Genomic DNA, 288,358 nt, shown 5'->3' with positions numbered 1-288,358 from the left:
GGTACTGAAAAACATTAGAGCGATAAAAAAAAAACAGAGAGAGAGACAGAGAAGAAATATAATTCCAGATGATTGATTACACATACAAGGACTTTAGCGGGTCAAAGACGTCAAGGAGGAATAAAGTCAAAGCCATGGACCACTTGCTGATTTTGGTGAAGGAACTTACCATACTGGCAGCAGTTTCCATGGGAAGCCAAATAGGTGTGTTCCTAAGGTGCAAAGAAGAAAAGACTTTATTTTTTAAGGACTAGGGAGGTGAAAGCAAGATAAATTAGTGCAAAGAACTGTAACCACAAGACTGAGGAATTAGAAAGTGTCTTAGCCTAAAGCAGAGTTATGCTATAAGGCTGTATTTGTAGTTTCCTGTAATTGATTCTGATTAGAATGGGTTCACTCAAATTCCTTCACATCATGCTTTCAAACCAAGCTGTTGACTGCATCTAAGAGAGAAAGGTTATTATGAGAGAAGAAAATCAATAGAGAAGTTTTCACACTCACGATTTTTTGACTAGAAAACTTTTCTATTTGGTACCTTAGAATGAGATAAGAATGAATCCCAAGTAGAATATCATCGTAATGCACATTAAACATTGTTGACTACCCTTAAAAAAAAAAAAACCTATCAATGTTGCCTTTTAATCATTTCCCCATAGATTTTATTTCACTACTTCTTCATCAAATTTATGTCTTTTCTGAATCCTTTCCAAATATTCCAAGCTCTTAAACCATGTAGCCAAAATTGTACACGTGTCCTTGTCTATCCTTTCCTGCATATAAAGGGAAAAGCATTTCACAAATGTCAATGAAGTTACAATCAAAAGGAAGGTGAAGTCATGAATTTAAATATTAGAAACTAAGTCCTTTAACTAAAGGGAAGAAGTCTTTTATATAAGGAGACAAGAGCAGCCATGTTCAATGATCAATGCCCCTTGCAGTGACAAATCAAAAGTGGAACAATTGAGAATTCCATCATGACAGGGAAAAGTACACTCCCCTGTAGGAAAACCAGAAAAGGAAACAGTGAATTTAAAAAGAATGACTCATTTGAAAACAAAACAATAACAAAAGGAAACATAGAAAAGCGAGTAATACTTGCCTTCTTCCACTATTCACAAGTTCAAAAGAACATTTGAGAAATGCCCTGTTTAAGTTAGGTAACTAGTTTAGTTGTTTAAGTTAGATAACTAGTATGTGAGTTGAAACAAGACTGGAAGTCTCAACTCAAATGTTAAGAATAGAAACTCTTTCAAGATTCTTAATAGCTTAATTGTGCATTCAATATTGAATTTTACTGAAAAAGTTAGCTAAGAACCATTTTTTAAATTTTTATATAAACATTTTCCCTATATCGGATGCACCTCTTTGACTGTAAATTTAGGCTTTTATAATTCTGAAATACTGAGTTAACTCATGTAAGGTTCTAAAGTATATAAAGTCATATAATTACTTTGAATATTAAGATTCTGTGAAACATAAAAAACTGTTTCAGTCCCAAAGAGATTCTCTAGAGAAAGGTAATTTTTAAGTGATTTCCTCTTGATATAAAGAGTTCTTTAGGTGTACTGAAATTGTTCCAAAGGAATGTGTCTGCTACAATTAGGCCCTGGTAGAAAAGATGTTACCTTGAAGAGAAAAACAACTTTAAAGATGCACCTTTCAGAAAAATAGTGATTTCATTATAGTTTGTTTCAGTAAACTAATGTAACACTATTTGACTATTTATAATGTTAGGTATTGTTCCCAGGCAGTAAAAGAAGTATATACTAAAGTTTACAAATTCAAAAGTTCCCCAGACAAAAAATTTTGAATTTGAGTTTTTATCAAGTTACTCTAAAAATGTTTTTTTTTTGAGAGATTTGTACTATAAACCAAAACATTACAAAACACAGTTTTAATTCATTTTAATATCTATTGAGTGTTCCCTGCGTATTCCGTACTGAACTAGGGGCCACTAAGTGGATCGTGACAAAAAATGAACAACTGCTTGTTAACTTTGAGGGCACCTAGAACCTAAAGCAGGCCCAAGAGAAAACTAACCAATTCAGCATACAAGCCATTTAAGACAAATGAATAGATATGCACTGCAGAGAAGTAACTATTTCATAAAGGACCTTTATGTTTGAGCTTTATTTATTTTTTTGACCACACAGCGCTTCATGCCGGATCTTAGTTCCCCAAGCAAGGGTTGAACCCAAGTCCCCTGCAGTGGAAGTGCAGAGTCTTAACCACTGGACCGCCAGGTAAGTCCCTATGTTTGAGCTTTAATTTCAAAATGTTATGGCTTATTTTAAGCACATCTTGATGAAAGATGTTTGCAAGTGAAACTTCTCCATGATCTTGACTTCCTGATCTGAGAAATAAGCCTTTAATAACTCACTATCAGGGACACTAAATGCAGTTTTATGCAGCAACACTTTGATTGCATTTTATTGAATATAAGGTGTATTTTTTAAACATTTTAACATTTGTTAAATCAGTTTGCATTTTATAATCTGCAGTGTCCTTCCATCATTGTTGGAATACACTGAGACCAATTTAAATTAAAACTTCTTCATGAGCTTTTGGACCACGTTGGTGGTGTGAATTCAGAACACAAATCTGGTTGTGGTTCAAATTCTCAGAGGAGATACACTTTTTTTCCTCCTACTACCTGGTACTAGGATTGAGACATGTACGTTTCCTTGCTCTCTCTTTCCTCATATTGGTTTCATCTATTTTTGCTCTTACACTTAATTGTGAGGCCCTTTGATATCCTACCTTGGGTGTTTCTGCTTTCATAATACTATGCAAAAATAACAACCCATCTGACAATGGAAGATTTCTTACATTCAGTGTAAAACTGAAACTTGTCTTACAAATTTTCAAGAATTCCTAGAAGATATCAATCATGACCAAGTTTGGGGCAGAGAAAAGAGCCATTGTATGCCTCACAAAGGTATCACTGAGGGATAAGAAACTGCCTACAAATAAAATGGGTTATAAGCCCATTTGCTTTGCAGAAAATCAAAGTTTAGAACTCTGTTATACACTTGCTTTGGTTAAATGTGAAGCTTCCAAATCTTCAACTGAAAAAGTAAAACTTACTGGTAAAAGGAGGTAGATTAAAATTTATTTGTTGAAAAAATAGTATATTAATAAATATGCAATCATATTTAAATATTGGCTAACTTTATCTTAACACATATATTTTTTTCATGCTTCAAATAGATCACTTGAGAGAAAGCATCATGAAAACAAAGATTTTTCTCTCACTGTTTAGTGCTGTTATGCCTAGGTTTAGAATATTGTTTGACACTTAATAAGGACTCAAGAAATATTTGTTGAGTTAGTTAATTAATGGATCAAATCACATCCTGTGGTGCATAGCTATTTGTATACATATTATGGTCCCTCCTGAATTATCAAGTGCTTGAAGCTTGAGTCTCTGTTTATTTCATTCTTGGGCCTATTTAATGAGACTCAACTCTGTAAGCGGAACCATCAACCTGGCTGACATTAGTCGCTCCATATCTGCTCTGTTGAGATACACAGTAGTTAAATAAACTCCAGTCCTTATCTGGAAGAATCAATAATCTTGGTAACCAGTAAATCATACTGACCAATTTGCCATGCACCAGCTGACTGTATACACTTACGGCTTGATTAACGCTGAGGATTTTAGAGTACAGTTTGACAGATTCTTACTAAATAGCATCTTATAGCAACTTCAGGAATCCTTTTCACAAGTCCAACAGTTCCTTCATTCATAAAACTGTACACTACTAAAGAAATGCCCAAGTGCACTAATGATCAAAAAGGCAAGTAGAGCTTAATGGGAAGGAAATAATAGAACTTTATGAGTGTAGTTTTGAAAAGATGTGATGTCATAGTAAACTCTGGGGTACTTGATAACGAGTATAAACCGCAGCAACATAATCATCATGGTTTTAGAGGAACTGTAAACTGATAACCATCTCTGACACCAGAAGATAAGCCAAGCCATGTGAGTTTTGCCTTGATATCCTCTTTAATGCAGGTGAATGAAAAAGATAACTTAATGGTGCTTTGCAGCACTAATTATTTGGTAATAATCAAAAGGTTTCATGATCTGAAAAAGTTGTTTCAGTACAGCCCATTAAACAATATGAAGAGCTATTATCCCATCCTACTACCTTCCTGCCACTCCGGTGTTCATTCACCAGCTGCTTCCTAATTAAGAGCATATAAAAGGGGAATAACATGAAGTGTACAACCGGATAAGTTTATCCAGTCCAATTTTGGTGCCAAAAATAAATGCTTTTATTGTAATTTTGACCAAGACAATTACTAATATTCATATTGTCGCTATTCTAAGCCCATGAAACAATCCCCTCTGAGCCTAGTTTATTATCTGAATCATGGAGTTGACGCCCTCTCTAATTGTAGCTAAAATAACAGCATGTATTTTTATTCTTACCAATATGTATAAGGTATTTTAAAATTCAGGCTAAATAATTTGTAGTCAACTGGTCTCCTGATAAAAGATTTTATTCCATATATTTTATACAGTTGCTACTGAGTTGCAATACTTATGTGTTGATGGATCAAAACAGCAGTCTCCTAAATGTCTGTAAACCAGAGAGAGGGAGAGAGGAAAGGAAAAGAAAAGGAAGAGAAAAAAAAAGAAAATAATTGAAGTTACTACCAAAGACATTCTTTTTATTGTCTCCCTTTACTACCCATTTACAGTTGAGAAATTGGTTTTGGACTTGTTTCACACTTGCTAGAAAAGAAGTAAATTGTCTTTCCCTTGGCTTCTCTGATCCAAGGAGTTGGTGACTCAGAATTATCGATAAGAGAACAGCATCCCTTCTGCTCATTGTTGGACTGTATTTCTGAAACCAGAGCATTAACAGCTTTGTACAGGTGCAAAGGTAAATTGTCAAGCAGGGAAAGAGGTACCAGTACCACCACAGGCCAGTAAAAGAGACAGAATTTTAAGAAGGAAAGGCCTCTAACCCAACTTTTTGCCATGTCTGTTAAGAAAAAATCCTGGTTTAAACACAGTGTTGGCTTCTATTCAAAATAATGCAGTTTGTTAAGGCAGCAATACTTAGATTCTTCTGGAGAAACAGCATTCTGAATTCTGAAAATGAATTTAATAACATAAAAGAGATAACTTCAAAAGGTAGTCATCACGTAAAGGTTATGATCCAGTTTGCATAGATTCAAATCCTGCCTTTGCCACCATGGCCGATCTCTTTAGCCCTGCTGCATCTCACTTTCCTCATCTAAAAAGTGAAAGCAGATATATAATTTGCAAAAATGTTCTGCCTCATAGAACTGATGTGAGGATGAAATTATTTAAAACATGCAGAGTGCTCAGAATTCGGCCTGACATTGGGCATGCACTAAATATTTATTATTGTGCAGCTTGGACCAGGTTCTCTTAGTAACCTAATAGCCATGGCCCTTAAACACTTTTCATCTGTTAAAGAAACATTGATATTTCATAGAACCTAGGGGTCTTATAATACAATTTTCTCAAAAGAAAGTGAAGAAAGAAAACAATTACGGCCAAAGATTTGATGCCGGTACCATCGCCTGAAGGAATGTTAGCCACACTTCAGCCACCCATTCACTTTTTACCTTCATGATTTCACTATAACTTCCAAGTACCTGGGTTATATTTTCATAACCCTTTTCTTTATATTGAAGTAAGTAAATTTATTTTTAAAATAAAACCTTATATAATTTTAATCTTTTAATTTGAGCATATATATACACACTGTTATTTTTTTTGCATCCTTTAATTTGACATACAAACAAATGTCTATGTTAATTGGTTATTAAAAAAAGAGTTTTTCCCATTCCCAACAGAGCAAGAATACTGAGTCATTAATAGCAACAAAATAAATACGTGAAACAATTTCTGTTATCACTTTAGAACTGAAGAATTTTCAGAACTAGAAAGTCAACACCATTACTGAATGCAAACTAATACTAATTCAACTAGGAGTTTGTTGACAGCTTAAAGCTAAGTATGATAAATATCATACTGATGAAATTTTGTCATGTCAGGGATATTTCCAGAGCTTTTTTCAAATCTACAAAACATAAAACTGAGTGATAAGGCTATGAATGTAGATACTCAAGGAAATATCAGATGTAGAACATTTGGGGAAATCATAAAAGAAGGTTAGTTACCCCAGTATGTATTTAATAAAAATGAACCGGTTTATTTGGTGAAAAAATTCAAGTTAAATTTATATCAGGAAAAGCAAGACTAGGTCTGGTTTTAACACTTTCCAAGACTCACTCTTGAGCTTAAACCCATTTAGTGTCCTTGGGCTTATGGAACTAGTAGTCTCAGAACAAGCTTTCCCAAGTACAGGAACTTACGTATTAATGCTTTGTCATCTGCAAAGCTAAGACATTTAAAAAATATTCCTAGAAGGAATTGGCTTTTGTCCTAGCAAATACAAACTGATGATTCTTTCCTACAGATGGTTAGTTTTCAGTCCCAAGTTAATTATCACTCTAAATTCTATAGAAAATTAGTTCTTATTTAAAAAATTGGGAGGAAGGATATGCACTCTAACTCTTTTAAATTGGACCTACAGTGTAAGAGTTGGGTTATAGATTCATCTTAATTATTGATACATGGCACACTCATCATTGGCCCCTACATGGCCTGATTTTATTTAACTGGCTATTTGTAATGACAAAATAAGCACCTGCAAGTACATCATCCCAAACAAAAGTGAGGACCTTGACCTTTAGCCTACACTTTGCCGCATGATTTCGACCCCAAGCCGTCCCTCTACTTCCCCCACTACAGGTAACCCCCATCCTGAATTCCATACTCCCCATTCCCTTGCTTTCCATTTTACATGGTATTAATGCATCTAGATGTATTCCTTAAAAGTGTGGTGTTAAGGGCTTCCCTGGTGGCGCAGTGGTTGAGAGTCCGCCTGCCGATGCAGGTGACACGGGTTCGTGTCCCGGTCCGGGAGAATACCACATGTTGCAGAGCGGCTGGGCCCGTGAGCCATGGCCGCTGAGCCTGCGCATCCGGAGCCTGTGCTCCGCAACAGGAGAGGCCACGACAGTGAGGGGCCCGCGTACCATGTGCTGTTAAACATTAGCATTTTTATAAATTTTATAGAAAGTGTGTCAGGCTGTATGTTATTATCTGGAACCTGTTTTTTAATTAATATTATATAGTTAAGATTCACCCATAACTTGAATGTTGTAAATTATTCTGGTTTGTGAATATAATGCGATTTTTCACTTTCCTGTAATGGACTTTTGAATTGGTTCCAGGGTTTTGCTATTGTGAACAACACTGCTGTGAAATTTCTCTACATCTCTATTGATGCATGGGTGCAAAAATGTCTCTTGGTTGCAGAAATAACTGGGTCATAGGGTGTGTACATGTAAATACATATGATCCCCCAAACTTGGTTTTGTGCAGCTTTTAAGTTTTGACCGTAAAAGAGATCATGGGCTTCTTTTGCGTTTTACTGATTACATATTATTAATGGCCAAATGTTTTTCTTTTCAGGGAAATCTACTTTTATATTTCTTTGTGCTTTTCTTAATAGTTAATGGAGTTCTTTACATATCCTTGATATGAATCCTTTGCTGGTTCTCTTTCTTTTTTTTTTTTTTTAACATCTTTATTGGAGTATAATTGCTTTACAATGCTGTGTTAGTTTCTGCTTTATAACAAAGTGAATCAGTTATACATATACATATGTTCCCATATCTCTTCCCTCTTGTGTCTCCCTCCCTCCCACCCTCCCTATCCCACCCCTCTAGGTGGTCACAAAGCAATGAGCTGATCTCCCTGTGCTATGTAGCTGCTTCCCACTAGCTATCTATTTTATGTTTGGTAGTGTATATATGTCCATGCCATTCTCTCACTTTGTCACAGCTTACCCTTCCCCCTCCCCATATCCTCAAGTCCATTCTCTAGTAGGTCTGTGTCTTTATTCCTGTCTTACCCCTGGGTTCCTTATGACATTTTTTTTTCTTAAATTCCATATATATGTGTTAGCATACGGTATTTGTCTTTCTCTTTCTGACTTACTTCACTCTGTATGACAGACTCTAGGTCCATCCACCTCATGACAAATAGCTCAATTTCGTTTCTTTTTATGGCTGAGTAATATTCCATTGTATATATTTGCCACATCTTCTTTATCTATTCATCTGATGATGGACACTTAGGTTGTTTCCATCTCCTGGCTATTGTAAATAGAGCTGCAATGAACATTTTGGTACATGACTCTTTTTGAATTATGGTTTTCTCAGGGTATATGCCCAGTAGTGGGATTGCTGGGTCATATGGTAGTTCTATTTGTAGTTTTTTAAGGAACCTCCATACTGTTCTCCATCGTGGCTGTACCAATTCACATTCCCACCAGCAGTGCAAGAGTGTTCCCTTTTCTCCACACCCTCTCCAGCATTTATTGTTTCTAGATTTTTTGATGATGGCCATTCTGACTGGTGTGAGATGATATCTCATTGTAGTTCTGATTTGCATTTCTCTAATGGTTAATGATGTTGAGATTATTTCATGTGTTTGTTGGCAGTCTGTAGATCTTCTTTGGAGAAATGTCTATTTAGGTTTTCTGCCCATTTTTGGACTGGGGCTTTTTTGTTATTGAGCTGCATGAGCTGCTTGTAACTTTTGGCGGTTAATCCTTTGTCAGTTGCTTCATTTGCAAATATTTTCTCCCATTCTGAGGGTTGTCTTTTTGTCTTGTTTATAGTTTCCTTTGCGGTGCAAAAGCTTTGAAGTTTAATTAGGTCCCATTTGTTTATCTTTGTTTTTATTTCCATTTCTCTAGGAGGTAGGTCAAAAAGGATCTTGCTGTGATTTATGTCATAGAGTGTTCTGCCTATGTTTTCCTCTAAGAGTTTGATAGTTTCTGGCCTTACATTTAGGTCCTTAATCCATTTTGAGTTTATATTTGTGTATGGTGTTAGGGAGTGATCTAATCTCATATTTTTACATGTACCTGTCCAGTTTTCCCAGCACCACTTATTGAAGAGGCTGTCCTTTCTCCACTGTACATTCTTGCCTACTTTATCAAAGATAAGGTGACCATATGTACGTGAGTTTATCTCTGGGCCTTCTATCCTGTTCCATTGATCTATATTTCTGTTTTTGTGCCAGTACCATACTGTCTTGATTACTGTAGTTTTGTAGCACAGTCTGAAGTCAGGGAGCCTGATTCCTCCAGCTCCGTTTTTCATTCTCAAGATTGCTTTGGCTATTCGGGGTCTTTTGTGTTTCCATACAAATTGTGAAATTTTTTGTTCTTGTTCTGTGAAAAATGCCAGTGATAGTTTGATAGGGATTGCATTGAATCTGTAGATTGCTTTGGGTAGTATAGTCATTTTCACAATGTTGATTCTTCCAATCCAAGAACATGGTATATCTCTCCATCTATTTGTATCAGCTTTAATTTCTTTCATCAGTGTCTTATAATTTTCTGCATACAGGTCTTTTGTCTCCTTAGGTAGGTTTATTCCTAGATATTTTATTCTTTTTGTTGCAATGGTAAATGGGAGTGTTTTCTTGATTTCACTTTCAGATTTTTCATCATTAGTATATAGGAATGCCAGAGATTTCTGTGCATTAATTTTGTATCCTGCTGCTTTACCAAATTCATTGATTAGCTCTAGTAGTTTTCTGGTAGCATCTTTAGGATTCTCTATGTATAGTATCCTGTCATCTGCAGTGACAGCTTTACTTCTTCTTTTCCGATTTGGATTCCTTTCATTTCCTTTTCTTTTCTGATTGCTGCGGCTAAAACTTCCAAAACTATGTTGAATAAGAATGGTGAGAGTGGGCAACCTTGTCTTGTATCTGATCTTAGTGGAAATGCTTTCGGTTTTTCACCATTGAGGATGATGTTGGCTGTGGACTTGTCATATATGGCCTTTATTATGTTGAGGAAAGTTCCCTCTATGCCTACTTTCTGCAGGGTTTTTATCATAACTCGGTGTTGAATTTTGTCAAAGGTTTCTCTGCATCTATTGAGATGACCATATGGTTTTTCTCCTTCAATTTGTTAATATGGTGTATCACGTTGATAGATTTGCGTATATTGAAGAATCCTTGCATTCCTGGAATAAACCCCACTTGATCATGGTGTATAATCCTTTTAATGTGCTGTTGGATTCTGTTTGCTAGTATTTTGTTGAGCATTTTTGCATCTATGTTCATCAGTGATATTGGCCTGTAGTTTTCTTTCTTTGTGACATCCTTGTCTGGTTTTGGTATCAAGGTGATGGTGGCCTCGTAGAATGAATTTGGGAGTGTTCCTCCCTCTGCTATATTTTGGAAGAGTTTGAGAAGGATAGGTGTTAGCTCTTCTCTAAATATTTGACAGAATTCGCCTGTGAAGCCATCTGGTCCTGGGCTTTTGTTTGTTGGAAGATTTTTAATCACAGTTTCAATTTCAGTGCTTGTGATTGGTCTGTTCATATTTTCTATTTCTTCCTGATTCAGTCTCGGCAGGTTGTGCATTTCTAAGAATTTGTCCATTTCTTCCAGATTGTCCATTTTACTGGCATAGATTTGCTTGTAGTAATCTCTCATGATCTTTTGTATTTCTGCAGTGTCAGTTGTTACTTCTCCTTTTTCATTTCTAATTCTATTGATTTGTGTCTTCTCCCTATTTTTCGTGATGAGTCTGGCTAATGATTTATCAATTTTGTTTATCTTCTCAAAGAACCAGCTTTTAGTTTTATTGATCTTTGCTATTGTTTCCTTCATTTCTTTTTCATTTATTTCTTATCTGATCTTTATGATTTCTTTCCTTCTGCTAACTTTGGGGTTTTTTTGTTCTTCTTTCTCTAATTGCTTTAGGTGCAAGGTTAGGTTGTTTATTCGAGATGTTTCCTGTTTCTTGAGGTAGGATTGTTTTGCTATAAACTTCTCTCTTAAAACTGCTTTTGCTGCATCCCATAGGTTTTGAGCCGTCGTGTCACCATTGTCATTTTTTCTAGGTATTTTTGGATTTCCTCTTTGATTTCTTCAGTGATCACTTCGTTATTAAGTAGTGTATTGTTTAGCCTCCATGTGCTTGTATTTTTTACAGATCTTTTCCTGCAATTGATATCTAGTCTCATAGCGTTGTGGTCAGAAAAGGTACTTGATACAATTTCAATTTTCTTAAATTTACCAAGGCTTGATTTGTGACCCAAGATATGATCTATCCTGGAGAATGTTCCATGAGCACTTGAGAAAAATGTGTATTCTGTTGTTTTTGGATGGAATGTCCTATAAATATCAATTAAGTCCATCTTGTTTAATGTATCATTTAAAGCTTGTGTTTCCTTATTTATTTTCATTTTGGATGATCTGTCCATTGGTGAAAGTGGGGTGTTAAAGTCCCCTACTATGAATGTGTTACTGTTGATTTCCCCTTTTATGGCTGTTAGTATTTGCCTTATGTATTGAGGTGCTCCTATGCTGGGTGCATAAATATTTACAATTGTTATATCTTCTTATTGAATCGATCCCTTGATCATTAGGTAGTGTCCTTCTTTGTCTCTTCTAATAGTCTTTATTTTAAAGTCTATTTTGTCTGATATGAGAATTGCTACTCCAGCTTTCTTTTGGTTTACATTTGCATGGAATATCTTTTTCCATCCCCTCACTTTCAGTCTGTATGTGTCTCTAGGTCTGAAGTGGGTCTCTTGTAGACAGCATATATATGGGTCTTGTTTTTGTATCCATTCAGCCAGTCTATGTCTTTTGGTTGGAGCATTTAATCCATTTACATGTAAGGTAATTATCGATATGTATGTTCCTATTCCCATTTTCTTAATTGTTTTGGGTTTGTTATTGTAGGTCTTTTCCTTCTCTTGTGTTTCTTGCCTAGAGAAGATCCTTTAGCATTTTTTGTAAAGCTGGTTTGGTGGTGCTGAACTCTCTCAGCTTTTGCCTGTCTGTAAAGGTTTTTAATTTCTCCATCAAATCTGAATGGGATCCTTGCTGAGTAGAGTAATCTTTGTTGTAGGTTTTTCTCCTTCATCACTTTAAATATGTCATACCAGTCCCTTCTGGCTTGCAGAGTTTCTGCTGAAAGATCAGCTGTTAACCTTATGGGGGTTCCCTTGTGTGTTATTTGTTGTTTTTCCCTTGCTGCTTTTAACATGTTTTCTTTGTATTTAATTTTTGACAGTTTGATTAATATGTGTCTTGGCGTGTTTCTCCTTGGATTTATCCTGTATGGGACTCTCTGTGCTTCCTGGACTTGATTAACATTTCCTTTTCCTTATTAGGGAAGTTTTCAACTATAATCTCTTCAAATATTTTCTCAGTCCCTTTCTTTTTCTCTTCTTCTTCTGGAACCCCTGTAATTCGAATGTTGGTGTGTTTAATGTTGTCCCAGAGGTCTCTGAGACTGTCCTCAGTTCTTTTCATTCTTTTTTCTTTATTCTTCTCTGCAGTAGTTATTTCCACTATTTTATCTTCCAGGTCACTTTTCCTTTCTTCTACCTCAGTTATTCTGCTATTGATCCCTTCTGGAGTATTTTTAATTTCATTTATTGTGTTGTTGATTGTTGCTTGTTTCCTCTTTAGTTCTTCTAGGTCCTTGTTAAATGTTTCTTGCATTTTCTCTATTCTATTTCCAAGATTTTGGATCATCTTTACTATCATTATTCTAAATTCTTTTTCAGGTAGGCTGCCTATTTCCTCTTCATTTGTCAGGTCTGGTGGGTTTTAATCTTGCTCCTTCATCTGCTGTGTGTTTTTCTGTCTTCTCATTTTGCTTATCTAACTGTGTTTGGAGTCTCCTTTTTGCAGGCTGCAGGTTCATAGTTCCCGTTGTTTCTGGTGTCTGTCCCCAGTGGCTAAAGTTTGTTCAGTGGGTTGTGTAGGCTTCCTGGTGGAGGGGACTAGTGCCTGTGTTCTGGTGGATGAGGCTGGATCTTGTCTTTCTGATGGGCAGGTCCACATCTGGTGGTGTGTTTTGGGGTGTTTTATGATTTTAGGCAGGCTCTCTGCTAATGAGTGGGGTTGTGTTCCTGTCTTGCTAGTTGTTTGGCATAGGGTGTCCAGCACTGTAGCTTGCTGGTCGTTGAGTGAAGCTGGGTGTTGGTGTTGAGATGAAGATCTCTGGGAGATTTTCGCCATTTGGTATTACGTGGAGCTGGGAGGTCTCTTAAGGACCAGTGTCCTCAAGTTGGCTCTGCCACCTCAGAGGCACAGCACTGACTCCTGGCTACAGCACCAAGAACCTTTCATCCACATGGCTCAGAATAAAAGGGAGAAAAAGAAGAAAGAAAGGAAGAAAGGAAGAAAGGAAGAAAGAAAGAAAGAAAGAAAGAGGATAAAAGAAAATAAAATAAAGTAAGGTAAAATAAAATAAAAAATAATTATTAAGAAAAATAAATTATTTTTAAGTAGAAAACAAAAAACGGACAGATAGAACCCTAGGACAAATGGTGAAAGCAAAGCTATACAGACAAAATCTCACACAGAAGCATACACATACACACTCACAAAAAAAGGAAAAGGGGAAAAAATCATAAATCTTGCTCTCAAAGTCCACCTCCTCAATTTGGGATGATTTGTTGTCTATTCAGTTATTCCACAAATGCAGGGTACATAAAGTTGATTGTGGAGATTTAATCCGCTGCTTCTGCGGCTGCTGGGCGAGATTTCCCTTTCTCTTCTTTGTTCTCACAGCTCCCGGGGCTCAGCTTTGGATTTGGCCCTGCCTCTGCGTGTAGGTCGCCGGAGGGCGTCTGTTCTTCGCTCAGACAGGACGGGGTTAAAGGAGCCGCTGATTCGGGGGCTCCGGCTCACTCAGGCCGGGGGAGGGAGGGGCACGGAGTGCGGGGTGAGCCTGCGGCGGCAGAGGCCGGTGGGACGTTGCACCAGCCTGAAGCACGCCGTGCGTTCTCCCGGGGAAGTTGTCCCTGGATCCCAGGACCCTAGCAGTGGCGGGCTGCACAGGCTCCCCGGAAGGGAGGTGTGGAGAGTGACCTGTGTTTGCACACAGGCTTCTTGGTGGCGGCAGCAGCAGCCTTAGCATCTCATGCCCGTCTCTGGGGTCCGCACTGTTAGCCGCGGCTCGCGCCCGTCTCTGGAGCTCCTTTAAGCAGCGCTCTTAATCCCCTCTCCTCACGCACCAGGAAACAAAGAGGGAAGAAAATGTCTCTTGCCTCTTCGGCAGGTCCAGACTTTTTCCCGGACTCCCTCCCTGCTAGCCGTGGTACACTAACCTCCTGCAGGCTGTGTTCACGCTGCTAACCCCAGTCCTCCCCTGGGATCCGACCGAAGCCCGAGCCTCAGCTCCCAGACCCCGCCCGCCCTGGCGGGTGAGCAGACAAGCCTCTTGGGCTGGTGAGTGCTGGTCGGCACCGATCCTCTGTGTGGGAATCTCTCCGCTTTGCCCTCCACACCCCTGTGGCTGCGCTCTCCTCCGCGGCTCCGAAGCTTCCCCCACTCCGCCACCCGCAGTCTGCCCGCGAAGGGGCTCCTAGTGTGTGGAAACCTTTCCTCCTTCACAGCTCCCTCCCACTGGTGCAGGTCCCGTCCCTATTCTTTTGTCTCTGTTTATTTTTTTTTTCTTTTACCCTACCGAGGTGCGTGGGGAGTTTCTTGCCTTTTAGGAGGTCTGAGGTCTTCTACCAGCGTTCAGTAGGTGTTCTGTAGGAGTTGTTCCACGTGTAGATGTATTCCTGATGTATCTGTGGGGAGGAAGGTGATCTCCGCATCTTACTCTTCCGCCATCTTCCCCTGGCCCCTTTGCTGGTTTTCTGAATCATGAATATCTTCTGTCAACTCATAATTGTCTTATCACTTTCATAAACGTGATAAATGTAAATAAATGTTTTATTTTAATAGAATTAATTATGTCTATTTTCTTATTTGAGACAATGTCTTTTGAATCTTATTTAGAAATATTTTTCTGCCACTAAAAATATTGCCACTAAAAATTCTGCCACTTAAAGATACACAACACATTTTCTTTTAAGAATTTTAAAGACGTTGATTTCTCTTCTCTTCTTCCTCTTCCTTTTTCTTGTTCTCCTTTGTTTTGGTTTACTTCTCCTAAACCCACCTCTGAGACAGGAATGCTATTTTGTCTTTATCTATATGGACAACTCTTTTTTTCCAGTTTTATTTCTTGAAGAATTCCTCTTTTCCCTACCTCTGTCTATATCAACCTTTCATAGACAAATGGCTCTATTTCTAGGCTCGCTATTTTGTTCCACAGACAACTGTTTTCTACCCAATCAACACATTTTCTTTTTGGGTGTGCGTGTTCTTTTATTTATTGAAGTATAGTTAATTTACAACATTGTGTTAGTTTCAAGTGTACAGCAAAGTGATTCAGTTATATATATATATATATATGTTAAGAATATAGATATATATTCTTCTTCAGATTCTTTTCCATTGTAGGTTATTACAAGATAATGAATATAGTTCCCGGTGCTATACAGTAGGTCCCTGTTGTTTACGTATTTTATATATAGTAGTAAGTATATGTTAATCCGAAACTCCTAAGTTATCTGCCCCCCCCCCCCGCTATCCCCTTTGGTAACCATAAGTTTGTTTTCTATGTCTGTGAGTCTATTTCTGTTTTGTAAATAAGTTCATTTTTATCATTTCTTATATTCTGCATATAAGTGATATTATATGATATTTATCTTTGTATGACTTACTTCACTCACCATGACAATCTCTAGGTCCATTCATGTTGCTGCAAATGGCACTATTTCATTCTTCATTATGGCTGAGTATATTCCACTGTACATATGTATCACATCTTCTTTATCCATTCAACTGTCGATGGACATTTAGGTTGCTTCCATGTATTGGCTATTGTAAATAATGCTGTAGGGAACATTGGGGTGCATGTATATTTCCAAATTAGAGTTTTCTCTGGATATATGCCCAGGAGTGGGATTGCAGGATCATATGGTAGCTCTATTTTTTGTTTTTTTTTTTTATTTTGCGGTACACGGGCCTCTCACTGATGTGGCCTCTCCCGTTGCGGAACACAGGCTCTGGACGCGCAGGCTCAGTGGCCATGACTCACGGGCCCAGCCGCTCCACGGCATGTGGGATCTTCCCGGACCGGGGCACGAACCCGTGTCCCCTGCATCGACAGGAGGACTCTCAACCACTGCGCCACCAGGGAAGCCCTATTTTTAGTTTTTTAAGGAACCTCCAAACTGTTCTCCACAGTGGCTGTATCCATTTACATTCCCACCAACAGTGTTAGGAGGGTTCCTTTTTCTCCATACCCTCTCCAGCATTTATTATTTGTAGACTTTTTAATGATGGCCATTCTGACTGGTGTGAGGTGATACCTTATTGTAGTTTGATTTGCATTTCTCTAACAAGTAGTGATATTGAGCATCTTTTCATGTGCTGTTGACCATCTGTATGTCTTCTTTGGAGAAATGTCTATTTAGGTCTTCTGCCCATTTTTTTGATTGGGTTGTTTGTTGTTTTAATATTAAGCTGTATGTGTTGTTTGTATATTTTGGAAATTAATCCCTTGTCAGTAACATTGTTTGCAAATGTTTTCTCCCATTCTGTAGGCTGTCTTTTTGTTTTCTTTATGGTTTCCTTTGCTGTGCAAAAGCTTTTACATTTAATTCGGTCCCATATGTTTCTTTTTGTTTTTATTTCCATTACTCTAGGAGATGGATCCAAAAAAATATTTCTGCAATTTATATCAGAGAGTGTTCTGCCTGTTTTCCTCTAGGAGGTTTATAGTATGCAGTCTTACATTAGGGCTTTAATCCATTTTGAGTTTACTTTCTATATGGTGTTCTAATTTCATTCTTTTACATGTAGCTCTCCAGTTTCCCCAGCACCATTTATTGAAGAGACCGTCTTTCCTCCATTTTATATTCTTGCCTCCTTTGTCATAGATTAACTGACCATAAGTGCCCTTATTCTTCTGTGGTATCTGGCTAACATTAACTTACATTTCCATGTATATTTTAGAATGGTCTTTTCTGTTTTCTCTTCGGTTTACTTTTCTTCTTCCTTCTGGTTGAAAGGTTATCAGACTGCGGGCCAAATTGACATAAAGCCTGTTTCTGTATAACCAGAGGCTAAGAATGGTTTTTCCATTTTTAAATAGTTTTTTTTTTTAAATATATACGGACGTACCTCAGAGATATTGTGGGTTTGGTTCCAGACCACTATTGCAATAAAGAGAGTCACAAATTTTTTTGATAAAAGTTATGTTTACACTATAATGTAGTCTGTTAGGGGTAAAATAATATTATGTCTAAAAAACAAAGTACATACCTTAATTTAAAAATACATTATTGCTAAAAAAAGATGCTAACCATCATATGAGCCTTCAGTGAGTTGTAATCCTTTTGCCACTGAAGAGTCTTGCCTCAGTGTTGATGGCTGCTGACTGGTCAGGGTCATAGTTGCTGAAGGTTGGGGCAGCTGTGACAATTTCTTATAATAAGGCAAGGATGCACACACCCCAGTGTTCACTGCAGTACTGTTCATAGTAGCCATGACATGGGAGCAACCTAAATGTCCATCGACAGAGGAGTGGATAAAGAAGACGTGGTACATATATACAGTGGAATACTACTCAGCCATAAAAAGGAATGAAATAATGCGATTTGCAGCAACATGGATGGACCTAGAGATTGTCATACTGAGTGAAGTAAGTCAGACAGAGAAAGACAAATATCAAATGATATCACTTATATGCAGAATCTAAAAAGAAATGATACAAGTGAACTTATTTACAAAACAGAAACAGACTCACAGACTTAGAGAACGAACTTATAGTTATGGGGCGGGCTGGGGGGAAGGGATAGTTAGCGACTTCGGGATTGACATGTACACACTGCTATGTTTAAGATAGATAACCAACAAGAACCTACTGTTTAGCACAGGGAACTTTGCTCAATATTATGCAGCAACTTAAATGGGAAAAGAATTTGAAAAAGAATAAATCCATGTATATGTATAACTGAACCACTTTGCTGTACACCTGAAACTATCATAACATTGTTAACCAACTATATTCCAACATAAAATAAAAAGTTAAAAAAAAAAAAAGCAACAACGAAGTTTGCTGCATTGTTTGACCCTTCCTTTCATGAAGCAATTTCTTTGTAGCATGCCGTGCTGTTTGATAGTGTTTTGCCCACAGTAGAGCTTGTTTCAAACTTGGATTCAGTTCTCTCAGACTCTGCTGCTGCTTTATCAACTAAGTTTATGTAACATTCTAAATCCTTTGTTGTCATTTCAACAGTCTTCACAGCATCTTCACCAGAAGTTGATTTCATCTCAAGAAGCACTTTCTTTGCTCATCCATAAGAAGCAACTCCTCATCTGTTAAAGTTCATGAGATGCAGCAATTCAGTCACATCTTCAGGCTCTACTTCTAATTCTAGTTCTCTTGCTATTTCCACCACATCTGCAGTTACTTCCTCCACTGAAGTCTAGCATCCCTCAAAGTTATCCATGAGGGTTGGAATCACCTTCTTCCAAACTCCAGTGAATGTGGATATTTTGATCTTTTCCCATGAATCACAAATCTTCTTAATGGCATCTAGAGTGGTGAATCCTTTTCAGAAGGTTTTCTATTGACTTTGCCCAGATTCCTCTGAGGAATCACTACCTATGTCAGCTATAGCCTTTTGAAATGTATTTCTTAAATAATAAAGCTTGAAAGTCAAAATGACTCCTTGATCCGTGGACTGAAGAATAGGTATTTTGTTAGCAGGCATGACAATATTCATCTTATACATCTCCCCCAGAGTTGTTGGGTGACCAGGTGCATTGCCAATGAGCAGTAATGTTTTGAAAGGAATCTTTTTTTCTGAGAAGTAGTTCTCAATATCGGGCTTAAAATATTTGGTAAACCATGTTGTAAATAGATGTGTTATCATCCAGACTTTGTTGTTGCATTTATAAAGCACAGGCAGAATCGATTTAGCATAATTCTTAAAGGCTCTAGGATTTTCAGAATGATAAAATGAGCATTGGCTTCAACTTAAACTCACCAGCTACATTAGCCCCTAACAAAAGAGTCAGCTTGTCCTTTGAAGGTTTGAAGTCAGGCATTGACTTCTCCTTTCTAGCTATGAAATTCCTAGAGTCTTAGGTGGCATTGTCTTCTAATAAAAGTCTGATTCGTCTACATTGAAGATCTGTGGTTTAGTGTAACCCCCTTCATTGGTTATTTTAGGTGGATCTTCTGGATAACTTGCCGCAACTTCTCCATCAGCACTTGCTGCTTCACATTTTGCTTTTTCGTTATGGAGACAGATTCTTTTCTTAAACCTCCAAACTCTTCTTCTGCAGCTTCCTCACCTCTCTCAGCCTTTGTAGAATTGAAGAGAGTTAGGTCCTTGCTCTGGATTGGGCTTTGGTTTAAGGCAATGTTGTGACTGTTTTGATCTTTTGTCCAGATCACTACAACGTTCTCCATATCAGCATTAAGGCTGTTTCACTTTCTTATCATTCCTGTGTTTACTGGAGTTGCACTTTTAATTTCCTTCAAGAACTTTTCCTTTTCATTCACAACTTAGCTAATTGTTTGCAAAAGAGGCCTAGCTTTTGGCCTATCTTAGCTTTCAGCCTGCCTTCCCCCTAAGCTTAGTCATTTCTAGATTTTGATTTAAGGTGGGAGACACATGACTCTTCCTTTCACTTGAGCACTTAGAGGACACTGTAGGGTTATTACTTGGCTTAATTTCAATATTGCTGTGTTTCAGGGAATAGGGAGGCCTAAGGAGAAGGAGAGAGATGGGAGAATGGCTAGTTGGTGGAGCAGTCAGAATACAGGCAACATTTATGGATTAAGTTTGCCATTTTACATGGATGCTGTTCACAGCACCCAAAAACAATTACAATAGTAATATCAGCGATCACTGATCACAGATCACCGTAACAAATATAATAATAACGGAAAAGTTTAAAATATTGTGAGAATTACCAAAATGTGACACAGAGACACAAAGTAAGCAAACGCTGTTGAAAAAATGGTGCCAATAGACTTGCTCCGTGTAAGGTTGCCACAAACCTTCGTTTTGTAAAAAATGTAAAGCACAATAAAGCAAAGCACAATGGAATGAGGCATGCCTATGTATGACAGAGACCATCTGTGGCCACAAAACGTAAGGTCTGCTCTCTGGCTCTGTACTGAAAAAAAATCTCCCAACTCATTCTAGAAGATTTTCTCAATTTAGACTTCCAACGCATTATTTCATTCTTCAATTTTATGTTTTTGGTATTTAGTTCATATATGTTGTTCAATTGTTCAGAAAAATTAGGCCTGATATTTATGTTTGGTCTTTTCTCATGTTTTCTTGTTCATAGACTTATGGCTAATCCCTTCCTAATAACTTTTAGAACATTTCATTTGGCTCGTTTTTTTTTTTAATTAATTTTTATTGGAGTATAGTTGCTTTACAATGTTGTGGTAGTTTCTACTGTACAGCAAAATGAATCAGCTATACATATACATGTATCCCCTCTTTTTTGGATTTTCTTCCCATTTAGGTCACCACAGAGTATTAAGTAGAGTTCCCTGTGCTATACAGTCTGTTCTCAATAGTTATCTATTTAATACAGAGTATCAATAGTGTATATATGTCATCCCAGTTTCCCAATTCCTCCCACCACCCCCCTTTTCCTCTTGGTATCCATACATTTGTTCTCTACATCTGTGTCTCTTTTTCTGCTTTGTAAATAAGGTCATCTATACCATTTTTCTAGATTCCACATATATGCATTAATATACGGTATTTCTTTTTCTCTTTCTGACTTACTTCACTCTGTATGACACTCTCTAGGTCCATCCATATCTCTACAAATGACCCAATTTTGTTCTTTTTTATGGCTGAGTAATATTCCATTGTATATATGTGCCACATCTTCTTTATCCACTCCTCTGTTGATGGACATTTAGGTTGCTTCCATGTCCTGGCTATTGTAAATAGTGCTGCAGTGAACATATTCTCAATTCATCTTTCTAATATGTCTGCTCCTAATGAAATTCCATAGTCCGATATGCCTTTTTTCCTCTTTTAAATAGTTATACTTCTCAAATATCATTTTAACCTGTTGGCCCTATGATGAAGAAACCCAGGCATCAGAAAGCCAGCCACTGGCTCCTCAGTCTATAAAACAGATCTACAGATTAGGAATTTTCTCTTCACTTCCTAGAGAGAAGCCACATTAGATTCTCCTTAGATCATGATTTGCCAGCCCTGAGACTGGAGAAAAAGGGATGGGAAGTAAATGCTAGTGATCAGTTAGTATGAACTTATTTTTCTGGGATCTTCATTCACAGGTGTCTATCTCAAGGCGGTGGTGTAGAGAGGCAGGAACAGGACAAATGTCTTCTTTACCATTCTACTCTGCCTTAACCCATTGAGGCTGTCTCCTCCCCCAGGTCAAAGTCATCACCTTCCAGTTATCTCACCATTCTACTCTGCCTTAGCCCATTGAGCCTGTCTCCTCCCCCAGGTCAAAGTTGTCACCTTCCAGTTATCTCAAAACACCCTGCTTGCTCCCACCACCCGTTGCCTTAAGGGTTTCCCATGGTATTCTTGGTCTTTTTCCTCTTTAATTCCTTCAGGATTCATCTTGAAAGAGGGAACTAGTACTAGCGGCTAAGAGAATATTCTAACATTTTAAACTGATATGCTTTACACAACGTTGGAAATTGTACAGAAAAAAAGTTTATATTTAGTATGAAAAATACACACAAGGCAACTAACTTGCTTATCGAATCATTGATTTAGTTATATCCTGACAGGCTTAGGATATAATTTTCCAAATCAACTCTGCCTACTTAACTGTAAGAATTGGGCAGGCAAGTTCAATACCTCCTTCTCAAAGTTATTTCTGGTTACATAACATACAAAATAAGGGCTCCCTCTGAGTTACAGCAATATTTGAGTGATTTTACAAAGTAAAAGGAACCCTAAAAGAAGAAAGGAACAGCTAGTCAGAGAAAGTTGTGTTCCTGATAGATGACGGAATTGAATCAAATAGCTGGCTGGAGGCTAGGTAGAGCGTCAATGCCTGACAGAAAATCTGGAAAGACAAAACAGAATCCTGTAGCTAAAATAATCTATACATAATCTATAGGCTCCACATTGGGAATAAATAGGTACCCTATTCCTGAGAATTAGTCCTCTGTGTAATTTTATGAAGTCCCAAGTGATTGCCCCAAGTAGAATGTTCTATGAATATATTTAAATCCTGTTTGTCTACCTCTTGGTGATTCAAGAAATCCATGCATTTATGCATGTGTTGAAAATGTGGCCACCGTAGCTAATGAATCTGCAACTGGATGGGAAAAGAAAGGGATTTGTTAAATGCTTCGCAGCAGCTGCATGGAGTCATTTTGCTCAAGTTGACAAGTGAAAGGTCTGATGGAAAATCACTTTTTCTTGAAAGATGCTGACAGGAAAGGAGCTACATGCTATTTTGCTGGTGCCGTAAGAGTAAACAGGCAATGTCATTGAGAGAGAAATGAACACTGAATAAATATACATACTTATTCAATTTATGTGAATGATTGAGAAAGAAGAGTCTATTGCTTTCATGGTTTGTGGACATTATTAAAATTTGAAATAATTATAATAATTATTAGCATACTAATGTAAAGTCACACACACAGGCATTCTTCAAAAAAATTATTCCAGTTGGCAGTTTTTCTGCAATCACCTGTATAAACCATGCATTGACCTTTACAGAAAGCAAAAGGGGTGGACATGGTCCCCCATGTCTGCATACTAAAATCGCCAGCTTATGTGTATGTTATGTTCTATCCTAGCCACTAATTCTAGTTACGTAGTTCACCTGTATACTATGGTATCTCTATTTGAAAAGGAGTCCTAGTAATATGTTTTGCCTTTTCTTAAAGTTCGGGAAAGTTGTAGAACTTAAGTAGATATCTACAACTCGCAAACTATTACTCTGGTAGGGAAAGAATAATTTCTACATGCATATAATTAAAGGAATTGGTAATCATTGCCCCTTTGCCTTAACTGATGGATCTTCTGATATTTAATTTACAAGTTCATCCCAATTTCTTTTTGACTTTGAAAATGTAGTATTTAAACCAAGAGCTCAAAACGTTTTTAAACAGGTTTGGGAAGAAGGGGAAGTGAGAAGAAAGTCAGCAAACAAAATGTTCCATTGTTGACAAATGTTTTCTTTCCTGAAAAAAAACAAAAAAAACAAAAAACCTAACATTTTGCCTGCCTATCACAGCCTCATGTCCAAGATAAACCAAACAAGCAAAGACATCCCCAGGTTCACCCTGAGCAAGGTAAAATAAAGCAGCTACACTGATGGGAAAATGATAGTTTTTTCTCACTTTATTACTGGCATGGAAAGATATTCTAATAAATCTGGTTAAGGGAAATATAAATCATCACCACAGCAGAGTTCTTTGAAGATATGGGAGGCAGCATAACCGCAGACTTCGGCGTGTGAGCTCTGGCACCAAATTTCCTGGATTAAAATCTTGTCATATTTCTCATCAACGCTGTGACCCTGGTCAATTCTCCCAATTTCTCTGTTGCTAAATTTATAGGGATACTAACAAGAACTACTTGATGTGGTCGTTTGTAGAAATTAAATGTGATTTTACAGTTAAAACACTTTTAAAAGTGTTTTTTATGCACATAGCAAACCCTCAATAATTTCATGGTTCAATTCCTACAAAGTACTGTTACCATTAAGTTCCTATCATAATTACTACAGGCACGGGAAGGAGTTAGAAGGAGACAATGGTGATGTTGTTGAGTGCGTTCCTATTTTACTCTAATCACTCATGTGAGACAGCATCACCTTTTGGAGCTGCCCATGATCTAGAACCTTCTCACATTATAGAAGCTAAAAATGCCACGTACTTGCTCCTCAAGCCTTCCTTTGCAGGGAGGACGCGGACTCATGACCAAAGGTCATCAAGTGAATTTTGAATCAAGAGTTAATGATGTCCAGGAAAGGGGTATGTAGCGAGTCCTCTCTGGCAGATGCCATTCTCAACCTGGAGTGGCAGATGCTAGAAGTGGTGCCCAGTCCATTACCTGCAGGGTCAGCAAACCAAGCCGCCGGTGCAGACTCCAGCAGTGTCCTCCCAATAGGCCATGCAGGCATTTCTTCGGCTTTGGAGGTTCTAAGTACGCCTGCGTAGCTCCCGGGAGGGTCTATGAGCTACGTAAGTATCCTTTTAATTAGTTTCTTGCCTGCTTAAAACAGTCAGCCAGAGTCAATTTCTGTTTACATGTAATTAAGGTATGTGATAGAACTTTAGTGTTATTGAAACTCTCTCCAGAAGAATGTATTCATTGTGTGATTTAAAAAAAAGAAATCTTTTCAGTGGGAAAAAAGAGCCCTAAATACTCAGTTCACCAAATAAAGTATGTATCAAATACATATAAAGCAGCAGTTTTCTAAATTATCTTTTAATAATAATTTTTAAACTCATTACACAAAAAAACCCTGATTCTTGCTTTAAAAAAAAAAGAGAATACTGATAAGCATGTAAATACACACACACACAAACTTTAAAATTCCACTACCCACAGATAAATATTGTTACGAGTAAATCCTCCTAAGCTTTTCTATATGAGTTTGTGTGTGTGTGTGTGTGTGTGTGTATATATATATATATATATATAATTATGTCATATATCCATTTTAGCACTACTCTTTTCTTTCTTTTTTACAATGCATCATAAATATCCTTCCACTTCAATTAAAAAGTCTAAATCATTTTAATATTTGCCTGATAGTGTTATACTCATTATTTAACCAGCACTGTAATATTATTGGGCAAAGCTTTATATCGACTCTTTCAAGCTTGTAAATAATACTATAATGGACACTACTCTATTCTATGTACATTTTTTTCACATCTGCCCTACTATTTTCTTCAAATAATAGAACATGTGAAGGACTGAGTAGGTCCATCTTAAAATAGGAGAAAGTTCCAAAGGTGATTCTGATATGTGCCTTTTAGCTTGTATCAATATTTATTTACTCTTCTTTTTAGATATTTTTTTTGAGGTAACATTGGTTTATAACATTGTATGTTTCATGTGTACAGCATTATGTTTCTACTTCTCTGTACACTGCAGCGTGCTCACCACCAAAAATTTAGTTTCCATCCATTCTCATACAGTTGATCATCTTGACCCATTTGCCTCTCTCCCTGCCTCTTTCTCTCTGGTAACCATTACTTTGTTCTTTGTATCTGTGTGTTTGGTTCAGTTCGGTTCGGTTCGGTTTGTTCATTAATTTTGGTTTTTTGTTTGTTTTTTATATTCCACAGTTGAGTAAAATCATTTGATGTGTCGTTTTCCATCTGACTTATTTCCTTCAGCATAATACCCTTTAGAACAGTACTGTTCAGTTGGATTTTCTGCCATGATGGAAATGTTCTGTGTCTATGCCATACAATACAGTAACCACTAACCATGCATGGCTGTTGATTGCTTGATGTAGTGTAATTGAGGAACTGCACTTTTAATTTTTAATTAATTTAAATGTTTTAAAATTTAGATACCACATGTATCCAGGGGCTACCATGTCAAATAATGCAGCTCTTCATCCTTTATGAGTGTTTTTTGAACTATACATTAAAACATTATGAGGCTATCTCTGGTTTTGTATGTTCTTGTGTGAAATCCCTTAACGTTTCTTTCTTTTTTTTTTTTTTTAATTAGTTTCCTTTGGCCTTTAATGATATTGGTACTTTTTTTTTCTTTGGCTGCATTGAGTCTTTGTTGCTGCGAGCGGGGGCTACTCCTCGTTGCTGTGCGCGGGCTTCTCTTGTTGCAGTGCATGGGCTCTAGGCACGCAGGCTTCAGTAGTTGTGGCACTCGGGCTCAGTAGTTGTGGCTCACAGGCTCTAGAGCGCAGGTTCAGCAGTTGTGGCGCACAGGCTTAGTTGCTCCGCTGCATGTGGGATCCTCCCGGACCAGGGCTCAAACCCATGTTCCCTGCATTGGCAGGTCGATTCTTAACCACTGTGCCACCAGGGAAGCCCTCCTTAACATTTCTTGTATTGGTAATAATTTTTTGACATTTTACATCACATACATTTGATTTCCTGCAGAGAAGTGAACATAATGTCCTCTAAATAGGAAAAATAAAAATAACTGAACAAGTGACATAATTGCCTTTATGTTTTTCAAAGGTAATCATTAGCCTATATTTCTGAAGCATGTTAGTATCAAGAGTGTCAAAGTGACAGAAACTGTGTGTCAAATCTATTTTAAACAAAGCATTTGCTACATTTTTACTGCTTCTTTTCTTACTCCTGTACCATAAACTTTTCAGTTTTTGAGCATTTCAATTTAGAAATATTCTATTATATTTAAAATTTCTTCTTAGAAAACTTTTTAATTTTTAGTTTTATAATGAGGTATCTAACAGTAATTTAAATTTGCATCTTTAATCTCCATTAATGCCATTTCTTGCTCATTCATATGCTTTTATTTATTTTCAATTTTTGTCTCTGTTTTTCTAGCACATGAAGTACTATCAGGTATATAAATTGAGTTATAGCATTTTCTCATCAAAACTCCTCAGATCTTGTTCTGTTGTCTTCTGAATTTTAAGTGTACATCCCTTGAAGTATGATACTGGTTGTTTGGGGGGGGGTTGAATTTTTTTTTTTTCCTGAATAGATATTGTTATGGACTGAATTGTGTCTCCTCCAACTTCATAGGTTGGGGCCCTAACCCCCAATGTGACTATATTTGGAGATAAGGCCTTTCTGGAGGTGTTAGGTTAAATGAGGTCCTAAGGGTGGGCTCTAATCCAGTAAGACTGGTGTCCTTATAAGAGGAAAAGATCCAGAGATTCTTATAACCTGTACAGAGAGAAGATGCCGTAAGGACATGGTAAGAAGGCAGCTGTCTGCAAGCTAGGAAGAGAGGCCTCACCAGAGATAACCTTGTCAGTCCTGACAGAGTAATATAGATGCTCTTCAGATTTCTCCTTATACTTTGTCTTGAACTAAATTGAGGAACATCTGTTATGCAGAGAACACTCTACATTCTCTGTTATCTCATCTCATTATTTTAATTGTATGTTTCATCCTCTTCAGTTAGGAAGCAGTGTTGAAGTTGCCTCCATATCACCAACTGAATTTTCTTCAGTAACACTTCCATTCTTTAAGTCTGAATTTCCATTTGAATAGTGTTGCTGTTTACTTCAGATCCTTATTTTACTTTATTTACCTCCTTTTGTTGTCCTATTCTGTTACCTACACTTCCATTTAGTTCACTTTTCATCTCAATTTGTTCTCTCCATGTGACCTGTTACATCTTTTCTAAACAGGCCATTATCTTTTTTCAGTCTGTAGATTATCACAAACATTTCCCTGGAATTTTTTAATAGATCCTGGAATAGATCATTTTTAGAGTTTTGCTTTTCCCCACCAGGAGAGACTTTTTCTCCTTATTCTGCAATGATTTTAATAGCCTACAGTTAGTTTTTATTCTTACTCACCCTTAAGTCAAGGAGATCTATACAGACATGAGATCATTTAATTTTCCTCATTCCCTGTTCCTCCTCTCTGTCCTCAGACCTGCACTGGAAGGGCTGTTGATGTTAATAGCTTCATTTCAAATTTCTTGTTTCTACTGTGCTTTCTGCTAGTTAATCTGCTGCTTTCCTCCACTGCCCAGTTTTCTGGTATATAAACTGACATAGCAGAGGAAAACAATACATTTCCCAGCTTACCCTTCTCCTGGGTCTGAAGTTCCCAGAATGTTCTCTGTCAGCACTCTCCTTCTACTTCCTTTCCAGTAGTTTGCTGGGATTTTTGTGTTTCTCTCAAGATGAAGAATACTGACAAATGGAGAGATGAGGTACAGGAAATGGTATCTACCTGTCTCACTTGGTACTCTTTTAAGGATACAGGAAAACATTTATCATTCTCTTTATATATCATAAATTCTAAATTTCTGAGTCAGAGAACAGATATTTGGGAGCTACTGACAAAGATTCTCTTCTTGACCCAACTCTAATGAGGATCCTCTGAACTCTCTTCTCAACTTGGTCCTGGATTTGGGGCTTCAGTGTTCATCTCTGCATTGTCGAATTTTAGCAGGAATCCTGCTGAGTCAGTTTAGCCAGATTTCCCTACTCTCAATATCTGATCAATCTCAGTATCTGATCAGGTTTCTCACCTTCCACCATCCCCAGGTGGTGTCTAATCACCCCAGCTTTCCTACAGCAAAAATTCTGTTAGGTCATTTCAGCCAGAATCCCCCCTTACTCCTGGTGTCTCTTCTTAGTAATTTTCCATTCACTGATCACCCCCTGCCACACACACACACACACACCCTGCTCCTGGGCTGTAATTTTCCATTTTTCCTGTTGTCTTTGTAGTTGAGCCCAATCTCTCCCCCTACTGTAAAACCCCATACAGTAGACTCTGTATCTATTGCAGTAGCCCTCCTATATAAAGTCAGCCTCACTGTTCATTAACAAGTTTCATGAATAATTTTTTCTTTAACAATATGGAGCCTCTTCTTACTTTTAAGTGGTCTATTTTATAAGGCAAAGATGCAATGTATTGTATGCTATAGCCTGGACAATGTGTGTGTGTAATTGCATCAATTAATTGCTTACTAGTATAAAGAAAAATTTTTCCCCAGACGTTGGTTAAAAATGGCAAGACAGATTTTATTCAAACTGTTGTAGTAGAGGAGAGAGACTTCAGTTCAGTTGAACTCAGCTGAGAACCAAGCTCATCTCTGAATAAAACAAAGACAGATTTATACCCACAAGCAGAGTGAAGGGATCAGTGGATGAAAAATTACTAAAAGGAGACATCATGCGTAGTGGAATTCTTGCTAAACTGGTTTAATTTGTTTCTTGCTAAAGACAGACCAAAAAACTTACATATCAAGGATTGGGGATGAAGAACTTGATCACATATCAAGGATCATGGGATTCACACCAAAACCAGGCATAGACACAGAAGACCAAGGTTGAGGTCTAGTCTAGATGAGGGCTCACAGGATCTTGACCAAAGTTTGGTCAAAGAGGAGTCTTTGTCACTAATGTCATTAATTCCTTCTAGATCATTTCATCGGGCTATTTATCAGTCCTACTTTCCCATATTGTACATGTTCATCCTGTACTACATTTTTATGGAATTTTAGTAAGAATATAAACAAATAAGCCACTGGGAACAGATAATCAGATATCCTTTCCCACAGAACTCTACCAGTTTTATTAGAAGGTAACAAGTTCACAGTCAGCACCATATTTCTTTCACTGGAATTTAAAATAGAAAGAGGAATAAGAATTCAGTGCTCAGTAATGCACTCAATATTTTAAATCAGCCCTTCTAATAAACTTTATCCTTTTTGCTGTTCTTTACTTTTCCCTATAATTTTGTGAAATAAATAAATACTTTACTTTTTAAAATACTTCAAGTTACTTTTAATTACTGTCCTACAGAAAAAATTATGTAACTTAAAACTGTAATTAAAATACAACATGATGGTATAAATAATATAGATAGTATAAATTTAGGTAGAGAGATAATTGAAAAAATCATATATATGTGTGCATGTGAATACATACATATGTGTGTATATATAAATGTATATAAATATATATATTTATGACAAAAGAAGAAAAGTAAACAGGAATAGAAGAAAAACTAAATCCATGAAAGAGTCAAACAACATTCATATTTAATAGTTTTATGTCAGTTCTGATACTAAACTTTTCCCCAAAAAAGGGAAACCTGATCAATTCAAGTTCCCACAAGACAAAAGCAAACAAACCAAAAAACAAACAAATAAACAACAACAAAAAAGCAAGTTCTCAGGAAAATAGCAACTATTTAGGAAATGATACTGGATAGAAATCTCTCCTAGGGATCTGCTTTCAGATCATCAAAATATCCATTAATCTGCAACGGGAGAGGCCACAACAGTGAGAAGCCCGCGTACCGCAAAAAAAAAAAAAAAAAAAAAATCCATTAGTATGGTTGGTATCTATGAAGATCCTTTGTTTACTCTACATTTTGCTTAGAGAAGCACAATCAAAAAGCTCTAAGTCATCCACACTGTCGAGTCATTCATTGTGGACCACACAGGGCAATTCATGGGAGCTTTCATCACTGCTTCAATATATACCCCATGTGCTCTCTAGTCCACACAACAACTCCATTTCACAGATGAGAAAACTGATATTCATAAAAAGTGAACAACTTGCTAGCAGTGGCTAGAAGGAGTTTAAAACATAGATCTAGCTGGTTGTGAAGCCATTATTCTGTCTGCTTCTCACACTACCATTCTGGCATTACTATTCAAGTTGGAACTATCCTATTCTCTGAATAAAGTGTGTTCATTTTATGCATCAGCAGACCTGAATTAAATAGATTAGTATGCAGAGAAGGTGTTTGTGTCCTGAGTTCTTGAGGATATGTCTGTAGAAGAAAATATGAAACTAGAAATATGGATACTGGTTTCCATGAAGAAATAAGGTGTCTTGTTTCTGGGAATGTCCAAAGGGCACGGCCAAAAGGATGCAGAGACAAGCTTTGCCTCTTTCTGTGACCTCAAAGCCTGTCCTGTTTTGAGCTATACATATACCTTTTAATATCTGAGTAGAGCTTATTTCTTAATATAAGATGATTGTCCTAATGTATTTCATCTGTATTACATTTTCTTAATGCTTTCAGAATTCTACAATAGTGCAAGGGTAAGTTAAAAATCCTTATCATTACTACATCCTTCAAATTCAAACTAAATAGCTGAGCTCTGAGCGCTTATAATAGCCACAGAATAAAATTGTGAAACTCTTCCAGGATGACATTAGCCACGAAAAATTAAGAAACATGCAAGATACATTAGGAAAAATAAAAGCTGCTTAGAAATGTAGTGAACAGACTTGTGTACTGACTAGACCAAACGGCCTCAAGCTTCCAACCTCTTTTGCTTTTATCTGATGAAATAAGAGGAACACATCAACTGCTGAAAAAGTTTTGCCCTTTGAACTTTGCAGTGATCTACTATTTTTTTCACATAATATAATTAATACAATAACCATGGTACTAATGCTTAGTACAGCGTTTCAAAGAAAACATAGAACTTTTCAGTACTGCAGTTTTAGAGATTATTTTAATATTTTATTTCCAAAGGCTAATTTTTCTTCAAACTTTAAGATAATGGCAAACCAATATTTTTTTAAAATTTGCCCATTTCCTATATTCTCTTATCAATTTTAAGTGGCAAATTGTTTTAATAGTGTCAAAATTGCTATAACATCAAATTTGCTTAATGGAAAAAGATTGATTGAATTAACAGCAAGATGGAACATAACAATAAGAAAATATTTACTGCCCTTGAAGTCCAAAGACCTTCTATATTACTCCCAAAGCATACTATTTTCACAATATCACATTGCCTCTCAAGTGTAGTGTTATCTGTTTCATTGAGAAATGGATGCAAAATAATTTGCATGAAATTTGCTCCCCGGTGCTCATTCATTATAACAATTGTTGTTACTTGCATTTTCTGGCTACTTCCAAACTGAAAAACGCTGTTCTGAAAGAATGTATTATTGTCCCTGGAAGAAGATATTTTCTATCTATTCATTACCATGAAAATTTTTTCTTCACTTCACCTCTGAGAGAAACTATCTTAAGTTTACTCAATTTTTTAGGGAGGAAGTGGACATTCACATAAAAGACCTCATGAATCATAGCGTTATAAATTTACAACTGTGAAATTTCGTTCTAGTTCCACTGATTTAATATCATAATTGAATAACATAATTTGTAATTTCAATGTGTCTTCTGGCTATGTGCGCAAGGAAAAATTAATTAAAATAGGCTACCCTATTCAACCAAGTTATAGTGAACAGATTTGTAATTATTCAATAATACATGAGAAATATATAAAATAATTCTTAGCTTTGAGAAAATATCTTTGGTGTATTTCTGATGGGAATATTTATCAGGAATTTTCCAAATTGGAACTAGCTTGTTTCAAATACCATATAGAGAAATCAAAATAAAGGTCTCTCTAACTTATGCCTAAAACTTGACTTGCTTTTCTGTGGTAAACGTCCAAAATGTCTGCCTCAAATGATTTCTGTAATTCAAAGCCTAAGAGATGGTGAAATATTTTTAGATCAAGGATAATTGGCCACAAAAACGAACATAAAATAAATTCCTAAAACTTTGTCATCCATGAGGTTGAACGAAAGATTCAATATCATACTTACATCAATTTGTGATATTACCATGAACAAATCATTTTTGAAAGTGATATTTGAAGGTCTGAATTTTGTCTCTGGCCATTCCTTCCATTATGGACAAAAGTACATTCGAAGTAGTCAAAACCTCTCTCATCATCTTAATGTCCTTCCTAAGTATTCATCAAGCCCCAACTTTCTGTTTCAAGTGGGACATCAAAGTGAATCATATTATTTTCTTCTGAAATAAAGCTCACTTTAGTGATATTGAGTATGACACAAGGACGTAGGCAAGAAGGTAGTGTCCTGGGACTCAAGTTGTAAACTGGAAATGATGTCAATTTAAAATTTTTTACTCCACGTAGCCAGTTATCCACATTTCTACTACTAAACATCAAGGTCAAATCTATTATGCTGCATAAATATGGTCAAATATTTTATGCAATGAAATGATAAATGCATTACAGATATAATTAGGCAGAATGTCTATGCCTAGGATGACATATATTCACTGATCAGACACATACATTAGTTTGTGGTTATGTTCCCTGAAGCTGTATCTGAAATTATTCATGAACTCTGGACCTATACCTAAAGCAAAATCTGAAATAATTTACCACATTTTCACATTAATGTTATTTATATCAGCTGCATGACTCTGTTTCACTATTTCATTCCTTCTGTGTATGAATGATAAACATGGTAGAAAAAATACCAACTTTAGAATCAGGCAGACCTGAATTCTAATCTCAGCTGTGAGCCTCACGAGAGATGTGAACTTGAATAAATTACATCATTTGAGTCTCAGGTTGATGTGAGAAATAATGTTTTAATTTTATAAATTCTTCAAATACAGAAAAATATTTCAAGAGACAAAAAATTACTGAGCCTTTACTTGGGTATAGCATCAATAACACAACTTCCTAGACTTACTAAGAACTAATCTATACAGTTGGTTTTCAGAAATATTTGCCTGAACATGTTTATCAGTCAGGGATGAAAAAAAACTAAGCCCATATAGTTTATACTTGCAAAGGAAGAAACCAAAAAGCAATACTGTCTTAATAGGCAGATTTGTTTAAAAGTCTTCTGGAAAAGACAGAGCTATAAACTGAAAATGGACTGGTTTCTTAGTGACCTTCAAGAAAGTATGTGGTTATTTGATGTCTTTGTTGCTCCTATCTCAATAAAAACCCACTTTCATATACTTAGCTCCCACTATGATTGATATAAATGTTACTCAGTGGATTAAAATGTTACCCTTACCAGGAATATTGGTATTTACACAGGGTGCAAATGTTATTTTAAGTTTGAGCCAATGAATTGGGTCACACGGGCCCTCCCTGAATGTCTGAAATATTACTATAATTGGCCAAACGATTAGCTACTGTTAGAGAAAGCACCAATGAAGTTCTGCCACATCATTTTTTTAAAGGTTTGTGTGGTGTTTTGTAGCACCCCATCTGAATTGAAGTAGAAATCCAATTGATTTTCCTTTTTTTCATGTAGTACGGGTTGTTCAGGTCTGCTATTTTATCCTAGTGATTTGTGGCATCCACTCCATGATACTGAAAATGTCTTTATACGTAGGAGCCTATTTAGACGAGCTCTAATATACTGATCAATATGAGGCAAGGTCTCATTATCTGAGTTAGTACAGCTTTATCATATGCCTTGATGTCTCTCTGGGAAATTCCTCTGGTTTTATCTTCTTATTCAAGAGTATTATGACTATTCTTTTTTTAAATTGAGGTATAGTTGATGTACTGTATTATATAAGTTTCAGATGTACGACATCGTGATTCACAATTTTTAAAGATTATATTCCATATATAGTTATTATAAAAAAGCGACTATATTCCCTGAGCTATACATTATATCCTTGTAGCTTATATATTTCATACATAGTAGTTTGTATTTCTTAACCCCAGACCCCTATCCTGCCCCTCCCCTCTCACCTCCTCCCACTGGTAACCTCTAGTTTGTTCTCTGTATCTGTGAGTATATTTGTTTTGTTATATTCTTTCATTTGTTTTATTTTTTAGATTCCATATATAAGTAATAGCATAGAGTATTTGTCTTTGTCTGACATTTCACTTAGCGTAATACCTTCCAAGGCCATCCATGTCGTTACAAATGGCAAAATTTCAGTCTTTTTTATGGCTGAGTAGTATTCCGTTGTATATATATATACCACATCTTTATCCACTCATCTGTTGATAGACGCTTAGGTTGCTTCTGTATCTTGTCTATGGTAAATAATGCTGCTATGAACATTGGGGTGCACATATCTTTTCGAATTAGTGTATTTGGTTTTTTGGATATATACCCAGGAGTGGAATTGCTTGGTCATATGGTACTTATATCTTTAGTTTTTTTTGAGAAGCTTCCATACTGTTTTTCACAGTGACTGTACCAAACTACATTCCCACCAATAGTGAAGGAGGATTCCCTTTTCTCTACATCCTCTCCAACATTCGTTATCTGTGGTCTTTTTGATGATAGCCATTCTGACAGGTGTGAGGTTGTTATGCCTAGTATTGTAACTTGGCTCTACCCTATAGCCTTTAGAATCAGGTTACAAATTTGAAAATTTCTGTTGGAATTTGGAAGGCAATTGTATGACTCTCTATACCAATCTGGAGAATAGGTATTTTCAGTATACGGTATAATTTCAACATTGAGGTTATCTCTGAAAATAATCAAACTTTCCTGTGGTGGCTACTGATATCTCAGGTGTTTTGATATACAGATCAGGATCCATAAAACCAGTAGTGGGGCTTCTTACTTTAATATGAAACATTATATGAAAAAAGCTTGCTTCATCTGAAATTGTTCTTCAAGTTGAAGTCTTGTTGGCATTGTCACTCAAAGCATTGGTCTAGAGTTAATAGGTTCATAGAACAAGAAAAAACCTTCAGTTCTACTGAGCAAAGTTACCTAATTTCATTGACAAAGTTATTGAGTTTCACTAGGAGTAACAAATGGAACAGGTATAAGAAAAGCTGCATGCATCCTGGAATTTGACTTCTTTATTGAAAATTCAGGAAAAAAAATAATGCATCATTTTACAGCTGTGGGTTTGTGGTGATATTTTTAAACTAGTAACTATGTGTGTTTGTTTCTTCATAGTAGAAAAAACTTATAACTGAATGTTCAAAGAAATGAGAATACATTTAAATATAAGTGAAATAACTAGGAATTTTGGGTAGTTTAGAACTTGGGGTTTTTTTCATAATCTCACCTGCTGTATTCTTCCCCTGTACTCACACACCCACATCCCATTTTCATCCCACTCCAACCCTGAGCATCACTGCCAGACTCTGTTCACTCTGTTCAAGAAGGCATTCTTCTATCTTCAAGCCACCCCTCTCTTCTGTGTCATGTGTTGATACAGAGATTCATTTACTTTATTTTGCTATTAGCTACTTAAATGTTTGGATAATTGTCAACTGATATGATCTAACTACTGCATTTATGTGTCCCCTTTTTATGTGGTTTGCTGCTACATGATAATAATAGCTAATTTTACTGAGTAATTATTATATTGCCAGGCACTGCTGCTAAGCCCTGAGGGCTTAAATTATCCTCTGTCATCTTCACAACAACCCTGAGAGGTTTATATGATTATTAGATCCTTTTATAGATGAGTCTAGAGATGTTAAGAAACTTGCCTAAAGTTATAGAACTGATGAAGGACAGAGCTAAGAGCAGAATCTAAATCAGTCTGTCCCCAGAGGTGGGCACTATTACCCTGTGCTCTTGTATGGTGCTTACCTATTAGTTAAGGTAGCATTTGAGATAATTTTTAGGTTGTATCATCTTCGTATTCAGTTAATTAGTACCAATATTATTCTTCCCATCTGTCAGTTTTCCGTTTATCTCTCAGCCTCTTAGCCAAATCCCAAAAGTGATATTTAAATTCCCCTAGATAAACTTAGAGACCAGAAACTATTTAACCCTGTACAGATACTTCCATTTTTATAGAGTCGAAAGAAAAAGTATAAATAAATAAACTGGAAAATTGGAGCTTTAGAGTATTGGGGGATATGCACCATTACAATAGTTATTTTTTTTAATAAACTAATCATTTTAGGTTTACATGAACATTATCAGCTTGTGTGTTTTTGCCTTCGTTTAAACTGTGCACATTAACATAAATACACAGAGCAAAGGGAAGTAAGTAATTTGCATTTTATAAATATAATTAGCATTAACAGGATGTATGCACTCTGAAAGTCTAGGTGATATAGTTGCATTAATTCTCTTCCCTGATAGGTTTAAGTGATTCTGGAATATATTTCTTTCTAATTAGATTGTTCTAACAAGGATAACTCAGTTTGATGAACATTTAGAACTCAATAGCGTAGAACTTCTAGAATTTTAACAACATAATGAGGTATTTTTTGGCATTCTGTGCATCAAGCTTTCAAAAATATCTTTAAAATTATTCCTACAATACTTGTTTGCTACAACTTAGAAATTTCATTCTGAATAAAGTGAATTTTTTTAACATACCAAAGTGCAGCCTGTACCCAAGGAATGACTATGTAATTGTGTGATTTTTCAAATAGGTTTTATATTCTTATGTAAGAAAAGAATCCATTTAAATAAAAAAAAAAGTTAGTAATGTCTAATTCAGTGTGAACACTGAGCAGAGTATAATAATTTGAAAACCTACAGTAAATCCTAGGAAATGTATTTAGTCACCCAAAATATGTGTCTTATTTCTTAATGTATTATATTCATTTATGTTCTATTATAGCTTATCTTTTTTGAATAGTTCAGAAGTTTACAGAGTGTTTTGACTTTAACACACTGTGGGTTTTTTACTGATTGATTAAAGTGATTTTTTTCCCCTCTATGGAGCACAGTAGCTATATCACCAAAGCCAGTAAATCCTCAGAGATTAAGGTTTAACACAGGGCTCACTTATATTCGTAAAATGTTATTTACAAAGGAATTTATTCTGTGTTGTGCTCAAAAATTGGAATTTTCCAATTCCATTGCCCAGAAAGCCTCCATTTAGTTGTCCACCCACACCCACAAGCTCACCTTTTTTTAAGTTTCCTGGGATGGAGACTCAAAAAACCTACAACCTAACATCAAATTTTTATGGTAAAGATAGTTTACTTCTGCAAATAGCGAGTTGCAATCAATTAACTAACTTCGAAAATCAATCTCACTTTTCACATTGGACAGTTTACAAGAACTAAGTATAGTGAGAAATGTATGTTATAACTATGGTGTTTTCATATAAATTGTCAAAGAATTGTAGGTCCTAAATCACATGATGGCTAAATTATCTCCTTGCTTTCCTGCTTTATTTTTTTTCTTATTTTTCTCCTTCTTGCTTATTTCCGAATTAGGCTCCATAATGCTACACAAATCAGTAAAATACCCACAGAAGCTTTCATGAAGATATGTTATACTTGACATGCCTTGGTTTGCTAGGGCTGTCATAACAGAGTGAGTGGCTTAAACAACAAAAAAATGTATTTTCTCACAGGCCAGGAGTCCAAAATCAAGGGGTTGGTGTGGGTAGCTTCTTCTGAGCTCTCTCTCCATGGCTGGCAGGTGGCCACCCACCTGCTCCCTTTTCACACGGTTGTCCCTCTGTGCACACACACCCCTCGTGTCTGTCCGTGTGTCCTAATATCCTCTTCTCATAAAGACACCTATCAGTTGGATGAGAGCCCATCCATTCAACCTCATTTAAGCTTAATTACTTCTTTGGCCCTGTCTCCAAGCAGACACATTCTAAGGTACTTGCAGTTAGGATTTCAAGACATAAATTTGGTGGGAGGAGTATACAATTTAGTCCATAACGTGACTAAACTACTCTTCTGCCAAATAATCTACTTTCCCTCACTCCAGTACCCTTCCCTGTGGAACGGTTGTCATTATACGTTGCTACCTCTTTACCTCTTGGTCCTTGGTCTGGCCAATGAAATATAAGCAGAACTTTTAAAGGCTACCTTGTGGCTCTCATGATCTCTTTTCCCTTGGGCACTATTAAAGATAAATCCTTCTTTAACAGTCTGGATCCTAGAGTAAAGATAATGTAGAGCTTATCTGAAGCTTGTCTTCTGTGGATATCTATAGCGAGCAAGAAATATATCTTTGTTTATATAAGCCACTAATATTCGGGGGATCATTTGTTTTTGTAGCATATAGTTTATTTTGATTCGTATATATGTACATCATTGATGTCCTATTAAATCCTCTGTGATTCCTTATACCCTAAGGGTAAAAATTGAGTACCTGATCCCTCATTTTGTTTACACTGGCTCTGAAAATAAGAAATTAAATTATTTTATTGATTAATAAAATGGATATATAAAATTTTATGAATTATATGTTTCATCTTAAATCCAGGAGTCTTGTGCATTCAACGTCACTCTCCAAGACCTTATTCTTCAAGACATGTAAAGAAAAGTTATAGCTTCTACTGGTGATTTCATAGTTAAAAATTAACATAATTCAGAAAGAAGTTGAATATTAGTATGCCAGTCACTGTTCCTTTAATCCTATGTTTGAACCACTACAGCATATTCAAGGCTATTTGTGTAATTGCCCTTTCAACTGTATTAGATGTACTTAATCTAAATTACGGTATATATACACAATGAAATATTATACAATCATTAAAGGGGTGCTTATGAAGAGTTTATAATGACATGGGAAGTTAATACTGTGGTAGAGTAACACATAATATACACAAAATAATAACAAATTTGTTTCTACTGAAATTCTTAGGAATAGGAAAAAAATTAGAAAAATCCAGGAAACACAATTTTAATTGCAGTGTCTTTAAATAATAGGATGAGTGACTTTTTTCTCCTTTTTCAACTTTCTTTTGGGTTCCAGAGTTTGTACCTTGAGTACATATTACTTCACACAATGACTCTTAATAAATTAAAATAGTACCAGTACAAAACACAGAAATTCAAATCATATAAAAATGTCAAGGAAAAAAATCATCTTAAACTGCAAACACGCGCAGATTAAAAACCACCTTAAACATTTGCAGAACATACAAGATCCGTCTCTATTCATATATATTGAATAAGAGAAAAGAGAGAAGGGAGAAAGAAATTTGTTAATACCATATATACTCTTTTGAAGTTAAATTCTATTAAATTTTATTGTTAGTTACAGTTCACAAAAGAAAAACTGGAGTAAAGTTGAATACATTTAATTTTTCAGATACATATTTTTAAATGATATGAGTTATTATTTCCTTAAAAAAATCCTCTGAAGTTAAGAATAAAGGAAGCCATTGTGACTTCTAACTACATGCTGTATTTCCACTGTAAAAGATGAGACGATGAGCATGGCTATATGTTCTTCTTTTCTCTCCCACTATCCTGTCACATATGTTACATTATGTCTACTTTAGTGAAATTTTTAATATTTATATTTGGTTACACAACCCAAACTTTTCAAATTGTTTGTTTGCTTTTGACTTAAGTGGATTCAGTGTTCTCCACCAGCTCTTTGCCACACGCTTTCCATTTCTGGATCCTCTTGGTTGGCTGGGAGTGTTACCATCATGTAGTTTTTGTTTTTTTTTTAATGGGGGCTCGTCCCTGATCTATTACCTGAGATCTTCATGTTCAAGGAAATCTGCCTTCTACATTTATGCCTATTTTAGAGTCAGATTTTCTTTCGTCAGTAGACTTTGCTTCATCTCCTTCGTGCAGTGAATGTTGCTGTGAAAAAGTCTAAGACCAGTCTGATTTTCACTGTTTGGAGTTGACTTCTTTTTATTTCCTAGAATCTTATTCATGATTACATAAAGCAGCTCTGTGCAGACCTTTTTGCTCTAATATATTAGATAAACTGTCTCTGACACTCTTCCTGTTAATTAGAGAATCATGTATCGTCTTCTACGAGCTATCATTTGAAAACTAAGTGTTATTCCATCCACTTTTTCATAGTATGATTATTTATCTGGCCCTTTTTCTCATACTCTGTCAACAATTGTCTTATCCCCTTCTAATCTTCTAATCTGTCTTACCCCCATTTATTTAAACCCACCAGTGCAATGCTGCCACCTTCAGGTCCTGGGTGAAATACAACTGGAAATTATGAATTGATGCCTTCCTTAAAAGGAAATATATATTTCCTGATGGAGTGTAAATATAAGGTCAGGTACAAAAATAGTATTCTTAGAGTTTATGCTATCCTTTGAATTCCTGTCTCTTTTTCTAGCCTTTGGAATTCAACATTTACTTTGTGTGGTCCTTGGGAAGTGGTAAATTCACCCTCTATTTTCTCACACTGATTCTTCTCTTGTTCTGACCTGGGCACTGACCTACAGAGTGTAACACATTTGGCTCCAGACGATCTATGCTCTCTTTCATCTGTGGACTCCCAAGTATTTATTTGTGTATTCTAGCAAACTCCTTTGCTATTCCGTGCCCTAGGGATACTAGGCACACAGACAGAGACAACAACCACTTATGATCTTATGCTGATGTAATGCATCTCCTTCTTAGAATATAATTGTCTCCACTTTTCCAAATCCATCTCATGATTCACCTCTTAACTCAAATCCCCACTCTGCCCTGAGCCCAGTTCCCCAGGAAGCATAACACCACATCAATCACTCTGTATCAGAAATGAACATAGTTCACCACTTAATTGTTCTCTAGTTGCTTCATTTGTGCTCATTTATATTTATGATTATTTTATGAAACCACTGAAGTAAAAGCATCTTCAGTTTTCTCCACACTTTCTGGTGTAATAGAGGACACACAGTAAATACTCAGTAACCCCATAAGTGTTACAGTATTTATGAGAGATACATCTAAGTGTTCAGTCAAATGAGATCTAACATGTCTATCCCTTTCTCATTCCATAGTAGGAATGAGATAGATAAAATGCAAGATTAATCTTGAGCTCCTTGTTCTTCACAAAAATAATTAGGCATTATACTATATTATTCTTGGTACATACGAACCAGTTGCTTAATGTAGGCAGTTCTTGCTCTGCAAAGTCATGCAGAGTCATGAAGATGACTGTGCAAGCTGAAACCATGCAAAGCAATCTTAAAAGCTATGGGAAAATTTATGATTGTTCAAAGACCATTAAAAATTTTGTCAATATTAAGAACTCTTACTGTTGGCTATAAATATAGAGGGAAGTGAAAAAGAGTAAAAGAAGTGTGTATTTTATACATTTTATAATGTATAAATTTAAACATTAGATATAAATTTAAACATTTATAAATGTATAAATTTCTAATTTAAAACATTAGAAAATTGAGACGTGTTTTATTTCTGTGCAAAAAACTTATCAAGAGTAATTTGAACAGTACTTGCTTTCTTCTCACAGTATAGTTTATGACTGGAGTGAGCATCTTGTCTATGCCTTAAAGAATCATAATTCTCCATTCTAAGTTTGGATCAGGTAATTTACTTATCTTTTGCACTTTCAGTGTCAGAAAATATCTCCAAGAGAACCTTGAAAGTGAAGTTTTTTGCCAGCATCACTTCCTCTAGGACACTTTTATCCCTTTTATCACAACCACATTCCTCCTTTGTGTCTATAATTTCACCTTCACCAAGTTCTTCTGGCTCAATAACTAGAGTCTTTCAAATGGCAGCAATTATAAATCACTGTTACCAGCCATTATAATTCCACTGTTCAGTGTGAATCTCATTTCCAGTGTTATCACTTTTGTTTTCTTTGCTGCACTTTCATCTTTATTGGTTAATTCCCTCTTTCAACTACCATTTTCATAAAATGTCACATAGGTTTATCATTGGGGAACAAGTAAGCAACATAACTACACACTTTGCTGTCTGGGCAGGAACTGAAAAACAGATGCACAGTGATCAATTAGCCACAGATTTTGAGAAAAGAGATGTGATTGGTCGTTGATCATAATATACATCTATTATTTATGTGGTGATTTGTGGACTGAAGAGCTATCAGCTAATTTTGTCCTTTATGCAATTATTTATAGTTAATATATAGGGTAAGTGAAACTTGAACTGTGTTGCTAGGGGCCTGGTGTTACTTAACTAAAATGTGGTAACTGAAATTTGTGCATATCCAGGCTATACAAAGTGAGACTGCCTGTACTTGGTTGTAATATTTTTTAGATTGATTATTCTGTAATTTCCAAGAATAATCCTCTCTTCCTATTCTATAATTATTTAAGATAAACATATTATTTTTCTTTTATTAATTTTCAGGAATTTATTCTATATTTTTTATTTCAAAATTTGAAGTTAATAACAATGTAGTTCCTTAAGTATGCCTCTTAATAATAGGAATATATCCAGGTACTGTATATATTTTCCTACTAAGTTATGCCTTACATCTTTTGAATATAATTGAAATGTGATTCACCCAATCATTGCTTTCTTAAAGTAACATATAGTTGGGTTTTATTTTATTTTTAACTTTTTTTAATTTTTAAATAACTGAAGTGTCAGGAATATATACATTGAAAACCTTCAGTTTTTATACCATTATCTGTTATTAGTTTCCCTTCTTCTCTGGCAGAGCAATAAAATTCTATCTCTTTTTTTTTTTTTCTTCATTGCCTACTATATTTGAGGAATAGTTTCCTGATTTAATCATCTATTTAGTTTTATTTGTGTATTTTAATCCTCTCAGCTTGTTTCATATCTTGCTTCTTTCATAAGCTAAAGCACTTATTTCCCTAAGTAATTGTATCTTCCTACATTTACATACAAAACATTTTCCAAGTTGTCCTATTATTTTTCCTAAATTCTATCTTCCATGTTAGATAGTTCCAATAATCACATATTTTTGGCACCATTGCCTTAAATTTCAAAGCAAACTTTACCTAATTTCTTATCTAGTCTTAGTTTATTGTTCTTGTCATTAACTAGTCAATATGCTTACAAAGATATTTTCCACTAAAAAGAAGATTGGCAGTATGGAGTTGTTGAAAACACGCTCATCTAGAATTCAGGTGACCTTGGGACTTCCCTGGTGGCACAGTGGTTAAGAATCCACCTGCTAATGCAGGGGACACGTGTTCGATCTCTCGTCTGGGAAGATCCCACATGCCATGGAGCAACTAAGCCCGTGCGCCACAACTACTGAGCCTGCGCTCTAGAGCCCGCGAGCCACAACTACTGAGCCTACGTGCCACAAATACTGAAGCCCGTGCGCCTAGAGCCCATGCTCCTCAACAAGAGAAGCCACCACAATAAGAAGTCCGCGCACCGCAACGAGGAGTAGCCCCCGCTCGCCGCAACTAGAGAAAACCTGCGTGCAGCAATGAAGACCCAACGCAGCCAAAAATAAATAAATTAAATAAATAAAAAATTTTTTAAAAAGTGGTATAGAATTCAAGTGACTTGAATTCTACTCCTAGCTCTAATCTAAGCAGTGTGGCCTCTAGAAAATCATTTTTTCTGAGCATCGGTTTCATTATCTGTAAAATGATACACATTTGGGAAGGGAAGATCTAAAGTAGACAATTTGTATGTTTCTTTGACTTTGTATCCCATCCTGATTGAAGTTTCCTTTTCCTGTGTCACTTAAAATTTTCCTTCAATATCAACTTTGAATATATGCATTTATCTCTAAAATATTTCTGTCACTATGGTAACCTCTTTAGGAATATAAGTATGTTAACTTTGAGACTCCTCCCCCCCATAGTTTCAATTATTGTTTCTAAAGATTCCTAGCCATTGAAAATACATTATATCAGAACCTATTCTATTCCCCCAAAATCAGGCATATAAGGTAGTAAAGATTAATTCCGTTATGATTAGATGATCATGTATTATAACATATTGTCATTCTGTTGGTGCTGACACAGTGAGAAGAAAAGATGTCTTCTTTTGTGTTGCTTTACTAAGACATTGTATCAATGAGGCTTTAATCAGAAAGAAAGAGCCCTCAAAAAGTATTTACAATAGAAGGAGTCTATTACAGAGATTTCTTTTTTACATGGATGATGGAGGACTAGAAAGCCAAATAGGTGATGGTGGACCAACATGAAACCATCACCACCCCTAGGCAGGAGAGACAAAGAAAAGAGGTACCGTTATCAAAGGGCAAGAGCCAGAATCACAACCACATGAAGGTAGAATCATGGCAGGACTTCACCGGGAGCTGGAACCACAGAGAAGGCGTGGCCCCCACCAGGGAGCTGCCCCAGGGGGAGGAGAAAGAGGAGGAAAAACACTCCACCTTTCTCTTCTCCTTCTTCACCGCTCCCTCCGCAACCCTAATATCACCCTGCAATTTCCAGCAGTGCCTCCCATTGGCTGCACCCAGCTGCAGGCTTGCTGACATGAAGCCTGGGAAATGCAGCCTGCAGAGGCCAGCCCTACAGGGCAAGAGAAAGGAGTGGACCTGAGGGCCAATAAGCCCAGGACAGCCCAAGTATACATAATAGGCATGCTGGTTTCCTCCTCTTATAAAACAGTCCATCCTTTGTCTGAGAGAGGTGCTGATTTGTTTTATATCTGATAAAAAATAAATCACTCTTTTCTGCAATAAGGATGATATTTATCAAAGAAAGTACATCGTTCCATATTACTTAGCAAAATGAAAGAAATTCACCGAAACAATACAATGCAGGAGATATTTTTCTCAGAATTTCATTAGCTAGATCTGTATTACAAATCAGAATGAGTCTCTGGGAAACCCGAAGACAAGGCCAGATTTCTAGTGAAGAGGTAGAATTACAGACCTCTTCCACACTGAATTCTCTCTCTGCTTACACACACTCTGCTAAATATGGCTGACTATCCTTAGGAAGCAAGTCCCTAACCTTTCTGTGCTGTACCCTGTCCAGCTGACTCACAAGTCAGAGGGTGGAGAAACCAGGGCTAAGCATCCTCTGGAACCGTAGGCATATTTAGCTGCTACCCATCAACCCAGAGACATGACCTAAAGAAAACAGGGCCAACATGCAAGGCTCTGTTCTAAGCAGTTCCCATGTGTTAACCGTTCTAAATGATTTTTTTTGTATATCGACAACTTTAATATTCATTAGTGCAGCTAATTGCATATAACTACCTAGAGTTACCTCAAATAACTATGCAGTCTCATACTTTCAGGTTTTTCCACATGGTTCCCGCTTCCTGAAATGCCTCTACCCCAATCTACCTTACTCATTCATTTATTTGTAAAATATGTGTTGAGTACTCACCACATGGAAGTCTCTTTGCCACCATCTAGGGGCTCATCGGTCTGTAGGTACATGCAGGGGCTGTGGGAATACAGAGGATAGTTGTGTGAATCCTGTTTGGGCAGAGTGATGACATGAAGGGCAATAGGAGTTAGCAGCAACTTCAGAAATGCCCACACTTTGACGTCTTCCCTGATTGACCTCCCCCTCATATTAATAATATGAATATGACAGTTAACATTAGCTTCTCCGTATTACTATTCTTTCCATTTTGTTCTTTGAAGACCTTGTATACAATAAAGTCTCCTCTACACAGTTCCAGAAGACAGGATTAAGGCCAGTAGGAGGAAGATCGCCATCTTCCTAATTTGTTTTCACCTTAAGGATGAAGCATTCTTTTTTTTTTTTTTAATATGTATTTATTTATTTGGCTGCGCCGGGTCTCAGTTGTTGCACGTGAGATATTTGTTGTGGCATGTGGGGTCTTTAGCTGCGGCATGTGGGATCTAGTTCCCTGACCAGGGATTGAACCTGGGCCCCCTGCATTGGAAGGAGCCTTAGCCACTGGACTAACCAGGGAAGTCCCTAAAGATGAAGTATTCTAATATTAAGAACTTCCCCAAAACTGAAGACTTGAGGTGGTAGAAACCCTATTTCTGGAAGTGTTTAAACAGAAACTGGGTGGTCCTAGGAACATTATAGATAAAGCATTGGGTAGGAGATTTTACGTAGTGATTTGCAGATTACTTCAGACATAAATTATGTAAATTTTTAAATATATCATTAGTTATGATATCCATGAAGTTTTATCCTCATGGATATATATAAAATATTCAAAATGTACAAGCGTACAAAAATAATGGAGTTGATTTTTCTTCTCTTCACCAAGTCCTATAATACATTGTAAAAAAGAGAGAACTGATTACAGTGGCTACCATTTACTGAACCTTTGCTGCGTTCCACACACAGTGCTAGGTGCTTGGTAAACATAATCTTTAATCCTCATAAAAGTTCTGCAAGGTAGTCATTATTAACAGACTAAGACAGAGTGGTTAAGTAACGTATCCAAAGTCACACAGTGAATCAAAGAGCTAAAAATTCTACCTTGGTCTGACTCCAGATTCTGTACTAATTTACTACATTCTATGGGTCCCACTTTGAGACATCAACTTAAAAAAAATGAAACACTAAATATTTATTGAATGCTTGGTGCTGGTAGGTTTAATAAAATTTTTAAATAAATATAAAATGTAGTTCTTGCCCTTAGGAGTTGAACTATCCAGTTAGGAAAAGAAAATACTATATATTAAAGGCTAACTAACAATCACATCAAAAAGATGAGTGCAAAAAAAAAAAAAAAAGATGAGTGCAACACATCAACCTTCATTTTACATCTAGAATATAAAAGTTATAATTTTCCTTCCTAGTAGTTACTTACCCAATCAATTAGGTAATCAATTAGCCAGTTATAACCATTATTTTGATTGAGTTTGGAAACCAAGATATAAAATGTCTAAATGTCGCCCTTTTCCATAGCTGAAGGACTATACTAATGATTTTCACTGAAAAGGCCAATAAATATGCCATAACCTCTTCAGTGATTTGTGCCCATAAAATTTGCCCTTTGATTTACAAGTCCAGCTGCTCTTTACACAACATGGTATTATTTGCACGTCCTTCCCTTTAGACTCGTAACATACTTGGATCTTTGTTCAAGAATAGCCCCCCATACCAGCCTAATGCTCCACGAGCTGCCCTGCTCTCGGCCACCGCTACTGTCCTCACAGTGTCCACTAGGCTGTGTTGCTTCAAGTGGTCTTCCTGTGCCATAAATAGTCGATTAATTTTGAATCGAAAGCCCTTCATGGTTGTCATATGGATGTCATATCGTCTAATTTGGAGTCTACCGTCTAAATTGTATGAGTGACATGGAGTAGTGTTCTGTCTAACAGGTAATGAAATTATGTACCGTACATGAAAGATACCTATGGAACAATGCGACACCTCTATTCCAATTTCCAACCTATGGGCAGTATATCTCTACTGGACTAAAGAATTATTACAAGCAGTTCTCAAACTCATATTCCTGCCACAGGCAGAATAAGGAATGTACACAAGCATATATGTACTACTATTTTCATATATGTATGATTAAGAAAACAAATGTATTCAAACGGTTACTGAATTTATATAGTTTTATCATTTTTTAATCAATGGATACTTAAGATATCTGTTACAGATTAACTTTTGGGGGGAAGCAGACTCTGAGATGGTGTTTAGCATGTAGGATATTTATTAAGGGGTATCTGTGGAAGGGAGAAGAAGAAGAAAAAATGAACAGAGAGATAAGTTGAATTCTGATACGGGACAAATGCCAGCCTCAGCTAACCCCATGGGGGATTCTCGGGCTAGAAGGTCCTCTTCAGAGTAGCCACAGGCACTCTGAGGTCTGTCATTGGGTGTGGGTTAATCAGGAAGGGTTGTGATCTTGGACAAGGAGGCTTTCTGGGGTCAAGGCAATTTCAGAAGAGGTCTGGCTGTCAAGGGTTTCCCAGCAGCTTTTTTAGCAGCTAGAGCAACAAGTACTTCATTGAAGAGGGATCTGGGCAGCACATCGCAGTGTCAGCTACAGCCCTTTCCTTGTGCTACTTGGGAGTCACAATTCATACACATTCTGTGAAAAGGTCCTCCAAGAATCCAATAGACCACTCTTCTAGAGGGAAACTTAGAAGAGAAAGGTGAGTAGAACTGTGAGATAATAGAAAATATATGTATTGGTCTCTGTTCCCAGTTCCTGGAACAGACCTCCTAAAATTCTTGTAATTTCCTAAGTGATAAAAGCATTAAGAGTGTCTTGTGTTCTAACATTTGGTCTTTGGCCCCAGTTTCTGACACAGAGCTCCTAAATCCCGGAATTTGCTGAGTGATAGTAGTGTCTTTTGTTCTAATGAGGTGACTTTGATGAACGCCTGGATGGGAGCTGGTCACCTGTCCCATACGTGCCCCATTTCTAGCAGGATTCTGTGATGACGCTTTCATTCTCCAGGTGTTAGTGATAACTCAGATTCTGTATATTGTGGCCCTTGATATGTTTGTGTATTCCCCGGTCTCTACTGTACAATTCTACCCAAGAAATTGGTCCCTATTGGGTAAGGATGGGAACCTTTGCCAAGTATACTTGCCATAATCTTTCAGGGTCATTATTCCAGGGAAAGCAGCTTTTTCTTTCATCAGTGGGCTCCAGATCCAAAAACTGGCTCAGTAGAGAAACTGGGAAGAACATTAGAGCTTTATATTGGAGAAATTGCCCTTGAACTCATAATCATCCACCTTTAGTTTCTTTTGCTGTTACAGATTGAATGTATCTTTGTTTACTTCTTACTTATTTTGTCCCTAGGGTCTTCATGCTCTATTAATATTAGTGAACTTCTGCTTCTCCTACTTTGCAATTAAATATGAAAATTTCATCCACCTGACTTCCAACAGGTAACCCTACCAGGTTTCCTCCACTGCTCCAAGCCTGTCACCCCCTAGCAATGGTCCTGTTGCTATTAGTGATGCTAGCTCCCTAATACCCTCTTTTATCACCAGCCTTGTCCTACAGAGAACCACCACCACTAATCCCAGTGATGCTGGTGCCACTCTCAGCAGCGTTCCTTGTGGCTTTGGTAAATGGTGTGCCCTCCGGGTCTTCCTATGGCACATAATCACCTGGTACACCTCTTGGCTTTACATAGCCAGCCCGCTTCCCTGAGCCCGCAAACACATTGTCTGTTCTCTGCCAAAGCAGTGTCTGGCACTTCATCCTCACTTAGCCCAGGCCATTGACTACCCCATGCTTTTGCAGCCATCCTATTAGCAAATTTGCACCATCTCCTAGGGTCATTACCAGAGTGTTAAATCCAGTATTCTGGGAGAGTGATCTCAAATTAATAACCTTTCCTTTATCCAACCTTATGCACTGGCCCTCTTTTTTTTTTTTTTTTTTTTTTTTTTTGCTGTACACGGGCTTCTCACTGCTGTGGCCTCTCCCGTTGTGGAGTACAGGCTCCGGACGCGCAGGCTCAGCGGCCATGGCTCACGGGCCCAGCTGCTCAGCGGCATGTGGGATCTTCCCGGACCGGGGCACGAACCCGTGTCCCCTGCATCGGCAGGCGGACTCTCAACCACTGCGCCACCAGGGGAGCCCTGCACTGGCCCTCTTGATCAAATACCCTGAGTTCAAGCCAACACATACTTTATTGGCTTTTGTTGGCATGTTTCTAGCAAGGCCTTGTGTGTCCTTAGATATAGAATCATTTTCCTCACTTATCATTCTCAGCACATTCCCAGCTGAGCTGTTTTGTGAGTTAAGCCTAGCTATTGACCCAGTGACCAAGTAGGGAATAGGAACAGATCCTGAAGACGGAACACGTTATCTTGCATGGAAGACGCCTCATTACCTTGAAGCCAAGAGGAGTGGCTCATTTGAATAGGGAGGGCTGGGCCATTTTAGCATCTTACTTTCTTTAAACTTATTATTTCTCCCGTAAACCTCAAACTCATGATACATTACACCAGCTAATTCAGTCCTTCCATTTGCATACTATACCAATTCACTACTGGTAAAAGTTTTAACAATTAGTGTGGGGGGCTATCTGTTGTCTACCTTCTGCCAGCTCTAGGGTCCTCTTTGCCAGCAGTCAGTGAGCGATGCAGCTCCAAACCCCATTTTAGCACCTGCTTTCTCAGAACATTCCTGGCATCAAGTATCACTGGTCAGTTTGCATTCCCTGTGAAGCAAATTCTTAGATGTAGTTTAGCAGGCAGGATATTCATTAAAGAGTGGAACAGAGGGGAAGTAGAAATTTCTATTCATGACCATGCAGTTACATCAAATTCTATCAAATGTGTAAAACTGAATCAGAGAAAAATAAAAACAATGCTGGAAAATTCATCTGACAATTTCTTTTCAATGTTTGTGTCTTACGTTAAATCTTAAGAATTACTATTTTGTTTTGAATCAATTTTCAAAACCTTGATTTGTGTGCATAGAAAATTTTCATAGCAGAATTAAAAGAAGCTGGGAGTAGAAATCTAGCAAGAATAAATGTGAATTTAGTCATTGTTTTAACATAGTTATTGAGCATCTACTATGTGCCAGACCCTGTTTTAGACACTAGGAATATATCAGTGAACAAACGAGAAAAAGATCTCTGTCCCCAGGAAGATGAGAGAGGTAGACGATGAACAATAAACATAATAAATAAGTAAATGATATAATGTGGAAAATGTGATAAGTGCTGGGGGGCAAATGAGCAAGGTAAGGGGGATTAAAAAGTGTGATGATGCTATTTTCAAATTAATGAGATATTCATTGTAAAAATCTCTAAGAAGTTTAAGTTTGAGCAGAGACTTGATGGAGAAATGAATCAGAGTGTCAGTGTTTGTTCTCAAGCCCTAATTTCCACAGGATGATGTAAAGAGGGCCAGGTAATGAGTACACAGGCAGTGGGTTACACTGCAGAAAAATCCCTAAACGAGGGTATCCAAAACTTTTATAATGAGTAGTAATCCTGCTTGACTTTTGTCCCAGAGAAAGACACTATTTCTATCATCCAAGGTTGTTCACTACACAAACATCCTTAAAAGATATTTTAGAAAAGAGAGTCAGTGCCTCTTCTCACAAAACTTACAGAAACGCTGTAGACCCATGAGGAATGGTCTTCCAATGACTGAGACCTTGACAAGAGCAACTGGTTGGAGTGATGGGATTTAAAGCCTAATCACAGTTAAGTTCTAGAAAGAATGAGAGGAGAGGATTTAGAGGCAACAATTACAGGTCTATAGTTATTGTCTTTTGAAATGTTTTGCTCCAGTAGATGGGATAGTAGCTAAAAGGGAAGTGTACTTGAAACAGGTTTTCTCTTTTTGTTTTTTTTAAGGTGGAAGGGACAAAAGTACGTTTGTAGGCTGATAAAAAATTACCTATTAAATGAGGAAAAATTGGTAATCTGGGAAAGGGGATGCAAAATTACTGGATGGTGCATTTGAGTAGAGAAAGGGGGGAGATTTATTTGAAAGTACAGGTTTCAACCTTAAGATTACAGCTTCCAGAGGGAAGAGATCATAAGAATAGAGACTGAATAGATAAATAGATGTGGTGTTGAGTTTGTGGAAGTTTTCTTCTGATCGCTTCAATTTTCTCAGTGAAGTAGGAAGTAAGAGCAAAAGTTGAAAATGAAAATAAGAAAATGTTGGAGATTTGAGTAGAGAAGAGTAGGTATGAAATAGTATTCTAGGAGAGTGTATAGACCAGAAAACTACAGTATGGTGGCCAAGGAATCTTCCTGAGGCTCCTAGCCATGAATTTGAAGTTAAATCACTCAGCATGGTTTTGTCTTTTTCCAACTTCAATTAGTTGCACAAGTGCAGGTGTAGATTAGATGGAGCGTTGGAAATAACCAGTGTTTTGGGTTTTCCCATCTTCTGCAGGTCACCTGCATTGTCAACATTGGAAATAGTGAAAAATATACAGGTTCTGGTGACCCTCCACTTCTACTTGTTTTCCTGCCTTCAAGGTTTTTCTCCCAGTTGTCGGCCCCGCTCACCTACAGCGACTTTTAGCCATCCCAGATGCAAACACTAGAGCTTTCCATAGACTTCTTTTCCTGTTCTTACCAACGTGTAAGGTCTAAGCCATATGATAAATTCTCTCATTTCCACATCATTCAGAGTGTTTCTGCTTACCTAATTAAACCTCAGCCCATCCAGGTGCCTCTTTATTTTTTCCCACAGACCTTTGGAAACTGGGCCTGGAGGTCAGCTAGGTGTTTTCCTTGTTTGTTCATTGTTGCTGCCCAATTACTGTCTCTCCTCTTCCCTAACCTCTGCCCCATCTCAGTTTCAGATCTCTTCTGATCAATTATACCACCACTATGTTCCACTGCTGCTTTCATCTTCATGCTTTCTTTCTGGATTCAGTGTCAGTCTCTCCAATGTCAAGCCAGCCTCCTTCTTCCTTTCTCCTTTCTCTCTCTTTCTGTCTCTATTTTCATGTCTGAAATTTTTAAACATTTTTATTTTTTAATATATTTTCCTTATTGAGGTATACTTTCTATACAATACAATGCAAAGATTAAAGTGTGCAATTAAATGAGTTTTGTCAGATCGAGATACAGCCATGTTATCATCACCAAATCAGATATAGAACTGTTGAAATCTCTCTGTGCCTTCATACAAAAAACTATGAGGCTTCTCTCACATTTTTTTCCCTTTAGAGGCTCTGCTTAACTTGTCTTCTTGGCCATACCTTTTCTCCATTTCTGAATGAAATCCATGAAGATACTCTCAAGAGCTAAATAAAATATGTACCTCCTCCTCCATGAATCCACCTTTGAAGGCAAATCTTGACCAGTTGTTCTCTCTTTGGTTCACACGTGGCACTTTGCTTATATTTCACTTCAGCAATTAGCAAAACTTGCCACCTTTATAATGCTCAGTAGGTCTTCAGTTATTGGAAAGCAGGATGGTGTCATATTCATCTTTGAATCACTAGTGCCTTGAAAACAGTAGCTGCTTAGTAAATGTATATTGAATCTGGAATGGTGGTAGATTTTCTTTTCATCCTTTCAAGTTGGTACACTATTTGGGAGCAGGGAGGACGAAGCCAAGTTGAGCATGGCAGTCGTCCTCAACCAGACGGAAGACTCCCATAGGCACCCAAAGTGTCAATGAGTCTGCAAGGCACTCACCTCTCCTCCTACTCCTGTCTTCTCCCTCCAGAAAAGGGCAACAATAAGAATGACGGAGACTACTTATTGAGTGCTTACTCCCCCAAATGCCCCAACTAATTTGTCAAATACCTAAGCAATATATTTCCAACTCAAATACATCATATAATCTGTAATTTTTCTCACCCTTCTCAGCACTGCGATCTCTTTCCAGAATTCCACCCTCTGGAACCTGATTGGAACCTCCTTTTATTAGAGTGCCTTTACTGGATCACCATTTCCTGGATCCTATGTTTTTTTCTATCTCTTCTTTATCCTACATTTTGCAGAAGCACATCTTTCAGTACCTTCCCAAAGAGAGTGCAAGTTAGATACTATTTTTAGTGTTTGTATTTTTTAAGGTGTCTTCATTCTGCTTTTCATCTGGTCAATAATTTAGCTGGGTTTAGAAACGTCAGAATTTTGAAGGTATTTCTCCATTGACTTCCAGTGTTAGCGAAATTTGGTACCATTCTGAGATTGATTCTTACATGAGAGCCATTTTTCTTTCTGGATATTTCTAGGATCTTCCTTTTATGCCCTACTGTCTGTAATTTTACTCTAATATGCCTTGACATGGGTCTTTTAAATTTACTGTGCTGTGCCCTCAGAGTGAGTTTTAAATCTAGGGATTCATACGCTTCAGCAAATTTGACTGCATGCATAAAATTTGCTGTTTTTGAGTGATTCTGCGAAAGACAAGGATTGTCAGTGCATGATCTTATCACTGTAAAAGTTTCATCAGTAAAAGCATCTAGGATGGAAAAAGAAATGGGAGTATATTTTTGCACAACTGCTTATCTAGGCCAGCCTCTTATTTTTATTTTCACTTGGCTCGTGTGCAAACATGCTGTCACGTAGTTTCCAGTTTCTCTTCTAATTTAAGGTTTTAAAAGAAACTTGAAGAGCCTAAGCTATTTTTCAACACTCTCTTATTCTTTGTTGACCTCGATTTCTCCATCAGTAGAAATTAATCTTTTTCTGCAATAAAATTCTGTAGGATAAATAAAATATACCCACAATGTCTTTGAATTTATCAATCCTGTTGTGGTAGGCTGAATAATACCCTCTAAAGATGCTGTATCCTAAACTCCAGAACCTGTGAACGTGTTACCTTACATGGGAAAGAGACTTTGCTGATGTGATTAAGCTGAGGCTCTTAAGATGGCAGATTACTCTGAATGATCCTGATGGGCTCAACACGATCACAGGGTCCTTACAAGGGGGAGGCAGGAGGGCCAAAGTGAGAAGGAGAGATGTGTTGGTGGAATCAGAGGTCTGAGAGAGAAAGAGATTTCAATATGCTATCCTGCTGGCTTCGAAGATGGAGGAAGGCATCTTCCTCTAGAAGCCAGAAAAGGAGGCATTCTCCCCTAGAGCCTCCAGGAGGAACCAGCCGTACTGACAATTTGATTTTAGCCCAGTAGACCCCTGACTTCCTGAAACTATGAAATGATGGATTTGTATTGTTCTAAGATACCAAAATTGTGATACTTTGTTAGAGCAAAAATAGGAAATACTATGTCAGTTTACTAGCTCATCATTTTTGGAAATTATATTAATCTGACTTTAACATATAATTATAGTACTTATTGACCGATTCTGTACCAATCTCTTTTTGGGATTAGATACTGAACTTTCACTTTATAACTAAGAACCTCATGTGCCTGGGTTATAAGACCCAAGAGGTATGGATATAAAAAGAATTTCTGTAGAAAAGAGCACACAGTTTATCTCCCCATCCACTGCTCACTTCAGACTAGATTTCAGTCAGGCACGCAATGCTTCCAACAAAGGCAAATCTTTAATTCTACAGAGTGCTGGTTAATAATGTGGACCTGGGTTCAAATGCTGGCTCTACTACTAGCCAGCTTGCTAAGTTTGTAAGCCTCTGTTTCCTTGACTGTAAAATAGTGGAGATCATTAGAATTCCCAATTCATAGAGGTTTTGTGAGAAGTAAATTAATCCATGTAAATTACTTAGCATAATGCCGGAGACAACGTAGGTATAAGCCCTCAGCAAGGATAAGTTATTATTAGTATTAGTTATCATCATTATTATTAACACCAGTTTATTAAATTATTCAAAAGGAAATACATTCCTATCACACCATATTGTTAGTGCTCTTTCTTTGGGACTATGTCTGCTGTTGCCAAACCAAATTCTTCTATTAAAGGTAATATTTTTGAGCGACATTTTTGAAGTTTGTTTTTTCTTTTCTGTAATTCATGTGTTTTCCATTTCAAAATAGGTAGAGACTTCCTAAACAATACTATTTCAATATGCATTAAACATTAAACAAAATAATAAAAATCTTATTGCCATATGGTAAGAGTCAGGAAATCTGGCTCCCACATGATGAAAATAGGACAGATTGCCTTCCATCCACCAAGCCTACAAAATATCCATCAGTTGGAATAAATCATCTCAGTTATCAACATGAGAACTGGCTTTACTTTGCAACTGTTTCCTTATATGATTCATGTCCTTTGCCACAGCTACTTTTCTGTGATAAAATATTTTAGGAATATTTCTTCTAAAGAAGACATCTATGTCAGTAAGTGAAAGTGCACTGTCAGTTCAAAAGAAAGAGAGGGAAGAGGAAGGAAGGAAGGAAAAAAGGGAGGAAGGAAGGAAGGAAGGAAGGGAGGGAGGAAGAAGGGAGGAAAGAAGGAATCAGGATGTTATTCTGATAATTTGATATCTAGGGGGTTTGTCTGTTATTATGGCATTGTGCCAAGTCTAGTTGTTTTCTGACATATTTTTAGGTCTGTACTTAATGTACCATGTCTATTTCTTTATCAGTCAATTTGAGTGTTAATTGCTGGTGCATAATCTTAGCAACATTATTATTCCTGTTGGTAAAGTCTTCAGCAGTGAACAACAGACCGTTTCCTGATTGCCTGTTCCATTGCTACACTAGTTGTTCCTTCCCATTCTGTGGCTTCCTTTACCACAGAATTTTGCAAACTTCTCTGTCCTAAGACTCATGAAGTAAAAATAGAGGTACTCAGGCCTCTCCTATGGGGAATCTGATTTAGTAGGTCTGAAAGGGGGGCCAGAAAAACTATATTTTTAACTGATGAATCCTATGCCAAATTGGGAACACTAATTTACACTACTTTATGTTTGTAAAGTTACTTTTTTTTTTTTTTTTGCTTTAAATCCTCAAAGGAAGCAAGGATTGATAGTAAACACATGAAAGGATTCGATATAGGCTTCCAGTGGTTGAAGAACAGTCCTTTCTAGCACTTGATTACAGATCTCTGTAAAATCCTAAGGAATATATTCTTGCCTAATCTGGCCACACAAACAATAGGACACAGTGAAGAGGCTAAAAACAATTAAAGAATCAACTTACCAACCCATGATCCCTGTCCACAGCAAGCTGCTGTACTAGTGTTTGCAATAGCTTCTAGATGAGAGAGTCTGCACCAAAAATTGTAAAAATGCCTTGGGTGAAGAGAGGGCAAAAAAGAGAGTAACTCCCATCTCATGCTGGAACACGTAGTAAATTGCTTAAACTATAGAAGAACTTGGCATCTGCATTCATTACGGGGACAGAAAGAATAATAAGGTAAGCTTTAGTTTACCATTTTAAACATGATTTCTCCTATTGCATATTTTAATTCCCTGGCCTCAGGGTCCTTTTTAATTGGAGGAAGAAGTGTCTATGGGTGGTTGTTTTTTCAGATATCTTCCATATACATAACTCTGATCCCTTTATAGTTCATGCCTTACCAAAATTCTCTTAAAGTGGAATATTTGTTGAAAATCAGACAGATGGTGATCTGGAAAAAAAATGGGAAAACATCCATCTTCCATGTGTCTTTTAGATTCCAGCTCTTTTTATAGTTACAGAAAATTAAGAGTTTTTGCCCTTTCTCAGTTTTATCAAATTTTTCAAAAGTTAGATAATGCTCTTTTGAAGTCAAAGGAATCTATAAGAACAAAGACAAGACAAAGAAAATGGATGTAAATGAGGATGATTTCTATAACCTCTCATATTCTAATTCAAGAATTATTTCACAAGCACTAAGTACTGAGAATCTGACAGCTGCTGAAGGTTCAACTAATAAGTCTTTGCCTTCTTGGAGTTAATACTGGGCGGGGGATGGGGAGGAAGTAGAAAGAATTACAGTTAAGTGATAAACATGCAAAGGGAATAAAGGAGAGGAATTGCCTAACAAGGAGGTAAAGCCAGACAGAACGGAGGGAGGTGAACAAATCTTAACAGAAGAGGTAGTATGTGAGCCACAGTAATATAGGATGAGCTGAAACTTGCTCTGAGCATTCGTTCTTTGTGGGACAGATTTGAGGATATTCCATTAACTGAAGTGAAGGAATCTGTGGGGAAGAAGAGGGATGGATGATTGACAAGATCTCAAAGAGGGAAGAAGGGCATACGATCGAAAAAGCAGAAGGTCAGATTAGCTAAAACTAGAGATGGAGGCCTCTTCCTTAGAAAACTGACAAAATGGTTAAATGGGATGAAGTGAGATTGTAGACAAATGTGTAGTCCAAAGGCAAAACATTAAGGTAGTTTAGGAATCTAGACTTCCGTTCTTTTATTTTTTCTTATTTTTTATTTTATTTTATTTTATTTTTCAACATCTTTATTGGAGTATAATTGCTTTACAATGTTGTGTTAATTTCTACTGTACAGCAAAGTGAATCAGTTATACACATATGTACATTCTTTTATATATTCTTTTCCATTATAGTTTATCCCAAGATACTGAATATAGTTCCCTGTGCTATACAGTATGACCTTGTTGCCCATCCATTCTATATGTAATAATTTGTATCTACTAACCCCAAACTCCCAGTCCATCCCTCCCCCACCTACCCACCTTGGTAACTACAAGTCTGTTCTCTATGTCTGTGAGTCTGTTTCTATTTCATAGATAGGTTCATTTGTGGCGTAGTTTAGATTCCACATATAAGTGGTATCATATGGTATTTGTCTTTCTCTTTCTGACCTACTTCACTTAGTATGATAATCTCTAGGTCCATCCATGTTGCTGCAAATGGCATTATTTCATTCTTTTTTATGGCTGAGTAGTATTCTGTTGTACATGTGTACCACATCTTCTTTATCCATTCATCTCTCAGTGGACATTTAGGTTGTTTCCATGCCTCGACTATTGTGAATAGTGCTGCAATGAACATACGAATGCATGTATCTTTTTGCATTATAGTTTTGTCCAGATATATGCCCATGAGTGGGATTGCTGGATCATATAGTAATCCTATTTTTAGTTTTCTGAGGAAACTCCATACTGTTTTCCATAGTGGCTGTACCACTGACACTTCACCAACTGTGTAGAAGGGTTCCCTTTTCTCCACACCCTCTCCAGCATTTGTTATTTGTAGACTTTTTAATGATGGCCATTCTGACCGGTGTGAAGTGGTCCCTCATTGTAGTTTTGATTTTCATTTGTCTAATAATTAGTGATGTTGAGAATCTTTTCATGTGCCTATTGGCCATTTGTACGACTTCTTTTTAGAAATGTCTATTTAGGTCTTCTGTCTATTTTCTATTGGGTTTTTTTTGTTTGTTTGCTGTTGAGTTGTATGAGTTCATATATTTTGGAAAGTAAGCCCTTGTCAGTCGCATCATTTGCAAATAGTTTCTCCCATTCCATAGGTTGAATTTTCATCTTGTTTATAGTTTCCTTTGCTGTGCAAAAGCTTGTAAGTTTGATTAGGTCCTGTTTGTTTATTTTTATTTCTATTGCCTTGGGAGACTGACCTAAGAAAACATTGGTAGAATTTATGTCAGAGAATGTTTTGCCTATGATCTCTTCTAGGAGTTTTATGGTGTCTTGTCTCTTATTGTCTCTTATTTAAGTCTTTAAGCCATTTTGAGTTTATTTTTGTGCATAGTGTGAAGGTGTGTTCTAACTTCATTGATTTACATGCAGCTGTCCAACTTTCCCAGCACCACTTGAAGAGACTGTCTCTTTCCCATTTTATATTAAATAAATATAGAGCTTTAAATGTGTTACCTTAATTAATTCCTCCCAACAGGGTTGGTACTGTTACTGACTCCATTCTACCAAATAGGAATTTGAAAATTTAAGAAATTATGTAACTGCCCCAGGTTGCACAAGTCTTGATTGATAGAGTTGTAATTCAAGATAAGAGCATTGGCTCAGAATGAGAGGGACAGTTAGGGAAAGCTGTGAACGATGTGGATAAACTCTCTTGAGATTTGGAGAAGAAGCCAATGGGGAAAGAGAAAAGAATAGTTGAGGAACACTGAGGGCCCAGGTAAGAGTGAAATCCTTTGGTCTGATAAAAATCAAGTTTCTTTTCCAATGAAAGAGAAGCGTAGATATTGGAGAACATTAGTGACCACTTTTGTTTTCTTTTTTAATGTACTTACTTGTCAATAAATAAGCAGCAACACCCTATGTCAGGTTCCTTTTCTTTTTAATCTAATGCTCTGTGAAATTTGAAATTGTGATATAACAGTGCAAAAACATCAGATTTGGTATTATCAGAACAAACTTGTAGTCCTAACTTTGGATTTGTAATTTTTAATATCTCTGGGGTTCATCTCATCTTTAAAATGCAAATCATCTTGAAGTTCACATTCCATCCCTGTAAATTAACTGACATAATCATTTAGAAATGAGATGAATGTGAATACACAAAGGGACTATCTTCTTGTGCTTTAGTTGATCAAAACATGCATATGTATATATGTTTTAACAAGTTATTTTCTGTTTATGTAATGCTAAACAGGAGATTCGAGAAAGCGTTGACAGTTCAAACATGTCGATAGTAATAAAATTAATCTTTTTTTAATCAATTTAGTTATTTAGTTATTTTTGGCTGCATTGGGTCTTCATTGCTGGATGCAGGCTTTCTCTAGTTGCAGCGAGCAGAGGCTACTCTTCATTGCGGTGCGTGAACTTCTCATTGTGGTGGCTTCTCTTGTTGCAGAGCACGGGCTCTAGGTGCACAGGCTTCAGTAGTTGTGGCACGTGGGCTCAGTAGTTGTGGCTTGCAGGCTCTAGAGCGCAGGCTCAGTAGTTATGGTGCACTGGCTTCGTTGCTCCGTGGCATATGGGATCTTCCCTGACCAGGGTTCAAACCCGTCCCCTGCATTGGCAGGTGGATTCTTAACCACTGCACCACCAGGGAAGTCCTAATCTTTTTATTTTATATGTGCTTTGGAGTAACAAGATTTGATTCATCCTCTGTCTTCTTAAATATCTAGTTTCCAGTTTAATTCAATAGTCAGATTTAAATCAAACCTCAAGGCAAAGAGAAGCTCCATGTCTGAAAGTTTCCAAGTTAGTTAGAATGGAGTCCTATTTAGTAAAGTTTCAACAGTGGTGATCATCTTCAGGAAACTTGTAGGGTAAATTTCTACTTGACTAAATTTATTTACTAGGGCATTATAACTCAGATTTTGTTTTGCTTTTCCCTGGGAAAACAACTGAACTGATTAAGTTTATAAACAAAAATAACTTTAAAAGAGAATACACATACTTTTTCAAGTGTACATGGAACATTTACAAGAGAGTATATTCTGAATGTATATCATGGCTCAATAGATTTCAAAGGATCCCATTCATACCAAGTACGTTCTCTATCAAAATGGAATTGAATTAGAAATGAATAACAGAAATATATCTGGAATATCCCCCATTATTTGGAAGCCAAATAACATATTTCTAAATAATGTGTAGGTCAAAAAAGAAATTAAAATGGAAATTAAAAACTATTTTGAGCTGAATGAAATGAAAATACAACATATCAAAAGCGTGGGCTGCTGCTAATGCAGTATTTAGTGAGATATTTTTGGCCTTCAACACCTATAACTGAAAAAAAGAAAAAAAAAAGACCTCAAGTCAAAGCCTTCAGCTTCAAACCTTAAAAAATCTAGAAATGAAAAGAATTAAACTCAAAGTAAGCAGTAAGGATATATCAGAGATCAAAGCAGAAACCAAAGTAATAGAAAACAGAAAAAAAAATAAGAAAAGAAAAATAAAGGAACTGAAAGCTGGTTCTTTGTGAAGATCAATAAAATTGATAAACTTCTAAAAGACTGATCAGGAAAACAAAAGATACAAATTACCAATACCAGGAAGAAGACCGGTAACATCATTACAGAAATTACAGGTATTTAAGTGATGATGGGGGAATACTATGTACAAATGTACATCAATAATTTCAACAACTAATATGAAATGACAATTTACTTGAATGATAACTACCAACACTCACTCAAGAAGAACTAGATAACCTAATAATTCTATATCTTTTTTTTAAAAAAGAATTTGTAGTTTAAAATTTTCCTGAAGAGGAAACTCCAGACCCAAATGGCTCTACTGGTAAATTTTATCAAATTTTTGAAGAAAAGATGACACAAATTTTACACTAACTCTTCCAGAAAATTGAAGAGGAGGGAATACTTCCCAACTTATTCTATGAAGTCAGTATTACCCTGATCACATAACCAAAGATACTATAAGAAAATAAAACCAAGGACCAATATCCCTCATGACTATGGCTGCAAAGATTCCAAATAAAATCTTAGCAAATTTAATTTGACATTGTGTGTAAAAAGGATTATGCATCACTATGTAAATGGGGGGAAGTTCATTCCTAGAATGCAAAATTGTTTTCATGTTTGTGAAGTCAATAAATGCAAATCACCTTATTAACAAACTAAAAAAGAAAACCCTTTAATATTCTCCATAGATAAAGAAAAATATTTTTTTAAAAATTAACGTCAATTCCTGAGAAAGTATTCAGCAATCTAGGAATAGAACTTCCTCTACCTGATAAAGCGCATCCACAAAAAACTTACAGCTAATATCAAACTTAATGAAAGCCTGAATGCTTTCCCCTAAGTTCAAGAAGAAGACAAGAATGTCCCCTATTACCAACATAGTACTGGAAGGTCATCTGTCCAGTGCAATAAAGCAAGAATAAAAAACAAAAGGCGTCCAAATTAAAAAGGAAGAAGTAAATTGTCATTATTGGAAAATGATATAGTTATGTATGTAGAAAATGTGATGAAATATACAGAATAGCTACTAGAACTAATAAGTGTGTTTAGCGTGGTTGTAGAAATGAAAGTCAATGTAAAAAAAAGAGTTCTATTTCTATACATTAGCAATGAACAGTTAGAAACTGAAATTTAAAAAGCAATGCCACGGGCTTCCCTGGTGGCACAGGAGTTGGGAGTCTGCCTGCGGATAGGGGGGACGCGGGTTCGAGCCCCGGTCTGGGAGGATCCTGCATGCCGCAGAGCGGCTGGGCCCGTGGGCCATGGCCGCTGGGCCTGCGTGTCCGGAGCCTGTGCTCCGCAACGGGAGAGGCCACAGCAGTGAGAGTCCCGCGTACCGCAAAAAAAAAAAAAAAAAAAAAAAATAATGCCACAAATTATAATAATATCAAGAATATGAAAACTTATAAATAAATATGACAAAAAAGTGCAAGACTTACACTTTGAAAACTACAAGACAGTGCTGAGAGTACTTAAAGAAGATCTAAATGACTGGAGACATATACTGTGTCCATGGATCAGAAGACTCAATATTGTTAAAATGTCAATTGTTCCTAAATTTTTCTATAGATTTAATGCAGTCTCAATCAAGATTCTAGCAGGCACTTTGTAGAAATTGACAAGTTGAGTTTAAAGTTCATATGGAAATGCAAAGAACCTGGAAGATCAACTTTAATAAACGGGGACAATGTTGAAAGATTTTTCACTATGTAATTTAAAAAAACGATTATAGGGCTTCCCTGGTGGCGCAGTGGTTGAGAGTCCACCTGCCGATGCAGGGGACACGGGTTCGTGCCCCGATCCGGGAGGATCCCACATGCCGCGGAGCGGCTAGGCCCGTGAGCCATGGCCGCTGAGCCTGCGCGTCCGGAGCCTGCACGTCCGGAGCCTGTGCTCCGCAACGGGAGAGGCCACAACAGTGAGAGGCCCGCGTACCACAAAAAGAAAAAAAAAAAAAAAAAACGATTATATCTTTTATTTATTTATTTAGGGTGCACTGGGTCTTAGTTGCAGCATGCAGGATCTTTAGTTGCAGCATGCGAACTCTTAGTGGCGGCATGCTTGCAGGATCTAGTTCCCCGACCAGGGTTTGAACCCAGGCCCCCTGCATTGGGAGCATGGAGTCTTACCCACTGGACCACCAGGGAAATCCCTGATTATGTCTTATAATAACTTGAAATGGAGTATAATCTGCAAAATTACTGACTCAATATGCTGTATACCTGAAACTAATATAGTATTGTAAATCAACTATACTTCAATTTAAAAAATAAATAGGGAACTCCCTGGTGACACAGTGGTTAAGAATCTGCTTGCCAATGCAGGGGACACAGGTTCGAGCCCTGGTCTGGGAAGACCCCACATGCCGTGGAGCAACTAAGCCCATGAACCACAACTACTGAGCCTGTGCTCTAAAGCCTGCGAGCCACAACTACTGAAGCCCACACACCTAGAGCCCATGCTCCACAACAAGAGAAGCCACCACAGTGAGAAGCCTGCACACCACAAAAAAGAGTAGCCCCTGCTTGCTGCAACTAGAGAAAGCCTGCGTGCAGCAACAAAAACCCAAAGCAGCCCAAAATAAAATAAATAAATAAATTTATTTTAAAAATAGAATAAAATAAAAATAAATAAAAGGAAAAAGCAGATTATAAAGCTACAATAATTGAGACTGTGAGATATTTGTGAAAAGACAGAGAAATAAATCAATGAAACAGGAGAGGGATTCCAGAAATAGACCCACAAATGTATGGTCAACTGATTTTTGGCATAGGTACAAAGGCAATTTAATTTAAAAAGGAAATTCTGTTTAACGAATGGTGATGGAAAAATTAGACCTGACAAGCAAAAAATAAACTTCAATTAATATCTCATACTATATACAAAAATTAACTCAAAATAGATCATAGTCCTAAATTTTAAAACTATAAAACTTCTAGAAGAAAACAATGGAGAAAATCTTTTGGACCTTGGGTAAAGCAACAGTTTTTTAGATATAACACCAAAAGTTTGATTCATAAAAAATTACTAAAATGGATTTCATCAAAATTAAGAACTTTTTTCTTTGCAAGACACTCTTAACAAAATGAAAAGATAAGCCATGGATTGGGATATGACAAAGGAACTGTTCCCAAAATATGTAAATGACTCTCAAAATTATATAATAGAAAAAAAAAAAGCCCAATAAAAAACAGGCAAAAGGGCTTCCCTGGTGGCGCAGTGGTTGAGAGTCCACCTGCCGATGCAGGGGACACGGGTTCGTGCCCCAGTCCGGGAAGATCTCACGTGCCGCAGAGCGGCTGGGACCGTGAGCCATGGCCGCTGAGCCTGCGCGTCCGGAGCCTGTGCTCCGCAACGGGAGAGACCAAAACAGTGAGACGCCTGTGTACCGCAAAAAAAAAAAAAAACAGGCAAAAGATTTGAACAGATCCTCATGAAAGATGGTGGATGTACTTCAAGTAAGGGCAGGAAAAGATGTTCACCATCATTAATCATTGGTGAAATTCAAGTTAAAACCTCAGAGATATCAATATAAGAGAGAAAGGGATAGAACAGGAGGAAGAGATTATAAAGGGGCATGAGTAATGTTTTGTAGGTGATTAATGTGGTCATTATCTTGATTATGGTGATGGTTTCATGAGTGTGTACACATGTAAAATCTTGCAGATTTTATGCTTTAAAAATACTCATTTTATTTATGTCAATTATACTTCAAGAATCCCCAAAGAAGTAGCTGAAAGAGTTGAATATCGTTGCTTTTGAGAGGCCAAAATTGGCTGAGAGACATTGGGTGCAAGCAATGGCATTATTTTAACAAAGTGCTTTTGGTATTAATTTTTTAATAAGTGCGTGTATCACTGTTTTTGAAAATAAAATGAATTTTTTTCTATTTGAGGCAAACAATATAAGAAAACATAAGGTTGTTAATTTTTATATCATATTCAAAGTTATAAAAATATTTCTCTATTCATCATCTCTCATATTCCAGTCAATCCTGTATCTGCTTGTAGTTGAATCATCCTTCTGTGTCACTAGGAGCATGCCTGAATCTCTAATGGCTCTACACTGTTTACCAAAAAATGTTGCACATCTCAGATTAGTGCTGCATGGCAGGCAAGTTATTGATTTAGGAAGAGAGAACATCCACACTCCTGCTGTAAATTCTGGATTTATGAGGCCTGAAGGACAGACTACAGCAGAACAAGGTAGTTACAGAAAGCAGGGACTGATGGGGCTCACTTTAGAGTATGATCATCTATGTAGGTCATCTTTGGTCCCTAAAGGGATACATTCTTGCCTGTAACTCTTCACCGTTATACAGTCGAGGGGTCCTGTCAGTGCTGAGAAAAGTGTTGACCTCTCACTACTCAATAGCTCTTCTGTAATGAGATTAGATCACCATTCTGAAAGATAAAATAGAGTTTATAGTCATCAGGAACTTCTGCATCTTTCACCAGGTTCATCATCAGGAAGATCCCATCCTCCAGGGATTAGAATGACACTTGTGTAACTTTCAGTATTAAAATGTACCAAAACAAACAAACAAAGAACAAAAATGGGGGGAGGTCACAAATAATTAAGACCCTAAAATGTGAAACAAATTGAACAATGAGGTCAAGATTTTGGGAGACAATTTTTCATGGATTGCTTGTTTTTCTTCCTCTTCTGAGCAAGAAGAATTGACATCTATGTTCTAGACTTTGGAAGATAGACATAGTGTCTGCCATCAGGATTGAGGTTCTAGTTGCTTCTTCACCAAAATAATAAAGATAATTTCTCCCTCTGAGGCAAAGTTTATGCAGATTTGCTCTCAGCCTATTAATAGATTGGTGGTTTCTTAAGCTCAGCTGTGTGTAGAGTAGCCACCTGGGACGACCTGTGTTTTGCCCTTGTGAGACTTGCAGGACAAGAAGAAACTAATCAAACACTAAGCTCATGCTGCCCACTGTGCCATAAATAATAAAGTCCTTTGTCTCTAACCCAGGAGTCTGTGTCCTTTGCCGGCATCCATGAAACTGTGGAAAGCTAATTTTTAGCTTACAAGTACTGTAAAAATCCCAGACCCTTCACAGTTCTTGACAAGCGTGTACCATACATTTCGGTTGGCGTTGCAGAAGATAGCAACCAGGGGGTTCTATGAAGGGTCCTTTCTCAGAAGGAAGAGGATAAGCAGTATGGGTAGACCATGAGAGAGGCTTATAGAACTCAAGAAGATATTTTACTTACTAGCTTATTGGTTTATTATAAAAGGATATAACTCAGGAAGAGCCAGGCAGAAAAGATGAATACAGTGGGGTATAGGGAAAGGGCACAGAGCTTCCATGGCCTCTCCAGGTGCCACTCTCCAGCACCTCCATGTGTTCACCCACCCAGAAACTCTCTGAACCCTGTCCTTCTGCAGTTTTATGGAGGCTTCATTACATAGGCATGATTGATTAAATTATTGACCACTGGCAACTGATCCACCCTCCAGCCCCTCCTCTTTCCCCTCCCCAGAGGTCATGTGGTGGGGCAGAAAGTTGTAACCTTCTAATCACATGATTGGTTCTCCTGGCAACCAGCCCCCTTCTGTAGGTAGTTTCCAGAAGTCACTTCATTTACACAAAAGACACCTTTATTACCCTCAAACACTTAGGAAATTCCAAGGGTTTTAGGAGCTGCGAGCCAAGAACTGTGAATAAAGACCAAATATATGTGAGAAATATATTTTGGTCATTAGAATAATGAAATATATATTTCTTATAAATCATAATATCACAATAGACAATGGCAACCTGCTATGTGCAGAAGAAAACAGAAAAATGGAACAGAAAAAAAAATTAAAATATTATGAAAAGAAGGTCCAGTGAAAAGAAAGCCTAAATGTAGGGACTGAAAAGTTTCAATGTCTAAAAAAAGGAAAATAAATAAAAAATTAATAAGATCCGCCAGAACACAGTCAAGGGAGTTTTATAATGTAAGTATAAAAAAGGAACCTTGCAAGAATTCAGAAAAAAGAAACTGAAATGCACAGAAATGCATTAAGGGGAGCTCCAAGGAGCTTCATTTCTTTATATCTCAGAGGAGAAAGAATTCAGCCAGAGGCAAGATGATAGATAAGAAGTGATTTATTAGAATAGGATGCTTGTGAGGCTTACAAGCCAGTGGGCAAGTGGGGCGTGCTGTGCCCAGAACTTAGTGGCCTACAGTTTGATAATCAAAGGAAAAGTGGGGAGGGGGAGAAGGCCACTTTCTTCGTCATTCTTGAGTAGACTTCACGCATCCATCATCAGTTCCTCCTCTGTGTCGGGTGGGGGAGATTTCTTGTCCCTACATGGTCAAACTGGGACTGTCGTGGCGCAATGGAAATGGGCAAAAAGGCGGTAACATATACTAAAATATGGTAAATCATCTCAGGTTTCAGTATAATGTCACTTCTTCCTTATATTTTTGTTTTCAGTGTGCACGGAGGACCGTGTCCTAGGAATCATTAATTTACTGGGCTCACTGGGCAGGATATGGGTCTCATGCTACCATTGTTTTATTGTTTTGGGGCATGTCTCATGCTTCTGTTGCATGGTTTTTAGCTAAGCAAGCCTGCTTGGTTTTGTGGGCAAGCAAACCTGCTTTCTTGCATGATAATTAACTTACAGGGGTCTCCCATACTTTTTTCTCTATTTACAATCCCCTAGTGGGATTAACTATTTAATCACCTACATCGTCACTTTACTCTGTCCCTATTAAAGCTAGTAGCTCACTGAGGGAGAATGAAGAAGATGAAGGAAAAGGAGAAGCATCAGGAGGAGGAGAAAGAAGAGGAGAGAATCAAAGTGTCAACACAGTAGAAGAAAAAAAAACTGTGATGGTTCGTTTTGTGTGCCAATTTGGCTGGCCCACAGTGCACAGATATTTGGTCAAACATTACTCTAGATATTTCCATGAAGGTGTCTTTTGGATGAAATTAACATTTAAATCAATGGACTTTGAGTAAAGTACATTATGCTCCATAATATGGGGTAGGCTTAATCCAATCAGTTGAAGGCATTCATAGAACAAAGACATCTCCCCTGAACAAGAAGGAATTCCACCAGTGGACTGCCTTTGGACTCACATATCAACTGTTCCCTGAGTGTCCAGCTGCCAGCCTCCTCCATGAGATTTTGGGTTCACTAAGCCTCCACAATCACACGAGCCAATTCCTTAAAATAAATCTGCGCACACACACACACACACACACACACACACACACACACACACATCTCTATACGTATTATATGTATATTGCATATATGTGTATGCTTGGTTCTGTTTCTCTGGAGAACCCTAGCACATGACCCAAGAAGTGTTTGCCCAGAGAGGATTCCTAATAATCCTAAACATTCAGGACATTGTGAACTATCATACTCATGAACCTAACTGAAAATATTACTTAAAAATTTAATAGTCACCCACATATTAAGTAAAAATTAGAAACTCACAAATGAGTGTCATAATACATAAAAATTGATTAACAGAAGTAGATCCAAAGAAACATAGATTAAGTATAAATAACTTGGTAGCTACAAATGTAGTATAATTGTAATTCATGAAAGGAAAACTACGTAATAGATAAACAATAACTTGATAGTAACGAATTAAAAAAAATCATTTTAAAAATGGCCATAGATGGGGAGATGGGGAGTTGGTGGTTAGAATTAAAATTTCCATTTTCTTTGTTCTTCATGGGGAGAATCAAAAGGTACTATTTAATTTGTTGGAGATAAATTGAGAATTATACACTATTATTTAAAAATATGAAAACAATATCTAATCTGAAACAAGGGACCCAATTGCTGTGTTTGGTTCTTGGTATGGAATAGCTTCCTATATTTGTTTATTAAACTATTTTTAAAAGAATTCTCTTTTTTATATAAATTTATTTATCTATTTACATTTTTTAAATTTTTGGCTGTGTTGGGTCTTCGTTGCGGGGAGCAGGGTTACTTGTCGTTGTGGTGCACAGACTTCTCATTGTGGAGGCTTCTCGTTGCGGAGCATGGGCTCTAAGCGCACAGGCTTCAGTAGTTGTGGCACGCAGGCTCAGTGTTGTGGCACATGGGCTTAGTTGATCTTTGGCATGTGGGATCTTCCCGGACCAGGGCTCGAACCCATGTCCCCTGCATTGGCAGGCAGATTCTTAACCACTGCGCCACAAAGGAAGTCCTATTAAACTATTTTTACACTTATGTTTATTTGATGTTAATAATAATATTTTCAAAAGCCACTTTATCTTATTTATTTTATAAAGACATATGAAAGTAATCACATAGCGTGGTATTCATGATTCCTTTGGAATCGGGCTCCAGAATCAGGTGGATCTGGCTTCAGAATTATGACTCAGCCGCTTACTTGCGTGTTGACTTACACTCTCTCAGCCTCAAATTCCTTCATTGATTTTAGAATTCATATATATTTCCTATACTCTGTCCTTGATATATTCAGCATAGAGCGGCCATTAAAACAATTACAGACGAATGTATTGCCAACCAATATACAGAATTCATGATCTATTTCAACTTTTTAAAGCAAGTGATTAAAATGTTTCCAATGTTCTCACCTGACCTTAATTACTGACAATTTCATTTTGTTTACTAGCTTCCTTTGTTGCAGACCTGCTTCTCACTTTGATTACTTCATGGCATTGTTCATTTACAATACGTTACACTTGGGCTCTATGTATTTCTCTTGATACATATATAGCTTCTTGGTACTATAGCAGGTGATTTCCTGCCCAGAATGGTTTGCGTTTCTATTACCATGCAGATTACTTTTCTTAATTAAAGTGGGTAGCTTTATAAATTGGAGCTGAAAGAATTTGGTTTCTCTATGAAACTCTCTGTTCTGCCATTCATTATGTGAAGTGTTTGCTCTCACAGTCACACTACCATTAACCAGAGGGCAATAATGCTTCTGATTTAGACAGGCTATATTTAGACAATTAATTCTATGAAATATAAAAGGTCACTCACTATTCCCTCATTGTTTGTTGAAGAATAAAAAGGATGAGTAATAGACAATCGGGCAAAATATAAAAATGTGGGTTATCCATTACAAAGAATATATTTCCAAAGGAGTCTATGGTTTTAACAGTAGTATATAATGTTAGAATGTTTATATCATTTAAGTTTAATTTTAGGGAGTGAGCTGATTAATTGTATGCTTCTTTTAATATGGTTATTTGAATTGTATCGCAACTGGGAAAAGACCTTAATAAAATGTGATTGAACTTTAGAAATATGAAGATCTTTAAAGATCATCTAGTTCGTGGTATCAGTGCTTAGATGCCCTTGTTCCCTTTCAGCTGTGACCTGTCATTAATCAAACTCCCACTTTCCTTGGAAGCCTGGACTTCCTTCTGAGCAAAGAACTCCAGGGAGCCTCTACCAGCAGCTCAGAATTGTCACTTGAGATTATACCTATTTGCCATAATTTCTCTTAACCCAATCCTTTTATTTTAGAGATGAAGAAACTAAAAACAAAGAAGTATATTGATTTGTGTAAGGTCATTAAAAAGTTATTCCCAAAGCTAAAATAACTCAGATCTCCTTACCAGTACAGTGTTATATGTCCCTCATCAAACTGACCTCCACCCGATTCCTACCTGTGCTGCTATGTACCATGCATGCACACATACTCACAAAGTCAGACACGAGGAGATATATAGACACACACACCTATTAGGGTGAAGGTGAATAACAACTTACACTATACAGGGCTGTGAGAACATCCTAATATTTATTATGAGGCAAGAAAAAGCCACAATATTCACATTTAAGCTTTGTACACAGCTATTGGATGATTGTACTTTCTGGCAAAATGATCAAATTCAACAATATATACCTCAAAGGGAGACTTTCTTCATACTTCATTTTATACGGTGCATGTTACACAGTTGCCAAACATCACAGTAAACAATTGTTAAACATCAGACGTATCTTAAATATTTCACCTTCAATTATATATTTCCAAATCTTGTGCTTGTTTGTTTTTTTTCCCCTGGGACATAACTAAAAGATCTCCACCAAGATGTGTGTCATCTTGAAATAAAAGAGTAGATGTCCTGTCTTTTGGCTCCATTTTAAATTTTATTTTTATTTCTAGTTGATACATAATTCACATGCAATAAAATTTACCCTTTTAAAAGTGTGTATAATTTAGTGGTTATTACCATGTTCATAAAGTTTTGTTACCATCACCACTATCTATTCCAAAACATTTTCATAACCGCAAAGTTAAAAAAAAAAATCTCTGTGCGTTAGCAGTTATTCCCCACCCTCCCTTCTGATAACCATGAATCTATTTTCAGCCTCGATATATTTACCCATTCTCTAGGTTTGATATACATGGAATCATATACATGGAATCATACAATGTGTGGCCTTTTATCTCTGGCTTCTTTCACTTAGCATATTGCTTGTGCTTATCTCTTGAAATCTTTGCTAGCTTTATGATTTGGTTAGTATTTTTATAATTATTACCTTTTACCATTTGAAAGAGAGTCCTTTACACAATAAAATATGCTCTTAATTTTCTGGTGTCAGATTATTTACTATAATCTCAAATTATACATGTTATGGTTTTACCCTTATAGTGTGTGATATTGAGAAAAAAGTAGAAAAATACAGAGAAAATGAAGAGAAATATAAAAAATGTTATCAAACCCTTTTCAAAACTTTCTTTGTTCTCTTAACGGAGGAAAGATATATACATGCATATAATACATTAACATATCTATTTATATAATAATATCTTATTTTAATATAATGTTACTCTATAGATAAAACATATTAACATATAGATATAATAATATATCTAATATAGAGATAATATATATATACACACACACAATATGTATTAAATATTCAATAGAAGAATTTCTTTAATTGAATTGGATTAATGTATCATCAAGTCACTTCTTATCAAAAGATACCCTCAGTTTCTATAATATTTACGTCCTTTTCTTTTTTTCCCCAATATTGTAAAGAGACATTAAATAAACCAAATATGTGTAGGAGTGGTTACTAGTCATGGCAGTAAATTTGAATTTTGAGAGAAAAATAAAGGGCTAAAACATCTTTATGTCACTAAAGGTTTACTCAGGTGTTCTTTTAGTAATTACTTAAAAGAGTATTTAAAATTAGCCATGCTGGAATGGAAGGAATGGGAGTTGGGATTAAGAGAGGCAAACTATTATATATAGGATGGATAAAAACAAGGTCCTACTGTATAGCACAGGGAACTATTTTCATATCCTGTGACAAACCATAATAGAAAAGAATATGAAAAATATGTATAACTGGGTCACTTTGCTGTACAGAAGAAATTAACACAACATTGTAAATCAGCTATACTTCAATACAATTTTTAAAGAAAGAAAAAAGTGAGCAATGCTAATAATCCCTCATCTTTTCGTAAAGCTAAACACAAGTTTTATGCTCAAATTTGCATCTAAATATGAAGAAATAATTCAATTTAAAAAAGAATCAATCTAAATTATATTGTCCTGTCTTCTCTATTTGAAAATATACTCATGACACTCTAAGACTATCCTAAAATTGAATCAATAAATGAAATCTCTTATGCAAATAAGTCACAAAATAGCATTTGCTTATACAGCAAAACACTGTTATGACAATGTTGTGTCATCCTGTATTTTGGCTCATTGACTTGGCTTCCTACTCACTCTCATACACACATCTGCTGACATAAGATTTATTGGCCATCTTTTAATTAAACTGCTGAAGCATGATGTAGGTAGGAGTCATGAGCGCGAGAATAATGATTGCATTTCATTCTCTTATTTGGCTAATTTTAGGATAGTTTTAAAAACTTTTTTGGAGCTAAAACCCTAATTGAAACTTACTGAAGACTGTAAAGACATTAATATCTTTTGGTATTAATCCTAGGAGGATATTTTATATAGTCAGCATTTTTCATAGTTCGTTCTTGTGTTGTAGCTATATAGGCTTTCAACTAGTTTATTACTCATAAATTACAGAGCCTTGAAGCTACAATAGACTCAGTGATCTTATAGTTGTAGAAGGGTCAAAATCTACCATCAAAGGCAAGTGGATGCTTGGCTCTATTTTAAAATATTTTTATGTATAAAAATTCTCGGGGCTTCCCTCGTGCCGCAGTGGTTGAGAGTCCGCCTGCTGATGCAGGGGACACGGGTTCGTGCCCCGGTCCGGGAAGATCCCACATGCCGCGGAGCGGCTGGGCGCGTGAGCCATGGCCGCTGAGCCTGCGCGTCCGGAGCCTGTGCTCCGCAACGGGAGAGGCCACAGCAGTGAGAGGCCCGCGTACCGCAAAAAAAAAAAAAAAAAAAAAAAAAAAAAATTCTCTAGTTTGTTGACTAGCCTGTTCAATATGGAATCTTGGTATGTGGTTATAGCCAGTATAGCTCTCAATATATTTAAAAGGAAAACCTGGAGATACTTAAGGATAAAAGAATTAGGATATTCTATGCCTCCTGTATACCTAACTGGATTCAGATAGATTCTGAGATTTTTATGATCCAGTTAACCTCTTCATCCTGCTATCCTTTCATCTCCTAATTTTTCTTTAATCACATGGTATCTTTGTTAATCAAATTTTAGATGAATTCAAATTCAACAAACACTCTCTTTTTGAGAGGCATTATGGCAACACTGAGAGAGAAAAAAAGAATGAAGCATGGTCTCTGACAATAAGGATTTCTGATTTTGTAAGTAGATAGACATGTTTAAATATCTTTAACATCATGAAGACTGAGATTGATGCTACAGTAAAACTAGATTTTACTTGCAACATTGTGACCTTGAGTAAGATATTAAACCTCTGAAAGCCTTCATTTCCTCATTTGTCAATGAGATAATTCATGTGAACCTCTTGGTCCAGTGCCTGGTACAATTCTAAAAAAAAAAAAAAAAGCTACCTACAGCTACTTGTTATTTAAATGGTATCAATCTATATTTCTATAAAATCAGAAGAGCCCTATAGGATGCCATGAAACACCCCTTCCTCTGTATTGAATGAAACCGCTGTGTTATATGATAACAAACACAATTTTTATTGCATGTACCTGGAAATACAGAGATATAGAAATAATAGAGAAGATTCATGGGTTTATCACTCCACACTTTTGCTCATGCATTCATATTACTCTCTACCTATTTAATTCTAGCCTGCAACCTGCTATTGCTTCTACTCACAGGCAATCTTCCACAAATGCTGTCATGTATTTTTTTAAATTACAGTAAGGTTTTACTATGTGCTAGGCCTAGTAGATGTAGAAATGAATAAATGAAAATTCCTGTTCTTATAGTCTTGTTGGGAGAGAAAAAAAGTAAGCCAATATTTACAATAAGATGATGAGAGCGATTGCCAAAGCAGAACCTGAAGCAAAGGCTATGTGCAGGTAACTTATTTGGTAATTAATCGCAGGAAATGAGTAAGGGGCAGTGGGAATGAAAGAGGGAAGAGAGAAATTCTTTACAAAGAATGTGTTCTCCAGTTGGCCCTGTCTCTTGGAGACTGGCACATCATCCCACTGGACCTTCTGAGGTACTTTACAGATGAGTCTCAAAAATGATGTCCCCTTTACTCTTTCTCATTGGTCCCCTTCCTCATTGGCCAAGGCTAATCCAGGGCTTTAATTTCCCTGAACTTTCAAGTTGTGTGTGGCCGAGTGACTACCTGGTCTTGCAGGTAACCCATGCCACTGGGGCAGGAAATGAGAAATGTGTTCTCTATTCCCACCTCCCTAGCCTCTGACTCCTTCTGCAATACCTTGCTAAGGCATTTCTGGAATCCCCACCTCGTTTACTATACACCATTGTTGTGCCCAAGCTTCAGAGAAACATTTCACCAGTTTTTGGACCAGCTCCAAGTGGCTTTACTGGGACATTGCACCCCAAGTCATGGGTAAATGCTCTTAAATTAGTAAATACTCCACTATTAAGACTGTTCTTCTAGTTACTTTGGGCCAACATGCTCAAGCTCCACTCTCACATGCGTTCCACATATTCCTGGCTACCTGCTAACCAGATGGTGAATACTTTTGGTGTTCAAGCTATTTCCTACCAAAGCAGGGGCTGTTTCCTATTCCAATTATGCTTAGCTCTGATCCAGGATATAGGGCTGGAGGCAGTGAGGAAGAAAGCATCATCTTGTGAAGCTCTGGCTTCAGGCAGGGTTTTTGCAATGTTTCCAGGTAACGGAAAGCTGCTTTCCTTTAGCAAGAGGATGACGTCTGCCAAACTCAAGGGTTCTTCTGATGGCTTAAGATCCTCAAAGTCATCCACACAAATGCCCTATTTCAGGGCTTATGTGCAGGCCGTTTATCTGGGAAACTATTTCAAGTAGCAGGAGAGAGGGACAGTGGAAGTGAAAAGGGAAAGGGTGAAAAGTAATACAAAGATGCATCACCTGGGAGACTGGTGATCAATCCTCAATCCTTAGGACTTTTATGAAAGACTCAGAATTATCTGCCAGGTTGATGTAATAGGGAACCATCTCTCCATTGTCTCTCATCTCCTAATTGTCAAGGGTTACGCCATGCTACTAATCCCCCTGCATCTGTGGGTGTCTCTACCACAGTATCAGGCAAACCCTGAGTCAGGAAGTGACAATTATGTGAGACAGTCTGAGTTGAAGCATTGCCCAGTGCACCTGTGTAAACCTGGAGTAAGTAATCACTGAATGCGTGGCTGAGCGGGGGAGGGTGTGAGGAAATGGAGTGGCACACGGAGGTGTCTGAGTGTCCTATAATAAAGGCATGGGCTCACGTTTACCATTTCCCACTACACGATATACAGTGGCTTTTGCAGTATCACTTGTATTATTACTTATTCCTTATATAACTTTCATGAGTGCTTGCTTTGTCTTCCAAAAAATATGTAAGCTCTCTGAGAGACAAGACTTATTTCATTTATTTTAAATGTAAGATCACCCATCAATGTGTCGTGTTCCCTAGGGTAGCATGTTAAATAATTTTCAATTAAATAGTAAATGTATTTCAGCTTCTCAAATATTTTGCTTCTCAGATAATTGACTTTAAAAAGCTGGGTTTTTTAAAGTGTATTTCCTAGTAAACTAACCCATAATCCTAACACTTCAATAAAAATCTTTTTTCTTTGCCTATGTTAACTGCTGTGATCATACCACATACTTAGTATTATGCTCTTGAAAGTAGAAATATTAAATAGGAGTTAATTAGCATTTAAAATAATAGTAAGCCTATTTACTATAAATAATCCCTTTCAACAAATTTATAACCATCCAGCCATAATAATAGTGAACACTGTGGGATAATTAATAGACTTAATTCTCAGTTACCATATGTAATGGAAAGGAGTAAGTTGTGACTTAATTTTTAAGATCATTTACCTTTGAATTTGGAATATATTATGGACTTATAACAAAAATAATGTCTTATATTTATGTAAAATCAGTGGCTTTTGCTTCAACTTATATTCAACTTTTTTTCCTTAAATTAAGAATAGACTTTGTGGAAGTTATACCCAGCATTAGTATTGGAAGGAAGTTTATTTGAGATTTAAAGCCACAAAAAGGGTAATCTGTGTTTAAATAATTGTGACCATATATGACTTCTCTTTTCCTTTTACTTTTTTGCAAGTAGATATAGACATAGACAGACCCAATGAAGGACTCATTTTTAGATACCCAAACTTATGCTTAATTCTGAAACCGACAGAATGCATCTTGGGACATAGCAGAGTGTAGGTTCTGTCTTGGCACAGAAAGAATTCAGAGAGAGGCAGAATGATAGGTAAGCAAAGAGTTTATTAGTATAGGCTGCTTGTGAGAGGTACAACTGGGTGGGCAAGGGAGTGCTGCCCTGAGAACTTAGTGGGCTACAGTTTTAATCACTTAAAGGAATCACTTTATCAAAGGAAAAGTGGGGAGGGGGAGAAGACCACCTTCTTCCTCATTCTTGAGTAGAAGTCATGCTTCCATCATCAGTTCCTCCTCTGTGTTGGGTGGGGGAGATTTCTTCTCCCTACATGGTCAAACTGGGACTGTGATTGGTGCAATGGAAATGAGCAAAAAGGTGGTAACGTATACTAAAATATGGTAAATCATCTCAGGTTTCAGTATAATGTCACCTCTTCCATATATATATATATATTTTTTTTTTTAGAAGATGTTGTGGGTAGGAGTTTATTAATTAATTAATTTATTTTTGCTGTGTTGGGTCTTTGTTTCTGTGCGAGGTCTTTCTCTAGTTGTAGCAAGCGGGGGCCACTCTTCATCGCGGTGCGCAGGCCTCTCACTATCGCGGCCTCTCTTGTTGCGGAGCACAGGCTCCAGACACGCAGACTCAGTAGTTGTGGCTCACAGGCCTAGTTGCTCTGCGGCATGTGGGATCCTCCCAGACCAGGGCTCGAACCCGTGTCCCCTGCGTTAGCAGGCAGATTCTCAACCACTGTGCCACCAGGGAAGCCCTTCCTTATATTTTTGTTTTCAGTGTGCACGGAGGACCGTGTCCTGGGAATCATTAACTTACTGGGCTCACTGGGCAGGATGTGGTTCTCATGCCACCACTGTTTTATTTTTGGGGGGCATGTCACATGCTTCTATGCATGGCTTTGTTGCTAAGCAAGCCTGCTTGGTTTTGTGGGCAAGCAAACCTGCTTTCTTGAGTGATTCTTAACTTACAGGGGTCTCCCATACTTCTTTCTCTACTTACAATTCCCTAGTGGGATTAACTCTTTAATCACCTGCTGTCCCTTTACTCTGTCCCTGTCATTCCATAGCGAAACTCTTTTCACTACCATTCTCTCATGAGTGTGCAGTGGAGTTTTCTAGAAGTTATATGATATCACATCATATATGTGATTTGTGATATCACAACAGATTAAATGTAGAATCAATGTGAGAATACAGCTCTCTTTTATTAAGCCAGACAGCAAGATTGGCAAAAATGTAAAACAATGTCACCCTTTTCACTACTGCTTTTTAAAATAAAAACGTTATTTTATGTTAACAAGCGATTGACTTACTTTTATTGTTAAATAAATTGTTTAAATTTTTTCTCAGCTTTAATTTAGAACATGGCAAACATTGATCAATACAGCCCACATAATCAAAAGCTCTTTGGTTCTGCAATCATTTTCAAGAGGGTAAAGTTATCCTGAGTTCAAAAAGTCTGAGAACTGCTGCAGTGTATCAATAATTGTCCAATGATAGGACTAGGCAGAGAATTCAGAAAGTGAGTTCAAGGTGGACTAGAAGATTCTGTGAAGACTTTTTGGGGAAATAGGAACTTGCACTGGGTCTTAAATGATAAAGGGGAATTTGAGCTTTGTAGAATAGAAAGGCTCCCCAAAGTCGGGGAGCCAAAGACGGAGGTGCAAACCATGGAGTGGGCGGGGGTAGAGGAATTAGATGTGTTTGGCTCTAAGGGGAAAGCAAATGGTAGCAAAGTAATGAGAAAAGTAGCAAGAGACAGGTAGGAAAGACAAAGGCTAGAACACGGGACTAGGGGAATTTAAATTTAATCATATTGGCTTTAGGGAGCCAATGAAGGTTTCCAAGCAGAAGGGTGACACATATAATTTTGCTTGGGGGAAATTCATTTTGGTGGTGTATTAGATTCTACATGGAGGGAAATTAGTCGAAATGTAATCTTAGGGGTCCCTGTATAAAATGATAAGGACCAGTGCTAGAGTTTCAGGGTCTGAAGCCTGAGTGATGGGTGAGAATGGAGTAGAATTAAGGAAAACAGAGCACACGGCAGGGATTGGAAGGAAAGATAAAATATTGATAGTGATGATAAATCCACCATTTGATGTTGAAGATGCTTCTGGATCATAACTACTAAATGATGTTTGACACAATTTACATATTAAGTCTATTTTTTTCATATTGGAATTTTTAACTGTGTGAATTCATAAGCAAAGTGTGTGAAACATTTAAAAATTAATTTGAGGGACTTCCCTGGTGGTGCACTGGTTAAGAATCTACCTGCCAATGCAGGGAACATGGCTTCGAGCCCTGGTCCGGGAAGATCCCACATGTCGCGGAGCAACTAAGCCCGTGCGCCACAGCTACTGAGCCTGCGCTCTAGAGCCCACAAGCCACAACTACTGAGCCTGTGCTCTACAGCCCACGAGCCACAATTACTGAGGCTGCGTGCTGCAGCTACTGAAGCCCGCGCGCCTACAGCCCGTGCTCTGCAACGAAGAGCAGCCCCCGCTCGCCGCAAGCAGAGAAAGCCCGCGCGCAGCAACGAAGACCCAACACGGCCAAAAATAAATAATAAATAAATTTTAAAAAATTATTTTGAATAACTGATGATTCTCCATTTTAATCATGCGAGGTCACTGAAAGTTTACTGTAATTTCCACATTGATATCAACTATTGGTCTGTTTTACTTCATAATCAAGAAAATATATTTCTTGTTGATTTAAAATTGTTAGTTCACGTATTATCAGCCCCTTTGTGTGAGAAGCATGAATGTCCCTGCAGCTTGCTCCTGAGCTACAGCTTCAATATCATTGCACAAAATAAATCCCTGCGTTACAATGCTTTTTGTCTCCTTCTTTAGAAGCTCCATATGCATTCCCCTCATCCTACCCTATATTCATTTACATATAGTTTAATGAGTAAAATGACTTTTAGTAATAAAACCAGTGTGGATTAAACCCCATTAACTAATAAATTGGGGTATTTACATTTTGAGCTCTTCGATTAGTCCTGGTTTTAGTCCAGGAAATATCCTTTGACATATTTCTTAATAACTAATTTAGCCCCTAGAATAGATGATGAACTCTTGCAGGAAATCAACTGAACGTGTCATAATATTCTACAAATAAAACTTAATGACTGATTATAATTTCAGCTAAATACTTAATTTTGCCAATATGAAAAAATACATACTTAGCTCAGCATTCGTGGTGTTTTTTAAAAAAAGCTACCCATTATTTCTTCCCTTGAAAAATGACAGAGTTAAAAATGAACATTTATTCAGTGAAATAAAATTATTGGCATATGAATATTGGCATATAAGGTGCCTTATTTGGTGAGTTTAGGAAATAAATTAGGAAGAAAGCCATGTACCTGAAGATTCAGTATATAGTTTACTCATTACATTTTAAAGTTCAATTTAACCTTTTATATATAATTCAAAAGAAGAGATAATTGAAAAGAGGTAAAAATAAGTTAACTTGGCCACTTGTATCCTAACAAATTACAGCATTTTTAAACCATGAAGAGTACAAATCAAAATAATCCTGTTAAGTATTCAGCAGGAAACTCACATCTGTCCAAGCTCAGACAATATGTTTGCCATAATAAGGAGAGTGAAATTATCTCTTCTGCTCACCTGGCTTCATAGATTCCTTTCCAATGTTTTCCTGGCTCTGTAGAGCACTTCTTCAATTATTTCAGAATCTCTGAGATACTCTCCACGCACTCCTGTGACCCTCTTGGATTCTTTTCTCTTTAAAAGAAAATTGCTACAGATTGCATGAATTCAATAGCTTCAATCATTTGTCCATATCCCTACCTTCCTTGTATATAATTTCATTAAGATGAATTGCATTGTCTTAGTGAGTCTAGAATACCCTGGAAGCATTCTGCCAAAAAGCCAGATTTTGGACTTTGACCTCAGGGCATCTGATTTATAAGAATTTAAGAAAGTGATGCCCTCCCCATTGGTCCTCACAGTGGCCCCCCAGTTACTAACCAATGCACCGTTCTTTGAAATTATATTTCTTGACCCTACCATATGCTCCACTGGCCCCTCCTGATACATGAAACATGCTGAACAAATAAGTGAAATGCTGCTCGAGATAACCAGACAGTCAACATAATTAAATCATGTGCCGAGGGATGTTTCTGGAAACATCCCAAACAGAAACATTAGGTTCTAAAATGTAACTGTACAGGCGCATGCTCTTTAGTACCATAATTCCATTTGGTGGCTCTTGTACTCGACTATTCCTTAACACTGTGTTTTACATATGAATTTATATTGAATTTGATAGATATTCTAGGGCGGAAATCTAACAACCATGAAACGATCATATGCAAAGGATTTTTATAAATGCTACTAAATTATATGAATAAAAGGGAATATTTTAATGCTATGCGAAGTAGCACTAGGTTGAGGTTTAACAATACCTATAAAAATAATCTAATTCCTGTTGATTATGTAGATATAGTACTTCAAGATTTTAGTTACTAAGATAGAGTTTAAAAATAATTGAGTATAATTTATCATAACATAAAAAATATTTTTATTCTAGAATATTTCTAAGAAACGCTCAGCATAGAAAACTTGTTTTAAATAGCCAAGTGTTTGAAAAACACTAAAATTACTTAGATATACTATCTGACGAATGAGTATGTTTAGGAAAATGAGAAAAGGCTGCTAGGATTAAATATTAATGCCTAACGTTTCCAAACTGGTTTTCAAACTGTGTTTCTTGGAGTTCTAGGTGTTTTCTCTTTACACTGTCCTCTGTGGAACATAGCGGCATCTGTATAACAGATCTGGGGGAAAAGGTTTTTATTCTCCTGTATTGCATCACAGTGTTAGGAATAGGGGGCTGAAGTCTCTGTTCACATTCTTGCGCCCTGGTAGTCTATCCTCCACACAGCAGCTAGCGGGATGCTTTGACACCACACTGATCAGCTCCTCTCTCCAGTGGAAACCTGCTGGATATCTAGCCATGTTTCTTTCTTTCTTTTTTTTTTTATATCTTTATTGGAGTATAATTGCTTTACATTGGTGTGTTAGTTTCTGCTTTATAGCAAAGTGAATCAGTTATACATATACATATGTTCCCATGTCTCTTCCCTCTTGCATCTCCCTCCCTCCCACCCTCCCTATCCCACCCCTCTAGGTGGTCACAAAGCACCAAGCTGATCTCCCTGTGCTATGCTAGCCATGTTTCTTAGGCAAGGACTATGCCTATAGTATCTAGTAGAGTAGAGTTCATGTCTGGATTCAGTTAAATATTTATTGAGCACCTAGGACCACAGTGGGAGATAACATAGAGTTTATAATGTTTTAGAATTTACAAAGTTTTAGGTACTGTTCTAAATTATTGGCATGCATGCACTTCTTTCATCTTCATTGTCTTATTCTTATCCTCATGTTACAAATAAAGAAGCTGAGACACAGAGAGGTGATGTAATCTGCCTAAGATCACACAGCTAGTTAAGAAGAAGAGGAAGGAGTCTAGCCCCAGTGCCCATGCTCCCAGGGACTCCACTGTAATCAGTGCAGCGAGTACAAAGGTAAATTAAACACAGTCCTTGTCCTCAGAGTATTTACTATTCAGCAGGAGGGAAACATATTTGCAATGTAATGGTAAAAGATAATCATGACACTAGCAAATATTTATTAAGAATTTATATATTCTGAGCTTTGTAATAATTCCCTTATATGTATTGTTTAATTTAGCCTCACAAGAATCCTATAGATTTTTTGATTAGGAAATTAAGATAATTTTGCTCAAGATGAGAAGAACAAATTAGCTCCTGACTCCAGTCAGCTTGGATTCCTCTGGTTCTAACAGGTCTTAGTTTTCCTCTGTTGAATTATAAAAAACTTCACAGAACACACCAACCTTGCACAAGGCCACTCTGTGACTGTGACAGAGAAAGACAAAAATGAGTCCCGTTATAATCTTGTCAGAACATAGACACAAAGAAGAGCACATTACAAACCACAAAAATGACCAAACGTTCCCTATCTCAGCTGATGTAAGTGACTCATCCTTTTCTAATCAATTTTGTCTTTAGCTCTACTTTGTTCCTCTAACCTTCTAAACAGAAATGATTAAGACACCATCATGGACTTGCCCCTGTTTCTGACAGTTCCTAATCCAGTGCAGAACCATATTTTAAAAATCCTTCCAAAAATTTTAAAAACAAGCCTAAATTCTATAGCAGTTTCTTCTAACAGTCTTACTGAGATTCCCCCAGTTCCTCATGATGAGCTATCTCCTTTGTTTGCAATGAGCCAATAAACTCAACTTAGTTCCACTTCAGGTGTGTTCTTTGGCTGGAGGATATTAACAGACACTCAGGTTCCACTAAGGTTGGGCCGAGACCCTCACTGTTGGACCAGGACTCTAGACTCAGTAATAAGGTACACACTGGGCCCCTTTGAAATCTCTACCTGCTCAAGTGTTCAAGGTGTCACCCTGGCCACTTATGGGAGGTTAATTTCACTCTGAACTAAGCTCTGATTATTATTTCATTATGATTCTTCAGCATTGGGTTTTTTGTTTACTTAAGAACAAGTTCTCGGGACTTTTTTGGTCATATGATCAGATTTATGTTGTTTCTCAGTGAATTGTTTTCTGGCCTTGTCATATTCACTTCTATGGTCTGCTTGTTTATTCTATAAGAAGAAAAGTCTGTAAGGAGGGAATAGACATAGACCTGATAAGTCCATCTTTCAGCCAGTGCTGAAAAAGGAGTTCAGAAGGTGTCAACAGACTAATGTTCTTTGAGTAAAAATGCATTAGGTCACCATTTCAAAAACTTGTAAGGAGTTTTCCCTCAGTCTTGTGAGAAATAATTTATGTAGTTTCATCTCCAGAGTTGGGGGCGGTTTTCTGGCTCCTGATCAGGGCAAATTTTAGAGATACAAGTTTGCACAAACACCAACGTTACTGACCACTGGAGTTCTCATGGGGCCATCTTGATCTAACTCTGCAACTCTTTCAAGCCAAACCCCTCTTTCCTTTATGTTCTCTAAATATAAGATAGACTTACTCTCTGACTGGTGAAATTTCCCAGAGACGATGTGAAACTGCAATGACTGCTGGGGGAACTTTTGACATTAGCAAGATGTTCATTTGAAAGCTCCCTTGGAACAAAAGAGGAAGAAACTCTCATGGGGAGATTGTCTTGACTACAACAAAGAGATTATTTTATTCAATGTAGAAGACTTCTCTTTCATTTCATTTCTTCAGGGTACAATAATCCCTGGCTTTTAAACTGAATGGCTTGATAAAATTGTCAAACACTCTTTCTCTCTTTTGTGTATATATGCCAAAATGTGTTTTCCTGCATCTAAACTTTGTCTCCTCTCCTTGCAAATGAGAAGACAGTTAGCTCTTTTCAGTGATAATTTAATATTTGTTGGAAGTTGGCTTCTTCTCACTTCTTATTTTTCTGTTTCTGTTATTCTCCCTCTCCTTTTCTTGTGCTTGGGAAATCTAAAGAGTAACAGATTAGAAAAATCATATTTCTTGTATACATGCACTTTGGGGATATCTAGTGCAAACACTAAAAGTTGTTTAAAAAAAAGAAAAACATTATGGTGTTACATTTGTTTTAAAAATTGTAGAGGCTTCAGTGTGCACTTACTAGCCTTCATTACTATAATTATGAGCTTAAAAAAAGAGATATTAGTTCCAATATGTGAAATAACTTTTGGCATTATTTAAAGGGTCTGTTAGATTTAGTTTACCATATAAAAATAATATTAGCACAATATTTAGATTTATACAAATCAGGGTTAAATTTCACACAGTTTAAATTCCCTAAAATGATTTATGATTTAAGTAATTATTTTTTTAATTAACATATATGAAAACATATATGTGTGTATACATATATGTATATATACATAATGAAAACAGTGGACATCTTTTTAAATGTTTAATTTTATGAAATTCTTACAATGTTGCCAATCATGAGGACTTAATGTATTAACTAAGATTATATTCCAGGTTCTTAACGAACTTCAAGACCTTGGACTATTCAGGACAGTAGTGACTATTATAATAGCCACTGTAGCTACTGAAATTTAAATTGCTTAAAATTAAATAAACATTCAGTTCCTCAGTTGCACTAACCACAGTTCAAGTGCTCAGTAGTCACATATGGCCAGTGGCTACCATATTAGACAGTACAAATATAGCACATTTCCATAACCAGAGAGTAGCATTAACAGCAGACTTAGACATATGATTAAGCTACTTAGAAAATAATCTTCGGGTGCTGGGTATTTTTAAGTAAGAAAGATAAAGCAACACTGATCACTGAAAACATTCTGCACCCAATTCCAATGTGTGGCAGGATTTTTCCATAGCACCAGGAATTCTCAAACACTACCCGGGTATCCTACAGTTGAACTCAATTTTGGCACTATTTACCCCAGAGATAGGAGATAGCCTCAGATCTCACAAGTTAAGTCCTCAGCCCTACAAGACTGCACACCTCCCTTCCTCTCTCCTCACCCTCCCACCCCTCCTTAGACTCCAGACACAAACCCAGGTTAACACCTGTGCTTCTGACAGTCATAAATTGGAAGTTCCAATGACCTGGGTTCTATTAATTTGCTAGAGTGGCTCAGAGAATCAGGGAAACATTTTACTTATTAGGCTATTGGTTTGTTTTAAAAGGATGTAACTCAGGACCAGACACATAGAAGAGATGCCTAGAGAAATGTATGAGATAAATGGTGCAGAACTTCCATGCTATCTCCCAGTGCATCATTCTCCGCCCCGCCCCCCGCCCCGAGATCTCCACCTGTTCACCAACTCAGAAGCTCTCTGAACTCAAACATTCATTACATAGGCATGATAGATTAAATCATTGACCATCTGTGATTGATTCAACCTCCAGCTCCTGCTCGCCCCTCCCCAGAGGTCAGGTGTTGAGACCGAAAGCTTCAACCCTTTCATCACCTCATTAGTTCTCCAGGTAACTAGCACCATCCTTAGGTGCTTTCCAAATCTCACCTGATCAATGTTACAAAAGACACTTTTATCACTCTCATCACTTAGGAAATTCCACGGGTTTTAGGAGCTCTGTGCCAGAAACAGGACAAATATGGTCTTCAAAATGCTTTGATAACATCCCTCTAAAAGAGTATGGAAGACTAGATACCCTTTTGTGCATTTTAAAGCAAATATCTAAAAATTCTCATCATAAGTTTAAACAGCTGCAAAGAATAAAATTTCCAACAAGTTATAAATACTGACATTTAAAAAATAAGTCACAGCATTCTTTTAAATATTCCCAAAGTATGGAAATGATGGCCGTCATTATCCATTACAAAACTAAAAAACAAGAAGGAGCTCTTCTTTTTAACGGTTGAATATTTTATATTACATTTGTACCCTCCTGAACTTGTATTTCCATTCTATTGCCTCCAAGGATTTTAAATATGTGCTTTTCATAAAATTCTTTATTAAAAAGTAAATTTGGTATTGAAATATAATACACATAAATACATCATAAGTTTCTGGCTCAATACATTTTTACGAAGAATATACACTCATCTAATAGCCAGCATTCAGATCAAGAAATAGGTTGTAAAATATTTTTAGCACCCCAGGGTTCTCTCTTGGGTCCTCTTCCACTGTCCTGACTTCTAATCTGGGATAATAAATATAATAACCAACAATGGCCAGATCATATATAAAAATAGAGCTTGGATCCACAACCTGCAGCAGCCTACCCAGGAAACCAACCCCTTATCTATCATAACCCAATAAGCCAGGCTGCTGTAAGTTGGACTAGTAGGAAGTCAGATTGCTAGCTTTAATAACAATCTAGGAAACCAAACAATAACTTCTGTAATAATTGATCCTGAATGGCTAGGGCTTGATTAATAACTGACAGCTTCCCTAATTTTTGTCCCTACGTCCAGCTTAAGACCAACTAGAGAAAGCTAAATATGTACCCCTAGACAGTCACATAGGTGCCCCCTTCTGATTAGCCCACCTACAGCTTCCCGCATGTCCACAGCCTCCAGTCATAGCACAGCTGAAGCCTTCCTCTTTTTCTACTACTACTGTTTCCTACTTTTCTGCCTATCTTTGAGTCTTTGCCCAAACTCAGGTGATGGCAGCTGACTCACTTGTTATTGCAAGTTCTGAATAAATGGCCTTTGCCTGTTCTCATTTGGTTGATCTTTGTTTATTTCTACAAATCCCAATATATTTTGTGTCTGGATCTTTATGCTGTAAAATTCATTCATATTATGTATAAGTGTCATTAGTTTGTTTTTATTGATATATAGTGTTACTATATCACAAATTATTTCTCTATTTTACTGTGATGGATATTTGGTCTTTTTTCCAGCTTGGGGCTTTTATGAATAAAGCTGCTATACAAATTGGTACCTATCACGTGCTGACTGTATGTTTATGTGGAACTTTTGGGTCTTGGGTAGGTGTATTTAGCTTTAGCACGTACTGCCAAACAGTTTTTCAAGGTGGTTAAACCAATTTACTCTCCCACAGGCAGTATAATCTGATAGAATTTTATCCTAATATATACTTTTTTATGCTTGGAAGTCTTTTATTGATCTTTTTATGCTTCAGAGTCATTCTTCTATGCAGACAAAGAGTTGTATAAATTGAAATTTGATATAAACAAACTTGTGACCATGAGGCTATATTAAAATTTATGTTTTGCACTGAGTTATCGTTATTAGTAGTACCGCATTGATCAAATCAAAATAACGTGTTATGAATTTGAGAAAACAGTAATACACAGGAAAATCAAAATTGTATTGGGAAAACATTACTTGTAGAAATAATTAAAGTTTTTAAAAATTAGTTTATGCATCTGTGGATAAGAATTATTTCTAGAATGAGAATATTCGGTATCACTTTCTTCTTATTTTAGATTTTTGTTTATGTTAAGTGCTAAGAAACTATGTTCACAATAATTAGACAGGCATAGAAGATGTCTATTATCACAATATCACTCAGTTCTTTGAACTACTGTTGAGTAAAAATGTCCCAATGGGATCAGATTGCCATTAGCTAGAAGGGCCAGATCCTTACTAATTCCTCAAAGCCCTTCTCCATCATCGAAGAAGGCAATTATGTCTGTCTCTGGTTCCAGGTAAAGTGTTGGATAAACAGGACCCTCGCATATTCCCGAGACCCGGTGTTGGCTTCAGTGGCAGGACAGCCTACGGTTCAGATCGGCGAGGTGGAAAGCCGCGCCCCCCGCTGCCGGGGTCTCCGGATGGAGTCCGGCCCAGAGCGCAGCGCGGCGTGCACGGAAGCTCCGGCTCCCTCGCCACGCCCACTTCCTGCCCCATCCCGGGCTTTTCCAGGTCTCCTCTTCCAGTGAACCGGATGCTCCGTCAGTTACCTCCTCCGCGTCCTCCGGTGCTTCCCGGCTCCCTGGCAAGGCCGCAGGCATCCACGCGGGGACGGTCAGGGGGCTCCCGGCGGCTGGCCTGGCAGGTGTAGGGCGCCGGTAGGAGCTGGGCGCACACGGTTACCGAGCGTGGAGGAGACACGGCCCTGCGGCGATGGGTGCCAGGGGCGCTCCTTCACGCCGGAGGCAGGCGGGGCGGCGACCGCGGTATCTGCCCACCGGGAGCTTTCCCTTTCTCCTCCTCCTGCTGCTTCTCTGCATCCAGCTCGGTGGAGGACAGAAGAAAAAGGAGGTAGAATGAATCCTCTGGGCATTCCCGGGAGGGCCAGGACGGGTCCGGGAAGGCGGGCCGCGTTCATAGGCAGCCTTCCCGCGTTGCTAGGCAGCCGGGCCGCCAGGTGTGGGCGATGGCTGTTTTGGGGAGAGGTTGGGAGGCCTTTGCGCAAGTCCTTTGGGCTCCACAGTTTCAAAAGTGGGGTTGCCCAGTGCTTTCTCAAAAAACAACGAAGCATCGTCTTTTGTGCGCCTAGCACCTCACACCTTTAAGACACGGAGCGTTTTTGACCCTTACTTGAAGGCAGAGTTTCGGGGCTGTCGAGTCAGTAAAAAAGAGTGTGTTGGATGTGAAAATACCGTTTAGGAGTATTTCAAACCTATAGGAACGAGTTGTCCTTTGTGTTTATTACCCTGCTCTCTTCGTTATCCGTTTCAGGAGGCAACAGCATATTGAGACCGTGTTTAAAGTTATTTTGTATTTTATATACATTTTTAAAGCTGTATATTTTTCTTTATATTAAACTCAAGGTATAATTGTGCGAATAACCTCATATTTAGGTTGCGCAAGTTTATTTGTGAAATTCAGATCACCTGATTTCAATCTTAGTCCTATAGTAACTCTGATGAGCACGCGGATTGAAGTAACTGACCGTATTTAAAGTAGTTGTAGAGTTATTTGTGAATTTCAGTTATCCATCTCTACCTTGGATGGTTGATCTAGTGGGATTAGGAAAAAAAATACTTTGGAAATGTAAGGTTTCTAATTGTACGTCGTTTTAGTGAGAGTGTCTCTCCATATTAATTGCAAGTAGTTTTTCCTGGTGAAGTTTTATTTACATACACGTGGCTCTAATTCGGGTTTCAAATATTACCGCAACTTTCTTGACAGCTGGGTGGAAAGAGTGAAAAAACAGCCTCACACACAAGTAACTCTGATTCTCTTTCTCTTTACTCCTTGCCTGAAACAACTCTGAACTCAGTATTTTGCCTTCAACTTTATTTTAACTTTTTTTTACTTTAACATAAAAATAGGCCTTAGTGAAATTAGTGGTGTTATAGTAAGAGGTTTGATGAAGAACCACTGTTAAATTAAGACTGTATTTACAAATATAACGATTTTTTTGCCTAGCATTTGGTATTTATATACATTTCTTAGATTTCATAGTTTTTCTCTTTTTTAATTTTTTTATCTTAGAACCTTGCCAACATATTTAAAATTTATTTTTATATTTTTAAATTTAATTTTATTTATTTTTATACAGCAGGTCCTTATTAGTCATCAGTTTTATACACATCAGTGTATACATGTCAATCCCAATCTCCCAATTCATCCCACCACCATCCCCACCCCTCGCCGCTTTCCCCCCTTGGTGTCCATACGTTTGTTCTCTACATCTGTGTCTCAATTTCTGCCCTGCAAACTGGTTCATCTGTACCGTTTTTCTAGGTTCCACATATATGAGTTAATATACGATATTTGTTTTTCTCTTTCTGACTTACTTCACTCTGTATGACAGTCTCTAGGTCCATCCACGTCTCTACAAATGACCCAATTTTGTTCCTTTTTATGGCTGAATAATATTCCATTGTATATATGTACCACATCTTCTTTATCCATTCGTCTGTTGATGGACATTTAGGTTGCTTCCATGACCTGGCTTTGTAAATAGTGCTGCAGTGAACACTGGGGTGCGTGTGTCTTTTTGAATTATGGTTTTCTGTGGGTATATGCCCAGTAGTGGGATTGCTGTGTCATATGGTAATTCTGTTTTTAGTTTTTTAAGGAACCTCCAGACTGTTCTCCATAGTGGCTGTATCGATTTGCATTCCCACCAACAGTGCAAGAGGGTGCCCTTTTCTCCACACCCTCTCCAGCATTTGTTGTTTGTAGATTTTCTGATAATGGCCATTCTCACCAGTGTGAGGTGATACCTTATTGTAGTTTTGATGTGCATTTCTCTAATAATTAGTGATACTGATCAGCTTTTCATGTGCCTCTTGGCCATCTGTTTGTCTTCTTTGGAGAAATATCTATTTAGGTCTTCTGCCCATTTTTGAATTGGGTTGTTTTTTTATAATTGAGGTGCATGAGCTGTTTATATATTTTGGAGGTTAATCCTTTGTTCATTGATTCATTTGCAAATATTTTCTCCCATTCTGATGGTTGTCTTTTCATCTTGTTTATGGTTTCCTTTGCTGTGCAAAAGCTTTTAAGTTTCATTAGGTCCCATTTGTTTATTTTTGTTTTTATTTCCATTACTCTAGGAGGTGGGTCAGAAAAGATCTTGCTGTGATTTATGTTGAAGAGTGTTCTTCCTATGTTTTCCTCTAAGAGTTTTATAGTGTCTGGTCTTACATTTAGGTCTTTAATCCATTTTGAGGTTATTTTTATGTATGGTGTTAGGGAGTGTTCTAATTTCATTCTTTTACATATAGCTCTCCAGTTTTCCCAGCACCATTTATTGAAGAGACTGTCTTTTCTCCATTGTATATCCTTACCTCTTTTGTCATAGATTAGATGACCATAGGTGCGTGGGTTTATCTCTGGGCTTTCTATCCTGTTCCATTGATCTATATTTCTGTTTTTGTGCCAGTACCATATTGTCTTGATTACTGTAGCTTTGTAGTACAGTCTGAAGTCAGGGAGTCTGATTCCTCCAGCTCCGTTTTTTCCCGTCAAGATTGCTTTGGCTATTCGGGGTCTTTTGTATCTCCATACAAATTTTAAGATTTTTTGTTCTAGTTCTGTAAAAAATGCCATTGGTAATTTGATAGGGATTGTATTGAATCTGTAGATTGCTTTGGGTAGTATAGTCATTTTCACAATATTGATTCTTCCAATACAAGGACATGGTATATCTCTCCATCTGTTCGTGTCATCTTTGATTTCTTTCATCAGTGTCTTATAGTTTTCTGAGTACAGGTCTTTTACCTCCTTAGGTAGATTTATTCTAGGTATTTTATTCTTTTTGTTGCAATGGTGAATGGGATTGTTTCCTTAATTTCTCTTTCTGATCTTTTGTTGTTAGTGTATAGGAATGTAAGAAATTTCTGTGCATTAATTTTGTATCCTGTAACTTTACCAGATTCGTTGATTAGCTCCAGTAGTTTTCTGGTGGCATCTTTAGGATTGTCTATGTATAGTATCATGTCATCTGCAGAGAGTGACAGTTTTACTTATTCTTTTACAATATGTATTCCTTTTTTTTCTTTTTCTTCTCTGATTTCCATGGCTAGGACTTCCAAAACTATGTTGAATAATAGTGGCGAGAGCGGACATCTTTGTCTTCTTTCTCATCTTAGAGGAAATGCTTTCAGTTTTTCACCATTGAGAATGATGTTTGCTGTGGGCATAGTTTTTCTTGAGAAAGGGAGAAGATTTGAAAAGTAGTTTTTTGTGTGTGTAGTTTACCAGAGCAGAGGGCATTAAAAACAATGAGGAACTCCATGCAAATTCGGATGATTTATCTCCTAGAGAGATCATTGTAACCATGGTAACTTTCAGTTGGGAGGAAAAAAAAAAAAGCCCCAAAAAGTCTAAAAAGTGTACATCTTCAAAGCGTCTTAGCATCTCCAATTGTAAGACTACTTTAACATGTGACATTTGTTAATTTAGTGTAATTATAAATTGTGATACACCTATTTCCATTAAATATATTTTATAAAGGTTATTTTAAAAATGCAAAATTAGGGAGAAAATTGTTGCGGATTTAAAAAGGATGTCTTCCAAAACTTTTATTTCTGTTAAATAGGAGAGCCTGATGATACTACATGGTGATATTGTAGAATACACATATTTTATTTAAGGAAAAGAGCAAAATAACATATAGTAGAAGTTTTAATACTTTATGTTAAATATGTTTAATACTTAATTAATTTATTAATTAACATTAACAAATTAATTTTTAATTAATAGTTAATTAACATTTATTAATTAACATATTAATATGTTATTAAACATATTTAAGTATTAAGTAATTTAATAATTAAATATGTTTAATACTTTACTTTATGTCTCTGAAATGCAGTCTAGTTCAGTATCTGGTACTCAGTTCAAAAACTATGATCTCGAGCTTCCCTGGTGGCACAGTGGTTGAGAATCTGCCTGCTAATGCAGGGGACACGGGTTCTGGGAGGATCCCACATGCCGCGGAGCAACTAGGCCCGTGAGCCACAACTACTGAGCCTGCGCGTCTGGAGCCTGTGCTCCGCAATAAGAGAGGCCGCGATAGTGAGAGGCCCGCGCACCACGAGGAAGAGTGGCCCCCGCTTGCCACAGCTAGAGAAAGCCCTCGCACAGAAACTAAGACCCAACACAGCAAAAATAAATAAACTAATTAATAAACTCCTACCCCCAACATCTTCTTTAAAAAAACAAAAAAACAAACAAAAGAACTATGATCTCTTCCAATACCGGAAGAAAAACATTCTTTTTTGGAAATATTGGTCACAAGTGTGTTACTTTTCTAGGGATATTCCAGAGTTGTTTTGATCATATGTGGCGGCTGCTGCTGCCTTTTTTTTTTTTTTTTTGCTTAGTTTAGAACCTGTTGCCCAGTATAAGATTTGACACAATTGAGCCAGAAAATATAATAGCTGGAACTTAATTTACTACAATAAATATTACAAACATAAGTACTGGAATAGTTGACTTGGCATGGATTGTGTATTCTTTTGTTCTGGGGAGCCCAAACGGAAATCTAAAGTTGAACCTGGAATCAGGAATTGGACATTAGTTGCTTTTAAGGAAGTAACATTTATGACAGTAATAGTTACCACCATAGATTTTTGAATAGAACTGATGGTCCAGTTACAATTCATATCCTATCTAATTGACATCAAACCACTTAACTTCCCTGAATTTTAGTTTTGTTTAAAAATACAGGTATAGGGCTTCCCTGGTGACGCAGTGGTTGAGAGTCCGTCTGACGATGCAGGGGACGCGGGTTTGTGCCCCAGGGTGGGAAGATCCCACATGCCGCGGAGCGGCTGGTCTCGTGAGCCATGGCCGCTGAGCCTGCGCGTCCGGAGCCTGTGCTCCGCAACGGGAGAGGTCACAACAGTGAGAGGCCCGCGTACCGGAAAAAAAAAAAAAAAAAAATTAAAAATACAGGTGTAATACTTACATCTCAGTGTTGTCATTGGGATTAAATAAGACTGTATTTAAAGTGTTTAGTGCAATGCCTAGAGCATAACAAATGATCAGTAATTTGGTAGCTGCTATTATGTATTCTTCATTCAAACGAAAGATAGACATGATAATGAGATCCTAAAATGTAATAAAAAATTTTTTCAAATTAAATTTTTTGCCAAATAAACTGACTTTATAATAATTGTAAATTGTATAGTTTATGGAATAAAATGTTCATTACTTATTTTATTATGAAACACTGAGAATTCCAAACTCTAACATTGCTTGAGAACTTCCCAAGAGGAGATTTTACCTCATGGAAGAATTGGTAGTATTCATGGATTTGTGTATGTGTGTCTACATATATAGGTATATATCTGTTTCTAAATGAACACATTTTCATTCATCAAAAAATAATTTTATCATATTCTTTATTTAAGAATATAGTCAAGAGAAATAGTTAAATAGGCACAGAAAATTGACGGGAGATTTTTATAGTCAGTTTCCTTAATTACATTGAATAAAGTCATGTTAAGTGATTTTTGAATCCTCATGTTAAGTGATACAGATTTGTGGGAGACTTTAGCTTCTTAGTAGTATATCATTTGCATTTCTGATGCATCATGGGTTTCCATTATTTTGACAGTTTCTCTATTTCTTACATTGTTAACACTTACCAGAATTGTTTTAATCTCTAATGACCTCTTATAGTAGAATAAAAGCTCAAATTCTGTAATGATTACCAGTGGACTTAATGACTTTACCATCATCAAAAGCAGCTACTGTCAGCCCTTCAAATCCGGGGGTCTTGTACCTGCAGACAGAGAGGGCCGACTGTACCACACTATTTTGTAGCATGAGGGACTCAAGCAGTTTCAGATTTTGGTATCTGCTGGGGTCCTGGAAGCAATCCCCCTTGGATACTGAAGGACAACTATAATATAATAATTTATACTTTCTGCAAAGAAAATGATTAGCGAATAGGCTACAACATATAGGTAGCAGCTCATAGATATATTTTAAGAGAGAAGTAGTGTTATTAGTTGCCTCTGAGATAACTTCTATAAGCACACTTTACACTGAGATGTATATATCCAGTTACTCTTTAGTGACACAGCCTTGAAATAGAGACTTTAGTGTCTTAGCAAATGATAGGGAGAGGATGGAGGTAAGAGATGGATTTTGATTTTACCTTTAAGCAGAGAACTTAGGTGGAAGAAATAGCTTGTAAACATATGAGCACAACGTAAAGAAACACATAGTAATTATACTTTGATATGTATACACATACACCTGTCATGCTGATGTCAGGCAGCTGTGTCAGCTAAGTTAGATTTTTGTGTACAGTAACTCCTTGAAGAGTAATTGGGAATGACAGGTCTTACTTAAAATGGCCAAAACTGCTTGTCAATAACTTTGAGGCTTAGCCTGCCGCAGTTTCATGGATAATGGCAGAAGGCATGGGATTCCTGGGTCACAGGCGGACAGGTTATTACAGTAATAGAATTGCCAGAGTATCAGCGTTTGTGCTGGTGATGCAGGCCAGCTGACACCTGCAAATGTAGTGAATTTCAGAGCAGGAGAGGACCTTGAGCTTATGGAACCCAAATCTTTCATGATGGGCAGTAAATGTATTTGACTTCAGCCTTAGAGGGAGTCACTATCTTTATTAAATTGGGAAGTAAACAAACCTGATCTTTGTTCTAGAAGGGACAGTGTCTAGCAGAGCTGTGTGCTACACAAACATCCTTGAACAGATAGCCTAGAACAAAGTCAGTCAGTACTTGTCCTTGCAAGTTTTGTAGAAACCGTGATGAACCGTCTGCCTACGCAAGGGATCTAACCTGGGTCAAAAGGGAACACTTCAGGATATTTTCCTCCACATACACAAAACACCAGCATGTTCAGCCCCTTCTATATGTGTTCTCTTCTACGTGGAAGACACAGAGAAAGGGAAAGGGCAGAAACATGAAACTTGAGCCACAGATTCATCAGCTATTTGTTAACTGTTTTGGGCTGCATTTACTTGTGCATATTCTCTTTAGCCTTAAATAGTCAGTGAGTTTGGATGTGAGTGTGATCAGTATGCCTGTGACTACCTTAGTAGTCTCCAGGTTTGTTTGGTGTATTAGACCATGTGACGATTGCTTCTTTCCATAAGACTCCCACCTGGAGCATCATGCTAATTTCACCAAGATAGATTTACCTTTGGCTAAGTATAGGAGTAACTCTTTTCCTGCTAGATCATGAACAAATGTAACACTGTGTGCATGAGTATGTGTGGACCAAATAGGTAGTATTTACGTCAGTCTCTATCCAGTTTTTATTCTGTCCGTTGGCAAGATTTCTGCAGCTTCTCAAATTGAGCCTAAGAACCTGCTGTATAAAAAAATAAATAAAATAAAATTCAAAAAAGAAAAAAAATTGAGCATACCTAAAAGGGAACTCTCAATCCTTTCCTCTGCCCATCTGGCCCATCTGTTTTCTCATTGCTGTCAGCAGTGCTGTTTTATGGGGAACAAATTTTAACCTCATTTTTTTTTTTTAAGTAATCACTTGCCATATATAATACTATATCTTTGTAGCTCTTATGTTTTGCACGTTGTACACAGAGAGGCTGACTTCACATAATTTCTAGCAGAGTCATACATAGATTTAAGGAGAACATCTTGCAAAAATATGATTCCTCTATTATATGTAGATATGTAAAACATAAATATTTAGTTTGAATAGTAAAATTTCAAATATATTATTCAGAAAAATAGACAGTATTTTTTTCATAGTAATTGATATCTGTCTATCTCTCTGCCTGCTTGCCTGCTTGTCTCTCTGTTTAATGTCAGAAGGAAAAAGGTCAGTGTCAACAGTGAACTTCTGTTACAGAGTGTTTCACAATGTGATAAAAGTCCTAACTTAGAAGTATAGCATCCTGAAGCCATTAATGAGTTGAAAAAAGTTAAGAATAAAAGGAAGTCTTTACTAACATTTATTGTTATTACATTTTTGGTTGCTCATATCAAGATACCTAACTAGTTTGACGTTTGGAAGTTAAAAGGAAATTTTCTTTCCTCTGTATGTTACTATGAGAACTCAACCATCTTTAATGAAAAGGGGCACTTGAGTATAGGTTAGATAAATTGTGGTACTGATTTTATTAAATGGAACTGTTTATTTTAGATGTGTATTTTTAGAGATGGCTTAATATTGCTGTCAATATGATTTGACTCAACTTTTGGAGAAATATTGTGGTTCAGTGTCTTCTCTGCTTAGAAACAAAGCAAACCATTGGAAAGTTAGTTCATATGATTTTTGTGGTAAAACTTAAGGTACAAGATTGATTACAAATTGTAAGATCTGTTTACTATTCATATTAAATTTAATGAGATACTGTCCTGTAATTTAGTGAATTTAACAAACTTGGGAGTTGGAAATAAGGCTTATTTCAGGAAATGAAAAAAAAACATAACAGGAGAGTTGATAGAATGCCAGGCATTTCACCTAAATTGTTCGTAATCATCACAGCATCTTGGTGATTGTGACAGAGTTTTGTTTGCCTTACCTTTGTCTTTGTTAACAGTATACCTTGGTTTTATTTAAGTAGTAGGAGCAATTGGGACTATCCCAAGCCCCAAGCAATCATTTTTATTAGTCAAAGATTATCATGATTATCCAGTACCCTGCAAATTATTGGTTTAGGAGTGATCACATGATACAATTATGTGGGGCTTTTGGAAGTTTCCTCCTTCTTCATAAAGGACCCAAAGTGGGGTAATTCTTTCTTCCTGTCTTTGGATATGTGTATGAGAATGTGATGCATTGTTGAACCCATCTTGTAATCACAAAAAGTACAAGCCTGAGGGCAAAACCAGTAAGTTTATGCTGGCAGAGTAGAAAATTGGGAAGAACATGGGTACTTGATGGCATGACTTAACTAGCCTTGTAAATGCTTCAACTCTGGACTCCTTGTTATATGAGTTAATAAGCTTTCTTATTGTTTAAGACATTTCAATTTGAATTTCTGATTTTTTGTATTTGAAAGCGTTCTACTGAGGAAGGTCCTCTTGGATTAAGGGTTTTACCCGTGACTGTACAACTTGTTAGTTTACAGCCTTACCCCAAAGAACTCTTTCTACATTATGTTTTAGTAACCGGGCCCTCTTTGTGAATTAGTTATTAAATATTAGTGGAGGACCATTTAAGTATGTATAGCTGTCCCCAGTCTTTAAATATCAGTTGTTAGTATTAGAAGTTTGTGTATGTTTCGGTGTCATTGAAGTGCATTTTCATGTTCCTCTTATTAAAATAACTTTGTTTTTATTGTATGAATTGAAATTCTCTATTCAAAAGTTATGTCCAAAACGTTGTAGGAAAGAAATTGGGCATAAATTTATTATGTGCTTTAAAAACTATTAGCCCAAGAACAGAGTGGAAGAGAGTAAGTATGCCCAAGATGTATTTGCTGTATGCTTTTTTCTGTTTGAATGTTTTTAAGAAATACTTATTCCTTTTGCTTTTGTGTAGGTAATAGATTGGTACGTAGTTTCATTGTAAAGACATGCGAAATAAAATTCAGGAAGATACTTAATTTTATTTTTAAAATGATCATGTTTTAATAATGTTCTTTTAGTTAACATCTGAGTTAAGATTAAGCAAAAGAAAAACTGGGACCTTCCTCAAAGATCAGGCTTTGTGTAATGCTTTGTGGAGTGGCTTTGCTGTGTCTTGCTCTTGTTTCCTGTGCATTTTTCCTCTTGGAGCCTTTATGGGGAGAAAGAGTGGCTGAGTCAAGGTGTAACACCATCATCTTGGCACTCATTCAGCATAGCTTCCTACGGAGAGCAGCGTGAGTCACAGGCTTTGATGTTGGAGCCTATTCCAAACCATAAAGCGAATGTCGTGTGTGTGTGTGTGTGTGTGTGTGTGTGTGTGTGTGTGTGTGTGTGTGTGGTGTTTAAACACTGTGTTATAGAATGATAGAGCAGGAAAGTCAGATTTCAGGCTAAATAACAAAGCTGGGACTAGGAGGGAGTTTTCCTGCCTCCAGAGTTGCTATTTCTGCATCCTCGTGCTCAGTAATGCTGTCTTGTCTCTGCCCCTCCCCTCTTTATTACTTTAAGTATACTGTCATTTCCTCTGTCTTTTCATGGCTGATCTTTTCTGAACTTCTTCATGGGTACTTGTTTTGTAAACTTCAAAATGATTACTGGTTTGGCAGCTCTAAAACAAACCTATTAATACTGCTTAGACTTGACCCCTTTGAGAACATAATTTATAAAATTAGGCCATCTGTTTCTTTATGAAGCTGTTTAAATAAATGAAATTAGTCTAAGGGAAGCCTAAGTCACAAGAGTCAGAACTCTGTAACCTACATGGATGACGAAAGTATGTAAGTTTCTCTTCCACCTTTCTTCCCCAAATAGTGCTTTCTACAGTCCCTAATGCTAAGGAAAGCCTTGTCATACATCTCTTTGCCAGAGCCAGAAATCCGGGCACATTCACTTAGTTTCAAACGTTTACTCAGTTGTGACTTTCTTCAACACCCCTTCCTTCACCCCAGCTGAAGACGTCCCCTGGGACTTCCTAGCCAATGCTGTCTTGGGGGGGGGGTCTTTACATGGCTCTAGGATGCAATCCAGCATTCTTTGCATGCTCTTGAGTGCTTTTTCTGAGTGAGCCTTTGTCTGACTCTCCTGTTTTCTATCTCACCACTGTTACATGCTTCCTTCCAGTGTTAACTTAAGCAGGGTACCCCTTCCCCGGCTCAGATAGATAGATGTCTGTGCTTATTCTTTATGGCACTTAAGTGAATTATTGCCTATTGTCTCTCGTTACTGTTGTTCTACAAGCCCTTTGAGGAGAAGGGTTGTGGGTTTATTTTTGTATCTGTATTTCCATATTCAAGCATAGTGCCTTGTACTTGGTAAATGCTTAGTAAAGTTACTTTGGTCGAGATACTTAATCTCTCTAAATTATCTGTAAAGTGGAGATAGTTTGTTAGTCCCTACTATAGAGTTGTGAGCCTTACATGAGATAATCCTCTAAAGTATACTTAGCATAGTGCCTGGAACATAGTAAGTGCTTATTGAACGTTAGCTTTGGTGCTGATATTGGTGAATGACTGCCGGATGTTCTGTGGTTTGTTTTATGTTTCCAAAGTGAATTTTCATGAGTAGCATAAGTTGATTTGGCATTACAAAAGAAACTTTTAAAGGCATTTGATATGCATAATTTTTCATGAATACTTAATTTTCCTGTGTGACAGATTCTGCTACTAAATTGGCTCTTGAGAAAATGTCATCGTTCCTTTCTTCAGATAATTAAAGATTTGGCAGTAACCATTTGGTCATGGTTACTTTTCCTATTTGACTTCTTACAGCGTTTGACAGGTGCTCAGTGTAGCCCTGTTTGGGGTTAACCTATTTGCAGTCCTTTGGACCTCTTGGAACTAGAGGTCTATTTCTCTCCCCAGGTTTGTGAAGTTTTCAGCTATTATTGCATTAACTATACTTTTTGTCTCTTTTTCTTTCTCTTCTCCTTCTGGAATTCCCATAATGCAAACATTGTTCCTTTCATTGTGTCCCATAATTCCTATAGGCTTTCTTCGCTCTTTTTCATTCTTTTTTCTTTTCGTTTTTCTGACTGGATAATTTCAATTGTCCTATCTTCCAGGTCACTGATTCTTTCTTTTCCATTGTTGAGTCTGGTTTTGAAACTCTCTATTGAATTCTTCTGATCAGTTATTATATTTTTGTACTTTAGGATTTCTGTTTGGGTTTTTTTTTTTTTAATTTCTGTTTATTCTACTTCTTGTTTTGTTGATGCATAGTGTTCCTAATTTCATTTAGTTGTCTGTCTGCATGTTCTTGTAGGTCACTAAACTTCTTTAAGAGGGTTGTCTGACAGTTCATAGATCTGCATTTTTTTTAGTATCCATTATTAGAGCTTTATTAGTTTCCTTTGGTGATGTCATATTTACCTGATTTTTCGTGTTCCTTGATTCCCTACATTGGTATCTGCACATTTGAGTAAGTGGTTTCCTTTTCCAGACTTTGCACGTTTGCTTTGACAGATATAGTACTTCACCAGTCAGTTCAATTTGGGTTTCTGGATCCCACGACTCTTACAGAGGTACTTTTGCTTTTGGATGGATGCTGAATTTTTGTTGTTGAGGGGAGGGAAGGATAAAAATGAGGGCTGACTTATGCTGACATGTTGTTGACTTCACTCCTGTATCTTTTTTTCAAAAGCTCACCACCCTTGACATTTGTGACTTGACCCTTACATGGCTTTATACCAGAATGATGGATAGCATAGATTATTAGAACACCACTATCACCTCTACTATTTTTTTTGCTATTGATTTTATTTTATTTTTTATTTTATTTATTTATTTATTTATTTTTGCGGTACGCGGGCCTCTCACTGTTGTGGCCTCTCCCGTTGCAGAGCACAGGCTCAGCAGCCATGGCTCACGGGCCTAGCCGCTCCGCGGCATGTGGGATCTTCCTGGACTGGGGCACGAACCTGTGTGCCCTGCGTAGGTAGGCGGACTCTCAGCCACTGCACCACCAGGGAAGCCCTATTTTTTATTTTTTTTTAATTTATTTGTTTTATTTATTTTTTTTGGCTGCACTGGATCTTCTTTGTGATGCGTGGGCTTCTCATTGCAGTGGCTTCTTTTGTTGCAGAGCACAGGCTGTAGGCATGTGGGCTCTAGAGCACAGGCTCCGCTAGTAGCTGTGGTGCGCGGGCTTAGTTGCTCCGCGGCACGTAGGATCTTCCCGGACCAGGGCTTGAACCCTTGTCCCCTGCACTGGCAGGCAGATTCTTAACCACTGCGCCACCAGGGAAGCCCTTTGCTATTGATTTCAGTTGTCACTTTTCTTTGGCGTTTAATGAAGCCTGTGACACTCTGTGTAATTTGGTTTGGTCATTTGCTTTCTCATTGTCTTTTTTCTTATTTTACTGTTTGGTAGTCTTATAGAATGGAATTAGAATGAGAAAAGCAGGTAATGTGAATTCTAGCCCCATTGTTTATCTTTACAAATTATCTATTTGGACCACAATTTCCTTCTTTATAAACTAGAGATAATTCCTCGCATAGGGTTGTTTTGAAGATGAAATGAAATAAAATGCGAACGTTACAAAATGTTAAGGGTTTTATGAAAGTTAGTTCTGAAAAATGATACGTGGGTTCCAGTTTCTTTGATATAAACTCTGGGCTCTTGGGCAAGGCACTTAACCTTTTGAAGCATCAGTTCGTTCACCTGTAAAATGAGAACATTGAACAAGATCATGATGTCTGAATCTGGGGAAAATAGGGAAAGTTTCCCATTGGCTGTCTGAAATTATAAACGTTTTTCATTTATGGCATAAATGGATTTTTCTGGCATGAGCATCTGTAACGTATATTAGGTTTTTAAAATGTTAAAAACTATTGGATTAAACGTTTGCTTAAATCCTTTCTAGATGGTATGATTATATGAAATATGGTAATAGAATGATTTATGGTAGTTTCTTTGTATATCAAAGGTAATTTTATGTCTTAGAGGTTGAATCTTAGTAATAGTTCTGCTCTTATTTGATTACAATGTCCTTATCATAAAGAAGCTTAACTATACTAGTTTTCAACAATTTGAGTTATATGATCCACAGAGGATAACCAAAACTAATTGTGGCAGAGCTATTTCAGTTTTTTTAATTTGCCTATCAGATAGCAATTAGATTTATACTTGCCTTATATTTGCCTGTTTCAAATATGTAATCTACAAAGCCACAAATTAAAACAATAAGCTATTTTTGTACATTGCTGTAGTATTCAGAATACAGCCTATGTGCTATATCTGCAGTAATTCATATAGATAAGAAAACTTAGAAAAGTAGTAATTTGAGTAAAATCATTAGCACTGGCCTCTAGTGTTCAAGATACATATTAGCAGAATAAAAGAAACCTATTTCATTATCTAAAAAAGGAATTGGTGAGGGAAATAGGGTGTTGTTTTCCTTTTCTTCGTATCTCTTTTCTTTGTAAAGCTACTAATGTAAAATTAGGTTAGGTTAGCCCTATGGCATTTTCTACACAGATTGCAGTCCTTTGGTTTATGTATTTTCACAGGATTCCATCCTGTCGTGGTAAGTAGATGATCCTAGGGACCTCTCTGTATTCTTTTCCTGATTTGTTACTAAAATCTAAACGTCTTTAGTGTGGGAAGTTCCTAGTCTTACTTGTCTGTGTCATCATAATCATAACAGAAGCCCAAAGTAGATGAGTCTTTTATGTTTTATGATTGTTTGTCGCTTATTGGTTTCTTAAATACGTTGTAAATGTTTTTCATATTACGTCCATTTTGATTGTTTTAAATAGAAATAATAGTATTGAAATAAATGGTAGAAAATAAGTGTATTTGAGTGTCATCTTCCTAAAATACAGCACCTTACTGAATAAAGGGCCATGTCACTGACATTTCTCTAAAATGTGATCTACCATTCCTTTTTTCCAACAAATATTTGTTGATGAGTACTACATGTCAGACACCATACTGGATTTTGGAGGTAAAGTGGTGAACAAGACAGCCACTGTCCTGATGTATCCTATAGCTCATAGTCCTGTAGGAGATTCAGACAGGAAAATAGGCAATTATAGTATGGTGTGAGAAATGCATAAACTGGCAACTGTTGGGTGCCGTGGTGTTATATTAGCACATTGGGGTCAGCTGAAAACTGAAGATACACATAGGAAATGGCTTAATGAAGGGAGAAGTATTCTAAGAAGAAGAAATAGTACTAGTAAAGGTCAAGAAGTATGAAAAAACACAACAAATTCAGGAAACTCAAAGTAGTTCGACATGGCTCAGCTTAGAATGCACAGGGTGGGGGAGTGGCAGGGTTGAGGCTGGAATGGAAGCCAGAGTCAAATCCCAAAGGACCTTGCAAGCCATGTTAGAGTCTAGACTTGACCTTGAAGTTCGTGGGAGGAACTGAAGGGTTTTATCTTGGAGGTGAGGATGAGGTTTATATTTAGGAGGGTTGCTCTGGGCCTGCTGTGGAAACTAGCTTAGGTGGGGATGCGAAGTTGGAGGAAGGGCAGCAGTCTGCTCAAGAGGCTACAGCAGAACTGGATGTGAGAGGCAGTGATGACTTGTTGAAGGTTGTGGCAGTGAGAATGCAGAATGATCACTGGAGTTTTGAATTCTGGGAGCCAGATGAGGCAGTTCTTGGTGGTTGATTGTGTGTGGGATGAGGGAAAAGGAGGTAAGAATAACGACTACATTTCTTGGTAAAAGGGAAATTCTATTTACTGAAATGGGAAACGGGAAGGAAGAGATTTTGGAAGGAAGATAACATGTTCACTCTTAAGGATGTGCGCGATGCCCATGTGAAATCTAAACAGGTGTTTGAGAGGCAGTGGAATGTCTGCATATGGACCTATGATCTGGGCTGAAGATGAAATGGATTTGGAAATCATTAGCATCAATGGGAATTGAGTTTTTGGTGGTGGCTCAAAATCCCCACGCCAGAGTATACAGAGTGAAAAGGAAGAGCAAAGGCAGACCCTCAGGGATGGCAGTATTTCACTGTCCTTCAGAAGGCAAGTTTGCAAAAGAGACCAAGACTGCGCTGCTGGAGAACTAGGAAGAAACCCAGCAGATTGTGGATGTCACAGGAGAGGAATGTTTCAACAAGACAGAGGTCAACAGAGACGAATGGTGACAGGCTAAACAAAAACTGTAAAGAGTCCTTTGGATTTAGGCGGAGCAGTTTAACTGCAGTGCTAGGGTGGAAACTAGAAGGGAGTGAGTGGGTTAGTGAATGAGTGGGTCGTGAGGAAGTAGACACAGCCAACTCTTCTCATGAAGCACTTTTGCTGTGAATGGGTGGTGAGTTAAGTGAGTGGTAGCTGGAGAAGAGGTTGACATGGAGAGGGAAGATAACTGAAGTAGAGCCAGGTGGCTGAGAGGATGGGAGCAAGGAGTGGGAAGCGGAGACCAGCAGGTGGAATTAGCTTCATACACGAATGTGGTGGTAGTTCTCAGTGCTGTTCACAGGTAGTTTTGGGTTTTCTTCCATGCCTGTGATGGGATTGCACTTTCCTACTCTTGTGAACTCAGGCATGGCCCCAAGACTGACTTTAGCCCATGAGTTGTGAGCAGATGTGTCACATGTCAGTTGTAGGCAGAAGCTCCGAGGGTCATTACATGCCTTGCCATTGTCTTTTTCCCTCTGGCGCAGTGACTGGGAATGTTTGACGCAGTGGGTGCTGTATCAGCCTGGGTCCTCTAGTGAATAGGATGCGCAGAGTCTCCCTGCCAACCCATAAGTTGGAGAAATCCACCATTATTTTTTTAAATACTGAGATCTGGAGCTGTTAGTGCTCTGTAATTTAAGCTCTTTGGATTGTTCCAAGGAGTACTGACGTCTCTTACCTTTCTGTGGGAGAAATGGATAAAAGAAGCGGGTGCAGTTGCAGGCACATTTGTTCTTTTGTTGGCAGAGATGGATGTTTTCTCTGTGAAATGGAAGGTAGACTAAGAAGGAGGAATAAGCTGGTAGGGCGGGGAGGTCTAGAACAGTGAATACAGTCTTAAATAGCTAGAAGAGGTATTAGGTAATTTGCCTAGAATTACCCATTTTAAATAGCTAGAATAAGTAATTTTACTCAGAAAACACAGAGGCACTGCTATTATAAATACAAAGGTGGTTTGTGAATGTATTAGTTTTCTATTAATGCATAGTAAATTATTGCAAATTTAATGACTAAAAATAACTCATTTTTAAAAGTCTCATAGTTTCTACAGGTCAGAAGTCTGGGTTCTCTGTTAGGGGCTCACAGGTGTGGCTGAAGTTCAGGTGTGGCTAGGCTGCATTCTCATCTGGAGCTCTAGATCCTCTTTTTGGCTCACTCAGGTTGTTGGCAGAATTCAGTTCCTGGCAGTTTTAAGGACCCAGTTGCGTATTTTCTTGCTGGCTGTATTCTCTTGGCTCTTTAAGGCCACCCTCAGGTCCTAGCCATGTGGCTCTCTCCATGGTCAGTTTAAAACATGGCTGTTTGCTTTCTTCCAAGCCAGTAGGCTCATGTCTCTGACTCTTCACTTACTTTGGAAATGCTCATCTAATTTGGTCGGGCCCGCTCAGTATAATCTCCCTTGTGAGTAACTAAAAGTTAACTGACTACATTTGTACATCTTTGCCGTATAAGGTAACACACTTATAGAAGCGCTGTTCCGTCATGTTCACAAGTCTTGTCCATACTCATGAGGAGGGAATTGTATAAGGGTTATGGGTCTCTGGGGATTTTTTTAGAATTCTACCTAGTAAAGTAGGTGAGCTTGCACTTTTAGATTTTTCCGTATTTTTAAGTGGTGGCTTATAAAATCAACATAAACAGTTATGATAGTCAGTGTATAGGACAGCATTATTTAATATAAGACTTCTGGTAAGGTTGTAAAGTTGAAGTGATAAAATTGAAGTGATAATAAAATGGAAGTATCAGAGTTCAATCAGAAAAGCAGGAGCTCAAGAAGATGAGCATGCATGTATGTACGTGCATATATCCATATCTGGATTTGTTACAGGAATCCGACTTTATGTAATGGTGGAGGCTGGTGAAGTAAGGATATTGTCTGCGTGTTTGCTGCTGGAGTTTGTGGTCCAAGAGCAATTGGGAAGGGTGGATGCTGTACGGTGGGAAGAATAAGAACAAGCTGAACCTCTGAGGATGGAGTGAAACCATCAGTGATTTTTAAAGCTCATAGTTCTGAAATTGCATAGTAAGGAGAAAATGGTTATTCACAAAAATAAGTAGTTGGAAATGATGAGAATTACTTTATAAACAGCTCACTCATCTTGCAGCCTCAGGATACCAGTTAAACTGATAAATAAGTTCAAAGAGTAATAGACATTTTATTTTCTTTTTCACATGGGAAACTTACAATTAAAATTAAAAATTAAAAAGAGATTTTCAATCTGCCTAAAACTTAATTGTTTAGTGGAATATATTTTTAAAATAAATTTTCTTCTATTAACTGCTTTATAGAAATGTTTCCCTCCCACTCACTCCATTATAGGATAAATCACTGTTCCTCTCTCAGATATTTACTCAGGGTTTCAAAATAGAAAAATTATTAAGTTCAGATGTTTCTTCCACTTTTATGGCTGTTACTTTATATATCTTTGTTAGCCTCATAGCAAGGGACCCTGCATTTATAAATTGCACTTAATAATATTGTAGAGAATATTGGGAAGATACCTAAATTGGGATAGTCATGTTGTTTCAATTTAACTATCCGCTAAAACATAAAATAAAAGTGATTTCTTGTCTCACTTGAAATATTCATACTAGCACCTTCCCTTCATTCAGCTGCTAACAGACTGGTATTATAAAAAAGTAATACTATGGAATCCATTGTCTACTTTCTTATTCCTGAGTGAGAATAGTGTAGAATATCAAGATAATGCCTTAATAAAATTGACAATTTATATGGTATTATCCTATACTGTTTTGAGAGATACATATATCTTTTTAATAGTGACTTGTGTTTGTGCATATACTTAAGCATAGTTGTCAACAGCTTTTAGAGAGCTACTTCTCATCTTGCTTTCCTGCTGTGACTTCCATATTTTTATCAGATTTTATTACCTTTTTTCTAAATTGTTTGTTGTGCCAGAGCTGTTTACCATATCAGTTCTTCCTTCTTCATAGACACAAGCTAGACTACATTTCCCAGCCTCCTCTACATTTACTTAGGGCCATGTGACGAAGTCATGGTGAATGGAATGTGAATGGAAGTGATGTCTGTCATCTCTAGCCTGGCCTTAAAGATTGCCCCTTGGCTTATGCTGATCGTCCACTACCCTGTTTGGAAGAGTCATCAGGATTGTATCACAAGCTTCCCTGTGAGGGTCTGTGTTACTTTGCCTCTGCGAATTGAAAGGTAGAAAGGGGGAGAGGCCACTGTTCTTTAGAAGTAGTTGAGGCAGATTCATGGGCAGATGTTTGCAGCATCAGCCAGGAATGTCCTGGACACCACTGGGTTCACTTACTATTGTTACTGTAACAAATTATCACAAACTTACTGGCTTGCAACAATACAGATATAGTTCCAGAGATCGGAAGTCTGAAGTCAGTCTCACTGGGCTAAAGTCAAGGTGTGGTAATAAGAATTGTGTTCCTTCTGGAAACTCTGAGGGGAGAATCGATTTCCTTGTGTTTTTCAGCTTATAAAGGCTGCTTGAATTCTTTATGATTCTTACCTGTATCACTCCAACCTCTTGCATGTATCCTTACATCTTATATTGACTGATCCTCTTGCCTCCCTCTTTTATAACCCTAATGATTATAATGGGCCCACTCGGCTAATGTAGGATAATCTCCCCATTTCAAGATTCTTTTTTTATTTGAAGTATAGTTGATTTGCAATGTGTTAATTTCTGCTGTAGAGCAGTGATTCACTTATACATATTGAATATATATGTATATATATTCTTTTTTATAGTCTTTTCCATTATGATTTATCTCAGGATATTGAATATAGTTGCCTGTGCTATACCGTGGGACCTTGTTGTTCATCTCAAGATTCTTTACTTAATCACATCTGCACAGTTCCTTTTACCATGTAAGGTCACATGCTCTGAGTTTCTGGGAATTAGGATGTGAACATCTTGCAGGGATTGGAGGGGAGCACACTGTTTAGCCTATTGCAACTACTCACTTAGCTGTTACAGATGAAGAAACTTGGTGGAAGCCTTCAAGAAATAAATAAGAGTTCCAGGTGAGCTCTTGAGAATCCCATGCTCTGAGATTGTTGGTAGCTGCTTTTCTTACCTTAGTTTCTCCTGCACTTCTCAATGGCATTCTAAGCTTCTTTTTTTAATAGATTTATTTATTTATTTATTTATTTTTGGCTGCATTGGGTCTTTGTTGCTGTGCACAGGCTTTCTCTAGTTCTGGCGAGTGGGGGCTTCTCTTTGTTGTGGTGCGCAGGCTTCTCATTGTGGTGGCTTCTCGCTGCGGAGAACGGGCTCTAGACGTGTGGGCTTCAGTAGTTGTGTCACACAGGCTCAGTAGTTGTGGCTTGGGGCTCTAGAGTGCAGGTGCAGTAGTTGTGGCACGTGGGCTCAGTAGTTGTGGGTCACGGGCTCTAGAGCACAGGCTCAGTAGTCGTGGTGCATGAGCTTAGTTGCTCCACGGCATGTGGGATCTTCCAGGACCAGGAATCAAACCCGTGTCCCCTGCATTGGCAGGCGGATTCTGAACCACTGCGCCACCACAGAAGTCCCTAGTCATAGTTCTTTTAACTCTTGACCCTGTCCTTTTGGTTAAGCCACTCTGACTTTCTGGGTCACAGTACTTTTGTTAGTTAAAAAATTAGAGTTGAGCTAGATCAGATATGCCTTTCAGCTTTCACATCTTATCATTCCTTTTAATGAAAGAATTGAAGAGTATTTCAGGGCAGTAGGGGAAGCTTTATTTTCAAAAGAGCACTAAATTTAATATTTTTTCAATTAAAAAGAATATTTCCTAACTATTGTTTCTTTAGTTAGCCACCACTGATCACTCTCCTAGTGCTATCACAGCACATTTTAAAATTCTTCTCTCAAATATTAGCATACTGTCCTTTATATTACTCACCTTCAAATCTCCCATAGAACTTAGTCTAGTATCTTGCTCAGATCAGGTGCTTACTTAAGTATTTGTTTAACACTCTAAGTAGTGGCAAGCATTAGGTACACAAGGTCTCTCTTAATTGAAATTAAATAGTAATTGAAAAGAGGCCAGCTTATTAATCTAGTTAAAATGATGAACAGTATTTTAAAGAAGGGAAATTATCTAAAATTAAAATTATAAAAATTTATTCAATTGATCACATGCTTAAAATTTAGCTTTTAATTGAAAGTAGTCATGATTTATTAGAATGAACAAGGAATGAATAAGTGCTCATATTTTTTGGTGTGAGTTTTCTCAATAAAATTATATGATAGCATAGTCAGACATCTTCAGTTAATGCTTGACTTTTGGAGTATGATTCTGGAAGTCATTTTCATAAAAATATTTTCAGGTTTACCACTTTTCTCAGGGGTGCCTCTCAGTTCTTTGATATTCATATCATTCTCTTTTGAAGTACCTAATGTCATCCTCCTAGTTGGTCTTCTCTTTTCATGTGTTACTCATTATAATTCTGACACTCATTTGTCAGTGGTTTTGCATATAATTTGAGTAGTTCTGCATCAGTTTAAAAAATCAACTTGATGAAATCTTTTGACATTTATAAGATTGCAGTGAATTGTAATAATGACCAAAAAAATAGTGTGACATGGTGTGTTGGGATAGGTGCTGGGGTGAAATGAGGATGGACGTCTGCATAGGCATTACTTTTGTAAACGGATGGTTCATTAGTGAATATACCGTAGATCTTTTTTGCCTCTCTATGCAACTTTGTATTTTTTGTGTGCACATATTGAATACTTAGGTAAGGAGGAGCTCCTGTGGCATACATAGAACAGAAAACTGCTGTGAAATTGCTGAGATGAAGGGCTTGCTTGTCTTTGGGTTGCTGGTAAGAAAGGACATAGTAAAGAAGGTGTGGTGCCTATTATTTTTGTCCTCTGTAGGCTGTCCCTCCTTTCCCTCCTCTTTGTTTTCATCTTAACAATCCCCTCTTTAAGGGCCACAGGGGTGAATATATTACCAGGCCATGATGGTCATACCACTCATCCCACTTGTTGTATTTGCCACAGGCTTGGGCGAGTGACCTAGAGTCATGTACTGAGATTTTCTAAATGGCACTGGTAGCTTGCCTTGCTGATTGTGTATGAAATTGGAAGGATGGGATTTTAGGTTGCCTATCACTGCTGACATGAAAAATGCTAATATACAGAAGCTAAGCAGATAAACAAAGAGATTTTCACAGATTCACTAAATATTTGAACGCTAACTCAGTGCTGGTCTTTGTTCTAGATATAAAAATTGTTGCCCTGCTGTGGCTGGAGGGAGTACCGACAACACGGTCAAGTTCTTGGATGTAGTCATTACTGAAACCAAATTTATCTCCATCCTTCCTTGTTATATGTACTTATACAGTCCCTTTTTGTCCAAGCTAGATTGAATTAGGTTTATGTCATTTTTAGTAAAAGTCATTTTGGTAAATATGAAAGCCATGTATAATTTCAGCTTTCATTAAGAAGATGATACAGATTTTAAAATATATGAATAAATTCTAATTTCTGAATTTGGGTAAACTTTTGTCATGTATTTTTATTTTTTTTTTTCCCAGTTTTCAGTAAATGGAGATTACCTTATCCTTTACTTTTTTCTTATATTCCGTTCCAGACTTTAACCTCATGGTTTTCTGGTAAAGCACTCTGGTTGACTACTTTCTTTAGTCATTCAGGAAGACGTAACTATTTGTTTAGTAAATATATCCAAGTAGACCTGCTTTAGACTCCACAGTTTTCTTTTTAACATCTTTATTGGAGTATAATTGCTTTACAATGTTGTGTTAGTTTCTGCTGTACAGCAAAGAGAATCAGCTATAAGTATACATATATCCCCATATCCCCTCCCTCTTGAGCCTCCCTCCTTCCCTTTCTGTCCTACCCCCTCCCCCTCATCCCACCCCTCTAGGTCTTCGCAAAGCACCGAGCTGATCTCCCTGTGCTATGCAGCTGCTTCCCACTAGCTATTTATTTTACATTTGGTAGTGTATATATGTCAATGCTACTCTCTCACTTCATCCCTCCCCTTCCCACTCTGTGTCCTCAAGTCTTTCCTCTACATCTTTATTCCTGTCCTGCCCCTAGGTTCATCACAACCATTTTTTTCTTTAGATTCCATATATATGTGTTAACATACGGTGTTTGTTTGTCTCTTTCTAACTTACTGCACTCGACATGACAGACTCTAGGTCCATCCACCTCACTACAAATAACTCAATTTCGTTTCTTTTTATGGCTGAGTAATATCCCATTGTATATATGTGCCACATCGTCTTGATCCAGTCATCTGTCGATGGACACTTAGGTTGTTTCCATGTCCTGGCTATTGTAAGTAGAGCTGCAATGAACATTTTGGTACATGACTATTTTTGAATTGTGATTTTCTCAGGGTATATGCCCAGTAGTGGGATTGCTGGGTCATATGGTAGTTCTATTTTTAGTTCTTTGAGGAACCTCCATACTGTTCTCCATAGTGGCTGTATCAATTTACATTCCCACCAACAGTGCAAAAGAGTTTCCTTTTCTCCACACCCTCTCCAGCATTTATTGTTTGTAGATTTTTTGATGATGGCCATTCTGACCCATGTGAGGTGATGCCTCATTGTGGTTTTGATTTGCATTTCTCTGATGATTAGTGATGTTGAGCATCTTTTCATGTGTTTGTTGGCAATCTGTATGTCTACTCTGTAGACTCCACAATTTTTTGGTAAATCATTTTTGAAGAGTACTGTATGATTACTTATGTATTGGATGAGCAAATATTGAGAACTAGGAATACAAATTAAATTTCTTAATTTCTTTTATTGCTATTATATATGATTAAGAATAAGTGAAACAGAAGTGTATTTGCACCATTACAATTGTTGAAATATTTTTGTCCTAGATGCCTCTGTATTTTGCACAAGTACTATATGATAGGTAAGCAACTTAATTCTTTCAGTCACTAATTTCTTACCTTCATTTATATAGTCTTTCTTGGTACCTATTGGAAAATGTATGGGCAATTTATTTTCATACAAAATATATACTCCTTAATAAGACTAACTGAGGTGAGAATCAGGAAATTTCACTATATGAATTTGAGATAACAAATTATAGCATAATGATAATGAAACAACATTATACATACTCACAAAGTTGAGCTTATCTGTCTCAGAATATCTGTGTAATCATCCTGACATCTGCACCAGGGCAAAGGTAATAGCTCATGGCCAGAAGGAGCCAGGTATTTAGAAGTAGGGTAATCATATAATTTATTGTCCAAACCAGGATACTTGTGAAAAAAGGTGCAATTAATAATTTTGGTGAGATAACAGGAGTAGACTGGGACTGTCCCTGCGCTAGCTATGACATGTGTCACCTCACAAGTGGGATAGGGTTTTAAAGTGGATACACAGTTAATGTTTTCATCGATTGATTGGAATTATTTTATAGGAATTTTGATCAAAAAGTTCTCTTTCTCTCTGTATTTAAACACGGTTTACACTCCTGTGTATGATTCATTATCTGTTTTGTGCTGCACAAGGATTTTGTGTGTTGATCTGGTTGCTTTAGTGCTGCTTATTTCTCTAATTTTTAAACTCAGATTTAAAATTTTACCCTACTAGTTCTGCCTTTTCATCAGTTAAGCAACTGATTTTCATTAAAAATAGAGGTTTATTTGCATCCATGTATTTGTAAATAATGAACTTTAGATTATATATACAAAATACTGTTGGAAAATTTTTCTTGAAAAGGCCCATAGATATAAAAATGTACCCACATTATCATTACTCATTTATTGTTTATAGCTTGTCAATAACACTGAAGTCTTCGTAATTTTCTTAGTATGGTGAAACTCTGATTTTGCACATTATATGTCTTCCCTGTAATTTATTTATTTCACAAAGCATGGTAACACATGTTTTAGTCTTTTCCTAGTGTTAAAACAATATTTTACACAGACACACACACACATATTGAGTGCTGAAACACATCTATTGAATGTTCACTCATCTTCATAATGATGCTTTTCGGAAATTGGTTAAAAGATTGTATTCTCTGGTTTGCTGTCTGTCACCTATACTTACAACATATGAAACTACATCACTTAAAATACAGCCTTATGTTTTTTTCTCCCTCCTTTATTAATCTGAAGAAATCTCAAACTTTTCATTGAGCAGCAGCTACTAGTAGTTTTGAGCTTGAAGAAGAAATTTGAAAATTATTTTAAAAACATGTAATGGTTTAGATTTACTTAAAACAGACACTAGTACTTACATTTTGTTGGTATGTTTCAACATAATTTATAATAAAGCAATAACAACTACCGTTTATTAAATACCCACTATATGCCATGTTCTGTTTTTTATATGTATTACCTCATTTAAGCACCACAACAACCCAGTACAATTTTATTTTACAGATGAGCTTAATAGAGTTGAAGTCATTTGCCCTGAATAATGCAGCTAGCAGTTGTGCCAATGTTGAAATTCAGAATTGACTTCCAAGCTGTTCCTTTTAATTAACTATGACTCTATCTGTACTCCTCATACTGAGGCAGAAGAATGGATGCGTTCCTCTGGGGATCTATAGGTGCAGCATGGAGCCACCTGATTTTTCAGTTTGTTTTTGTGATCTTATGTTTTATATTAAAGCACTCTGCAAACTTTGCTTTCTATTCCATTATCTATTAATTTTTTTATTTAAAAAATGTAATTGTCTCTTTTTTGTACTCTCAGTTGAATATAACTACTGCTTTAGGATGGTGTGTCATGTTTTTCTTGGCATACTGTCGAGTCACCCCTGGGGTGCTTAGGGTTATTCTGTTTGAGAACCAAGAGAATCTGAGCTATACTGCCTTCCATAGCAGCCGCGTCCAAAGTTATGATAGCTTCAGCCATGCAGGGCTTGTGTATGTCAAGCAATTAAATGGTTTCTAGAGAACAGTGTAGTGACAGCTGCTAGGTTGCCACAGCTGCTTGCCACACACTTCCATAGATTCTTCTGGAAGGAGACAGGGAGCTCAAATGGATTTAGGTAGTTTATTACTCCAGCAGACAGTATGACCTTCAGGTTTGAATGGGCTGTCCGTCCCCTTACATCCCATGGGGTGATGCAGAGGTAGGCCCTGGTGGATGCTGTGTACTCATTGGGGCTGTGTCACAGTTGAGGAACCCTGAGTTTAGGAAACTTCTGTCTTTTAATGGGGGAGCTAGCAAACCTGTCCAGCCTTTGCTCTGTAGGAGAAATATCTTTATTATTCTGGTTAGGAAGCAAATCTCTCCTCTGACCCAGAGGGAAACTCTGTCTCTAGCTTCCCAGGCTATTTGTTTTACAAACGTTATTGAAAAGATAGTCTAGAAGAAAAGCTGTCCCAGGACAGGATATACAGAAATTTTGGAGATCTTTCTCCCAAGTGCATGCCATCTTGCAACTTCTTGGAAATTCTAAATATAAGGGATTAAAAAAAAAAAACCCACTTATCTTCACAGTACAAGGTAGAGAATGAAGAAGCTGGCTAAACCAATTCTTAGGTAATTTATCTATTTCCATTGCCATTTTGGGGTGATATTTTGTTTCTGGAAGTTTTTCCAGTCCTTTTTTTTTTTTTTGGGGACTCATTTATCTGGCATAGACGGACTTAGGAAGTTCAGCATTCTCCTGTGAAGAGAGCCTCACTGGCATTCTAGCTGTTAACCGCTTCCTAGTCCTTGTTAGTTTTTTGTGCACTCACTTGATAGCTCTTGTGCACACTCCACCCCCACCGTCAAGGTTTACAGAGATTTAACCTCCTGCATTCCCACTGTTGCTACCAAAAGTGTACGATTATGATTATAAATAAATTTGGTGAGCATGGGAAAATTGCATAGGTTGTAAAATTGTCAAGAGGCATTGTTCTTTCTCTAGTACTCGACTTCTTTTCTTCTGTGTTTCATTGTCATCCTGTTCTCATTTCTTCCCTAGGGTAGTTAGTGTTCATCAGATTGTCTCTCTTGCTCAGGTCCTTTCTTAAAACTGGAGGTTCTTCCCTACACTTAGCAGGTAGGTTAAGGTGGGCCTGGATAATAGATGTGATTTAATGCAGCATTTCACTGCCTCAAGAGTAAGTTATATGTGGATAATTCTTCTGGTAACTCTGCCTCACAGAGCTTACTTTAGAGTTTTTATTCACAGTTTTTTCCATAAGAGCTGGAGCTCGTTTTGCGACTAACGTTGTCTCATTCCTCTTGAGAATTTGGCGGATTTATACCACTGCATTAGTCGTTTTGGGGTGCTGTAACAAAGTAGCATAGACTAGGTGGATTATAAGCAACAAAAATTTAATTCTCACAGTTCTGGAAGCTGGAAGTCTGAATAGGTGCCAGAATAGTTGGGGTCCTGGTGAGAGTCCTCTCCTGGGTTGCAGATAGCTGACTTGTCATTGTATTTCCCACGGCAGAAAGAGGGTAAGAGAGCTCTCTGAGGTCCCTTATGTAAAGACACTAATCCAGTTCCTGAGGGCTCCACCCTCATGACCTAATTACTTCCCAAAGGCTCTGCCTCCTAATACTATGGCATTGGGCATAAGAATTTCAACGTGTGAGTTTGGGGGCAGGGGGCACAAATATTCAGTCCTTTGCAACCACCATAGAGAAGTAGATCAATCAAATATTATTTTAAGCTAGATGTTATACTTTCTGTCCTAATGGGTTTTCATCTAGGTGTAAATTACTTGCAAACAGATGGATCAGCCAGTTAGAACCTAATAAGCATGTCTAATTTCATACAGCCCCCGACTTTCAGTGGCTTGACTTCCGACTTTTTGGCTTTACAATGGTGGAAAAGCGGTACGCACTAGGTAGAAACCGGACTTTGAATTTTGGTCTTTTCCTGGTCTCATGTTACGTGGTAGGATACTCTCTCGTGATGCTGGGCAGTGGCCTTGAGCCTCAGCTCTCAGGCAGCCACTCGTGATCTCCAGGGTAAACAACTGATATACTTACAACCATTCTGTACCCGTACAAACATTCTGTTTTTCACTTTCAGTACCCTATTCAATAAATTATGTGGAATATTCAGTACTTCATTGTAAAATAGGCTTTGTGTTAGGTAATTTTGTCTACTGTAGGCTAATGTAAGTGTTCTGAGCGCATTTAGGGTAGGCAAGGCTAAGCTGTGATGTTTGGTAGGTTGCGTGTATTAAGTGCATTTTCGACTTATAATATTTTCATTTTAGGATGGGTCTTTTTTGGGACATACCCCATAATAAGTTGAGAAAGGTCTGTACTTCTAGTTGTAAGGATTGTTTCTTGCTCTGGAACTAACTTTCCTAGTGTTATTATATTTTAAGGTTATTTTGAGGTAGAAAAGATAGTTTAACTTCTGGGAGTTTTTTTTCCTACAGAATATTTAGTTTTTATTAAACATTTAAAAAAATTTATTGTTTAGAAAATTTTTATATTTACTGTAAGCTTACTCATCAAAAGCAATTAGTGATTTTTAAAATATACTACATTGTCTTTAAATGCACATTTTATGGGACAGATTGAATCAGCTGAATAATTTTTGTGTGTATATATATACATATCTTTTGTATATAAACATATACTCTATATTAGGAAATAACAGGAATTTTTAACATTCTTTTTTTGTATTTGATTCTTAACACTTTTTAAAAGGACTAAGGCTTCCTAGTAAGTGGCCAATGCGGTATTAAAAAACTGCTGAACTGGAATAATTTGATTTTATTTTGCAGCGCTTATTTAAACTTGTTATCTTCTTAATGGCAATAATCTTTTCATGGCAACTAATTGAAATATTAAGAAGTTAAATATCTAATGTGTGTGTGCATATATTGTTTCATTAAATAAGGGAATAATATTTTATTTCAAAAATTCCTTTGAGATGTACTTCTTTTACAAATACATAATTTTTGGTGGAAATGATACATATTTTAGACTTTTAAAATATACTTTTACACCCAAGGTTAAAATGAATTTAAAATCTAAGAAAGGGTTATAAAAGTGAATCAGAAATTTATGATTTATGTATTTAAATGGATACTACTTATAAATGGATATAATAGCAACTGAATAAGATTACAAATTTCAGATTTTGAGGCTGAGTGTAGTTTTTCTTTTCCCTGTTGAAATTTAAAAATTATGATTATACTTTGGTTCTTTATTTATTTGAACCTACTTAGCACAAAAGTTGCCATTAGAGCAGCCATCAGAGTCTTTGAATGATATGTGCAGAACTCTTGCTTGCTTAACTGTGGAAGACTGAAGTATAAGTTCGTTTGTTGATGGACCAGCTTCCTTTTGCTAGGTAATTAGGAATCCACTGCTTTTTCTATAAGGGTGTGAAAATGGAGCTAAATTAAATACCCTCTTTTTCCTGAAGAATGAGACTTAAACCAATTTTTATAAATTCTTTTTTTGTTGTTATCCTAACACATTTCTGTTTTGTTATCTGAATACCCAAATTGGTTGAGGATATATCTTTATGCTATAAGGAGGAGCATTTTGAACACTTTAAATATTTACAACTCTATCTTAAGTTTCTAAAAATTCATATTAACATTTTAAATGGCAATTAAATAATGAAAGATTAAACAGAGTAAAGTTAAAGATGCTATAAATAACTTGTAAAGGTACCTATAGCTAGGTGACCAAATAAGTGAGCATCAGAATTGGAACTTGTTTGGGAATGAAAGGAGACGCTCACAGTAGTTACCTATGGCAACAGAAGTAAACCAGGGCTGTCCCAAGCATGTCTAATGCAAATAGCCTGAATGATGTTATTTCTTAAGGACAACATTAAGTGGTATATTTTAGTTTAGATGCTTTTAAAAAGCAAATTTACCATCTTACACAGTGGATCCTGGAGTTAATAAAGTACTGTTTTGTTTGATGTTAATCAAGTCAGGACAGTTTGCTCCTGCTTAGATTTTTGGAGGTAGAAAACATGCTCTGAACTCTGATGTTCATTTGGTTCTGTTTTAGAGTTTGTTTCTTTATTCTTTATTTGATGAGTTATTGTCATCCTCTTTTTCTTTAATTCTTCAAATGTGTTTTTTTAGTGCTTTGAACATACTTATATAGTTACCTTGACACCTTTGTTCCCACTCAGAGGTGGTTTTTCTCTCACCTGCTTTTTTTTTTTTTTTTCCTGTTGTGCAAGGGTCACACTTTTCTGTTTCTCTGTATTTCTTCTTATCGAAAACTAGGTATTTTAGCAGTTCTGGATTCTGACTACCCCCCATGTCCCCTAGCTTATTCTTGTTCTTTTAATTTTTTTTGCTTATTTATTTAGTGGCTTGCCTGGATTAATTCTGTGGAGTCTCTTTCCCCTGCAGTATTCAACCTCTGATTTTAATGCTTAGTTTTTTTCCTCCTTGTTTTTAGTTTTAAGCTTGGCTACCTAGGAATTGCCAGTGATTGGTTAGAGGTTGTGATTAAGAGTCCAGACCCAGTAAGTCTTCCATCCTTTGCCAGTAGATCTGTGTGTGGTTTGAGGAATGTTTTCAAAGTTAAGGGAGTTTTCACGTCTTCTTTGCATTTAGCCAGGGGTTAGCAGCTGGCAAGTTCTCTTTCTAATGGTTCCTGAGCATGTGCAGTATACTGTACAGGCATACCTTCCTCGTTTTATTGAGCCATTAACTGACAATGAGCCATTAAATGACATTGTGGCAATGCTGCGTCAGATAGGTCTATCAGCGATTTTTCCATCAGCATTTGCTTTTTTTGTGTCTCTGTGTCACATTTTGGTAACTCTTGTAATATTTCAAACCTGCTAGCAAAAAGATTATGACCTGCTAAAAGCTCAGATGATGGTTAGCATTTTTTAGCAATAACATATTTTAAAATTAAGGTATGTGCATTGTTTTTTTTTAGATATAATGCTGCTGCACACTAAATGGACTACAGTATAGTGTAAACATAAATTTTCTGTGCACTGGGAAACCAGAAAATTTGTGCGACTCCCTTTATTGTGATACTGTATTGCGATGGTCTGGAACCAAACGCACAATATTTCTGAGGTCTGCCTGTATACATGCAGCTTTCCAGATGGTTAAAAGGTGAGTATAATCTTTGCAGGGCTTTTTTTTGGCTGCCTCTTTCCTTGAATCCCTCTGTTAAATTTCTGACCAGTGTATTATTTTTCTCTAATTGCTTGCCAACGTCATCTCTGTCGTCTTACATAATACCTCAGGCTGTGCTGCAGAGCTGGCAGTTCTCACATCTGGCTTCTCTTCCTGATTGGGCCTCTGTTTTGTTGTCTTGGAGCTGGGCTTGGGGAGATGGAGCCTATTTCTCCCTGAGTAACCCCTCTACCCATGAGTAGGAATTAGTAGGGGAAGGTATTCACTGGTCTTCTCAGTTTTTCCCTCCTAGTGTAGAACCTTCACCTCATGCCCTGTGAACAGGGCTGGGCAAGGGAAAGGGGCCTCTTCCTTTTTCTTCTCAGACTCATCTGCCCGGAATAGAACTTTTGCAACACGTAGCTGGAATGGGAATGGGAGCATGGCTGGCTCAGATGCCACAAACTCTGCTGTTCTTACCAGGATTCAGTAGATTATCTTGAAGAGATGCTTTTCAATATTTTGCATGCCCTTAGGTCAATTTCCAGAGACTTTAAATGATTGTTTTTGATAATTTTCACCAGTTTCCTTCTTTTTTGCTGAGGAAGAGAGTCTGCCAAGCTCCTTTTCACAGCCATTCTGGAAATCTTGATTCTAGAAAGCATTTAGAAATATTTTATGCATCTGATAGATGGTGAAATTAACTCATGGAAGGCTAAGTGACTAAATAATGCCATAAGCTAGTTGGTGATGAATCTGACCTTTTTTTTCCCCTTGATTTTAGGTTCTACTCATTCTGTAATTCCCGTGGTTTTCAAACTATCGTTAACATAATATCAAAATTCAGCTTTGAGATAGTGTGGGATATACTGAAACCAAACTAGCTAGGCTATGGTTTATACAGCTGTGAAAGCTTTCTTTCCACCGAATACCAGGATTGATTTGCTAGTCTAGATTGATGTGCCCTCCTCTCCTCCTCTCTCACTGTTCCATGTATACCTGGAGCGCCAAGGTGAATTTTCTCCCAGGTAAGGGAGGTCAGGTCTTTGGCAGTTGTATGGCCCACTAAAATGGCTCAACTGAAACTAGTAGTATGTATTAAAATTATTTTAATTGTTTATTAATAAATGGCATAACAATATTAAAAAATTGAAAATAGGAAAGTAGGGCTTCCCTGGTGGCGCAGTGGTTGAGAGTCCGCCTGCCGATGCAGGGGACACGGGTTCGTGCCCCGGTGTGGGAAGATCCCACATGCCGCGGAGCGGCTGGGTCCGTGAGCCATGGCCGCTGAGCCTGCGTGTCCGGAGCCAGTGCTCCGCAACGGGAGAGGCTACAGCAGTGAGAGGCCCGCGTACCGCCAAAAAAAAAAAAAAAAATAATAGGAAGGTAACATCCATAATCTGTACCCTCTTACAGTTGCCCTTTTTTTCACATAATATTTCTTGAGTTTAAAGCATACACAGTTGATATGTTGAAGTTAAGATTTTTAACTGTTCTTGAAATTCAATGTAATAACATTTGAAAGACAATCAAGATTACTGAATATATTATTCAAATAATATTTGAAAGACAATCAAGATTACTTTCTCAGGATTGATTTGACTCTGTGGTTTTCTGTGGCTCCATTTACATTGTAGAATTGTTTTTTCTATTTCTATCAAAAAATGCCATTTGGGATTTTGGTAGGGATTGCATTGAATCCATACATCACTTTGGGTAGTACGGACATTTTAACAATATTGTCTTCCAATCTGTGAATAAGAGGTATCTTTCCTTTTGTGTCTTCTTTAATTTCTTTCTTCAGTGTTTTGTAGTTTCCATTATGCAAGTCTTCCACCTCCTTAGATAAGTTTATTTGTAAGTATTTTATTCTTTTTGGTGTTATTGTAAATGGGATTGGTTTCCTAATTTCCTTTTCAAATGGTTTGTTGTTAGTATATAGAAATGCATATTGTTGATGAGAATGCAAAATGGTGTAGACACTATGAAAAACAGTATGGAGGTTCCTCAAATAATTAAGAATGTAACTGCCATATGATCCAGCAATCTCACTTTTGGGATTTTTCAGAACAATTGAAATCATAATCTCAAAGAGATCTCTGCACTCCCATGTTCACTGCAGCACTATTCCCAAACACAAGGTGTAGAGTCAGCCTAAATGTCCATTAACAGATGAATGGATAAAGAAAGTGTGGTGTATACAGTCAGCCTAAAAAAAGGAGTATATAACAACATGGATGAACCTTGAGGATATGCTAAATGAAATTCTGGTCACCGAAAGACAATTACTCCATGATATCTCTTATATGAAGTATCTAAAATTGTCAAATTCATAGAATCAAAGAGTGAAATGATAGTTGTCTGGCACTGGGGAGAGAGGGAGAATGGGGAGTCACTAATCAATGGGCAGAAAGTTTCAGTTAAGCAAGATGAATAAGCTCTAGAGATCTGTTGTACAACATTGTGCCTGTAGTCAACAGTAATAGAATTACAATTTGTGAAGAGGGGAGATCTCATGTCAAGTATTCTTACAGTAATAAAATTCAAAAAAATTACCCACCCCAACCCCCCCCAAAAAAGATTATTCCGTATACCAATTGCAAACAACTATGAATGAAACAAAGCCTGATGATGATACTGTATTAAGATACATCCTGGGCTGTGCTTCCTCACATCCTTAAAACGGGTTTTATGACTTCCTAGTCAGGAATCATTAAGTAATGTCAATTGAGTAGGTTAACAGCAATGACCATATCTGGTAGGAGGAGAGTCACTGCTGATGTGGTTTCCCTTTTCCTGTGACCATACCATCCTGGGAAGTTGAAGAGCAAAATTTTTTTTTTCTGAATATGCTTTAGAATTTCTCTGTAACATCTCTCTCTGTAAATCTTGGCTTAATTTTTTATTTATTTTATTGAAGTATAGTTGATTTACAATATTGACAATCTAATTATTACTCAAAGTGTCCACCTGTGGTGATCAACTGTCGGGATACTGTATATGCCTTATTGTGTGGGAGTTTTAATTAAATTACATCTACTCCAATGCCAGTTATATTCTTTAGTGAAGGGGAATGGTAATGGATTTTCAAAACAATGGATTTTTTTTTTTTGTTATCTTTCTTGGACAGTTCTTTAAAAAGTATGTACATGAAGTACGAACCATTTATATGTTCCAAACCAAAAATAAAAAAAAGCCCCTCTTAATTGAGGAGAGACTCCTCTTAAATGAGGATACAGTTTTAGGGGGAAAATCAGGAATGGGATGAAGGAAGGGGAGTATTACCTTAGTAAGCAGGTGAGCTGAATTAAATCTTAAAACAAATGATGTAACTAGATTGCGCTCTACTAATGGCAATATTTTGTAAGGAAATGTTAAAAACAGCTCTTCATGGGAAGTGTGATCAGACACTGTGGCATAACTAGTATTTTTGTGGGAATTAAATATACTTAGATGCTTAATTGATGCTAACCTTATTTAATATTTCTTTAACATATTTTTAATTGTGAACCTCATGAACATATTATAGTTAATTTGAGTAGAGGACAAATATATTGATGTATTAGTGAATAGTTGTAAAATTGTTAATCTCAGAAAAGCATTGACTTAAAGGCAAACTGATCAAGAATAAGGGTGTGTTTTCTTTTTATATTGTAAAAGTGGGAAAAGATTCCAATTACATATAAAATTATATTATAATTCTTTTATTTGTTTTAATTTATTGATCATTCATTAAATGTGTACTAGCACTCTTACAGGAGTTTACAGGTTGAGGGGGAATCTAAAGGTACCTCCCATTCAGAGACTCTGTTTAGTGAGGGAGACATATATAAAAACTAACAAAAACAATATGGTAAGTGCTAGGTAGATTCACTTTATGACCTCGTAAGAATAAGTCCATGTCTCTGCATGGTAATTGAATTTAGTCTTGACTCATAAGGAGGAGCTAGACAAGTTGATGAAGGCTGCAGGTTGGATATGGAGGGAGTGAGTGAGTGACTGAGAGAGAGAGAGAGAGAGAGAGAGAGAGAGAGAGAGAGAGTGTGTGTGTGTGTGTGTGTGTGTGTGTGTGTGTGTGTGTGTGTGTGTGAGAGAGAGAGAGAGACGGGAGGTGAATGGAGAATCCCGGGTGGTGAGAACAGGATTCACAAAGGTTCGATCTGAAAATATAATGAATTCAGGGAATTTCAAATGGTGGGGCCTTTTGCATGTGCAGAGTTAAGAGTTCTGTTGGGATTAACATAGGTGAGGCTGGACAAGTATGAATGGAAACCAAGGCTTTAAGGGTCTGAAATGTTATTCAAAGCAGTTGAAATTTGTATTGTAGGAGATGTGGAGACATTGAAGGATAATATACAGATATGTGAGATACTACATATCTACCTTTAGAAAGATAACACACATTAGTGGAGGAAGGATTTGGGGTTGGAGATGTTTTAAATATAAGACTTTTGGAACAAAGGCCAATCAAGGTTATGAAAATATCAGTTTGGAAAAGATAATGAAAGGCCGCTGGTGTTACGGTAAAAGGAATGGAGAGAAGGATATAAGAGTCAAACATTTTAGGAGGTGGAATGGGTACCAGGATATAAGGAATGAAGGAGAATGGGGACTGTGTAATGAATTCTGTGTTTCTGGCTTAGGCAACTGGTGAATTCACTGGCATTAAGAATACAGGTGTGGGAACTGTTAGGATCCACATGGGTTCAGCTTTAGACACATGGCAGTTTAGGTCCTTGGCAATTTCATTTAAGGTTGAGGAGAGCAGTGTATAGACTTAGGATCCATAATAGGTGTTATAAATGTTTAAGCTGATAGTTAAAGCCATGAACGTAGATGGACTCACCCAGATGAATTCACGTAGAATGAAGAAAGCAGGTGGCCAGAGGAAGCGGCATTCTGGGGCGGGGGGGGTGGGAACCAGTGGTGAAGAAGACTGAGAAGTAGTGAGGGGGAGGCATGAGGAGAGCTAGGAGCGTGGGGTGTCTCAAACTAGGAAAAACATCTGAAGGAGGGAATGATTAATGGTGCTAGATACTGTGTTCAGATAAGGTAAAGCCAGAAGAGTGTCCATCAGATTTGCTCGTTCATCTTTAGTTTGCTGGGAACTTTAAGTGTAAGTATGGGGATTGAATGTTGTGGGTTAAGGAGTGAGGAGTTTTGTTGTTGTTATTTTAAGTGGGAGAGGCTGGAACTTGTCTGTAGGGAGAACACCAGAAGGAGCCAGTAAAACAAGATGAAGATGTGAGGGTGGGGTGGTAGGGGGCTAAAGGATTAGTCAAGGTCCTGGGATGATTAGGTTCCTGGAACCCAGGTGATTATTCGGTGGCTGCAAGTATTTTGACCCTTGCTTTTAAAGTGTGCCACGTGGTTCTTCATGACATTTTTTTTTCTTAAATTCCATATATATGTGTTAGCATACGGTATTTGTCTTTCTCTTTCTGACTTACTTCACTCTGTATGACAGACTCTAGGTCCATCCACCTCACTACAAATAGCTCAATTTCGTTTCTTTTTATGGCTGAGTAATATTCCATTGTATATATATGCCACATCTTCTTTATCCATTCATCCGATGATGGACACTTAGGTTGTTTCCATCTCCGGGCTATTGTAAATAGAGCTGCAATGAACATTTTGGTACATGACTCTTTTTGGATTATGGTTTTCTCAGGGTATATGCCCAGTAGTGGGATTGCTGGGTCATATGGTAGTTCTATTTGTAGTTTTTTAAGGAACCTCCATGCTGTTCTCCATAGTGGCTCTAGCAATTCATATTCCCACCAGCAGTGCAAGAGTGTTCCCTTTTCTCCACACCCTCTCCAGCATTTATTGTTTCTAGATTTTTTGATAGAAATAAATACACAGACCTACTAGAGAATTGACTTGAGGATATGGGGTGGGGGAAGGGTAAGCTGTGACAAAGCGAGAGAGTGGCATGGACATATATACACTACCAAACGTAAAATAGATAGCTAGTGGGAAGCAGCCGCATAACACAGGGAGATCAGCTCGGTGCTTTGTGACCGCCTGGAGGGGTGGGATAGGGAGGGTGGGAGGGAGGGAGACGCAAGAGGGAAGAGATGGGAACATATGTATATGTATAACTGATTCACTTTGTTATGGGGCAGAAACTAACACACCATTGTAAAGCAATTATACTCCAAGAATGATTTAAAAAAGTAAATAAAGTGTGCCGCATGGATTAGCAACATCAGCTTCACCTGGGAGCTTAACTGTAGCATCTGAGGCTCACATTCCAGACATTTTCAGAATCTGCATTTTAGCGAGATCCTGAGCACCTTATGCATCTTAAAGTTTGAGAAGAACTTGAGAGAATAGAATAGGACATAATGGGAATGTGGGCTGATTTTAGTAGACTGATCAATTAGAAATGTAGGATGAAGTTTAGGAGGGAAGAGTGTAGTATGGAGCAGAGTTAATTTAACATAAGATTAAAGTGGGTAATTAAAAATTAAATTTTAAATTAATATTACATTTACCATGAGATAGAAAATAAGCCTGCTGTTTCATTGAGATTCATAAGTAGTATGCTGGTTCAGTAAGCTTAATGTTATTACAACCTATATTTATTAGGTCCTACTCAGATTCTGTGTATAATGCCAAGCTCGCAGCCTTAGATCACTTGGACAATACGTGTAAATTTGAATTTAGCTCAAAAGAAAAAATACAGATGTATTTTATTTGCCTCTCGTTAGGTCACTTATCACCATCATCATTATTATCATCTTACAAATGAGGCAAATAGCCTTAGAGAACTTAAGTAATGTAGTTACTGTTCCACTGTTAGTTCATGGTTGAGCCAAGGAATGATTCAGATTCTTCTGATTCTGGAGCCTCTTGGGGAAAAGCTGGGGGGAAACTTTCATGTCGAAGCAAATGAGTATAAAATCTCACTGTCTCTAGTAAGGAATAGGAAAGGACTAATAAACCTTCGTTAAGGTAAACTTGCTCTTGTTGGTGGGATAGCTTTCACTTCGCAATGTATCTCTTAATTTCTGATTACCATTTAAAGTCTGGATTAGACCCCAGTCTATTAATATTCTGTTAAAAGCTTCTGACTTAGTACTTAGGCAGTCACATATTATTGTGTCATCATAAAGTAGATGATAGATGACATTCATGGATATTTGAATTTTAAAATTAGTCATCCTGGATTTTCTTTTCAATTTATACAAAAATGTTTTATTACTTATCAGTTCAGGTTCTTGTAAATGTGGTTCTCTAAATCTTGAGAACTTTGTTATGTAATTACTAATTTAGTATATGAACTATGTGTACTAGATGGGGTAGAAAATGAGAGCTACCTACCCTCCAGGTGGTAGTTTAAAAAATTTTGTCAGTTTTCCTTCACCCCAATGGTAGTTTTCTTTGTTATTTTTCACAGCTGTTTTCTTTAGATTTTGATATTTTGTTTCTTCAGCTGTTATGGTGATACTGATATGGGAAACAGTCCCACACTCACTCTTTTGGGGACCTCTACTCCTTGACTATATGTGGCTGATTTCTGTATGTCTTTTGGTAGTAAATAAGGGGTATGAAAAGTTACATACCCTCACCACTTCCAAAATACTTCTAGATTATTCTGTTGCTTTCTCCTCTGCGAAGATACGTCTTATTATTGATTCATCAAATGAAGAAGCTTGAGATTTTTCCCCCACCGTTATTAGTGTTTATCCTGATATCAAATTAAAAAGAGTAGTAAATTTTGCCCTTTGAATTAGTTGCATGTGTATTCTGAGAGAACTGAAATTACACATTTTTAATAAAAATTTGATTTGGCTGAAGAAGAATTTGTTATTTTTATGGTGGCAATGATAGAGGCAGGACAGAATCTTGGATTTTGTTTAAGAAGCCTGAGCTTGAAAAATGGCTTTGCCATTAACTGGCAATGAGGTTTTAGAAAGTTGCTTTTCGTGGTGATGGGAAAACTGGACAGCTACATATGAGAGAATGAAATGAGAACGTTTTCTCATACCGTATTAAAAAAAATAAACTCAATATGGATTAAAGACCTAAATGTAAGACCAGAAACCGTAAAACTCCTAAAAGAAAACATAGAACACTCTTCAACATAAATTGTAGCAAGGAAACAGAAGCAAAAATAAACATATGAGACTTAATTTAAAGTGTTTGTACAGCAAAGGAAACCATCGACAAAATGAAAAGATAACCTTCTGAAATGAGAGAAAATATTTTCAAATGGTGTGACCTTTAAGGGGTTAATATCCAAAGTATATAGACAGCTCATACAACTCAATATGAGAAAAACAAATTGAGTTTTGCTGAAATAAGCTCAACTTTTAATATGTCTCAATTTTTATGAGTTTGGAGTTTGAGGAAAGGTCAGACTCGGAGATATGGACATTTGGGGATTTATTAGCCTATAGATGATATTAACAGAAACTCTTCATTATGTATTAATGTGCTTTTAAACAATGTTTATCACTTATTAAAATGGTGTAAACTACATTTTCACCAGGCCAGTAGCATGGTCAGAGCATTATTATATACTTCCACAGACATATTTTCTAAAATTATTAATAGTTATGTATACATTATCATCTGCTCTTTGAGTTTCATTATTTGTTTAAAACCAAAAACCACTTGAGTTATGATTTGCCACATGTTGTTCCCAAAGGTTAATTTAATAATACAGTTACAATTCCAATGGTTATATATATATATATATATTTTTTTTTTTTTTTACCATAGCTCTACTATCCATACCTTCCTAACTTCTTGCAGTCTTTCCTCAGTTTCCACCATTGTATTGAAGTCACTCTGTTGCTTTTCATTGGTTTTCTTTTTTCTGTACCCAAGATCCTTTTCATCCTTTTATTCTTTATGCCCTGTGCACTACTGGTTATCATTATTTACTCCCTCCTTTTCTGTTCTCATCCTTGCCTTTTAATGACTGTCTCTTTTTCTTTTCTTCTCCATCAGTCAAAATGTTACCAATTCTGAAGATGTAGTGAAAGCATTAAACTACTCTGTGAAGTTGTCTCTTACTACTATAGCCAATATTGATCGTCTTCTTTTCATTATTCAATATCACTAACTTTGTCATGTGCTAATAGTACTATGTTATGAGATGTTTTTGTACATGTATGTTTTTTTCTCTCCAACTTGTATGATTCCTGAGGCCAGAAACTGTATCTAATTTTTTAACTTCCAGAATTCGGCATAGTACAGTATTGTATCCATTGAAGGCACTTGATGAAGAACTTTTGTTAAAGTGACTTATGAAAATACAATAATCATTGGTTACATGTACATATATTTTAATATAATGTTCTGAATCCAGGTTTCCCGACATGAGAAAGCCCTTTTTAAATTCCCCAAAATCAAGGCATTTGTTTATTTTCAGTCCTTTCATGTACTCAGGTAAGAGAAACTCAAGAAATCAAAGCCCTAAATAGCTATGCTGGTATGCCGGGTCACACTTTAGTGATACGTTATTCTTGAAAGGTATGAATGTTAACATGCTATTTTTGTGCTAATGGTATTTACTTCAGAATCAGAGTTGATGTGTGTCTATTGACTAACATGTTAAAGATAAGTTTGAGGGGTGAAGGGCAACAAACCTGAAAACATTTTTTTAATAGTGAGCTTCATTTTAGAGCCATAAAATTTCCTGATTTGGGAAATTTGGCACAAAGACTTTGGGATTTATTATAAGATCTATATATAAGAAACATTTTGGATGATTATATATATTGTGTCAGTACTTTAGAGATGTCACTCTGCTGTTTTCTCACTGGCATTATTTCCAAACAGAAATCTGCTCTCATCCTTATCTTTGTGCCTCTGTATCTAGTGTGCCTTTCTTTTTCTCTATTTTTAAGATTTTCTCTCTGATACTGGTTTTGAGAAATTTGTCCTGCGCTTTGGTGTAATTTTCTTGGTTTCTTGTGTTTGGGATTCGTTGCACTTCTTATATGTGCATACGTGATCTTGCACGTCTTAGAATGCATGATTTCATCAAATCTTGGGAAATTTCAGCCATTTATTTCTTCAAAAATATTTTTATCCTTAAAACTATTATTATACAGTTATTGGGCCACTTAAAGTTGCCCCACATCTCACTGATTTTCTGTGCAATCTTTGTTATTTTCTTTTCTCTGTTTCATTTTAGATAGTTTTATTGTTTCATCTTTAAGTTCAGTAATGTTCTTCTGTATGTGTAATCTGCCATTAATCCCATCCATTGTATTTTTCATCTCAGAAATTGTAGTTTTCATCTCTAGAAGTTCAGTCTGGGTCTTTCACATCTAACATTTTGAGCATGTTGAATACAGTGTAATGTGCTTTTGTGCTAATTTTAACATCTCTGTCAGTTCTGAGTCAGTTTTGATTAATTTCTCTCCCAATTATAGAATGTATTTTCCTGCTTTTTTGCATGCCTAGAAATATTTGATTGGATTCTAGACATTTAAAATTTTACCTTATTGGATGCTGGTTTTTTTTGTATTCCTATCAGTATCATTGAGCTTTGTTCTGGGATGCAAGTGTTTTTGATCCTTATGGATCTTGATTATAAGTTTTATTAGGCAATACCAGAACAGCATTCAGTTTAGGGATAATTATTCCTCACTACTAAGACAAGACCCTCTGTGACCCCACCCAGTGCCTTGTGAATTAGGAGCTTCTCGGTGTGGCTGGTGGGAATAGGCACTATTCTGGGCCCTTGTGAGTGTGGCATACTGTTTTCATTATCCTTTCAGATAGATCTTTTTTCCAGGTAATTTCCTCACATGCAAGTTTTGATCAGCCCTCAGCTGAATACTTAGCGGGGGGGGGGCACCTGTAGATCTCCAGGGTTCTCTCTTTGCAGCTCTCTTCAGCACTCTAGTCTGGGATTCTAGCTTCCTTGGTTACCTGCACTTGCAGCTCCTTCTCCGTAAGTCAGGGAGTCACCTGAGCTCCACCTATGTGCCTCAGCCTTGGATCTCTTTCAAGGCAGTGTGGTAGAATAGTCATAGGGCTCACCTTGTTCGCTTCCTGTCCCATAAGTATCACTGTCTTATTTCTTGATGTCCAGTGTCTTAGAAACTGTTGTTTCATATATGTGTTTGCCTTTGGTTTGTTTCAGGTAGGTGGGTAAATACAGTCCCTGTTGGCTTATCTTGGCCAGAGATGGAAGTATTCCATTTGTTATTGCTTTTTGAAAAGCATGGTGAGGTTGATAAGAGAAATTTTTAAGGGAGCTGGTCATTTTTAAGCTGAGTGCAATACAGTGTAGTACTCATTTTAGCTTTATATTTCCCTAAAGTTATCGAAAATAAGTAGAGGTCTTTTCTAGTATGTGTATGGAAATCAAAGTAGACTTAAATTCTTTTATCCTTACAAGTTGTACTTTACCCATCTTTGCTGTAAGAATTAAAATGACAGTTATAAGTTCAAGGTATGCTTTAAAGAGTTAGTGATTTTAGTGAATGACTGTAATTTGACCAATTGGATATTAAAGGCTTCAAGTGTATATCTTTAATATATTTCTCAGGATCTTTAGAATTTAAGTTCTGTGTAAAGTAGCTCTAGGATGATAGTATTCTCTAGACTTAGTTCCACAGTTTTCTAATCTCTCACCTATGGTAATATAACATTTCTTTTCTCAGAAGGAGTTTACAAAAGGCATTTAAATACCTAAGTATTCCTTTCCATTTTATAGTCACATGTTCTAATTGGGAGCATATAATCTATCTGTAATAATGAGATGAAGTTTCTAAAATAGATGCCTTTTTAGAAGTTGATTTTATTTGCATAATTGCTTACAGAAAGAATAATAATACACCATGTTTTTAAGAGTGTTTTGCTAAAAAAGTATTGACACTTCAATTAATATGCCCTATAAATTGTAACCTTAATTTTATGTATTCTGTTATGCTAATATCTTCATACATCAGTTATAGTTATATTTCCCCTATAAAATCCCAAATTTCATTGACTTGTAAAGAGATTTTGAAAGTGCGATATAGGGTGTGGGCATTGGGAGGATTTACATTACTTTAAATGAGTGGATATAGTTTTATGATTGGGATTGAACATAGTTTTATTATTCATAAATCTTTTTCTCCTGTCCCTGAATGTTTCATGAAATAAATATCTTCTAATTATACTCAATTATCACTTCAAGTAATAGAAGATAGTTTTAAATTTAACATAGTGAATTGGCCTACAGGTTGTGATGGAGACTGTGCAGTAGGTGACAGGGCTGATAGTCCAGTTAAAAGCTTGCTCAGTTAGCAGCAGTTGAAAGTAAATAATTAGTTGTGGAAGGCTAGGAGAAACTGCATCAGTTCGGTTCCGTTCAGCAGAAGAAAGAATTGTTGCCTGAGAATATCACCAGGGGTAGCACAGTAGGAAGAGGTCCGAAACATAATGAAAAGTGACATACGGAGTTGAGGTAGCACCTTGCTCAAGGTCAGAATTATGACAGTGGGAAGAGGAGCTAACTCAATAATAGAGATTTGCTGCAGATTTTAGTGGTGGTAATTTAAGTCTCTCTCATCCAGCCCAGGAGTTGTCTGTACTGATATCGGGGGCTCAGGGGCCCTTGGAGCCTAAGAGATCTGAACCAATATCATTTGGTTTGTCTGCCTATAATCTGGATAACTTTTTGAAGGTAAACTCTGTACTGTTCTTGAGCCAATTAGGTGCTGGGTTCCTGACTAGTTTCAGTTCGTCACTATGCTTGATATTACTGGATAAATTCATGTTTCTTTTTTTCTTTATTCTCTTTAGCACAGTGAATTCTGAGTTAAATAAAATTCTCTGCTAATTATTTCTTTAAATGATCAAGCCTTATAAAATTGAAATTGAACATTGAAATTACACTGATAGCAGTTAGAAAAACTTTCATGAATGTGTTCTTGGAAAATGAAAACCAGATATCTGACATTGGAATTAAGGACATGTATTGAAAGTTTATGTCTAAATCCTAACTTCTTGCCATCTATTTCATACTTTATCATTTGTCAGAAATAAGTATGACCTAGATTTTTAAAGCAATTGACATTTTAATTTGGTAATGGGGGGAAAAAACCTTTAGTTGATACTGAACATTGTTTTTCAATAATAATATATAATTTCAATAATGTTTACTGATCAACATTTATGTATGTATATATGTACACACACACACACGTGAGCATGAAATGCTGTGGGCCATCGTTGATAGTTTCGCAGTAGTTTTCATATAAGGTTGTTGGTTTTTCTCCGTTTAAGATAATTAATTGCTGTGAGCATCTAGCTATTTCCAAACTTCAAGAGTTTCTGGTTGAAGAGGGGATTCAGAGAGTATAATATAAATTGAGACTTTATGTAATTCTTGTTATTATAATCAAAACCTCATCCCCTCCCCCCAACCCTCCAAATACTAATTAAAAAGTTTTTCTTTTGGCTTTTCTTGCTTGTATGTGTTTTAGGTTCATGATAATATTCCTTTTTTTACTGAAATTTTGATTGAGTTAGATGACCTTTACGTTTATTACAACTTATAAATTTTGCCCTATTTTATAGTTAATCAAAACTAACATTTTGTTCCATTGCACGTTGGACCATAAGTAAAAGTACTGAAGTAGATTTTCCATCCTCTTTTATTTCCATATTTTGAAATAGCTTTGCAGGGTTTTCAAAGTCATTTAATTTAAAGTAAAAAATACTCTTAACCAGTACACAAATATAATTCAGGATTTTACTGTTGATTTGATATTTAATCTATGCTGTAGGATTTAGGACATCTCATCATGTTAGATGAAATAATCAGTATTTTCCATTTTTTTATGACTTTTTTTTTTCTTTTTGTTATGACTTTTTTTTCTTTTTGTGGGATCTTCCTGGACCAGGGCTTGAACCCGTGTTCCCTGCATTGGCAGGCGGATTCTTAACCACTATGCCACCAGGGAAGTCGGGGTTTTTTTTGTTTTTTTGTTTTTTTTTTTTGGCTGCGTTGGGTCTTTGTTGCCGTGTACGGGCTTCTCATTGCAGTGGCTTCTCTTGTTGTGGAGCATAGGCTCTAGGCGCGCAGTCTTCAGTAGTTGCAGCATGCGGGCTCAGTAGTTGTGGCGCACCGGCTTACTTGCTCGGCGGCATGTGGGATCTTCCCGGACCAGGGCTCAAACCTGTGTCCCCTGTCCTGACTTTCCTCTTAAAGATGTATAATTTTAGTACGGTAGGACAAGATTTCACACATCTATGCAGGATATATACATCTTGCAAATGTGTTTGTTTTAAAAATTGTTTTGTTAAGCATTTGAGCTATAAAATTCTAACTTGTTGTCTAAATATATTTGCTATTAGAAAACTATAGTTAAGCTGGGACAAAGTGAGAGAGTGGCATGGACATATATACACTACCAAATGTAGAATAGATAGCTAGTGGGAAGCAGCCACATAGCACAGGGAGATCAGCTCAGTGCTTTGTGACCTCCTAGAGGGGTGGGATAGGGAGGGTGGGAGGGAGACGCAAGAGGGAGGAGATATGGGGACATATGTGTGTGTATAGCTGATTCACTTTGTTATATAGCAGAAACTAACACACACTGTAAAGCAATTATACTCCAATAAAGATGTTAAAATAAATAAATAAAAATTTAAAAAATCAACTATACTTTAAAATGAAATAAAAATTAAATTAAAAAAAAGAGAAAACTATAGTTAGTCCATGGAAAAACATTTAACTGGCAATGGGGGAGGGGAACACTGACATCTGCAATGAAACTAAAAGAAAATAATATTGCTGTAGCAATAGTATTTAAGAAAAATGCTGAATAATGGAATTGGGGGAAAAATCCTTGTATTTAAGGATAAGCAAGTTTGATTAGGATTTAGGTAGCCTTAGAGAATATAAAAAGAATGTTATTAATAATTAACTTTAAGGACAATTTGAGGTGGATAATGATTCTTATAGTTCATTTTGTGTATAAATTTGTTTTCCTTAATTTTTATCATTTTTCTTACTCTTAAGTTTGTTAGACATATAGAAGGTATAATTTTATTTCTGTTTGTTTTATCTTAATGGATTATTTTTAAACGAATTGGGTAGGCAGTTAGGAGAGAGGGATAAAAACATACATGAATATTTGAGGAGGTGACTCAGCAACGGTTGTGAGATATCAGGTATGGGATATTGTTTTGCTATTTGAGAACTGAAATCACATTCTTGAACCTTCTCAATGAGGGTTCAGCTACCTGCTATATATTACAGATTCTGAAATTTTTTTGTGTTTGTTAGCATTGTTGAACTTGCTAATAAAGGAATTGTGTCCCTGGTAGATTAGATAAATGGAATATCAGTGTGAAATTGCTTCACAACAATAGAAATGACTAATCTGAATTTCTTAATCATTATTCATATTGAGAGTTTATGTGTGTGGCACTGTGTTAAATACCTTATGTGTTTAGTGGAAATACCTTTTTTTCCCCCCATTTCAGCAGGAAAAACAGGTTTACTGAAATCAAGAGAAGTAATTAAAATTACAGGTCTGTAACACTACAGAATTCTAAATTATAGGTTAACTTTGCAGGAGGTCATTAGTGGATTTGTTCCCACGGTATCCATGGGTAGCAGGCCTAAAGTGGGTTCATTAACTGAAATATTCTTATGAGGATGAGGTCTTAATCTATTTCAGAGGACTATTTTAATAAGCAGTATTTGTATTTATTCATTAATTATAGTGGCTGTCTATATTTGTAAGTGTATAAAATGTATTACCCCCCATTCCCCCCCAAAAAAAACAACACACAAATGTTTCCCCAAACTATTCTCTGACCAGTGTATACTCATAGTAGGGGTGGAAGGTCTAAGTGCTTAAAGAGGTTAGTAGATTGAAGGGATCTGGGGAGAGATGCTAGCCCGTTGAGCAAGAAAGCCCATAGTGGTGATACTCCCCCCTAGTGGTGGAGCCTGGTAACCCAACACTTTAGAGCGAGGCTGAGGTCCCATTCTATGGAGAATTTTTTGTTTTTTTAAAAAATAAGCCACAGGCCACACAACTCATCAGAACTAGAACTTGGGTTGCTTCTGTAACAATTTAGATTTAAATTCAATACTTCCTCTTTAAATTTATTATTGTCCACTTATAAAACCTATGGTTCTGTAGCAGTGGGGGGCATTGCTTTAATGTTAGCTTCAAGCTAAGTCTGAGGAGACTTTATGAAGGAAGTAGAGAGGTGCAGAGTGGTATTTTGAAGGTAGTGGTGATGGTTCTAATGGAGTTAAGGCTCCTAATGAAGAGAATGCCTGAATTTCTGAAGGAATGATGGCTTTTGAGACCTTGGGAATGATTTTTCTAGATTTGAAGATAAAAACATACTCATATTTCTAGTTCCAGTCATTAAAGTATGAATTTCTTTTAGGATTCATTTATATTTTTTTCAACTGTGATACACATTATACTAACTGAAACATTTGATTTTAATACACGTGTGAACATAATGTTGGAATTCTTTCAATTTATTACATTGATGTATGCTTTGGGCCAGTTTTTCTCTCTGAAAAATTTGTTTTTCTGCACGCACTGTGACTACCTGTAACCTTATAGGAATTGCATTTTTTTTTTTTTTTTTTTTTTGCGGTACGCGGGCCTCTCACTGTTGTGGCCTCTTCCGTTGCGGAGCACAGGCTCCGGACGCGCAGGCTCAGCGGCCATGGCTCACTGGCCCAGCCGCTCCGCGGCATGTGGGATCTTCCCGGACCGGGGCACGAACCCGCGTCCCCTGCATCGGCAGGCGGACTCTCAACCACTGTGCCACCAGGGAAGCCCCAGGAATTGCATTTTGTGGCTTGCTTCATACCAGTTTTTATGAATATATTTGCTTTGTTTGCATATACTTTGTAAGAATTTATTCAATGATAGGTTATTTTTATTGTGGTTTGTTTTTTAGTTTCCAGCATTAACTGAAATGCAGTATCAGTATTTACTTTTACATAACAACTTGGATTATACGGGACTTCATTTACTAGTAATTTTATTGTTTTGTTGCCTGCTGTTTACACAGAATGACTTATTTCCTGTGGAGTCTGTGTGGAATACATGATAAAATTTGATTTCTCTGGGAAAAAATCTCCATTAAATGAACTTTAATACAGATATGATGAAAAATATTTACTAGGTTTTATCTCCCCACAATTTGTCAAATGGATTGTAGTTTTTACAGCTTCACATTTTACACTCACTTGTTAAAAGTATTGTTGAGCTTATTAGAGGCAGTTTCCCGTGGTGGAATGAGGAGGTGATGCAGCGTCTCTGATACGCAGTGTAGAGTTTGCAGTCAGTCAGCACAAGTAGCTGTCTCTGTGGTCTCCTGCAAATTGCCTCATCTTTGCAACAATACACACACACAGGCAGTTCGTAGAGGAAACCTGAGTGGTTAGTAAACATATTAAAATATTAAAATGCATATAATATCATTGATCATGAGGGATATGAAAACTACAAGAGATGCTATTTGTTACTTACCAGCCTGGAAGGAATTTTTAGAAGTCTGACAGCTGTAGGGTTGATAAAGATGTGGGAAAATAGGAACTCATACATTATCGGTGGGAGTCTAAATTGGCATAATTAGTTTGGATAAGCCATTTGGCAATGCCTTACGATTGGTTACTAACTTTTATGTGCTGTGGGCGAATTTGACAGTCTGGTAAAGTCTATGCACTTCTTTGCAGAATAATTTTTAAATGAATAAAATATGTAGACATACAAAAGATAATAACCTCACTGAAATACTGTTATCAAAATATAAATGTGATTCAATAATGTTTGTTTTTTTGTGAAGTCATTTTATAACAAGAATCTAATGACAGGTCTTATAACTGAGTTCAAAGTAGTGAGGAGTATAAACAATATCTAGAGCTATCAGCAACAAGCAGAATGAAAGAGGAAAATATTCCTGATTTTTATTGGTTACAAAGTCACAGATACTGTTAATTCTGTGCTGTTTGTTGTCTCTATTTATAATTGAAATCGTAAATTTTAGTTAGAGATTTGTGAAAATGAAGATATGTTTTCCGTCCTTTCCAAGTTCATGGTTTCCCTGAATTCTAATCATGGAAGCAGTGAAGACCCAGTTTAAGAACTCTTGCAGAGAGCGTTTATAAACCATGAACGGTGTTCATTGTTTATAAGAATTTTTTAAAATCTTATAAATGGTTAGAATTCTTATAAATGGTCTCCAGCAATGGAAATAAATAGATTACACCTGTATGGGTCAACAGGCATAGGTTTTTAAAACAAAACTTCGACTTAAAAGTTTCAGTATGAAATTAGAAAATACTATGCTAATTTAAAAAACATATAAAACTATATTGCATATTGCTGATGATTTCATGTACCTGTTTTTGTGTGTGTCTCTGTAGATAATAAAGATAGGTTTAAAAGAAATAACACTTTTGCCTAAATGGGAGAGAGGAGAATAAGATGGGATAAAGAGTTCAGATATACCTGCAATGTTTTAAATGTTTATGTTAAAAAAAAATCTCAAACTTACTCAATAATAATCAGTTACAGATTGCGGGTACATAGGTGTTTGCTTTGTTATTCTTTGTACTTTTCAGAATTAAAACAGTTCTCAAACATTTTAAAATAATGATTATGATGAAATATTTTATTATAGTGTATAAATAAACATTGTAATAAAAAAAGAAGTGGTACAGAGACAGATTAGTTGAAAGGGGATTAACTTCTTTCATTTGCTTCAGGTACATATAGCTTATTCCTGTACATAATTGTACTATTGATATTTTGTGACTAATGCAAGTATTTGTTTGCTTTTTGCTTTTCTATTTAGATTGTAAAAGTAAGCCTTTAAATAGCAGTTGATGTTTATGGCAGCAGAATGGAAACTCAGTTAATGTGGTTAGGACTGTGTTACTCTGCAATAACTTAATAGCCCTTAATTTGTCCATTTCTGGCATGTTTTTCACCAGAAAAGCTCAAAATTTTATCTTTCTAGACCCAGGAAAACAGTTTTATTTGTTGGGCTTATATTGGTTTCTTGTATCTCTTCTCTCTAATGGCTCACTAAATTAGATCAGAAATATCTGGGATTGCTTTCTTCACTTTCTTAGTAAAGAGATACATGAAATCCTGGTTATTGAAGAAGAACTTTTGATAAATACTCCAGGTCATTTTCACTGAAATGAACTAAGGTGTTCGTCAATAAGGATGAATGTAATGGTAACTGCACAAGTTAGAATATAATGAAACGTCTTCATTTTCTCAAATACCAACCTGACCAAAAAGTAAGGATTAGATTGAAGTGAAGTGAACAGAGCTTCCAAGAGCATGGACTCAGTCCATAGATAGGAAGGTTAGTAAGGAACTGCAAAGATGCACAGGGTAACCGAGGCAGTCCCTGGCTGTGTTGCACATTTCTTCCTAGAGAAATCAGAATTTCTTGTCTTTTATCTATTCTTTTTTGGATATCTCTTTCACTGTCTCTTTCCAATTGGCAATAACTGTTGTTTTATTGTTTATAAAGTAATACAGGTAAACATTTCAAATAACATAGAAACTAATAAAGTAGAATAAATACACCCCTGTAATCTTCACCTCTAGAAATAAACCATTATCAATTCACTATATATCCTTTAATATTTAGCATGTATGTAAAATAAGTTAATGAGTGAATAGCACATGTTTATTTTTAAAATATGAAATAGTTCTTTACGTAGTGTTGTGATAAGTAATCCTTTTGGATTTACTTAAAGGTAAGTTGTGACTATCCCTTTAGTAAGTTTGTCTCATCTTGTTAATGACTATAATATGTCCCATTTCATACCATATTATGATCTAACCAATCTCCTTTTTATGGGTACACATATTATTTCCAAATATTTGCAATTATAAACAGTGCTGCAGTGAGTATCCTTTTGAATAAACATGTGTGCCTTGTCTGATTCTTTCTGTAAGATAAATCCCTAGAAATGGTATTGCTGTACTGAACGGTACATGCATTAAAATTTTGTATGTATTATTAGTGTGACCATGAAAGATTGTACCAATGTATGTCTATATTGTTTACCTTAATATTTTACAGTGGTGTTTTTAATATAACATATTATATTCATATGTGAAGTGGAAACAAAATGTTTTTATAGTATTTTTACCAAATGAATATTACCACTAAACATATGGGACCTTATGTACATACCACTTCCAAGTCTTAGTGATCAGCTTTCATCTTGGGTTGCTGTCTCTGATCATAATAGCAAATGTTTTTAAAAGAGTAATTCTCCTGCCACAAGGGGATGGGGAAAGAGTGTCTGGACCAACGACTATGTTAGCCATGAGAGAGCTATGTTAATTCTGTTTCTGCATTTCCAGTAAATTGTTCCATTACTTAAGTTATACAAGTATTTGTCTATGAGGCAGGCACCAGCCTGGGCACGGGGGACACGATGAATGAGACACAGTTCTGGACTTTAAGTTCTGGGGTTTATTTTAATAATATAGTGGTAGAAACTGATAAGTAGCTGATAATAGGCAACTATTTAAAAAACTAGCATTGTGGTTATAAAATGACATTTGTAAAACAATACCCTGTAACAAAAAGCAAAATAGAAATGTTCACAGATGAGAGCCAAAAAATTTCACAAAACAATTTAACCACCTAAAAACAACTGTCATTAATGTTGGATGAATTTCATTTTCCTCCAACATTATGAGTATTTTTAAACCTTTATAAAAGTTGAAAGAATTTTACAGTGAATACTCAAAAATACCCACCACCCAGATTTTACAATCAGCATTTTACTGTGCTTGCTTTATCATGTGTCCAATCCTATCATTTATCATCCATCTTTTTAAAGTAAGTTGCAGAAATAAGTATCCTTCTTTGCGTCTACATGCATAGATTAACTACTATTTTAAATAGTACTGTGTTTTAAAGTCTATATTGATTAACTATGTGCTATAGAAGATGTAGAAACTTTGTACTCTTACATTCCTTCCCAAATTCCCTTTCCTGTCTCCAAATATTTGATAAATTACTTTGTTTAATTTTGGAACATAACGCAAGTGTTATAAATCTTGAGCAACCATATAACTTATCCAGACAAGGATATTTGTGAGAGAGAAAGGAGGTACTATTCATGATTACGCAGGGACAGCGAGTACAGCTTGGGTGCTCCTAGGCAAATGAAGATGATCAGACTGTCTATAACAATAGCTGCTGGAGTTGTTTATTATTCTTAGTTGTATACTTAAGTGTATTTGTATTTAATAAATTAAACACTATAGTCAACATTTAGTTTTTTACCACAGTTTATTTCCTGAGTTCTTCATTTTGAGTCACCTCTGGTTGGATTTTATCCATAGCTTCTCCTTTCCTGAGTTCTTTATTTTGATGTATCTCTTGGTTCGATTTTATCCTCAAGTAGTTCCCCCACCTCTGTGACTGGGTCTAATTTGTACTGAATTCATTGATTTTTTACTTGCTTTGTTACCTTACATTATTTTTATACTTTTAATAAATAATATATTTCAATATGCTATTGTTCTTTTATTATCCCTATAATAATAGGGATAAATGGAACAATAGTAGAGGTATCCCTTATCTGGAAAGGGAGGCACGGTGTGAGGTTAGAATATTGTTTCTAATACTACTCAGTGTTTTCTACGTAAAGCCCCATGTAATAGTTTCTTTGGAGGTTTTAATGCCCCCAGTTTTGGGGTCTCTGCTAATAATACAGACTTCGGTTAGTAGGTAGCTGTGATAATTTTGATAGTATACTGTTTATATGAAATGACCAAACCCGATCTTTTGTTCTATCCAAAAACTTGGCTTGCTCCTGCCATTTGTAAGTAATTTGGTAGACGAAATTCTACTTAGGAAAGATTTAAAGTACATTAGAAGCTTTGATTTCCTCTTGGCTTGCTTTCTGTTGGATTCTATTTAATTTTTTTTGGTTTTAATAATTTTACTATCACAAATTTTACTATCAAAAATTTATATGACTCAAGAATAAACCTGCTGAAAAAAATCGTCTCTTCATTTTGCAATTTATGGAATAATGTTTTTATTTTTCCATATTCTTGTAATAAAACTTTTCTTCAGCTGTAACACATAGTACGTTGCTCTTAATAGTGAAGAGTTGTATACAACCACTTCTAGAACAGAGCAGATTATTTTATGATATAATGCATTATTATAATAGGGTATCTGCTATACTTGTTGATGCTGGTAGTGACCATCCTGCCTGGATCTTTGCTCTCGAGGCTGTAAGGCCCTATGGCCATATACAGCCTCAAGTTGATTTTCTTCTCTGCTCATACAGCTACTCTTATTCTTTGTATCTGGTACCTGTTTTACAGTGGGATATTTATACAAGAATAAATGTCTAACAGAAGGATATGAAGGAGTTCAGGAAAGAAGGTCTCAGAAACTAATGCAATAGTGGAATAAAAATGGGATGCTCATTTAGCCCTTGTCATGATTGTTCCATATTAAAATGACTTCATATTTTGATCCTTCAAGTGAAAACATCGTGGTCCCCATTTCTAATGATGTTGTCTCTTGACAGGAGAGTATTGTACTTCAGCAGTTTTACAGTGAAAAAGTCACAAAGACAACCCACGTCAATTTAAGAAAACCTCCTCCCAAACCAAAAAAAAACCAAAAAACAAACTGTGTTCACTTTATAGTAAAAAATAAAACAGAATAACTCCCAATTCTAAAAAAGACAGTTTTTGACTATTTACATGACTTTGATTTATTTATCTGTAGATAATTAGTAGTTATTTAGTTGTAGTTAGTATAAACTTTGCCTTCTATCTTTCCACTTAATGTTATAATAGAATTTTTTCACTAGTTACAGACCACATATATATTATTCTAGTCCCTAATATTTCATTGTTTTAATATGCTCTTTATTTCCTGGCTTTTTTATTTTTATTGATGTTAATCACATAACTATGTTCAGATTTTTTCCTTTGGAATTATTTTTTAGGGTATGTTAAAGTAGATGTGATTACATCACACTGATAATAATTTATTATTTTGTATCAATGTTTTTGTGTAGGGCCTTACTTTTTGGGGATGAGATGTATTTCCTAGTATACCTGAATTTATATAATTCCATACATTCATTAATCTAGTGTTGTTACTACTACTAGTATCAAATACAAAATATTTCAAAACACCGTGTGATAGTCTCTTTGTGTTTTCTCTAATAAAATTAAGGTATAATGGCATTTAACATTAGGAATCTTAAAATTTATTACTGCCATGGGATAAGTTTTTCATGGAACAAAGCATTTTGATATTTTTCATTGTAGAATTCATATTCATGTGTTTATGTAAATGCACTACTTCTATTTTTGTGAATTAGGAAATCCTAGAATAATTAAAATTGATATTAAATTCTTGAATTGTTAATTTTAAATTTGACCACAGTAATTTTTAAGTTCTTATGGTTATGTCAATTATATATACTATAAATATGCAAGTTCGGGAAACAGTTGCTTTTATAATACTCTTTGCACTTTCGAAGCAGTGAAAAAATAGAGCAAAGAATCTATGATAAACTGAAGTTAGAAATCCTTTTTTTTAAAGTTACATTTGAATAGGAATAATAAATTATAGATTCTTAGTTTATAGCTTAAAATTTTTACAGATTCCATTCAGTAGATACACAGTGTATGTAGAGGGAGCTTCAGGGCCAATCAGGAGCTAGCCATTCTCAGGATGCTTTGAAGGATACAAAATCATGGAAATGTGGATCTTTTCCTAGGGAAATTTTCTGGAGAGAGTTCAGGTTAATAAAGTCACTACTTAAAAGAGTGTCACTGGAAATATTTTTACTGAGTCTCTAGAAAAAGTTCACTTAATTGAATATTGTAGCACCATCAATTGAAGTTCTATCCTTTCTACAAAAGCATGAACGTTTGAAAAAATATTTTCACCAATAACTTTATTTCTACATTTCTCATTCAGCTCTGAATTGAATTAGATACTGTCTTTAACATGTTGGACTTAAAAACTTATGTAACACTCTCCCCCATATAAACTTGTAGCTGCGCTGGTATTGGCCTTAGGTAGCCGGCTGGGTTCCCTTCTCTGTAGTTACACAGCCAGGTTCTCTTTAGGATCTACACTGAGGAAGAATTGGTCTGGGATTTTCCAGTATTTCTTTCTTTACTTTTAAAGAGCTTGATATTAAATACATCAAAGAACTCTCAGTATGATTAATGTATTTTTGAATCTCTCACTTTTTCACCTTTGAAGTAATGATAGTTGAGGTTTTCCTGTAGAGTGTAGATTACATTTCCTGCAGAGGTACGATGATTTGCCAAGTTCTTACCTAACCCTTTGTTTGAATCTTTGCTCTCTTTATGGCATGTGTACTGTATGCATTTTTTATTTTTGATAAAAATGGTGTTATTTGTCCTATTTATTGTGTAGCTCATTGAGGTCTTAAGGCTGAGTGCCCTTAAGGCTGTTGGTGATCTTTAGTGAACACTTTGTAATTATCAATACATGGGGTGGTATAATCTCTGATATTTTGATTTCCGGAAGCATTCATTGCCTCTTATATTTTATTCAAATATGAGAAGAATGGCATGATATTAAGAAAATGAGTAAGGATTTTGGGATCAAATAATTGTAGAAATTGAAGCTAACTTTTCTCCCAAATGCAAAAATATGCATCTGGCTGCTTCTCTTTGCCTTGTCAGTGGGCTTTGATTGAACCTCTTGGATATTCAAGTTGTGAAAAGTACAGCTCTCTTTTCCTCTCAGAGACTTTCTATAAAATACAAGGAAGGACAGAAGGGCCATGAAGTTTCTGTGGGTCACTAAGAGATACCTTCAACATGTACTTCTTATTCTCATTCCAAATTTATGTCCTGTGAATTATTGTAAGCAAGTTAGTGTGGCTATTTTTTCCTTCCATTTTTATTGAGATATAATTTACACATGGCACTGTATAAGTTTAAGGTGCACAGCATGATGATTTGACTTATGTGCGTCATGAAATGATTACCACAGTAAATCTAGTGAACATCCATCATCACGTATAGATACAAGATAAAAGAAAAAAAGTTTTTTTCCTTGTGACGAGAACTCTTAGGATTTACTCTCTTAATAATTTACATATAGAACATACAGCAGTGTTAATTCTATTATGTTGTACATTATATGCTAATACTTGTCTTTTTCTTTTTTTATAGTTCCCTGTGCTATACAGCAGGTTTTCATTAGTTATCTATATTATACATAGTAGTATATATGGCACCTGAACAAATACTATGTAGGTGTAAATATTACGTAGGTGACTAGAACAGACACATGAATAGCTATCCCTCTGGCAGATGTTTTTTTAAGACAAGAGACCACATACGTATCTTTGTTTTGGTGCATCTGGTCATCATTAAAATTTACCTAGGGATAAAATGCTGGAAAAAAATATGGGTACAAAGTATTAGTGAGATTTTTTTTTCCTGTTTAAGCTTCACTTTGGAATGGACAATTTCATTACATGTTGTTTAGTGAAATGTACCGTTTCTTTGTATTTTTGTTATGAATTGGTTAAAAAAACATGAATTGAGAAAAAAATTGATTAATGTCATATGTTGGGGACTGGCATATGTCGATTATGCCAGTTTATTAATAGTGAATTGCCTTACAATTCAGTTTTTATAAAAACATTAAGATAAAAATAGAGGGCTGGGCACCTATAGTTAGTGTGACTGAGTATCTTACCTTCATTAATATGTGGGACCTGCTGGCCCATGATTTTTACAAGGTAACAGGTAAAGACAGGGTTTCTTCCTTGAAGATTCTAAATTTTAGATTTCTTTTTCCTTTTAGAAATGGTAGATATATGGCATCTGTGTCTCTATTTCCAGCCTTGTGCCAGCAGCAGACAAAACTCAACAGCTCACACCCTCTTTACTGATAGTATCAGTGTGGATTTCAAAACTGTGCTTTGTACTGAATTTAAATTAGCTGCTACCAGTCAGTTAGTGTTCACAGAAATAAGATCTTGTGTGTCATCCTTTCCTGAGCTGGCACTAAGCCATTTAACAGCAGAGCCACAGCCGTAACACATCAATATAAGCAACGTATATTTTTTAAAGCTAGAGCTCATTTGCTGTAAAGCCTTGAGAGTAGGATCTGTTGTACTTTCATTTTCCATAAACTTAGCATAGTGCTGGTCATGTATTTAGTAATCCACAATGCATGTTTAGAAATTTAGCACAATGTTTGTGCTATGTACTAAGTACTCAGAGAACATTTGGTAACTCGAGATTAAAGTACTAATAAGATTAAAAAAAACACTCCCTCTGTAGTTATTCTTTTAGCAACCTGATTGAGGTTGCTGATAGAAATTAACCCGAGGAGAAGGGAACAGAATTTGAGTGCCTGTACTTTTCTGGATGCTGTGCTAGGAGTTTTCCGTACATTAACTCATTTAATTTTACCAATTTGTGAGATATTATTTCAATTTTATAGATGAAGATGAGATTCAGAGAAATAATTTGGTCAAGTCACACTGCATGCAAATACAGAATCATCATTTAAACTTGAGCCATTAAATTCTATTTTTAAAATGAACATATGGTGCCTTTTCAATTTTTAAAGGTTGCACTATGTTCCGTATTATGGATGTTTCCATGCGCCCTTCACTACACAGAATTCCCTTGGCATGATTTCGTTTCAGGTTTTATTCTCCAGTGGGAAGAGAGATTCATGAGCATCACTCTCTTCAAGAGACCAAAAGGGACACACAGACAGAGAAGGTGGGGAAGTCTTAAAGGTAGTCCTGGGTAAGGGAAACTGTAGCATGAAGAAAAATTCCCAACAAAGAGGGGTACAAATGGCCCTGAAAAGGGAAATACTTTGAAGGAACAGATGCACCCAACCTTCTCCTTAAAGAAAATCACATGCCTGTCACAGAGAAAATGCAACATAGAATAAACCCTATTTGTGGACTGTAGCTCAACCTGTGATTCTTTCTTAGTAGATTTTAAAAGCATGAATTCACATTAATCAGATTTCTCTTCCTTACTGAATATTTCTACTCCATCACCTTGTAACATTTTCCTTTGAGAATTAACTTAATCTTCTTTACAAAAAATGCTCTTGAAAGTTTGAATCAACCATGATGCCCTAAAAACCTACCTTCCTAGACCATTTATTTCTTTTTCTGTGCAAAGGTGACTAGTTCAAGATGCGATGAGGTTTCTCTTTCCTTATGTAGTAGTGTTGTCCCTTCTTCATTATGTAGACTCTTACTTTTTTTTTTTTTTTTTTTTTTTTTTGGCTGTGCTGCATGGCTTATGGGATCTTAATTTCCTAACCAGGGATTGAACCCTGGCCCTTGGCAGTGAGAGTGGAGTCCTAACCACTGGACCACCGGGGAATTGCCTTAACATTTTTATTTTGAATGCAACGTGTTCATTTGAATATTAGGCTATTGGCTGCAAGAATTTTTCTGTAACCTCTAAAACTGGTAAGATTCTGCAGTGTGTATAGATGTTTAGAGTATGTACTTTGGAATAAGACTGGGAATCCCCAGTTCTACCATTTACTAGCTTTATAATCTCGGACAGGTTACTTAATGTCTTGGTGCCTCTGTTTCCTTGTCTCTAAACTTGAAATGTCAATGATTCCCCCATCATAGGATTGTTATTAGGATTGATGAATTCATTAAACAAGAAAAGCATTTCGTACAGTGCCTAGCACATAGTAAGCACACAATAAGTGCTAGCTGTTGTTGTTATTACTACAGATCTTTGAGGTGCATGACTGCTATGTTTTACAATACCTTTCCCTTTTTATTTTTTTGTTTCTAGACCTGATTTGTTAATATAGTTGAGTATCTTCAGAAATTATTGCTGTTTATGTTTTTTTTTTCACATGGAAAGACATGTATTTGGTTTACTAAGACTATTTTCTCCACATATAGAAATTATTGATTTACCTACTTTTTAAAATTAGAATGTTTCTTTAAAAAAAAAAAAACAACAAAAACCCAAACTAATAAACCTCTGTACCGCTTACCATGGTAAGGTGTTTTATCTCAAACAATAGGTCAGCAGTACCTTTTCCTCTAATAATGGGGGATTTGAGGCTTGTCAGATGAGTAAAAGTGAGAGCTCACTAGAGATGTCAGTTGCTGGTTTAAGGTAACTGGTGTACTTTTTAAAGTCTGTTGCAACTAAAACCACTTCAGGGTAGGGCAGTGGCGAGAGCTACCGTTCCTTAGACTTCAGCTTCATCCTCTGTGGATTAAGCTTATTATTGCTGTGCTGCTATGGTTGCTATGTGAGTTTAATAAGATAGCATATGTGATGTCCATAGCATGGCACTTAGCATGTCTAAAGCACTTAATATTCTGAGACTGTAACTAGAGAAAGACAGACTTTTATTTGAAAATATCTCATTATTTTTTGTCATCTAATATTTAATCTGAATATAATGTTCTTCACAAGTTCTCCAGTAATAACCAGAATTAAAACTGTGGTTCTCATGTGTTTTGATATATATTCAGAATATGTAGGAAATTTGACAGGAAAAGAATTGTAAACTACATATAGGATTACAGTGGTAAAATCACCCTTTGTTATCTAACAATAGTGAAAACAATACTTCTACCAATACTGCCTTGTATTTTATAGTACTTTATAATTTACAGAGGTTTTTACCTATCATCTCTCAGTATATCACCTAGGTATGTATTGGAAGGTCAGATGTTAATAGACGAGTCCCTAGGTTCTGAGAGGTGAAGTGTCTTGGCCAAGCTTTCGTGTGTAGTGACCAGAGCACAGCCCTTTTTCTTTTCGTACAGGACCCTTAGACTGTGCTTGGTGTGCTCAGGTGTCATACGTCTCATCAATTAAGATTTCGTCTGTGCCTAGGTCCTTAGTCCTTCTTAAATGGCACAGTTGAAGCCCTTCTCTTCCGACCACTCATTCTTTCTTGATTTTCCAAGGCTAACAAATTTCTTATAGGAATACAACCCTGTAGAGTTTTTTACTTCTCAGACTTTTTCAGGTAAAATGGACAATCTAAAGATTAAGAGCATTCTGTACAGAGGCTAGAGTGTTACTTTCACTGTCACCCCACCCTGGAAGAGAATCTTCCTAGCCCCCACCTCCATGGTACCGTTTCGCCTCACTGCACCTCCCACCATCCCAGTGCCTGCTGCAGTAAGCCACTATTCCTGACTTTTAGCACAGTAGATTTTTTCCTGTTTTTGATCTTACTATAAGTAGAATCACGCAGTGCTCTTTTGTGCATATGTGTCTTTCGCTCAGTTTCCTCTTTGTGAGATCCCTCCAAGCTGTTTGCATGTTGATGCTTGGAGGGGAATTGAGAGTTGGGTTGAGGCTCCCCATTCTGCCCTTGCTAGCGAGGGCGGTGGTGGAAGGGCAGTGTTTCGTCTGTGGAGTTTGGCTAGACCAGAGCAGTTAGTTTTTGTCTTACTAGATCACCCTTTTTTGTCCTTTGGGTAAGGAGAGCAGGCTTTTCTTGGGGTTTTTGTTTGTTTGTGTCCATTGGTGTTCTTGGATTGCCAATGTTTCTGGCTACCAGTCTGGGATGGGTGAGGCTGAAACACAACTCAGGGTACTCACCACCACGGTCTCTTCATTTTGGGGTCGCCAGCCAGCCTTCCTTCTTCTTCCCACTTTTCAGAGCCTTCTTATGCTTGTCTTTCATATGACCAGAGTTTTTAGCTGTCTTTAGTGGGGGATTAGGGAAAAGCATATCTATTCCATCTTTCTGGAAGTGAAAGTCTATTTTACTTTTGATATCTATTTTTATAAACTTTTACAATTGTTAGGAAAAACAGATGAAATATTTTATGCATATATGGTCAGTTAACAATGACTGTTCACCAAAACAAGAACTTTTAGCAGAAATGAATTTTAGGTAAAATATAATCCCATGTAATTCTTTGTACTTGAAGTACAAACTGAAGAATTTTAACCCTGTGTAAATTTAAATTCCTGTGTTTATTGCAGAATCTTTTAGCTGAGAAAGTAGAACAGCTGATGGAATGGAGCTCCAGGCGCTCAATCTTCCGAATGAATGGTGACAAATTCCGAAAATTTATAAAGACACCACCTCGAAACTATTCTATGATTGTTATGTTCACTGCTCTTCAACCTCAGCGGCAGTGTTCTGTGTGCAGGTAATGTATGTATTTAAAAAATTAAAAACTATTATTGTATGATTATATGTTTGTTAGTTAAGATAAAAGTATATAATAGAATTAAACATTTGTTCAGTGTTGTAGTCAACTATAAGTGCATTTAAATGTAAGCTCAAAGTCATTGTTTTCTAGGAAATGACTTTGATAGGCTAATATTTTTATATTGTATAAAATATTTAATCCACATGTAATCATAAAACAGATTTTTTTAATCTTTATGTCCTGTATAAAGGTACATATGTTATAGAATTTGGTTCAAATATTGCCTTGTAGGTCACCTACATATATCTTAGGGGCAATGAAGTAGCCCCCTTAAACATACTCTGATTAAATAGTTTAATCAAGAGGCCATACTCAAGGAAGTCTGTTTACTTTTCAGTACCTCTAATGATGAGAAATTTCTTCCTATGATATAGAAATTTCTTCCTATGATATGATTTGAAGTGAATGAAATATTTTTCAGTGGGAACATACCAAAGAAAGTTTTGGACAAGTATAAATATAATATATATACAACAGTGCTTATTTTAAATTAAACTTTTTAAGTTTGAGATAATTGTAGTTTCACATGCAATTCTAGGAAATAATACAGAGAAATCCTATATACCTTTTACTCAGTGACTGCCCCCCCCCAATGCTAACATCTTGTAAAACTGTAGCACAGTTTCACAAACAGGATATTGGTATTGATACAGAACAGTTCCATCACAGTAAGAATCCCTCCTGTTGCCCTTTCTGGCCACACCCACCCCATCTCCCCACCTCCTGAATTTATTCTCTATTTCTGTAATTTCATCATTTAAAGACTGTTATGTAAGTGGAATCATATAGTATATGACCTTTTGGCTTTGGCTTTTTCTTACTTATCATAACTCCTTCAAAATCCATCCAAGTTGTTGTATTTGTCAGTACTTCATTCTTTTTATTACTGAGTAATATCCTATGGTATGGATGTACTGCATGCAGTTTGTTTAACCATCCATCTGTTAAAAGACACCTGGATTGTTTCCAGTTTTTGGCTATTACAAATACAACTGTTATGAACATTCTTGTACAGGCTTTGTGTGAACTTAAGTTTTCACTTCTCTGAGATATATGGCCAGAGAGTCCGATGGCTGAATTGCAATGGTAGTTGCATGTTTAGCTTTATCAGAAACTGCTAAAATGTTTTCTGGAGTGGCTGTATCATTTTACAGTCCCACCAGTGGTGTGCGAAGGACCTAGTTTTTCCATATCCTCACCAGCATCAGTGTTGTCATTGTTTTATTTTAGCCATTCCGTGGGTATATAGTTTTAATTTGAGGTTTTATTTTGCATTTTCCTAGTGTAATGGTGTTGAACATCTTTTCGTTTGCTTTTTTGTCATCTGTGTATCACCTCTTTAGTGAAATATCTTTCATTCTTTTGCCTATTTCTATTTGAATTTTTTTTTACTGAATTTTGAGAGTTCTTTATATATTGTAGATACTAGTCCTTTGTCAGATATGTGGTTTTTAAATATTTTCTCCTAGTCTATGGTTTGTGTTTTCATTCTCATAACAAGGTCTTTTGCAGATTTTAATTTAGTGAGTCCAATTTATCAGTTTCCCCTTTTACAGATCTTACTTTTGTTGTCAAATTGAACTCTTTGCCTAGCCCTAGATCACAAAGTTCTATTTTTTTCTCTTCTGTGTTTTTTTTGTTTTGTTTTGTTTTGCGGTATGTGGGCCTCTCACTGTTGTGGCCTCTCCCGTTGCGGAGCATAGGCTCCAGACGCGCATGGCTCACAGGCCCAGCCGCTCTGCGGCATGTGGGATCTTCCCGGACCGGGGCACGAACCCGTGTCCCCTGCATCGGCAGGCGGACTCTCAACCACTGCACCACTAGGGAAGCCCTTCTCTTCTGTGTTTTTCTGAAAGTTTTATAGTTTTATGTTTTACTGTTGATCTGATCTTTGGGAGAAAGGATTCAGTCTTTCATCACTAAGTATGATACTAGGTATAAGAGTTTTGTAGATGTTCTCTATCAGGTTGAGGAACTAGTTTACTGAGAGCTTTTGTCATGAATGGGTGTTGGGTTTTGTCAGATTTGGGGGAGTCAATTGATAGGTTCTTTCTTCTTTAGGTTGTTGATATGGTAGATTACATCGATGGATTTTCAATCGCTGAATCAGCTTTGCATTTTGGAATAAATCCCACTTGATTGTATTATATTATTTTTATGTATTGCTGAATTCTATTTGCTAATATTTTGTTGAAGTATTTTATATCTAAGTTCATGTAAAATATCGATCTATATTTTTCATTATTTATACTGTCTTTGTCCAATTTTGGTATCACGCTGATACCTCATAAAATGTATTGGGAAATGTTCCCATCTCATTTATTTTCTGGAAGTGATTTGTAAAATTACACAGTTTTAGAAATTATGTTAATTCTTCTTTAAATGTTTGATAGAATTCTCCAGTGCAATCTTCTTGACCTGGAGATTTTAAATTACGTATTCCATTTCCTCAGTTGTTAAGGACAGTTCAGGTTTTCTGTTTCTTCTTGGCTGAACACTTTCTCTTTTCAAGAACAAACACTTGTAGCTCCACATTCATACTCTTCACGTTGTATAATCATCTGTAGACTTTAGATTTCTAAACCATTTTGAACTTTAGTGGAAATCAAAATTATTAGTAATATGGGCCAATGAAAACAATAAACCAGTTTCTCTCAGACTAGCTTGCAGAAAGGTAATTTCAGTATTCTGAAATTTTCATGAAAGATTTTATCACAATCTAATAATGAGTATATGTTGGGACATAGCTCAAAGTGGGTAGAAAAGATGAAAAGCAAAATATTTTGAGAAACACCATTTCAGATGATTCTGAGTTCCCCTCCTATCAATTTGAGGACCAGTACTTAAGTGGACATTAACATTTGTCAGAATTAGGTTAGCATTAAGGACAGGGTATGTTTATGTTTATCTAAGGGGTGCTGAAAAGCCCTCCTGAGGCAAAAATACCATCTTAGTTGGCATTTGGTGTAACAGTTCAGATTCCACAAAAATACAAACTGTCCTCTGGCATCCTACAATACCTTATATATTTTAGGGAGATCATTTCTTTGCTTCTAAAAGTTGAATATATTGATTTCCTGTATTCACCACTGTTATGAGGAAATCTATTTAATTGATTATTATATTTTTTGCAACTGTAACCTAGAAAGACTTTATTATCCAAGTATTTATTTTACAGTTACATATAATTGTATATATTTTGATAACATAAACCACAGCATACTGTTAAATGGTATATCCTTTAAGTAATAATTTACTTAATGCATTATGTTGTTAAATGGTTAAATATGGACCCTCAATTTTTTAATGACGTTTAGCTCAAAATAACCTTTATTTGTTTATTACAGCCTTTTTTGTAATAAACTTTTAAATTTTAGAGTAGTTTTAGATTTACAAGAGAAAAAGATTGAAGTTATTAGGAAAAGTTAATTCATGGATCAAGATGATGGTGAAGTTGTTAGAGGAGAAAGGAAGAGCCCATGAAGGTTTAGAGGCAAATAAAAAGTGTAGAGCAGATAATGTGCTTTCCATACCTAGACATTCTGGTTTAATTGGTTTTCTTTGCGGGGGGGTGGTCAACACATTGACATTTTAAAAAACATGCTCTAGGTAATTCTAGTGTGCATCCAGTATAGAGACAGGGAAGCTAAGAAGCAGGTTCATGATTCACAGCTTTTTAAAATTTAATTTCGTTGAGGAACAATGGGAATGGATGAAGCCTTATTAGTTATTTGGATGACCATATAGCATTGACAGGGATCCTTTATGAAACTAGAATACTCAGATTTTTAGAGAAGAATCTGTAGAATTAAATGATTTCTTCCCCAATACTCAGCAATTTAGGAGCAAGAACACCCTCCATAGGGATTAACCTGTTTGCTTTATTCTACGAAGTGGATTAATCGGCACATATTCTGAGAATGCTAGTGAGAGTATATCTGAAATGTATAACTGTGGGTTAAAAGTTGGTTAGGGGGTCAAAGAAGCCAGGGGACAGCTGATAAACTAGGTGTGATACAATTAAGCTAGATTTTCACAAGAGTGAAGGAGAGGTTTTGTGTGAAAGGAGGACGGGGTTGAAAATTAGGAAATTGTAAAGACTTGATTAAATAAATGAGTAAATTGCTAAAGTATAATGCAGATGATTGTGGATATAATAGAGAAGCTTTAGGAATGATAAGGCCGGGGTCTCATCTAGATTATAAACATGTATGTCGAAATAACTCAGGATTTTAATGGAACTGGAGAGGAAAAATATTAAGTGAGCTGAAAGAGGGATGTCTTGGAGTTTATTGGATGAGGTTGATAGATTTACATTATATTTTATAATATAAATTTAAAAGGAGGATCTGTTAAATAATTGTGATTGAAAAGTGGTCTGAGATCTACTGTCACTGAGCCAAGAGAGTACCGGATGTGACCCATATGAGCAGAGTGAATGAAAGAGATCTCAAGGGGACAGCCAAGATGGAAAGGTAAAGAGGAGTTTCAAGAAAAATTTTCAAGAAAAAGTATTCAAATTATATTCTGTATTATAAATTAAGTGCCTCAGAGGGAGTTGTAGATTCATTGAGAAAGGCACTCTATCATCAGCAGTCATTTCTGTTTAAAAACTTGAATTCTCCTGGGTTCTTCTGTGTCAGTGTAATTTGGGACCACTTCTATAATACTGCTATAATTTTTTTATAATTCTGTAGAGTCATTGAAATGTTCATAGCTATAAGTTTAAAAGATTAGTGCTTTCCTTTGTGAGACTTTTTCTGCTTTTTTCTTTTCTTTAAGAAAAAGTGAAATTTTCTTCTAGAGCTGACACACTTAAAGATTCTCCAGTTGCTTTTCTTTGCTGAATGGCTGATGAATGAGCTATTGGCTTCCTTGTAAGCCCTCTTAGCAAATCATTCTGCTCTTCTTTCACAAAGTCAGCTTCTTCACAAATCTCAGAATTCAATTCTCACCTTCCTCAGTGCACACATCAAACTCCTTGGCCAAATAAAGTTGTTAAATTAGGACTACTCAATATAATTCTCACCTCCCGTAAGTGTAACTCCAAACTTCCTTTATCTAATTGTACTGTAAGGAATATTCCCCATAATTGCTAAATCTTTTAGATGTATTCTACCACAAAGTTACTTATCTCTACCAGAATTCGCTAAAAATTCTAAGAACAAAATAACCTCTTCTAAGGTTATTACTGTCATTCAATAGATGTAAGAAAAAACATCCAGATGAAGGAAAATCGAAAAGTACATGTAGAGTCAAGCAGGGTGCACATACAATCAAAGCTTGGTAATGTATTGGAAGTTAATATGTTGTTGGACTTCAAATAAATGAAAAAATGATTAGTAATTACAAAGGTATTTTAAAGAGGAGGGAGAATAAATTTTTACATTGATACATTAGATATTAACTGGCTAACATCTTTTCTTCTCTAACTAAATAAAATGATTGTTTATTATGTGTAAATTATTTGGGCAGTCCTGTGTTAGGTCATTTATATATATAATATCTCATGTCATTCTCATTACTCTAAAAGGTAGGACTGAGAAAAATCCATGTTTTAGATGACAACATCAAAGCTGAGAGGTTGTATAATTTACCCAAAGTCACAGAGCTAATACCTGTCAGGGTTGGGATTTGTGACTCCAGAGCTAGTAAGTTTAATGCTTTCCTTAAGTGTACATATTCATTATTGTTCCTACCCTGTGAACTGTAATTTGCATTTTGCATTCCCAACTAAGATTATTAATCTTTTAGTGCAGGGATCCATCAGCCAGCATTCCTTAAACTCATTAGATCATGAAAAGCTTTCGTTCAGATTAGCATTTCATAGCAAGGGCTGGTGAGTTGGAGATAGCTGGCCAAGACCATGTGGAAGAGCTCACCAGCTTTTTGTTTCATTACAGTGAAGTCATATCTCTTAGGAGATTCAATTCTAAAGTGAGCACATAATGTGAGAATCATTTGTAGATAAAATTACCATGTCCATCTCTTAATGCACTGATAAGTGCTTTCTAAATGGTTTTGGGATTACGACCCTTATCATTTCCTTTAGTCCTTGGATAATATTTCTCTATGGCCTTAATTCTTAAGTTTTTCTAATATGTCTGGCTACCTGGACAAAGTATTCCACTTCTCTGTCAAAGACTGGCAAACTCTCATGCCATTCACACATTCTTTGCCTGGCTTGGCTAATACGTGAGGACTGTTTCAGACTTGACTGAATCCATGACCAGTTTAATATAAATGATGTTTTAGGGTTACTGCTGAACGCTGTCTAGTTTAATTATTTTTTTAGGTCGAAGGGATGTGATTTAAGTTCACTGTATTAAATTTCCTCCTAGGTGTGTCTTCCTCAGATTGGATAATCCCAACTCTTTTACAATGAATAAATGGATGTTTTCAGTGAACTTTAATTATCTATGTGACACTGTAGCATTCTCTGAGCTCTATTTTCTATATTATTTGTATATAAAGTCCAGATTTAGTCACCCATCTTATAATTTCAAACCTACAGAAAATTGAAACAGTAGTACAAAGACACCAGTCTACACTTCACCAAGATTTCACTAATTATAACATTTTGCCACATTTGATTTTGCTCATTGCCTTCAAGAAAGACACATAAGAGTTGTGAGTTTACATTTTATTCAGGGTCTTACTGGGGACTATATATAGCCTGGGAGACAGCCACTCAGTTAGTCCTGAGGAAACTGCTCTGAAGAGGTAGGGGAGGGGCCAGTTTACAAATTTTTTTGGTTTGGAAATAACATGCAGTCTTGGTAAAAGCAATGACACACATCTTGGTAAAAGATCACTGATAATTCCAAAGAACAGGTGTATGTTAATGATTTAGTGCTTTGCTATGTCTGGGAAGATGCAAGCATCTCGGGTCATTGAAATTCTTCCTGAGATATGTGTCTAACTATCTAAGGGCCTGTTTATCCAAAGCACAGAGCGCCTCACCTGTTTTTCATCCTGAACTCCTCTTGGTACACTGTCTGTGGGTGACTGCAATGGTTGCGACTTAACCCCTGTGGAGGTGGGTGATGAGAGATGCTCTTTGTTCTTCTTTGCTCACATTCTTTTAAGTATAAGTAAAAAATGAGTCACATACCAGCAAATGTACTTTTAACTTGTAGACATCATGAAATATCACTGCTAAATATTTCAGTTTGCATATTTTAATAAGACATTCTTACCTAATCAGAATACCATTATTACTTTTAAGTGAAATGGCATTAATTCAATGACATAATCTACTTTTTTAAAAGTACTATAGCAGTTATTTGTGTACTTCTTATTGCATCCTATCAGGAGGCACATAATTTTAGTTCTTTCAAACACCAGTGATGAGATCGATCACTTGATCGAGGTGGTGATCATTACATCTTTCTGTTGTACAAGTATATCTTTCCCTTGTAGTAAGTGTTTGGGGAAGGTGAATGGGTTAAGAGGGGGGACACTTTGAGATAACGTGACTATCCTGTTTCTTGGCACTCTTTTACCCAGTGATTGTAATATCCATTGATCATCTCTGCCTGAATTTGATATTACATTGATGATTGTGAAGGGGTGATTTTTAAACATTCTGTCATTGCTTTAACATTAATTAGTTGGTATTCTTCTATAAATGAGAGCTTTTCTTTCCTCCATTTGCCCTTCTGAGTATCTCAATGCAAAGATTCTTCTTTTATTTACTAATCTGTTGCTGTGATTATTCTTCTTCAGTGTTCAAGTTGCCCTAAATTTGATCAGTGGAAACCAACTCCTGTGTCATTTACATGCCTCGGTTAGTCTTTGCTTTCTGGCTCAACAAAATATTCTAAGCCTACTTTATATACTTTCCCTGTCATGGAACTGCAAGAAGCATTTTTTTTTTAACATCTTTATTGGGGTATAATTGCTTTACAATGGTGTGTTAGTTTCTGCTTTATAACAAAGTGAATCAGTTATACATATACATATGTTCCCATATCTCTTCCCTCTTTCAAGGAGTCCTTCATCTTTTTGGTAGGAAGTGATATTTAGAAAGCAAGAACTGGGCAAGTTATACTGTTTGCCGCTGGGATAGTATCATTGCTTGCAGCCTTTTTTAGTAGATAGAGCTAGGATGTGTGTATGTGTGTACCTGCACACACATACATACATACATACATATATAAATTATGACTTTAACTGGATCTCTCCTATTCCAAGCTAACACTGTAGGGTTTTTCCTCTATTTTCCCTATTCCATAGTTTTATCTCCTTTCTCCAAAATGAAAACCTGGATCCCAGCAATACTGGTATATTTGCTCATTTGCTCTCCCTTTCAGTGCATATAAAATAGTTTTAGAATTACAACACCAGTATGATCTCTGAAAACAAATCATGAACTAGACTTCCTAATTTCTGCACAGTTCCTTTCTTCTTTTAGCTATGTGTCAGTTTTCTTAGCATACAACCTGTTAAGCTTTTTTGTATGTTAGTATTATCATTTTTCTTAAGAGAACAAAAATTCTGCTGACTCATAAACTGAGTTGCTACTATGCATGTTATATACAGTTTAATATCTCTTACGTTCATATACATTTTTGCTGTAATATATGTGTTGGAATCGCATGTTCACGTTAGAATTGTTTTCCAAAGAAAAAAATAGATGCTCTGAAAACATAGGTGTGATGGACACAATATCTTTATCTGGCAAGTAGTGAATTATACAGAGCCAGTTACAAAGTGGTAGTTAACTGTGGATTCTTCAGCTCTTCAGAGGCATTGGGTCTATTTAATATATTTCAGTATATTCAGTAGGGTCCTGGATATTTGTAGCACAACCAGAGAGAAATCACTGTTGAAATCTTTGTGCAGGGTGTTGTTTACCAGTTTTTTTCTCTTCAGGGTATCAGAACCGTAAGTAATGGATGGTTCCACTCATACCAGATCTCTCTCTATATATATCACTATCTATAGAAATTGAATAATTTGAGGTTTTATGAAGATACACTTTGGAATATCCATGCAATATATAGTTATATCTATATATAATTTATCATAAAAATATAAATAAGAGGCATACATAGAGATTTTAATATGAATCTTATAGGAAGTTTGATTAACATTAAAAAGAGAAACCATATTTCTTTAAAAATCCCTTCAAGGGCATAAAAGATAAAAACTACATTCATCATGGGAGCTATATTAAATATATACAATTATGGATGAGTTAATAATCCTTTTTAGTTTTGCACAACCCTTTAAAAAGGATTATAAACTGCTATAGCATTTGGATTGATTTTTTTCTTGTTTCCATAACAAAAAATTGAGAAGATTTAATAGAAGAGTTTTCCCAGAACCGTGCCCTGCAGTTACTGCTTAGGCCTTCCTGGATGCTTTGCTGCAACTTGACTGCCCTCTTCAGGCTGCATGTTAGTAGATTAGGAAAATCTACAGTGTTCCTTCCATTCATAAAGTTACATCTCTAATGTTCCTATGAACTATTAAAACAGAAAGTACTTTTTTAGCTAACAGTGTTAGAAATGTGCTTATTTAAGTGCTAGGAGCATTTGTGGTTTTCAGCTTTCAATTTCAGATGGCAGTGAAGTTTGAAGGGTTCTAATAAGCATTAATGACACCTTTGCTCATTAGTCTAAGCTGACACAAACATATGCAAGAAGCCAGTCACTTCCTTTGTCATTAGTTAGGCTTCTTCTATCCCCTGTTACGCATGAAGAAGTTGGAATATGGAGAGATAAGAGATAATGGAGTTAAGTTTAGAGAACAGGGTTTATGTTATTGGGGCATATTCCTTCTAACAATCTTTTTTACCCTAAATAGATATCATCAACATTGAAATATGTTTTTCTCAGGCTTATTGAATTATTTCTAGTGACAAACAGATCTGGTCTCTAGTCCTATTGCTACTAAATTACCTTCAACAGAAGCAAGCCCCCATTTACCTTGTCAGTAGTAAGTTTTCTCTGAATATTGTATTTGTGTTGAAAAAATGTAATTTGCTTAGCTCCCCTGGAATTCTTTATGCCAACAGATAGATTCCTAACTAGAAGCAAGATGTGTAGAAAATTTTTCTTGTTGCTTTGGTGCTCTAGATTCTAAAGGAGAATATGTAAGAAATAGGTCATATCTTCATTTATATAGTATTTTAATAGCTGCATATATTTTCCCAACTAGACCAGTATAGTAACGTTCTGAGTGATTTACAAACATTTATTTTCTCCTCCTCTAATACATTATGCACACTGTTGCCAGATACAGCTTTCTTAATTAGTATTTTGCATAATCTACTTCTTTCAAAACACTTGTAGTAGTTGTTCACTATTTACAGAATAAAGTCAAGATCTTATTTATCTTTCTCCTCGAAGAGAGCTTCCAGTCTATTCTTTCCTTATTTTCTAACATGAAACTTAGTTCTGTTATTTGACTACATAATATACATTTCAGACTGGGTAGTCTTTGTTTATACTGCTTCTGTTGCCTTCATATTCTCTTCCTGTCCTTCCTTGATTATTATAATTTTAGTCCTTCCATTCTTTTCTGAATATTTTCACATTCACACTTTGTCCAGCTGCTCAATCCACTGTGATCCCATTCTCTTCTATATGCTGTATAGCATCTACAATCTGCATTCTTTTTTCAATATATGTATCTTACTTGTGTGTTAGTGTGTGTCTATTCTGTTCTCTGACAAGCTTCTTAAAGGAGACTGTGAGGTATACTTTTTTATTATTGTAGCATATATTAAAACGCTGAATAAACATCACTGATGATTAAGATCTAGATTTTATATTTCATATGAAATTGATTTAGGAACATGATGTTAGGAGATGATTTAGTCATTATAATCTTTCAAATCAAGACCACTATTCCTTTGACAAATAGCATATATTTGTGATGGTACAAAGATTTAAGGTGTTTCTTTTTTTCTTCCTAAGACCACCTATACCGTGAAGCAAACTGGCCTTAAAAGAGACATTAACCTGTGACATAAATGTGACAAAGTGGGCTTTTAGTCAGACTGTCCAGAATTCAAAATCTCTAATTTAGTATTATTTAGTTTTAGGGTATATGTAATATATTGACTCTTCAGGAAAGTATGTTATTCATCATCAAACCTTTATTAAATACCTATTCTGGACTAAGGCCTAGCCACCGAACAATCACTGCATAAACATAGTATGCATAAGCAGAACAGTATATGCATAAAATAAACAGCGCTGCACGGCAGCCGAGAATTTCCATTTCTGACAGTTGCCCGAAGTATTACAGAGAATTGAAGTGGCTTCTGAGGGAGGGGCATTTTTGAGCAAGCTTTTGAAAGAAGGGAGGACATTTTAAGCAGAGGATTTAATGATTTAAAGCTTAAAGAATGAACACAGGGTGTCACAAAACGGAGAGACCCTTTGAGCATGTGGTATGTTCCTGTGGATACAGACTGTAGATGTAAATTGTGGCCAGGGGATAGGGGCTCTTGTCTTCTCTTCTGCCCATGGTCTTCGTTATATAGGCAGTGGGGAACTCTTTAGGACTTTGGAACAGAGGATAGAACCCACAGTTGATTATTAGGAAATTAAACTGAGGAAGTGGATGGTGTAGAAAACAGAGTTTGAAGGCAAAATGAACTCATCCTCTCTGACCCCTCAATACCACTTATCACATTTTCTCGTTTTATTTTCTTCAGAGTATTTCCAGCTATCTGACATTTTGCGTATACTTGTGTGAGGCATCAGTTTCTCACTAGAGTGTATTCTCCTTGAAGTCAGGGCCCTTGAACTTATTATTAAGTCCTTCATTACCTGACACATTGTTGGCACTAATATATATTTGTGGAGTGAGTTAATGAGTGAATGAATGTATACTTAGTAGATTCTAATAGGTCTGGGGTAGGTTATAACATTATAAGGGAAAAAAGTTCAAGATTATCCCAGTCTTATGTCATTCCATAAGATACTATACACAGATGTTGAATACTAAAATTTGATAGTATTTTTCCTGTGTATTTTTCAAAATGAAGCATTTTCATTTCTCAGAACATCATTATCATAAGAATGCCAGTTTTTGCAGATGTGCCATTTCCCTAAGTTTCATTTTAAAAGTTAAAATGTGCTTTTGTGTAAGATGTCCTTTTGTGTAAAAATAAACTGCTTTCTTAATTGTTATGCTATCATTTTTAACGATTTTTTTTTAAGGCCGCACTGGTCTCTTAAGGTTCATTAGTACAGAGATGTTCAGATCTACTTAATCGTCAGTGCCAATTCACCGTGTGACATTACTATACATTTTTTCTTTGAAAATCAATGATGAATAATTACCTGTAACATTATATTCCATATGACAAAAATCAACTCAGATTTTAGGGCTCATATTGGTCCTAATTCTGCTTTTATTTAGGGTTTGAAGAGGAGCCGTGAGGCACTGTTTTAAATAGATGAGGGAGGGTGTGAACCATGTAATCCGCGTGTATCCCTCCAGGAGACGGAGAGCATGTTCCCATTTACATCACAGCTTCATCTCTCCAGTACCTTGAAGTCTTTCCCTTCCCAGCCCTCGTGCTTGCTGTTCCTGCTCTCCGAAATGTCCGTTCTCCAGCTCTTTTCAGCGATGGCTTTTTCTCATCCTTGGGATTTGAGCATTAGTGTCGCTTCATCTGAGAAGCCTTTTATGACCGCGTCATCTGAGTAGATCCTCCATTGTTTTCTGTAATACAATTCCATGGAATTTTTTTTCTCAGTGTATATCTTACCTTTTAATGATTTTCATTTGTTTATTTGGTTGTTTATTATATGTCTCCTCACTAAAACGTCAACTCCATGAAAACAGAGACCTTGGAGATTAGCTCACTTCTTGCTGTTAGGTGCTCAGGTTAAATCTTATTTAACCACCAAAGTTTTAAAAGTTTGTAATTATTTCATTTGAACAGATTCAGAATGTATACAATATAGTTTTCTGCCTAGGGAGCACAGTGCAGTCTCAGGCTGATCTTTACAGTGGTCGGTTTTTGTACTGTGCTGTCTTAAAACGTGCCCTTAAGGCCTTTATGCTAAGTGACCTCAGATTATAGCCTTGCTTATATTTAGCCCACTTAAATATATTTTAATCATAGCACTGTTAATGTGCTCCTTGTTAATAAAAAAGGGCCTAGAATGTCCCTAGCCCTTGCACTCACTTATTTGCAGACTTAGCCACAGGCAATCACTGTTATTCCTTTGTGTTTTTTTCTTCTGGTGTTTTTTTCATACCTCTAAGTGTTAGTCTTATATATTTCATGCAGTAGACCTGATCTTTACATTTCTGGCTCTAATAGGTGAGGATTTAACTCATCTCACCCCTTACCATTTTTATAGTTTTTATTATTGTAAACAGTAAATAGCGCTCTTCTATTTCTTGTTCATAAGTGTAAGTGATATCTCTTGATTCCCTAAGTCGAAGATTAGCAAGTACACCTTCTTCCTCCCTTTTACCTACCAATACTGTATTGTCATAGTTGATAGCTCTTACATTCTGTACTGTAACCATCGTTACATCTGTGCTCTGTCTGTAGGTTGACTTATTGTTTCTACAGAAATAGCATCAATTGCAAAGTAGTAGGTTTTTATTATGGTTCCTTTTCCACAGTGCTGTTGTTTATGACCCCCTCCCTGACGCAAAAGAAAATGTTCAAAATGAATGCCTTTTCCCATCACCTAGCAATCAAGATTATGATACATTTTAATTTTCTTCTTCTTTGGACCTTGCCTTTTAGATTCATTTTGTTGTTGTTTTTCCTGTCGCAGGACCACACGTGCCTTAATGATAGTCTGGGCATTGTGCCACTCTTTCTAATTGTAATGGTTGCTTACAATCGGTTCTCTTCATCTTGAAGTCCAAGTAAATTCCTGTCCTGATTTGTATTTCATAGCTTCGTAGTTGGATCACAGCTTTCTTACACATCTTCCACCTTTCCTACTGCATCATATTTCTAGTTGCCCTTTTACCTTCCTTACAGTTCTTCTATCACACTCTCATTTTTACCATTTCTATCAATTATAGCCTAAGGTAATTTCATATGACTTACATTTTTTCAAACGTGTTTATTTCAAACTTAATCGTTTGGCTTGATATACAATTCTAGATTGAAAATAACGTGCCCTCAAAACTCTGAAGGCGTTATTCTGTTATCTGCCAGCCTCTAGTGTTGTAAAATATCACAATATGTTGGTCTTTTCTTATTCCTCTTATTCAGAACCTGGGAAGTAATTTTAATTTGAATACCTAGTCTCCTTTAATTGTATTATGTTTCCAGAAAATTTCCTTTGTCTCTTCTCTTTTTGGGGCTCCTTCTATGTGAAGATTGGGCTTATTGGATTATATGCCTAGGTACCTCTCTCCTTCCTCCCACCAATATTGTCCACCTGTGTCCATTTTGTTCTTTGAATTTTATTTAACTCTATCTACTAATATTGGTGTTTCATTTGAGAAATCATATTTTCTATTTATAAGTGCTCGCTCTTTTACTTTCCTTGCTCTTTTTTTTTTTATATGGCATTGTTATTTTTTTGTGAATACTGTTGGGAAAAGCAACAGTATGATCATCCTGCCATGGGCTTTGATGATCCTGCATGTTCTTGCTGGGCATGCCAAGAATGCCAAGGGTTGTGTGTGCGGTGACAAGCCTTAAGGAGTGACATTATGTGTTTCACTGAACAAAGCATGGGATGTATCATCATGTGCTATAAAAACAGTAAGTCCTCCAAACTCAGTATGGCTGTCCTGTAACACAGTGAACTGTGTGTGCAGGTATTCAGGAAGGGCCTTTTGTGCTACCCCATGAACTTGGGGGCATGAGGAACTGATGCAAACAAACACGAAGAATAAAGTCCATAAGGTCTCTAACCCAGGAGTCTCATGGCTTCTGCCAGCATCCATGAAACAGTAATAGGCTAGCTAGTTAGCAAGATGAAATCTCAGAGCCAGCATCTCTGCTGCTTCTAATCCAGTATTTTTCCTAGCTTCTCCTTTTACTGCAGTCTTCTCTGGGATTGTAACTTCCTCCATCAAAACTTTTCCACTAGCCTTATGTTTTCCAGATAGTTCTTGAACTCGTTTATCTGCTGCTGACTCCACTCCAAGTCTTTTTGTGACTGTGGGGTTATACCTTTTTATATCTATACTTCTTTTGGGAGAGACTCCCCAGGTCTCCTGTGAATAGTCAACCGTATGGAAGAAGCCCCCTCCCCTGTTTTTAAAATTAAAGTTTTAGCAATCACTGTTGCTTCTTTTTCCATGACTATACCTACATCCTTCTAGCAACACCGTTTCTTTATTTCTACTCCCTGCCTTCACCTAACTATAGAGCTTTAGTATCTGGCATATCAACAAAATGTCCAATAGAAACAAATTCAAAATAGGAGTAAATATGCTCTTAGAGAAGAGCTTGTTTGTGGCATTTGGTTTAGCTACTCAAATTTTTGCTTACTTTCAGGTGTGAATGTAAATGCATTTTTAGATAGATGGACTATATAAAGGTGCAGTACAACTGTATTTACAGTTTTAAAACATATATCCATGATTTTTATTTCTCCATTAAAGTGAATTCCAAAATTCTTAAAAATTGCTCTGTGCCTGTTACTAAAAATCATCAGAAGATTTAAGTTTTATGTATAGGAGACGGCACAAAATGATTTTATCCCCTGTAATAAGAGTTGTCGGGCTTCTTATTTAAAGGGTCAGGATGGGCTTTTTTGCCCACACGCTTTCTATTAGAACTCCTCCACTCTGCCCTTATGTAGTGTAATAGCAAACATAGCAGTAAGTAAAGGTATCAGTGTGGCTGTGATGCAGTAACCCTTTATTCACGAATGATAAAGTTTGAATTCTGTATAATTTTTACCTCATGGAATATTCTATTTTTTTACCTCCATTTAAACTATAAAATCTACTCTTAGCTTGCAGTTCATACTAAAACAAACCAACTCTTGTCCCAGAATTACCTGTTTTATTAATAGCTTTGTTAATGTTTCAATACTGATAATGTTTCTACTCTGTCCCATTATCCTTATCAGGCAAGCTAACGAAGAATATCAAATACTGGCTAACTCGTGGCGCTATTCCTCTGCTTTTTGTAACAAACTCTTCTTCAGTATGGTGGACTACGATGAGGGAACAGATGTTTTTCAGCAGGTAAAAGAGTTTTATTTTAATAACATATTTAATAGAGTTAGTTAAGATTGCCGCATCTGTTTGCCAGATAAAAATACAATTCAGTGCATGCAATGAGTAGTTATTAATTATGTGATATGATTACGATAATTACCGTCAATGTTACCTTTATCAGTACATAGTTTTTGCCATTAGTGAGTAAACACATTTTGACTTTTCCATTATAGAGGAAGTATGTTTTTTCAGCATACAGTGGCAGTTTACATGCATTAGCCTTATTTTGATATATTGTATGTGGTTTGGGTGGTATTTTGCATAAATTTGTGAAATTTTATATAAGATTCAGTGTAAGTTTTACTTAACCTTTATGCTGCTTTGGGGGGATAAAAGGCCTTCAAGGGGGTAATTAAAGTTATATACGGTCATAAGGATGGGACCCTAACCCAATGGGACTCACGTCCTGCTTCCTATAAGGATACCAGTCCTATTGGAATTTGTCGTGATTACATCATCATCGCTAACATTGAGTCCTTATAAGTCCAAGGACTCTTGTAAGTACTTCATGTGTTTTCTTTCATTTAGCTTCATAACAGTCCAAAGAGAAATATGTTTTTTTGTTTTGTTTTGTTTTGTTGTGGTACGCAGGCCTCTCACTGTTGTGGCCTCTCCCGTTGTGGAGCACAGGCTCCAGACGCACAGGCTCAGCAGCCATGGCTCACGGGCCCAGTCGCTCCGCAGCATGTGGGATCTTCCCGGACCGGGGCACGAACCCGTGTCCCCTGCATCGGCAGGCGGACTCTCAACCACTGTGCCACCAGGGAAGCCCAAAATATGTTGTTTTTATCTCTATTTCATAGATGAGGAAATTAAGGTATGGAGAGGTTAACATCACTTGTGCAAGGTTACAGAGTTAGTATATGGAGATAATAAAATTAAATGGTGATAGAATTTGAGCTCAGCTGTCTGGCTTCTTGATCCCTGCTGTTACCCTGCAGTTATTAATTTCTTGTATTTATCACTACTTGATCATGCCTTTCAAATGCAAAACTTAGTGCCATACCCAGCATTGATTAGTTTGGGTATCTTGGTCTATTTTATTTTTCTCACATGTGACACTCTGGTGCAGTTCTTTACCACGTCATGGAAAAGTATTTAGTTCTGTAAAGACTCAAGCTAATTGTAAATGGTCCATTAGTGAGTGTTTCTGCTTACTTGCTTCCAGATTGATAATTCATTCTTCTTTGACAGTTTCTAGTTGAATAGAATAAATTCTCTCCTTTTGCCTTCAATACCCTTTACCCTTGGGCTTTCCTATTAGTATTCTTCATTTATTTTTTTCTTATAAATTTATTTTACCTTTTGGGCATGTTTCCTTTTGTCTGTCTATTCAGGAAGTATTATTGAATTGGTGAGAAAAACATACATAGTTCTTCCCCATAAGGAGCTTATAGACTAGGGAGCTAATAATATAAAAATAAAGAAAAACACATAAACATAAATGTGTAATTTCAAATAACCTCGTAAAGATAAATTACAGTACTATAACATCCAAATATTTTTTCATGTAATTTATACGTCTGTGTAGAATCTCAGGAGACTTGGCCTTAGAGATCATCAGATGGTAGTGCTATATATATAGCATTTGGTATATACATGAATATATATGTTCACTCAGTATATACATGAATCCTCTCTGCCATCTTAGGAAACAGTCACCCAGGTCCAGTCTGATTGCTAGAGCAGAGGCTTCAAGCCCAAACATCTACCCTGGCCAGGCGTGGAAGCTGAATGAGGGAAACCAGTTACATGAGTTTAGTTTCATTATGGGATCTTTGTTTATGTACATACTTAGTGTATTAAAAACATTAGTTCTTCACTTGAATAATTAAATATGTTCCCTCCGATCTTTATTAGAACAAAATCTTTCTTGGTCTTTTTAAAAAATATATATATTTAATGGAAACACTCAAATTTCACTTTTTTCCTAACTGCTGTAAGAAATAAAATCAGCAGAATGCCATGCAGCTGACCGTTGGTTTCACTGGCATGGGTGGGGCTACAGTGGACTGGACAGGACCAGCCGACCCAGTGAGGGAGATGCAGCTCAGCTCTCTCTCTAGTGAAGAAATGCAGGCCAGTGGAGCTAGCTCTGTTTTTCAAGTAGAGACCCAAATAATGAATTTTTATATGAAATTTCCCTATCTTTAAAATGTTGGTAGCTAATTCGAATTAAAGAAAACCAAACAAAATTGTGGGACAAAGTAATCCTTCCTTTGTGCTAGGTACTGACTATATAGGCTGCCAGTATATAAACATATAGATATACTGTTAGATATAATTGTTGAGTTCTTTTATATGCTTTAAACATTTTTTTTAACTTTGGCATAGATGTAAGAGTTGAAGTCAAGGGCTTCCCTGGTGGCACAGTGGTTGAGAGTCTGCCTGCTAATGCAGGGGACACGGGTTCGAGCCCTGGTCTGGGAGAATCCCACATGCCACGGAGCAGCTGGGCCCATGAGCCACAGCTACTGAGCCTGCGCGTCTGGAGCCTGTGCTCCGCAACAAGAGAGGCTGTGACAGTGAGAGGCCCATGCACCACGATGAAGAGTGGCCCCTGCTTGCCGCAACTAGAGAAAGCCCTCGCACAGAAATGAGGACCCAACACAGCCAAAATAAATCAATAAATTTATTAAAAAAAAAAAAAAGAGTTAGAAGTCAAGATTGTTTTTAATTGAAAAATTTCCTCAGGTTAATTTTGAATCAGCAGAATTCCAAACACAGCACTGCTTTGTTTTTCCAAAACCTAGCCCCTGGCTTAGCAATGAGAGTTTTCATTTTCAAATGCAGCATTGCATAAAAGTTATAGCTGCTAATGATTTTTATGGGGAATTATAATTACAAAAATAGCGAAGTGTATATTTTGTTTTACTTAGGAACTACTAAAAGGTTCTTAATGCGTATGTTTTCTTTCTTGCTAACTACTGAATCGCATTTTGTTGAAGTACTCTCTCTAAACTGATGTTTTAAAGCACTGTCGCTGTGGTGTCTGGATATATTAAGAACAAGTGAAGAAATTTGACAATCTCTGGCTTGTTGGAGACTTGTTTGGAAAGTAAATTATATGTGATTCCCGTGTGATGGCTGAGGCTAAGTGTCTGACAGCAGGCCAAAAAGTTAATGATGTGTTAGAAGGTGCTCTGCACTAGCAGTCAGGAGTGTGTTGTACCCTGCTTTGTGTAGCCTTGGGAATTTGTACATTTTAATTAGGATGAAAGCTTTGAATTGTATTTTTTTACCTCTAAAATTCTAGGATGTGAAGTGTCTTAGTGTGGAGTTTCTGATTGTTCTAATGCAGGGTACTTCCTCTCCCTTGAATCTTACATTTACATATTGGCTTACATATGGGCTGTAGCTATCTCTTGCGCATCTGTCAAGAAACACATGAACAAAATGTGGAGGGGGAGAAATCACAGGGAAGAGAGGAATTGGTGACTGTGTTCTGTTCAATTTAATAAAAATTACTTAATGTCCGTAACATGCAGGCCCACAGCTGGTACTGCTGTATCTTTACCTTGATGACAGCAAGCATGATCTGATGTTTGTTGTTACTTCACTTTGCTTTTTATTCTCATTATTGGGGAATTCTGAACTATATATTGGAAGTCAGGACCAAAAATCTCTTTGCCTTTCATTTGAAACATTTTTCATAATTCTTGGGCAGCAAGAGTTTAATCTGTATGTATGTTTTGCAGTTTACTCCTCAATGCAAATTAACCTCATATTTGTTTTTAGACATGATATTGTTTATACTACAGTAGTGTTTTATTCAGTATACTTTTCAAATGGAGCTTGCCTTTAGAAAATAGTTATGAGATATAACCATTTTGAGACAGTTGAAATAATGGAGGAGTTGAACAAAAGTCTTTAAAGTTTTAACAAAGAAGTCAATATACTTGAAATTAATTACATGATATATTTATCTTTCATCAAATGCCGGTCCTTTTTCTTTAATAACTGCTTAAGAAGTGAAAACAGTCCATGTACCACCAAATTACAGTGTTTCTATTTTGCACTTTGAACCATTTCATTCTTTAGTTGTAGAATTCTAGAAAATAAAGATGGAAATGGCCGATGAAATAGATGATGCAGCTGAGAATGTGAATGATGTATGTTAAATGTGAAGGTTCGGCAAGCTTGGCCTAATCCCTAAGTTCTTTTCTATTCAACAGTATAGTAAGATGACTGAAAACAGTAGTTAAGCTCTGGAAAGCCACTTGGATTTTCATAATAAACGCTATCTTTCCAGAATTCATGCAGGAAAAAACCCCATAAAACGTCAGATGAAGGATGTATAAAGATTGGTGGGATGTTGTATTTAGTATGTTTTATCTCATGTTTTACAGCTCAACATGAACTCTGCTCCTACATTTATGCATTTTCCTCCAAAAGGCAGACCCAAGAGAGCTGATACTTTTGACCTTCAAAGAATTGGATTTGCAGCTGAGCAACTAGCAAAGTGGATTGCTGACAGGACGGATGTTCATGTATGTTCATATTCCCTACCAGTTTTAATAACAGGCTAATTAGTGTGGTTTGGTAGAACGTTGTAATAAAGCCACAGGATTTTTTTCTTTTTTTCAATTTCTCTATGGAACATTTCTCCTTGCTTCAAGAAAACTGCATCTGATAGCTGTAAGTTAAACTTTGAGTTAGGTGAATTTAAATGGTTTTTAAAATACTGGCTCTTAAAAATATCAGGGAACCATTAAAGAATACATAAGTTAGGCACAAAGTAATTTCACAGGCTAAAAAATATACTGACTGTTGCTCAGCGGTCTTAGTAATCAAAGAAATTCTAATTAAAAAGCCAGATGTATAATTTTTAACTATCCTTTGAGCAAATAAAAATGGGATAATACCCACTTTTTCATGAGCCATGTGAGAAAATGCCACTGACATATACTGTGCTTGGGACTATAAATTGGTGTAACTATTCTAATGGTATGTGTCATGTCTTTATTTTATGGAATTTAACTTAATAACTCCACTTGAAGGAATTTAACTTAAGGATATAATCAGGAATGATTTAAATTCTTAACCATAGGAAAAAAAGTTTGAAGTTCATTTTAATGGAAAAAATCGTAAAGAAATCAAATGTGTAAAAATAAGAGACTAATTAAGTGTGCCAGAGTCTAGACAGTGGTTTGCAAGAATATCTGATGTAGAAAGAAGCTTAAGGTATAACAAGTGAAAAAGTAGGTTAGAAAAATAGTATTTATAGTATGACTCAGTAAAGCATAAATATGAGTGTAGATGTATAGACAGTTTATTCAGCAAGTAAATGAACAAAAATGTTGATGATAGTTCATGTCTGTGTGGAGCGCTTAATGTCACCAGAATGTTCTACGGTGAACAATTATAACCAGCTACTTTAAAATTATATTTACCTTAGAAGTAATTCAGAAGCATTGATTTTTACCATAAGGTGTAAACACATTTATTCTCAGTTGAGAAAGACGTCTCTCATATTATACTACCGTCATTGTAAATAAAATAATATAGGTATTAATGATCTTTCGGTGGCTAAACTTACTTCCTAACTCATCAGTTTTTTGGAAATGTTTTGGCAGATATTCAGCTCTACAATGTATCATTTATTTGGTACAAAATATTAAAGGTAATATGGAAAAGTACTATTAATTCTTTATAAGAAATACTAAATTTTAATCAGAAATGATTCTAACCTATTATCATACTTACGCATTGTTAGTATTTTTTTACAAATGTGGATCTATTTATAAATAATTTCAAATTAAAAAGTTCCACAGATGAAAATAGTATAAATAGTTCCAGTGTATACCCTTTATCAGGATTCACATAGTGTTGACTTTTTACAACTTTTGCTTTGCCATTCTTATTCTTACCTCTCCTCCACCCTGTCTCTCCACACATACTTACACACCCACACACAGTCTTTTTCTGAACCATTTTAAGGTGAATTGCATCTCCTAAGAAATACATGAAGATGGTACGGTTACCACCTTCACAGATTTACACTGGTATAATATTTCTATTTGAGCTATGGTATATATTCTAGCTTTGTCAGTTGACCTAATACTATCCTTTAATAATATTTTCCCACCTTCAGTACAAGATCGAGTCTAGAGTTAGGTATTACATTTACTTGTCCTTTAGCCTTGTTTAACCTGGAACATTTCCATAACTTATCTAAAACTTTGACATCTTGAAGAATATAATCCTCTCGCACTTTTTGAACTGAATGATCCTTATTTGATTTGCCTGATGTTTTTTTTTTTTGACTGGATTCTGCTAATGCATTCTTGACCACAATACCACAGAGGTCATGTTTTGTTCTAACTACATGTATAGCCCATGATGCCCTCTGTCCCTCATTGGTGATGTTAATTTTGAACATCTTATCATGGTGTCTTTTATTTCTCCATTATGTAATTACTGTTCTCCCCCCCCACTTTCTAATTAGTAAGCTATTCTAATTAGTAAGCTATCTATGTGGAGATACCTTAAGATCATGCAAATATCTTACTCCTCATCAAAATTTTGTCAATATTTAGCATCCATTGATGAACCTTGCCTGATCCAGTTTTTATCATGATGGTTGCAAAATGATGATGTTCCAGTTCCAGCACTTTGTCCATATTTCTAGTTGGCTCATAGCATTCTACTGTAAGCAAGAGTCCTCCCCTCTTCATCACTTACTCATTCATTGGTACAGACTCATGAATTGCTTTTTTTTTCCTCCAGTGGTTTGTAAGTTATTACTGTGCCTAAATGTTTTGGTGCCAAAATTGTTCTAGATTTGACTAGTGGGTGTCCCTTCATGCTGGCTTCCCTGTCCTTGTAACATGTCTCCATCATTTTCTTTTAAACACTTTCTTACTTTCTGACATACTATGTCTCAGGATCATCTTGTATCTACACATCTATTCTACCCAGTGCTCAGTTAGCCATCTCTCCTAGAAGCCTTGGTTTCCTCTCATGGGGAATGTTACTGGAACGAAGGTCTGTGAAAATTACAGCTACTTTAAAAAAAGTAGTCTGTATGCTTTGATAGTCACCATCAAAAACTGAAAAGACAACCCAAGAATGGGAGAAGTGTTTGCAAATCATTTTTCTTATAAGGGACTTATATCTAGTATATATGTAGGACTCTTAATAACCGATAAAAAGGCCACCCAATTAAAAAGTGAGCAAAGGATGTGAATCGACATTTCTTCAAGGAAAGTATACAAGTGGCCAGTAAGTACAAAAAAGATGCTCAACATCATTAGTTATCAGCAAAACGCAAATCAAACCCACAGTGAGATACCACTTCACACCCACTAGGGTGGCTAGAATCAAGAAATGATGTCATAAGCAAATACGAACCCACATACACCACTGGTGGGAATGCAAAATAGTGCAGCCACTTTGGTAAACAGTTTGACAATTCCTCAAACCATTAAACATAGAGTTTCTATGTGACCCAGCAATCCCACTCCTAGGTATATACCTGAGAGAAATGAAAACATACACCTACACAAGAACGTGTACAAGAATGTTTATAGCAGCATTATTCATAATAGCCACAAGGTGGAAACAACCCAAATACCCATCAACTGATTAAGTGATTAATGGATAAACAGAATGTGATATCCATACAATGGAATATTCAGCCATAAAAAGGAATGAAGCAGTGGCACATTTTCCAACAAGGATGAGCCTTGAAAAGATGATGCTAAGTGAAAGAAGCCAGTTACAAAAGACTACATATTATATGAAATTCCAGAATAGGGAAATGTATAGAGACAGACAGTAGAGTTATTAGTGGTTGCTTAAGGTTGGAGGGTGAGAGGAATAAGGGAGTGAATGCTAAAGCGTATGGGATTTCCTTTTGAAGTGATTCAGATGTTCTGATACTGACTGTGGTGATGGTTGCACATACCTGTGAATATGCTAAAAAAAAAATTGGATCGTGTACTTTCAAAGGGTGGATTGTATGGTATATGGATTATAGCTCAATAAAGCTATTAAAAAACACCTTTTAAAAAGTTCCAATTCGAAATAATACAAGTATTATACCCCCCATCTCACCTCTACTTTTTACCAGATGATTCCATGTTCCATGGGTGAACCAGAACAGCTCTGGGATGAATATAAGTAGGTTTTGCATATATTTAACTGTATTCACCTAAAAGCGCCTGAAGAGCAAGTCGTGTTACATAGCCATGATGTTTTAAGGCATGTATTTTTTGACTCATAAAGAGCAAAAGGATTGTTATTTCCAGGTATGAAAAGTAAGGTGACACCTTTCTGAATTATTTGTGTTAAAAGACTGGAAGGACTAGAATATGGTTCAGCGAAAAAGATTAATATTTTTCTTTAACTTTAAAAACTTTCATTGTATTCTTGCAGATTCGTGTCTTCAGACCACCCAACTACTCTGGCACCATTGCTTTGGCCTTGTTAGTGTCACTTGTGGGTGGTTTGCTGTATTTAAGAAGGAACAACTTGGAGTTCATCTATAACAAGACTGGTTGGGCCATGGTATCTCTGGTATGTTAACACATTTACCCTATTTCTTTGTGTAATGGTATAAGTTGTATAATATTAACAAAATGAGCCAGATTATTACTATAATGGAAATCAAGTCTGGATGAAAGGAATTAACTTTTTAGGACTGAAGGTGATATAATTTAAGTTCAGTTAGTCTAGACTGTGCTATCTTCCTTCTACGTTTCACTTTTAAAATATAATGTCTTCCCCTGTGTACTTGGCATATTACAAGTGCTAAATGAATGTATGTTGAATACATTTAGAAATATACTAAGAATTAGTAGTTTGGAGACTCTTACAAACTGAAGCAGTTGGAAATGTACTCATTCAGTTGTTTTTATCCAGCAACTCTTTTCTTGTGTCTCTACTATGTTCCTGATGTTTATTAGGTACTGGAGGTATAAAGGTAAGACATAGACCCTACCTGTACGTAATTCATTGTGGGGATACAAGCTAATCAGAAGACAAATACAGTGTAATGTTACACATGCTGTGATGGAGGTAAGCACAAAATATCATAGGAAGGTCACCTAATCTTGAGTGACGAAGGTCATGACAGGCTTCCTAGAGTGTGTGACATCATTTATGTTTTAGAATGATCACTTTGGTAGCAGTGGGCAATCAATTGGAGGGTATGTCTGGGATCAGGAAACCTGGTTAGGATACTATTAGGAGAATCCAGGTGAACGTGATCCTATTTCAGTTTGTACTAAAAGGATTTTTCTTCCCTTTATGATTGTGCTAAATTAAAAAAAAATAATTAGCTAATAAAATGGAAATGTGAACAGCATATAAATAAAATATATTCAGTGATGTATCTGATATTTAATAGTTATACTAATTAAAAATATTGGTGTAAAATAATATAAATGGTAGCATAATATCTATATTATGCAAACTTAAATTCTTACTAGAAAATGGAGCTTTCCTAATTATAGTGGATTAATATTTTTCTCTTTGCTTTTTATATTTTAAAGACATATGACTGTTTAAAGCAAAATATAACACTGCATTGATGGATTGGTGGGTTTGTTGTGTGTGCATGACAATAGCATGTTAAAGGATAAATTGAGCTATGTTGTTGAAAAGTTCCTATATTTTACCTGATGTGGTTCAATATCAACTTTAACTTGACTGGGATGAGTTTAAGATACATATTGTAATCCTCAGAGGAACAACTGAAAACATAATACAACGAGATTAGCTGGAAAGCTAAGAGAGTGATTAAAATGGAATACTAAAAATATATAATTAACACAAAGGAGGAATGAAAGGAGGAACAGAGGAGTAAAACACAAGAAACCCAGTACAATTTAAAAAATGACAGACCTAAATACCATCATATCAGTCATATCCTATCAATATACTTATGTACTTTAAATATAAACAGATTTAGTACCTCAATCAAAGGACAGATATTGTCAGTTTGGATCAAAATGCAATAGCAGACTATGTGCTGTCACACAGAATATGTAAAGGATTATTGCTACTCAGTTATAAGACAGAAATCATGGTTTTAAAAAATGACACTCTGTTTATAGGTAAGATGGCATTATACATATGCCAACCTTTTTCTCCTGGTGATATAACTATAAAACGTGGAGAGAATGCAAGGCTCAAGTGTTTGATGTTTTTAAAAAGTGTCAGCAGGTAGATCAGGTAAGAACATCAGCTTTCAAAATGACATCTAATTAGAAGATGTTGAGGGTTGATAATTTTTTGTTTACTATTTTGGTTTTTCTTGACTTAAACTCAGTTCAGCTTGAAAGTTGAAAGTGAGCCATGTGGAGCAAAGATATCTAGAAGATATCTGTGGTTCTGGCTCAAGGAGCAGTAAAGGGAATCTATAAAGCTCATCAACAAAATGAAAAGCTTTTGGTGTCATATTCAAAATATTGCTGTGAAGACTAATGTCAGGGAGCTTTTTCCCTATATTTCTTCTAGGAGTTTTACAGTTTCAGGTCTTATATTTAAATCTTGAATCCATTTTGAGTTGATTTTTGTGAGTGGTATAAGATAGGAAGTAGTTATTCACCTTATTTTGTATGTGAATATTCACTTTTCCCAGCACTGTTTATTGAGGGGACTGTCCTTTCCCTGATATATATTCTTTGCTTTCTTGTCAAATATTTATTGATGGCATATGCATTAGTTATTTGTGAGCTCTCAATTCTATTCCATTGGTTTATGTGATTTTTATGGTGGTACCATACTGTTTTGATTACTGTAGCTATGTTATATAGTTTGATTTCAGGAAATGTGATGCTTCCCACTTTTTTTTTTTTTCTCAGGATTGCTTTGGCTATCTGGGATCATTTTGTGGTTCCATATGAATTTTTGTATTGCTTTCTCTATTTCTGTGAAAAATGCCATTGGAATTTTGATAGTGATTGCATTGAATCTATAGATGGCTTGGGGTAGTGTGGACATATTAACAATATTAATTCTTCCAATCTAGGTAGTTGGATATCTATAGTTGGACACAAGATGCTTCCCATTTGTTTTCTTTAATTTCTTTCATGAATGTCATGTACAGATCTTTCACCTCCTTAATAAAATGCTTAGGAATAGAATTTAACTGTTTTTGATACTGTTGTAAATGGGATTTTTAAATTTCTTTTTTTGGATAATTTATTATTAGTGTAGAAATGCAACTGAGTTCTGTATGCTGATTTTGTGTTTTGTTATTTGGCTGTGTTGGGTCTTCATTGCTGCACATGGGCTTTCTTCGCTAATCCTTGTTGCAGTGCGCGGGCTTCTCATTGCAGTGGCTTCTCTGTTGTGGAGCATGGGCTCTAGGTGCGTGGGCTTCAGTAGTCGTGGCACACGGGCCCAGCAGTGGCACAGGGGCTTAGTTGCTCCATGGCATGTGGGATCTCCCTGGACCAGGGCTCAAACCTGTGTCCCCTGCATTGGCAGGCAGATTCTTAACCACTGCACCACCAGGGAAGTCCTTGGAAGTCCTTGTATGTTGATTTTGAATCCTGCAACTTTAGTGAAGAAATCAGTGATTAGTTCAAACCCTTTTTTGGTGCAGTCTTTAGGAAGATCATATCATCTGCAAACACAGTTTCACTTCTTTTTCTTGCCTAATTGCTCTAGATAGTACTTTAGTACTATGTTGAATAAGATTGATGATAGGACACCCTTTCTTGTTTCTGATCTTAGAGGGAAAGCTTCCAGCCTATCACAGTTGAACATATTAGTTGGGAGCTTATTGTATCTGGCTTTTATCATGTTGTTGTACATTCTTTCTATACCCAATTTATTGAGTTTTTATCATGAAAGGATGTGGAATTTTGTCAAATGCTTTTTCTATATCAACATCAATTATCATGTGATTTTTGTTAATTGATATATCTCATTGATTGATTTGCAGATGTTGAATCGTCTTTACATCCCAGGGATAAATCCTACTTGTTAATGGTGTATGACTCTTTTAATGTGCTGTTGAATTTGGTTTACTGTATTTTGTTGAGAATTTTTCATGTCTATTCAGCAGGGATATTGATCTGTAGCTTTATCTTTTCGTATTGGTGTAATACTGGCCTCATACAATGAGTTTGGGAGGGTTCCCTCTTTAATTGTTTGGAAGAGTTTGAAAAAGGATTGGTATTAATTCTTCTTTAAATATGTGGTAGTATTTTCCAGGGAAACCATCTGGTCTTGGGCTTTTCTTTGTTAGGAGGTCATTAATTACTGATTCAATCTCCTTACTTGTTATAGGTCTGTTCAAATTTTCTATTTCTTCATGATTCAGTCTTGATAGGTTTGTGTTTCAAGGGTTTATCTGTTTCTTCTAGGTTATCCAATTTGTTGGCATACAGTTGTTCATAGTAGTCTCTTATAATCCTTTGTATTTCTGTAGTATGAGTTTAATGTCTCCTCTTTCATTTTATTCATTTACCTTGTCACTTGCAATCATTTTTTCCTTCACGTCTGTTTTGTTTGATGAGTGCATAGCTACTCTGTTTTTTTCTTTTGGTTTCCACTTGTGTGAAATATCTTTTTCCATCCCTTTTTTTGAAATTATTTGTCTCCTTGAAGCTGAAGTGAGATTCTTGAGGGCAGCATATAGTTATGTCTTCCTTTTTTATCCATTCGTTCACTCTGTGCCTTTTGTTTGGATAACTTAATCCATTTATATTTAAAGTAACTTTTGGTAGATAAGGACTTACTAATGTTATCTTATTAACTGTTTTCTAGTACCATATTACAGTTTTAGAGTATTCTGAATTTGACTATATACTTGCCTTTACCAGTGTGTTTAGCATGAAGAATGTTTTTCAGTATTTCTTGTAAGGCAAATCGATTGGTGATGAACTTCTTACCTTTTGTTTGTCTGGGAAAGTTTTTTATCTATCCTTCATCCCTGAAGGATAACTTTGCCAGGTAAAGTTCTCTTGGTTGGCTTTTTTTTTTTTCTTGTAGCATTTTTAATGCTTCATTCCACTGTCTCCTGGCTTGCAAGGTTTCTGCTGAGAAATACACTGATAGCCTTAAGGGGGTGTATCTTGGAGAAGATGATTTAGGGTTGAAATTTGGTGGTACTATGCTGGGAGAACAGTATTTTGCAAAGTGGAGAAAATAAATTAGGGCAGGATTCTGCACGTTTGTGTTTAGCAAATATGCTGAGAGAGTAGTTTTGAAAATAAGTCTACTTTTTAGTAACTTTACTGCTATTAAAAACTATCTTTTTTCCCTCAATTTTAATTACATCAGGAAGGGACATTCCCTAGGGATAACCTCTAATAAGCAAAGCAATCCTTTGACTTTTTCCAAAGACTTTTATGTAAATATACATATGTATAAGTATTTTTAAAAATATATTGTTCAGTGACAGTTGTATTTGTTTCCTAATTGTGAAAATTCAGATTTAATTCTGTTTTGGGGGTTCTTTTCATCAGGCATTATTTCTTAAACTTTCTGCCCCTTTCTTCTTTTCTCCTGGGACTCCAGTAATGCACAGATAGTTCCTTTTAGAGTTATGTAGGTTTTTGTCACTCTTTTCTATTCTTTTCTCTGTTCCCCCGACTGGATAATTTCAAGTGATCTCTACAGATTCTTTCTTCCAGTTGATCCAATCTGATGTTGATATTCTCTATGGCATTTTTCATTTTATTTGTCATATTCTTCAGCTCCCAAATTTCTATTTGGTTCTTCTTTATGAATCCTATCTCTCTGTTAAACTTCTCATTTTGTTCATGTATTATTTTCCTGATTTTATGGAATTATCTTTGTGTGTTTTCTTGTAGCTCATTGACTGAGCTTCCTTAAAACAACTATTTTGAATTCTTTATTAGTTGGTCACTGGAAAATTGTACTCCTTTGATGGTGTCATGTTCCTTGAAATTGAAGTCTTGCATTGCTTTCTTCATATTTGAAGAAGTGTACCTCTTCCAAAATTAGGTGGCTTTGGGAGAGAAATTCCTTTCTTCAGTCATGTTAGGGACTCTGAGGCTTTCTCAGATCTTTTCTGTGGATAAGCCTGTTCCGCCTTGTGGGCATACTCAAGATTGTATCCTTTCTCTCAATCTTGTAAAGCTAGGTCGGGTGCTGATAGCCTCCCATTTGCTCACTTTCCCTAGGGTGTTGCTGAATGCTCTAGTTTGTGTCCTTTCTCCTAGTCCTGCAGAGTTGACTGGCTTTCTGCACGTGCCAGTAGCTGTCACAGAGACTTACTTTCACCACCTTCAGGGTATGCCATGGCAAATGCTGCTTATGAACATAGAAGCAAAAAGTTTTTTGAAAACGTGTTACCAACCAAATTTAGCTAATTCATGATGAATTAATAAGAAAGTGAACTTTCTTAATTAGGTTAAGGGTATCTTAAAATTTCTAGCAAATATCTTAAAAATGATGCCTACAATCACCTGCTTTTCATCATTTTACTAGTGGTCTTAGTCAAAGCCTAAGAACAGAAAAAGAAATACAGGGAACAAAAAAGTGTAAAAGAGATTTACCTAAGATATGATTTGCCTATGGTATGATTGTCCATATGGAAATTTCATCACAATTTATGGAGAACCAATAATGAAATTAATACTAAGTTGAACAGTTTTCTGAATTCAAAGTCAGTCCCCAAGAATCATTAGTAAACAATTTCAATAGATAATTGAAAATATAGTCTCTTTCCCAATAGGAAGAAGAAAAGTAATGGTACTTAAAAGTAAAAATAAAAAGTAACAAAAGAGGAAACTTTAATATATATGCATACAAATGTATATGCATACAAATGTATATGCTAAGTGTCAGTTTGTTCCTTTTGCCTTCTTGCAATAGCCCTTCCTCCTTCCATTTTTCTTTTCAACCAAGAATTAGTGGTGTTTATGACTGAGTTGGATGTGATAGGATAGACTAATAAGCAGCCCAAGCAAATCACCTTAAAGCACCCATCATCTGCAATAATAACTAGAGTCTAGAAATTCACAGAGAACCTCTATGGCTTTGTGGTAGATAGAGAAGTACAAATTTGAAGTTTGGATTTTTTAGAGTAAGGAAGATAAGAGTTCAAGGAAAGTGTCTTAATATTTTCTCACTTTTTGATAATTGAGTTAAAAGAGATGAATTAGTTTATACTCTGTTTAGTATAACTGGATACTATGGATGATCTCAATCACCATAGTCATTACGTTTCAAAGTGTTTTGGGTTTTGCTCAGGTTGCTTCATTCAGTAAAACTACCCAGTTTCTTGGTAAAAATACAGCACTTCTTTCAAAGTGTTGTTGGAAAGTTAAAACTCCTTTAGTATTTCAACATCAATATACCAAATTTTGTCACTGTTTCAGTCTACTAAAAAACTGTCTACTTAAGATGTAATCCTGTGGCTGAAGTGGACTCAGATGACATTAGCATGCCTTCTTCATTATTCTCTCTCCTTGAGAAGAGCCCCAGAATTATTGTTGAAAGTTAGTAATAACAGGCATTACTGTTTACTGCATCGCTTCCTTCTTTTGGGGTATGTTTTATATGCTTATTCCCTATAATAACTATGAAAAGGAATTTGTATTATCCTCAAACAAGGAAACTAAGATTCAGTAAACTCAATTTGCAGAAGCTCACACAGCTAGAAAATGGTTAACTGGGATTTGATTCTGTGTGTGTGTCTGACTTCAAGTTCTGTATTCTTTTCACAGTGCTGGGTTCTCTAAATCTGGGCACGTGTCTCGTATGCCGGATGTTTAACCCAGGGCATGCAGTGAGCCATTAGGACTGTAAATAAATGCCTAAGAACATTTATGTGATGCATATATGTTAGTACTCCAACAATCAATTTTCTTGCACCTCTGCTACATCATGCAGATTTGTTTTTCTTCTTTGAATCCTTGAAAGCTAATGTGCTTGGCATAACAGAAGATATTCTAACATTCACAAACACATACTTGAGAAGGAAATCTGGGCAGGTATATCTGCTCCCCAGTGGCAGCCTTTCAGAAGTCAGTAACAGGATGCAGAGAACAGACATGTTTTCAAACAATACATTTGAAAACTACTCTGAATATAAAATGTTCATTTGTGGGGTTTTTTTCTTATGGCTTATGAAACTATTCAAGTCACTTAAACAATGAGGTCAGATAAATAATTTGAATCTCCTTTACCATTTTCTGTCTGATAGTCACCATTACCACCCCAAACTTGCAAACTTGATTTTTGTTTATAAAGAAAAACTATTTTTAAGTGAAAAACTGGATTTGTTCAATTCCAGTCTTTTTTAGAATCCTATTCTTGGGATATCCTTACAAAGTTAAGAGGCTATCCAAAATGCTGAAGCATTTATTCAGATTCTTAAACATCTATTAAAAGCAACCAATATCCCATTTTCCTTTGGAAATGAGAATATATTTTAAAATAATTTTTGGCAAAGTCTTGTCATCTGATTTGTAGAAACTCTGATGAAAGCCTTGGATTGCACAGTAAAATGAAAGCTCCTAAAATAAAAATAGTAATGAACTATACAACAGCAGACCACTTCTGTAATGAAGAAATTTATATGCAAAAGGAAAATAATGAGGAAAAACAATTCGGTAGAGAATTTCTAGCCACATGCTCACTTCTTAGTAAAGAACAAGTCTACCTACAATTAGCAGTTGTGTCTTACCACTGAACCTGTGCAGAAGTACTTCTGGGATTACTTAGACTGTATTCTGTGGCTGGTAATTTTTTTCTTTTTCATTATCATATTCATATTATTGTTTATGACTCACGGGATTAAGAATGAAATGTATACTGGGGAGAGAAGGCTATTCATAGTGCTTTAGGGTGTAGGATAGAGACAAAGCTTGCAATTGCACAGGGGAGGTAACATATGGAAATGTTGAAACATACATAGATATTGGAGCTTCCTGGTTTTGAGTTTAAAAAAAAAAATAGGTAAAGGAGTATTCGTAAGTACTTCCTGGTCTCATGCTTCCTAAGGGGAAAAAAGTGCTTGTTAACTACTATTTAATAGGTACTGATGATTGCTTATGGAGCTGAATATACATTGGTTCTGTTTTGGTTTAACTTGGCTTTCCAAACTTCCTCCACCCCCTAAAGATGGAGGATGGTGGACAATAAGCATACACAGTACGTGCTTCATGGTGAGTTTAAAGCAAAATGGTTGAGTAAAGTATTGAACTACACAAGTACATAACTTCAGGGAGTGTAGGATAGATATATAGTTTATGGTCTTCAGGAAGAAATGTTGTCTAGGAATATCAAAATGAGTTAAAATGTTATGTTTTGTAGCCCTTGAATGCAGAGCTTCATGGAAGGCTAATGCTCTTCAGAGATGGCTGTCATTTCAAACCAGAAATATGAGTGTGAGGAGTAGTTACATTCATTAAAAACACAAAGAAAAACATCCTAAGAATCTGCGAGTAAAACCATGAAAGATAAAACATCATTTAAAAGGTCTAATAACCCAAACCTTATTATTACAGTAAATCTCAGTAGGATAGAAGCTGTTTTCTGCCTTTTAACACTGATGCTCTGCATTATAGGATGATTCACATACCTTAATGTTTCTTCTGTCTCAAAGAAATTATATCAGTTTAATTATGTTAGTTTTATGAAAAACTAATATATATTATTACACAATTTTCACAATTCCTGAAAGGTTCTTTGGTGTCTATACATTATGGTGTATCAGTAGAAATGTATTGTTTTGTGAGTGCTCTGAAGTCAGGGCAGCTCTGACTTCAAATAGAGTGGAATAAGCTCCTTTTTCTTTCAAATTTTTCTTGAATAAAATTATGTACTTTGTAATATCATAAAGGTACGATCTTGTGGCATATTATTTTGTTACCTTTCCAAGTGAAAAGCAAATAATTGCTGATAATATTTGTTTGAATAAAAAGTTTTTCCCATCAGGCAATTGAATCATTTGCCCATTTGAAGACAGGTATGTCCGTTATTTCTGTGTATTTTTGTTTGGGTCAGGAGTATGGCAACAATATAATGAATTAATATCTTCTTAGGGTATATTTTTCTTAATAAATCTAGCACTTAATTTTCCTTCAGGAGGATAGATAATGTTCTCACTAAACTCGAAGAACATTTTAAAATTACTCATAGATAGATGGACCTGCCTTTTTTTTTTTTTTTTTTTGCATTTGAATGTGGTTGTCTGAGTTTTTTGCTTATTATAAAGTCACCAGTAAGCCTCAGTGTGAAGATCCAGTACATGGAGTGATCACCTAGCTTCTATACTCCATTTATCATAAGATTTCTCAATAGAGGGAACATAATAAAGGCCCTACATGACAAGCCCACAGCTGACATAGTACTCAGTGGTGAAAAGCTGAATACTTTTCCTCTAAGATCAGGAAGAAAGCAAGGATGTCCACTCTCACCACTTTTGACATATTCAAAGTCCTAGTCAGAGCAATTAAGCAAGAAAAAGAAATAAGGGACATCCAAATCAGAAAGGAAGAAGTAAAACCATCACTATTTTCAGATAACATAATACTGTATATAGAAAACCCTGGAGACTCCACGAAAAAACTACTACAGTTAGTTAGTAAATGAATTCAATAAAGTTGCAGGCTAAAAAAAATCAATATATAGAGAGCTATGTGGCATTTCCATATACTAATATCAGACTATCAGAGAAATTAAAAAACCAATTCCATTTACAATTCATCAAAAAGAATAAAATACCTAGGAATAAGTTTAACCAAGGAGTTGAGAGAACTGTACACCAAAAACTATTAAGATATTGATGAAAGAAATTGAAGATGATACAAATAAATGGAAAGTTATATAATGCTCATGGATTGGAAGAACTAGTATTGTTAACATGAACTACCAAATATTATACTACCCAAAGCAATGTACAAATTCAGTGCCATCCCTATCAAAATTCACAGAAATAGAAGAAATCCTAACGTTTGTATGGATCCATAAAAGACCCTGAATAGCAAAATCAATCTTAAAAACAAAGTTGGAGGCATCATGCTCCCTGATTTCAAACTTTATTACAAAGCTGTAGTAATCAAAATATAATGGTATTGGAATAAAAATGGACATACAGATCAATGGAACAGAATAGAGAGCCCTGAAATAAACACACACATATGTGGTCAATTAATTTATGACAAAGTAGCCAAGAATATACATTGGGGAAGGACAGTCTCTTCAATAAATGGTATTGGGAAAACTGGACAGCCACATGCAAAGGAATAAAACTTGACCCCTACCCTTACCCTGTACACAGAAATTAAAATGGATAAAAGAGTTGAATGTAAGACCTGAAACGATAAAACTCCCAGGAGAAAACCTAGGTGGTAAGCTCTTTGATGTTGTTCTTGGTGATAAGTTTTTGTATTTGACATCAAAAACCAAGGCAAAACAAGCAAAAATAAACAAGTGGGACTACATCAAACTAAAAAGCTTCTGCATAGCAAAGGTCGACAAAATAAAAAGGCAACCTGAATGGAAGAAACTATTTGCAAATCATGTATTTGATAAGGGGTTGATATCCAGGATATATAAAGAACTCATACAACTCAGTAGTAAAAACAACAAACAAGTCAATTAAAAAATAGGCAGAGGATCTGAATAGACATTTTCCTAAAGAGATACAGATGGTGCAGGTACATGTGAAAAGATGCTCAGTATTACTGATCATCAGAGAAGTGCAAATAAAAACCACCATGAAATGTCACTTCACACCTGTAAGAATAGCTATTATTAAAATGTCAAGAAATAACAAGTGTTGGAACCCTCGTGCACTACTGGTGAGAATGTAAATTGGTATAGCCGCTGTGGAATAGCATATGGAGGTTCCTTAAAAAATTAAAGTAGAACTACTATATGATCTAGCAATTCTTCTAGATATTTATCAGAAGAAAACAAAAAAACTAATATATATTTACCTCCATGTTCATTGCAGCATTATTTACAATAGCCAAGATATGGAAACAGTCTAAGTTTCCATCAATGAATGGATAAAGACATTGTGGTAAATACAATGAATATTATTCAACTATTAAAAAATTAAATCTTGCCATTTGTGACAACATAAGTGGACCTTGAAGGCATTATTATATTGGGTTGGCCAGAAAGTTCGTTCAGTTAGTGAATACGTTGTTCAGTAAAGTTCTTGGTGAAACTGAAGAATGTGTACTTAAAACCAAACGAATTTTCTGGCCAACCCAATACCAAGTGAAGAAAGGCTTACATGTGGAATCTAAGACAAAAACAAAAAGAGCAACCGCCCCCCCAAAAAAAAAACCCAACAAAACCAGAGACACAGAGAAGAGGGGGGTGCGTGGTGCAAGTAGGTGAAATGGGCACAGGGTGTCAAAAGGTACAAACTTCAGTTATAAAGTAAATGACTACTGGGGATGTAATGTACAACATGGCAACTATAGTCAGTACTGTACTGCATATTTCAAAGTTGTTAAGAGAATAGATCTTAAATGTTCTCATCACAAGAAAGATAGTCTATATATGTATGATGACAGATGTTAAACTAGACTTACTGTGGTCATCATTTCCCCATATATACAGATATCAAACCATTATGTTGTACACCTGAAACTAATATAATGTATGTCAGTTACAGCTCAAATAAAATAAAAGGTGAATTGTGAATCTCAGTGTGTTGTGCATCTCAGTGTGAAATGTAAACATTAACACTTTTAGAAGAAAACATAGGTATTTATCTTTATGATTGCTGGATTGGCAAAGATTTCTTGAAACAGACCATAATGGAAGAAATAACTGGTAAACTGAACTTCAGTGAATTAAGAACTTCTATTTGCCAAAAGATACCATTAAGAAAATGAAAAGGAAGGCAAGTCACAAGCTTGGTAAAGATTATTTGCTATGTGTATACTTACTTATTTTATATATATAAAGAACTTTTAGAAAACAATAAGCAAAAGTCAGATAATCAAATTTTGAAGAGGCGTAAAGACTTGCTGGGTACTTTACCAAAATGTTCAAATTTCAGTAAACATATGAAAACATATTCAACTTTGTTAATCATCTGGATATTCTGAAATAAAACTGCAGTATAGGGCTTCCCTGGTGGCACAGTGGTTAAGAATCCGCCTGCCTATGCAGGGGACACGGATTCAAGCCCTGGTCTGGGAAGATCCCACATGCCACAGAGCAACTAAGCCCGTGCGCCACAACTACTAAGCTTGTGCTCTAGAGCCTGCGAGCTGCAACTACTGAAGCCCGCATGCCTAGAGAGCTCGTGCTCTGCAACAAGAGGCCACCGCCGCAGTGAGAAGCCACACACCACAACGAGGAGCCCCTGCTCGCTACAACTAGAGAAAGCCCATGCACAGCAACGAAGATCCAATGCAGCCAACAATAAAAAAAAACAAAACAAAAAAACTATAGTATGGCCTGCCACACCTCTACCAGGATAGCCAAGATGAACACACACACACACACACACGCAGAGATAATGCCATTTGTTGGTATGGATGTGAATGGACCAGAACTCTGAAACACTGCTAGCTGGAGTGTAAATTTGGTTGAAAGTTCTGAGAAATGTTTGGTTAGTCCACTAAAGCCTGGTATACACATACTCTGTGATGCAGCATTTTCAAAAAAATATCCTTACCCCTTTGGAGGGTTATGCAGGTAATGATTAGGAAGAGGCATCAGTGGACACCTGTTTTTCTAACAGTATTCCACATCCTGATCTCAGTGTTGGTTACAAGGGTATGCTCATGTAAAATTCATTGAACTGTATGTACCCTTATGAATCATGTCCTTTTCTGCATGAATATTTTAGTAAATAGATAAATAAGATTCTAGTTAAGTTAATTACAAAAATTTAAATTTCCAAACTAATGAGAGCAGTGAAGTACTGGACATTTCAGTTGTTAAAATCAAAACAGGAAATATCAGTTATACTTACTTAGAAAAAGAGTTTCTATAAATCTGGGCCGTTTTGCATTTTAGAAGTTTATGTTTGTTTAGTATGTTGTGAGAAGTGCCACAGCTCTGTGTGTAATTATAAATAAATACTGTAAATACATCTGTCACTACTTGAAATGACTCATGTTTAAACACCATGTTTAAGCCGGCTTTTCTTTTATTGAACCATTTCTTGGAATTTTGAATAAATCATGTATTAAGATGAATTTTTTAAAACTTCTGTAACAAACCACAGATAGTGTAGCTATTGCTATTTAATTTTAACATCTTATTTTAAAATTTGAGCATTTTCTCATGTGTAAGTAAAATTTATGATATTGGAATATATATATTTCCTATTAATGCATTAAATCACCAGACCTCATGTGGATCTAATAACTACCATAGTTTTCAAGTAGTCTGAATATAAACAATATTTTGAGATAGTTACTCTTATAATATGAAAATGTTATAGTATGAAGATATTTGCATTTCCCTCACTAACGAAAATCACAGGTGCTGCTAAAACTGTGATCTGTCGACTACATTCATAGTTGAAGGAAATGATATATTAGAAGATAGTGAAAATGAAGATTTGCTTTTATCCCATTTAAGTACCCAGATCTCCTTCTGCCACTGCATTCTATGCACAGCCCCTTGGAGTCTGTGTACTGCTGTATTACTTGAACCTTTTCTGCTCTTATCTAAGAGTAACACCCCCACTTGTGTACTAGATCTTATCGCATCTCATGTATTCAATGACAGTTTCCCAACAATTCTCCCCTCTTTCTTTGTCATCCTAATTTTTTCTTTTATTACTGAATCATTCTCGTTAGCAGTGCAAACATCTCCTTATTCATCCTAAAGGGACATGACACCATTTTCCCTTCCAGATATTGTTCTATTTACCTGATCCCTCTTAGAGCAAAACTCCTTGAAACAGTTGTCTACATTGTTTCCTTATTTTTTCATAAGGCTTTTGCCTCACTGTTCCATTGAAAATGCTCTAGTCAAGGGCACAAATATTTTCCAGGGAAATAAATTCAATTTTTAGTTCTGGGTCTTCATATTACTGCTCTCTCTGTATCTACAGAACTGATGTCTTCATCCAGAATCACTTGTCTTCCAGGAGGCCACAGTCCTGACTTTCCTTACTTCTTTGACTGCTACTTCTTAATCATCTTTGCTCATCCATTTTTTATCTTCTGCACTTATTTTGGTGTTAACAGGAGGTTTAGATCTTGGTCATCTCTATTTATATTTACTTAATTGGTGTCCAGCTTTAAAGGTTAAATACTGTCTAACTATTATTGAGTCCTAAATTTTATCTTGGGGCCAGATCTTCCCTGTAAACTCCAGACTGATAAATCCAACTAGCTTATGCTGCACCTCTACCTGGAAGTCTACTGGGTGTCTCCAAATGAACAGGTACAGGACAGACTCCCCATCTCAGGCCCCAGACCTAATTCTCGCATAGCATTTGACTTCTCATGTTCAAGTCAAAAACCTCATAGTCTTCCTTTACCACTTCTTCCCTGCCATACCCCACATCTAATCTTTCAGAAAATCCTGTTGACTCTTCCTTCCAAATATGTCCAGATTCCAACGATTTCTCACCATACCTACCACCCTTGTTTGAACTCTAATTATTTCTTAATCCACTTATTGCAGTAGGCTTTTAACTATATCCTAGCTTCCATCTTTACCCACCATATGGTTAATTTTCAAAATTCCAACCCAGGAGGCTCTGGGATCTGGCCCTGTACTACTTCACCAACCTTATCCATTTATCCATTTCCCCTCATCAACTGTCCTTCAGTCGTCTTTCTAAAAGATGCTAGACATTGTCCTTCAGTAGAGCCTGGTTCACTGGCTCTTCCCTCTTTCCCCAAGTATTTACATGGCTTTTAGACATCATCAGATCTCTGCTGAAAATGCCACTGCCTTGGAGAGGCCCCTCCCAACCACTCATTAGTATTGCAACCCCTTCTCTCATGAATTCTTTCAACCTTCACTGCTTTACTTTTCCTCAGTTCATTTATCATTGTCTCTCATATAATTTAATTTTTTACTGTCTGTTTTCTCCCTATAGAATGTAAGCTCCAAGAGGGGAGTTTCCCCCCTTATATTTTTGTTCATTGTTTTATTCTTGGCTTCTGAAACAGTTCTTGAATATATAGTGGGTTCTCAGTATATAAATGTTGAATGAGTGAATGAGAAATACCTACTTATTTTTTATGATTCAGAGCACATGTCACTTATTTAGGATTTTCACTGAAGGGCAGGGACTATCTTTATCTTATTCATTGCTATATTCCTAGTATCCAGTAAATACTTGGTATGCTCAGTTAATAATTGTCAAATGAGTAAATTAAACTGGAATGGCTTCAGAGAGAACCATACGTAGACCCCAAGTGTAGAGAGGTTGGTTAGGTAGGAGTCCTAGGCAGGTACGGCATTAACAAGATGTAAACGTAGGCACTGCTTCCTGGATGGAGGGGGTGGAGCAAGAAGAGTGACCTGAATGAAGCATAGAGAGCCAGTTAAGGGGTGTGGGGCACGGTGCTATTTAGGAATGTGGGACCAGGTTGTGGAGGGCACTGGGATAATAATAACTTACTAAACCTCCATAGCTTAAAAAGGTTGATGCTAATATACTCCTAATGTTATAGGCCCAGAATGATGAACTTCTCCAAGTGCTCAAGACAGATCTGAAACTCAAGTGTTCTAATTTAAGAGCCTCCGTCTTTAACTACTATGATATACTGCTGGGCAAAGTACGTTAAACATACCAGTGGTGGATCTTAAGAGTGTTGCAGGTCATTCGATAGATACTACTGTCTTTTAACTTCTTTTTAACTGTTATAGTTTTTAAGTATTTCAGTGTCTCAAATGAATAGTCAAGAAAAAATAAGTCTTTTCAGGTTGTTTTGTATTTGATCATTCCCCAGCATTTGACCATTTTTGACCACCACATTCTTTTTCAAAATTCTATCCTTGGCTTCTGTTACACTATATCTCCTACCTTCATTTTCTTCCTACTTCTGTGTCCCAGGCTCCTTTGCAGGCTCCTGTCTATGAGTTTATGAACTTACAAGTATTCATCAGTGTTCTAGCCCTCTAGGCCTTCTATTTTTCTCACCCTATTTACTCTTCTTGAGCAATTTTATCCATTCCCATGACTTCAGTGAACAACTATGTGCTGACAATTCCCAGATCTGTAGGTTTTCTTCCCTACACCTCTGTCATTAGATATATATGTAAATGTCTCTTAGACATCTCACTCTCCAAAGATGTTTTGAAATGGATGTTTTGAAAGTACATTAGAGTTAACCCATTTAAAAATGAACTCCCCAAGGCAATCTACAGATTTGATGCAATCCCTATCCAATTACCAAAGGCATTTTTCACAGAACTAGACCAAAAAAAAAAAATCTTAAAATTTGTATGGAGACACAAAAGACCCTGATAGCCAAAGCAATCTTGAGAAAGAAAAACGGAGCTGGAGGAATCAGGCTTCCTGACTTCAGACTATACTACAAAGCTACAGTCATCAAAACAGTATGGTACTGGCACAAAAAAGAAATATAGGTCAGTGGAACAGGATAGAAAGCCCAGAAATAAACCCATGTACCTATGGCCAGTTAATCTACAACAAGGAGGCAAGACTATACAATGAGAAAAGACAGTCTCTTCAATAAGTGGTGCTGGGAAAACCAGACAGCTACATGTAAAAAAATGAAACTAGAACATTCTTTAACACCATACACAAAAAAAATCTCAAAATGGGTTAAAGACCTAAATGTAAGACTGGATACTATAAGAGGAAAACATAGGCAGAACACTCTTCAACATAAATTGCAGCAATATCTTTTTGGATCCACCTCCTAGAATAATGGAAGTAAAAACAAAAATAAAAAATGGGACCTAATTAAACTCAAAAGCTTTTGCATAGCAAAGAAACCACAAAACGAAAAGACAACCCACAGAATGGGAGAAAATATTCACAAACGATGCAACCAAAAAGGGATTAGTCTCCAAAATTTACAAACAGCTCACGTGACTCAATATCCAAAAAGCAAACAACCCAATCAAAAAATGGGCAGAAGACCTAAATAGACATTTCTCCAAAGAAGACATACAGATGGCCAAGAGGCACATGAAAAACTGCTCAACATCACTAATCATTAGAGAAATGCAAATCAAAACTACAGTGAGATATCACCTCACACCAGTAAGAATGGCCATCATCAAAAAGTCTACAAACAATAAATGCTGGAGAGGGTGTGGAGAAAAGGGAACCCTCTTGCACTGCTGGTGGGAATGTAAATTGGTACAGCCACTATGGAGAACAGTAGGGAGGTTCCTTAAAAAACTAAAAATAGAGCTACCATGTGATCCAGTAATCCCACTCCTGGACATATATCTGGAGAAAAACATGGTTCAAAAGGATACATGCACCCAATGTTCATTGCATCACTGTTTACAATAGCCAAGATGTGGAAGCAACTTAAATGTCCATCAACATAGGAATGGATAAAGAAGATGTGGTACATATATACAATGGAATATTACTCAGCCATTAAAAAGAATGAAATAATGCCATTTGCAGCAACATGGGTGGACCTGGAGATTATCATACTAAGTAAGTCAGACAGATAAAGACAAATATCATATGATATTGCTTATGTGCGGAATCTTAAAAAAAATGACAAAAATGAACTTATTTTCAAAACAGAAACCGACTTGCAGACTTCAAAAAAAACTTAATGGTTACCAGGGGGGAAGAGTGGGGGGGATATATTGGGAATTTGGGATTGACATGTACACACTGCTATTTTTAAAACAGATAACAAACAAGGACCTACTGTAAAAAAATAATAATTAAAACAGAGGGAGCTCCAAATCTTTGTTACCTTCTTCCCTTTCACCCTTAACATGCTTCTGCCTTATTCTGTATCTCTTTGGGTGTCACCACTAACTACACACTGTTGCTCAAATCAGAAACCCAGAGGTTAATTTTGACTATTTTCTATCAGATCAATCATTCACCAAAGTCTGTTGATTCCATCTCTTAAATATTTCTGCTGTTTGTCCAGATCTCTCAATTCTGTCACTACCATGGAATTGGCCACTATAGTCTCTCAAGCGTTTTTATACATCAGCCTCCAAAATGATTTCTCTGCCTCAAGTTATACTTTTCTCCAGTCTATTCTCCATACTGTGACTAGTACCATCCTTCTAAAATACAGACTTGATCATGCATTATTTTTCCACCATAGTTGGAAATAGGAATATCAAGTGCAGCAGTAGAAGGCAGAGAAGGAATAGGCAGACAGGTAAAAGTAAAACCAGAAATACATACAGTTTCAGTGCTGATTTAGTGACTATGAGGGTTAGGTCCCCCAAATGATAGAACTCTAGTATGTCACTTGCTTATACTATAAATGTGTTTACTCACTAGATATATCTTTTCCTGGATTTTAAAATATACTCTGCCTTTCACACTACTATATTATAATCTATCTACAGAATAATCAACTTTAATATATTCTCTAAGTCACAGACATGATACCCCTATAAATTAGATATACAATTTACTTTTCTCACGTAACAATTTCACATTTTTAAATGACTTTTTAGGTGGTGCATCATTCTCTGTTTCACTTCGGGCCTAAATTCTAATGTACCTTCTAAGTTTAAAGCACAAATATTTTGTAAAATCTTGACTTTCCGGAAATACCTCAATCTATTCAAAGTCTATATACAAGTCAAATCTGACTTTTAAGAAGTTTCAGTTTATTTCAGAGTTATTCTCAAGAAAGTGTGGAAAGGATTCAGATTAATCTCTATAATCCTGTTATATCATTTTTATTTTCTTTTGAAATATTGTGGTTCCCAAGAAGTTATGAAACAGAGTTCAGATTTATTCTCTGGGTTTAAAAATCCTCCATTGATTTGCCTCATCCTGCTTTCCCCCTTTTGTATCCTCGTTTCTCCTTTAAAAATTGTGCAAATCTTGTATGTTTAGATCCCCAGTCACACATTGCTCATTCTGACCTTGAATCTTTGTTGATATAGCTACCTACCAGAGGTGGGCAGTTCAAATAAAGAGTGAGCTGGGCAAGTTCTGAGACAGTAGGAAGTGTTTTAACCTGAAGACATATTTCAGTCTAAAGATGTCCATGTTTGTAAATTTAAGCATGTGTGATTTAAACAAAACATGCTTACATATAAGTTACAGTGATTGACTGTGACCTCTGGTTCATACTGTTTCCTCCCCCACCATCTCTGTAATGTCTCGGATCTTTAAGATTAGTTTTCCAAATGCAGCCTTTTTTGCTAGATCTAGCAGGAATATGGCTTCTGTGAATTATTCCTGGCTATATCTAAAACATCATGTTTTACCTGTACTTTTGACTAGCTCTAGTTAGGACATATCAGATTATCAGTCACCATGCCAGATGCTTTACATATGTTACCCAATTTATTTATTTACCCATTAATGTATGTCATCAGCATAGTTGGTATCCCCAGTTTATAGATATCAAATCTGAGAAGCAGAAGAAAAGTAACTTACCAAAGGTCCCATAGTTAGTAAATGAAAATGATTTTAATGGATGAGCTGTTACATGATATTTGAAAGATAGTTTCATGAGCATTTTTTTTAAAGAATGCAGTATTCTCTTATTTTTCAGTTTACATGTTATAATATTGTACCCTGTTTTTTCAGTGTATAGTCTTTGCTATGACTTCTGGCCAGATGTGGAATCATATCCGTGGACCACCATATGCTCATAAAAACCCGCACAATGGACAGGTGGTAAGTGCATGTTCTGTGCATCAGTATTATGAACTTTAATCCTGTTTACATAGGAATCCAAAATTATGTTTAGCATTTAGTAAGAAAGGATTCTATTTGTAAATCGAAATATATGTTCTTTCTCTTCTCATTTACTACCTTCACCATGTACATACACACAACATGCACATATATATATATTTTTTAGGGTGAGGACTGCTTTAGCGTGGATTAAAAAAAATTCAGTGTACCTACTTATCAAATATATACACATAAATTATTTTTCCAACTTTGCAGACTGCTATGGCAATAATATGTAATGCCAAAAGAGGAAACAGGAACAGTCTGTAGCGAGTGTCCCAGCAATGATAAATTTAATTTAGCTCAGAAGATCATTAAGAACCCTGAAGCCATTGTATTAGGATGCCAGGAACTGTTTGCCAGAAAATTGAAAGTGAAATTGGTGTGTAGTTAAATCAGTAGCAAAATTTACATTAGTAACTGCTACTGTTTTGCTGCCTTCCCTTTCCTTTTGGTGGGTGGGAAATATATTGTCATAGATCAACTTTGCAGAATACTGTCTTTGAGACTTAGTATTAGGTTGGTGAAGATTACTGTTCTAAAATGTGCCTTTTTTCTCTAGCTTTTTCTTTATACAGATTTTGAGGGAAGAATATAATGACACCCCTCGTGCACTCATCACCAAACTTAATTACCAGTTCATAACCAATCTTGTTTCATCTATTCTCCCATCCAGTTCTCTTTACTGCTGTTGGATTCTTTTGAAATAACTGCCCAATATCATTTCATTTCAAACATAAATATTTCAGTAGGTACCTATAAAAGATGAAGCTTTCTTAAAAAATCATAACCACAGTACCAGAATCACACCTAAAATGGTAATAAATTCTTAATTTCTGAATATTGTGGCTCTGAATGGAATAAAGTTATCCCATGGCCAATCATGTTATAATTTCTCTATAAATATAAATGTATAATGTAAGCTTATGAGGTTTGTTCTTCATTGTTTACAGTACTTCAAATATCTTTAATATTAAAAAAGCTAACAAGTTATTTCTTCTTCCTAAATTGTTTGTGGCTTTCTTTGAACTTCTGTGTGGAACTGTAATATAGGGGTATAGTTCACTTTACTTACTGTATGTACCCTGATGGCTCAATTAGATTTTAAGGGCTGGTTGCTAGTTACAGTCACTGATACTATATAATAACCATTTTGGTCTCATATTTTTGTCAACATTTTCAGATTTCTTCTATAGGTGTCAAGAATATGGAGTCAAAGTTAGACTCTGGATAATCAGATGCTGTAGTAAATCAGACATGTCTTTTGTTATGTGTACTCTGTATTTTTTAAATCTGTCACTAATTAGAAAAGTGATTTGAATGTCTAATATTCAAAATTAATTTTACAGAAAAAATAATTGGAAGTAATTATCAAGCAATAAATTGTCCCCTTATCTTCAAGTCTTCCTGACCATCCTATTTAAAAGTGTAGTCCTTTTCTCTCATCCTCTTCCCCAATACCCATACTCACTGTCTTCCTTTCCTTTTTAAATTTCTTCTCCATAGCACTTATAACACGTTATATAATTTACTATTTTGTGTTACTTTTGTTTGTCTTTTGCCAGGACCCCAGTAGGGTATAAGCACTTGACAGCATGGCTTTTTATCCACTTTGGTCCCTGATATGTTCCTATTTCATAAAGAGGGCCTGACACAAAGATTTGATCACTGTTTTGTTAATGATACTTAAAAGTGTAAATTTTGGAAATTGATAAAATTTTTATTACTGCCTTTTAATATTCTTATAACATTTCTTAGGCAAATAAACATATTAAGCATTGCTTTTTATTATTTGCTTAAATACATTTGTTAAAGTATATGAAAAATTCATCAACATTCTTGTGAAATGTTTTAGCTTATGTAGGGGAAGAAAATATAATTTTCCCTCTACTGTTCTGAGTCTTTGGCTGAGGCCCCTGTAACAAAAGACAGAATAACAAGAGAAAAACAAAGTGATTAACATGTATACCTCATGTATACATGGGAGATAGGGAAAAATGAATAACTCTCAGAGGTGGCTTAGAGCTCAGGCTTAAGTGCCATCTTCAGTTACAGACAGAAAGAAAGGTATTGAGGGAAAGCCAGTTGTGGAAGTGACCAGGAAAAGTAAGACAAGCAAAAGTGAGGTGTAGTGTGCAGATTTAAGTTTGCGGTTGCCTTCTCCACTGATAAGGATCTAAAGTTGTCTCCAAGGATTGTCTCCACCTGTAGATTGTCTCTACCTATGTCCTTGCTGGTAGAGAAAGGAGGAGGGACACCGTTGTGAATTTATGTCCTGCTTTTAGGCAGATTGGGGAAGGCAGAGAATTTTCTAGTATCTGCTTCTTCTCAGTGCCTTCAGCTTAAAATAATTCTTAGGCCAAAGTGGCATATTTTAAAGTGTTGTATTCTGTCACTCTTCATTCTCACTGTAATCTTCTTACCATTTCAGCCATTACTTTGCTAAATCATGAGACTCTAATCCCCTCACACGTCGTTTACTGGAGTAAGCGCCAAAAAAATTTGCACTGATTACAGTAACAGTGACAACGTGGATGCCATCTATTGGTCACTGAATATATGCTAGGCACTAGACTTCACAAATGAGTATTTTAGGCCACTAGGTGAATATTCCTAAAGCATACTTTGACTATATTGATAATATTAATATGTGTGGACCAGAGTTATCAGTTAAATTGGAAATCCTAAGTGGCTGTCCATTACTTGCCCATTGTAATTTTCCTTTCCAGCCTAAGACCTCTACTCCTTTGCAGAGAAACTCAGTGTTAGTGTATTTGTACTGTCCCTTGTCCCCTAAATATATGCTTTATTTTGCTGCTTCCATTCCTGGAATTTCTATTGAATCATGCCCATCCTTCAAATACCACCTAATTTGCCAACCCTCTGAAATGCATTCCTTAATTACGTTAGAAATTCTTCTTCCCTTTACACATTTATAAATATGTAGTTAGCCCATTTATGTATCTCTGCATTCCTTTATAATAATTTTTTTTAATATTTTATGTATTAGTCAAATTCTTAACATAGGGAGTTTCTTTTAAGCTATTTTTCATCTTTACACTTACATACAGCTGGTCCTCAATGAACGTTTTATTAAATGATTATAAAGACTCACACTAGGAGATTTTGGTTTCTTGAATTGTATTATCTTAATTCTTTCCATTTATTTTTTGTCACTAGTCTGAATGATAATAGGATCAACATGTCACTGTTAATTCCACATAAACCAGTTAGTAACCTTAATGTGACAGGAACACTTATTTTAAGGTTTAGATTAGATTGGAAAGAAATTTTCTCTATTGATTTAGAAAATGTTTTATTTGCCCCCTCCACATTGTTGTATTACTATTTTGTAAGTAGAGATTGGCATGGCCCTTAGGAAAAGGTACTGTGATGGCCCAGAGGAACACATTAAGAAAACAGAATTTTCTATATTTTTAAAAGAAAAAAACTTTTCCTTCATACGTGCATCTAGTTTTCAGAGTACGTATTTTAGCTTTTCAGCACCTTAATCAAAAGTTACAGAAATGATGAGACTGAAACCTCTAACCAGGTTGTTTAAAGAAATGAATTTTGTTCCAAACTCTTCACGAAATGAATTTTGTCCCAAACTCTTCACCCTCATATTTTATAAAAACATTTTTTCTTACATTTGAATGAAGTATTAGGATTGAAGGAAAAAAATCATGAAAGTCTTGGAAATATAGGAGCTTCTTGCTGCACAATCAATTGCTTGAGTGTGCTCTTGGCCAGAGATGTAGATATGGTTTTGGACTGATCTGTTAATTACTAAGATGTTACTTACTAAGCAGTATAGACAAAAGCAGGTTAAAGGGGCAGGAGAATGTTGCCCATTAGTATATAGCTCTTTTCTTGTTTTGCATTTTAACGTATTTTAGCAAAACTTCCCTTCCTGCTTTTTAATATGCATAATGTCAATATACACTGAAACAGAAAATTGTTTTTGTTTTAATGAATTGATTTGCATAATAATGTGTTTTCATATTACTGGAACAAAATAGAAGATTAACTTTGCTTTATAAAATCAAGTGGTTACTGGTACAGAATTATGCTTTAAACAATGACTGTCCATTAGAATAATAATAGTGAGTGGTTTTCTTTATAATAGATGTGTTTAAATTTCAAGATATAACTTGAAAATTAGCACTATCCTTCTTTGGTAAGTTCTTCATATTTTAACCTGTATTTCTAAAAAGAAATTACCATGTAGGATTTGTGTTTTTGAGAATAACTATAATTAGGCTATTTATCTCTTTCAGTGGTATGGAATAAAATGACAAAGTGAGTATCTTATGAATATTTATAAAGGAATTTTATAATTTGGCATTAATTCTTATGACCAATGCACATTTAGTGGAGTAAGGTATATGAAACAGTAAGTTTACTGTGGTTTTCATATTTGTAACATAACTGAATAACCATTTACATTTTAAAGACTTATTTTTAGGTAGCTATTACACATAAATATCAGCTAAATGAATTCTAATTTTTGTTCATTTTTTCTAAATTAATTTTTAAAATATGTTTGGCTTCAACTATTTGATTTATGTTAGATGATTTAAGAAATTTGTATTAAAATTGTTTATGAAGAAGTATTTCAATGTTAAAGTGAACTTAACTTTGTAAATACTTTAAAATTGTACTATGAAGGTCTGTATGGTTTCCAGAAATAGTTGGGTTGTTCCCCTGCCCCCCCTACCCCCTCGGTTTTTCTGAAGTCGGTTTCTAAATAGAATTCTGGATGGTGGTGAGTTCTTTTGTGTCAAACTTTTAAAATTGCCTAATTTGCTGTTTTTCCTGTATATGGGAGTTTTTAATGGATTTGGCATTGTAACATCTAGTTTTATACCTTTTAAGCATAATACTGTGAGGTCAGAGAGCAGGTATTTTACAAATGAGGAAAAATAATAGTCCAAGTAGTAGAAGCCAGAATTAGAATGGTGGATCTTGTAACATGATCGAGAGTCATTCGAAGACTAAGTTGATAATAATTAGACTAAATATTTAAAATACATATTTAAAGTTTAGACATAAATGTTGTTAGTAACAGTGGTTAATGTTTGGATCTTGATGCTAAAATCTATTTTAAATATTTGACAGAAATTCTGAGTCTGAGGGCCCTGAGCAATATGAATCTGAAATGATACCTACTATTTTCTGCAGGGAGATTGACTAATTAAATATGGGTGAAATGTCATGAAACCTCCATAACCTTGACAAACATAGTCCTTTTAAATAAAGTGACTAAGACCTAATAAGACCCTAGAGGCTTAAAGATATACGTGGCCAGGTGTAATCCTAGAATGTGTCATTAGCTTCCAGGCTGTATTTTTCTATTATCTGGTTCCTCTCATTATTCGTTAAAATATGATACTTTGACTTCCTCTTTCAACTTTTGCTTTTAAAGTTTACTTTCTGATCATAAAATTAATAAATGCTCACTATGGAAATTTAGAAAATTATAAAAAATACGTAACAATAAATGCAACCCCTTGTAGTTTCATGTCAAGGAGAAAGAACATACTATGTAGTTAAGTAAACTGTCTCCCTATAGATAATAGATTACAGAGAATGTTGTTGCATTAAGCTGTAAAGTTATGAGAAGTATGAGATGCAGAACATTAAAAGCTAGGTTAGTCATTCAAAATATAAGCAGAGAGATTAAAAGGCCACTGAGAATTGACTAGCCTTTCTTGCATCAAGCAAATACCATAGATTTAAACCTACATACGCACAGTTTAACAAAGGGGATGGGTCTATGTACATTCCTAAGGTGATGCTATAAAAAGATGACAGTGAAACAGAAGTGAAGAGAGATTTTTCAGGGTTAAGATGGTGGTATGATACACCTCTGCCTTCCTTCTTGTTAAATACTGATAGGGATTCATCAAAATGCAAAGCCAACAACAGAATTACAAAGTAGAGCTAACTAAACCCAAATCCCAAAAGCATGGGAGAACTTCTGTTAACATCTGAATTTATTGCAATGGACATTGGCATATAGTTTCTTTGTGCTTGTGAACTTCCTCAGAGTTCTCTTTAAGTTGCCATCAGTATGCTTACATTTATTCTACTTATTCCCCAGAAACATTGCTTTACTTCCCATGTCGTCCTCTCATCTTACCAGAGGTTTCATGTTCTGCCTCATGCTGTCAGGGCTATATTGAGCTACTAGTGGGAAAGACAAGCTGATAACAGATTCCTTTGTTGGTCCCAAACATGAAAAGCCGTGGTTCTTTCTGTGAAACAGCATTAAGTCATATTTCAGAAGCATAAGCTTCACATGCATTGTTAACTTCTTCCACTCGTGCTAACTTTGGAACCCTATAACGGTAGATAACTGTTACCAGGACTTCAACTTTTCCTCATTTGTAAAATTTCAAGGTAGGTATAAGTGGTTTCTGTCCCCACGCCACATTAACCCTTACTGCCCTTATAGACTGGCTGTCTCATGGAGTAGTGAAGGGATGTTTGGGCTGTGAAACGCGTATCATACCAAGAGGGATGAATGTGGCTCCCCGCCCCCCTCCTCCCGGCACCCCCGGAGGACATTTGGTAGTTTCTGGATACAGTTTTGGTTGTCACAACGGTGGGGGCAGCTGCCCTCTACTGGCAGCTAGTGGTGGAGCCAGGGATGCCGCTAAGCATCGTACAGTGCAGAGGACACTGCTCACAGCAAGGAAGCACGAGGCTCAGACATCAGAGTCGAAAAGGAGAAGCTCCAGAGAATCTTAAATATAATTTTGTTTTCTTATATATTTTGTAGCCAAGAAGGCCATCCCATCTAGCATTTATACCCAAAGGATGACTTTCTTAAAAAAAATTTTTTTTTAATTGAAGCAACCAGTGAGTGCTTCGAATCACACTGACCTGTGGTTTAATGTTTGGGAGGATTGTATATATGGAACACCATCACTAAATATAACTGATATGAAAATGTTTTGGGTATAATTGTTTGCTTTAATCTATCTTAGTAAACACTATTTAATCTTGGACATTTTATATATGCTTACAAAGAGATGTTTACATAAGAGAGAGTAAAAATGACTCTTAGGCCCACGGAGTCATGTTTATGCCTTGTCCTGAAGTATACAGGCAGAGAAACAGATGGGAAGAGAACGGGCTTGAGTTCTTCCCAAGCTCTGCCTCTTAGCAGTTGTGTCGCTAGGGGTGGAAGTTACTTAGACTCATTTAATGTAAGAAAAGAGGGACTAATACTGCTTTTCTTACCTTGTAGTTTGTGAGATAAAATATAATCATAGATGTATAAGCGCTTTTAAAAGTTGAAAACACTGCTGTCTTAGTCTGGGTCCCTCGCAGAACAGACCCAAAGACAACAATTCAGATGAAAGTAGCTCATGCTGGAGGTGAGGCGAACGTGAGACAGGAGCGGGAAACTGAGTTCAGGAAGGGAAGGCAGTCAAAAAAGATGCCGTATCCAGCCCATGAGCGCTTCGGGCCACTGAAGCTTAATACTGCTTGGGGATCTCTGGGAGCTGGTGTGGAACACATACAGGGATTTTCCCACCCCAGTGGTGAGGGAAACTAAGGTATTGATATTCATATACCAGCTCTCATCAGTCACTCGTTGAGTGCTATTTCTCTGGGGAAGGCGTTACTTTCCCTGCACTGGTGGATTTCAGGCTGGTGCACGGGTAGTGCCCTCGTAGATGTGTCTACTACAGCTTCTCATAATATGCTAAGAGTTTATTCTTTGTTAGTAGTTTCCAAAACAGAGGAAAAAAATCATGAAGAAACATACTTTTCAAATGGTGTTAAGATACCACGCTCTGAAAACAATAGCAACAAGTAGTCAAAATGTCTCACCAATTGTGAATAATTTTTTAAGTCAGTATCATATTTGTCTTGTAGATAATCCTGTAGGGAAAACTATAAAAACATATTTACTTAAGAATATCTGTCAGAAATTGTTTTATCCTGTTGTACATTTTAACAATTCTTATATAGGTGAACAGATTATTTGCTCCTTTATAGAAGGTTTGTTACTGATGCTCTGTCAACGGGGCCTGTGTTTTGAATTGTATTTTCGGGAAGGGGTATACATTCCAGTCCTCTCAGCTATCCATCCCCACTCCTCATTCACCTTAGGATCAACACTGGTTTGAGTAGTGGATAGTTTGTGGCCATCAACAGAATTGATATATAGTGGGCCTGTGTCAGCTCTGAACTTCTAATTCTAGCTTCAGTAGTTCAATTTTCTCTCTGAACTGAGCTAATTGGATCAGACAAGCTTAAAAGACTGTGGAGTATGTTGTTGGGTCTTTACTTAGCTATTAGCTTTAAAAAATTATATATATTTGTAATATCAGTGACTGTTCACATTTTCACATATTAATTGTGAAATAACACATGCCTACAAGGATCTACAGATGTTACCAGAGTAAGTTTCACCACACTGAACTTAAATGTAAATGAATATAGACAATGTAAAGAAAATTAGTAGTGCAGGCAGTATGTTACTGTGCTGATTTGCAAGTTTGTTAGTTACTGTTAAGTTGCTATGTAATGGCACAAGTCAAGTACTAATGGTCTACTTCACGGCGTGAAAGTCATCACAAAAACAGTCATTACTGTGTAGCTAAAGGGAATCTATATAACTGTGTGATTACATGGGACATAAAGACATTTTCTGTCGTTAAAAAAAAAACATCTTGAATGAGATGCATTCAGTTAAATAAACTTGTGCTTAGATTATAACTCCCAACTAAATAAATATATTGTCCTCTTTTTTAAGATTTGGCTTTTAGCTGCTGCCTGAGAGTTGCTATGGGTTTACCATATATAATCCAAAATTTTTCACTGCATTATACTTCAGTTGTGAATGTAGCTAAGAGCTGTGTTCTACATGCACATGCAAAAGCATTTTGTTGCAGAAATGCATGCTGCTTAATCGAGAATTTATCGTTAATGTAGCACTTGTCTCAGGTAGCCATAATAGTCTTACACTTTCTCCAGTGCTGTACACTCTCATGCCTCAGGGATTTTGCATATACTAGCTCTTTGAGGGACATATTTTAGTCCTAAGTGGAAAATTGTATAGGCTTATTTAAACTAAATACAATTATTTTATTTAGGATATTCAGGAGTTTTATTATAATCTTCATACCACCAGCAAAGAGAATGTCAACATATAACAAAAGATTTTAAACAAAAAAAAAACAGAAAGAGAATAATAATTGGTAAAGGTATGCAAAAATTTTATGGTAGAGTTTGGAATTGAGAGTGCAAAAATTTTATGGTAGAGTTTGGAATTGAGAGTCTGCCTTTTCATTTATTCGTTCCTTTATTTTTCCATCCAATAAATGTTTGTTGAGAGCCCATTCAATACCAGGTACTGTATCTGCCCTAGTAGTACAGCTATATCATGGAGCTGATAGACTAGTAGAGAGATGCAGTATGATCTGGGTTTGCCCAAAGTCTCAGTCATTAAAGCTCTGCTTATTATTACATTGTGTGGTATTAGAAACTGAACTGTTTTAAAAGTTTGCCTCAGTACCATGGTTGCTCTGTTGCTATGGCCTTGCGTCTTCTCTCTTGGCAAGCTTTGCCTTATCTTTTTATTTCTTTTGATTTTAAAATTTTTTGTGTCTAGTTGGCCATTGGTAAGACTCTTTGCCTTTATCTCTGGCATCTATTGCTGCTTCTCTCTGCCCTCTCTACACGTGGTTTTGACTTTCATCATCACAGTATGCACTCTTGATCCTAAACTCACTGACCTTTACCAATTCTGAAGCCAACCCAAACTGCTCCTTTAACTTCCTTTCAACTGTTTAGCTACTAACAACCCTGGCAATTAATCAAGAAGGACCATGTAATTTGTATCCTTACCACCTATCAAAACATTTCACACATGGCAGATATTAAATAAAAATAAAGCTGAATAGATGAATAAATCTTTCTTTGCAAATAGGAACTCAAGTTATATTTTCAGCCTTTCAAAAATGTTAACTATGTCTGAAAAACAGCGGCTTCCCTCCTGAGCTTTGTTTGTACTTTGTAATTAAAACCTTGAAGCACATACCCAAAGGGATTATAATACTACAAAATGAGAATGTGTTTTACGATGTCAAATTTAATCTAATACAGTTAAACATTCTGAGAATCCAGAGTAAATGTGATTTCAGAGAAAATAGTAAAAAAGCAAAGGCATGAAGAATTGACCTGCCCACAGAGAAAGGGATAAATAATACAAACCAGTTAACAAATAACTTTTTTCCAATTTTGGTAAATTATTGAGTACGTTGCAAAGAATAATGGACTAAATAGACCCCTATGGTCATTATAAACCAAGGAAATTATTCTCATACTATGAATAAAATTGAGTCAATTATATTAAACATAATAAGCATATACATTCTAATTTTAAAAAAGCATTTTAGAGGTATATCTCCACAACTTCAAAATAAGACCATGTAAATTTCGGTAACTCAGAATATTTCTTATTCATTGCGTATTTTCCAACATCATTATATTTTGATTCTTTAAAATGCTAATCAATGATTTAAATAAATTTTTTATAAACTTGGATGAAATTAGCATTCAAAAATTATTTCAATATTCATATTATCACATCACCTTTAGATATAAAGATTAGGAGCCATGAGAAAATTTGTGTAAAATTTACGTATTATGTTACATTAAAATAAGTTTTAGGGCTTCTGTATACTTAAGTAACCTTTTTTCCCCATAAAGCCTTAAACACCACATCATATGTGTCACATATATTTATCAAAACAGAGAATCAAATATACTGTGTCCCTCTTATATTAAAAAAAAATGCCAGTGTGATTTGGTCATGCTATAGACCAAATTATGCTATAGTTTATGAATAATTAATAACCTCAAGGGGAGGAAACAATAGGTCTGCATTGGAGAAATGTCCCATTATCTTGGAGGAGTCATGCTGAATATTTTGAACAGTAGATGTCTTTCTCTCTCCCCTTCCGTACATTCTCTCTTACTCATTTCTTCCCTCCCCCTAAATATTATTAAACTTTCGGTGTCATTTTAGCTAAATAATAAAAATAGCCTAAAGGATGTATTAGAATAGGACTCAGGTAGAAAAATGAGTCAGGTATTTTATTTTATGTTAATTCTTGTTAACAATGTACACATAATACATTTCCTTTTATTGTAAGTATTATAATTGTGGGATGACATTCCTCCTTTTCTGTACTTGTAAAACCCTCTTCCTCTCTCATCCAAAAAAGGGCTGCTTTTTTGCATGAAGTCATTTCTTTATGCTCCTGGATGAATATAAAGTTCTCCAATTCTGAATGGCCGTGGTAGTTCTTTGTCGTATTCATTTTTCTCAGTCTTATATAGTTTTTGCATAATCATCTCCACTAATAAAATGAAATTACCTTGGCCACAGAATGAGAATATTACTTATCTGTATAATTCTCTTTATAAGACTTATACAGACTTGTTGAATTAATGAATAAACGAGCCAAAGAACATACACACAAAATGATCAAACCTGATGGATTATGTACATTTTATTCTGTATTTGGGCTAATAATGTTGTGTGTGTTCTCCTAGCTATTTATAAAGTGTCAAAGTTTTTGTTTTGTTTTTTATTTTCTTGTTCTTAAGTTAATTGGGGAAAATAAGTGCTTTAAATTAATTTTGTTCTGCTCACTAACTAGGAGACCACTGACCATATACAGTATAGAAATGACTACTTACGAAATTATTTCTAGCTATACAATTATATCTAATAGTCTATTAATAATTTACTTACACAGGTTGTAATTGTTTATTTCTTACCTTACTAAAGTTTAATGTATTTGAAAAGTTTGGACTTGTCTGATTTGGGTTTATCCCGAACTGTGTATTGAAATACAAAATCTATACCATAAAATGTTTTAAAACAATTTTTAAATATTGCTTGCCTCTACTATAACTTCTAATCTTTTCTTTTACCCCTGAGTGTAATGTTAAAAAAAACTGTTGAATTTATAATATTCTAAATAAGCCTCATGCCTAAAATGAGTTTTATAATGGATGTACTAGCAGAGCTGCTGTGTTAATAATGCAAAGATGCTTTAATTCTCTCCCAAAGAAGCAATTACTCTGAAAAGCCATATTTTATTTCTGCCAAGAAACAAAATTACTGTGTCCTACATCAAATCTCACAAAAATCTGTTGTCGTGTTATGTCTTCATGATATTCTTATAGCGTTTATATTTTAGTTTTGTTGACTAGAAGCCATTATTCCTGTAATAACCAATAAATTAGCTTATTGGTTAATATATTAAGTTCTGAAAGAATGGATCATCTTCAACGTATTTTTAAAAACTAACAGGTTAAAAAAAAAAAAAAAAAAAAAAAAACTAACAGGTTTATTAAAAGACACTGTAAATATAACTAGCAATCATTTAACTATAATAACTCCTCACTGAGTTATAATCTACACTTCATTACTGATTATTAAGTCATTATTAAAGACATTCTCATTTTAAAGTTTTTTTTTTTTTTGATGTGGACCATTTTTAAAGTCTTTATTGAATTTGTTACAGTATTGCTTCTGTTTTATGTTTTTAGTTTTTTGGCCACGAGGCATGTGGGATCTTAGCTCCCTGACCAGGGATCGAACCCACACCCCCTGCATTGGAAGGTGAAGTCTTAACCACTGGACGGCCAGGGAAGTCCCAAGGCATCCTCATCTTAGAGAAAGTTTTTTCTTTGTATATTTTTCCAAACACTTCCTACATTCACCATGGTTCTTGAAAGTTTCAAACCTTCATAGCTTCCGTTTTTTTCTATTTCATTAACGCTATTAAAAAAAATCCAAGTTGCTTGGTGTTTAAGTCTCCAGCTGTCAGTAGTCAAAGTCTATCATAAAATCTAGCATTAATAGGGGTAATATGATCTGAGATAATTAATGACTTAAAAGTGCTAATAGCAACATAGGAGATCCTAGGCTCCCAGTCCCCCATGCGCCTCATAAAAATCAATTATTGGACTGCTATCCACAAATAAAAACCTAGAAAGTCCACTTAGGAAGTTTTAGCCACACAGTGGAACAAAATCCCTGCAAATAATCTCATGAGAAGAGAAGGAAAACAGCTTTGTTTTGCCTGCATCATCCCACCCCCATGCTGGCATTGTTCAGCACCAGGAAGGAACTTCCTAGCTAGAAAGAATTCCCCGTGCCTAAAAAGGAAGAGTGGGGTGAGCAAACAGCTTCTTCATCCTTTTGGGGCCCTGTGCAACTTCAGCTTCACACCACCCACACCAACAAAGCTGAGACTTACAGAGACAACTAGGGTCAAGGAGGACAAGCAGGGACTATTATTAGCACATATGCAGTGCTCATAACTGCATTTCGCAGAGGTCTGCTCTGAGGACGGACTCAGCAGCCTTTGCCACTGATGAAGCCAATGGCCAGCACAGCCACCAGGGACCCCCAGCAAGTTTTGCCATCTTTCACTCCACAGGTGTTTATGTTTGCTGACACTAGCCACCTGAGTTCCTCCCCACCCCTGCTGTAGCTCCAGCACTGCACCAGCAGCCATCACAGTCCTCTGCATCTGCACAAGCGTAAGACACCAGCCGTCTGAGTGCCTCCCCACCTTCACAGGAACCTGGGAGCCATGGTGGCTGTTAGTTCAGGGCTCTGTCATGCAAGATGCAAGTCTAGATTCCTGCTAACCCCGCGCCATGTCCAGCAACCTGAGCAGAAGCGGTATTATGCCTGAGTCCCACCACAGACACACACACACACGTGCGCACACACATGCATACCTGGTGCCACCACATGCCCCGCACCTGGTGGTCTGGACCACTAGACCCAGGATGACAGCATGCTTTATTATGCCCCACCCACAGGTGAGAAGCTTCCCTTATCAAAGTTAGTTCATAAAGCCTGAAAGAGTGACTGCTGCTTAAAATACTTAGACACCTATGCAAGTCTACAGGGATCACAAAGAATCAGGGAAACATGGCCCCACCAAAGAATACAGTAAACCTCTTGTAACTGGCCCCAGAGAAATAGAGATCCAGGAACTGCCAACAAAGAATTCAGAATAATTGCACTAAAGATGCTCAAAGAGCTATAAGAAAACACAGTTAAATAATTTAACAATACCAGGAAAATGATACAAGAACAAAATGAGAAGTTCAACAATGAGATAGAAAACATTAAGTAGAACCAAACAGAAAGGTTGGAGCTGAAGAATACAATGCTGAAGAATTCAGTAGAGAGCTTCAAATGTAGACTTGACCAAACAGAAGAATCAGTGAGCTAGAAGACACATCAATTTTAATTATCAAGTCAGAGGAACAAAAAAAAGAATGAAAAGGAATAAAGAACTTATGGGACTGACATAACACCATGAAGAGAAATGATGTATGCGTCACTGAAGTCCCAGAAGGAGAAGAAAGGATAGAAAGCTTATTTAAAGAAATAATAGGGAATTCCCTGGCAGTCCAGTGGTAAGGACCGCATGTTTTCACTGCTGAGGGTCCAGGTTCAGGTTCCCTGGTTGGGGAACTAAGCTCTCACAAGCCATGCAGCATGGCCAAAAAAAAAAAGAAAGAATGGCTTAGAACTTCCCAAATATGGGGAGATATTTGGACTTCCAAGTTCTACAGCTAATAGGTAAACCCAAAATTTCAATTTAAAAGATCTTCTCTAAGATGCACTGTAACAAAACTATCTGAAATTGGAGACAAAGAATTTTAAAAGTAGTAAGAAAAAAATTTTCTTATACATGGTAAGCCCCAGAAGACTATCAGAGATTTGTCAGCAAAGACCTTGCAGTCCAGGAGAGAAAGGAGTGACACATTCAAAGTGCAGAAGAAAGAAACTGCCAACCAAGAATACTTCACCCAAAGTTGTTTTTCATAAATGAAGGCAAGATAAAGGCTTTTCCTAGTAATTCAGGGCATTGATCATCCCTAGACCTACCTTACAGAAATACTGAGAGGAGTTCATCAAGCTTCGCCAAAAGTAACATGAAACGTATGAAAATGTACAACATATTGGTAAAAGTAAACATATAGTCAGATTCAGAATAACACTGTAATATGGTGATGTGTTAGATACTTTTGTATAAAGGTTAAAGGACAAGAGTATTAAAAATAGCTATAGCGGGCTTCCCTGGTGGCACAGTGGTTGAGAGTCTGCCTGCCAGTGCAGGGGACACGGGTTCGTGCCCCGGTCCGGGAAGATCCCACATGCCGTGGAGAGGCTGGGCCCGTGAGCCATGGCTGCTGAGCCTGCGTGTCCAGAGCCTGTGCTCCACAACGGGAGAGGCCACAACAGTGAGAGGCCCGCGTACCGCAAAAAAAAAAAAAAAAAAAAGCTATAGCTTTAACAATTTTTTAATGTATAAATAATATAAAAAAATGTAAATGTGACATCAAAAACAAAAGAGGGAGTAAAAGATTAGAGTTTTTGTATGTGATCAAAATAAAATTGTCATCAGTGTAAAACGGACATATATATATATATATATAATGTTTTATATAAGCCTCATGGTAACCAGAAAGCAAAAACCTACAGTAGATTTACAAAAGATAAAGAGAAGGGAATCAAAGCATATCATTATGGAAAATCATCAATTCACAAAGGAAGGCATAAAGACAAAGAAAAGAACAAAGAAACAACAAAACAGCCAGAAAACAGGAAGATGACATTAGTGAGTCCTTACTATCAATAATTATTTTTAATATAAATGTATTGATAATCAAAAAGCATCGAGTGGCTGCATGGTTAAAATAAAACACCAACTATATGCAGCCTACAAAAGATGCACTTTAGCTTTAAGGACACAGGCTAAGCATGAAGGGATGGATAAAAGGTATAGCATGAAATTAGAAGGCAGAAGAGAACAGGGGTAGTTATATCAGACAAAATAGACTTTAAGCCAAAAGCAGTAACGAGACAAGAAGGTCTTTATATCAATATAATGATAAGGGGATCATTAAGTTTACTAATATTTGAAGAAGTATATTAGTAAACAGATCTGAAGGAAGAAGCAGACAAAAGTACAGTAATAGTAGGGGACTTCAGTACCCCACTTTCAACAGTGGATAGATCATCCAGACAGAAAGTCAAGAAGAGATCATTGGGCTTGAGCCATACATTAGACCAAATGGACCTAACAGACATATATAGAACATTCCCTCCAACAGCAGAATACACATTCTTGTCAAGCACACATGGAACATTCTCCAGGAGAGACCATATGATACGTCACAAAACTAGTCTTCGCAAATTTAAGAATACTGAAATCATGCCAAGTATCTTTTCTGACTACAGTGCTGTGAAACTATTAATCAATAACAGGAAAAAACCTGGAAAAGGTCACATATGACTAATAACCAATATCATACTCAACAGTGAGATATTCAAAGCTTTTTCTCTGAGATCAGGAGCAAGACGAGGGTGCCCACTCTCATCACTCCTGTTCAGTGTAGTACTGGAAGGCCTAGCCAGAGTAATCAGTCAAGAAAGGGAAATATAAAAGGATCCAAATCAGAAAGGAGGAAGTAAAACTCTGTCACTGGTATGAAAATGTATAGAAAATACTAATGACTGCCAAAAAACTGTTACAACTAATCAACAAATTCAGTATAACTGCAGGATAGAAAATCAACATATAAAAACCAGTTGCATTTCTATATATTCACAATAAAATATCTAAGAAAGAAAGAAAACAATCCTATTAACAGTACTATCAAAACAATTTGTGAATAAATTTAACCAAAGAAATGAAAGATCTATATACACTGTATACTGAAAACTGAAGATGCTGATGAAAGAAATTGAAGAAAGCATAATAAATAGAAAGGTATTCCATGGCTATGGACCAGAAGAATTAGTATTATAATGTTCGTACTATCCAAAGCCATCTATAGAGTCAATGCAATACCTTTTAAAATTCCAGTGGCATTTTTCACAAAATAGAAAAATCCTAAAATTTATGTGGAACTGCGAAAGACCCTGAATAGCCAAAGCAATTCTGAGAAAGGAAAACAAAACAGGAGACGTCACACTTCCTGATTTCACACTATACTACAGAGCTATAGTAATTTTATGCCAGTATGATACTGGCATAAAAATAGACACACAGATCAATAGAATAGAATTTGAGAGCCCATAAATAAAACCTTGCAAATATGATCAGCTAACATTTGACAGAGGACCCAAGAATACTCGGAGGGGAACGGATATTCTCTTCAATAAATGGTGTTGGAAAAACTAGATAAGCACAGGCAAAAAAATGAAATTGGACCCCTTTCTTACACCACTCACAAAAATTAACTTGAAGCGGATTAAAGACTTAAACCTAAGGCCTGAAACCATGAAACTCCTAGAATAAACACTGGGAAAAAGATCGTTGACAATGATCTTTGCAATGATTTTCTGGATGTAATACCAAAATCACAAGAAACAAAAGCAGAGTAAGTAGGACTACATCAAACTAAAGAGTTTCTGTACAGCAAAAGAAATCATCAACAAAATGGAAAGACAACCTACAGAATGGGAAAAATATTTGCAAATTCTATATCCAATAAGAGGTTGATATCCAAAATGTATAAAGAATTCATACAACTTAACAGCAAAAACATAAACAACCTGATTAAAAAATGAGCAGAGGAACTGAATAGACATTTTCCCAAAGAAGGCATGCAAATGACCTAAAGGTACGTGAACAGAGACGACTCAGTATGGCTACTCATCAGGGGAATGCAAATCAAAACCACGATGAGATATTACCTCACACCTGTCAGAATAGCTATCATCAGAAATAAAAGAGGTAAGTTGTCAGCGAGGTATGTGGAGAAAAAGGCATCCTGTGTACTTTCGGTGGGGATGTAAACTGGTGCAGCCACTATGGAAAACAGTATGGGGTTTCCTCAAAAAATGAAAAACAGAACTACCATAGGATCCAACAACTTCACTTCTGGGTATACATCTGCAAAAGCCTAGATAGGGAAACAACCTGCATGTACGTCAGTGGATGAATGGATAAATAAAATGTGATATATATATACATGTATATATATAAAATGGAATAGTATTCCACCATGAGAACATCCTGCCACGTTTGAAAACTTGAATTAACCTTGAGGGTACAATGCTTAGTGCAGTAAGCCAGACAGATAAAGACAAATACAGTATGGTATAACATATGTGGAATCTAAAAAAGCCAAACCTAGAGAAACAGAGTAGAGTGGTGGTTACCAGGGGTTGAAGGTGGGAGAAATACGGAGATATTGGTCAAAGGTTATAAACTTTCAGTTATAAGGTATGTATCTTATATGTCTACCTTATAAGAATATCTTATATCCTGGGGATATCATTTACAGCAGAGTGAAATGAACATAGTTAACAATACCATATTACATAATTATATATTGCGAAGAAAGCAGATCTTAAATGTTTTCACCACAGAGAAGAAATGGTAATTATGTGATGTGATGGAGTTATTAGCTAATGCTATAGTGTTAGTCATTTTGCAGTATAAGTGTATCAAATCAACAGGTTGAACATATTAAAACTTATACAATGTTATATGTCAATTAATATCTCAGTAAAGCTGGAAAAAATACTGCAGAGAAAATACTTAAAGTGCTACTTACTCCAGAAAGAAGATTAAATTCAGAATGAAACTTACTTCCTTATTAATTATGGTTGGATTTTCTAATGAATTTTAGATAGTGATAGTGCATGGCTTTTTTCCCTCTCTTGGACTAGTGTGACACATCACTGGAATACTTTGTGGCTTGTTAGATTTAGTGCGGTTTTCAGAGTATAGACTTTGTATTAGGCAGTAACTAACGCAGTAGGAAAAGCTAATTCTGTGTTTTATAAAGCACTTAGAGGGGAAATAGAACTTATAAAATAGGTGTTTGGTTTTTGTTTTTTCTTTACTAAATGGCTGTCCTTGCAACAAATAGCATAGAAGCAAGAGTTACACAAACAACAAAGCCCATATAAAAGATCATCCCAGCACATTCTTTATAAGCAGGATTTGGGTCAGCATAAACGGTATTCTACATCACAGTCTACTTATAGTGTACAATTTAATAGAATCCGTTATCAGTTGTAGAAATCGAATACCTTGTCCTTTGCATGTTCCTGAGATCAAAAAAAAAAGGACAAGATTGCAGTGACAGCAGTAAGCCTAGGTGATGGTATTTTAAATATCCTAATACACTCAGATCCGAGTAAACTCGAAGTCTAGGAAACCAGTGGCACTGAGCCAGAAAAAATTGAAGTTATCATGCGATACCACAGAAATATTTACATTTCAGTCATTTCAGTTCAGTTCAACAAATAACTGCTGTGTGCTTTTCACTCTGTTGCTCTGGCATTGTAACAATATTCTGGGCTTAATTCTTGCATTCTCGAGTTTCACAGTTTAGTCAAGGATGCAGGAAAACAGAGTCCATTTTGTATACAGTGTGACAAGAGCTATAATCATGATAAAGGCAAAGTGATATGTGAGCAGAGAGTAAGAAGGAATGACAGACCTTTCCCCTCAGGCTGAGTACTGTAGGAAAAATAAAATTCTGTCAGTTAAAGGGCAAGTGGAAAATATATTCAAGACAGGACAGAGTGAACAAAGGCCATATGCCTTATTCAGAGAAGAGAAAGTAATTTGATGTGATTAGTGTCTGAATGTTGAGAACTGAGACTATAAAGATACCTTGGTGCTGTATCATGGAGGACCTTAAAAGCCTTGTGGTAATTTGTTCTTAATCATAAGAGCAGTAGGAAATCATGGGAGTATGTGCAGAAAGAGTGGTGTGACATGGCATGAGAATGTCTGTCTAAATGATTTTGCACTGTGAGGCTGCCCCTTTCCTGTTTTTTTTTTTTTTTTTTTTTGGCTAGAAAGAGCAGGCTTTTGTTCTGTCTGGGCCATTAATGTTTCTGGCTTCTCGGCTTCTCCAGTATCATCCACTCCAGGACGTAAGAAGTACAAAGAAACCCCAAGGAACTTGTATTGTTCTTTGGTTCCTGAGGTCCCTAGCCTGTATGTGTTCTTCTCCCTACCTTTCAGAGTCTTATGTTTGTTTTATATATAAATAACATCCAGGGTTTGGGGCAGTAGTTAGCACGAGGAATGAGGAGAAATACGTCCATTCCATCTTGTCCATAACCACAGGTTTTAAAATTGACTTTTACAAATTTTTTATGGAAGTAAAGTGTACAAGGTAATATACAGATCTTAAATGTACAACTTGATAAGCTTTCATACATGTATATATTCCTGTAACAATCAAAATATAGACTATTGGTGTCCCCCCATGGGTTTCTTCAGGCCTGCTTCCATTTACACCCCACTCCCTCATAGGATGCCACTGTTTTGATTTCCATTGCCATAGATTAATTTGTCTGTGCTTAAAAATTTAAGAAAAAAATTAGAGTATATATCTATAATATATATAGTTTTACTTAACAGTGTTTTTGAGATTGAAGATGATTTATGAGTGTCTCTCTGTGTGTGTGTGTATATATATAGTTTTACTATTAAAATTTTTAAGCCATAGAACAATATATTAAAAGTAATGTTTTAGGGACTTCCCTGGTGGTACAGTGGTTAAGAATCCGCCTGCCAATGCAGGGGCCATGGGTTTGAGCCCTGGTCCGGGAAGATCCCACATGCCGCAGAACAACTAAGCCCGTGTGCCACAACTACTGAGCCTGCGCTCTAGAGCCTGTGAGCCACAACTACGGAGCCCGCGTGCGGCAACTACTGAAGCCCGTGCACCTAGAGGCCCTGCTCTGCAACAAGAGAAGCCACCGCAATGAGAAGCCCGCGCACTGCAACGAAGAGTAGCCCCCGCTCAATGCAACTAGAGGAAGCCTGCACACAGCAACAAAGACCCAACGCAGCCAAAATAAATAAATTGTTTTTTAAAAAGTAATGTTTTAAGAAGGAAGTTAGTTGTACAGTAGGTGTTTTGGGGGTGAAGGGGTGGTTGGTGCATGGAGACATATAACCCCCCACACTGTCATCAGACAACCGTTTAAATAAAGCAAAGCTAAATGTATTATAACTTGCTACAGTAAGAATCCCTTTGCAGTATCTCAGAAGTAGGAAATAGAAGTAGGCTATTTATAGGATCTTGCGATATGAACTCAAATGGTTTAGGGTGGGCTTTTCCAGGCAGGTGGCTGATTTGAATTAACCAAAATTTTTACAGAATAGGTTACCTGGACACCTAGAGGTGAAAATCTTTTCTTTAATTTTTTAACATCTTTATTGGATTATAATTGCTTTACAATGTTCTGTTTCTGCTGTATAACAAAGTGAATCAGCTCTACATATACATATATCCCCATATCCCTTCCCTCTTACGTCTCACTCCCACTCTCCCTATCCCACCCCTCTAGGTGGTCACAAAGCACCGAGCTGATCTCCCTGTGCTATGCGGCTACTTCCCACTAGCTATCTGTTTTACATTCGGTAGTGTATGTATGTCAATGCCATGCTTTCAGTTCGTCCCAGCTTACCCGTCCCCCTCCCCTTGTCCTCAAGTCTTTCCTCTATATCTGCGTCTTTATTCCTGTCCTGCCCCTAGGTTCTTCAGAACCTTTTTTTTTTTACATTCCATATATATATGCTAGCATACAGTGTTTTTCTCTGACTCACTTCACTCTGTATGATAGACTCTAGGTCCACCCACTTCACTACAAATAACTCAATTTCATTTCTTTTTATGGCTGAGTAATATTCCATTGTATATAAGTGCCACATCATCTGTATCCATTCATCTGTCGATGGACACTTAGGTTGCTTCCATGTCCTGGCTACTGTAAATAGTACTGCAGTGAACATTGTGGTACATGACTCTTTCTGAATTACGGTTTTCTCAGGGTATATGCCCAGGAGTGGGATTGCTGGGTCGTATGGTAGTTCTATTTTTAGTTTTTTAAGGAACCTCCATACTGTTTTCCATAGTGGCTGTATCAGCGTACATTCCCACCAACAGTGCAAGAGGGTTCCCTTTCCTCCACACCCTCTCCAGCATTTATTGTTTGTAGGTTTTTTGATGATGGCCATTCTGACCCGTGTGAGGTGATACCTCATTGTAGTTTTGATTTGCGTTTCTCTAATGATTAGTGATGTTGATCATCCTTTAATGTGTTTGTTGGCAATCTGTATATCTTCTTTGGAGAAATGTCTATTTAGGTCTTCTGCCCATTTTTGGATTGATTATTTGGTTTTTGGATATTGAGCTGCATGAGCTGCTTGTAAATTTTGGAGATTAATCCTCTGTAAGTTGCTTCATTTGCAAATATTTTATCCCATTCTAAGGATTGTCTTTTTCTCTTGTTTATGGTTTCCTTTGCTGTGCAAAAGCTTTTAAGTGTCATTAGCTCTGATTTGTTTTTGTTTTTATTTCCGTTTCTCTAGGAGATGGGTCAAAAAGGATCTTGCTGTGATTTATGCCATAGAGTGTTCTGCCTATGTTTTCCTCTAAGAGTTTTATAGTGCCTGGCCTTACATTTAGGTCTTTAATCCACTTGGAGTTTATTTTTGTGTATGGTGTTAGGAAGTGTTCTAATTTCATTCTTTGACATGTAGCTGTCCAGTTTTCCCAGCACCACTTATTGAAGAGGCTGTCTTTTTTCCATTGTATATTCTTGCTTCCTTTATCAAAGATAAGGAGACCATACATGCGTGGGTTTATCTCTGGGCTTTCTATCCTGTTCCACTGATGTATATTTCTGTTTTTGTGCCAGTTCCATACTGTCTTTATTACTGTAGCTTTGTAGTATAGTCTAAAGTCAGGGAGCCTGATTCCCCCAGCTCCGTTTTTCTTTCTCAGGATTGCTTTGGCTATTCGGGGTCTTTTGTGTTTCCATACAAATAGTGAAATTTTTTGTTCTAGTTCTGTGAAAAATGCCATTGGTAGTTTGATAGGGGTTGCATTGAATCTGTAGATTGCTTTGAGTAGTATAGTCATTTTCACAGTGTTGATTCTTCCAATCCAAGAACATGGCATATCCCCTTCATCTGTTTGTATCATCTCTGATTTCCTTCATCAGTGTCTTATAGTTTTCTGAATACAGCTCTTTCGTCTCCTTAGGTAGGTTTATTCCTAGGTATTTTATTCTTTTTGTTGCAATGGTAAATGGGAGTGTTTTCTTAATTTCTCTTTCAGATTTTTCATCATTAGTGTATAGGAATGCAAGAGATTTCTGTGCATTAATTAGAGGTGAAAATCTTTAAGCTGTTTGTTCAGGTGTGCAGACTATTGTCTCTGATAAATTGATCTGTAAGAACTACCTGAAGCAAACAGTGAGGTGGTTTTTTTGGTTTATAGTCTTATCTTTGCCAGGCGAAGATTTCTTTGAACAAACTACTAAGTCATGTTGACGCAGATGGTCTCAGTTCTCAGGGATAAGTTAAAAGTTTGCTGATGAATTTCAAGTTATTAAGGCTGCAACCACAGTAACAGTGATGTGATGAGACCGGAAGAACCATTAGATAAGGAATCAATATGGTATATTTGGAGTAAAAATAAAGAGATTTTGTTTTCAGGGGCTGGTGGTGCTTATTTTTGTAGACTTTTCAGTTTGGCATTTAATTTTCAGACTTTTTATAGATCTTATAGATGGAAGGGATTCTAGAAGTTTATCAAGGCCAGAATCCTTTGAGTAAGAATCCCTTTTATAAGATCCATATTAAATCATAGTTTTTGAGCCTCTTTTTAAACAATTTAGATGAGCGAGAACTTAGCTTTCTCATGAGACAGCCAATTGTAGCTTTATTTGTTGGGAAGGTATTTCTTATATTGGTCTGAAGACTGCTCCTTTGAAATGCCTAATACTAGTACTCACTGCCCCACCTGCTGAAATCTCATAGAATAAGTGCCTTCTAAGTTCTATATATCAGCTGAACAAATGTGAGGCGGGTTATCATTCTGGACTCTTTTCTAGGCAACCTATTCCCAGTTCCTTCAACTGTTACCATGGGGCAGAGTGTAAGTCCTCACTGTCCTAATTACCATCCTCTGTTTTACTCTCGTTTGTCAGTGCTGCTCTTAACTGCAGTATTCAAGTTTGCATATTATTCTTTAGATATGTTCTGAACAGGGAGGAGGAGAAGTATTTATTTCTGGGTACCAGACTTACATACTTAAAGAACAACAACAGAAACAAAACTAACTTTCTCAGAGCTTTCTAACAGCTTCATCACACTTAAGCTCATGGCTCATTTGGTTTCACCATTACTAGGGACAGTTGAGGATGACAGGTCATGGGATACCAGAGAGATGAGTTGAAACTACCTGTTTATGTGCATGATACTTGGAAGTACACTGTCCCTAGTTACTAACTGAAAAGAGAATATCTACTCTTTGCTTCAGATCTGTACCATCTAAAAGTGAATGTATGTTTTTGTAATGAGTTGGTGTAACAAGAAACCACGCTTCTGCAAGTTGAAAGAGAAAATCTAGTTGTATTTCTGAAGGAATGCCCCCTCAAAGAGTTAGTGGTTTGAGAAAGAGAGATTAGAAAGCATTGTCAGTAGAAGCCCAAATGAATAGACGGTATTTGGTTTTCTTATATTTTTAAAGAAATCTCTGTTCTTCGGTGATTAACTCTTAGGCAGGGAGAGATACCACACATTTGACTCTGCTAGTCCTTCTTTGAAAACAGCTGTGCAAAGGCAGGAGCACTGATGCTCTTGTTATTTTTGCTCCATTCCAACCCTAGTACTGGGTGGAACTGCTGAGATTCTTGCTTGTTGATTCCCCAAATGATGGCAAAATGTCATTCTCCTTGCTTGGCTTGCTGTTATTAGGGAAGGAAGCATCTTTCTAAACTCTTTTTGAATTCAAGGACTTTGTAGAAGAAATAGCAGGGGTCCCTAGTATAGCTGTAAACTTTAAAGAGATATGTGACTGGAGCCTAATTAATTACAGGATATAGTACAATGGAAATAGAGGTTAAAATAAATAATGTATTCCAACTACCTTACACTACTCATTCTTTTTCTGATCTATTTTAAATGGGAATTTCTTCAAATTTCACATACTGTGGGTTGCACTTGACTTGGAGAGTTTGAAGTTTCAGTCTTGTTTTTAACATTGTGTATTTTATATTAGTGATACTGAAAATAAGTTTTTGGCAGCCTCATTTGTTCACTTGTTTATTCATTCAACAGAAGTTTAAAGAGTTTCTACTAATACTGTTCTAGTCAGGCTGCTAAGTAATCTTGGCTACTCACTACAGTTAAGGGGCAAACAAAATAGATGAAGCTCCTGACCTCTAAAAGCTTCCCACTTAGCTGGGGGAAACAGAGAGTAAAAAGCAAATGTGTCAGGTGGTAATAAGCCATTTGAGAAAAATAAAGCCAAGCAATAGGAGGGTGGGGGAATGCTTTCTTACATAACGTCTGAGAAGGCCTGTCTGAAAAGGGGTCATTTAAGCAGAGACCTGAAGGAAGTGAGAAAGTGATTTATACTAATACCCGGAAGAAGGAACGGCAAATATAAAGGCCCTGGGGTGGAAACATGTTTAACATTTCTCTGGACTAGCGAGGAAGCCAGTGCAGTTATAGTGATGAGAGTGAAGGAGAGCATGATGGCTGAGGTTGGCGTGACAGCAGGGGTAGGGCTGGTGGTGTGGGTTGGCTCGCAGACCTTGTACGTACCCTTGTAGGGATATGTGAGCCTTGGAGAGGACTTTGGACTTCCGTCAAAGTGGGGTGGAAGCCACTGGAGGATATTAAGCAGAGGAGTGAGATGAACTGACATTTTAAAAGAATCACTTTTTTTGAAAAGACAGCCATGCAGCTTTACTGGTTCTTGGTTTTCATTCACTTTAGGGCTACTAATAAAGTGGATTCTAATATTGGTCCTCCACAAGACACATGCAGAAATGTGTCCTCCTTCCCCACACAGAAGTGCACTTTGGAAGTATCGGGTGGTATTTTTGGTTTCAAAGTGACTAGGGATCAGAGAAGCAAAATGTTCTGCAGCGTGTAGGACACTAACAATCAGAATTTCCCCATCACAAATGGTGTGCCTTCATTCAGAAACACTCTAAGAACAGTACCAAGGTAGGCGTGAATGCCAGCTAGAGGACATTTCCTTTCCTTTCCTTCCTCTTCCCCTTTGCTCCTTCCTTTTTCTTACTGCACTCACCCTCTATCCCAGTCTGTCCCTTTTCCTCTCATCCTCCATCCTTCTCTTTTTCTTTTGCAGATTTATGATGCTTAGGAATAGAGAGAATGAACATTGTTTGTTCCTATGTAATTTAACTCTTTTACCATAGAATTCTGTAATGGGAAGGATCCTTACTCCAGTCATTTAAACTTTAGGTAAGAATCTGGGAACCAAAGACGTTAAATAATCTGCCCAAAGCCACATAGCAAGTTGGCAGCTCATAGTTTATGGCTTTGTTTCATTAGTGTATTATTTACATCTTTATATTTTCATGACCCATCCCTCCAGAGATCATTTTAAATGCCCCGGTTGCATGACTTTTTTCTCAGAATCATGCATTACTTCTTAGAGGCAGGGATTAGAGCCATAATCATCAAAATAATTATTCCAAAGAAGGAGGGCAGAGACAGTATTTTGATGATAAAAAGCAATATTGCTGGAATATTTTCTTTGGCTTTTATGGTGAGTAGAGCTTCATAGTGGTGTATATGTTTTAAAAAACAAAAGATTTACTTTGAACAAAAGCAAACTATAAATGTTTAAATATTCTAAACATTAATATATAAGCAAGAAGTCATCTTAAATGGTTGTAGAAAAGTAATCCAGAATTTATTCATTTTTGTGAAACTATTTTTAGAAATCAAGATGAATATTTGTTACATTAGATTTGATCACCTAACACTACTGCCATATATATTAATTTACATAAACTTTGAACAAAGTCTTCATGTAACCATTTCTTGGGGTAATATTATAGAACTGCCAAACTGCCTTCAAGTGTTGATAGCTTGTTCTGATAAATCCTTCTCAGAAGACTGCACTCTAACCTCCTTGAGCATGACCGTGTGATAGATTAGGAAAAACAAGGTCTTCATGCCTCTTCTGTGTAGTACTGCTTCACTCCAGTGGTGATGGCAGGTGGGTCATGTTCAGTCAGTCATATTTCTTAGATATGATAGCTTCTCTTGTTGCTGTCACCCCCTCTGTCATGTTCCACATCTTATTAATAATGAGGTAAAACTCCATATGCACTTTCTTACTCATAAAGCTTGAATCTCCGTGCTGTGACTCAATAGAGATGAACTTCAAGGCATTCCATTGCCTACTGTTTTCTTAAATGTCGTTAACTTAAATTTTAGATGACAATTAAGTACACTTTTTTCAGATGCTCACATTGTACATGGTTGAATCTCTCCCAGATTTCAGTACTGAGTCTAACAGAAACAGTTATCTTTTGTACCTAAATGAACTGGATTCTCTTCTAGAGACAGGAGCATTACCTGCCTATTGTCTCAATTCCCCTGACTGAGCATAGGAGTACACAGTGTGCCTCTGAATTTTCAGGACAGCAGGGATGACTATTAAAAGATACCACATAGCTGATAAAGACAAGATGGCGGAGTAGAAGGACATGAACTCACCTCTTCTTACAAAAAACCCCACCAAAATCACAACTAACTGCCAAACAACCATTGACAAAAAATGCTGGAGACATTAGGAGGGACGAGACAGTAGGAGGGACGCAATCACGATAAAATCAAGTCCGATACCCACCAGGTGGGTGACCCACAAACTGGAAAATAATTATGTCACAGAGGGTCTCCCACTGGAGTGAAAGTTCCGAGCCCCACATCAGGCTGCCTAGCCTGGGGGGTCTGACAATGGGAGGAGGAGCCCCCAGAGAATCTGTCTTTGAAGTCCAGTGGGGTTTGATTGAAGGAATTTCACAGGACTGAGGGAAACAGAAACTCCACTCTTGGAGAGCACACACAAGGTCTTGTGTGCACCAGGACCCAAGGGAAAAAGCAGTGACCTCATAAGAGCCTGGGCCAGAACTACCTGCTTCTATTGGAGGGTCTCCTGTGGACTTAATTGACATTTATAGAGTATTCCATCCAAAAGAAGCAGAATACACATTCTTTTCAAGTGCACATGGAACATTCTCCAGGATTGATCACATGCTGGACCACAAAGCAAACCTCAGTAAATGTACGGAAATTGAAATCATAGCAGGCTTTTTTTCTGACCACAATGCTACGAGACTAGAAATCAACTGCAAGAAAAAAAACTATAAAAAACAAACACGTGGAGGCTAAACAGTATTCTACTAAACAACCAATGGATCACTGAAGAAATCAAAGAGGAAATCAAAAAATACCTAGAGACAAATGAAAATGATCCAAAACCTATGGGAAGCAGCAAAAGCAGTTCTAAGAGGGAAGTTTATAGCAATACAATCTTACCTCAGGAAATAAGAAAAATCTCAAGCAAACAACCTAACCTTACACTTAAAGCAACCAGAGAAAGAACAAAGAAAATCCAGTTAGTAGAAGGAAAGAAATCATAAGGATCAGAGCAGAAATAAATGAAAGAGACAAAGAAAACAACAGAAAAGACCAATGAAACTAAAGCTGTTTTTTTTTTAAAAAAAGATAAACAAAATTGATAAACCTTTAGCCAGACTCATCAAGAAAAGGGAGAGGGCTAAAATCAATAAAATTAGAAATGATAAAGGAGAAGTTAGAACTGACACCATAGGAATATAAAGGATCCTGAGACTATTACAAGCAACTATATGCTAATAAAATGGACAACCTGGAAGAAATGCACAAGTTCTAAGAAAGGTACAAGCTTCCAAGACTGAACCAGGAAGAAATAGAAAATATAAACAGACCAATCACAAGTAATGACATTGAAACTGCAATTAAAAATCTTCCAATAAACAGAAGTCCAGGACCAGATGGCTTCACAGGTGAATTCTTTCCAACTTTTAGAGAAGAGCTAACACCCATCCTTCTCAAACTCTTCCAAAAAATTGCAGAGGAAGAAATACTCCCAAGCTCATTCTGTGAAGCCACCATCACCCTCATACTAAAACCAGACAAAGATATCACAAAAAAAGAAAATTACAGACCAATATCACTGATGAACATAGATACAAAAGTCCTCAACAAAATACCAGCAGACAGAATCCAACAACACGTTAAAAGGATCATACACCATGATCAAGTGGGATTTATCCGAGGGATGCAAGGATTCTTCAGTATACACAAATCAATCAATGTGATACACCATATTAACAAATTAAAGAATAAAAACATATGATCATCTCAAGAGATGCAGAAAAAGCTTTTGACAAAATTCAACACACATTTATGATAAAAACTCTCCAGAAAGTGGGCATAGAGGGAACATACTTCAACATAATACAGACCATATATGACAGACCCACAGCAAACATCATTCTCAGTGGTGAAAAACTGAAAGCATTTCCTCTAAGATCAGAAACAAGACAAGGATGTCCACTCTAGCCACTTTTATTCAACATAGTTTTGGAAGTCCTAGCTACAGCAATCAGAGAAGAAAAAGAAATAAAAGGAATCCAAACTGGAAAAGAAGTTAAACTGTCACTGCAGATGACATGATACTATACACAGAAAATATAGATGCCACCAGAAAACTACCAGAGCTCATCAATGAATTCAGTAAAGTTTCAGAATACAAAATTAATACACCAAAATCTGTTGCATTTCTATACACTAACAACAAAAGATCAGAAAGAGAAATTAAGGAAACAATCCCATTTACCATCATATCAAAAAGAATAAAATACCTAGGAATAACCTACCTAGGGAGGCAAAAGACCTGTACTCCAAAAACTGTAAGACACTAATGAAAGAAATCAAAGATGATGCAAACAGATGGCACAATATACCATGTTCTTGGATCAGAAGAATCAATACTGTCAAAATGACTGTACTACCCAAGGCAATCTACAGATTCAGTGCAATCCCTATCAAATTGCCAATGGCAATGTTTTGCAGATCTAGAACAAAAGAATCTTAAAATTTGTATGGAAACAGAAAAGACCCTGAATAGCCAAAGCAATATTAAAAAAGAAAAACGGAGTTGGAGGAATCAGACCCCCTGAGTTCAGAGCATACTACAAAGCTACATTCATCAAAACAGTATGGTACTGGCACAAAAACAGAAATATAGATCAGTGGAACAGGATAGAAGGCCCAGAAATAAACCCATGCATCTATGGTCAATTAATCTATGACAAAGGAGGCAAGACTATACAATGGAGAAAAGACAGTCTCTTCAATAAATGGTGCTGGGAAAACTGGATAGCTACATGTAAAAAAAAATGAAACTGCATTCTTTAACACCATACACAACAGTAAACTCAAAATGGATTAAAGACCTGAATGTAAGACCTGATACTATAAAACTCTTAGAGGAAAACGTAGGAAGAACACTCTTTGACATAAATCACACCAATATCTTTTTCAATCCATGTCCCAGAATAATGGAAATAAAAACAAAAATAAATAAATGGGACCTAATTAAACCCAAAAGCTTTTGCACAGCAAAGGAAACCATAAACAAAATGAAAAGACAACCCCACAGAATGGGAGCAAATATTTGCAAATGATGTGACTGACTAGGGATTAATCTCCAAAAAAAAAAAAAAATTCAAAAATGGGCAGAAGACCTAAACAGAGATTCCTACAAAGAACACATACAGATGGCCAAAAGGCACATGGAAAAGTTGCTCAACGTTGCTAATTACTAGAGAAATGCAAATCAAAACTACAATGAGATAGTACCACACCAGTCAGAATCGCATCATGAAAATGTCTACAAACAATAAATACTGGAGAGGGTGTGGAGAAAAGGGAATCCTCCTACACTGTTGGTGGGAATGTAAATTGGTACCACCACTATGGAGAACAGTATGGAGGTACCTTAAAAGACTAAAAGTAGAGCTACCATATGGTCCAGAAATCCTACTCCTGGGCATATATCTGGAGAAAACCATGGTTTGAAAGGATACATGAACCCCAGTGTTCATTGCAGCACTGTTTACAATAGCCAAGAAATGGAAGCAAGCTAAATGTCCATAGACAGGAATGGATAAAGAAGATGTGGTACATATATACTGTGGAGTATTACTCAGCCATTAAAAAGAATGAAATAATGCCATTTGCAGCAACATGGATGGACCTGGGGATTATCATACTAAGTGAACTTCAAGTCAGACAGAGAAAGACAAATATGATATGGCTTATGTGTGGAATCAAAAAAAAAAAGACACAAATGAACTTATTTTCAAAACAGAAACAGACTCTCAGACTTTGGAAAAAAAAAGTTAACAGTTACCAAAGGGGAAAGGTGATGGGGAGGGATAAACTGGGAGTTTGAGATTGACATATACACACTACTATATTTAAAATAGATAACCAACCAGGACCTACTGTATAACATAGGAAATTTTGTTCAATATTCTGTAATAACCTAAATGTGAAAGAATAGTTACATATATATGTGTAATTGAATCACTTTGCTGTACACCTGAAACACAATATTGTTAATGAACTATACTCCAGTATAAAAATTTTAAAAAGATACCATGTATATACCTTATACCATATATTTATGGTATCTTTTGATGTATAGTTGTATATGTGCTGCTTATTTTCATTTTAGAACTTAGTGTATTATTCTTTGCATTTATTTTATCAATAGATCAGTTAAGGAAGCAAATGAAAAGAAGAAAATGTTATTTCTTATGAACAGCATTCTATTTTGGGGTGCTTTTTCCTCAGGAAATGGAACAAATATTTCTTATGATATATATTCTAACAAAAACATTTAATTAGGTAATAAAATACTTGTTCCCAAGTAAGCTTATAAAGAAATTATTCTTCAAACTTTCTTCATGACATTGTACTTATCAAACAGATATCAGAATCATCACGTGACTACTTAAAAAGCGTTTTAAATGTCAGTAGAAGAAGCTTCCATTCTGCAATTATGTTTGCAGGAGTGGAGAAAAGATATCACTATTACCATTGTTTTTACAGTGTAAGCAATTTTACATTGCTTATATTATAAAATGTGGTTTGCAATATGATAGGTGTTAATACAATGATAAATATTTCATAACTTGGCAGTAAACTCATAATTACGCCTTTTGCGTGGATGCAACACAAACCACATTGAACCCTTGATTGTGCAAAAATCTGTTCATGAACATCTTCTGAACACTCTTGCACTGTACAACCATTTCAACATTTCATGAAACTAAAGTACTTCTATCTAGAGAAGCATATATTGTCGTCATCTTTATTCTACTCTTTATTCCACTCTTTTGTGCTTTTAAATTTGGGAAATTAAACCGTAGGTGAAGTCACGAAATTGATTCAGCCATCCAAACATTAAACAGTGATAACTAGAAAAACGCTAGTCCTGATCATTGAATCGTATGAATTATAAATCCTAATTTGTGAACTATAAGAGAAGTATATTTCATGAATTTTAGACTCCATATTTTTTCTGCATACTAATTTTTGTTTTCAGGTTATGTCTCTGAAAGCTTTAGCACCACTGTTTACTATTACACTAAAAGTCTGTCAGACTAACCTAATTTTATATAGGATGGTGTTATTTTCTGAGATTCAGCTACTTTCACAGTGTGTGCACAGAGTAACTGAACCTAGATAATAGGTTAATGTAAATGCATATACAGCTGAAAAATGCTTTTGCCAAGCTATTCTCAAAAGCTTTATATTTACATGTTAAAAAATCTGAAATTAGGTTTAAGGTGTTGGGCTTTTTCTACCCTGAACTTCTGTAATAAGCATTGTAATGACAGTATTGAATACAATATAAAATTTGTAAGTTGTAGGGCTTATGTTACTTCTTAAAACCTATACTTTTAGCAACCTATAAAGTTGCTAAAGTTAGCATAAAGTTTCCATTATGTCAAGCACCACTAAATACTGGAAATCAATCTCGATATGCTCCCAGAGCCACAGGGGAAATGACATAAATAGACAACAGCCGTGCAACTCAGTGACAGACATAAGCTTCAATATATTTCTGTGGGAGCAAAGATGGAGCAACAGCTTACTGCTTGGATGAATCTATAGGAGATGAGGAGAGAGAAATGAAAGAGCCCAGATCTTTTAAGTTTAAAGTAGGATTTCAACAAGTGGATAACTGAGTGAATTCATTTTCTAGAACTGCCATAACAAAGTATAACAAACTGGGTAGCTTAAAACAACAGAAATTTGTTCTCTCACAGTTCAGGAGACCAAAAGCCTGCAACCAAGATATTGGCTAAGTTGGTTCCCTTCTGGAGTTTCTGAGAGATAAACCATCCCATGCCCCTCTCCTTGCTTCTGGTGATTCCTGGCAAGTCTTGGCCTTCCATGACTTGTGGAGGCATCACTTCAATCTCTGTCTTCACCTTCACATCACCTCCTTCTGTTTCTCTGTCTCTTATAAGGATACTCTTTTTGGATTTAGGGCCCACCCTAATCCAGTGCGATCCCAGTCCTAGCTAATTACATCTTCAAGGACACTATTTCCAAATTAGGTCATGTGGTGAGTTTCTGGGTGGCCACAAATTGTGTGGGAACACTATTCAACCCACTACAGTGGGCAAAGTACAATAATAAAGAAAATGCCTGAAGGCACAGAGGCATGAAAAGTTATTAGGTGGCTCAGGGTAATCAATTTAGAGTAAATAGAGTAAATTTTGAGTACTGTTCAGGTGATTCTAAGAAATTTGATTTGGTACAGATTTGGAAAAGCCTTGTGTGCTACACTAAGATGTTTAGACAGTCTTCTGTAGGCATTTGGCTGCTAGAAACCTATAAGTCTTTGAGTGGCCAGGGGCAGATTTGTATTTTTTAGGGAAGTGATATGTAAAACTGTTGGTTGGAAGACTAGTTTGAAGACTGAGGTAACAGATGGTGGGTTCCTGAACAAAAAGTGTGGTAGTGACTCTAGACTGGTAATGACAGAACTTTATACCTGGTAAAATGAGTAGAATTAAGAAGCAGGACTGGGGTGATTTTGAGATTGGCTTGGGAGGCAAGTTGATAGCCTATGACGTAACTAAGAATGTTCATGGGGGAGGAAAGATATAACATTAAATTTTTAGATGGAGAATTTCATTGAGCAGTCAATCAGCAGGTTTTTTTAACTTTTTTTTTTGATGTGGACCATTTTTAAAGTCTTTATTGAATTTGTTACAACATTGCTTCTGCTCTCTGTTTTGGTTTCCTGGCCTGGAGGCATGTGGGCTCCCAGCCCCCCTGCACTGGAAGGCGAAGTCCCAGTCAGCGGTTTTTTAGGAACACTTTCTAACATTATCCTAGGTATTTTGGAGATAAATATGCACAACCATGGTCCTGTTTCAAGAACTTTACCAGACATTTGGAGTCATGAGACTAATAAAAGTGAAGCAGAAAATAATTCAAATCAACATATAATCAGGTATAAACTTAGTAGTTCTGACTTAAACATACGACAGAGTTTAAGATTAGAAAAGGATCTATGTCATGTTGAGTGCTATAAGAAGCCTCATTTAGAAAGTGATACTGGGGGGGGATGAATTGGAAGATTGGGATTGACATATATACACTAACATGTATAAAATAGATGACTAATAAGAACCTGCTGTATAAATAAATAAATAAAAATTAAAAAAAAGAAAGTGGTACTGAATTTAGATTTGATAAGTCGTATTTAAGTTGGTTCAAAAGAGGATGGATAGCCTGACTAGAAAAGAGAGGGCAACCAAATACTAGACTGTGTTAAATTTGGAAAGGCATACGTAAAAATCTAGGATATGTAAAACCAACATAAGCTGTCTTGGAACATTAGGTAGGCAGATTGGTTACCACTGGGAGTGGGGCGGGGGAGGGAAAACACGTTTTCTCCTAGTTGTATTATCTTGACAGCCATATACAGTGCTGTTATTTTATTAGAGGGATCAAAGCCAATCTGGAAGCTTTTACCCAAATCCAAGTATGAGAGGATGAGAACAAGTACTACTAGAAAAGTTGTATTTTGTATATTTTTGGCTATTTCACATATATCTTAGTTCTTTGGCATACTGAACTTCTTGCATGTATTTTTATACCTTCTTCACTTTACCCCCTTCTACCTTACCCTTTATTTTCCTCATCAGAATTTAGCTCCAGGCAAACTCATGTGAGCCATCTAAAAATACCATATCTAAGAGCACAGGAAAAACTTGAGTGATGTGAAAAAATGGATGACGACGAGGACCACAATGACGAACTACCTCTAATGTTAGGAACTTTACATGTTACCTCCTTCAGTGTATACAGTACCCTTATATGAAGTAGTCACTATTATCCCCTAATTACAAGTGGAAACTGTGACTCAGAGAGGTTAAGCGGCTTGATCAAGTAGAGCAGCAAGAGAACCTAGATCCCTCTGTGTAGCCTTGATTTACAGTCACCGTGATACAGCATGTTGACTTACCTTCATCTTGTCGCGGTACATTAAATCTGGCTTGCGGATTCAGCTTCCTGAAGTGACTTACAATCACATCTCCTTCCTGTTCAAAAGTCCTCTGTGACCTTCTTATTCCTATAAAATTAAAATTAGGCATAGTTATTTCTGCGTTTTATCCAAGACCCCTCTAAAGGTAGGGACCGCCTGCATTTCTAGCCTCAACTTTAACTACTTTCTTCCCAGTAGCCCATATCCAGTCCACGCTGTCCTTACCATAGTGCTCCCCACCTGCCCTTTCAGGAGCGTTTCCTCTTTTTTCTCTTGTCTGTGGACATTTTACTTTAGGTTTTATCTAGTTTTGATGCTATCTTCCAAGAGGCCTTGTTTGCTTCTCCATCCTTCCTCTTACTTTTATAGTGCTTTGTTTGCTGCTACTTACGCCACTTAATTTTTTGCTTGTTTTGTATGTTAGGTAATGTATAGTTATTTAAACTAGATTATAAACTTCTTGAAGACAGAAGCTATGATTTTCTCATTTTTGTGGTATCTAGTACAGGGCCAGGTGCATCTTAAGCCTAGATAAGTAAAGAGTAAGGATGGAAATGAGTTCTGACCCCAAGTCTATAGTCAGTAATCCAGCTGCTTCCTGGCCAACTAGAGTAGAGGGGTTTCAAATCAGCAGGTTTGTTGAATACCCAGAAATGCCTGTGGCTGAAGAAAGCAGTTGCTGAGAGGATGAAGAAATTACTTTTGAACCTCTCAGCTACTGTTTTTCCAGTTACGTTCTGGAATGGCTGCATACCCCAGGGTACTTGTTAAAATGCAGATTCCAGAAAATGGTATCCAGAAATGTACCTTGTAGCAAGATTCCCAATTTATTTACTTATCATCTGAGATTTTTTAAATAGAAACATTACATAAATTTAAGGAAGTGCACAGATCATAAGTGTGTGGCTTAATTTTCATGAAGAGAACACACCTACATAACCAGCACCAGATCAGGAAATACAGTGTAGCCTGCATTCCAGAAGCTGCTCCACTTATTCACTAGTTAATCCACCTCAATCCACCTGTCAAGGGTTTCCTGCGTTTTATGTACAGGAAGTTTCAGAACTTCTGCCTCAGTCCAGGCCTGCTCCTGGTCATGCAGATGTAACAGCATTATTCCCCAAGGTACTTCCTCCTTTTTCTTCTCCCTCCCTTTGTTTTCTTGTCATCTTCCCTCCGTACCAGCTTTCCCCTTCCATAATAAAAATTCATAAAAATTTTCTTCTAAAGAATTCTTGTAAGTTTCTCCTCGGTGTTGAACTCCTTAAGCCCTAAGATCATATTTTGGGAGTCTCCCCCTTCTATTGTAGGGTTCCAGAATTAGTCCACTAGGCATAGAAGATTCTTCTTTTTTTTTTTCTTATTTGGAAGATTGAAAGGATAAAAATTTCAAAGCATTTTGCCATTGATAATTTATTTTTTTCTGAACGAAAAGGTTATCTTATAAAATAGCTTACTACATTTTAAAGAAAAGAAAGGTACATATATTTTTAATTGCTTTAAGCATTAATTAAGGACTCAATATATATGGAATTCATATATACAAACTACATAAAATAGATAAGCAACAAGGATTTACTGTATAGCACAAGGAATTATACCCAATATCTTTTAATAACCTATAATGGAATATAATCTGCAAAAACCCTGAATCATTATGCTGTATACCTGAAACTAACACAGTATTGTAAGTCAACTATACTTCACTAAAAAAAGGACTCAATTTTAGTTTGTGATCATTTAACATTATCTTTAGATAAGTACACTACTGTATGGTGCAGACCTGGTTTACTAAGCAAATTAAAGCTGTAAACAGTTTTGACTGAGTTTTTAGTTTGTTCAAGAAAATACCTTTAAGTGGACAATAGTACCTTGATTGTTTATATCCATAAAGATGATGCTAATTGCCAATATATTTTATCTTTTACTGAGTAGGTTTTCTGCTTTTGAAATTTTACTTGACAGTTAGAGTTATTCTATTTGAGAATTTGTTTTTAAATTTATACCTTCCTTCTTCCCCCAGTTTGATAGTCAGGTTTTCACTATATTTTTAGGAACTGAAAGGAAACCATAAATAAGAAACTAACTTTATGAATACGTGTTGTTGTGATTTGTTAAAAAAAAAAAAAACATTGCAATAGCCACCAGATGATATATTAATTCCAATTAAGTAGGATAAATTAGAACTGTGCAGCCCTTGATTTTTTTTTAATATTTTCAAGAGGAAAAAAATCCCAGTAAGTTGGTTTGTAGCACTTATGTAAATGATGTTATATTTTTATTTCTTAGGATTGAATATTCTTTGTGTCATTGATATTCTTTTTGGAAAATATTTTTTACAATATTGAAGACAATCACGTAGTAACTTCATTGAAAAGTAAGATTAGAGGGTCTTAAAAGACTTCAGAGGTTATCTAATTCATTCTTCTGCCTTCAGACATGATAATTTTTTTTTTTTCAGTCCCTTTGTTCGGAACACCCATGCTGTCGATTCTTTTAGCACACTGGCCCCATATGATCATTTTTTTCTCTTTAAATTCTATAACCTACCTATTCATTCCACTTAAACTGCTCATTTGGGAACTATTTACTTGAAACCTCATCAAAACTTGTAACATTTCCCAAAACCAAGCTCTCAAACTTGAAATTAGTATCATTGAATTCAGTTTCTTCTATTCTCTTAGGTTGTCTGTGCCCATGAACTCACTTCATTTCTGGTCACTCCCAGCATCCTTCTGTCTGGCTCCTGTACACCCATCACTCCCCTCAAAATCACACCAAGTTCACCAGGGCTTTTCACGTTGTTAAATCAGATGGACATTTCCACAGCATTTGCAAGCAATTCATACTGTTCTAGAATATTATAAACTACTTGATGACAAGAGTAAAAATTTTGCCTTTCTTTAAAAGAACTTATTGTTCTCCAAATAATCCACAAATATTTTTGTAAACGTTGTAAAAGATTCAAATAATACAGAACTATATAAAAGAAAATATGTAAGCCTCCTTTTTTAATACTCCTCTCTCAACTTGTAAAATTTGTTCCACAGTTAACAGTGGTTTACAATTTTGTGCAGATCTTTCCAGTTGCTTTTCTAAGCTTTTCCACACATGTCCACTTGTACAAAAAATATATGTGTGTGTGTGTGTGTGTGTGTGTGTGTGTGTGTGTATAATTTGTGTTTGTAAAAAGTCATTTCAAATTTCTCCCAGCAGTGCTGGCTGTTTTTGAAAAAAAGTGCTTCCTGATTATAAGTGAAAAACTCATGGAAGAATTTTATTACAGATAGATGGAAAGACTCTCATTTGTTTCTGCTTGTTTTTTCCAGATAATGTTTCTTTGAAAATATAACTCTTTAGAATTGACAGAAAAGTGCAAAAGTCTTAAATCTGTAAGATGAGTTTTGACTGGCCTTAAATAGCCAAATACAAAATTTGTGAGTGCCTTTTTCCCCCTATTGTGTATTTCTGATTAAGAACAAATCTGAAGAATTTCTTATGAATTAGCCAGTTTTAAAAAAAGAGAGAAAGCACAGTTAGAAGAAGCTTTAGTCTTTACATAATGTATATATTTATAGTGTCACAAACTCTCAATATGTGAAGGTAAGTTCACATTTTGATATTTGCAAGCTCTCATGTAAGATTTTTTAAATCTATAAAGAAAAAGCCAATGTTTTTAAAATGGAATTATATACAACAAAACCAATTTATATGTAAAAAATTCATTAAGTGTATACAAATACTCCCTTGTAATACTAATACACAAGTACATTTGTAATACATTAATTACTAATGATGGAATACACTTTCGAAATATCTGGAGAAACACGATTTTTTAAATTATATGCTTATAGTACATACTGATAACCACCAAATATCAATATTTTTCAGTCTCAATCTGAAAAGAGTAAACTCTGATTTTATTAATTTTAAATAACATTCATGCTACATAGCTGTTTAAAGCATCACTTTTTCTCTACGATTTATATATAAAATGTCCAGAGTTTAACTGTTCTTTATGCTATTTTGAGGAATTTAACTTCATATGTTAGCTTCATCTAAGATGTTAAAAAATATGGAGTTATTAATAGATGCTCTAGATTTTTAAAAAATTCCTGAATTACACTACATATACAGAGTTCTAAAATCATTTTACATTTCACTTTAGGGTTTAAATACGTTTTGTATTTAAATTGCTTTAAAATATGTAGAAGCAAGTGTTTGAAGCCTGTTCTCTTTTTTAAAAATAACAAATATTCTGTATTCTATAAATGATATATCCTTTTTCCTGATACAGTGTTATTCATGTGAGTTTTAAGTCCAGAATCCTAACATTCTAAATCCATATGTGATTAAGATACAGATTAAATGTTATAGACAGTAAGTATTATAATAGTTTAAGAGCATTCACTGTTTATTAATTAATTATTAAATTTTATTACAATAGGTAGAATTTGAGTTGGCATTAAATCAAGCTGAATTTTGGTTATCCAGTAAGAATAAAGATCATTTCTTGATATGGGTCAGGGAAAAAAAAACAATGGAACAGCCTTAAGAACCCATATAGAGGTGGAAATGAGGATAGGATGTTTGGGGGCCATAATTTTTTTTTCACTGAAGTGTAATCTTTTTTAATAGAAATAGTGTGAGAATAAATGGACTTAATGTGGCATCCCAATCATGTCTACCTCCATACCCCTTCCCAGTAAGATTAAACTCCTTCCCCATCCTCTGTTAATTTCCTTGTCACAGTCTACCTGATTAAAATCCTCTCCCAGTGTTCCTAATTTATCTCAACATAATCTCCATCGAAATACCCTGTTTACAGTTAACCATCTTTGGAGTCTTTTCCTTCCATTTCACCCTACAGTAATTTTCACCTTTTATATTTCTCTAGAATTCACTGAACACATAGCTAAACTGATAGCCAAAATTATCGTCCTTACTAAATACCATGTAATTTAGTAGCTAATTTTATTAACTTCTGATCTGTTCAATCCTATAGCAGTCCTCAGTAAGAAAGATTCTATTGTTATCCCCATTTACAAAGGAGGCAACTCAAGCCCAGACTCAAATCTTGGTCTACTAATTCTAGAGTGTTTTAAGCACACTGCCCTCATTTTATTTTATCTATATGGTTAGAGATCTCTTTATACAAATGTTACTGTGTTTCCTTTTGAGCAAAAACACCACGTTTTATATTTACTTGTTTTCTCATTTTATGGAATACAGTATCTCTTTTAAGTACTGAGTAGACAGTTGCTGGCTTGATTTCTTAATTGGTTGATTCAAGTGTTTGACTTAATTGCCAAGGGCTTTGGCCTCTAAGCAATTTTAAATTTTCAAAGCTTTGTGGGCAGTAGACTGATGAAAGTGGTATTTTCGAAGATTTAGCTAGAAGTGAGAGATTGGAGTGTAAAGATTAGAGCATCTGTAATCCAAGCATGATATAATAAACATTCAGACACAATCAGTTGTGTCAAGGTAACAGAAAAATGGCAAATGTAGAATAGGAAGTGTTCACTGGCTCTATGATTGATGCAGACATAAATGCTAAAGTTGAAACTTGGTCATTAGAAGAATGGTTGCATTGTTGACAGGAACATAGAAGTCTAGCAAGTCTGGCAAAGATAAATTATTTTGTGTGGAGAATACTGACATTTGTTTGAAAAAATTTTGGTTTTAGAGTGTTAGGACATTCAAGTGGGATATTCAAGTAGATATATCCAATTAGTAGTTACTCCATAAAATGTGACACTATAGACCTGTCTGAGAAGGAGTCTTTCATACAAAAGAGCTATTGAATTTAAGAGTATGAATCATCCAAAGGAGAAAATGTGAAAAGAGAATAGAACGTCATGGACAAACAATGTAACTTTTCTATATTTCAATTATAGAGTTCTTACTAATTAAAGTACATGTTACCATTTTTAATGACCTCTTTATTTTAATAAACCCATGAACACCTAGATTTTGTTTTAGATTCATGTATTCCCAATTGAATGTAAATGTTCTATATATTAGTATAAATACTGGAATATATATATTTACTATGAATTTGAAATAACTAAATTTTTACTATACATTATATCTGTTATAACGTTTTGATCTCCTTTTGCGTAAGAACACACAGCAAACAAGAAATGCTGTTGTTCTTCCTTCAAAATATATCCAGGGTCAGATCACTTGTTATCACCTACCATCAACCTGCTTTACACTACCAGCATCTTCCATCTGGATTACTGTAGTAACCTCCATCTCATCTCTTTGCTTTTATCCTTGCTCCATTATACTCTATTCTCAGCATAGCTCACATTACTCTTCTGCTCAAAACTTACCTATTAAGGCTTCCCATGTGACTCAGAGTAAAATCTAAGGTCTCACCAATACACTGACCTTTCTGGTCCCTGAACACATTTCTACCTTAAGACCTTTGCGCCAGCCATGATTTCCCTTTGCCTGGTGTGTGCTTCCCTCAAAATCAGTATTGCTAATACTGTATACAATTAATTTTATATTATTTATATATACATATGTGTATTATGTACTTATGTTGTTTTTTTGTCTTTCTCTGGCTCTCTCCCCAACACACACATGTGTGCACAAACACTAGACTGTAAACCCCATGAGGCCAGGGATATTTGCTCTGTTCACTGTTATCTCAAGTGCCTAGAAATGTACCTATCACATATTAGACAATAAATACCAGTTGAATAAATAAATATAACAGCAGCCAACACTTAATGAAGGCTTACTTCATGACATACTTTTCTAAAGCTTTAAATTATTCCAGCATCCTTGCTTTACTGATACGGAAACTGAACCATAGGTCGGTTAAGTAACACGCCCCATCTCACACCGCTAGCAGCCTGGTTTCTAGCCAGAGTTCCCAGCCATCAGTGTGGTACTTCTGTTGAAGATGATCGCTGTGTTTGGTGCTATAAAGTTTTTATGGAAGAACCAGAAGTTGTATATTAGCCTACATGCAAAATACTTCTCATATACCTGGATTCACATTGTTAGTATACAATGATTAAATATACAGATGAATGCCATTACTTTGAAGCCTTGAAATATTAAGCTTAAAGAAATAGAGAATCACACCAAGAATTTGATATCTCATTTGCCAAATGAGCAGGCTCAACCAGTTGCATCCATCATTAGTTAAAGCCAATCTCAAGGCCTGCAGAGCCGTGGTACTGTCAACAGTGTTATATGGATCTAATATCTGAATCCTTATCAGCATCATTTTCATTTTTTAGACAGGTTTCATTTATCATACCATTGTGCTATATTTCACATCAAATGTCAAGATAAAGTCTCTGATGTCAAAGACATAGAGGCAGTGATTTTCCAGGCTTGCTCATCAGAATGCAGTGATCCTGGACATTCGGAGAAAATGGATGACACTGGACTTTTAAAGCAGTTGGCATTAGGTGAACTTTAGAGCGAGTATCATTCTTAAGACAATATAAGAGAAGTTTCAAGGACTAAAGCTATCCGAAGAACTGGACTAGAAAAACTGTCATAGCAGGTAGTCCAGCATGACTGGGACCCAGACTGAGCAGTGTTTTACTCATGTTTCAATCAGTGAGGCAGTGACAGGAAAAAGTACCAAGTACAAACAGTGATCAAAGGATGATCTAATAGATATGCTGAAAGATTCATAATCAAGGAAAACTTGCCTAGCCACCCAGGGTACTTTCATCCATGTGAAGATGCTTCCATCTATAGGATTATCAAAGATTATCATGTGAGCACTAAGAGTGAAAATGTGAATGTCCATTTTCACAGATAAGCCAAAAAAGAGGAAAAATATAAGAGCCTATGCTTCAAAAGACAGTGGTCCTTTTCTTGTTTATTTTTTGTTTAAATGCATTTTATAGATTTTTCTTGATAATACCATCTTTTTATCACCTAGTAGCCCCATAAGTAACAAAAAATGATCTGTACCAGGGAAATGAATTAAAGAGAGGTTAAATGGCTTTCCTGGGGGAAAACATTTAATTTATTTGCAAAGCTAGAATAGGGAAAAGAGAAACTCTGTTCCTGATGCATTTCTTACACCAATCACAGATGATGCAAAATATTCAGTGATATGAAGTGAGTGATTTTATTTTTAACACAGAATCATGTAAATTTTAAGCTACATTAGTTGTTTTGTTGTTGTTGTTCTTGAATTTTAGATTACATTTACAATAATGACATGAGAATAGTAATGTTCCTTGATGGTTGATTTTTTTCCCAAAGATAAAAAGGAAAAAAGCCCACATTTTTTTTTAAATTATACTTTTCATATATATCTGATATGACAGTTACCAAAACTTTTGCATTGTAGATTTACATATTCAGTTCATCTCACATCAAAAGCTGTTCTGTTGGATTTTAAAATGAAGAATATAACATAACTTTTCATTTTGAACTTACTACTTTAGTTACCAAAAAAATTCTATGAGAGTAATTATACTGTGCATTTCAAATTTTCTTTCATTAGTGAATAAAAGAAAATCTATAATAAGGCTAGAAATGTGTTCTCAGGAAAATATTAATTACTAAAATTGCTTAGAAGCTGAGTCATAGGGCCTTTTAAGTTTTTGCCGTACACTTGGAAGAAACTTAAGTCTTACTGCATTGTCACATTTTTTACCTCTCAACATTTTGAAAGCACAGTAAATATGAGAAGCTCTCTCATCAGTCATATTATCAGTTTTGTTCAAAAAGTAAAAGGTGCTTCTCCAAACATAGTTTATCCCCAGTAGCTGTCTTACTAGTGTCTGGGGCTTAGGGTTGTTTTGTAGTATCTGCAGAGTCTTCCAGCTCTGCACTGTGTTCTCATTGGCTGACCTTCTAGGGAGGGCCAATTATAATGAACTATTTCAGCATATTCTGCTGAGGATTTCCTTAGTATCGATTGGAGCTTTTTGTTCTTGGTGTTCTGTTTTATTACTTTTTCTCCCCCTCCCCTCCCCCCTTTACAATATGTGAACTACCAGTCTTATTGACACTGTAATTCAGGTCAAGCTCATAAGGACAGCCATTTCTTCACTGTACTAGCAGGGCTGACAACTTTTTGTAGAGAAGGGTTTGATTAAGACCAATCATACCCTTTCTAGCCTGGGGAAATCAAACACAGTGGCATTCTTGGCCACCAGGATATAGATAATACCTATTTATATCTCTTAGGTAAATCCAGGAGGACTTCGCCTAGCTATTGTATGATCTATATCACATCTGCCATTTGGTGTAGCAGCCTAGCAAGAACTAGTGCTACCTCAGAGAAGTTTATGTAGTTTGATGAAAAAAAAGAGGACCCCTAAGGAAAGGGCTAGGAATATGTAACTGTCAAGAAATGGAGAAATCTTTTATTAGGATGTCAGAGTGCTAAGTACCTCGGGATTTCCACTCGTTTTGTGCACCAGCAGTTGACCCGGATACTACCATTTGCCAGCAGAAGCCCACCTGCCTGCCCGTCTGCCTACCTGCCTGCTCTCACACTTTGTTTTTACTATAAGACTCAAGTAATTGGTTCCATCTTAAGCAAGAGTATAGTGTCATACAGTGGGAAGATCACAGAATGCCTTTAAGTACTTCTATTAAATTTAGCACTAAATAAATAAGATAGTATATCTTAATAGTTCAAAAGAATCTCTTCCTGGATGTTAGTATTCTCAGAAAGAAACTGAGAAGGAAATAATAAAGATGATTTCATTTTAGTTCTGGGTACCTGGGCATACCAAGGAGACTCAGGCCTAGGGTGTCATTACTGCATTCCTACTAACTAATATATCTTAAAATAGCATCTTCTTTATTTAGAGTTACATGGTTAAAAAAAAAAAAAAGGATTGATTCTATCATATATAGAAAACGGATCCCTCATTGTCTATAGGCTTTGATCAGGAAAGCAGTGGCTCTTCTACTGGCAAATCTTAAATAGGCAAGATTAACTTTTTTTTTCTTTCTTTTTAAAAAGACTTTATTTTTTTAAGATCAGTTTTAGGTTTACAACAAAGTTGAGAGGAAGGTACTGAGATTGCTTATATATCCCCTGACCTCACACATTTATAGTCTCTCCCATTATCAATATCACTCACCAAAATGGTTTTGTTCTTTTGTTTTTTTACCAAAGACAAACCTACACTGACACATCATAATCACCCAAAATGTATAGTTTACCTTAGAGTTCACTCTTGGTGGTGTACATTCTATGGGTGGAAACTTAGATTACTGATTTCAGATCTTTCTTCTTTTCTAATATATGCATTCAATGCTATGAATATCCCCCAAGCACTGTTTTCATTACATTCCACAATTTTGATAAGTTGTTTTTCATTTTCATTTAGTCGAAATATTTTTAAATGTCTCTTGAGATTTCTTCTTTAACCCATTTGTTATTTAGAAGTGTTTTTTTTTTTTGTGGGAGGGATGAGAATTAATTACTTAAACTTAAAGACATAAGTTTATTTAAGAGCAATGAGGGAACTCTTTTGACTTCTTGAAAGTGTTGCCAAAGAAAATACAGGATTTTCATCCTACATTCTGATTTTATGTTGATAATAAATCATCATGTTTTTTTCTTTTTGCTATTGCAGTACTTCTGTTGCAAAGAATGAGAGTCATATGCTAGACGAGTGAGAGATTATCACTTAAATATTTTCTTAAATTTCAAGTGTCTGCTCTTCTTGTACTGGGAGATAGTAAATAAGGGACTGAAAAAAGCTGAAAGGATTCACACAGGTAATTTTTCATGACGTATGCAAGAAGGGGGAAAGAAAATGAGCAAATAAAATTTCATAACTAATTTGAGTCAAACTACATGAAAAGACTGGACAGAAGGAATTCATGTAGATGGTAAATTATAATCACAACAGCATTTCCTTTAGCTGTTGACAAGCTCTTGGTTCATTCTTCAATCATGTACTTTAAAAATGAAAGAAGGGACCAAAAGTGCTTTTGTGGATTTGACCTTGAACTGAAACTGTCATTTGGGTAACAGCAGGCACTATCAAACGTTAGTCTTCGTTTGCCATTTTCTTGGTGTCATAAATGCTTCTTTTTAAATAAGTTACATTTTTTTCAGTGATCAGAATTCAGAATCACATCTCTCTGGGATTGGTGTGAGCACTTTTTTTTTTCTTGTAAGGAACTTATGCCAAAGCATACCTACTTTGTTACAGTTATTAGAATTAAATGATATTGCATGTAGAGCTTGTGTTAAACACAATGAGTGCTTGATAAATGGTAGTTGTTATTAGCACTTGGTATGGTTGTATTTGTTATTATCTATGCTGTTACAGTTATTAGAATAAAACCTTCATTTCTTAGTTCTGAAGATCTTAGTGTTTCTAATCAGATGAAGTAATGTCAAGCACATGGCTTATAGTATTTTATTTGTCTTGCTACACTACTGTCATTGATTGGTAAATATTTAATAGAATAAAAAGAAAACACACATAATAGGATTCCTCAGAAGCTATAATGTGAATAAACCAGAAACGGCTATTTTTTAGTCAGTTTGCTTGAAGCTGTGATTTAAAAATATATCCAAACACAACTTTGGATGAGGCAGCTGCACTACAAATGACCGAGAAATTAGAGATGGAAACAAAGACAGTTTAGATCAGAGTATCAAGAGTAGCCTTTGCACGGAAATACCAAGACAGAATTGATGACAATATACACAAGACTGTATATGCTTCTGCAAGATCGTAGGAATCATCTAATCCAGTTCCTAGTTTTCTAGATGAGGGGATATTGAATATCTGAGAGATTTGGTGACATGCCCAGGGTTGAGGACAAGATGGAATAACTTCGTCACTCCTAGTTAAATACTCTTTCCATTAAAGCAGAAATACTGTGGGAATCAGCAAAATATCCTGGATGGAGATTTTTGTCAAATTTCTATAACTGACTGGTATCATCAACTAATAGAGTTCTTACTAGGTGTAGGACACTGTACATTTCTCAATGGGGTTAAACGATTATAGTAATTATATTTTGAAAAAAATCAGTTGAAATTCTCTGATAAAATGAATGCATTGATAAAGCTATCTCCTTATTTTTAAAACTTTGATAATGTGGAAAAGAGTCATATAACTTTTGATAGGTCATTTTCTACTTACTTTGAAGGATGGAGAGTCATTAGACTTAGTTGCTCTAATTTGTACCTTATGCTTATATTAAGTACATTTTACAGTAACTCTGGAAGAATCATTACATTGTGCATACGTGTTTGTGGTAAAACCTTTTAACAAATTATATTAAGTTTACTTCTGATGTTAGGTTGCTTTTTACAGTTTACAGTTACATCAGCCAGCAACATTTTCATCTGTTATTTCTAGTTAACTATAATTATTTTATTCAAAAATAACTAATAATTATTTTATTCAAAAACTATAAATAAAGGCTTAATTCATAGATTCATCCATTGTTTATCTTCAAGGCATAAAACATACAATACAAAGAAAAAAATCTACCCAAGATCTGCTTTTGCCCGGATTGTAATTTTCGCTTCTTTGTCTTGTTTTATAGAGCTACATCCATGGGAGCAGCCAGGCTCAATTCGTGGCAGAGTCACACATTATTCTGCTACTAAGTATCCTTTAAAACACAGATGGACTGAAAAGGACAAAGCAAAGCTGCATGCTATCAAATTGATTTTTTTCTAATATCAAGACTTTCAAGACATTAAATTTTAAACTTTACCATTTGACTAATTTTCTAATTCCTATGATTATTTTTTCTTGCATTGTAATTTTTTAAATTCTGAATCACTAACAGACTGTAATTTTCTCTCTCTCTTTTTTTTTAACTGACTACTGAATTATGACGAATAGCTTTTGCTCTGCATTGATTATCTCTGGCTAGAGTTTTTTGTGACGTTGTATGGTTTTCCCCTTTAGGATCTTAATGGGGAGAAAAAAGTGTCCTATGATATAAAAAGCAGGATAAAAAAATTATCTTAGTACTGGTTCCCTTAAATATTATAGTAAGTGAGAAGAGGGAGATTTAGGATAATTCGACATCTTTTTGGAACATGGCAGACTAAATGTTATGAATCAGATAACAGTACAATTTATGGTTTAGAGGTGGAAGGGTAAAGAAGATAGCAGGATAGGAAAGAGGTAAGGTTCATGTCTAAAAACTAAATATTACTAGAATGAAGTAAGGTTACTTTTGGGGCAAAAGACTGTACTTTGGGGGAACACTGACATTTGTGTGAGTCCTGTGGAAATATTTGTATGTTAAATTTAGTGTTGAAAGTGTTGAGTCATTATCGGGATTTAGAGTGTGCCTTATAGTGTCATTTATAAAATTTGATTACTCTCCTGGTTACTGAGATTCATATTCAAATGAAGCAGTCTAGACCAAATTTTCCAGTATTTGATGTAACCATAACTATTTTAAACCTTTAAGGATTCTTAGGACTCACCTAGGCCAAAACTTTATTTTATAGCTAGGAAAACTAAAACCGACAAGATTTAATGGACTTGCCTTAGGTTGGAGGAAGAACTAGGATTAGAATTGTTTTGTTTTGTTTTTAATAGTCTACTGGTTGTACAGGTTTTATATATATTATTGTATTATTATTTATAGGATTTCATGAATAAGTGTCAGTCATTGCATCTTGAAGTTTTAAATTTTATTCTGGGTGGAAAAGACTATCTTTTAATAGCATTAAAGCTTTGTATTTTATTACTTTGTTGTGCTATAACAGTGCACTCTTTAATCCACCTAGCAAATATGTATATGCCACCTTTAGTTCTCCTTTACTTGCATAATATGTTCTGGACAGTGCATCAGGTGCCAGGATATACTGAGACTTGTATTAACTATAGTGGAGGAAAGGAGTGGGAGGTTCTTAAAAGCACTCCCAATTCTCAAGAAACTCACAAACTTCCTCATTTGTAACACCAGGTTTAGTAAACTAACCGCACGGCACCTCTCTGTGGAATATGAGATAGCTAGCACAAAGAAACCATCTAGCACTCACTAAAGGCTTTGGTTTTTCCTGTTGTATTTTTTCCCATCTTTCTCACTCAAAACTTTGCTGGTCATAGATACCATGCATAAACATTTACTGGTTGATTCTTTTAACATTTGGCAAAGGCGTAGATGACCAGAAACAAAACAAACAAAACAAAAACATAGTCCTATGGTATTTATCAGAGTTCTAAAGGTTATACTGGGAACATAATGGATTAATTTTTCTGGAGTGTGATTCACTGAGCCCATTAATCATGTGTAATTAACAAGATAGCAAAATGATACCTTTGGAAGATCTGACTTTGGAAATGAAGCTTTAAATGAGATTTTAAGACTCCATTTTCTGTTAGAGGGGAACTAAACACTATCTTTTTGAAACTCACCAAACAACATCGACCATCTTCTTCCTCTGTATCAGTTCTCAACATTTTTATTCCTTTCATCCTTGGCTACTCATACTTGAGTGCATTTCATGGAACTGTGCATATCTGTAACCCATTCCTTGCATTTACTTAATTACCTATGTGCTTTGTGGCTTCACAATTAAGGAGGTACTATGATGAGTATTTTTTGCTCTAGTCTGTCTCAGATTGTTTACTTAAATGTAGGTATTTCTAATTCCATTCTCAAATTTTGTGATCTTGATAAGTTAACTACGTGGTTTCTCTTTTCCAGCTTTCATAGGATAAGAGATTAATACTTTCTGCACATTTAGAGGGAATTGAGGTGAGGAAATAAAATATTTGCAAATGCATTTCTAGGAACATCTCATCCTTATTAAAAAAATTAAGGGTAATGCCATATTTGCTCTTAATTTATCTTTTAATTATATAAGTTAATTTATGAAGTAAAACACATTTGTGTTAAAACACAGTACAGTAATCCCCCCACAAGTCCATAGGAAATACATTCCAAGACCACCCGCAGTGGATGCCTGAAACTGTGGATAGTACCGAACCCTACATATACTATATTTTTTCCTATACATACATACCTATGATAAAGGTTAATTTATACATCAGGCACAGTAAGAGAATATCCAAACTGCCAGCATCACTACTCTTGTGCTTTGAGGCCATTATTAAGTAAAAAGGGTCACTTGAACACAAGCACTGTGATCCCACGACAGTTTATCTGGTAACAAGATGGCTGCTAAGTGACAAATGAATGGGTAGTGAATGCAGCGTGGATACTCTGGACAGAGGGATGATTGACATCCGGGTGGGACAGGGCAGGAAGGTGTGAGATTGCATCATGCTACTCAGAATGACATTTAAATCTCAATTTAAAACTTACGAATTATTTTGGAATTTTCCATATGATGTTTTCGGACTGTGGGTAACTGAAACCACAGAAGAGAACCTCCAGAAAAGGGGGAATATGTACTGGAGGTAACTTTTTGGTTCTTATTTGTATAGACTTTTTTTTTCTTTTCTATCTGATTTCAATCCATGATGTGGCATTTTAGCAGTATACTTTATTCCAAACAGCCTATAAATACATCAGGGGTACCTAGCAAAAGCAATGAAAAGGTGTGTTTGAGACCATCATTCCATTGTATGGCAGGAATTCCCCAAGGTTTCATTTCCTGGCTCACTGACATCAAGCTGAGATTTAGGATGCAAAGAAATTTCACAAACATTATGAAGTCTTCCATGTAGATTTTTTTTTTAACATCCTTATTGGAGTATAATTGCTTTAACAGTAATACACAGAATTAAAAGCCCCTATTTTCTTTCTGCTACTAGTAACTATTTGTTGCTTTATCGCTCCTGTTATTTTTATTTACAGATATCTATGAAAAGAGAAAATGTCTTTCAAAATGGTGGACTCATGAAAATTATCAGTAAAAGTTTAATAGAAGCCAGTATCTAATAATTTCTTTTTTATATAGACTTTATGATTTTACTTTTCTTTGGCAGAGTCTACCGATATTGTTTAAACTTATCATGTAATTTTTTTTGTAATTTGCATGTATATTTTTTCTCTTTAAACAACAACAACAAAAAAGGTAAATTCCAGGTGGTTGCTTTTTGTTTAGAGAACATTTATGCCTTTTGGTTTTCTCTTCCTAATTTAGTAAGAGAGATCATTACATGCAATTGCTATATACAAAATTTTATTGAAAAGAAACCTAAGAAACAACAGATGGATTCATTTGCTATCATAGGTTATTGATTCACATTTAGTAAAAGTAAGATTTTTCTCCCTTTTAGTAGTGTTTTATTTCAGTACCTTATGGGGATGCGGGGGGAAGAACGGTCCTAAGTAGTCTTTGAGAGAAAACTATTTTTAAAAGGAATAAAAAAATGTTATGACGTTTTAATAAGGAATATACGAACTAAGACTAACTCATATAATCCTTTATATTTTTCCAAGTAAAATATTTTTTTTAATTTTTAATTTAGTTATGTAATGAAAATATAAGGTATTTGCTGTTTGCAAGAAGGTAGACTGATAGAGAAATCATTTTAATCTGGTATGCCAGATCCTATAATCAGTGCCTGGAAGGAGCAACTTGATGCCTGCAGAAGTTGAACGGACTTTTCAGCTGGGTTTTGATACAGCAGAAAAAGGGTTTCTCCCCACGTGGAGAATGAGTGAGCGAGAATATTCCAGTGGAAGGTGCAACAGGTACAAAAACATAAAATGAGAGAGTATTCTCAAACTGTGAAGGGCAGATTGATGAAAGGTTAGTTGGCTGGATAATGAATATCTTCCCATACCTTGCTAAGAAATTTCAATCACCAAGATACGTTATATGTGCTAGGTGAAACAAGACACATGAATGAGTTCCAGGATTGGCTTTACTGTCAAGTATACAAATTCTGACCTGTCCCTTAATTCTGCATATCCTCTAAGTTCTGTAATCTCAAGAAGATGACATGAGATTAGTGTCAATTGGAAGTAAAAGTTCTGAAATAAAAGGCAAAGGTTTTACTAGCAATAATAACAGTTTTAAAATATTTAAAAACATGTATTCTTACATGGTTCATATTTGCTTTTCCTATGAAAAAAATATTTGTTTTCCATTTATTATGAAAGAGTATGATTTTACTCTGATTTGTTTTCAATCTATGATAGAGAGCAAATATTTCTTTTATTTTAATGTGTTATATCCAAGGAGAAACATACCGTAGAAGAAAATTAGTGACGGATGCAAGTTGATAGTTTAGATTTAAATAGAAGACCAAGTCTTCTATAATGTGCTGACTTTTTTCAACATTTGTTTGCATTTATCTTTAAATTGACAATCCTGATTCTCTTCCTAGGAGCAACAGTAAACCCAACATCATGTGCGATTGAGATTGGATTATAATGTAATGCAAATGTATGTGTCACCAGTTCAGTAGGATGCTCACTGCCTCTGGGTTTTGTATATAATTTACACAAACAGCAACTTCTGTTTTATGTAGGATCATATCAATATTTTGACTTTTTTCGTGGTAAGAAGGTGATTGACAGGATAAAGAGAGAAACTGGAGAGTACACAGTAGTTGAGTGTATATTGCTATGATATTAATCAATGCAAATGTGCAAAGTAATACATGAAGTAGAACAAGGGCGTGTGTGTGTGTGTGTGTGTGTGTGTGTGTGTGTGTGTGTGTGTGTGTGTGTGTGTGTAGGCATAGGCATTAACAATCTCAGAGCAATAGAAAAAGTCTCAGGAACATTATAATTTATCTAGTGTATATTTACATCTCTTTTATTCTCTTTTAATGTTGAGACTCTTTATAAGCATAGTCAAATGGTTACACCCATCAGATTAATGACAGAAAAGCATCTGTTATTCCAGAGTCAGACATAGAATCTCTTAGAGATTTGTAGGACCTTTCGTTAGTCATTCAGCCTTCCACCCAATGAAGGAAGACCTACACATTAACTCTGACAGATAATCTTCAAGCTTATTCCTCTGTCTATAAATCAGTCCTTTATCTAAGAATGTTTATGTTACCAATGTGATTTTTTTTCCCGAAATGATAAGTATTATGTAGGCTCCCTTTTAGCCAAAACTGTTTTCAGTGATACAGTAGAACTTAAGCTAAATAATTCTCAATACTCAAAGTCCTTAAGTTTAAAAGTATCTTTAAATAAAAGAGCAGGGGTTGGCAAGTTTAAAGCCATTTTAGTTTAATTCATATATCTTAATTACAGCCATCAAGTTTAAAGTAGGTTCACAGCTCATTCCTTGTTAAAGCCTACTCACTTTTGCGGGAAACATTCTGAGTACAAACTCACACTTGGTTCCTGACTCTGCTGCTTTCTAATAAAATATTTTATCTTGGAGTTGTACATAACACCTGTATCTAGTAATCCCTTTGCTTTAAAATTCCTACTTCAAGATCATAACACAAGGGTTTACTAAGTTTTTCATTTCTTTATTTTCACATAAGAGCAAAGCTAACTTCCTCTCAGACATAATAGTTTATAGTATCTTTGGCATGGTCTTTTAGATCCTCTATAGCAAGGGTTGGCAAACTAGGACCAGCAAGGGCCAAATCCAGCCTGTCTTTTTTTTTTTTTTTCCTTTGCGGTACGGAGGCCTCTCACTGTTGTGGCCTCTCCCGTTGCGGAGCACAGGCTCCGGACGCACAGGCTCAGCGGCCATGGCTCACGGGCCCAGCCGCTCCACGGCATGTGGGATCTTCCCGGACCGGGGCACGAACCCGTCCCCTGCACTGGTAGGCGGACTCTCAACCACTGAGCCACCAGGGAAGCCCCTGTCTACTATTTTTATAAATAAAGTTTTATTGGAACACAGCCACACCTTTTCATTTGTGTATTGTCTATGATTACTTTGCACTACAATAGCAGAGTTGAGTAGTAACAATACACCATACAGCTTGCATAGCCCAAGATATTTACTTTCTGGCCCTTTAGATAAAAAGTTTGCAAACTACTGCTATGTAGAATATGAATAGTAGAAAACAAAAACCCACAACAGCCTCATTACCCCAAGACAGTTGCTTTCAACTTTTTATTATCTTTCTTTCCCTACATTTCTCTTATTTATTTTTAAAGAGATGAGATTATATTGTTTTTGAACATTTTCACTTGACATAAAATTTTATGCTTATACATTATGTTAAAATAGATTTAGCTATTTTGTTCCTTTGCTTCTCCCCCATTATTTTCATCTAACCCTCTCATCATCCTTACTTCATTCCTTCTATGATCTTTTGGTTTCCAACTTTTAGACACTAGCTTTGTGGCTTTGCACAAGTTATTTGGACCTCTCTGGTGGCTTCAGTTTCCTTATTTGTAAACCGAGGATAATAATGATCTTCCAGTATCTACATCAAAGAGTAGTTCAAAGAGTAGTTGGTACTGGGTAAGACAGTGAACAAAACAAATTTCCTACCCTTTGGGGGCTAACATTTGTAGTGACAGGACAGAGACAATAAGTAAATTAAAAAGATACGGAATCTAAAATTTCTTTAAAAAACAATGTTAATAGAGAAAAACAAAGCAGGAAAAAGAAGTACAGAGTTCAAGGGAGGCTTCTCTGATGTCATTGGAGCAGAAACCTAAAGGAAGTGAGGGAGTGAGTTACATGGACATTGGGGGGAAAGAGTATTCAAGCAGTGGGGTAGCAGTTGCAAAGATCCTGAGGCAGAGGGGTTCCTCTTGTTGGCAGAATACCAAGGGCATAAGTCAGAGCAATCAAGGGCAGAGAAGTATAGGAAGTGGGTCAGGATATAAATCAGGTACAGCCTTGGTGTCATTTTGAGGTCTTTAGATTTTACTCAGAGTGAGATGGAAAGCTATTAGAGTGCTCTGAGGAGAAGAATGGCATTACCTGACTGACTTTAACGATATATTAGAAAGTCCATACTATCTAAGGCAATCTACAGATTCAATGCAATTCCTTTCAAAACACTAATGGCATTTTTTCACAAAACTAGAACAAATAATCCTAAAATTTGCATGGAACTGCAAAAGACCCTGATTAGCCAAAGCGACCTTGAGAAAGAATGACAAAGCTGGAGGTATCATGCTCCCTGATTTCAAACTATATTAAAAAGCTATGGTAATATTATAAAAACAGTATGGTATAAGCACAAAAACGGACACATAGATCAGTGGAACAGAGAGCCCAGAAATAAACCTGTGCACTTATGGTCAGTTAATCTACAAAGGAGGCAAGAATATACAATGGTGAAAAGACTACCCCTTCAATAAATGGTGTTGGGAAAACTGGACAGCTACATGCTAAAAATGAAACTGGACCACTTTCTCACACGACATACAAAAATAGATTCAAAATGGATTAAAGACCTGAAACTATAATACTCCTAGAAGAAAACATAGGCAGTATGCTCTTTGACATAGGTCTTAGTGTTAATTTTTTGGATCTGTCTCCTCAGGCAAGGGAAACAAAAGCAAACAAGTGGGACTACATCAAACTAAAAATCTTTTGCACATTGAAAAAAACCATCAACAAAATGAAAAGGTAGCCTACTGAATGGGAGAAGATATTTGCAAATCATATATCCAATAAGGGGTTAATATCATAATAAACAAAGAACTCATACAACTCAGTATCAAAAAGCAAACAACCTAATTAAAAAATGGGCAGAGGACTTGAAGAGGACTTCCTCTTTTCTAAGGAAGACATATGATGGGCAACAGACACATGAAAAGATGCTCTACATCGCTAATCATCAAGAAACCACAAATAAAATCGACGATAAGATACCACCTCACACCCATCAGAATGGCTATCATCAAGAAGTTAATAAATAACAAGTGTTGGCGAGGATGTGGAGAAAACAGAACCCTTGTGCACTGTTGGTGGGAATCTAATTTGGCACAGCCACTATGGAAAACAGTATGGAAGTGCCTCAAAAAAATTAAAAATAGAACCAGCATATGATTCAGCAATTTTACTTCTGGATATTTTATTTACCTGAAGAAAACAAAAACACTAATTCTGAAATATATATGCACCTGTGTTCATTGTAGCATTATTTACAATAAGCAAGATATGGAAGCAACCAAAGTGACCATCAATGGATGAATGGATAAAGAAGATATGGTGTGTGTGTGTATGTGTGTGTATGTGTGTGTATACACACACATACACCATATATATATGTATATATACACAATGGCATATTACTCAACCATTAAATAAAAAGAAATCTTGCCATTTGCAACAACATGGATGGATCTGAAGAGTATCACACTAAGTGAAATAAGTCAGAGAAAGACAAATACCTTATGATCTCATTTGTATGCAGAATCTAAAAAACAAATGAACAAAACAGAACAAATCAAAAACAGACTCATAGATACAGAGAACAGGGTGGTTGCCAGAGGGCAGGTGGGTGATGGGTTGGGCAAAACAGGTGAAGGAGATTAGGAGGTACAAGCTTACAGTTTTAAAAATAGTCATGGGGATGTAATACACAACATAAGGAGTATGGTTGATAATATTGTAGTAATTTTGTATGGAGGGGATAGTTACTAGATTTACTGGTGGCAATCATTTCCTAGTGTATTTAAATGTCCAGACACTATGTTGTATACCTGAAACTAACATAATATCGTATATTTCAATTAAGAAAAGATAGAGAATATTTCTAAGACTTAGGGGTAGGAATTAATTTCATAAGCAAGAAACAATAACCAAAGCTCATAAAAGAATAATAATTTTGACCATACTGAAACGCAAACCTTCTGCATAACTAAAAAATTTAGAAGACAAGTAGAAGAATCTATATGCAACACTTCAATCAATTCATATCCAGAAAAAAGTGAAGCATTTGCTAAGTTAATAAGAAAAGTATGCGTTTGGAAAAATGGACAAATAAGCACTACACAAAAGATTAAACAAAAAAGAATTAACATATCGAAAGATACTCAGACTCACTATTGATACAGATCCCCACTCAACAATTTGATAAAATCAATAGTTCAGCAATACCAACATAACGTTTCTTCGGCAATGTTAAGAGAAATGGAAACTCTTAACACTACTTGTTTTACAGAATATGATCATACCTAGTAAATTTGAAAATACACATATCAGCCTCTCAAAAACTCTACCTCTAGGTGTAGACCCTAGAAAAATATTGCATGTGTACATGTAAAAAGACAGTCTTTGTAGGAGTATTTGAAATAGCAAACATTGGGAAACAAATGCCCATCAGTAAGATGAAGCAATAACGTGGTACACTCTTATGAAAATCTTACACTTTTGTAACAACATTGTTTGAATTTGTGTGAAGTTCAAAAGCAATCAGATGAGCAGCATGTAGGTCACATAGTTTACATCATAATAATGCAGCAATTTACAGAGAGACAGTAGTAAAAATAACACATATGAAGATATATTAACAGGGATGTTACACTTGAGTGACCATAGTTAATATCCAATAAAATATAATTTGCTTAATAAATAACTTCTCGCTAAGTGCATATTTATGTCTGTGTACTAATAATACACACACACATATATTATGTACACATGGGTGTTCATGTATTCAGTTTCACCCTGAGAATATTGAATATATGGCTTTACTCTCATTAAAATTTTAAAGCATTTAACTTTTAAAACTTGTTTTCCCCAGAAATAAAAATAGTGTGATTTTCCCCAGTTTTATAAAGGAATTTTGGAAGCTACTGAGCAGATGGTGTCATAAAAGAAATATTTGTTTCGTTTATATTATCTATATAAAATCATTTTTAAGTGTCATTTGTATTTTGAATATTTATAAAAAATGTTTCTGTGATAGTTAAAATAATCCAGAACTCTATGAATTTTCAGTAGATCAAATATGTACATAAATGTATAGATTAGAATTTTACATGAATATAAAAGGGTGTTGGCAAAAAAAGATGAAAGGAGAACCTTAATTTAATTCCTTATTAAGGATCTACATCAGCCCTATCAGTCTGCTCCAGAGAACTAAGTTAAGCAGTCAAAATTCCCTGTGTATCCACCGTTTGAGTGATACAAGCTTTTAATTTTTCGATCATTATTGACAACCTCCTATGACTCTGGACTCGAGGGAGTTTATATCAGTAAATTGTCCAAAACACCTTAAGAATAATGAATCCTTAAAGTCCACAAACTAACATACTGCTAGTGCAAAACATTCATTCTGTTACCTTGTCCTTTCAGGCCATGACGACATGATTGAAACACAAAGAACTTAGTAATTATCTAAATTTCAGAGGTTTTCAAACTGTGTTATTGTGGATTTCCTAAAAGTTTCGTGGTATACATGTGTGTCGGGCAGGGAGATGGTATTGCATGGGGCTGATAGTGGCTTTTTCTCTTGGATGCATTATGCGTCCAACAGAGGTTGGTTGGTTGGACCCATGCTGAATATATTCTAATTTTCTATGATTGCCAATAAATTGTCATTCTAATTGTAACTGGTGTATACCTTTATGTATAATGTGAAATATCATTATTGGTTTTGAGAGTTTATAATTCATATGCACTATGAAAGTTCTGGAATTTAAGGGCATTTAGAATTAGACCTTTAAAATCTCAAAGTTTCAGGTTATACAGTCTAAAAATTAAGGCATATTTAAATACACAAAGAGCGGTAATCTTATGTTATATAAAGAGAATAAATTGCATTTACCTCTGTGTGCGTTTGTAATTTAATCATTCTGGGACAGAACACATTGTGTTCAGATCCAGAAAAATTAATAGATTTTATTTGCATCTATTTCTACTGTTTCCTTGACAACTACTATAGACGCTGCTATCACCATGGGGATGGTTCTTCTAAATGAAGCGGCAACATCCAAAGGCGATGTTGGAAAAAGACGGAGTAAGTCTCTGTGTTGGTATTTTTCTAAGTTTGTTTTAGTCTTAAGCTTCATTTAAATCAAATGGGAAATAGATAAAAGTCCTTTGTAAATGAGCTTCTAAAGAAATGTTCTGGTTTGAAGACAGTTGTGGTGTTCCTTACTTTTTTCTGTTTCTTGGATGTGTGTGTGGCAAATACTTAAAAATACATTTCTTCCAAAATGGGACTGGGTGATTTTCTGTGGAACTGGATATAAAGAAGAGCTCTTATTCACCCTTGGTTGGGGTGCTCTGACGCATCTCTGCTGAAGCTGTAGTCTCTGTAGTCATGTCCACCCTACAGGAAGGGTGGAAAATTCTGTGGGCAGAGTCTTCAGAGGTTTTACTGGCTAATGATGTTTCCCTGTGCCACAAGAATCAGGTATGCATTCAAGGACTGACTCAGAGAAGTTTTTGCATAGGTCTTGTACCCTGAAATACTATACTTCCGATTACCTCCAAAACCTCCTTTTAGCAACATTTAGAAAGGGGGCATTTCGTGATACCATGGTTTCCAGTGTCTTTGCCTTTTCCAATGATATTCCAAGATTTACAACTCTACCAACTTCCAGCACTATGTCTTAACAAGGTGACTACATTTTATCCTTTGACAGAACTGTTCCTCGGAGGGAGTTGTAGAAAAAGAATACATGTTTATAAAGTAACATATTTTTGGCAGGAAAAGGGAAAGAACACATGGGAAAAATCTTCTGCCCTGATGAGCAGAGGTTAGGAAAGGACAGACAGCCTTACATTCAGTATTTCCCGCCACAGATCTTTCTATAATTAATATAAAGTCCCCATGTGAGCTAACGATTATGCTTCCAGAAACCTGTAATTAAGATTTTTCTCAATATGCTTTGCATTTCTGAACCCTTTTTAAAACCCAGAATGTATGCGTGAGGAACACAGGCATCTGGAAAAGACTCATAATTTATTAAGAAGTTTAAAATAAAATCCATTATTCCCAAATTCCCAAATCCAAATTCCCAAAATTATGGGAATTTTAGTTATGGTGACATGTATATAAATCAGTCATAGTGATTTCTAAATATAATTCTTAGGTATCTTAAGTGTTGAAATGTTTTGGATGAAACAGACACTTTAGTCTAACCTCTGTTTTCCCATGATGCCATCTATACACTGTTAGAAAGAAACTACACAAGCGACGAACGCATTACTTTCTTTAGTTAATCATTGCTCAGAACATCATTTTATGATTTATGTTTTGAATAAAGAATGTGACGTTCTTGGGACTGGCAAGTAATATTTATAAGGACAAATTCTTATGTGTTTATATATATATCATGTATCCTTCATATTAAAATAGTAAATATGTAATTTTTTAATTGCAGGTCTATAACTATATATATATAAATAATCACTCCAGCCCCCACCCACTGCCAGTTTATTTATTTGTGTGTCTGTGTGTGTGTGTGAGTGTGTGCGTGTGTGTGCGTGGGGGGGCGAGAAACAGACAGAAGGGGTGGAGAATGGGAAATATATTTTTTAAATTATCCCTTTTGACTCCAGTGTGATTTTTATTTTTGATATAATACAAGTACTGTGATTATTATTGCCCAGGTCAGAATGCGTCTGTGTCGTCATAGCATTTTCTTCTCACAAGCATGTTATCTCGTATGGGCTGCAGTGGTTTGTTGGGTCATTACTGACTCCTGTCTCGGGTCCTCTCCCCCACGTGCGAGTACTTGAGTAGCATCATTTTGTTCCACTGCATAGAATCAAGTAATATACTCTGTCTTACTTGATCACGTTTTGAGGCTTATTTCCCATCAAACACAATCAGATGAGGCTACCAAAAGCAGCAAAGGGAGTGAAAAAGTGTTTTACTCAGCTTCTGGAGAAAAAGACAGAGGAAAGGAAGAAGTATTTGGTAATGCCAAATGTAGGAAGTAGAAAGTAAAGCATCATGTCATTAATTCTGGGTTTACTAAGATTATTGTAAGCACAGTTGCTATGTCTAGTGGCTAGTGTCTGTCATACTTGGACATTCCACAATCTAAGGGAAAAAAGGTGTTTTTCATTTCTGCGGTATTCAGCAACTGTTTTTGCTTTGCTTTCTGCCAATATTCATTTGAAGTTCACCTTCATGAGTGTTACCTGAAATGAAATGCCACAGAGGCTGCAGCTCAATGCTATTAAGCACTTAGGACTTTTCGCAATTTGTTCTCAAAACTGAGAGAATGGTATTCCTACAGAGTTGAAAGAAAACTGACAGATTTCTAGACCATGTTTTAACAATGCCATACCTTATCTACTCCCTGATTTCCAGGGTTGTAATTAAACCTGGTCTAATTTATATGCTAGAATAATTTAAAAATCGTATTTCATCACTATAGCAGTATATAGAACCGTTTAATCTTCCTTGTTTCCGTCTGTCTTAGTGTGTTTAATCTCTTTTGTCTTCCCCTTTCTTTTATAATTAATTATATTAGATATTTCAGTGTTTTTAAAGAATTCCCTGAAACTAACGAAAGGATACAAGTATCGCACAAATGTTTTATTCTTAAGAAACGGTTAGCTATTTCTTATTAAGAACTAATTTCTACTTATTTACAGAACAGATTTAAATAAATTTCTATTTCTCTAGATATACCTGTTTTCTTTTATTCTAAACATACCTGCATTTAATTGGCTCAGATTTTTAAGCATTTATGTTTTGTTTATTTTACTAATAGCAATGTATCTTATTTAATTAAAATCCAATATATGTATTTGCATACATTTTTATTATGTATATAATATATATTTGATTAGTCATCTACTTTAGAGTAAACTCTTCCTAACCATAACAGAAAGGAAAAGAAATTTCCCTGTTGTCAACTTGCCTTGGACAAAGTGACACTGAAAACCTAGACCACAGCCTAAGCACATTCTGCTGTAAAATACACGTGTGTTCCTTTGTAAAACAAACAGTAATACCGAGACACTATTACCAGCTATTTAGGGGGATTTTCTCCTGCTTTGACTGTCACAGAGTTCATATTTTCTCACTCCCCAAGCTTTTGTTCCTAGCCTTCAGTGCGCTGGGACGAACTGTTATTTGTAAGGAACAGGCTTTTACTGAGGCAATAATCTAGCCAATAACCTAAAATTACATTTCTCTGTAAATATTCCATGGCATCTGAAAATAAAATTCTATTGCACATTCTAATAGTGCAAATGTCTCTGCTAACATAGCCAGTAGTTCACAATGCAGGGGCTGATAACCTTGTTTGCGGTTTATCACATGTTTTGTTGTGTTTTGTTCCGATCCCTCTGGGGGCATTTTAGTACTTGTAGGAATTCTGTAAGAGAAGAAAACCACCAGAAGACTTAGATCACTTTTGTTGTTTTCATACCCCAAATAGTACATTTTCATTGAGAAGAATGTGGAAAATAATGATTATCTGGTTTGTTGTACCTGTGTGTGCCATGAACTGTTACATGTAAGTATACTGTGATTAACTGAATGCATTTAAAAAATATAAACATTTGGGTTGTGTGTGTCTAGACCAATGGAGTTTTCTGTCTCTTTCTAGTCATTTGTCTAGTGGGATTAGGCCTGGTGGTCTTCTTCTTCAGTTTTCTACTTTCAATATTTCGTTCCAAGTACCACGGCTACCCTTACAGGTAATATCATTATACTAATGTGACTGTTTTCATTTTTAACTAATAGAATAAATAGAATTTCATTGGTTAATATATATTTAAGGATTAATATAAAGTAGCTAACTTATTTGCCAAGTGACTTTAAACTCTGTTAAGCAAGTTTTTGAGCACCTGCCATGTGTTCTGCATAGACCATATGAAGGAGATATAAGGCATGGTTCCTGCTGCCTAGCATAGCATAGTTTTATTTTAGAGATACATGTTATATGCATATTACATATGTACATAAACAGATAGCAAAATGTTTTAAATTTTGTGGAATTTATCAAAATTTCTTCTTGTCTTGGTTTGCCTGTCCATCATGATTTTTACTTCATTTGCAAAATTTTTTTCTCATAAAAGCTACTTTTCAGTGTCCAGTAACTTATATCTTTTGAATTCTGCAAAGTTTTAGCTTTTTTTCCAATAAAAGCAAACTTGAAAGGGAAAATTAAATGATAAAATAACGTCTGGTCACTGGAAGTTGTATAATGAATATCTCCTCTAAGATTTTTACCAACATATTTTCATAATTGGGGATGGAAAGATGTTGAAAATTTATTCCAAAATGATGTATTATAACCAAACTATACTTTTCACTAAAGCAAAATACAACTGATGTGCCAGATTAGAGTTGTCCGGGTCATGAATTAGGCAGATTCACTTCTTGACCACATTCCTCCCTCAGCTTCTCTGAAAGGAATAAACATTCCACTTTCTCTTTCTCTAGGGAGTCCTTCTAATAACCCATCCTTCTCTCTAATTAATAAGTAAAGGCTCTGTATTTCCTTTCTTAGAGATTTTGAAAACTCTTTTCTGTTGAGATAGTAGAACTAATGATATATTGATAGAAAATAAAATTTCATACCTTACGTCCCTTTTGTATGTGAACTGAGCAATTATATTAAGAGAATGTTTCTACATAGGTGATGGCAGCAATGTATAGCTTTTTCTGGGGCACAGAACTATTCCCGTGACAGAGATTTGATTCTGGGCTTACAATGAAGAGCAAGACGCTTCAGCCCTACCTCTCTGTTTTCTCATACAGACAGAGGCACATTTCCAATCTCTTCTTCTCACACCCATTAAAAATAAATGTACTAAAGGAATGGAAGAAATGTGAGTATCAGATCTGAGCTGTGAGGCCATCTACCTTTAATCCTGCCTGCAGCGTAAGTGAATTTTTAAAAAAACATTAGTTCTGCGGGCAAGAAGAGTAAGAAGAAAGGCAATTGAAGCCTCCAGTTTCTTGATTTTATTCTTGACATTGGCTATCTAATTTTGGTTTTGAAATGTGAAGTCAGACTAATCAAATCTCAGATTAAGTAACGCCCAGGAAAGATGACGTTCACGCTCTTCTTTTCCCCTGCCCTACGATTGAGAAGCACGGTTCTGTATGACTGGAGCCTTAGTTTGACTTGCATGTTTTCTGTTGATGGAATTTGTAGAAGAGTATTTCTATTTCTCTTAAGTTTTTATTCAGCGTGTCAAAAACAGTTAAATTAACTCATTTCAACCTACAGCATTTACAGTGTCCGTGAAAGGTGTCTACTTTAATAAAAGGTGAAGTATAGTAAGGGATGTTGTGCGATTCTTAAAACCTATTTAGTTGACGGTCAGAAAATAGGGGAAGGTAAAGAGCAAATTCCAGCTTTCCTTATACATCAGAGCATCAAAATCTAACAAGAATATCATCCCCTATCTAGATCTTCCTAGTCATTATATTGCTATGTTAGAACAAGTAGAGAAAAGTTGTTTTTCTCGTTCCATGGAATAATGTTACATTTGACAGCACTATTTTGTTATGATATGAAGAGTTTAAGTTTGTCCTTTTTTCCCCAAAAGTAGTTGTCATTTAGTAGTATAAATCTCTAATCCTCTGATTCTTTACCAGGAGTGGACATGTAAATCACCGGGAAGCTTTTCAAAATACATATTCCAGGCCTCACCCTAGATATTCATAGTGAGCATTTCTGAACCAGAGTATATGCTTATTTCTTTACGAGTGTGGCATCAACCATTCTTATTGTGTCACAGTCACACTCCCTTTCCAAGGGCCCACCAGGCTAAACAAGGACTGGGCTTGCCGTTAGCTGGCCTCACGGGGCTGGAAGTGGAGATGTAAGGAGTCAGGTGGAAATCACGCCCAAGAGTGGTTTGTGAATATGAAATTTGACATAGTTTAGATGAAAACCCCTAAGAGGAGCTGCCAAGAAACAGACTCAGAACAGAGCTCAGCAAAAAAACCTGGGAAACCCAGTGCACTGAAAGACTGTGGCATGTCATTACAGAGACATGAAGGCAGGATCCTGGCTTTGGCCTCCACTCTTGCAAACTCCACTGTTTGCTGCGCTGTTCCAGCTCTTCCACGGCCCACTTTAAATCATTCTCTTAGTTTATTCATCTCTTCCCATATCCCTTCAAAGCTTTCTAATATTTCTCTTCAGCCTCTTAAGAACTTCTGTTTGTCTCTGCTTTCCTGCATTCTACCTTTTCCATGGATATAGTGATGCCTTGTTCATCAAGCTTCCATAAATCCTTCTAGCCCTCCTACTTCATAGCTCTCCAATCATTCATCATCAAATTCTCTTGCCTTGTCAGGTTGATAGAATAGGTTATATGTGTTCCCTTCATTACATTTACAGCATCCCTCTGAGCTAACAAAATATGGTAGAGGGGAGCATTATGAGAAAAAATCCCAACTTTGCATCTGGAAAGCTTTATTCTCTTATTAGTCTAACACGTGCATATATGCCAGAGTTACTTTAGTAATGGTAGGTATTGCTTTGGGGTTTGTTTTTAATCCACTGCATCATTTTCCTTCAGAATAAGGTTTTTTCTCAGAAATTTTATCAGTTCTCTTGCGAATGATTATGATAATAAATAGATGATTAACATCAAGAGCAAGTGTTGCCAAAAGGACTGGAGGGAGTATATATACCAGAGATTTGGATAAATCCTCAGCTAAGTTCTAAAAACCTGGCAGTATAGTGAAAACAGTTTCTGTCCAACTAGTTCCCTGGAGAGAAAGCAAAGGTGATGGCAAAAGCCAGAGTGAGAGAGGGAATAAATGAAAGAAAGGACAAGAGAAATAATTCTGGGAATAGTTGAAAGATGACACGTTAATAAAAAAAGAAAAAGAGACGATTTCCCACTGAATTATCCTATGGGAGAGGCTTGGTCAGTTATGAACATAGTACCACATTCTGAAGGAGCACTTTGCATTCCCAGAAGCACGTGTCTGTGGCACCAGCATTATAGTATTTGATAAATAAAAAACAAACCAAATCTTGCTCCTATCGGATAAAAGTAGTTTGTAGGGAATGAGAAAATGAGATACTCGACACCATCATTATAGCAAGAGGAAAGGTATTCCATATTCCAGAGGTATGTCTTGGCCTGGGTACTTCTGAAAAGACATTGTGGATGCCCATCTTCAATGAGAGCTAGTGCCTAGTATAATGAATCATAAACCCTGGTGACCAAGAGCTAAATCAATCCAATCCTTTGTGCCAGACATACATTGAAGTAGGCTTGCAAAAAAAAAAAAAAAAAAAAGCTTTCTCAACCAAGACCATTTCCTTGACTTTGAGATGAGCTGCCAGGACAAATAAACAGTTTTCTTCAAAAAGAATGGAAAAACCTCCCACTTCTGCCTACTTTAGATGATACCAGTACTTTGGATAAGACGAGAGATGTCCTTTACTGAAAATGCATATTTGAACATAACACCATCTACTAACTGAAAAACACCTTTAGCCAGGGGCTTTGGCTCCAATGCCAAAGTACTCTCTTGGGTGTAATGCCCCAGCCTTTGGTAGCCTTTGATATCTGTGTTTTAGGTTTGTGAATTAGAACTTTTGTACCAAGAAATGCCTCTGATGCACAGGACTATGTCCAGAATTATTTTAAAACTAATTTTTTATTTCCTCACAATTTTGAATTGTCTGATATACAACCTTTAATTTCTTCTATAAGGAATGATCTTTTTTCTTTTCATTTTTATTTTAATTTTAAACCTCACAAAACCTTAAACATTCATGCGCTTCCTATTTTCTGAGTACTTCACACTGCTATTGTTTTTTGTTTTTGGTCTATATACTTGCTGAAAGGGATAAAAGTCTGTTACATGTTTACTCTATTTCCTTAAATCGTCCCCACATTTTAGTCTTAAGGGTTTTTTTCCCCACAGTATCAACATGTTTCATGCCATCACTAAACTCTCCCAGATCATCTTTAAGTTTCAATAAGCAAACTTCCCTCATTTAAATCCCTGATCTACCTGTTACTAGCTCAGTGACTTTGGGAAAGTTAAGTAACTTTTCTAAACCTTGGTTTTCTCATTTGTAAATGGGAAATGTTTACATATTTTGACATTTGTAAAGATTATATGATGTAAATCACTTAGCACATTGCCTGGTACTTAGTAAATGGCACATAGTATTAATTACTCAATAACTCTTTGATGCTAATTATTCTCATTAGTTCTGATATAAAGATTTTACACATTTATATTTAATTTTTCCTAAGCAGGATTTTTTTACGCTAAAGATTAAGCAACTGTTGTTTTGGGTTTTTTTGTTGTTGTTTTGAGGTTTTTTTTCTCTTTCTTTTTGATGTATGGTTGATGTACAATATAAGTTACAGGTGTACAATACAGTGATTTACAATTATTTTTTGTCTTTTTGTTGTTGTTGTTAGGGAGTTTGGGATTGGCAACTGTTGTTTTTTATTTGCAGGATTCAGTTGGTGAAGAACAGATTTTCCCTGAACCTTTTGATGAACTTAATTGGTCTCTCGAATCCCCTGAAATTATCAGTGAAATATCAAAGATTATTAAGAATTTGATGTAATTACCATCTGAGCCATAGTTCAGAAAAAGAAGGAATTTTATTCTAGTGATAGCACTGAATTCATCTTGTGTATTAAATAAAGATTAACTTTCGGGCTTATTCCATTTTCTAAGAAGAGTAAAATGCTAGTGGTCATACATGAGAGTCTTCCATTATGGGTAATTACTTTCCCACTGTTTTCCACTGACACACTGATTCAAAGTTTTCTTCAAAAAATTTCTATAAAACTATTTGACATATCAAGTCTATTTTAGTAGGAAAACAGCATGAAACATTCTCTAGTAATTCTATCATTTTGTTTCCTGTTTACGAATCTTTGGTTGTCTTTGAGAGGTATGGTATAATGGAAAAATAATGTTTAGAATCACAAGATCTGAGTTCAAATTCAGTATATAATTTTGTATGTTATAAGAACTCTGGCTCTGCAGTCACACGGATCCAAGTTTGAATCTTCCATTCTCTCTTCACTAACTTTGGGACTTGGAGTTACTTAACTTTTGAGTCTCATTTTTCATCACCTCTAAAAGTAGTGTTTTTATGGGGTTGGGTAACAGCTTTGTTAAGCTTGTTTCTTCATCTGTAAACTTGGCATAATAATTAATACCTATCTGAGAATTTTGAGGGGATAAATTATATAATCAATTTGTAGTGCCTGAAAGGTAGTGGGTTCTCAGAAGTAATTACTTAACCTACCTCTTGCCTGTACTAGCCATTTCAGCACTTGGTTATTCAGTAGCACCTTACCACGTTTCATTTTTCATTAAGTATTCATATGTAACTTTTGTGTGTTGCAGTTCTTTTCATTCTAGAGTATCGTAAGGTATTTTAGAGAAGGTCTTTGGAAATGCCTTTTTTATATCTCCAAAGTGTTGTGCACATAGTAGGTGCTCATCATATACTTGTTAAATTGAATATGTTTATTCAAAAACATTTTTTATGTATTCCTTACCTAACTGCAACAGGAACCATTAAGATAGAAACATAATGGAGAGGAGAGTATTGGTTTGCCACAGTGCACAACTCCAGAAGGTGGAATTCACATCACATGATACGCCATGGAGTTGTCAGGTTGTTCCACACACCCAGAGGGGTGTGTGGAGTGTGTAAACATTATTCCAGACACCTGGGCTCTAAAGATACTTATTGCAACCTCAAAATGATCCTGAGCTGGCTGGCATCAAAAGTAAATATAAAAATGTGTATTAATTAAGCTTACAATGGACATAGAAACTACTCCATTGTCTTAACAAGATACTTATAATTCATGATGGCTTTGGTTACTTTGAGAGATGATAACCAAAAAAAGGATTGACATTCAGTAAGGGAAAGTACAGAATAATAGGTAGACATGAAAGATATTCCTAATGAATTTTGAGAAAAGTATGCTAGTGAACAAGCACAGCAAGGCAAAAAATCCCAGGACATACACTATGTAACAGTATCACTTTCCTTTCTACATCTTACTTAGATGTAGATCTTTCATTTGTAGGGATATAAAACACAATCTTGAGCCGTACAAAAATAAAACACAGAAATGGTGTGGTGATCAATCCACAATATGTATCATTGATGAGAATTTCACTGGGATTGCCTTTCTGATGCTGAGTTCCAGCTTTGAAGAATGACGTAAAGGACCAAAGACTTAGAGGTGGTTCAGAGAAGAGCTGGAGTGCTATAGCGGCACTTCTGTGTGTGTCCTATCTTATCTACATAAAGAATACAGTGCTAAATCTTTGTAATACTATTGTACAAGTGGAAATCGAATCTTAAGGACTATTTTCTCCATATTGTTGTATTTCACTGTGGTGTATTGGAAAGTGATCTGGACTTTGAGTGAGAAGATGTGATTTGGACCGTGGCACTTTAAAACTGTAACCGCAGGCAAGTCTTTTCATCTTCTCTGAGCCTCAGTTTTCCTCATCTTTCGGATAACAACCATAATATTTATCTCATAAGTAAGACAAGTTGTGGCCAACTATTGTTTTACAAATGCAAGATAACTTAGAACTATGAGAGCTCGTATCCCAGCCTTACGCTGTTGTACTTAGCTGCTACAGGGACAAGCCCTCAGATGAAGTTTTCCAGCAATAGACTTTGACCCATGGACTTAACCACTGACAAATTTTTTTAAACAATAATATTCGTATGCATGCGTATGCCCACCACTTCAAACAAAATTTAATTCGATTTGGCTACTTCTGTTTTATTACTTGAGGGAGGAAAGCAGAACAGTTGACAGAAATATGTTTAATTCTGCTGAGGAAAAGTATAGTCAAATGCCTTTTCCACTAACAAACAATATAAGCTTTAATATCCAGAATAATAAAATACAAGTCTTCTAAACACGGACTGATTTTTTAATCAATATTTGATACTGCAGAAATAGATACCAGGAACCTGCATATAAATCCAAAGTGATTTTTATAGAACACTCAGAGTCCAGGTTTTTTGATTTCGCACTGCAGTCCCTCAAACCTCAGAACACATGGTCTGAGCAGAGACACACACAGCAAAGGAAGCTCTAGAGGGTTATTTCTATTGTGCAAACACAACTTTCTTACGCCGGCAGAAACCCCACCACTCAGCAACCCCTGAAAGGAGGGATAGAGTAGGAAGCTCCTGTGATCTAGAAGTTCTGTTGTTCACGTGTCCCCCCACCTTACTCCACATACTAGCTTTATTGGTCTTTTCCCCCCAGACCTAGCATCCACGTCTCTGACCACACCTAGTTATAATAATAACGTTATCCAGACTCTTCCAAAGTGCCCCGCTGTGTAGGCTGTAGAGAAGAGGCCTCAGCAGTCGTTAAACTTGACAGCTCTCACCGTGCGTAACTGTAGGTATATCAATAGAAAGGTTTCCATTCCCAAAGATCCCTTTCCCAACTCCTAATAAAGTCCTGAATTTCTTTAGGGCTTTATTTTAGATCATGTACTTCAGACCTGAAGACTTTTCTGGATTTGGTAATTTTCTGTTACAAAGAAGAGAGCCCCAGGGCTTTTGGCTGCAGAGGCCTGGCTGACAGCCATAACTACTTCTCCCTTGCATCCCCTTAGAACACTTGTGAATATAAAGGTTAGAAAATCCTGAGAACAGTGACTCATTAAGTTCTACTAGCTACAAGGCCAGGGGAACAGGAGTGAGTTCACTTCTTTGGCTCCAAGATGAAATCAGAGCAGCTGCCCCTTATCCACACAAGTGATTTCTGTGCGACCGAGTGCCATTACGTAACCATGAGGTCTGACTTCTTTCCCAGTTTGAGAACAGCAAGTGAGAACATTAGACAAGAAAATTCTGTCCAGCTGAAGATCTTGGTAGAGAACTTAACCTGCTCCCAATTGGACAGAATTCATTCATTCAAGAGCACCGCATACATTCTGGTTTTTTAAAACACTGGGGAACAGATAAATTAATTAAGAGAAGTCAAAACAAAATGCAAACCACTATTTGGTGCCTGTTCAGATATTTCACAGGAAGAGAAAAGGAACAAACATTACATATTACATGTAATATGGGTCTCCAGTAGCCACCCAATAACCAAATCCAGATGTCTCTTCTCATTCTGCAACCCGTGTAACCTTTCTAGGACTTTAGTTAACTAGCTCCTCTTGGACAGGCTATGCCCTGGATTTTGTAACATGGCACGCTTGGACCTTCCTTTTTCCTTTTAGATTACTTCTCAGTCCCCAATATACATGTTAAATCCTGATCTTTCTCCTGAGATCTAGAAACAGACCTTAATACCACATTAACACCTCACCCTCAACCCCAAAGCCAAGCTCATCTCTGCTCCAAACCTGTGTCTCCTGCCCTGCCCATTTTCCCTACAACACTGTTATTCTCATAATCATACAAGGTAGAAACCTTGGAGTCAGTTTGGTCTCCAACACTTGCTATCCCCACTGCTGCTGTCTTAATTTATATACCTAGTATCTTTTTCAGAATATCACCCAGCCTCCTAATTTATCTCCGTGTTTAGTCGTTATCATCGATAAGCCATCACTTACTCGAGAATAATGCAGAATCTTTTAAGATATGCACAGATTATGCTGCTGCTTCATCAAAATCCATTGATGGCTAACCAGAAAGAAGGAAAAGTTAATACATGTTCCTTCTAGAAAATATCAAGAAACTGAATAAATTTTTTTATAATCCCAACACTCAAGTTGGGATGTCAGCAGTTTGACTTGTATACATTTTGAACGTAGGGAAGGGTTATATTAAAGTTTGGTTCCACCTGTTTCATCTTCCAGCACAGTCTTCACTGTACCTTGTGGTTTAGAGCAGGGTTAGCAACTACTGCCTTTGGGCCAAATTTAGCCCACTGCCAATTTTTGTGTGCCATGTAAACTAAGAAAGGTTTAAATCACTGGAAAAAAGGGAATACTGTGATGTGACAATTATATAAAATTCAAAGTTCAGTGTCCATGAATAGAGTTTTATTGGCACACAGCCAGATTCATTTGTTTATGCCTCGTCTTAGGCTGCTTTTGCCCTAGAGCAGCTTAGTTTAGTAGTTCCGAGAGAGACCTACGGCCCGCATAGTTTATTCACAGTGTGCTGACTCCTGGTTTAGCCGTATGGTGCACATGGAATCTGTTCTCATAATTTGTCTTTCCTCCATCAGCTCCTTTCGCTTAGGCTGTTATCCCTTCATTTCACTTGTTCCCAGTTTTTTCCTTTGTTTGCTTGTTTAAATTGTTCTTTGCCATCTTATCAAGTGTGTCACTGTGTTATACTTTATTGTATCCAGGTCTCTCTCCTCTAGAGAAGAAACATAACGGCCATGACTTTCAATCATTCCTTTCTTGCAACCCCTTCTATTCTACACAGTAGATGATCAGTAAGTCCTGCTGAATACTGACTGAAGCTGACTTCTGGGGGCCCTGAATTTGAGGAAATAGTTACTACTTTAACTAATCTTTCTCTAGAAAAACTTGATTTCAAATAATAAGCTTGTTTATGAACTTTTGGAATATCACTCCCCAGCAAGTCAGGGACTGCATTTTTATCTAAATCCTGAATATCTGCTACTGTGAGGGAGCATTAGCAGAGAGCCAGATTTAAAGGGAGAAGTGCTTTGACTTTGTATATACAAGGCCCCTCGGCATCCCTGATGTACTTTAAGTAATAATAAAGTTACACACTAGAAGGGAATATTTGCATCCCTGTAGCCTCGGAGAAGGGGAGCTTCTGGGGCATATTTGCTGGTCCTGGCCTCTGCCTGTTCTTCCTGGGTACAGGTCAATACCCTTGCCAAGTAGCATCCGTCTTATACTGCTACCTGAGTTAGGGTTGACCAGGCATGTATTCACTTGAGAATAAGCCAGCCACGGTAGTCAGTGTTATAACTGTATAGACTACCATGTATAGACTACCATGAACTGTCATGAGATTCATTCATGACAGCAGGTGGACAGAAGTCCAGACAGAAGTTGATTGTGGTACCCAAGGCAGCTTCTCCCTCTGAGGAAACAGACTGCAACACTGAAAAAATACATTCCAAATAAGAGGAATATATTCAGTTTTTAGCATTCAACCGTTTTTAAGTATGATACAAAAGGATTGTATATGTTTTATAATAAGCCTTATTAGGAAAGTTATTATCCAAACAGTATTAGAAGCATGAATCTATGAGAACCATTAGATGATACATCAACATTAGACAGGTAAATGTGAGAAGAGCAAAAAGTATGTCAGACCCTGATACATAGAAATGAGGGAACTTATTTCTTGAGTGATGAAATCAGTATAAAACATTCATACTGGAATACAACTTGGACATTTATATAATAAAAAAATAAAACCAAACATGAACTATTGAATGATTACCTGGAGAATAATAGTTCATACTTTTCTAAGAAACATTTTAACAAAATATTTGACACTTTTGTGCCTCAGGTATTTCCGGTGTCTTGAACAAATGCTTATAACTCTTTATGAAAAAGATTATTTTAAATATAAATTAGGTAGTACTCTGCTAGATTAAACTTTTATTTTAGTACAATAGAATGATTAGTTCAAAATTAAATATGTATTTCTCATTTCATAATAATATATAAAAAAAGATTATTTTAACAGTTTTCTAAAAATATTTCAGTTTGGAAAAAACCCTGGCGTAAACAAATACCTTGGTAACTAAGGATTCTCAGTCTATTTCAATATTAAGAAAATACAAAGTTCCTTTTACCCTGTGAATGTAGCAACATATAAAAAGTTGTAGAACCTTTTTAACCTTTCCAGCACCAGAAAGTTAGCAAGTATAAAATGACCATAAAGGTCATATTACTATTCTTGCTTTTATGATGGTAATACTTTTAGCAGTGCTAAAAGGTGATCTTTAGTATTCCATCGCTGGAAATGTGCGGACTATTTTTAACAAAAAAAAGGAAACTATAAATTCTCAGGTTTCTTTTTTTGTGTGTGGGGGGGGGCGGGGTACGCGGGCCTCTCGCTGTGTGGCCTCTCCCGTTGCGGAGCACAGGCTCCGGACGCGCAGGCTCAGCGGCCATGGCTCACGGGCCCAGCCGCTCCGCGGCATGTGGGATCTTCCCAGACCGGGGCACGAACCCATGTCCCCTGCATTGGCAGGCGGACTCTCAACCACTGCGCCACCAGGGAAGCCCTCTCAGGTTTCTTTTAAGTTATAAGTTTTTCAACTTTACTTATAGTTTTAAATATTTTGTGATCAGGTTTTCTTTTTTCATTAACCCTTATTCTTCAGTCAGCTTTATCTTCAGGGCAGTCTTTTAATTGAGGACAGAAAAAGCCGAAGTGTTCATCTACACATGACATATATACCTGCTTTGCCATCAGTGTTGTTAAGGATTATATGGATTGAACAGCATCTGTATCTTAATGTCCTGAGGAATTTTACTTCTGACTCTTCATGGCATTGGTTACCCTTGCAGGACTTAAGTCATAACTTGTTATCTCAAAAACTAGAAGCAATGTCTAGTTGCACCTAGATATCAGCACAATGATTTCTGTCTTGTAATTTAGTAATTCCTCAGAAACAGATACAGGGTAATAAAAAGGTTAGTTTGTATTGCATAATTACTTTATTATATAATGTAAACCAATATAGATAACATATTTAAAATATGTTTAAATGTTTCATGTAATGTTTTATAATACATATATTTAATTTTAGCATATAGTATCACCAGGATTATAAAATATTAGCACTGGAAAGAACTTTAGAAATCATCCAAAACAACCGTTCTTTTCACTAATGAGGAAACCGAGGTTCAGAAAGATGAAGTAACGTATGCCTAGGATATTATAATTTAAATGTTCAAGTATTAAACTTACTAGTTTGAACTTTTTCCCAACTACATGGCTTTTCAACTATAGTAACCATTAATATATTTTTTTAATATTTAGTTAAGAATTGGTTTATCTCTGGTTGTCCTAAAATTATGTTGTCAAGACTTCAGAAGAAAAAGTTGCTACCTGTTAGCAGAAAGGTACAAATAACCAACAAAAGCTTGAAGAATGTTATTTAAATTGACTCACGATTTTACAAACGTAAATAAATTTCTTTTCATAGGTTAAAGTTTTGCTTAGGGAAGTTAAGAAAGGAAAAATAGTTACTTTTTACTTGTATTTCTATATGTACATACAGAAATACATATTTGTGTTGTTTCATCAGAATCTGATGATATTTTTATTATGATTTATAATATATTCTTTTTTGGCTGTTCAATATAATGAAATTATAAAATCCTCAAAAGTCTTTAGTTATTTTAAGAAATGCATTGTAGATTAAATAACCAGAAAAAAATATTTTGTTTAGGACGTTGAAACGGCCCACTCCAAATATGTGTTTCAATCCATTCCCTTTTGTTCCCCTACATTGTCAGTTTAAATGCCGATTTAACTAATGGTCTAGCTAACAATGAGAACGGCTGACAGAAGTTACCCATTGGGAGATTAGGATTGACATGTACACACTGCTATATTTAAAACAGATAACCAACAAGGATCTACTGTATAGCACAGGGAACTCTGCTCAATATTCTGTAATAACCTAAATGGGAAAAGAATTCGAAAAAGAAGAGATAGCTGTATATGTATAATTGAACCACCTTGCTGTACACCTGAAACTAACACAACATTGTTAATCAACTATTTTAAAAAAAAAAAAAAAGAAGTTACTCAAACTTAAACACCACAAGTTCAAGTTCTTATGAACAACTGCTTCCACCCCTGACCTATTCTTACCACAAGCCTGATCCCATTACAGGAACTAGTTCAGAGAAATTGCCCTGATATAAAAATTAGAATGAGGTGAAATAATGTAACTGTGACATTTTTATTTTATATTTACATGTACTAATTTAGAATGGGATAAAAAGCACTTGGTGTTTTCTTTATTTTCAGCCCAGAATTTTCTTTCTTTTTCAGCTTTTTAATTAAATGAAGCCGAGTGGGATTTGCATAAAGTGAATGTTTACCATGAAGACAAAGTGTTCCTGACATACTAGTTCAAATTCTTGAGTTCATTTCCTTGCTGATTGTGATAATCCAGCTGTTTCTTGTACAGTTTTTTTAAACGTGAGTTTTCCTAGTAAACTTAATTCATAGACATGGATGGTTAAATTTAATATGGAAAGAACAAAGGCATCATCGAAGTGTTTTTCAAGCACATTATATTCACTGTATGCAATAGGTTGAAATAAATGACAATGCAGTTATGAATTCATGCTTTTAAACTGTTCACTCACTAGGAAAGAAAACCACAATGTTAGTAAAGGAAAACTATGAAATGTATCTTCATTCTTGGGATTGCACAGACATAGATGTATGCATGAAAATGTCATGTACTGAAAAATTATACTTTCTGCAGTTTCAGTATAAAGGACATGTATGGTTACAAATAGCGTTTTGTTCTTTTTTGTTTTGTTGTTTGCAGTACGTGGGCCTCTCAATGCCGTGGCATCTCCCGTTGCGGAGCACAGGCTCCGGACGCACAGGCTCAGCGGCCATGGCTCTCGGGCCCAGCTGCTCCGCGGCACGTGGGATCCCCCCGGACCGGGGCACGAACCCACGTCCCCTGCATCGGCAGGCGGACTCCCAACCACTGCACCACCAGGGAAGCCCGCGTTTTGTTCTTATTCATCATAATTAGGTAAAGGAAGTAGGACAGGGAGCTGGATGAATACTACTCAGATACCTACCCTGGGACGTGGAGGTCCTTCCCAGAATAAAAATGTAAAGCCAACATGACTAAATCAACATGCCTCAAGGCATCAGGCAACGAAAGCAACACACCACAACTAGGAATTAATTCTTCTCCAACTTTAGAAGTGTCACCCAAGAATCCAGACTTACAACCACAAAACTAACCCACTATGGACATTGTGCCCTTGTGTTATATGGAAGAAGCATGCCATCAAAACCTTATTCCCAGACCTAGATATAGATTAGTTATCCCAATATGAGGGACTCAATGATGCTTTCTTGAAAATCAAATATAGGAGTGTAACCATTATTATGTTTGTATATTGCATTTTAGTTTATAAAGCACTTTCCCATATGTTACGTTATTTTTTTTCTTCACATCAACCCTGTAAACTAGACAGGAATTTAGACAGGAAATGTAAATTTTATCTGACTTATTTAAGTACTGGAAGCTGAAAGCCACAAAGAAAAAATAGAGCTTGTAACTGGGCTTTCAAACTCTCAAACCTGAATTTCTATTTTCTGTGGTGCTTCCTAAAGAAGGATTTAGAAACACAGTTATTTAGTGTCAGCTCAATAAACTTTTTTTTTAGGCTTTGTTATCTAATTTTCATTAAGATCTTAGTAATAACCATGGTGAATTTTGTTAGTTGAGAGTTCCACCTATGTAGTCTCAAACCAGGACCCAGGTGTATATCCAGTGACCCTACCCGTTTTGTATCTATGAACTTCAGTAAAGAATGGGAAATATAAAAGCCTACAAGGGTATATGAAGTTAAATCCCAGGGCAGTATGTGTGCTAGCAGGAAGAAAGGTATGTTTTCAAAACACAATTATATTCAGCAAAAATTACGAAGTAAATTCTGCACTATGTTAACATTATTACATATTCCCAAAATCTATTATTAAAAATCACATTCATTCCCCTAGTTCCTGTTCACAGATTGATAAATTCAGTATTGCAGTGGCATTTATGGAAAAGCCATAAGTGATCATAATAATTTGTTTAATGTCTACATCTAGGTAGCATTTGACCTGTAAATCTTAATCCATTTAGTACTTTTCTGTTTTCTAAAGTTTATTCAGCACAAACATCAAAATTGGAGCTTGAGGCCAAGTTTTACATTGAGTAAATGTTTATTAATTACAGTTACTTATGTTTGTCCCCTTAAAGCTCAAAATTCTTATTAACAACAAACATCTAATCTCTCTGTATAAAGCCTAATAATGTTTAATCATGACCACAGTCAGAGAGTTCTCAGACACTGTGACTGAGGTAAGGAAAACTTCCCTATCTCAGATTAGTAAAAAAAAAAAATTGTAGCCTATATTCCATAATTTTCTCCAAATATTAAAAATATGCCAACTATGAAAACAATTTTTGTTCAGAATTTCAGTTTAAAAAGATGCGGCTTCTCTATAGACAATTATTACTTTAGGGAAAGGGAAAATTCTGCCTTAAAATAAGTTGTTACTGGAAAGTGCTACAGAGAGTGGCTCAAATGTAGTTTGCTTTCAGAATGTAGCATGTGGAAAATCACATACAAAATATATTATCTTTACCTTTCCCAAATATTTTAAATTGAAAAATTAATTTGTATGTGCTGTTATATCCTCCAATGTCACTTCAGCTAGATTCACTGCATGCAAGACTCCCTTAAAAATGTATTATATGGGGGCTTCCCTGGTGGCGCAGTGGCTGAGAGTCCGCCTGCCGATGCAGTGGACACGGGTTCATGCCCTGGTCCGGGAAGATCCCACATGCCGCGGAGCGGCTAGGCCTGTGAGCCACGGCCACTGAGCCTGTGCGTCCGGAGCCTGTGCTCCGCAACAGGAGAGGCCACAACAGTGAGAGGCCTGTGTACCACAAAAAAAAAAAAAATGTATTATATGCTTAATGATCTCCAGTTAGAATAAGAGGTATTAACTTTCCTACTCAGTTGGAGAGAAAAATCTTAATATAAAATTCCATCTAAAGGAGTAAAAATCCATTTAAATCTTAATATAAAAATTCATCTATAATAACATCTGTTGAATAAAGTGTTCCATTTTCCTTAGCACACTCTTCCTTGCATTAGATATTCACAAGAGTAAGCCCAATAGTGTTGTGTGTTTACTGTAATCTTTTTTTTTTTTAGCACATGAAGTAATATCCTTGTCAGTTACAATTCAGCAAGCATGGTAATTTGGGGAGATGAGATCTTGTAACCAAAGAGCTTGCCAAGTATTCCCTTTCTTGCTATCATGAGAACCTCTCTAAGGGTACATGAAGGGAGTGGTTATTCTAAATAAGGCATGACATACCAAAGACGTTAAACATCATGTTTTAAGAAGGACTGGTGACAGGGGCAAACACATTAGCTGTAGCCTCTAGGGACAAAACATCTGAGTGGCCTCTCAGAAACTTAATGAACTCCATGGACTCTGAGGAACATTAAGTTTAAAACATTAAAACAAGATGCTTTTCATACACCAGCAGTAAGCTATACTGGGTCTGACCAATAATCTAATAGTACTTTTTCTAATAGTGGGAAAGGATGAGCATAGTAGCTAGTTACACTCAAAGGGTATAAGTATGTACATATAAGCCCCTAAATTTCCTTATGTAATTCATGAGCATCTGTCATTTTTTTAATTTTCCATACTCTTTATCTACTTATATTTCTGAAATATATGCAAACGTTTATATCGTAACTAGAGTGTAAGTACACAAAGTTTTAATAAAGATCACATATTCAGACTATAATAAGAAAATCATGTCACATTCACCCAAATGTTGCTGCATTACTTCCATTAAAAATATGCATATATGTCAACAAAAATGGCAGAATGAAGAACTCTAGGGACCTACCCCCTCCATAAAAACACTAAAAAAAACTGGCAAAAACTGATAGAAATCAGTTTTGTTCAAAGTCTGGGAAATAGTTAAAGGCTTACAGAAACCAAATAAATGCTAAAACAACAAACATAACAACTGAAACCCAGGAGGATAGCTTAATGGCATTTCATCTTACTCTTCCTCCACCCTCCTCCTCAGTCAGCATCTTAAAAATGGCAGCCTGTGTTCCTAGTGTGGGTGCCTGGTTCTGCAGGAAACAGAACAGACCTTGTTCCCAAAGAACAGTGTTTGTTTTGACCTGTCTGGAGGGTCCTGGGAGAACTGATGCAAGGGTCTTGCCTTTGTTTCACCCAACTCAGAAGTTACTCAGGGTAGCAAAAAGGATACACACAGAGGATGTTTCTTTAAAACTCTGAAGGTAAATAAACATGCTGCTGCCTGGGCAAAAGATAATAGCTGAGACAAACAAACAACAGACACAGCTGAAAGCCTGGGAGGAAAACTGGAGAGTGACATACTTTGGGTAATAAGGGCTTTGAAAAGCACCCACATATTCTAAGGAATCTAAAAGGACCTGCCAATAACCCAGGGCAGGATGCATTCTCATAAAAAATCTGGAAAGACCTTAAGCTTTTATGTCTTGCTGATCTTTACACCCAAGCCCAAGCAGGAAGTGAAGGCTAAAGCAGAATTGTAAACACCCTAGGCAAGTGTTGAAGGGGCACCACAACACAGTCCACCTGCAAAGACCAGGATAGTATTTTCTTTTGTTTCCTTTTATTTCTTTTTGTCTCTAGGCATTTAAGGAAAGCTGTCACACCACTATCTGACCACTAAGCTAATGAAATAGAAACTTCATAGGCCACGCTTGATAAAGAATAGAGTTTTTACGAAAACAATTTTGAAAAGTCACCAAACTACAACCCACAGCGAGCAACAAAAACTCTGAAGAGGCAGCAGAATTCAATTTCCAGAATTGCCATATTGTAGTATTAAGAATGACCAGTTTCAAAAAATAAAAGCATACAACAAGAAAACATAGTCTGTTCACAGGAAAGAAAAATATTAGCAGAAACTATCCCTGAGGAAGCACAAACATTGGACTTACTAGATAAAGACTATAACTGTCTTTAATATACTCAAAGAGGTAAATAAACAACTAAATGAAACTATTTGAAACAATGTCTCAAATAGAGACTATCAATAAAGAAATAGAAATTATAAAAGGAATCAAATACAAACTCTGAAGCTAAAAAAATGCCATAAATGAATTGAAAAATTCATTAGAGGGAATCAACAGCAGAAAAGACAAATGTAAGAATCAGTGAACTTGAAACTACATCAATTGAAATGATTCAGTCTGAGGAACAAAAACAAAACAAAAAGAACAAAGGAAAAATGGGCAATGCCTATGAGACGTAAAAGACCTGTCAGACACCATGAAGTAAAAAGTACTGATTCTCAAATATAGCCAAAGGCAGACCAGGTAAAAGAAACAAGTAACTTGTGCTATAGGGCCACCTACTGGAAAACAAAGTAAGGCCTCTAACTACCAACGTGTTAAATTGTTAGAATCAAAGTAAAAGACAAGCTTTACCTAAATAAGAAAGGTATTTGCTACTTCAAAATGTGCCGGCAGAGGAACAACTCATCAAGCACCATGAAAAACCATGGTAACAGTCACAAAAATAAAATGACAAATCTCCAGAAACCAAACTTCAAGTCACAGAACACTGCAACCAGAGAGAATTCAAAATGGCTATCATGAAGAAACAAGCTACAAAAAAAGTAAGAAAGGCAGTTCAGTGAGCTCAAGAATCAGATTAACAGAAGGAACACTTTACCAAAGAGATTGAAACTCTAAAAAGAAGAACCAAACATAAATTCTGGAGCTGAAGAACTCAATAAATGAGATGAAGAACATATTTGAAAGCAACGGAAATTTGAGGTTGCTAATTTTCTCTTTCACAAGGTCTGATCTAAGACAGAACTCCAGAAATGATTCAGGTAGAACAAGAGAGAGTATTTTTTTAAAAACTGAAGTTTTGTATAAACTATTTGACTCTATTAGTAAAGACAAAATGAGAATAATGGATATCCCAGAAGGAAAAGAGAGGGAGAAGAAGGGCACAGAGAGTTAAGGTAATATTTGCTGATAACTTCCCAATCCTGGGGAAGTAATTGTATATAAAATCCATGAAGCTAAAAGAACACCTCATTATCTCAACAGAAAAAAAGACCTTCTCTGATACACACTACAACTGGCAAAAGTCAATGGCATAGAAAACATTTTTAAAGCAGCAAGAGAAAAAAAGACAGTAAGCTATGAAGGAATCCCCATTAGGCTGTCAGCTGATTTCCCAGCAGAAACTCTACAGGCCAGGAGAGAATGGAATGAGAGACTTGAAGTATCGAAAGAAAAACCCGTCAGCCAATAATACTCTGTCCAGCAAAGTTATCCTTCGATGTGAAGGGGAAATAGAGGATTTCCCAGATGAACAAAAGCTGAAGGAGTTAATCTCCACTAGACCCACCCTATGAAGAAGTATTGAAAGCAGTTCTACCTGAAATGAAAAGGCAAAAGTACATAAAACTTTGAGTAAAGTCATAGATGGACAGATTCCGAAAATTGAAACTCTGTATCAGGATAGGTTGTTAAACAATTATAGCATAAAAATCAAAGGAAAAAAGCTATAAAAATAACCATAGCTACTTCAATTTGGTAACAAACTCACAAAATAAAAAGGGATCGTTTGAAACAACAAAAACATAAGGGGAAGAAAAGGACTGAAGTCACATAGGCAAATGAAGATGCTATCAGCAGACAAAGGACTAGTTTATTATTTTATACAAACCTCTTAATAACCACAAAACACACTTAGAGCAGAGGCACAACAGATTAAAAAAGAAGAAACTGACAAAAAACAGAAAACCACCAAACTAAAATGGCAGAAACACAATGAAAAACAATGGAGTTTTAGAGCAACCATAAAATAAAAAGTAAAATGACAGTACTAAGTCCTCATTTATCAGTAATCACCCTAAATGTACATGAGTTGAACTTGCCAATCAAAAGACATAAGGTGTCTTTATGGATTAAAAAAAAATTAGACCCAACTATAAGCTGCCTCTACAAGACTAATCTCAGCTCTAAAGACAAACATTGGCTCAAAGTGAAAGGATGGAAGATGATCCTCCAAACAAATAGCAGCCAAAAGAAAGCAGGTGTAGCCATACTCATATCAAACAAGATAGACTTCAAGCCAAAAAAGGTAACAATAGACAAAGATGGACATTATATAATGATAAAAGGGACAATTTATCAAGAAAATGTAGCATTTATTACCATATATGCACCTAACATAGGAGCATCAAAATATATAAAGCAATTATTAGCAGTCTTAAAGGAGACCTTGGCAGCAACAAAATAATAGTAGGGGAATTTGACACCCTACTTAAATCAATGGACAGATGATCCAGACAGAAAGTGGCCTTAAACGATACATTAGACCAGATTGACTTAACAGACTTATACACAACATTCTGTCCATTCTGCAGTAGAACACATTCTTCTCAAGTGCACATGGAACATTCAGGGATAGACCACATGTTGAGACACAAAACAAGTATCAATAAATTTAATATATTGAAATTATATCAAGCATCTTTTCCAATAAACCTAGAAATCAACTGCATAAAGAAAGCTGGGAAAAAATCACAAATCTGTGGAAACTGAACAATATGCTACTGAACAACTATGGGCTCAAAGCAGAATTTAAAAAGTACCAGAAGACAAGTAAAAATGAAAATGTGGTACCAAAATCTATGAGATACAGCATAAGTGGCACTAAGAGGGACGTTTATAGCTATACAGATGTACCTCATGAAACAAGAAGATCTCAACAATCTAACCTTACACATAAAGGAACTAGAAAAAGAACAGCAACAAAAAGCCCAGAGTTACTAAAAGAAGGAAATAAAGACCAGAGCAGAAAAGAATGAAATAGAGCCTAAATATATAATATAAAAGATCAGTGAAACTAAGTGCTGGTTCTTTGAAAAGATAAAATTGACAAAGTTTTAGCTAGACTCACCAAGAAAAAAAATGAGAGAAGGCTCAGATAAATAAAAATCAGAAATGGTAGAGGAGAAATTATAGTGGATAAAAAAGTAACATGAAAGATTATGAGGAATACTATGAACAAATTGGACAACCTGGAAGAAATGGATAAATTCTTAGAATTATACAAACTTCCAAAACTAAATCAACAAGGAATAGAAAACCTGACTAGACCAATACTAGTAACAAGATTGAAAGAGTAATCAAAAACCTCCCCAAACATTAAAGTCCAAGATCAGACAGCTTCACAGGTGAATTCTAGCAAACATTCAAAGAAGATTTACTACCTATCCTTCTCAAATGTTTTCCAAAAATTGAAAAGGAGGGAATGCTTCCTACTCATCTTACAAGGCCAACATTACCTTGTACCAAAACCAAACAAGGACAACACAGACATCAACACCGATGCAAAAATACTCAAAAGAAATTAGCAAACACAACACAACAATAAATTTAAAAGATCATACACCATGATCAAGTGGGATTTATTCCAGTGATGTAAGAATGGTTCAACATTTGCAAATCAACCAACATGATATACCACAAAATGAAACAAAAGCGTATGATCATCTCAGTAATGCAGAAAAAGCTTTTGACAAGATTCAACACTTATTTATGATTAAAAGATTCACAACAGGTATAGAAGAATAACTAAGCATAATAAAGGCCATGTATGACAAACCCACAGCTATCACACTCAACAGTGAAAAACTGAAAGCTGTCCCTCTAAGATCAGGGACAAGAAAAGGATGCCCACTCTTGCCACTCTTACTCAACATAGTATTGGAAGTACTAGCCAGGCCAATTAGGCAAGACAGAGAAATAAACATTGAAATTGGAAAGAAAGTAGTAAAATTGTCACTAAAGATGACATGATCTTATATATAGAAAACCATAAAGTCTCCACCACAAAACCAATAAAAATAATAAAAGGATACAAAGTTTCAGGGTATAAAATTCAATATACAAAAAGATGTTTCTCTTCTATACACTAAAAGTGAACTCACTGGAAGAGAAACTAAGAAAACAATCCAATTTACAGTCACAGCAAAAAAGAATAAAATAAATTGGACAAAGGTGGTAAAAGACCTGTCCACTAAAAACTCTGAGACACTGTTGAAAGAAACTGAAGACACAAAGAAGCAGCAAAATATTTTGTGTTCATGGATTGGAAGAATTAACATTACTAAAATGTCCATATTACCTGAAGCAATCTACAAATTCTGTGAAATTGCTATCAAAATCCCAATGACATTTTTTTTTTTTTTTTTACAGATTTAAAACAAAAAATCCTAAAATTTGTATGGAACCACAAAAGAACTTGAATAGCTAAAGGAATTCTGAGAAAAAAGAAAGCTGGAGATATCACACTCCCTGATTGCAAATTATACTACAAAGCTATAGCAATCAACACAGCATGGTATTAGCAAAAAAAAAAAAAAAAAAAAAAAAAAAGACATAAAGATCAATGGAACAGAATTGAGAGCTCAGAAATAAGCCCAGACATACAGCAGGACAATTAATTTACAGCAGAGGAACAAAGAACATACAGTGTAGAAAGGATTACCTCTTCAATAAATGGTGTTGAAAAACTGGACAGCCACATGAAAAATAAGGAAAATACATTTTTTTGTACCATACACAAAAATTAACTCAAAATGGATTAAAGGTGAATATAAGACCTAAAACCATATAAAATTCCTAGAAGAAAACATAGGCAGTATGCTCTTTGACTTAGGTCTCAGCAATATCTTTCTGGATATGTCTCCTCAGGCAAGGGAAGCAAAAGCAAAAATAAACAAACGGACTACATCAAATTAAAAACTTCTGCACAGTAAAGGAAGTCATCAACAAAATTAAAAGATCTACCAAATGAGAGAAGATATTTGCAAGTCATATCTGATAAGGAGTTAATATTCCTAATATATAAAGAACTCATAACAAAAACAAACCAATCAAAAAAATGGGCAGAAGATCTGAATAAACATTTTTCCCAAGACACAGATGACTAACAGGCACGTGAAAAGATGTTCAGCACTAATTATTAGGAAAATGCAAATCAGAACCACAATGAGATATCACCACACCCCCATCAGAGTGGCTATTATCAAAAACGCAAGAAATAACAAGTGTTGGCAAGAACATGGAGAAAAGGGAACCCTCATAAACATAATGTTAGTGGGAATGTAAATTGGTGCAGCTGCTATGGAAAACATTATGGAGGTCCCTCAAAAAAGTAAGAATAGAACTACTATATGATCGAGGTATTCAACTTTTGGTTATTTATCCAAAGATACAAAACCACTAACTTGAAAAGATATATGCACCTCTATGTTCATTGCAGCATTATTTACAACAGCCAAAATATGGAAAGATATGGACACAATCCAAGTACCCACTGATGGATGAATGGATAAAGATGTGTATGTGTGTTTGTGTGTGTATACACACACACATATATACATGCCTATATACAAGAGAATACTAATCAACCATAAAAAGCATACAATCTTGACATTTATGACATGGAGCTTGAGACTATTATGCTAAGTGAAATAAGTCCAACAGAGTAAGGCAAATACCATATAATTTCACTCATGTGGAATATAAAAAATAAATGTATAAACAAAACAAACACATAGATACGGAGAACAGATTAATGCTTCCCAGAGGAAAAGAGGGAGCAGGGTGGGGGAGGGTGAAATGGGGTCAACTGTATGGTGATGGATGGAAACTAAACTTTTGGTGGTAACCATGCTGCAGTGTATATAGAAGTTGATATAGATGTTTCTTGTGTACATTATATAATGTTACAAACCAATGTTACCTTTTTTTTTAAAAAAAGGTATGGTACATGCAGAAAAGTACTTTTCTGAGGCTGATATCTAATATTCTTCTACTTAGAGGCGCCAAGTTTATATATATAACCCAATATATTCAGAAAGGTTTGAGAGACATAAAAATGTTCATTCATGTATACCTTTGTCCATAAAATGTTTTTAATATTTAAAAAAATATATCCAACTATATGCTGTCTATAAGAAACTCACTTTATATCCAAAGACACAAATATACTAAAATGAATACGTGGAAAAAGATATTCCATGCAAATGGTAACCAAAAAGAAAAAGGCAAATAGAGGACAAAAACAATGCTATAAGCCAGTAAATTCTAACATATATACAACACTCCACCAATACCAGCATGATACACATTCTTCACCAGTTCACATGTTAACATTCTCCAGTACAGACTATTTTAGAAAGTCTCAGTAACTTTTAAAATATCAAAGTAATACAAAGTATCTTCTCCAACCACAATGGAATGAAACTAAAAAAAACAAAAAAAACACAAAAATTCAGTAACAGAAGGAAAACTAGAAAACTCACAAGTACAGCTGACACTTAAACAAGGCAGTGTTAATCTGCATATAACTTATAGTTAGCTCTCTGTATCTACGGTTCCTCTACATCCATGGATTCAACCAACCACAGGCCGTGTAGTACTGTTTACTATTTACTATGGAAAAATCTGCGTAGAAGTCGATTTGTGCAGTTCAAACCTACATTGTTCAAGGGTCAACTCTATGTGGAATTAAACAGCACACTGTTAAGCAACCAATGGGTCAAAGGAAAAAAATATTACAAGGGAAATTAGAGAATACCTGGAGTTGAAAAGAAGAAAAAGACACTTTTTGCCAAAACTTATGGGATGCAGTGAAAACGATACTCAGAGGAATATTTATAGCGATAATGCCTATATTTTTTAAAATCTCAAATCAGTATCGTAACTTTACATCTTAAGGAACTAGAGAAAGAAGAGCAATCTAAGTCCAAATGTAGCAGAAGGAAGGAAATAATAAAAAACAACTAGAGGAGAAACAAACAAAATAGAGAATAGAGAAACAGTTGAAAAAGTCAAGGAAACCAAAGCTTGATTCTTTAGCTAAAGGTTTGTCAATTTTGATGACATTTTCAGACTCACTAGGTAAAAAAAAAAAAAAACAATTCTAATTACTAAAATCAGAAATGAAATTGGGAATGTTAACACCCTACAGAAATTATAGAGTACTATAAACAACTGTACAACTACAAATTAGATAACCTAGATGATATAGATAAATTTGTAGAAATATAACTACCAAAAGTGAATCAAGAAGATAACAGAAAATCTGAACAGACCTATAACAAGAAAATCAAATCAGTTTTTAAAAAGCTCCCAATAAATAAAAATGCAATACCAGATGGCTTCAAACATTTGGTAGAATTCACCAATGAAGAAGAATGAACACTAATCCTTCTTAAACTCTTCCCCAAAAAATGGATAATGGAATACTTCCTAACTAATTTTATGTGGCCAGCGTTTACTCTGATACTAAAACCAGGAAAAGACACTATAATAAAATTATAGACCAGTATCCCTTATGACTGCATGCAGAAATCCTCAACAAAATATTAGCAAATCTAATCCAACAGCATATTAAAAGTTTTATACAGCATGACCAAGTGGGGTTTATTCCAGCAATGTAAAGGTGGTTTAACTGATAAAAAAAATTCAGTGTAATAGACTACATTAATAGAATGAAGGCAGGAAAGCTACACAGTATTATTAGTTGATGAAGAAAAATCATTTGGCAAAATTCAGTACATTTTCATTCTTAAAAAGTCTCAACAAACTACAAGTTAGAAGAGAACTTCTTCAGCTTGATAAAGGACATTTGTGAAAAATATACAGTAGCATCATACTGAATAAAGACTTAAAGCTTTCCCCTTAAGGAACATGAAAATACCCCCTTTCACCACTTCTATTCAACACTGTACTAGATGTTCTAGCCAGAACAATTCAGCAAGAAAAACAAATGAGACAGCAAAATTTGAAATGAAGACATAAAACTATTAACAGATGACATGATCTTTATATATTAAAAATATCATAAAGAATTTTTAAAAAGTAAATGATTTCAGAGCTACAGGATACATGATCAACATGCAAAAATCAGCGGTATTTCTATACATTAACAATGAACAATCTGAAATGGAAATTAATAAAAGTTCCATTTAAGGTAGTATCAAGGAGAGTAAGATACTTTCGAATAAATTTTAATCAAGGACCTAAAAATATAAAACTTTGCTGCGACAAGTTAAAGAAGACCTAAATAATGGAAAAACATTCTGTGCTCTTATATTGGAAAACAATATTGTTAAGACAGCAATATTCTCCAAAGCAATCTGCAAATTTAATACAATCCCTATTAAAGTCCAGTGGCCTTTTTGCAAAAATAAGCAAGCTGATTCCAAAATTCACATGGAATTGCAAGGGGCCCTCAATAGCCAAAACAATGTTGAAAAAGAGGAACAAAGTTGGAAGACTCACATGTCCCAATTCTGGAACTTACTTCAATGCTTCAGTAATGGAAATATCGGTACTGACAACTAACTACAAGGTCCCCCAAATAGGCACTGGCATAAGGATAAACATGCAGATGAACAGAATAAAATTGAGAGCCCCAAAATATAACTCTAGTCTCTGTTCTTTTAACTTTTGACAAGGGTGCCAAAATCTTTCAATGAAGACAGAATAGTCTCTTCAAGAAGTGATAATGGGACAGCTGGATTCCCACAGGCAAAAGAATGACGTTGGACACTTACTTCATGCTATTTACAAAAAACTAACTCAAAATGGATCAAAGACCTAAATATAAGAGCTAAAACTTGAAACTCTTAGAAGAAAGCATAGGCATTAAATCTTCATGATCTTAGATTTGGCAATGGTTTCTTGGATATGACACCAAAAACACAAGCAAGAAAAATAAATTGGACTTCAGCAAAATTAAAAACTTTTGTGCAAAAGACATTTTCAAGGGAGTGAAGACACAATCCACAGAATTGGAGAAAATATCTGCATATCAAATCTAATAAGGATCTAATATCTAGAATAAAGAATTTTACAATAACAAAAAGATAAAGTCCCAAATAAAAATGGATGTTGTGGGTTGAACTGTGTTCCACCCAAGAAAGATAAATGAAAGTCCTAAGAACAGTACCTTGGAAGGGCTGGTTTGGAAATAGAGTTTCTGCAGATGTAATTTGTTAATATGAAGTCATACTGTAATAGGGTGGACCCCTAATACAGTAAGACTGGTGTCCTTAGACAAAGGCAACTATGTGAAGACAGACAAAGGGAGAATTCCATATGGAGGATTGGCAGGATGCAGCTACAAGTCAAAGAATGCTAAGCATTGCCAGCAAACCACCAGAAGCTAAGAAGAGACAAGGACAGATTCCCCTGAAGATTTCGGGGGGAACATGGCCCTGCCAACACCTTCATTTTAGACTTCTAACCTCCAGAACATGGAGGCCATGAATTTGTCATTTTTTGCCATCCAGTTTGTGGTACTTTGTTGCAAGAGCCCTAAGAATCTAATACAATAGGCAAAGACTTGAGTAAACAGGACAAAGATACAAAACCAACCAACAAACACATGAAAAGATGCTCAATGTCATTAGTTATTTGGCAAATGCTAAATCAAAGTCAAAATGAGATACCATTTCACACCTACCAGAAAGGCTGCAATTTAAAAAGAAAAAGAACAAGTGTTAGCAAGCATGTGGAAAAGTGGGAGTGCACATTCACACATTATTAGTGTGAATGTCAAATGAATAAGCTGCTTTGGAAACAATTTAATGGTTTCTCAATGTATTAAACATATAATTACCATATGACCCAGCAATTCCACTCCTAAGTATATACCCCAAAGAACTGAAAACAGATGTTCAAACAAAAATGTGTACACGAAGTTACATAGCTGCACTATTTATAATTGTCAACAGATGGAACAACCCAAATGGCCATTAGCTAATGAACGAATAAACAATGCGTGTATCCATGCAATGAAACATTACTCAGCCATAAAAAGGAATGAATTGCTGATACACGCTAAAACATATGAACCTTGAAAACATTATGTTAAGTGAAAGGATCCAGACACAAAAAGCCAATTCCATTTATACGAAATGCCAACAATAGAAAAATCTATAGAGATAGAGAGCAGATTAGTGGTAGCCAGAAGCCGGGGGGCAGGAGAAACATGGGGCATGACTACATAATGGGTTTAGGGTTTTCTTTTGGGGTGACAAATACTCTGGAACTAGATGGTGGTGATTGTTGAACAACATTGTGATGTAATTAATACACTGGATATACTCATTAAAATGGTTAAAATGGTAAATTTTATGGGTTTTTTTTTTTTACCACCACAAAGAAATTACACATGTAACTATTTAAAAAAAAATTTTTTTTGGCAACCTAAAACCACTGCTATTCAAGAAGACATGGTCTCATCACCTGGACTTTCAGAGTCTAAATTAGTTACATAATGATCAAAAAGGTAGATTTACAGATATACACATATGTATATATAAATAAAATATCCTTAATGGTAAAAAGGCAAAATTCTTTTACACAAAAGAGGCATTGCTTCTGAATGTGCCTTTGTTTCCCTGTTGTATTGTGCCTTTGTATAGGGGTAAAGAGGTTGATCAGTGTGGAAAACATGAGAAAAATGGGCAGAAAACAAGATAATCAAACCAGTGTAGAAAAAGGAAATCAAGTTAAATGGTGGGGAGGGGTGTGAGATTGTTTTTCAATTCTTTTTCTTTAATTCTTCTGAAATTCTACTATACCACTTTCAGATATAGAAAAGATGTGCCTGTCTAATTCACTGCTTTTCAAATGCCTGGTGGTTTCTGTACTGTACAACACACTTAGTGTATCACTATGCAAGGGACAGTAGCCTTGAAGAACATCTTCACTGGTGATTGCTTTTATATCAGCATCTTTTCAGCTGATTATGCAAAAAATTCATTCTCATAAAGAGAAGCTTTTGAAAGTTCTCATAAAGCTTTTTAATTTCTGGTGCCTCATTTTCACCTATGATCATGTAGCTACACTTTTTTCTACGACCCCTAAGGAAGAAGGCACTTCTATATTTAGCACATGTTTTTAGATTTCTTTATGAAAGGACGAATTCCTGAAAGTGTGAGCACGTGGCTTGCCACTCCTCTGGGAGAGGAGGCTGTTGCTTGATACTTACGGAATACTATTTCTGAAGCATCTTTGCAATACTTGATGTGTCAATATACTGTTTTCAGATTTCAGTCCTAACTCAAAACGCATGGATTTAGATTTGTTATTTGCCCATGTATTCATATTTGCAAGGTTCAATGCAGCTTTTTAACCTTCTCTGTATTATCAGTATTTGGTGTTTAAGAAATTTTAACATTTAGTGTCACTGTGCTAGTATTCAAATCCATTTTTAACATTCTTCGGGGGCCTATTAGTAGTACTTTTTGCCACATTCCTATTGTCTCTAATTGGCAATGAGCTATATTATCATTTAAATATTTCTTCTTAATGGTCTTACACTCTACCATTGCAAAATACATTATTTTAAGGCCTTCTTTGGATATTATAATCATTTAAAGTGATGTCTTCCAAAAGAATTCTATAACTGTCTGCGAGATTAAGCCTTTATTATGTGAAAAAAATCAAGGTAACAGGATTACCATCACACACTTATTGGAGGGTGAGAGGTTTTACCAAGCTGTTCCCAACATGAAGAAAGGCATAGCTTGCCTCTATGGCTTTCCCACAGTCCCTATTCCCTTTACTTCAATCCTCATTACTTATGAAGGGAGATTTAATTTTATCCTATCTTGGTGACAGGGCACAAAAATTAATGGGTAGAAGATCTTACATCTCTACGTATGCTGCTTAAATATAAGCTTGAATATCTAAATTCAGTCTTGTGCTGTGCTAGATGTTAGTGGATCAAGGAGGAAACACAGAGTCCCACAACTCGAGCAGATTCAAAGTATATAAATAGTACTAACTTTTGGGACTTCCCTGGTGGCACGGTGGCTAAGAATCTGCCTGCCAATACAGGGGACACGGGTTCGAGCCCTGGTCCGGGAAGATCCCACATGCCTTGGAGCAAATAAGGCCGTGGGCCACAACTACTGAGCCCACATGCTGCAACTAGTGAAGCCCACGCACCTAGAGCCTGTGCTCTGCAACAGGAGAAGCCACCGTAATGAGAAGCCCACGCACCACAATGAAGAGTAACCCCCACTCGCCACAACTAGAGAAAGCCCGTGTGCAGCAATGAAGACCCAACACAGCCAAAAATAAATAAATAAATTTATAATAAATAAATAATACTAACTTTTTATATGGCAACTCTAACTCTTTGAAATGTTTGCACATATATTATCTTATTTGAGGCTTACAGCTTCTTATAGTTGGTAAGGCAAGTATAACTACAGATTCTGTATTGATAGTTGCCTACAGCACAGAGGAATATAAATGCTCCAAGACTGATGGGCTGTGATGCCTGCTGGCTAACTGTTCCCAATTCATCCTCTTTTCTTCTCTCTGAAATTCCCTTTTAAAGTATCACATACACACATATATAGGGACACAGGAAGTGTAAATTCATGAAAGTTCTGAAAAAGTAAAGCTACTGATGTCCAGTTTTGTCAGTTTCTTGAAGGAATTCACCTAACTTCAGTGTAGATGGACCAGATTAGAAATGATCAGCAAGGAGTCTGTGCTTAAATCTCAAACAAAAAGAGCATTTGAAGAACACCATTTCCTTCTCCTTCACCCACCAATCCCAATGTGTGCTCGCTTTGGAGATTCAGAGCCCAATACAATGAGGCAAAAAAATGTGGCTAACAAAACTCTTGCTCCCACCCCGTTAAGAGTCACTGCTCAGGTACCAAAGCTACTGATTTCCATAACAAGTCGGTTTATTGTATT

The 288,358-nt window shown here is 36.1% G+C and overlaps 1 protein-coding gene across 5 annotated transcripts; it reads left to right on the top strand.

Annotated features, from left to right (window-relative positions):
- The first annotated feature begins 88,241 nt into the window (after positions 1-88,241).
- On the top strand, positions 88,242-271,255 carry TUSC3 (tumor suppressor candidate 3). Of its 5 annotated transcripts, XM_082680489.1 has the most exons (10): positions 88,242-88,532; positions 149,397-149,566; positions 165,664-165,781; positions 170,164-170,304; positions 174,194-174,334; positions 194,430-194,519; positions 242,625-242,688; positions 253,799-253,873; positions 257,433-257,523; positions 270,804-271,255. In XM_082680489.1, exons 1-10 carry the CDS (start codon positions 88,395-88,397, stop codon positions 270,817-270,819), a joined length of 1,044 nt encoding a protein of 347 aa, XP_082536615.1. In that variant the 5' UTR covers positions 88,242-88,394; the 3' UTR covers positions 270,820-271,255. The 5 variants fall into 5 exon arrangements, with proteins under 5 accessions (XP_082536615.1, XP_082536616.1, XP_082536619.1 ...); XM_082680490.1 differs by lacking the exon at positions 257,433-257,523; XM_082680493.1 differs by lacking the exons at positions 242,625-242,688; positions 257,433-257,523.
- The last annotated feature ends 17,103 nt before the right edge of the window (positions 271,256-288,358 follow it).

Source organism: Grampus griseus (genome assembly GCF_964374135.1).
Source record: "Grampus griseus genome assembly, chromosome: 21".
In the NCBI taxonomy this organism is placed as follows: domain Eukaryota; kingdom Metazoa; phylum Chordata; class Mammalia; order Artiodactyla; family Delphinidae; genus Grampus; species Grampus griseus.
Note: the sequence above shows the minus strand (reverse complement) of the source record. Positions and strands in the feature narration are given on the sequence as shown.

Excerpts from the sequence above, each read along its gene's own strand:
- TUSC3 (XM_082680489.1), top strand. The coding sequence starts at position 88,395 with ATGGGTGCCAGGGGCGCTCCTTCACGCCGGAGGCAGGCGGGGCGGCGA. Across the intron at positions 149,567-165,663 it reads CGGCAGTGTTCTGTGTGCAG|GCAAGCTAACGAAGAATATC; the intron begins GTAATGTATGTA and ends TATCCTTATCAG. Across the intron at positions 174,335-194,429 it reads GTTGGGCCATGGTATCTCTG|TGTATAGTCTTTGCTATGAC; the intron begins GTATGTTAACAC and ends CTGTTTTTTCAG.